The sequence below is a fragment of the Lepisosteus oculatus genome, chromosome 23 (assembly GCF_040954835.1).
Source record: "Lepisosteus oculatus isolate fLepOcu1 chromosome 23, fLepOcu1.hap2, whole genome shotgun sequence".
Lineage (NCBI taxonomy): Eukaryota > Metazoa > Chordata > Actinopteri > Semionotiformes > Lepisosteidae > Lepisosteus > Lepisosteus oculatus.
The window spans coordinates 5927656-6205564 of record NC_090718.1 but is presented as its reverse complement, the minus strand read 5'-3'; the positions used below and the strand labels follow the sequence as shown (position 1 = coordinate 6205564).

The following is a 277909-nucleotide window of genomic DNA, read 5'->3' as shown; positions in this document are numbered from 1 at the left end:
GCAATTTCAGAAAACAATATTTAGTGACATGGCTATTGATCAAGGAAGACTTGGTAATTTCATTTCCAGAATTGTAAGGCATAGTGGAATCCGTCACGTGCTGCACTGAGCAGTACCTCTGGACAGACCAACCACTAATCCCTTGTGTTAGCCTGCAGAGCACTGAGGCTGCAATACACAAGCAGTACAAAACAAAGGGGGTAATTATTTTAGATCAGACTGTCTCCTTTAGGGTTTTAACAAGGCCTCTAAATCGGCCATTGGTCACGGATACTGTAAGATTTGTGTTACTCTGAGCTGTTACCCCTACGGTTCCAATGCTATTAGTGTACAAATGCATCCTTAAATCTCGTCAGATATAATGGTGGGGAATCTCAGTTAGAAAGTTCCAGACGCCCAAAGCAAAAATGGCTTAAAATTTCTGAAGTGCCGTGGGGACAAATTCAATTATTTTATCAACTGACATGAAAAAATGGGCTACATTTAAGTATTGGAAAAGTAAAAAACGAAACACTTAAAACATTTAAAAAAGACAAAAAAGGACTGTTTTTTATGTGTTATGGTTAAAAATCAAAACAAGTGAATTATACACTGCCTTTTATACCATAATTACTGATTTGTTAATAATCTCTGTGAATTAAAAGAATAGTACAGTATGTAAAGATGTTTGCATTTTACAAATTATTCCATTTAAAGACAAAAAAGTTATGGATATTTATATTTTATATTGAAATAATTATATCAGAAGCTTCACAACATTTACTGAAAATATATATATAATATATCATATATAAATAAAATATTGAAAAAACACAATGAATGTTGAATTAGGCTATTGAGAAATGAACTGTGAGATGAAGAGATTCAGAAAGGAGTGTTCAGTGTGTCACCTTTGTTCCAGTTCCACATCAAGGAGAAACAATACCCCAGTCAACGAATCAACCTTTTCTTTTTCATAATTACCAAATAACAAAATTTAGTCCTGATTTCAAATTTCAGATAGATTGGGATCATAGTTCTTAATCTACAGGGTTGTCGTGTGATCTAAAATATACACTGGAAACCTCAAGACCAAAATATTTATGTACATCTAAGCTGTTGAAGCTGTTGAAGTACAAGAATTTGTGTGAAATTTTTAGACTGCTCAGGAAGTCCAGCAAATAGCAAAAAATAGTCACATTACAAGCACGTTTGCATCTTAGAAGCTTTGCACTTATAAGCCTTGCACTTGAAAGACAGGGCTTTCTTTTAATCATATTATAATCTAATGCTGTCAGGATAATCTGCAGTGGCTACGTCTCATGTCGTCACTTTATAGCAATTAACTACGTCTTACATCACTCGTACAATTAACTTAGTTTACGTGTGAAAAAAAAAATTGTCAGCATGGATGTTATATAAGTAGATACATTTCTGAATGGGTCACATTTTAGATCCATCTGAATGAAATGAAAACATTTATTTTTCTTCCCTAAACTGTTCCTTTTTCTTTGGTGCATGATCAGATTTGCATCGCTCGTCCACAGAGAGCCTGATTAGTGGCACTTGGCCACCATGGACTGTGGGCAATGATCTTTGTTGTGTTTTTCACTGGAATAGGACGTACCATGCAAAAAGGGCCATCTCCTACCTCTCTGTATTGTGCTCAAATTACTCAATCCAAAGCTTAGAAAAGTCATTAATTGTTCTGAATCCTTCTACCAGGATTTTCTTTTCTTTTGCTTGCTTGTCTTTGTCAAAGACTTACATTAAGTTACTCAAACAAACTATTGCACAAATACTGCAAGCTTGACTAAGGAACAAAGAAGCAGATGATGTGTGAAAGCTAGCACATCTGTGGCATATCATGAGTCTTAGTAAGAACAAGCTTCAGTTTGTACCACCTTGTATCAAAGTATAGTGACGGAAGTTGAATCAGCAGCACAGGAGCAGCTTCCAGATTGTGCTACATGTACTGTATAACAGGGGACCAACAACTCCTCAATTGTATAGATCCATTATTAAAATTGTGATGGGGAGGAAATTATTTTATGTGTTAAAGTGAAGTGGGTGGTATACCACACCAATTACAATGTGTCCTGTATGGTCTCGGGAATATTGTAACACAGTGGGCAACTCTCTCTTGTCTCATAAATGGTGAGCTGTGGGTCTGAGTCCCCACTCTTGTTCCCGTGAGCAAGGTGCTCCAGTGCTCCCAGCTGCGCGAACGGGGTCCTGTTTGGGGGTAGGCCCTGCGATGGATCAGTGGGGGGAGGTTCTACACAATCAAATACAGGCTCGACCGCCAACAGGTGCAAGGCAGGATCCACCCTGGACAGTGTCCCAGTCCTCCTGGGCCAGTTTCCCAAGAAGCCAGTTAACTTACCAGCATGACTCTGGACAGTGGGAAGGAACCGGAGCACCCTGGGGGGAGCCCAGACAAACACGGGGAGAACGTACAAACCCCACGCAGACAGACAGCACCCCAGGAACTGAAGCCAGGGCCCAAGTCCTGCCAGGCAGCCTTGCGAGCCACTGCTCCAACGCGCTGTCCATTCATCCATGCTGCCAAATAAACTGTAACACTGTATCTGCTGCAGGCTTTCCCCTTCTCCTTCAAATGCATATCATACATTTAGTACGATAGAGAGAATTAAGCTCAATAAAATAATCAACAAGATATATTCAGAGGCATTATTTACAGCATTAATTTGACGAGTAACTAGCCCAGTAAGAGTGCAGTTTTAATTTACCAGGAATATGTATGTAAATTAAGTAGCTATTAATTTTAGTGATGCTTCGAAAGCTTCTCATCTAACTCTGGCACTACAACAGTCCCTTAATCACTGCGGCAGCAACTTTGTTAGATTATTAAATCAATCTCTTTCTTAATTTATCACAGTGACTAAACAGCATCTAATTAGGGAAAGGCACATGGTGATCACATTTAACTGTCACTTTCTGATGTGTTTGTGTAACTACGAGAGTTACATTATCCCACTGGAGGTTGGTTAGACTTTATAGACGAAACAAAATTAGTTTTGAATTGATTTCAATCTCCTTCCCGCTGACTCACACTTCTTTATGCTACCTTTAGCTCACACTGGCTCAGAGGTGTGTTCTACTACAACGGAGCAGCATGCTGATGCAGTGGTCCGCATTGCTGCCTGGCAGTGCAGGGGCGCTGGGTTGGGAACCTGGGGCGCTGTCTGTGTGGAGTCTGTCTGTTCTCCTCATGTTCACATGGGTTTCCCTCAGGGGCTCCGGTTTCCTCCCACAGTCCAAAGACATGCCGGTAGGCTAACGCGCCTCTGGGAAAACCGGCCCCGGTGTGTGCGGGTGTGCCTGGTTCAGTGTCATGTGCTGGCTAGTAAACAACAGGTTGCTTATTGCATTCTTACTTAAAATACAGACTGAGTGTAGGTAAATTGGGAGTCACAGGGCAGTGGCAATATATCTGGCACAGGTATACAGTAAGGCAAATTCAAATCAGACTAAACCTCATTACTAAGCAAGATGGTCACTCCAAATATCCCACTTGAATAAATACACACACAAACTCACTTTGTAGTTTGCTCTCTCCCTCAGCTGTCTCTGTTTCTCCATCTGCGCCAGGTAGCCCTCGGAGCTGCTGCGGTGCATGGAGTTTTTCTGCTCCTCTGCAGCTTGGCCAGCGAGCTCAGAGTCCCTTCCTGTTGTTTGCCCAATAGGGGGCAGGACTGCACAGGACTTCGACCTCTGGGACCCTGGAGTAAAAGCAGGCCCTTTGGCTTCTTGACTAATCTGCTCTTTCCACCAGTCACCTGGAGAGAAGGCTGGGCATTGCCCATGAGGCGGCAGCAGTTGTCTGGGTACGGGTCTGCAACACAGAGAAAATAGCTCTTACTGCATCACCATATGAGCCTTCACAGTTGTTAAGGCACCCTTAGACGGACTGAAACATAACTCTCAGGTAAGGTTAACAGCAACAACTCATCACTGTGAGAGGTCAACAGTGTAAAAGAAAATTATTAGGTTTTAATCAATGCACTGTATAAAAATAAAAAAAAGTAAACATAAATAACTGCACCACACAAAACATGTGTCTGACTCAAAAAATGCAGGTAATTTTGTACTGTGGTTTACTTCCATGACAAACGATTCTCTAACCCACGTCTGAACTCAGTGCAGAACCCTTTAGCCTGCTCTCTGCACTGAAAAACAAACCAGCCACTTTTCTGTGCTCCTGCACACCTACAAGAAAAACCCACCTCGCTCCCTCCAATCTTGTGTCACCGGAGTCCTGCTGATACCAGGGAGCTTCCCCCTTCCTTGGCCAGTGGCTTCCATGTTCCTGCAGGAATGCAGGGCTGTGGAGTCTGGGGCGGCCCAGGGACTTGTTGTAAGGAGGAAAAGGTGGAAGCAGTGCAGCCCTGGGAGACCAGGAGTACTGCTGAGGACTGTGGCTGGAGAACATCTCACCCGGATTCGTTTGGTCTCCAAAACAAGCACCGACCTGCGGCCTGTCTTTCCCTGGGTAGCGGTGGGGGGAAGTCAGGTTGACGTTCATGTGCTGGTGATCCTGATTCGCAAAAGGCACAAAATCAGCAGACGTGTTGAGGTTGATGTTCAAGTTCACCGTAGGGGCCGCCTGGGAGAGGGGAGTTCTGCTGGACCAGTGTGCAGCAGACACCACGGAGGAGTGGGAACTGCCTGTTTTCAGCGTCCTGTCAAGCTCATCGATACGTAAAACACCTGCATGACCCATATCAGGGGGGATTTCACGTATTTCTGGGACAAATCGCTCTTCGGGTACCTTCAGCAGTGTCTTCTGGCTCTGTCTTCCACTGGGGATCTGGAAGCCAGGCTCGTAGGAGGCCTTTGCACTGGCATCGTGATGCTTTCCTTGCTTCTCTGACATTCTTTTGTTTTTGTATCCCTAAGAAAGACAATATCTGATCAACACACAACGTGGTGAAGATGGACACACACATCAGGTAAGATTTGAAAGCCATATCTGCAGTTCTCAGGTTGAAATAAGACATTGTCATATGGTTTGTCTTCAAAAACAATATGTAGAAGGAACTTTTAGAAGATAACGAATGTGCATATTTATGGCAAGACATATGTATTATTTGTTGTCACTAAAGCAGACCAAGCCTTTTCTTCACCAGAACCTTATCAGTTTAAGTATTCTGGGGTTAAAACTGTGGCAAAACTGTTCCTGAGCAGGAGGATTAAGGAACCCAGTCTCTGCTCATTTTGGAAAATTCTGATTCAGCATATCTGGTTAATCTATAAGCATATCTTTGGAGATGCAAGGAAACCAGAGCAAGAGGGAAACAAACATGCAAATATGGGAGCACATGCAAACTCAACACAGAAGGTGCCACAGTCCAGAACCAAATTCAGGACTGGGTGTTACGGATTCGGTCAGAGAAACCGAAACCAAGTAGTGAACCCACTTGCGGGAGCTGACAGAGACGAGTCGTGATCCTAATACCGTAGCTGAAGGAGAGAGCCGAGAGTCCAAGGGAAGCCAGTGATCCAAACCGAGAGGGAGTAGCCAAAGCCAAACCGTAATCCAAAACCGTAGACGAAGGGGAGAACCGAGAATCCAAGGGAAGCCAGAGAACCAAACCAAAGCCGAGCCGTAATCCAATAGACGTAGTAGAAGGGGAAAAACCAAAGTCGGAACCAGAACAGTACGAGGAGGTTGAAGGCGTAGCGCAACTAAGAAGCTCGAAAGGGAAACCAATACTGAGCGAGGATGTAGGGAAAGACTAATGCCAGATGAGACGGAGGTGTGGTGGTGAACGCGTACCGTGATAGGTGGACTGATGAACTAAGGCTACGCCTTCATCTGCCTCTTTCGTTGCCGAGAGGCAGGGATCGTAACACTGGGGCTGTGAAGCATTTAATTAATTGCTACCATCCTGTACACAAAAATACACATCTGAATTTTTTTTAAAAAAACATGAAAAAGACTTACTTTTTGTGGTGGGTGATGTAATATATATATATATTTAGTAGTGAAATTAAAGCTTTCAAAAAATGCAATCAAATCATGATCTGTGATGGATACACTGTTTAGATTGCTTTTGTTAAGAGCCTGTAAAACAAACTACCAGCACTGGTACTTCCATTAGCATGATTAGCTAAAGAAGTCTCAATTTATTTCATATGCAGGATGACAAGCAAAATAATGGAAACTCAAGAGAAGATAACTGAATCTTATTATGAGCAGACATGAGACAGAGCTGCTCTGTGCAGGTTAGTAAACAGGAATAGGTCAGTGCTAATAGGATAAAGGTTCATGCACTCATATAAATATAGCCGAGGGTGGCAACTGAAGAAGATGACTCAATCAGAGCAAAGCATGTTTACAAAATAATAACTCCGAAGAGACTATTGTACGGTATGGTCGCTAATATTCCCTATCTTTCAGGATTGTCAAAACCTCCCCAAAAGGTGTAGCTGTGCAGTGTACCATAACTTTAATCTCTGATTCCACCACCTTCCACCCAACTATACAATTTCTTAAAATAATCCTTCATTCCTCTCTTTTGTGGAGCTGTCCAAAAACAGCTACAGTCAAATGAACTTCTTAACTCCAAGACTGCAACCCGTATCTGTCTGATATTAACCTATGGATGTAACAGAAAAAGAAGCATGCTTTGATAAGACCAAGGTTATGCTCATAGGTTACCACATCAACTTTGTAAAGTTGCTGACTTCAGTGTTGTTGTTGACAGTGCTGTAATCAAACCTGGGAAGCTACAAACTTTGAATGATGTGCTAGGAATCTCTTTCTTATATCTGCATGGCACTGCTTGATGGATCTTTCTGTCTGATGTTTAACATTTGTAAGTGTCTTTATTTAATCAAGATTAGACTCCTGTAACACCTTACTTTCTGAAGTACACTCTAAGGTACTAAACAGTTGTCTGTATGTCCATAAAACCAACACAGTGGCCTGAGTCCTATGTAAAAATGTCCAACTCTGCCTCAGCAGATTACTCCAATCCTCTGTAAATCGCTCTAGCTCCCAGTGAAATTTAGAGTGGGCTTTAAGGTTTTTCTGCTCACATACTTTAAAAGGCAGTGATTGGACTTCCTTACATATAATGGCACTGAATTGTCTAGCTCCAGACTATCTTAAGCACTTATTGCTTGAGTGTAGGCCAGCTCTTAACCTTACTCAGCTGAAGACCAGGCTCAGCACAATGGGCAGTAGAGATTCTCATGTGCAACACCATGTCAATAGAGCTCAAATCCATCAGAGACTCTGGGATGGCTGACCTTTTTCAAAACTCACTTAATCTTTCTCTTTATTAAAGCGTTTAATACATAGTTGAGTCTTACTCTTAGTTTCAACAAGTCAAATTCCCATACTTTTTTCTTTCGCTTCCATTTTGCTTCTTTTGCGTATTACATTTATTTTTGATTTTTGGTCCCTGTTGTAATAGCATTAATACTAAAATTACCACGGCCACAAAAATTCAATACATGAAATGTATTACATATATGCACATAAAGCTTACAATACAATTACAAAAACATGCAGAACCACCGAGCGAGATGTGCATTGCATTCTATAGTATGAAACAAATCTGCAATTTATTTGAATAACAGCCAATTCTGCCATTTAGGAGGAGAAACACTTACAGTCTTTTCATTGGATATGCATGGATTGCTCAGCATCTTCAAAACAATGATGCATTTTCATTCCCTCTTATCGACAAAATAAGATATTATTCTGAGACATGGGAGATTCCATTGTTTTCTGTGATGAAAATGGGTAGATAAAGCGTTCTTTTCTCGGACAGTCACAAACAGGTCAAAAACTGAGAGCTGTCCATTCAGCTCATCTAACCCATTGGACAGTTTGTAGTTAAATGATTCAAGAATTTCTTCCAGATCATGTGCTTCGACGACACCGCCCAGGCAGCTTGTCCCACACCCCACAGCCCAAGGGGTAGAGGAGAGCCTCCTGAGTGCGGTTTTAAAGCATGAATTCTGAGGCGAACTCAACAGCACCTGGCCTCAATGTGTGAATTTAAAATATGGCAGAAAGAATAATTAACAAGAAAAGTCATTAAGTCAATTAAGTCAATATGGTTTGCCCGATAAGAAAAGTTAGAATGAAGTCATTTAAACTTTACCGCCAGCTTCTTTGTTCTTTGTTGCCACATCTGCTCAGGGTCAAAGATGTCTTCATGGCTCTGCTGACTGCTAATGCTGCTGAGCTCTTCTGCAGCTCCAGGATCCTGTAAAAGGAACGACACATAATTCCTATGAGAGACTGTTTTCTCTCTGAGAAAAGAGATCCTGTTTTGACCCCAGTCTTATTTTTAAAATATTTTGCCGCTGCGACATTTATGTTTAAGCAATAGACTTTGTCCTGCATCCCATGACCAATATTTGATATCACATGAGTACTACTGTAAAAAAATAAAAATAAAATTGTGTAAGGATAGATTGAAACTAAGGTTCCCTGAATTTAAAAGGATGAAACGCACATTAGGTCAATGTCTTTGAATTCTAAGAGAAAAGATTCTGCTTTCCTAGGTATTTTTTTTCTGCACTATTCAATGCAAAAAAAAGATTCCACTCAAAAGCAAGGAACCTCTTTTCTGAAAGCACATACTGTATAGTGTTTTACAATGCATCTCAGCTCACAAAGAAGATTGCAAAATAATGTTCTTTTATCTCTGGAAGGGAAAAAACTGACTATCAATAGAAGTTAAATGAGTGATATAACAAATGTAGGCCTATAGCTTGTTTATGTACTGTAAATTATGTTGCCTCTCAGCTGCCACACCAAAAAGCTGCTTAAAGAAGAAAATGTTGTAAAATAAAGTCACAAAATAACTGACTTGTACAATATATATATATTCCTATCGTTTTTTTTCTATTTCTACAGGGATCAATTAAAAAAAAACACATCTGTGGTTTGATAGTTTTTATTCTTATGTGTTGGCTGCTTTTTTAACACCACAGATCAAAGCACTTGACAACATTTGCTTTTAATGCTGTAATGAAAATCATTTAGTTAACTTCTGGTCCCTTTGGTTGCTAAGAACTATCTGGGTTCAATCGATAATATTGACAGCTTGAAGAGTTCTTCAGTGAATACTACTAATTCTAAAAGTGCCTGTGAATAGGCTAAGGTCACAGAAAATCATGCTGTAGTGAGTGAATTAAGCTGTAATATATCCATCAATAAAGGGTTTGCCATGCTGATCTATCTATTTACTGAAAGGGCAGTTAGGCAGGGGACTAGGTTCACTGTGGGGCTAAAATCTTCAGCTCAAGTGTGTACAGATGAGAGGAAAAACCCTTTATTTGTCCTTTTGGTCATTCTTGGATAAACCAAGATGGTTTGTACTGTATTTAGTGTGGAGTCCAGCATTTTAAATTTCAAGCATTTTCAAAATTAGGAATGTACAAAATTCTTGACTTCAGGTGTGTACATACACAAATCACACTGGTTTGCATTGAAGAGCTTTAGTTACAATTTAAAACATTTTGTTTTATCCTACAAAATTATATAAGAGCTAAAACATTTTATATTTTCACAAAATATCCCCAGCGATCCACAAACTGAAAAATGACAGTGTGCAGTTCTCCTCACAAGGGTCACATTCACAGCTATAGATTGTTTGACTTTGTTTAGAAAATCAACACAATCTGAAGGCTAGTCCTTTTCATACTTTCCATACTTTATTGCTGCCGTACAAATACCACACAAGCCAAATAAAATAAAAATACTAAGAAATGTATCTTGTGTAACTTAACATCTCTATACTTGATAGTTATTGTAGGTGTAATCTAGTCTAGTTTTACCACAAAGGGTACTTGTACTGTCTTACTGTATGACAAGGACCCAGACATACCGTTACACTTAGTATAAGAATTATTAGAATTGTATTACTCACTTACTGTACATGACAGTCATATAAAATAGAATTTGAATTTAGAAAACATAATTTATTAAGACTTTTTTTTTTAAATCACTCTAAAAACATATCAATATTCGCTACTAGCAAAATGAGTGGGTTAAAAACCCCAACCTGCTAGCCAGACAGGCAGGGCTCCCCTGCGGCCCTGTATTGAATAAAATGGATGGATGAGCCACATAGTGGTGGCGTGGTTAGCATAGCTGCCTCGCAGAGCTGGGGCCCAGGGTTCAATTCCTGGGGTACCGTCTGTGTGGAGGTTGTATGTTCTCCCCATGTTCATGTGGGTTTCCTCTGGGTGCTCCAGTTTCCTCCCACAGTCCAGAAACCTAATGGTAGGATAATTCACCTCTGGGAAACTGGCCCTAGTGTGGGTGTGTGTGTGTCTGATGGAGTGTATCCTGCCTCACGCCTGTTGCTTCCCAGGATAGGCTCCAGCTCCCCCGCAACCCTGTATTATAAGGAAAAGGAGACACGGACTGATGGACACCCCCAACTTGTGTGGAGGAGGGGGAGTGTGAAAAAGACATTGTGTTATTGTCTCATTTTATCGCTAGGCAGAAAAATCATAAAGCCATAATACAATAACACAGACATACCTATCTTTATAAAAGATTTACATCATATCTAAAAAGAAGCATTGACTCAGATTTCTCTTTGCATAACAGCTGAAGTGATAGCAATTATTTATTCATCATGGGTGAAAGTTGAGGGGTGTGAAAGCTAAGAAATATACATGCATTTTCTACTGACACGACTGTTGGCCAGCGGAGGCTGGATATCTACAAGAATAGCGCCTAACGACCATGCTAGCTGTCACAGTGAAAATACCGACTCGCCGCACAGCAGAGCTGAAGAAGCCCACTGACGTTAGTAGCTAGGGACATCTTCAACTGGGGTCCTTGGCACAAGTCGCTCATGCCCCTAATCAGGTGGGTTTCACCTCTCTGTGCGGCTGCACAGAGGCAGCTCCGGGCACAGCGCAGGGCGGCCAGGCTGCCGCGGCAGGTGTTGATGGCTTAGTGGCGGGCACCGCACACCTCCTCATTATCTCTTCGAAAGTGAAACAGGGCTCAACCTCTGCCCACGCTCCTGCGCGCGGCTTTTGTGAACCATTTTAATAATCCCAATCAAATTGAGAAAATGATCAAATGAAATTGCATTTCGAGCATCATAAGCTGTGTAATGTCTATTCTGCCGAATTGAGGCCCGTAATTGCTTCTCCGCAGACAAGACACAACAAAGCCGGCAATCATGGCATGTCATTCTCCCCTGGACTTGGAAACACAGCTTTGCAATGAAGACTTCAAAGGCTTGTGGTTCTTGAATTGCATTTGGCTGCTATTGTTGCAGCCCAGGCAATCCTGATTAGGTGTTTACACTGAGGGAAGGCGTACAGTAGCGGAGAGCCCGAGAGCCTTGGTCTAGAGCTATTAAGAAATTGTACATTATGTTCCTAGCTTTGAAGTGAGGGTCTGAGGGATGGCAAGGAACTCAGGCTGAGTGCAGTGGCAGAAGATTGCTCCACTACTTCTGTCTTTATCAAAGGAGCTTGACAGGATCTCATCATGACTTTGGATCCACTGGCAAAAGTTGGAGCATTACGAGATTGTGTACGTTTAATAACATCCCTAATTATCAGGGTGTAATGAGCCCGAAACTCCTGCCAAGGACCAAATAGTGTTTCTCCATAACCCAAAGAGCTCAATCAGATGTGGTCTCTAAAACCATTAGAAGTAGTGATGACTTCTATAAAATTGATGTGATTGTTTCCAATATGTTTGCCTTCATCTACTGCTTTTTAAGATCACAGTTCAAATATCAAACTAAATGAAACATGGATAATAAGAGAATAAGAGAAAACAGTGGAATGTTACTTAGAGAAATTGAAGACACTTAAGTGCGCTTTTTTTAGAAATTAAAAAAAGGATCACAGTTTGTGACAACTTCCCAGCACCTTTTATAGTATTTCTAGTCACCTGGCTGCAGTTAGATGTCTATGGAAACAAGTCTAACAGGTCATTCAGTATTTAAGAATGCTGATGTTATAAGTTCACCTTGATTGCCTTGAATTCTCCTGAGACAGGAGGCCAGTTTTTGGTGTAGCAAATCCAACGTGCTTTAGACATATGTTAGATGTGGGAGGAAGTCTCCTTTTCTCTTTACGAACCCCTAGGTCTGCTGTATCAGCCTACGTTAACTTTAGAATGGAAGACAAAAACATTCATTCACATGCCATTGAAGTGGGATTTTTATATGTGCTCATTTCATGTCCTTCTTAATCTGTAAAAACCCCTCGCGTGGTGTGTTTTTCTACCTACAGTGTATAAACTAAATTCTGCTGCTCGCGGATCAGTCTGGTTTTAACACTCTTTAGCTGGCTCACCGGGTCTTAAATGGCCTAGCTCCAATGTACTTTATTTGACAGATCTGCTTGAGGGCCAAGACTGCTCGATATTTACAATTGACCCTAAATCACTTTGCATCCTCAAAACCAGATGGAATTCGGCGGGATAGTGGGAAGCTCACTGCTACACGCCAGTCCCAAGGAAAGGTGTGTCAGTATGCACTAGTTCTGGCAGCAGGAGCGCAGGTTCAGATTTCCACTAGGGATGCTGTTAAGGCTGTTGCTTGTGAACCTTGAAATTGATTACCCAGAACTCCTTCAACAAGCTCTGAATCGCTCTACATTAGTATATTAGTACCAGAAGTATCCATTCTCTCTCATTTTTATTTATTTTTACTGTTTTTTGTTGTTTGATATACATTACTTTGGGACTCGTTTCTTAATGGTGCAACATAAAATACCATAAAATAGTATACCTATACACTCAAAGCATTTAAGCTTCAATATTTAGGCTTGGCCATAGAAAGCAATAGGAATTCAAGAGTGTTTTGAAAATAGGGTACTGTAGAAATGCATTTTTCCATTCTACAGAATGGACTGGAGTTTTAAAAGGCAGGGTTTTTGATCAATGATCAAGCTGTATTTACAGCTTTTATATTTCTCAATAAGAAAGGCAAAAGCCTTTTTTCCTCTAAAACATTGTTCATTGGGTTTTATTAATGATAAAAATGTGTACTATATTGCCCTATTCAATGTTAGGGTTATGATCAATTGCGAAAAGTTTCATAAAGTCTATTTTTTACTACTCCTAATAGCCTTCTCTTATAGTTTACAGGTTTGAGCTCTATCTTGTACATCTATTTTTCAAGATCTCATACATCTATTTGGCACTAAACAAAATGGGACATGGCGATGCTTGTGAAATTACAAGAGGTATAGTTGCTGTGTGATGAGTAAACAGAATTACTACATATTGCACTGAAGTACAAATCTATTGGTATTACACAGAAGTGGCCTATTCAGCAATGCAATTTCATTCCACAATATAAGAGGCCAATTAAATACATCAGGTTGTTGCTCAAAGAACATAATTATGTATTTAAGTTCCAACTGTTCACTATAGTTTGATAAGCATGTTAATTTACCATTTCTGCAGAAATAATTCTTCAACCTTGTCTTGCAGAAAAACAAGATACACAGTCTCTGTAGGTTTTTGTTTTTGCATCTCCTTGGAACATTTAGTACAAGTGCTCTGGGCAATTGAAAGCACCATCACTTAAACCAATATATCACTTACTTTTTGAGCAGTGGCAAGAGCTGGCAGCAGCCTGGGTAATGCCATTTTCCGATGTACATGATCCACAATCATTTGTACGTTAATGCGCTGAAGAAGCCTTTTCTAAATGTGAATGGGTGACAGGAGGCCTCCTCCAGAACACTCCGTCTGTCTAAAAGACTATGCTTGGACGCTGGAGAGGGGAAGCTCTGAAAGCAGAGATCAATTAGAGACTGCAGGATACACAGTCTGGAAGTGGGAAGCTGTGTTGTTCTTTCAATACGGCAGCATAAGCACTACTTGAATATGTAAATGCGAACAGTAAGAAGCATTATGACACTGCAGAGCTCAGATGGGTTGGCAAATATTGAAAATGTGGCGAACATACATGCAATATACAACTATAGATGCTGCTGCTCAAGTACGCCCCCCTGTGCCAGGTGCTCAGATATTTAAGAGGCTATTGCTACCCATGTTACTCTATTTTGTTTAATAGCTGCCATTATTAAAAACAATCAATTCATAATGGGTACAGTATTGCCAGAGATACGTCATTTGCACTTGCCTTAGAACATATTATTAGAGGTATCAGAAGGTACCTCGTATTATAAAGTGCCACTTTAAATCTAATTTTCCAATTTACAGTAACACAAAGATCAACTCATTTCAGTGAGGGGGGGGATAACAACATTATATTTAAATAAAGCATGTAACTGTAAACCTTTTGATACAAGCCTAAAATCCTGCCTTGTCTTCATTGATTACTATTAAAGAGTGAATGCCTTTCCCGATCAGACATGTACACTGTATATAATAAAAAGGTAAATAAAGAGCTTCATCTACAAGGACTTTCACCTCAAAAGCACTTTCAAGAAAAGCAGTCCAATGTCTGCTCAATTATTATTTCTAGTTATAAAATAGAACAATTATAACAATTTGACACTGAAATTAAAGAGTTTGTTTTGTTAAATTTCATAAAGTAGAACAATCAAACTTTGTTGCTTGATCATACACATTTCTAAAACTAGAAATATTTTCCTCAGGGAAATTACTTTTCATAAAAAATTCAAGAAATGAGTGAGAAGGATTCTCACTTCTTCAACTGGACACACCTTAAAAATGGTTAAAAATAAATATCTGGATGATGTCAGAAATAGAAAAAGATGGGTAGACATTAAGATAAGAGTGAAATGTGTACGAATGTGTAAAATACGTTAAAGCAGACTCCAAACACCTAAAATGATTTAGTGGAGGAATAATCCAAAATACTAACCGATAAATCACCACATTATTATTTTAAGGAAATTCAGATAGGCATATTGTGACTAGATTGAGATAATATCAGCATCCCAGTGAGAGCGTAATAAATTTCTTTTCCTTCACAAATGCACACCAACGTCATCAACCTGTAGAAATATATCAACTGAAGCAGTTTTGGAAATCAACCAAGCATCTTGAACAGGCTTTTGAATTTCTGTACAAAGACTGTCCATCAGTACTGTGACACTATGGCAGTATGACAATCTTTCCTTTCGATTATCCACATACTGTATCTGTTGTGAATACATGCCTTATTGTGCCAAATGTCCTTGTGTAAGTCAAATGCGCACATAAAAGTGCTTACTCAAAACAAATCAGACCGATATAATTTAAGTTACATATCTGTGGGGCAAACAAATTTCTTTTGTTTCTTCAATTTCCACACTCGACAGACTACGAATGCAGGAGATTGGAGTGGGTTTTGTAATCTTTGCACGCCACCTAGTGCTTACGAAGAAGGACAAAAGCTCATCAAGGATTTTTGCTCATGTCAATTTGTCAACAGGCCTACCTGTGAAATAACTCAAGTTCTTTATTCCTCATTAAACACAGTGAGAGTATTTAAATAATTTAGAGACGATACTCCAAATTAGTATGTGAATGACCTTTAAAAACAGATAATCCACACCCAGTCTGAAAATGTGTTCATCATACTCTTCACTGTGTGCAGTTCCAATCCGCAGGCATAAATTCAACAGTACACTCTGAAGCTTGTCAAGTAAAAAAAAATAAACTTCTCATTCACCCAGGGCCTTGAACTCCTGAGGAGTTCTCACGTTAGCCTGAAATACTAGTATTTATTCTACTATAATAACAAGTCAGATGAAGTTAAGTCACCCTGTATGCTGGGACAAAACAACCAATTAGTCAGATTACCTACAGTAATAAGATAAGATACATTTCTTAGTAGAGAGTGCCGTCACTGTCGGATGTGTACATTATTCATGAACAACCGGGTCTAGTGGTACTTTCTAAACTGTATTGGTCAGTGTTTTGTGTACTTTGTCTTGTTTACAAATAAAACTTTGTGCAGTTTAAAAATACAAAATCCATTTCACAGAACTTTAATGGCAGGAAATATAGTCCTGAAGATATAACTTCCTGCAGTTTTCTGTTTCAGAATACCTATTGACCACCCTTAGAAAGCTAAATAAAAAGCCCAAAACATCTGCCAACAATGGCTGTTGTCATAACAATACTGTGAAAAGCTCTGAGAGCCTGCAGTGTATTTTATTTGAAGTGGGTGCATATGTAAAGGAATCATAGGTGAAGTAATCCCAGTCCTGTCCTTCCAGGTTTATAAATAAATAGCAGATTTACTGCAATTGTTATGGGCTTTTCTGTGTATAATTATTACTTAATAGTGCAGTAATAAGAAGGTAATTATGACATAAGTGTTCATTGTCATTTAACACATTATTTTGATGACATTAACGTTAGTTTGATATGATTACCGACCATTAAAAGACTGAGATTGCCAGTAATTTTTGAAAGAGCACCCAGTGCTTTTTTCCTGTACACTATTGTTCAAAATGCAGTAAACATTTGCTCAGCTTTTTCGATTGTTCTGCTGTCTCTCAAATTATTTTCAATGTCCACAGAGTACCTACTATAATGAATAGTCACCAAAGCAGACTTCATACCTACCTGCTAATATGTAAATCCTATCACTGCTGTAAAGCCTATGTTAATGTACATTAGGAAAAAAGACTGAATTTTGAGCCACTGATGAGAATTTAAATAACATTTTGATTACTGATTTCTGAGTGTCATGCTTAGCTAGTATTTCCATATTTTATCAAAAAGAGAAGGAAAATAGCATAAGGGAAGTTCCAAAATTCACTGGAATTTTAGTATACTGTGCAGAACGTTTTGCTCTGCCCAGTATATATTTTTGTGACCCACCTGTCTTTTGCTGCCTTGCTCAATCTTCTGACTGTGCACCTGCAGGTATGATCTTTGATGTGCTGGCCTGACACCCAGGGTAACCTTGTTCTGCTCCACAAAATCCTCTTGGGGTCTTGACTGCTTCGGATTTGAGTGGTGAGAACTGCGTTTTGTCTTCCTGCGGTTGCTGTACTGCTGCCGATCTGTAACATCTCTGCTGCGTGCAGAGTCGTGCCGCAAGAAGCGCTCATACTCTTGCCTGTAGCGCTCATTCATGGCTTCATAACGCTCCTCTCCTCCAGCCAAGGACTCTTCGCCTTCGCCCGGTGGCTCTGCTTGTTCTTGTTTGTACAGCACTCTGTTTGTCTCGGGTCTCGTCCGTGGCCCATCTTTTCGTGCTTGTGCTTCTTCTAGTGATGACCCCTGTTTAAGAGCCTTATTGTGGTGCAGATGTTTCTGGTGGTGTGGTGTTGCTGGGTGCTTCAGTCTGGTGTCAGGAAGCTTTTCTGCCACCTTTCCAGACAAACTTACTGTAGGAGCTTTTTTGCCATTTATAGCATATTCCTTGGCTGTGATCTGACCCCTGTCTTCCTCCTGCCAGGGTTTATGAAGACAGTCCTCAGAGATTTCATAAGAATCTAGGAATAAATCTTCCTCTGGCTCCTGTGAAAGCTGGTTCCCGACGGCACCGAACGTCTGTGCTCCTTTCACAGTCTCCCTCCAGTTAGGATCATAACGAAGCTCGGCATACTCATCCTCCAAATGGGCCTTCCTGCAGAAAAACAGAAACAGCAATGCAATATCACAGCAGAAAAATGAGGAATTTCACTTGGCAAAAAATAGATCATGTCATCAGAATTATTAACATTGCAGAAAGAAAGATGGCCAAGTAAAACACTAAAAAGCAGCAACAGAATATAGCTGCTTAATTACTGAAGGTTAAGATAAAATCCAAACACTACTGGCTCTGTGGCAGCCAGGCAATCTTAATGTTGGCCTGTGAGCCTACAGCTTCTATCTTTGTGTTTCTCAATAGCAGGAAACTCGAGAGACAATTTTATTAAATCCTAATGCCCTAAGAGGGTGACCAAAGCCTATGTCTAAGAAATAAGATTTTTAACCTGCAATTTTCAGCTAATGAAACTGAATTAAAGCATTGATGTCCCTGAATTGAAATTGCTACCTAATGTGCTGCCTTTAACATCACAGAAAAGATCTCATTAAAATAATTAGTGGAGTAGTCCTTTGTTGTCCTGCTCTGAATCCGATGAGATGCACTTCTTGGCTTATATTGCCATATGTAGAAATACCTGGGTACAAAACACTTAAGTAAATGAGGTTAAAAGGGTAGGGAATTGGTTCATAATGACTGAATTGAAATGAGCCTGACACATTTTAATTGACATACAGCTGTGTGTATGTCATAAATGTGCAATAAAACACCATAATTATTGATCTCAATTTCGGTTTTTTTCATCTAAATGCGTACAATCACACAGATGGATAGAAGGGTTTCAGAGGATGCTGAACGTAAAACAAAAAATAAAATTGAAACATGTTTTGGTGCTGTATACAGTACGAGGCATATGGTTCTGCTGAGCTTTTCCTTCTGCACATCTGAAGGGCTTCTGTCCGTGAGGTCCTGAAATCCATGGTGTTTTCAAAATCATTTTAAACCTCATGTACAACACAAAAACGTTTTTTTGTCTTTTTTTAGTCTAACAGACGTGGGACAGAAAGGAAAACCACGAGCTGGCTCGCTGATGGGTCATTCCAGACTCCTAGAAAGGAGGGACTGACGGACAAAACGGGTGGACACATGGCAGCGCTCTTCAACGAGCTGTCCCACACAAAAAAAAACTCAATATGAAGCCTACGGGTCTCAGAGTTGTTTTTCTGCGGAGCAGTGAGGTTTCCCAGTGGCTCCTCTCGAGTAAACTCAGCGACGGGGCGGTGAGAATATGAGTCTGGAGAGGGATGTTGTGCCGCGCCGTGTGCAAGTGGGCCCCATGGTGTGTGCGCGCCGGGGGGTCACTGCGTCGGGACAAAACGAGTGTGGAGTGCCCCTCCACGAGCTCTCACCCACGCACACACACACACAAAAAAACAACAACCCAACGAATGTCTCTTTATTCCGTTTGGAAATAAATGTTGTGCGGACAATAGATACACGACACTTCTGTTAGGGGACTGGAAACAGATGTGGGGTCCTCACTTCAGATTCCAGAGAGGGTCTCGGCTGCTTATGCAAAAAAAAAAGAAGCGTGCGCGTGTTAATGGACCGCACCACGAGTGCTTGCTGTGATCACATCAAACAAAATGAAATCAAATTTCCATTAAATGGAGCCGGCCTCACAGAACGGGCTCAAATTAGAGTTCTCTTCCCGTACAATTATGTCGCTAGCACTTACCACATATTCAATCGCTGGCCCTTGCGATGGTCGAGTAGGTGAATAAAAGCCTGCTGTTAATCATTTATCCTTTGTTTGTTATTTAGCAACAAATGCCACATTATTTTAAGAGTGTTCTGTGGTTAATTAAAAAAAAAAACCCACCATCGTATTATCGGTTTAGCCCTCATTAAATTCCTCCAACAGAAACATTATTCTCAGTTTATAATTCATTAGCCCCATAAATATGAAGAAGTACACTTCTAATACAGCTAAAGTTAAGGCTTTTTCCCATATAATTGTACTGTAAATTGGTTTCAGTTATTTCATTCTAGAACAATTACAAAACAGCTTCAGTTTGTTCATTAGGAGCAGCATGCTGCTGAGCCTGTCTGAATGTTGATGCGATACATTTTGAACAAAGACTTTATTCTGTGCTATTTTTCTGCTAGAAACAATTACTGTCATTTTGTGGTACAGCCTCTGTCATAAACATGTATGTGAGCTGAATCATAAACATTGAGCACTTTTAAAAGCATCCAATTTTGCGATATTATATTTTAAAGTCCCACTTTATCTTTGCTTTGGCTACTTGAGAAACATACAATTCCTTGGTGTGTTATACATAAAATAATATATGTACAGAAGGATAATTATATAACTATAACAGAGAGCCTGTATAAGAAGCTGCAGTATCTGCAACATTGAATGAAATAGTCAATAGTATTATGCTAACTGCTAACTTTGAAGGTACATTTGACAGAATAACAAGACTGGATAACAGCCACAAAGCATACCCAGATATGAATCTGGCACAACTAACTGCACTGACCTTGAAATAAAACAGGAATGAGGAAAAACAAACATCTACAGTACCCCTCTCTTTCTCGTACGCTAATCACATCCTGATAGAAATCTCACAATGACGGATCATTCCACTGGGATATCACACATCAGGATCTTTTGGCAGATCAGCTATTTTCAGATGTTTTAACAACCTCTCTAAGAAGTAATACCCATCCATCCACACACACGAGCCAGCAGAACAAGAATCAACAACCAATAAGGAAACAACTGTCTGCGCAAATGAAGGACGACACAAACAACTGCCAGTTGATACTGTCTGCATAAAAGGTGTTCTTTTACAGTGAAATATCGAAATCTTCGAGGTTTTTCTAACTATGCATAAACTAAGCTTATGTACAAAACATACTTTGCTGGTTGTACCCCAGGAAGAGACCAAACAAAACCCAGTGCATGTACTTAGAATACGGTTCATCCCAGTACCCAGAAACGGCAGGGTGTACACAACAGGCTCCGTTGCTTAAGAAGGATGCAGTCTACCTTTGCACGTATCATTTCTTCTTTAACTCGCGTGAAATGAAAAGAAAATCAAATTAATAAATGAAATGTCCCCGCCGGGACTCCCGGGCCCGTGTGACTGCAGGGTCCTGCCGGGGAATCAATACCTACAGATTGGGAAACAGAGGGAGGCAGCTGGCGACGTTCTTCAGCGGAGCCACGAGCTGGAGCCCGGCTCCACTGAAGTGTGCTTTTACGCAGGTTTAACAGGCACGGTTCACGCTGTGCATTAGGCAACACATCACAGCTGGCACTGTTAGGGCTTCAGCAGCGGCCTGTCAATTCAGCGCTCGGTGTATTGAGGGAGGCAGAGAGGGTTACCTGTGAGCCACTTTGCACAGTCTCAGAAGCAATCAGCCAGGAGATAGACTGGGCAGGAACACCATCTGCTTTCTTTTACTCGGTTCACACAGGCAAAGGAGTAATAAGTGTGTGTTGAGATAAATGACACAGAAGCAACTCAATGGCAGCTGTAATATACAGTACAGTGTATACAGAGCACATACTGTACTGTAGACAGCTTTGCAGATATTTGAAACATATTACATTATTCTACCCTTTTCACTCAATGCCTTTTTCTGAAACTGAAATAGAAGGGGGAGAACCTTAGGAAACCTTATAAAAACGTACAGCAATACTATAATAATATAAGTTTAATTCACTTGTTTTTAAAAAGTATTCAAGTGATTTTACACCAAGTTTATTTAAAGCACCCAATATTGCAAAAGAATGCAAAAGCAAATCATCACACCAGCCCTGATATTCATTAATAATGGGAGCAGCATTTTTTTTTTCAACCTGATGTACAGACTTTCATCATGGGCCAAAATTATTTTTCATCTTCTTTAAATAAAAAAAAACATTTCAGCTTCTTCATCGGAAGACTATTCATTAATATAGATTTTGCCCTGTTAACTTTAAAGATTAGACAGTTTATGAGCATTGTACAAACGATATGAAGACACATTGCACAGTAAACAAATCAGCACCTCCTCTGTAGTAACAAGACAGTTCTCAGAGATTTCACATCACGAATTGAAGTTTAAAGTCACGATGGTGTCATCTAGTGGCCAAATGCATTATTACCACTATGAGCTAAGAGATTGGCCTGAAAAGGTGTGCACAAGAAAAAAACTGGTCGTATTGATAAGAGAACAACGCAGAAAATTGTGTTCCCACGTAATAGTCTATTTTTAATCCTGTACAACTGGTAATGCTAACCACTGTGCCACTGTGTTCCCTGGTTTGCTGTGTATTAAACAATTTTCATTATCATGCAATGTTGAATGCATGGAAACCTGCAAAATGTTACGATGTCTTATGAGGTTGCTTTAATACATATTTACTCTCCAGCATTCAACTTAGATTTAGAAGTTATTTTTATTTATTTTTAACTCTATCATGTTAAATCTATGCTATTTGTGTTTCGTACTGTAAGTCATCGTTTCCGGAGGTTCCCCAGGAGAAGGGATGTTAATTGACTGTACCTGGGCTTGGGATTGCTCTTCAAGGGGAAATCAGGTGCTTGGGTTTTGTCTGGAGCTGCTTTCCCCACTTTCTGCCGAAACGCAGCTTCATCAAGGCTGTCAACCACAGAGCACTCCTCTTCCTCTTCCTCCTCCTTCCCCCCGCTGTGATCGTGTCCTCCTGGGACCCCACTCTCCCCCGCAAAGTTGGGGTTCACCACCTCCTCGTTCTCACGGATCCTCTTCTCAAGCTCTGACTGGTACTGCCTCTCCCGGGCTAAGCTCTCCGTGTCGGAGTCCAGGGAGTCCCAGAAGCTCAGGTGGACGCTGTCCTCGAAAGACGAAGGGCCTTCGGGCAGCTCCTCCGGTCTGGCGCTGGGGTGCCCTGGCCTGGGCAGCTTCCTCCGACTGGCGCCGACACTCATCTCCAAGCCTCCAGGTGCTGCAAACCCGACAGTAATCCTTAATTACACCAGGAACATAGGGAACGTTTCCTGTGAACCAAGAAGGCAAACAGCATTTAGGGGAGACTCTCACATGAAAACCCGTGGAGGAAGGGGTTTTGGCAACAGCATTGTGTTGCATTGTTGTAATATTGTATCATTTTGTTACACTGTACTGTGTTGACTGTCCCTGGCTGCTGTGGCACTGCAATTTCCCTCACAGGATTAATAACGTATCTATCTAGCTATCTACCAGTTTTGCTGGCAAATCTTACAACTTGAGGGCAATTTGCCAAAAGGGATGTGTGACCCGACTACCTGATTTAACACATCCTTCCCATCAGGCAAGGTGAAGCTAGATAGCACATGCAAAATCTATTAAATGTGAACTTGTCTCAGTAGATAACAGACCAACATCAAGGCCTAGGTGGTCTGAAAGGTTCAGCTCATGGTTGAGGAAGGTGATCCAGAGCTACAGGGCCTTGCAAAGGCATTCAGACCCTTGATCAATTCTCTCATTTTACTGAATTACAAATCCTACATTAAAATTTAGTTCTCTGTGATATTTTTATTTCTAGGCACTGGAATTCACAGTTAATTATTTTAATGTGACATTGTTTATGTTAGAAAATATTCTTAAATATTCTAATTCTTAAAACTAAAAAAAAAACTGAAATATGCTGTTTGCATAAGAATTCAATCCCCACATTTTAATATTTTGTAGAGACACCTTCTGCAGCATCAACAGCTTTAAGTGTTTTGGGGTGAGTATGCAACAGCTTTGTACACTGTCCAGGAGTGATTTTGGCCTATTCTTCCAGGCAGATTTGCTCCAGGTTGTTAGGGTTAGTCGGATGGCGCTTGTGCACCGTAATTTCCCATTGGTGTCTGAATAATACCCGAATAACTATCCATTTCTGCGTTCCAAATAAAAGCGACATGTTGACGTTAATCCAGTTTAGGATAAACCCGAGGAAAACCGTCTTTAAACTGAATTACAAATCACGAAAACAAATTCCCTGCGCCAAGACTCCTTGCATAAAAATCAGAAGTTGTCAACTTGTTTGCTACCTAATGCAACACATAAAACGGTTAATTCAGGCAAATCAAGGTCGCGGATCTTAAAAATCAGTCATTTTCAATCTGACAAGTATGTTTGCACAGTTCTGCATCCACTTCCTTTCCTCCGATACTGCAATTGTACAGGAATATAGCTTTTGAAATACTCACCAGAACTGCGGGCAACATGGCGCAGAGATGTCAACAGCGCCGCAACCATGGCAACGCGTAATCGTCATCACGTACAGCGCCATGTGACGCGGCAGCCATGTTGGTGAGGGAAACATTCAATTCCTACGTGCTTCTGCAGCAGCAGCAGGGGTTGCTTGAAGCCTTTCAGTATCTCCCAGCGGATATCATGTTGCTTTAGCGCACACATCCTGGTGGACCAGCCTGTCCTGAACAGAGTGGCCTTTTTTTTTAAAAAAACATTTGATGCGAGATTTTCACTTCGTAAAAGACTTTTTAGGAAGCCAGGTTTTGCAAAACCTCCAATGAGTATTACCAAAATTCCTTATAGTATTGCTGATTCCATGGTATTCAAGATGCATATTATATCCAGTGTCTTAAATGGATTGTGTAGATGTCAGAGGATCAGTGCTTTCTTACACGAATTTTCCCCTCTAATTACAATATTCCAATTCATTTGCCTTATTTAAAAATAGCTAATAGCACCAAGAGTTACAGTTGTGTATTAAATGTGAGTTTTGCAGTACTTTGGTTAACATATTCCCAGAGTGAAATGTGAATGTGAGCCTCATTTACCCTTCAAGGCAAATCCCAGAACACTCCAGCCTTTGCTAGAGCAGTAATTTGGTTTCCAAGCTAGCTTCCAGAAATCCATTCTGGATTACCTTCACTCACCAGGTTACCTATTCTTAGGTACCACCACAGCCAAATGCAATGGCAAAATCCAAGATGCCAATTTAAAAGGACCTTTTGAAAACTGGGAGAAAACACCCCACCTCCCCCCAAAAAAAAGCTTACAACTTGGGTACTCATCCCAAACCTGACCCAGACCTACTGGGTGTCCTTTTACCAAAAGCTACCTTAAACAGTCAATATGAAGCAAACATGAGAAAAAGACTTCAATATATACTCTTTATTTCTGAAACAGGCAATTTACTTTCAAGGCATTGAAACAGTGGGGGTGCAAATGCAACAGCCATTACCCATCAACATAAAAAATGGACTGCTCAGGTACAGTACTTAAGGTAAACTTAGTGTCGAACAAACACATTGTATACAGTAATTTCAGTACCGATACAAAAATGCCCATGTCTTATTTGTCCTTTTGTGAATACTGTGGCACATGACATCTTTAAAAAACAATTAAGTGCTCTACCACCAGAAAACATCTGGACCGCCAAGCTCCCACATGTACGTTTAAAGACACCTGTACCACAGACAGCTCAAGTATCCTGCTCTTGTCAAAATAAAGAGGTAGTGGAAAACGGACAGTGGAGTGGCTTAATCCACTTCCTCAATGGTGGGTCCCGACGATCCTCCTCCGGAAGCTGCCCCCGCTCCTGGGAAACCGCCAGGCATTCCCTCGGGCATCCCCCCTGGCATGCCTCCAGCGCTCTGGTACAGCTTGGTGATGATGGGGTTGCACACCTTCTCCAGCTCCTTCTGCTGGTGCTCATACTCCTCCTTCTCGGCCGTCTGAACACGAAAGGAAAATTGACATATCAGAAACCAGACGCCATTCTGAGCTACTATGACCTCCACACTGTTCTTACCAAGACCTGCAAGAGTAATAAAGTGCTAACCAATTCAGTAAACATGGGGGCAATAACTGCTCCCATTTATTTTTGAGCATCTACATGCACTACACAGTGAGCAAAGGTTCAACTGAGGAGGCAGAACAATTACCTGGTTCTTGTCCAGCCAGCTGATGACTTCATTGCACTTCTCCAGGATCTTCTGCTTGTCCTCATCACTGATCTTGCCCTTCAGCTTCTCATCCTCAACGGTGGACTTCATGTTGAAGGCATAGGACTCCAGGGCGTTCTTGGATGAGACCTTGTCGCGCTGCACATCATCCTCAGCCTTGTACTTCTCGGCTTCCTGCACCATGCGCTCAATATCCTCCTTGCTCAGACGACCTGCATCCAGAAAAACAGCCCATGAAGCCAGACTGCTTTCATCACAGACAGCCTCACACTGAGCTGCAGGCTACTGAACCAAGCGTACCTTTGTCGTTGGTGATGGTGATCTTGTTCTCCTTGCCAGTGCTCTTGTCGACCGCAGAGACGTTCATGATGCCGTTGGCATCAATGTCAAAAGTGACCTCAATCTGAGGAACACCACGGGGAGCTGGAGGGATGCCGGTCAGTTCGAACTTGCCCAGCAAGTTGTTGTCCTTGGTCATCGCTCTCTCACCTTCATATACCTGTCAAGACATCCAGTAGCAATGTTACTACATTCAGTCAAAAACAATCTAAGCAAGGTAGACTCCAGGAAATATATAGGGAGGGGGAGCTCATAGGCGGCTCCAAGTAATTGTAAAGAGGGTTCGCTCAGACATCCAAGGAAGGTACTTGGGCCATCTTTGGTCTCTCAACCTCTGGTGGAAACTACGAATGGCTTAGGAATAGACTTCATCACAGCGAACAATAGAACAATGACAGGGCTCCCATAAGCTGCAGTATCCTTACCTGGATGAGCACACCTGGTTGGTTGTCAGAATAGGTGGTGAAGGTCTGCGTCTGCTTGGTGGGGATGGTAGTGTTGCGCTTGATCAGGACAGTCATGACCCCACCAGCAGTCTCGATACCCAGGGACAGAGGGGTGACGTCCAGCAGCAGCAGGTCTTGCACGTTCTCAGACTTGTCCCCAGACAGGATGGCAGCCTGGACAGCTGTACAGGAGGACACAAAGTAGGTCGTTATTAACCGGGCAAGCTTTCACCAGAGAGGCCGACGCATTACTCTGCGCTCGCTCAGACATCCAAGGAAGGTACTTGGGCCATCTTTGGTCTCTCAACCTCTGGTGGAAACTACGAATGGCTTAGGAATAGACTTCATCACAGCGAGATCCATTTGCAATTGATGACAACCGAAAACCCAAACCAACAGTGCTTCATGTAAAGTTTAAAACAACCCTACCAAGGAGCTACAATTACAAACACTAGTCGGGTTTCTATTTTTATTACCTGCGCCATAAGCAACAGCCTCGTCAGGGTTGATGCTCTTGTTGAGCTCCTTGCCGTTGAAGAAGTCCTGCAGCAGCTTCTGGATCTTAGGAATGCGGGTGGAGCCGCCCACCAGCACGATGTCGTGGATCTGGGCCTTGTCCAGCTTGGCGTCGCGGAGGGACTTCTCCACCGGGTCCAGGGTGCCGCGGAACAGGTCGGCGTTCAGCTCCTCAAAACGGGCCCGGGTGATGGAGGTGTAGAAGTCGATGCCCTCGTAGAGGGAGTCGATCTCGATACTGGCCTGAGTGCTGGAAGACAGGGTGCGCTTGGCTCTTTCGCAAGCGGTGCGGAGACGCCGGACAGCTCTCTTGTTGTCGCTGATGTCCTTCTTGTACTTGCGCTTGAACTCGGCGATGAAATGGTTGACCATGCGGTTGTCGAAGTCTTCTCCACCCAGATGGGTGTCTCCGGCAGTAGACTTCACTTCAAAGATCCCGTCCTCAATGGTCAGGATGGAGACGTCGAAGGTGCCTCCACCAAGATCAAAGATGAGGACATTTCTCTCTGCTCCAACCTAAGAAAAACCAGAAGACTTTATACTTGCAGTTCAAGGGCAGCATTTCAAGACGGGATTTTCAGATCAGTGTTCGCTCAGACATCCAAGGAAGGTACTTGGGCCATCTTTGGTCTCTCAACCTCTGGTGGAAACTACGAATGGCTTAGGAATAGACTTCATCACAGCGAACACACTCAATGTGGGCATAAGTTAAATATTTGAGAATTCTTAAAACACAGGTCAAAATTACCTACTTTACATAGCATTATTATAATTAAAAGCACCACTGTGTTGAAATGCACACAGCAGGGTTATGCAAATACCTTCTTGTCCAAGCCATAGGCAATAGCAGCAGCAGTTGGCTCATTAATGATCCGGAGCACATTAAGCCCAGAAATGGTGCCAGCATCTTTTGTAGCCTGGCGCTGAGAGTCGTTGAAGTACGCTGGCACAGTGACAACAGCATTGGTGACAGTCTGCATACAAAATAAAGTTTGGTGAGATTATGCAAGAACAGCCATTAAACAGTTTTAGAGTAACTAAACAGACATGATAACTAAAATTTAATTTAGAAAACCTGTTATACAACTATTCTCCTGAGCAATATTTATAGGACAATTTAAAGAACTCCAAATATGTACCACCCCATTCCCTTGTGAAGTCACACTAAACTTACCTTCCCAAGATAAGCTTCTGCAATTTCCTTCATTTTGGTCAGCACCATGGAAGAGACTTCCTCGGGGTAGAAGGATTTGGTCTCGCCCTTGTACTCCACTTGGACCTTGGGACGGGTGGAGTCGTTGATCACGGTGAACGGCCAGTGCTTCATGTCCGACTGTACAACCGCATCATCAAACCTGCGACCAATCAGTCTCTTGGCATCTGAAACAAACACAAGCACTTTAAGCATAAGCAGCAGACCTGGCGTAGAACACTTAAACTTTCTATTAACTATAGAAACCACACAAGGCAGGCCAGTGACTTGCACCATTAGTTTACTACCACTTGACTCCAATAAAGCAAAAAGGGCAAAATAACTGGTCTTCAACATACAACAGGAAATGTGCTTTGCTTACCAAATACAGTGTTCGTGGGGTTCATTGCAACCTGGTTCTTTGCTGCATCACCGATCAGCCTCTCGGAGTCGGTGAAGGCAACATAACTGGGTGTGGTCCTGTTGCCCTGGTCATTGGCAATGATCTCCACTTTGCCATGTTGGAAGACACCTACACAGGAGTAGGTTGTGCCCAGATCGATTCCAACTGCTGGTCCCTTAGACATGATGCCTAAAATAAAAGATATGCAACACTCAGGAGAGGACAAGCATCTCTGTTGACTTGCGCCTTTACAAAGCCGCGATCTTGCTTCACGGAGGACACGGTGAGCAGACCGCCTCTGCCCTGCTCAACAGCTTCCAACCCGAACACGTGGGAGGAACATGGCGTCTCCACATGCGCTGGGGAAAAACCAGGGGGATCCTCCCCTACTGCAAGGGCCGCCCAGTCAAGCCTCCGGGGCCTCGGCGCCCGCACGCAGAGGGGAGACCCCGCCCCACCCGGGACTCTGGCCGGGCAGCGGGTTGCGTCACGGCTCGATGCGTCACGTCACCTTCTGGAAGCTTCTCCGCCTGGGAGCACGTGCCCTGCCTGAGGGTGCGCTTCCGCCTCCCGCTCCCCGGCGAGAGCGGCCTCATCGCCCGCTTCGCTACACCCCCCGACCGCGGCCACCCCGGCACGGCCCTCGATAGGCGCTCCGACCGCGGCTTCCCACGCAGCTAACCCTCGTTTTGTTTTATTACAGACTAAGACATTTTGCCGTTCCCCCCTATCTCCCTATTCTTAAAGCCGGCATTTGTCTTGACGGCACAGGAGAGGTTTCCAAGAGCCGCCTCCTGCTTCACTCTTCCCAGGATGGATCATCATCATCATCATCAATTCCCGGCGCTGGGAGCAACACCAGGCTCGTCCAACACGAGCGAGCAAGCGCCTCTACTCCGTCTTCCTCTTTACTGACGAGCCAGCGTCCTTCGTTTTAAACTGGACGGCTTATTCACTCGTTTATTTCGGAAAGGCTCTTTTACGGGACCTTCAGCGAATCCGCAGAAGTGACAAGCGATAAAACAGCGCGAAATGTCTGTCTTTTTAAGTCTTTGGCTACTCGGCGATCGCTCGTACGAGTCGGAAACTGAAAGACATGGTTCTCTCCCCACGCCGCTCAAAAAGCTCCCGTTTCTAAACGCATAACCCCGGCAGTTTCACAAGGCTGGGAAAAAATCGCACACTCTAGAAATGCCTTATTCTATATTTTCGAAAAGCCGTTTTCGGTTAGGCCGCCCGTGTGCTCTTACCGGTCGCAGGTGCTGATGATCCGTTGAATTGAGTAAGCGGCCGCCGACTAGCCCCTCCGAGCCTTATAACCAGCGGGAAGGGAGCCTGTGGAACCTTCTAGAAGGGCACGCCAACCGCCCAGCCAATCGCACGACGCGGTTAGCGGTGACTGATAGGCGGCGTCCACCAGTCACCGCTCGGCGCGGCGGTGGCCCCGCCTCCCCCGCCCTCCTCCTTCCGGGGAGGAAGGGCGAGCAGATGGCCGCCAGGGCAACAGCAGAGGGAGTCGACAGGCCGGTTTGCGAGAAATTAATGCGGGGGGGTTAGCAGCCAATCCCTGGCGTGCCGGGAGGTTGTGTAACCAAGTTTGGGCGGTTCTAATAATATTGTTCAATGATGCAGAGGGAGTAAGAGGGGCGGGAGAAGAGGATGTCTTTGACACTATTTTTTACTTTACGACACCGGCAATGTGTCCCAACAATGTGCTGCAAGGTATGGCTAGCCAAAATTATTTCTTCATCTAGCTTCTTTTTTTTTCTTCCACACCCCCCCCCCCCCCAGACTCAGGCAGCGTGCGAGTGTCCTGCCAGTACATGAGCCAACAGTGTATAATCAACAGGTATTTGTGTCGTTGCGCTCAGTCATGCCGCGGCGTGTCCGGGCTGGAGACTCAGAGATGTCTCGTTTCCGGTTTCCTGGCCGTAAGCGCTGCACAGAACACAGGGGAGCCCCCTCTGCGCAAGTGTCGTTTCCAGTGTCCCTCAACTGCATGAAGCTAATGTAGCCGATACAACAGATCCTGAAGTTGTCCAGACGCGTTAAAGAATAAGAATAGTTGTTGTACCGCAGCTCGGTTGTTTTTCTCTTGGTCGTTTTTCTTGAATTTGAATTAAATCGCCCCCCCCCCCAATTAACTGTGGTAATTTCTCCCCTGTCTAAACTCTTAGTAACAAATTCACTTATCCGTCTTAACCCTTCCCGGTTTCATTTAACCACGAAAGCCTCACTTTCGCTTCGTGAAGTCCAGTACATTCGAGATGCAGTTAAACTTTGGATAACTGGTTTTTCCCCCCAAGGCAGAAAAAACCCAATGAGAAATGCACTGCCGTCTCGGAACAATACTAACCGTCTGCGTTTCCTTTACAAGAAGCATAACACGGGGCTGGTAATGGTTTTAACGAAAGGGGCGCCTTTAAAGGGAAACGTGAAGCCTTACAAATCCAGAAATACACTTCGGGAGAGCATCGTGAATCGTAAAAATTCATAGGGAGGAGGCGATGTACAGGGGCTTTTTGGCAAAGCGCTGCAGTTTCTCAAAACCGCATTCCTGTGCTGCTGCAGGCGCCAGATTGTCATCCATAGGCACTCTTAAGAAACCATTTTCAACTGCATGTTATGCACATGTAGGATGTTCAAAGCAAACAGCCCTTTCTAGGCCCGTCCAGCAGTTATGTACAGTCATGTTTCTGGTCAGCATTAGCTAGAGTCCTTGAAGCCTAATCTCTCCCTGGTACTTGCATCAGGAATCCCACCACAGCTGGGTGGTGAACTTTGAACTCCTGACCTTTCATGATCAGGAAAATAGGTTTCAAATGATTTCGGCTTTGCTGCTGCTGCTAAGAGATTGTGGTTGATAAATTTAGGATTATTCAAGAAGAGTCACAGCACAGAAATAGAGAGCAATACCCATTAAACAATCATTAACAGGGCACCTTCCCCCCCAAGGAGACTTAAACCACTGATTGTCGTTCTAGGCGCTTATGTTACTTTCAATAATATCAAAATAAGGCTTCCAGGAAATGATAATTTAAGGACAATTGCCAAACCAGATAAAATATGAATTTATTCTTTACATAAAGAACAATAAATATCACATATAAAACACCATTTACAAATTGACAAAACCATTTACAAAATGGTCCACACAGACTTGGTCCTATTATCAAGAAGACCAATACAATGTTAAGGGAGGATTAGTGAACAGCGGGCCAGGACAACTGATCCCCGATCCCTTAAACTAATTTGCAATAGCAGCCGTTTCGTTAAGGCGGGGCTCCAGGCACTGAACCGTTCCCTCAGTTCCAGGAAGCCACTCCTGCCTCTTCACAGTATCTGGCCCAGTGCAAAGTGCTCGGTGCAGTCAGCGTACAGGAGGACACGTCCCGCAGTCCTACACTGCGGTCTCCCTTACGGTGTCCAAGCCGGCAGCAGGCGCCGGTTCCTCTGGCTGTTTTGAGGTTTCCAGAATCTGGGGTGCTGCCTGTTCTGTGTCTTTCTCCTTTTCCGTGTGCACCTCAACAGTGTACTTCATGAAGGTGGTATTGTAAGGAACTGTAAAAAAAAAAGGCATAGATTTAATTTCCTTGTTTGCATACTAACGTAAACCCATAAGATAAATGGGTATAGTGTATATACCCATAATATTTAAGATTTTAATTTCAGAAGGATGAGTTTTATTCCTTTTTTGGGGGGAGGGGAAAGGAATTTGAGGGTTCCCTGAAGATGAGACTGCAAATTAAACTATGGTACTTGCATGAAAGGAAATTCCCCAATACAAGAAATTGCAGATGGCCAATTAAAACAAAATTCAGGTTCTTAATAGGTTTTAAAAAGCATTGAGTTTTTGCCTTCAATCATTCTCCCCAAATCAGAGCATTGACCCATCATGAGGCATTACCTTGACCATTTTTCCTTTCTTGGCCTTTGTCGTCGTTGCTCGATTTCGATTTGTTGCTCTCCAGGGACTGATCCCAGTCTTCATTTTCTGTTTATGAAAGGGAACAGCAACAGAGGTGAACAATAGCGTCACCCATGAATGAGCACAGTCAGCTGGCTTCCTCCCCCCCCCCCAACAGATTGACTAGTTGGTCAGCTAGCATGTTGATGAGGTCCACCTGAGATGTCAGTGGTGTTGCCCTTAAGTTACTGAAATGCATTACTTTGAAAGATGCATTTCCTGCTAAGGCATTCCACCTCTGTACAAGATCCCCCGTTGGAATGGATGGTGCCACAACGGAGTTGCCCCTCACCTTTCTTCCACTGGGCATGAGCTTTCTTCAGCTTCGTCACGAAGAAGAGGACGACGACCAGCAGGCAGGCGATCAGGACGGTGACCAGGACGATGAGCATGGTGCCGTTCTTGCTCCGTCTCGCACCGTCATGGCCTTCCGCTGGAAGGAAGCGCAGAGTCGGGGAGTTATTCACGGCTGAGCGGTCTTCCTCCGCGACAAGAGGCGCTGGACGCGTTCAGTTACATCCCCTCAGATCCCCACCTGAGCACTCCTGGAGGACAGAGCGCCTCGTACTACTGAGGTTAATAGTTAATGGCTCAAGTTGAAGTCTTCATTTTTAAGGCATTTCCCTGTTTGGAAGTGTATTATGCCACCAGGGCACGTTATTAAAATTAACATTTCAAAGGAGTTGACTTTTTCCATAATGAAAGTCTGAGGTCATACTAGTTGTGCACTGCATCTGTGGTTTGATCATATTTCCCCCCCCCCCCCCCTCTTGAATCCCTGCAGTTCTATCATGCCATGGATCGCACTGGTGCTTGAGTAAACAGCGCACTACAGCAACTGTCTCCTTGAAACACCATCCCGCATCACGCGATGGCCTTGGCCCAGTGGAACACAGTAAGTGCATGTCCAAGCACAACCAAATGATGGAACCAGCATAAGAGTAAATTAAGTAGCATGGTCACATCTCAATGGTTAACTTCTATAATGCTTTCAACTAAGTGCTTTTGCTTTGCATCATTACATGTGAATAGACCTTAATACTAAAGTTTCACTTAAAATACAGGAAGTGAAACCACAAAGCAAGAACTGAGGACAGCTTACAAAAAATGGGAGCAGCTGTTAAAGATCTAAAGTCAGTTTAAACAACAAAAAGTGGGAAATATGGTGAAGCTGCTTGTGCCTTACACCCAGTGATGAGCAGGGTAGTGCATCTCTCCTGCCTAAATTTGTTACTGGTTTCCAGCCTAAAAGCTGGTTTCCCCATTTCAGAATAAAACCACATTGCAGTAACTGTGCCAGTCACCTTTCCCTTACAGTTGAGTTTAGGGAAATGTTTTACTCAAAGTTTGCAACTAAATCTAAAATGTCCCACTCTGACTGGCGTATGTTCAACCGAGATGTGCAAAAAAAATCCTAAGCCACCAGAAAGCTAGATCATTTTAAAATCAGATGCAACAATGTTATTAGGATTAACCAAGTTATAATAAATAGTTATGGGAGGTGACATTCTTGATGTGCTGGGAAGAGCATTTCAGACCCATTAATTGACATTAGGAGTACTTAAAGATGAAGGCAACTTTTCACCATGTGCAGGGAGTGTAGGAAGGGAAGAAGGGTAATTAAAATCACAGCCCCATAATCCCCACAGACTTCCTAGATGGACCAGAAGCATTGGTACAATTGCATGCATTGGTAATTAGACAAAAGTCACAAAAAAAGCAAGAAATAATGGCTTTTCCTACCTTCCACACTGGAGTTAGTGGTGGCATTTCCTTCTGCTAGTTCTGTTGCTGCAGGTACCGAGGATGTGTAGGTTTCATCTGAAAAGAGGATTTTAGAGTTTTAATAGAACACTAAAAAGCGCAGATTTAGGCAGTCTGCTGTCTTTGTGAAAAAGGAGTTCAAACGATATAGAATGAGCTTGTAGATCACACGACTGTTACACAAAGCATTCGTTGTAAATCATTTTAACATTCAGCAGCAGTCTAAATACCACCCAAGACTTCCAGTTTAATGCTTCAGCCTTTTCTTGCCCTACAGCCAGAAAAGGTTTTCGCTTCGAGAAAGATCGTGAACGTAAGAAAAAACAGGCTTATGAATATTGTAATGCAACTAGGGGCTGGCGAGAGGTAATGATAATCACTCAGTGTAGCTCCGAGAAATAACCACAGCTTTTGATTTCTCCTAGTGTGGGATAAGCCAAGTCTTTTTCAGGAACGAGCTGCAATTCCTAATCCTCTTTGCCAGAGTCTGTTTCCCACCAGCAACTCCTACAACCAGCAGCGTAAAAAAGTCGTGTGACTAAAACAAAACAAATCCGTAGGACAACCCGGGATCAAAAACGAAAAGATCACTTTTCTTCTCCCCCCCCCCGTCTTTCTCCTAACGCTCTCCACGCTTTCACAGAGATGACTTGCACAGTATTGGCTTCTCGGGGTGCGACTTATATAGCCTGCCGCGGAGCGCAGGTGTTTCGGGTTCTCTTGATGAGAGGTAGACCGTTTTCTTGGCCCTCCATTTTGAAAGTCCGGTCGGCCATCTTGTTAGAGGCCAGCTTTATATCAAATACCCTTAGCATATAATTAGGAAAATACCGTTCCCCTATAACTGCCCCTGTTGATCTTGGAATATCCATTTACTGCTTCTAGGCACAATTTCTAAAGGTGAAAATTATGACTATTGCATTTTAATTTGCAAATTGACTTGTTTGACTAGATGGCTCTGGTAACTTACTTGTGGCTGCAGTATAGGTGTAGTTTCTTGTTATTTCATGAATGTCTGTCTCAGGTGTTTGATGGTTTGATGTGCTGGTAAAATCAGTAGACAATGCTGTTGCTGAAAAAAGAGAAAAAATATTTATTAACTTATTTTTGTTTCTTTAGTGTAATCAAAAATAGCACAGACCTGCATAGCATGTTTTCATTACAACTCAGCAGTAAACAACCTAAATAAACTTGTTGTGACATATTTAACCAGGTACAAATGAGATCTTCAGGTGCAGCAACTTTAAAATAAAACCTAGAAAACCTTCAGAGACATCAGACCTCCAGTTACAGGACTGGACAGCACTGCAATGAAGTATTGAAATATTTAAAACACTGCTCTTTCTGTCTAATAAAAGAGTACTGTACACTCGGGCAAAATCCCGTTACAGACATTGGCCAAAAAGGCAATTTTCTGGAATAAAAATGTTGTCCAGTTTGTGAGTCATTTCATAATATTTACAAATGAACAAATGATTGACTCCTTTAACTCAGAGTGAAATGTATAATTGGTCTTTGAACTAGATGGGATTCTGGGATACACCAGATGAATCAGAATAATACTTTAATATTATTATTAATATCACCAAATCATTATCCTTGGAATTTTAATCTATAGGCAATTGTCTGATCTTGTAATGAATAGTTATTCATGATGTGAATCAGAGGCAGAGTGGATGTGTCCTTCAGCTTTAGTTTGAAGACAAGAAAATTCTTCCTTGTGAAATGGGATATCTTTTTAAAAAACAGTTCATACTTATTAAATACAGTACATGTTTTTTCCCCCTTGCGAACAGAGAGACAAGAATGAATAAGCAATCACTGGAATGTCGGTTGCAGCTAATTTCATGATTGCGAGATGGAGAGATTGTGTTTCAGGAGGCGGTTGTGGATGTACAATACGGAACAAACTGCTAAGCAAACAGTCCTGTTGCGGATGCTGACTCATTCATTTCCTGAGTGCTGAACCTACCTACGTTTGATTCGTCGTCTTGCGTTGGAGATGTACACTTTTGCCACTAGGTGTCAATATGACACATATATTCACGTAGGAGGCAATCAGGGCTTAAGGCTCTGTATTGAGTAGGTCGAAAGCCAGATTTTAATTATAATAGGGTGCGTTTAACTAAAAGATTTAAAGAACAGGTTCAATATTAGATGTTTGTATGCTTTTTTGGTAATCCACATTTGTGTAAATTGTCGAAAAGGTGCACCTCAGAAATGTACACAATACTTTAACAGAAGTAACACTCTTTGTGCTAAGGTACAAGAACAATTCTATAAATGTCTATAGAAAGAGCATGTAAATGAGAGTTGAATATCTATTGTTTCTTTCAGAGGCTGCATTTATTGTTACTTAGCTGTCCACACAATAATATACTGAATTTAAAAAAAGAAACGGGCTTGAGTTCTGGCGCAGATATCGAATCTGTTCTTAAATGCAGCTTGCAACTTCTTTTTAGCTTGCAGAGCTGGTTCATTGTTTAATTTTGGTACTCACTTGCAGTTTCAGGAAGTCGGGTTATCATTTCCTGTGTGAGCACAGACGGCGGCGAGGAGCCCATACTGTACTCTTCAGTTGATGTCGAGCTGAGGCCCTTTTCTTCAGCTGAATAAAACACAAAATATGTAAGACTTGCTTCAGATGCCCTTTATCCCCCGGTGCAAAAAAGCTTGCTTAACCCAATAAATGTAACTTTATTCACCCCGCCATCTAATTCACTCCTCAAAGATGTTTTTTTTTTTCAGATTTTATACATCTTTCTGTCTGTCTGGATGTGAGTAACACCCAAGACATTATATTGTCTGCTTTGTTGATGGATGAGGACTCCTAATTCTAAAATGACAGCAAGAGAATGAGTGTGGTGTGGCCTGGCATATGCGCAGACCAAACAGACCACAGTCAGATCAGATTGCCACGTTCCGATACTTATAACAATGAAACAATAGTACAATCTTGACAGTAATGTTCAACACCCAAATGAAGCAGTATTTGTCTACTTGAAACTTACTTTCTGTGCTGGAAGATAAGACTGTGGCTGTCTCTGACAGCGTCGCTGCAGTTGCTTCTGTGCTAGTGGAATAGCCGACTGTTGATGTTGAAAGTAGTCCTTTGTCATCTAAAAAAATGCATACACATGTGAAAACATATTTACTGTACAGGAATGCAATATTAGTGCGTATTAAAGAATTCAAAACATCAAGAACATAGAGAGGCACAGTAAACTACTCTGGGCCACCTTATCCAAATTTTCACAAGAGTTTGTAGTGTTTTGCTTCTAAAACAAAGCAAAGTACCAGTACATTAAGCGCTTTTTGCTCAGACTACTCATGCAGCTAATAGGAACACTGTCAGACACAGTTGAAAAAATGTTTTATTTGGTTTTCGTGTACAAAAGGCTCATCTACACGTAGAATATACTGTAAGTTTAGATGAAGCTAATGGACGCAGTGGTGTACAGTTGTTAAGGAGGTGTGCTGCCTTGAGGTGAGGAAACCTGGCAGAACGATCCGCAAACAGCAGGCCACTTGCATCAGAGGAGCTGGCCTCAGTTTAAAATGCACAATAAACTAAAGTGAAAGTGCCATCAAAATTCTCCCCTTGCAATTTTGACATTTCACACATGACACTGACTACAACTCATCAGAAGTCTCTTCTATTAGAAATCACGAGGTACAACTTTTTTTTTTTCCCTTGACAGATAAAGTGCCCGTGGCTGTCACCAGACTGTTGTCATTACGAAATTTTAGACTGGCTGGAGGGAAAACACAGTCCAAATAAGGCCCACACAAGGCAGCTACGTCATCCCCATACACTAACCGCAATCCCTAGGCCCTCTTTCCTTCCCTCTGCAACTCACCGCCCACTGGATGGCGAACATAATGAATTTATTGGAACCACTGGTGCTTTCTCAGCTTTGGAACAACTTTGAACAACAGGAACAAGTTTGAATAAACACCTCTAGAAACTACATGCCACAAGATACAGTGTCCTACAAAAAAAAGTCCATTCATTTCTTTGTGTTTTTGGTCTTTGTTCCAGCAGGTGAAGTAGCTGAAGTAGATAAGGAAACGCTGTGGGAGTATCAGAGAACACAGCAACAGAGAACACAGTTCATCCCAGTATCAGGTTTTGCACGGTTACCTTGACTAACCTTTCCAAATCGCCTGACCTGGTGTCCGCTGCCACTCTCTAATTCCATGGCCAACACACACTGTGAAATCAGGAGCTATAAACTCTTGTTTTCTTGTGGGTTTACTTTGCCTGAAATAACGCAGGTTTATAACTAGCGAAGAAAATACATGTAACAGCTTTTGCTGGGCCGTCCCCTAGTACAGAGATAAAAATTCTGAGCAACCAACAGGAATACTTACAGCTCTTCTCCACAGTGAGGGAGGCCTTCAGATATGGCTGTGCATTATTCAGAGCTTCGTGCCGAACGATACATTCCACTGTCACTCTGCTCTTCTGAGATCTGATCACCAAGGTGCCCATTGAAGTGCATTTTGCGGTCTTTTCGTCACAGTGATCCTGGGAGTATGCTAAATCAAAGAGGGAAACACAAACAAGCCGTCGGTTAGTTCAAGCCCACAGATCTACGTACATGTGGTATAATTTTATATCATAATCTACACTAATACAAAAACTGCTGTATGCTATTCTTAAATAAGACATTTCATGCCAGAAATAAGATGCGTCAGTTTGAAATTTCATGATTCCTTTTACAAAACTTTAATTGTTTAATTATTTTTTACCACAGACAAGAACTACAAACACCATGAACAGAAGCTGAACAGAGGGGAAATACAAAACTTTCACTTCGTTTAATTTTGGAGAGAATTGGATTCCAATTCCAGGGGAATTTACAGCATTTGGTATTTCACTGCCTCATTTCTGCATTTTGTGACCTTAGCCATTTTCCATGAGTGTGAGAAGTGTCCAAGAATTGTTATTATTTTTATCACAAGTCACATTGAAACTTCTGAGTTTTCAAGGAAAACAACTTTTCTTATTTTCCAGAAATCATATGGTTCTCGTCCTGGTGAAAATCCCTTAAGCATAACGGGAATGTTAGAACGTCCCAGGTCAGAAAGGAGGAGAATCACACAGTACTTACTGTCCAGTTCTAATCCACCCTCAATCAGCCATGATATTCTGTAAGGAGAATAGCTTGCTTCTGCAGTGCACTTTATTATCTTTCTGCCTTTATCTTCTCTCATTTCCAGTGCTGGGCGACCTTGGGGGGGTTATTGAGAAAGACAAATTAGTGCAAGATCCATCGAAATCCTTTTTTTTTTCAAAGCAAAAATATTTCCAGAAATTAACTATATGATTACCAGGACAGATTTTGAAACTTTTAGCATCAGAGTGGTGTCTGATTTACAAACCAGAAAATATACTGTGGCTTGATTCCTCACAATTGGAGAAGAAAACAGTTCTGATGCCAAGAAGTGAGTCTTAGTGCTCATGTTTTTTTTTAATATAAAAATGATTTCTAAGAATATGTAGATTTAAAAGTGTTTAAAAAAGCAATGTTAAAAAAGAGAGAAAACGTGAGGCAGTGCAAATAATTTAGAAGTAGTTCCGTTTTCTACTCCAACTAGTCATGGGGAGAAGCATTTTAATGAGCAAACAGACAAATCAGTTAATTACCTATAACCGTGACATTGACTGCCTTGGTTGTGACAGGATGAATGTAGTGTAGACACTTGTACAGGCCTCCATCTCCTGTGGTGACATTCGACAGAGTTACGGTAAACTCTGAGGGTGACCAGGTGGCAATTTTGTAGCGTTTATCTCTGAGAGCTACAAAACAAGAGTGAACATATGCACTTACATTACTAATCTGAAAAGAAAAAATCAACAGCAGTCATTTTAAAGTACACACCACTGACATATTGTGAATATTGAATTAATGATGTCCTTTCTACCTTGCAAATATTTGATCCTAGACAGCTTTGCCTATGAGAGATCGGGAATTCTGCTTAAATCTTTCTAGTTTTGTGCCTGTTCTGAGTAACCTAAGGCTTGCCAAGGCAAAATAAAAACGTTTTCATGGCCAGAAATTATATCTAATTATATTCTACAGGCGACTGACACCTTCGGCGTCCATGAATGATCATATCAATCCACTGGAACCTAAGCCTCGACTGAATCGCCCTGCACAAGAAGATAACAAAGGAGAGCAGGCCTTCAGGCCCGTCTGGCTGATTTGATGGTGAGCCACTAATTGATCCCATGATCTCATCCAGCCAGTTCTTGAAAGTAGCCAACACATCAGATTCCACAACATGGCAGGGTAACTTGTTCCAGACGGCCACCACCCTTTGTGTACAGAAGTAAGATTCAATGCATGACAGCCCAGAAGCACACCTCTGTAATTGACAGCGTATGTGTGTGCTTTTTCCCAAAAATATCCAACTGACCATATTTTCTTTAAATAAAATGCACTCTCTGGGGTCTTTGATTTTCATAAAGAGCAGCTGGATTCGTTTTCTTCTTATTTGCATTTGCAGGTACTGGACTCAGCGTCTCAAAGAGGTCATTTCTGGGCTTTCTTTTCGCCATTGCCTTAACTGAAGGGGTGTGTGGACAGGAACCCCCTGCACAGGACTGTTCTTGCTTTCAGATACCGCAGAGGGGGCCACGCTGAAAAGGTTCCACAGAGACTGGTCGAAGTGGAAAGTTGACTGATTCAGAATAAGAGTGTCAGGGCTGAGAGTCTAGGGTAGTCAAACCATAGCTGACACAGAGCCCTGTCTGGTTTCCCACCATGCACAGGAAGCGCGTAGGTACGGTAGATAAAAGACCGTCTGCTGCCGCAACAGTGGGCAACATTCGTGTGGGGGCATTTGATGACGTTTTCTGTAAATGAAGGTGTCAACTGGACAATTAGCTATTAACCTTTATAGTGGAGAGACAGAGCTGTTACCCACTCACCTTTCATATTGTTAAAAAACACCACAAAGCCACGTGGGTTCTTCCACTCCAGGTGTGACCTGTCTCCAGAATCAACAGTGCAATTCAACACGAGAGTCTCCCCCTCCATCACTGTCACATTCTCCGCCACCATGGAGCTCCCTGGGAAAAAGGAAGGAGGTTCTGTTCAATCTCTGGGCAGAGGAGAAGATGGCTCAGCCTTTTAAAAACAATGATTTATTAAGATGTGGCTCAGCCCAATCCTGGGCCAGGATTTCATTATCTTCTAACATGATGGGAGACATAGGCATTGAAAAAAAAATAACTCAAAACCAGCCAAATGTTCTTGGAGAACGCTCTAATGAAGATAGATTAAACTTCCTCTTAATCCAAGCTTCAGATTAGTCCAAAGCTTTCTATAAAATCAGATCCTATATACTGCCACTGCAAATCAACTGTCCCAGTGCATCCGCGTGCAGTATAATAAATATCAGCATATTGTACTGTGAACATGGAGTAGACAATCAATGTCAATATATACTGTAAATGGGCTGCTCCTGCCAGAATAAATGTCATGTGTAATGTAAAAAAGGTAACATAAAGAAGCACCATTGGGAAAACATCTCTAGAAGGTGAAGCCTTCTTCGAGAAGCCAGTTGCCAGTGGGTCAGTGGAGGCAGTAGCAGTGTGTGATTTAGGCCAAGTGTCTCCCACTCAGCTGGTTCAGAATCTGGGCCCAGTGTTGGAAAACGAGCGCGGCGGAGAGCTAACCGTCCGCAGCCCTGTGGGCTACAGCTACACACATCACACCCGTGAGTGTGGGGACGGGGGGATGGGGACTTTCAGCTTTGCTGGTTTGGCTCGAGCGGCTGTCTTCACAGCAGGATGCCATGTGGTGGCACTACGAGCTAGAAAAGTCACGTGCAGAAATAATGTGAGAAACAATGCTTCCACCGCCTTGTGCAGCCACTTATTATAAGGGCTTTTCTTTTTTCTTGTAAATGGTGTGGTGGGCTTAAGGGATAAGGGGGCTAATTCGCACCTTTTGCTGGTGGGCTGGGGAAAGTTTGCAGTGGAAAGGTCAAAGGCGTTTCTGCACCCCCTCTCAGTCTCAGACCACACTAACGTCCTGAAATTGCCACTCTTGTCTGACTCACAATGCAGAAAATACTTCTGCGTTCCGCGGTCTTTGTTACTTGCCAAAGTACTAATTTTTAATGTCAGCAACTAGGTGGCAAGAATCAAAGCCGACACCATGTAGCTGGATGAATTTCAGACCATTTATAATGAGTTTTGCTTGTTGGAAAAGCCAAATTCAAGCAGCTGCGGTAGAATACAGTAGAATTTGCTTTCCGCTGTATACTGTATATTTCACATGTTTACTTGAAAGTAAATAGTTTAATCTGACAAATAATTCAAAATGAAAAGCTTACGTAATCCAAACAAGGCATCTGTCTATCTAATCAGTGCAGAGATCCCAGATGTGTTGTTTAATGCCTACCGAGGGCCTAGGGAGATCACGACACCCCTTCCGGACAGTGGTCAAGCCTCAGACTGAGTCAGAAGAGTCAATAGACAAAGTGAGTCACTCGTTACTATTCAAAGCCAGCCTGTAGCCAAATACTGTATCACGTTCTGTAGTACTATCACCTTTCATGGCTTCTCTGTCTCTTCAGCTAGCAAGTGTCTTTACCCACAAAATGTAATAATCAATGGGGAAAAAAATCCTGTACTTTTTTCTCGGATTCTGTAACAGATTGCACATTTTGACAATTGTTTAGTCATACATTATCATTATTATTTTTGTTATGTTTTTATGGATACATTAGGGCCATTACACTGATGGAAGGTTTTTTGAATTAACACAGTACACGTAGATATATGCCAATCTCTACTTTACTATAACTGCTCTGAGTTTGGTTAAGGAAATCGCTGTTATCAATACTGTGAAATCTTCTGTTCAGGATGTGGGTTAATCTTTATCAATCCTATTGTACTGAACCACAAACACAGGAGAGAATGTACTTTTCTGTTTCAGACCACAGTTCGTTTTTGTGTCTGTACTGGCCCAATCGACCCTGAAACACGGGACACAGATGTCCAGTGTGGTGAATTACTGGTTCCATTGCATGATTGTGTACTGGGAACAACAAGTGTGAAAATGTCTCAGCGGACAAAAACCATTACCATTCTGACATACAGTATTTGCCTTGAGAATCCGAAGCTTACAGAATATCACTTGAATATCTAATTGTAAGTATTAACCAGTGCTGCCTTGTACTGTAAAAGAACTCATAGTATTTTCTATATGAGTTAAGTGTGTTAATATTGTTGGAACACAATATTGTGTTAATATTGTTGGAACTTGTTCCAAGTCCGAGGTGTTCACAGGTTCAGAATATCATGTGAATACTGTACAGGTAAACAGTCCCAAGAGTACAAGAATCCACATAGCTTTTGCAAAAGTCCATTGCAAGTTGCCCCAAAACAAAATCTTGGTTTCTGTTTACACAGCTGACCTCCTGGAAAACGTAGAGAAAAGCCGCTCTTATCCAGGATACAGGTGTAATAACCACTCTGGGACATGGACCAAAGACCCCTTGGTTAAGATTCAGACCCTGAATTACTTCACACTGCTTTCTGTTTGACAAGGGGTACTGCAGAACTATTACAATTAAATAAATACCACGAGTGGCATGTGTTTTACTCTATAGAATCAGTATTGCTTATATCATACGTAGCTACAGTATGTCAAGAAATTGCTTTTCAAAAATGAAGAAGTGTTTCTACTTACCCTTTGCAGTCAGAAAAGCGAGACAGAGAGACAGCAGCCTCAGAGCCATGTTCATGCTGTGTGTAACAATCCCACAACATCAAATGCACTTCCTCTGTCTGCAGAGCTGTGAGAAGACTTATAAAATGAGGGGGCTTCCGTGACATCATGAGCTCAACTGAGGTAACGGGTTTTCCGAACGACACTACAGACAAGTCCACGCTCAAGTACGAGGGAGTAATGTTTTTATTTATGTCTTGTGTGCAAGTGAAGTCTCACCTTTATTACACTAGAGTGATCATTTAACCAGATTTCACATTTAACCTGATTTTTCCCTGATTGTTCTTTTTTGTTTTGTTTTTGTAACCAGAAATACTAATAAATATAACTGCTACACAATGGCAGTTTCACTGCAGCTGATTCAGTCACTCCTGTAATGTAAGTGTTGAGAATAATTACTTCACTGGAGCTATGTACTGTACATTTAAAATTAGATTCTTACAGGTATGATATGTCCACTACTTTATGAAACAGAAGACAAACCTCACAGTCAAATAGCCATGAAAACAAAAACGAAAGAAATATATTTATATATATGTTTACATGCCACTAGTTCATACAGGCTTTGTACAATGCAAATCTGGATAATTAAGTTTATGATCTATCATCAGTGAGGAGGACAGTTTTCTCTGCAGACAGGTACAGGACTTATCAAGTATTAAATTACTTCACCGGCCGTTCACAGCAGTTTTTCGAGGTGCCCCTGCTCTCTGATCTAACCTTTCTTCGTCTGTCTGTCCAGAAACAGACCCTATCTTGAGTAGGGGGACAGTGAGTTGTCACCCCTCCTTCGGTCAGGGAAGACCAGTGGAGAGGCAAACCCCAAACACACAGCAGGCCTGCTGGCCACAGCACCTTTCATCACGCTTTCCTTGCCAGCCGTGTTGATTGATTAACGAGGCAGCGCAGCGGCGACGTGGTGGAGTGAGGGAAGGGAAGTGAGTATGTTTTATGTGGTCTGAGGAGAAGAAGAAAAACAGTTCCATGCATGAACCATCACTTTACTAGACTGCTGGTGTGTTAACACACTACGTTTACAGTTAATTGCTTTGGACTGTAAAATAACTCACCAGATTTATCGCTAAGGCATGTCCTAGCTACATAATTTAGAAAAAAAATGTTTTTAGAACGTTACTTGTACCCTAATTCTCAGGAGAGGAGAAATTAAACTGAGGCTGATTTAATATTTAATATTTTAATATTTGTTAAAACAAGAAACAAAATCACACTGGGTTTAGCATAGCCTATTTTCTGTAGAGCCTGGCCTTAACATAACTGAGGAAAGAATAAGACAACAATACTTAATGTGCAGAATTTTTACTATTGACTTCCTCAAATGTATTCAGAGAAACAGGGAGGAGATGCTGAGCTTAATGGGACTTTCCATTGTAGAAAGTGTTGTTTCACCTTCCTCAAAAAAAAAAGTGGGAAAAGCCCGAGTCACACAGCGAAAACTGCAAGACAAGCAGGCACAACTCCAAAAGATGAGGACGGGCATAAACCACAAGAGAGTGTGGACATCCAGGTGACACAACGGGATTCACCAGACCAGTCCTCCACAAGCAGGGATGTGTCAGGCAAGTATCGAGGCAAACCACCTTCTGACAAAAAGTGTTACAAGTTCATAATCTAATTGATCTTGCATAATAAAATTCACTTTAACATGTCTAGTGCTTACAAATGCAGTCTCTATACATCCATTCTGAAATAGTTATTACCTGAACAAAATTAAATTGTTACTAATTCTAACAAGTCTTCTAGATACAATGTCCTTCAGAGTGCAAGGACATGCAAGTACAAGACATTAACAGATATTCATTCCCTCCGACCTGTTGGGTGGAGAAAAAAAAATCAACAGACAAAAATGGAAAATGACTGCATATCTTCAAATCAAGGGCTAGCAATCACAAGTGGCTGCCTCACCTCTGCCCCCTGATCACGGGAACACCTTGTGTAAAACAGTCAGCACAGTAATGTGCCCACACTGGAGTCCTGAAATTAAAATGTCACATTTCAGATTTGCTTGCAATCCTAACCCACTGCTATTAGTTTTGTTTCTGGAGGGACGGAGTGCAACAGCTGATGTCATTGTAAATGAAAGACTCAGTGAGGTGCAAATGAACAGCACAGCTAAAGTACAGATAACCTGGGTATCAGAAATTCAATAGACAGTAGACCAGAGCAGCCTACAGCTTTCGAGCATCAGCGTGGGAGCTCCATACTGGATTACATTAAAGCCAAGAGCTGAAAAGATTTAGGAGTAGACTTGTGTCTGGCCTCCTTTAATGGAAGAGGTATGCATTATATTGCTTCCCAACTCCAGTCCTGGGCACTGTCCTTCTTTTTGAACTAGGGAGGGACATTAGAGGCGAGTTTGTAACTGAACCTTTCATCGACAGGAAAGATGGAACAATGGAAAATGCGGATACCTGTGAACCTCTGCTGGAAATAAGGAGAAGCGTCACTTTTGTACAACGCGTTTGGTTCCAGAGGACAGGATGTTAGCTCATCACAAGGTAGACAAAGATTCTATCACACACACACTCACACCAGCGCCGGGTTTTTCAGAAGCCAGTTAACCTACCAGTATGTTTTTGAACTGTCAGAAGAAACCAGATTGCCTGGAGGAAACATAGAAGAACATACCAATCCCATGCAGATAGCACACTAGGTCCAGAATTGAACCCAGGGCTTGAGCATTGTGAGGCAGCAATATTAACAACCATGCCACCATGCTGTCTGCAGCTGTCTACAGCTACTTAAAGCAAAAAAAAAAGATAATTGTTTATTATTTATATTTTTTAATAGGAAAATTTAGAATGGACAATTTATTAAAAAATGTTTTGGGCAAAGGATCTTTAAACACATCCTGCCACGGATGGTCAAGTGCTTTACTGTTCAATCAGTGGAAATGGCATGCTGGCTCTACATCCCTGCAAATGCAAAGCCACACGTTTAAAAGGGTCTAATTTCCACCAGCGCTTACATGGCCTTTTGCAACCAAGGGCAGAGAAATATTGCGCCTCCAGAAAAGATTTGCTGTCGCTCCCCCTGGTGGCCCAAAGCGCACACACGCGGTTTAAAACTGCCAGCCCCTCATTTCCTCATTCCTCCTTGAGCACTTACCCAGAGGTGACTTCCAGTCTAGAAAGAGCTGGATGGGATCATTGGATCACTTGACTACAAACTACCACTGAGCTTGATGGACTAAATGGCCTCCTATTGTTTGTAGTTGTTCTTACGTTCTTATTAGGGTATATTAGAGCCGGAATCAGAAAGGAGGTTTCAAAATCCTCTGTTGTCCTTCAGCCTGCCCAAGAATCTTCTTTTTCCAGGCAAATGGCTTCTTTTGCCAGAGGCATCGGCTAAAAGAAGGGCGATACGGTTTCTGATTACAAAAGACTTTTATTACTAATGACTTATTTTTTACTCGAGTTAAAACACAGACAAATGGTCAATTACAGATCAGATTTCCGAATTTCACTTCTGAAATACAAATCAAACTTGGACACAGCCTGAAGCAGGTCAAAGACTCATATTTGCCCAAAATCAAAATGAGACCTCGAGGCTTGGAAGAAAACAGATTTAAGATGACTCTGGTGGCTTCCAGGTGTTGTCTATGGCCCCAGACAAAAACTCAGATGATGGAAAATAGACAAATATTTTGGGGGGCAAAAAAAGGGAAAAGGCTGGGCTTTTGCGGTGGGGGCTTCATTAGTCTGTACGGTTTAATACAGAAAGTATTAAACAGAAAGTATCCCGGAAGTTTAGGTACACACCTATGAAATATCAGATGAATAATCAAGTCACCTGAATACCCAGGTATTCTGTATCCTTCTGTTTTCTGGCAGAGCTATCCAATACGCAGTTGCAGGATAGCTGGACCCTTTTCTGGCAAACAGCAGGCGCAAGGCAGGATATGCCCTGGTCACAGGCTGACCACAGGGCACACACACACCAGGGCCAGCTTTCCCAGGAGACAATTACCCTCCCAGAATGTCACTTGACTGCAAGAGGAAACCCCCGCGAACACGGGGAGAACATACAAACTCCACACAGATAGTGCCCCAGGAATCGAACCCAGGGCTCCAGGGCTACAGGTCTGCCAGGACCCTGCTGGGGATAGAACCAGCGATTGTTAAAAGCTCCCTTTTCACATTGAAAGTCAAGTACGCCAACTATAGAACTGTTCATATAACCGTCACACATACACTTGCAAGAAAACGTTTATGAACCCTTTGGATTTCTGCTCATACAAATCTGAATCCCGGGGGGCCTGGATTAGGGTTACTATGTCTCGTACAGTTGCAAGAAAAAGTTAATGGACCCTTTGGAGTTACCTGGATTTCTGCATTAATTACTCATAAAAATGTGATTTGATCTTCAACTATATAGTCACAATAATAGACAAACACAATCTGCTTAAACTAATGACACTCAAACAATTGTACTTCTTCTTGTCAGTATTGAACACATCGTTTAAACATTCACAGTCCAGGTTGGAAAAAGTATGTGAACCTCTAGGCTAATGACTTCTCCAAAAGCTAATTGCAGTCAGGTGTTCCAATCAATGTGATGAGATTGGAGGTGTGGGCTGGAGGTGCCCTGCCCTATAAAAAAGGCACACAAAGGTTGGGTTCTGACAGAGTCTGCTCTTTTCAAGAAAGGGGAGTGTTTATGTGAACTTTGGCCTTATCAAAAGGAATATCCGAGGACCTTAGAAGAATTGTAGAGATGCATAAAGCTGGAAAAGGCTACAAAAGCATTTCTGAAGTTTCTGGCTTCAACAGGAGGAAATTTGTGTTCTAGAATGGCCAGATCTGAGTCTAGACCTCAATCCAATTGAATTGTTGTGGCATGAGCTGAAGAGAGCTGTTTACTCAAGGAATCCTAAAAATATCAAGGAACTGAAATGGCTTTGTAAGGAGGAATGGTCTAGAATTCCTCCTAACTGTTGTGTAAGTCGTATCGGCAGCTACAGCTACAACAGCTGCATGTTTAAAGGTTATAGCTGCAAAAGGAGGTTCTACCAGTTACTAAATACAAGGGTTTACATACTTTTTCCAGCCTGGACTGTGAATGTTTTAATTGTTTAATATTGATAAGTACAATTGTGTCATTAGTTTAAGCAGATTGTTTCTCTATTATTGTGACTTGGTTGAAGATCAGACCACATTTTTATGAGTGATTAATGCAGAAATCCAGGTAACTCCAAAGGGGTTCACAAACTTTCTTGCAACTGTAATAGAAGATCTTTCGTTTAAAGACAATATACTTGAATTAATCATCCAGGTGGTTTTGGTTATGGGGTGTGTGACACTAGCTGGAAGGAACCCCAAAGCAAAGTTGCAGGGTTTTCTGCTAGTTACTTTTGTGTTATGTTTTTGGAGACACCAACTGATTAACCAGAATATTCTGAGATGGTAACTGTATATGATTACGTAAGACTAACTGATACCTCCACTCGCATTTCTTCATCAATGTTTTAGGAGCGCAGGGCTCAAACTGACACCTATCCGATTAACAAGAGATCAGGTACCCTGAGAGTGCCAGATCCCTCTTACTTTCCCCCAGTTTGGACTTCTCTAAATCTTTTAGAGATGAGTGGTTGAAACTTTCATTTTAACCCACGGATACCGAGAGTGACGTTTTAAGTCGGATGCACAGACAGGGAAGGTGGCTGCAGGCTAAAAACTTGTTTTCTAATACTGACCGGTGATCTAATTTAAAGAAAACCCGTGCGTCCCGGGTTTAGCCTTTTGCAACACGCATTTTAGGGGAGACATAGGAGACGGTCTCCAGGTGCCCGCACTGCATCTCCAGATCAGATATTGCTGAGGTCAAACCATTTTTTTTTCTTGCTCCAGCGAATAGCGGGCCGGGTGTTATTTCTCATGTCAGACGGTGCGGGCGACTGGGCCTGCGCTGGAGGAAGGCGCTCCTTCTCCTGCCGGCGAGGAGCCTGATTGGTGCACCCTGCGCCCGTAGATGCGGGCGGCGAGGTACTTAGCGAGACGCCGGTGTTGAAGTCGCTCTCAGTGTGCAGCTCAGGACGCAGGGTAGCAGCTCGGGAAGCGGTGCCAGACAGCAGCCCACGCAGGTAATTCTAATTCTGATCGTGCTCGTTCCGGGGGGGAACACCCTTCGTGATCTTTCCCAGTCCCGGATTTACTCTTTCCCATCAGACGATCGGTGAGATTTGGAGACCTATTTGGGGAGGCAATTGGTGCTAATTAATTAATTTTTATTTTATTTATTTTTTTTACCGTAACGGATGAGATGATCGGCCCAGCCGCAGTAACCTTTGTTCCAGTTGATGCAAACCCTGGACAAGCCAGGCGCTTAGGGACTTGGGGACAATGCCTCTACCCTGTGGTCCCTTTGCGGGGGTGGCGCGTCGTGCATAGTCCTTTTTTCGGGGGGAGGGTAAAATATTCGTGGTCGATGCTGCTGCTGATCTGTGTTATAAGGAGCAGTCGCTTCTCCCTGGCGATCACGCGGGACAGTGGGGTATCCCACAGCGCTCCTCAGAGAGGGTCACCCCCGTGCGCTTTCTCCTGGGGGGAGTTTTAGAAAAGGAAGAGTTAGAGTCGGCGTCCTGCGGCACCTTCCCCGCGTGTCCTTGGTGGGGGACACCGGGGATGAGCGCCGGTAATCGCATTATGTCTTTCTGCAGGTCCGCGGGCAGTCTGAGATGTGCAGTGTGCAGCCTTTTTTTTACACCGCCCTTAAAGAAGTCCCCCCCCCATTCTCTATCCTCCATCCCCCATCCCCGCACATGCGGTCTCGCACGTTACGCAGGCTTTCAGCCGGGCGGTGCGCAAAATGCGGCTGTTACAAAAAGCCGGTTACTAGTTAAAAGGTTTCGCTTCTTTTGTTAGCGAAAACCGTTTACCCGCTCTCAGTACCCCGTTGTACGAGTAATCATAAAAAGTATTATGCAATTTTTTTTTATAAACGCAATGGAGCTCGCAGGGGCTCATCTCGTCTCCAGGAGCCCTCGTGGGGTGCCGTGGGCTTCGTAACCCACGCAGTCATGATCGGCAAAAGAATTAGGAACACTAATCTTATTTGCGAGGTTCACTCTTTCTCTCAGGCTATAGCAGATTGCGAATCGGGATAACAGCTCTGTTCGGATACCTCCTCCTTCACCCGCTGGGGCGATCGCTCTTTTAATTCTAGCAAGGGGAGGGGGGATGCAGGGACGTGATCTGGTTTGGGTATACGCTCTTTGCAAGTCAGCGGGGAGACAATAACAGTAACCACAGGACTGGTTGGTAATGTGACCTTGTGTGACAACGAAGCCAGTTACATCATGCTTAATAATTTAAACCCATTGGTTGTACTTGTACCTTCGGAGTACTTCTTAAAGGGCTCAATACAAAGTATCGTGTTAAGAAATGTAAAATTGTGTATAATCATCATTCTAGGCTTTTAGCGGTTTGACTGGCCTGCAAAGGTAGGGGTATTATAAGCAGACTACATGGTTTCAGAGAGCTTTTGTTGGGTAGGAAAATGAATTCTAATGTATTCGTTGTCCACCAGGGGGAGGTCTAATGCTTCGACTTTTCTGAGCAAGTAGGCGGTATCGCCCCCTATCGGCAATGTGGTGAATGTAGCTCTGTGTTTTCTTGTCTCAGAAACCATGTCTAAAGGAACAGCAGTTGGAATCGATCTGGGCACAACCTACTCCTGTGTAGGTGTCTTCCAACATGGCAAAGTGGAGATCATTGCCAATGACCAGGGCAACAGGACCACACCCAGTTATGTTGCCTTCACCGACTCCGAGAGGCTGATCGGTGATGCAGCAAAGAACCAGGTTGCAATGAACCCCACGAACACTGTATTTGGTAAGTCATGATTTCCGTTCAGTCTTGTCCGATTGAAAGTGCAAAAAATGCACTTGGTCCCTGATAACAAATTAAAATAGCGTATTTCATTTCTTGGAAAAACTTCAGTTTGAGTGCAATGCATGCGACTTCCGAATTAGAAGTTGCACCTCTTCCTCGGTGTTCGCTGTGATGAAGTCTATTCCTAAGCCATTCGTAGTTTCCACCGGAGGTTGAGAGACCAAAGATGGCCCAAGTACCTTCCTTGGATGTCTGAGCGAGCACCTTTGTAGGTCTTTGTAGAGCAGAATTGTGTTTTTGTTTCTGGAAGTTGTTTTTTTCTGACTTTAATGTCACTTGATTTTTGACAGACGCTAAGCGCTTGATTGGCCGGAGGTTTGAGGATGCCGTGGTCCAGTCGGACATGAAGCACTGGCCATTCACTGTGATCAGCGACAATGGGCGTCCCAAGGTGGAGGTTGAATACAAAGGGGAGACCAAGAGCTTCTACCCTGAGGAAGTCTCCTCCATGGTGCTAACTAAGATGAAGGAAATTGCAGAGGCTTACCTTGGAAAAGTGAGACATCATCCATTTTCTAACTGCTTTATCCAGTACAGGTTTGCAGGGGAGCCCGAGCCTATCCCAGCAAGCAACAGGCACAAGGCAGGGTACACCCTTGACAGGACACCAGTCCATCGCAGGGCACAGGCACACAGCCACACACGCTTACACCAGGGCCAGTTTTCCTAGAAGCCAGTTATCCCAACAGCATGTCTTTGGGGTGTAAAAGGAAAACGTAGCACCTGGAGGAGTCCCAGGGGAACATGGGGAGACCATACAAACTCTGTGCAGAAAGTGACATAATTGGATGAAACATCTCTTCTCCACTTTGAATTAAAAATGTATTGCCTCTCTTTTTCCCCAGACTGTAACCAATGCTGTCATAACTGTGCCAGCGTACTTCAACGATTCCCAGCGCCAGGCTACAAAGGATTCTGGGACTATTGCTGGCCTCAATGTACTGCGAATCATCAACGAACCCACCGCTGCTGCTATTGCCTATGGCTTGGACAAGAAGGTAAGTGTTCACCCCATGGAGAGACATTCAAGGTGCAAACTTCACTGACCGCTCTTCCCCTGATTGCGGTTATTGCAGTTGCCTTCTCAAAAAGTTCAAATTGTCATGTGGAGTTTTCATTGGAAAAAACGATAATTCAATTTACTTATTCCTTTTTCTCAAAGTGACAAAAATATGCCTTAATGTGCACTACAAGTAAATAGAAAATGAAGTTATTAAGCCTATAATAATTATTTGAGACCACAGGCTGACATATGTAAGAAGTTATAAAAAGAGGCTTTCTCATTCCCCCTCACAAAGATGTTCGCTGTGATGAAGTCTATTCCTAAGCCATTCGTAGTTTCCACCAGAGGTTGAGAGACCAAAGATGGCCCAAGTACCTTCCTTGGATGTCTGAGCGAACACTGATCTGAAAATCCCGTCTTGAAATGCTGCCCTTGAACTGCAAGTATAAAGTCTTCTGGTTTTTCTTAGGTTGGAGCAGAGAGAAATGTCCTCATCTTTGATCTTGGTGGAGGCACCTTCGACGTCTCCATCCTGACCATTGAGGACGGGATCTTTGAAGTGAAGTCTACTGCCGGAGACACCCATCTGGGTGGAGAAGACTTCGACAACCGCATGGTCAACCATTTCATCGCCGAGTTCAAGCGCAAGTACAAGAAGGACATCAGCGACAACAAGAGAGCTGTCCGGCGTCTCCGCACCGCTTGCGAAAGAGCCAAGCGCACCCTGTCTTCCAGCACCCAGGCCAGTATCGAGATCGACTCCCTCTACGAGGGCATCGACTTCTACACCTCCATCACCCGGGCCCGTTTTGAGGAGCTGAACGCCGACCTGTTCCGCGGCACCCTGGACCCGGTGGAGAAGTCCCTCCGCGACGCCAAGCTGGACAAGGCCCAGATCCACGACATCGTGCTGGTGGGCGGCTCCACCCGCATTCCTAAGATCCAGAAGCTGCTGCAGGACTTCTTCAACGGCAAGGAGCTCAACAAGAGCATCAACCCTGACGAGGCTGTTGCTTATGGCGCAGGTAATAAAAATAGAAACCCGACTAGTGTTTGTAATTGTAGCTCCTTGGTAGGGTTGTTTTAAACTTTACATGAAGCACTGTTGGTTTGGGTTTTCGGTTGTCATCGATTGCAAATGGATCTCGCTGTGATGAAGTCTATTCCTAAGCCATTCGTAGTTTCCACCAGAGGTTGAGAGACCAAAGATGGCCCAAGTACCTTCCTTGGATGTCTGAGCGAGCGCAGAGTAATGCGTCGGCCTCTCTGGTGAAAGCTTGCCCGGTTAATAACGACCTACTTTGTGTCCTCCTGTACAGCTGTCCAGGCTGCCATCCTGTCTGGGGACAAGTCTGAGAACGTGCAAGACCTGCTGCTGCTGGACGTCACCCCTCTGTCTCTGGGTATCGAGACTGCTGGTGGGGTCATGACTGTCCTGATCAAGCGCAACACTACCATCCCCACCAAGCAGACGCAGACCTTCACCACCTATTCTGACAACCAACCAGGTGTGCTCATCCAGGTAAGGATACTGCAGCTTATGGGAGCCCTGTCATTGTTCCATTGTTCGCTGTGATGAAGTCTATTCCTAAGCCATTCGTAGTTTCCACCAGAGGTTGAGAGACCAAAGATGGCCCAAGTACCTTCCTTGGATGTCTGAGCGAACCCTCTTTACAATTACTTGGAGCCGCCTATGAGCTCCCCCTCCCTATATATTTCCTGGAGTCTACCTTGCTTAGATTGTTTTTGACTGAATGTAGTAACATTGGTACTGGATGTCTTGACAGGTATATGAAGGTGAGAGAGCGATGACCAAGGACAACAACTTGCTGGGCAAGTTTGAACTGACCGGCATCCCTCCAGCTCCCCGTGGTGTTCCTCAGATCGAGGTCACTTTTGACATCGATGCCAACGGCATTCTGAACGTCTCTGCGGTCGACAAGAGCACTGGCAAGGAGAACAAGATCACCATCACCAACGACAAAGGTACGCTTGGTTCAGTAGCCTGTAGCTCAGTGTGAGGCTGTCTGTGATGAAAGCAGTCTGGCTTCATGGGCTGTTTTTCTGGATGCAGGTCGTCTGAGCAAGGAGGATATTGAGCGCATGGTGCAGGAAGCCGAGAAGTACAAGGCTGAGGATGATGTGCAGCGCGACAAGGTTTCATCCAAGAACGCCCTGGAGTCCTATGCCTTCAACATGAAGTCCACCATTGAGGATGACAAACTGCAGGGCAAGATCAGTGATGAGGACAAGCAGAAGATCCTGGAGAAGTGCAATGAAGTCATCAGCTGGCTGGACAAGAACCAGGTATGGACTCCTCCTTGGAACTGAATCATTTTTATTGTAGCTTCTTAACTGGAACTCAACTGACCTGTACATGGGTCCTAGTTATTGGATTTAAAGGTGTATGTTGGGGATTCATGGGGTTCCCCTGGCAATAAGCCTTTATCTTGTGTTCGGTTGAACCTAGTGAAAGAGCAAGTTCACATATTGCTCAACACTGCAGCAAAACGTTCTAAAAGTTCTGCGTGGCTTTCCGATTAACTTTCCCTCATTTCTAAAACATGCTATTGCTATACCTTGTGGTCCGTTTAAAACAAAACTTGGAAACCTCTTAGTTCTTAATTTCTTCACCCCCCTCCCCGTTTCAAAAGTAGAATAAAGCCATTTGAACGGTGCGATAACTGTGACTTTTTTTCCAGACGGCCGAGAAGGAGGAGTACGAGCACCAGCAGCAGGAGCTGGAGAAGGTGTGCAACCCCATCATCACCAAGCTGTACCAGGGTGCCGGAGGCATGCCAGGGGGGTTCCCAGGGGCTGGGGCAGCTCCCTCTGGTGGCGGCGGCGGCGGCTCTTCAGGTCCCACCATAGAGGAGGTGGATTAATGTTAAGCGATCGATGTACTGTAACCCCAAGGACTCCGATTGCAAGCCAAGGCTGGTCATTGGCTGTCCACTATTCATACCGATGTAAGCTGCTATGATTGAATTGCTGAAGCACTAGAACCGCTGCACTGCAGCTGGCAGTGTGGTCAATGTAATGCTGAAACTAGTTCACACTGGCCATACGTTTTAAATCCTGGAAAATTAAACTTCTACCTGAAATCTACCATATCTGGGGTGCTTTTATTTCTCCTCGTCCTCCTTTATATTTTTCTGCATGCCTCTTTCATGGCCTCCTACCCCACCCTGTAACGCCCTCGTCTCAGGCTTGTCCTGCATAGGGTCTGATAGTGTCGGCTCAGGTGGGGGCAGGTGTCCGACAGATGTTTTTGGGAAGGATTAAATTGAGTTTAATTGGTCAAATTAATCAGTTTTCAGCTTTGTGTCATAGGACTAACTAGTGCTGTCGTGGGTTCTCTTACTTCAGTTTTTATTACTGGGACAAAGGTCATTTGTTGTAGCTAATGATTAGTTAAAGGGGCGAGGTTGGAGAATGTAGTAGTAGTGAGGGTTAATCACATTCAGCCTTGGGAGCAATGAGGAAATAACACTGCAGTGAAAAATGCAAGATAGTCCTTCAGGGCATTCCAAAGACCAGTTCATCGACATTACTGAACACTTTCCTCCTGGTGTCATGTGTCTTGAGCATGAGCCTATTGTCATATCAGCATCACAGAAATAAATCTACAGAAAAATGATCTACTAAACCTTTATTAAAGCCCTACAGGTGAAATTGTGGAGACTGTGAGCACTTGAGGACTGCTGTGAGACAGGTTAGACACACGAGTCTGCCTCTCAGACACCACAGTACGAGAGTGGGGAGACTGGTTCGTTTCAAACCATCGGAGAAACAATAACGAAATAAATATTCAGGTAATGAGAGTGAGACAACGTCCTCGGCTCCCTTCAGACTATAACGATGCTCAAGCACCCTGAGCACCCAGGTAAATCACAAAGCAGCAATATTTACATCCTTTTTCTATCTGGTTTGTTCAGTGAGGGTCACGGGAGGGAGCCGCAGCCTATCTCGGCAAACAGGAGCCTGCAGAAGGCATTCATCGCAGGGGCATACACAAGCACTTCTTCACTCACACCACACCCCAGTTCACCTACCAGAATGTCTTCAGTCTGGGAGGAAACCCATGCAAACATGGAGAACATGCTAACTTCCCACAGACGGCACTCTAGGAAGTGGACCCCGGACACCAGTGCTGCAAGGCAGCAATTATAATTCCGCTGTGCCGCCCATCTTCGTAACATTTTATTATTTGCAATATATGGAGCACTTTCCATGGGATTCAATTGCATGAGGTTCTCTTGGAATGCTGCCTGTGTGGACTGGTCAAGGTCTCTTCCTCACGCATGTACAGCACTGTAGTGAGGTGGTCAATTTATTTTTGTTCTAATTAAGTAAGTTAAAATACATTCAGTGTGACTGATTGTATTTAATGAGCTTTTCCTTCCCAGGAAGTAGACTGGGGGACTTCACAAGTCTGATTAAGCACATTGAAATGCTCCAGAAATAGTTTCCTTTTCCAGAAACCGTTCCTCCTACACAAGTTTCCTTTTAATAATCAAGACAAAGAGACAGTAAACATGCAGATGTGTATGCTATATTTTGACATAAGAATCAAAATAAAAATGTTAAGAGTTCTACAGCTACCTCATTAACACGGAAAAGGCATTGATTCGTATCCTGAAACTTGCCTAACAGGTGTTTTATTATTTTTATTGGGTTTAATCCACTTCTAAGGGTTCCTTAATTGTTAGGATCATTTCATATCTTTTTGTTTTTCTTAAATATTGATTCATTAGGTCTGTTTTTTTTCCCTTAAAGAATTGCATTGAACAAGTGTCAGTAACGTCTTTTATAAATTAAAGAACACATTTGCCACAAAAAACTGAATACCGGAGGGCCTGGATTAGGGTTGGTATGTCTCGTACAGTTGCACGAAAAAGTTTGTGGACCCTTTGGAGTTACCTCGATTTCTGTATTAATTACTCATAAAAATGTGGTCTGTTCTTCAACTTAGTCACAATAATAGACAAACACAATCTGCTTAAACTAATAACACTCAAACAATTGTACTTCTTGTCAGTACTGAACACATCGTTTAAACATTCACAGTCTAGGCTGGAAAACGTATGTGAACCTCTAGGCTAATGAGATTGGAGGTGCCACGCCCTATAAAAAAGGCACACAAAGGTTGGGTTCTGACAGAGTCCGCTCTTCTCAAAAAAAGAAGTGTTCATGTGAACTATGCCCTGATTGAAAGGAATATCAGAAGACCTTAGAAGAATTGTAGAGATGCATAAAGCTGGAAAAGGCTACAAAAGCATTTCTGAAGTTTCTGGCTTCAACAGAAGGAAATTTGTATTCTAGAATGGCCAAATCTGAGTCCAGACCTCAGCCCATTCAAGTTGCTGTGGCATGACCTGAAGAGAGCTGTTTACTCAAGGAATCCCAGAAATATTGATAAATCTACATGGATTTGTAAGGAGGAAATAATGGTTGTGTAAGTCTCATCGGCAGCTACAGGGAATGTTTGGTGGGGGTTTTTTCTGTTAAGGGAGGTTTTACCAGTTACTAAATACGAGGTTTCACAGTTTTTCAGCCTGGACTGTGAATGTTTAAACAATGTGTTCGATATGGATGAGAAGTACAGTTTGTGTTAGTCTATTGTGACTTAATTGAAGATCAGATGACATTACTCAAAAATGCGGAAATCCAGGTAATTCCAAAGGGTTCCCAAACCTTCTTGCAACTGTATATGTTTTATCTGAGTTTAACCTCACAAGTATTTCACTTTTGGCCACTACCTGCATGTGATGTGCCCTAACCATTTCCTGAAATGAAAATGTCACTTTCTCAGCCACCCCCAGAAGCTGAGTGGGGAACAGTCACCACTTACCAAGGACTTGAGAGGACGATCCACAGGGACACACCTTGACTACAGAGCGATCATGGGTAAGTGAAAGGGAGTCATGCTCCAGGTGGGTTTTTGTTCTGTAGCTTTTTCAAATGGGTTGTCTTGCATTTGTAAATGTATTGAGCTAAATCCTGGATCCAACAGTATAGTTAGTTTCTTACAGATTATTTTTCCTGTGTCTAGGTCACTTTTTGTAATGTTTGCTCTGCTTTAAATGTGCCCTCTCTCTCTATCTCTTTCCTTCATTTCTACTCTTGGCTTTCAGTTAAATCATTAGCATTTTAGTCATATCTGTCAATGTATTTGGTGTTTCTGTAATTAGTGGGGACATGGATCATTTGTTGTAATGTAAGCAAGATCTTGTAGTTCAGTACTAGGTTATTGCTGGGAGACCTTCATAGGCTGCTCTCAGGGGCTTTCACACATTATACAAAATATGTACCTTTTGTATGAAGTATAATTCACAAAACCTTTCAGAAGTCACAGCAGTTGAATATAATCACAGGAGAAGCACACTGAGTGTTTGAGGGCCTTTGAGATTCCCTTGGACTTGTGCAGTAAAAACAAAAGTAGAAAAATTACATTTCAGCTGTTGAGCCCCCTTCAGTTGTGGAAACTTTTTTTCTAGTTCAAGTAGGGAGCTGTCAGCATGTGTAGGCTGCAAAGGAACAAGTTAAGGTTTATTCCAATGCTGAAAAGGGAATTAAACAAACGTGAATTTGTACATGGTTTTGTTGGCTAGCTGGCATTAAAGGAGGGTTTAAGATCTTTATTTAGACCTTTGGCATTTTCAGTTTGTGAGATCTGGAAGGTTGTGGTTTTGATCTCTCTGAGAAACAGAACTTCTTTATATAAAAAGGGGAAATGCACATCAAAGTAGAAATTTGGTGAACCTTTTGTGTATATTCCATTGTAGTTGATTTCTCATTTTCAGTGATGTTTATCACCTGCCATGAATACACTGGAATTTCACCTCACATGCTTACAAGGAGAAGCAGATACTGTACAGTACCTCCATTGCTGAAACTACACCTGGCTACGTTTTAACAATTGCATTTCTTTAGGCACCGGAGTCCTGCTTTGTAATGGCATTGAAATCACAGGATTTTACCTGGAATTGAGATGCAAAACCATTTTAAAATGGGCAAAAGTGGGATCCTACATCCTGTTTAACAAGGATCGTGTTAAGGACTTAAAAATACTCTTTAAAATGTACACTAAATGGGTATCACTAGCCAGAAAAGACAAAAACAAGATTTCAGGGTAATGGTTAAAGTGGCTGGGTTTTAAAAGGAGAGAAAAAAAGTGAGACGGTTTGACCATGCCAATCAAAAGAATAGACTGACTCCATGAGATTCCAGCTTTTAACAGAATAAGTTACATAAACTCTGAATAAACAGGTCTCAGACTTCTGCTAAAATATCTAGTTAACTATTATGGCATTGAACTGGATAACTGGGTAGTTATTGCTCTAAATTCATCTAGAGTAGAATTAATTGATTTAGTTGAAAGTCTGATTTTCTTTTTATTCACCTTGCAATAATATCCTCAGAGTTCTGTCAAGTTATACTGTCAAGAATCAAACCAAAAGCATAAGCCAGGATTTTCAAAACACTTGTGATTATCTTGAGATGCTTTGTCTTGTTGAGATGAATGTTTGTTTTGTGGCTATTTATGGATCACCATGGTTAAAACATGGATCCTTCTATAAGGTATAATATGAAGATTATACTGTATATTTGATGCAGTCTTTCACAAGATCGTTCATTTTTATTTGCAATCCTGTAGAAAATGGCCCTCAAGCTTTTGGCAAAATTCTTCCTTGATCCTATGAACAGATCTTTGACAGTTTGAGATATAAGAATGAGCAAGGGGTCTGGATCAGTGGATAACACAGCTGTTCAGTGAGTAGCACTATTTACTGTAAAAATGTGGTAATCTTCCACTCGTTTCATTTCATGACCCCAAAAGGGAAATGTCAATCACATGAGGTTATTCCACTAAAGCTGATTAGCTAGACAAAAGGAATAAACCATGTTTAGAATCACTATCACTGTAGCAAACGACACAGATGGTCATGTACAACCTAAAATTGTTATGCACCTGTTTCCATATGTTGGCTAACAGGTGGTCAAATTCTTCCCGGGACTGGTTTTTATTTTCAGATTTTACTTATTTGTTTTGTATGTTCTGCTTTCAACTGCTTCTGCCTACTTAAAACTTTTGGGGGATATTTCTTACCTGCATCTATATAACCCAGCTCCTTCTACACAAGTGTAACATGAATAATGGCAGCATTGTGATCGGGCAGCAATTGTGGTACTGTATGTATTTCTGCTGGTTTCTGTCACGCCTCATGACGCACCTTGATTATCCTGTCCGTTAAGTTGTAGAACTTGTTTCAGTTTTCAGTCAGAAGCAGGTAAAGCTGGTCGAAATAATCAAACTGATTTCTGGGTCACGCAGGCAACAGATTTAACGTAGGATTTCTTTTATTGCCTTGCCATGAAGTGGAAAGCTTGAGGAAAGGAGATTCCACATCTTCCTCAAACGCTTACAGCCTGGGCTCTTAAAGTAAGTAACTGGGACATTACTTTTCTATAAGGAGCTGGTGGCCGCCTTCATTTATGACTCGTTTTAGAGTTTGATTTCATTTTCTACACTGTACTATAGGGCATAGTGTGTGGATGAGAGATTAAAAATCCTTTTACATGACAAAGCAGAGGAGTATGTTTTTGTACTTGAAGGGGTATGCTGCACAGAAACCAGTTACTTTGAACTACAGTATGTACTTTTACAGTACATTTTAACTTCTTTCTGTGCACTTAGTGAGGCAAAAGGCACATTTTCTGAATACCAGAACGATCAACTGGAACTGTAGCTTTTTACCCTGTTTTTTTTATTAGTATAAGATATGAAAAAACGTCTGAGATCTACAAACAATTCTATCAATATAATATACAAAAATGTATTGGCATGTCAGGTTCTAAGAAAACAATAACTAAGCTAACAAACTCACTGGACTAATAGTCTTCGTTTGAATGTCTTTCACAATTTTTGCTGTGACAGATGGGGGGGGAAAGTAGAAAGGTGGTCTTCACCAAAACTGGAGTCAGCCCACAACAAACCTCTAACCTCGTGTTTTTATTTCCTAGTAGATGACTACTGAAGTATGAAAAAAGCAGTTTGGTTTTTAAAAAGCAACGTAACACTTCCTTTTCTTTCTTGTCACTTGCACCTGTTCCAGCAATTGACTTTTTAGCCAACCTGCCAGGTCGGTGTTCCTCGTTTGACAAATGCAGACGTCCGCAAATGATTACTTTGTGCTTCGTGTTGTGGCTGTCGTTCTTCTCCTTTGTTTCCCCAGGTAAGCAAGTCCCTTTTTGGTTCTTAAACGATTAGGAAAGATCGCTCAGTCAGCATTTCCTCAGTGTTCACACTGACTTAGAAATGGCTTCAGAGTCCTTCAGGATGAGCTTTGACACGCACTGATGTAGCTGGTGACTAGGTTTTTCTTTCGGATTCTTCTGTCACATGTTTCTGTGCTCCGTTTCGGATTTCTCTTACCACAGCTTTTAGCCTGAAATGCTTTCTGTTCAGGTTCTCCAAGTGACCTGTCACTGCTTTCTCCAAAACTAGACCTAAAGAAAATATAAGGCACCGATACTTGTTTTCCATGCTATGTAAAAGCATAAGACTCATTTTTAAGTACCTGATATTGTTGTTCTTTGAATCAAACTCTTTGCATAATGTCCATTCATTTTACTCTCTTCTGCCCATTTGTAAGTTGAAGGGAAGTTCACAGATAGTATTTGAAAACGAAAAGTGTCAATTGGGATTACAACTCGTCTCTGTTTTACTTGGGTCACTTGACCTGTGAGTTCAGTAATCGGTGAGTGACGCCTGTTAACGACAGGCCAGTAGCAAGAACTGAACTGCGGAACGCACCTTATCAAACAGCATGATGACCTCTAGGTTTGTAGTGACAACACATCCTTGCAAAGCGAAACTCCAAGGGCTTGTGAAGTGTAATTATGGTTTTGCTTCCTTTTTTGGTCACAAGAATTCTTTATAGTCTATGGCCAAGCCTGGTGCTAAATTTTAATTTATCGTGGTTAGGACAACTGCTTTAAGAGAAGCTATTTCTCTGGGCTTCTTAGATTATTTTTTTTGGTTATCTGTGGTTACTGGTCATTTGTTGAGGCTTTTATTATTGTTGTATGATTTTTGCACTTACTAGAATAGTTTCTTCCCCCCCCCCCAAAAAAAAAACTTCAACAACATTGCTTGGTAGCTTGTTAAAACTCCCACAACTCTTTATGTAAAGTGCCTCCTGTTCTTGGTTTGAAATCCCACTGCCAGTGGTTTGCAGGGTTACACCTTTTCAGACGTATCTTCATTGGTTTTTCAGTGCCTACAGGAGAAACCTTCCATGTTGGAAGTGAACGCAGTGCAGTCTGCGGGGAGCTGGGCAAATCTGTCTTCCTCTCCGTGAATTACACTCTAACCAGAGGAAAACAGCTGCTGGACCTTTCGTGGGACTTTAAAAAAGACACGGAATACTGGAAGATTTACACATTTAACGGCAAAAGCAAGTTTTTCAAGGACTACGAGAGCAGAGTGCAGGTGTTTCAGAACGGCTCCCTGCTCCTGGAAGCACTCAACTACTCGGATGCAGGTCGATACATCTTCACCGTGGCCGAGGAAGGAGGAGCTGAAAAAGAGACGACTGTGGAGCTCTGCGTGGAAGGTTTGTGCTGAGGGGTTTGGTGATAAGATCGTTTTCTTTAAAAAAACAAAACAAACATGTTTCTGGCAATTGTATTGGAAGTAATGTGCGCCTCGAAAAAGGACTTTGGGGTTCTTTTTACTTGTTGAATTTGTCTTTTATCTTTCACCTTCAATAGATGCTGTACAAGAACCAACAATTGAACAGACTCCGGGAACAGCACATTCTGGGGAGACGGTGTCCTTAGTATGCAGGGCTCCTAACATAGGAAACATGCAGTTGTACTGGCAGGGAGTCAATCTGTCATCAGCGTCATCAGAGACCAAGTTCTTGGAGGGGTTTCAGTACACCAATATTCAGATCACGGCTCACAGGTGCGATACATTCATCTGTGTGGCTCGGAACAGTGTGAGCCAGAAGCTGGCACGGCACACGCTGAACGGATCTGAGGAACTTTGTGAAAATTGTGAGTTTTATTTTCCAATGTTACAGTTCCAATTGAACTGTACCTTAATCTTTTGTGATTTTAAAATGTTTTGCTTGCATGTCAAGTGTAATTACTTGAAATTGAAGTAGTTACATCATACTAAACAGTATGTGTGCACTTGAAATCTTTTTGTTTAACACTGGCATAGGACTGGCTTCTCATCCATGGTGTAACCTGCCTTATATCTGCTGTCTGTGGGTCACTGTTACCCTGTATGGGAATAAACTGCTCTTCTAAATCATAGATGGGTGTTGTGTAGCACAATGCAGAGGGTTATTGATCTTGCAAAATGATTTTTTTTAAGTCTAAGGAATAAATCAGCAGGGAGAATGAATCATATTCTAGAGAAAAAGAATATAGTACATCCATGATGAGTCGAGGGCTGTGCTTCGTGCATTGGGTTTGGGTCATAAACATAATTTCATAATTGCACTTAACATCAGTGGGAATAATGCAGTGTGCCAGATGAAGCCTGTTTTGTGTACCCTTGGGAGTGTAATGGATGCCTTTTCTCTGCATCACAGGTGATCCTCTGTGCACCGAACCCAAGCCATTGAGTACAGAACTTGTAGCTCTGCCCATTTTCCTGGTGGTCGTCTTCGTGACCATTGTGGGTATTGGAATCTGCTGCTGCCGCAAAAGGAAGTGTGGTAGGTTAATGTAAAGCAATATTGGACTGATTTAAGAGCAGCAAAGAAGTAAGCACACTCTAAAGCTGGCAGATGGACATGATTAAATGACTTTCTAAACTTTGTGAAGAATTGCATTCCTATCTCTTTATCACCAAAAGGACATTAAATTGCACATAAAAATCAAGTTTCCATTGCTGTACATTTTAATTAAAGAGTGAATGAGGACTCTGAGGAGGGCTGTAATGCTCATCTACTTAACTTAGAAAAACTTCTCTGCTAAGAACTGAGCCTCGGCAGATACTCGAGACCATACGTCCAAATCTTTGTGTTTTTTTTTTCAGACAACAGAAGATGTAAGGAAAAGGACACCTATTAAAAAGATGGTTATCCTATGATTTTAGAAGACAAACAAATACCCATCTGGAACAGAAATGTCCATCTGCATTGATATAAAGTTGAAGAAATGGTCTGTATGTCAGCTCTGTGGCCATTGGGCTGTCCAATTTCGCCATGTATCACATTTAAAGGATATAAAAGATGGAACACGAGGGTGACTACGGTCTGACTAACTAAATCCATCCATCTATGGATGAAGGACAACCAAAAAACCACCATAACCCAATTCATACGATAGAAGTCTGTTCCCTTCCAATAAGAAACTGCTATTACGTCCCATATTGGGTCCAGGAGTACTTGTGATTTGTCGAGCCCGTGCTCTGAAGTGTCTGGAAAATGTGAAATACGTTTCTGTAATTGAAGTACAGCAAAATATTTTTTTCCCTAATCTCAATGGCCATAAAATGACGGGGAAATGAGCACTGTAGAGGAATAAACAATGAACTTGGATTTACTAATTACATTAACTGTGAAAATGTTTTTGACATTATACAGTACAGTCACCTTTACTGTTTAACACTAGATTAGATTAAAATTGTGTGCGAGATTCTAAACGCCTTTTTTAATTCAACGTGTCAACACGCCCTCTAATGGTTAATTCTGGAGAGCTTTTATCCACAGAATGCTGGAGCATTTCTATACTTCGTAGGAGCATTCAGAACAATGCTATAATTATATAGACCCTATAGTTGACTGTAGTTTTATAGCACTGTCTTCAATACGTTCCTATAACTACTTTTTTATGAAACCTTTTTTTTTTCAACTGCTGAAACTTTTTGATAGAACCTTCTAGTTGAATGTCTATTGGACAGAGCCCACCTCCCCTACCCTCGTACACAAGAGGATGTATCAATACCTTCCTATTAATACACTATTACTTCAGTATTGCTGTTATACCCATGTGTACTTCTTAATTGTTTTCTTTCTTTGTTTTTGTCTTGTATGTTGCACCGCTCGCTGCTTAAATTGTCCTCCTGGGATGAATAAACTTTTTAATTGAATAGTTATACTGATAAGGAACTTTATCAATAAAATATTTTTTTTGCACGAATGTAACGGTTGTCTTACATTTTCCACGTGTCGGTAAGCTTAGTTTTCTGTTTACTTTAATCTCCCTGTTATTTCTTCCTATATTGTGTGAAATGATGCATCATATGCATATTTCACGGGTATATTAAAACAATTTTAAGAAAAGCACCCTAAACTTTTGTAGCTTCCTCCATAATATCCCGCTCGGATTTAAATCGGTCTTCAAACAAAGAAGTACAGGTATATCCCTTTTTTTGTGTGTGTGCACAGTATGAAAATTTTACAACTTGAAACGTAACTCCGTGCATTTTCTAATACAGGCACAGTTATTGAAAAAGACAACTGCGTCCTGTAGGCCAGAAGTATAGAAGAATGCGCTTTCGTGTGAAGTACATCGCTTAAAGATTTCAACCTCAGTCTTCCACAGCCCAGGACTCTGCCCCTACGGCACATCTCCCCTTTAAAAAAGGAAGTTTCCTCTTGCTAAGCGAAGTACAAAGAAATGTTCCTTTTCTAAGAAGAAAATAGGGCGGCCAAATCGGTTTAAGTTCTCCAACCCACCACCAGCTCACAACTCACAGTTAAAACTTATTTTTTTTATATTAAGATTAGTTTTACGATCCCAGTTGCACCTTGCGACTCCAGGTTGTTGACAACGTTTCTGGGGTGCAGTATCAGCTCTGCAGTCGACAGCTAATAGAGCAACAGAGAGGTACAGCTACGCTTATGATATGACGCAAGAGACTAGAATTTAGCCATCAAAGACAGGCCAGTTAGATAAAGTAACATTCAATGAAACACAGTGTAAAAGCTGCAGTGGGAGAGTTCATAACAAATCGATGAACGAGGGTGGTGATGCTGATGCTTATCTGGGGGTTTTGTACAATCATCTCTCTAACGCCAGGCAGGTGAAAAAGTTCTGTATTCATAAAAACGTCAAACGTCCCAAAATACGAAGAATCCTTTGTTTTATTAGAATTTCTACGACAAATGTTAACGTAACACTAACATAGACAGGCAAAGAACCACTCTCCCCCACCTACAGAAAATAGCATTTAGCCACATCTGGGCTGACTGCAATGGAGAAGATGAAAAAGATGACACGTGGGGCGGGGTCAGCGGACAAATTACTTCCGGGTGAAGCGGAACAACGTGGTTTGTGCAGCGAGCTTAGGAAACGTCTAGAAGTTGCTGGAGTTAGGAGGGCACAGCCTTTAACATAGCAGGTGGCGTGCTCTGTTTTCGTTAAGGTGCTCGAAACTGCGGTGTAGGCACAATGTCTGTAATCGCCGAAGAAGAAGTGCGGGGTGGAAGAGTCGTTTTTAAGGAGATAAGCGCGGAGGACGAGGACCAACAGCCCACGGAGATCGAGAGCCTGTGTATGAACTGTTATCAGAATGTATGTTAACGTTAACTTTTTTTTTAAGTGTTCACTAGTCCCAGACACAAGTCATTGAATATATTTGACCTCTTTTACAGAAACAAATAAAAGTGTTTTTTTTTACTTGTGTCCCTGTTGGGGGACGAACTTTTGTTTTCCATCCGTGTTCGGTTTGGTTAGTCGCCTGTCGTCGTATCATCACTGTAAGTCCAAGCGACACGTGATTTTAGGTACCAACTGTGCACCGTTGGATAGTACAGTTTTCTCTCCTTCCTTTTTCTTTCATTAATCAAAACTGAAGGTCGGAGCAGTTAAACAAAAATCACAGCAGTGGAGATGTAAAGACAGATGCTTGCGGCTCCTTAAAATAGTGCGAAGCAAGAGCTGTCATGCTATCAGGTTTTGTGTAGTGCAGTAGAGAGACAGCATGCTGCTGCTAATTTAATAGAGCGACTTTTAAGCGTCATGCATCCTGACCGAGCGCTTTGGGCGGATTGTAAATCATTTACCAGGAGGTATTGACTTAAACGCTTGTCCCTTTTCTCCTGCAGGGGACCACCCGCCTTCTGCTGACGAAGATTCCGTTCTTTAAAGAAGTCATCCTCAGCTCCTTCACTTGTCCCAACTGCAACTGGTCCAACACTGAAATCCAGTCAGCCGGGCGCATCCAGGAGGAGGGGGTGTCATACACTCTCCTCGTCCGATCGAAACAGGTGCATCTCCATTTTAAACCTACTTGAAGCCTGCAGATGCCACTCGTTGCACGATATGAACAATCCCCAGCCTCCCAAGAAGTGACAAAGGCATTAGTGTGCAATGTAAAATGTGTTGTAAGCCTTCTCCTTATTTTCTATTACGTCTTGCATTTCCTTAGGTTCTTTTGTTTTAGGCAGTAAATCAGAAGTCTCCCCCCTGAGTGTTATTGAATGGGAGGCTGTGTAGAAACTGATTTAGAATTGCATTCTGTATCCGTAAGATAAAAGTTTCCACAATGAGTTAGGCAAACACGTGGCTACATTGGGGTATGTGGATTAAGATGATGAATTATATATAATCCTGGACTTTACCTTTTAAGCAAATTTAATGTTTAAGAAATCATGTATCTATGGAAAAAAATGACTAGCTCTTTGCAGCGGTAGCTGAGCTCTTGTTTTTTTAAACTGCAGGATATGAACCGTGAAGTGGTTAAAGCCGACTGTGCCACAACACGGATCCCAGAGCTCGATTTCGAGATTCCAGCATTCACACAGAAGGGAGGTGAGAATGGCACGTCCTGTGATCCCGAGCTATGAGGTTTTGCATGGTCTTATATATGTATGATAATAATTACGTTAAAATAGGTGGCTTACTAAAAGCGAAAAGATGCATGATTTTACGGGACTCTTTGAATACATTCCATTTTGTAATGTAAGGTCAGAGTTGTGGAGTTTTACTTGCCTTGTAATGTGCGTTGAATTTCGTGTGCGTGTACTTCATAGTGGTGAAAAGCTTGAGTATCCTTGCAGCCTTTAAAATGAATGAAGGTGACTTCGGTTTTGAGTGCACAATATCCTGGGAAATGCTCAGTACCATGTAAAGAGAAAAATGAGATCAGTTGATTGAGACCACACAGACCACTGAGCTGTGTGAAGGGGTGAATAACGGCAGCACCGGTATATACTTACAAAAGAGGTTGCTGGCATGCTGATTGTATGGCATCAACCAGTGCTCCACATCCTGAATGATTTGCTCTTTTGTTACTTTACTAGCCCTGTCCACCATCGAGGGTCTCATTGACAGGGCAGTGGCAGGACTGGAGCAAGACCAACCCACAAGAAAGGTAAACCCGCAAACTGCACTGGTGTAATGTATTCTCTTCTCTCCCTTCCGTTCTTACCCCCTGCTTCAGAATTGGTAAAAGGGTACGAAAACCTTTAATTTTCACACTGAGCCTGATGCACGAAGTCTCTGCAAGGTTTTCTTTTTAAAACTGGTCCTTTTGGAGCAGGTTGTGATCATAATATCCGCAGGATCGTTTAGAATCTTGCCTTTTCACCTCTCAACCTTTTTGAGTCTTAGTGCAGTGTTATTATTGTTATAATTGTCTTTGTTTTGCTCTTTTAAAACACGTTTGTGTGCATTTAAACACTGTGTCATTTCCTTTAAGACAACAGCGCCAGAGGTCGCCTCAAAAATAGATGAATTCATCGAGAAGCTGAAGAAGTTGAAAGATGTGGAAAGTCCTTTTACCCTGGTGAGTAGCTTTCACGAGCAGGACTGTTTTCCACAACCTGTTTTTTCTGCCTATATTTTGGTCCACCAGTCTCAAATCGTCAAAGGCAAGTAATGAGTAATTGGCAAACAAGAGAATGATTGTTGCTTTCATGTATTTTAATTTGATCTTCCAACAATTACAAAATATGTAGTAAGACCATAGCAAAACATCTGTTTTGAGTTTCAGTGACTGGTAAAACTGTAGCAATGTTTTATTTAGAGGTATTTTTGTCTTGGGGAGCTTGGTGATTGAATTTCACTCTGTAACCCATTTTATAACGGTAAGGTATTAACATAATTAACATTAATTATTTTAATATCCTTGACTTTCATTCTGTTTTTTATATAAAATATTATATCACGGACGTCAATCCTGTGGCATTTTAGTCTTAAGTATGTCCAAAAGTAAATTGCAGTTTGTGATTTACAGAGATGGATAACGCACCAGAAATTGTTTTTAAAAATGTCCTAAATATGAAATGACCCTTTATACTTCCCTGTAATGTGTCTGTAGTTTATTTTCTAAAGAGATGGTATAATAGATCATTGAAATTAGGTGAATCTGAATGGCTACATGGGAACATGGACTGTATAGCAGTTTCAAAAAAAGCTGAGAAGAAACAAGGTTTGTGCGCAATCACCTGAACATGCTGTATGACTTTATTCTATGCAGCTCTTTGTGACTTGTGCAAAACTTTTTTGCTGTATTTTGTAATGTGTTTTTGCTCCTTGTTATTGAAATTAGTTATTTTTGTGTCGTCTAGATAATTGATGACCCTTCAGGGAACAGTTTTGTGGAGAACCCGTTTGTGCCACAAAAAGATGAAGCACTCACCGTCACCCGTTATAAGAGGACAGCCCAACAGGATATACAGTTGGGGTTAAAGGTGAGATGGCATGCTGAGTTGTTTGGAAAGTAATTTGGAGGTGGCAATATAGTTTCCCAGCTCTGTGGCACTGGGCCTGTTTCCTGTAAGGGGCACCTGGTTGTGTGGAGCTGGGATTTTTGGAATTCTGCCTGGTGTTCAGATTTGCAGTTTTTTTTTTCAAATAGTAAGTGATAATAGACACTTACATTACTTTTACTTTATTGCAGGCAGACGACGACAATGAAGAGGAGAAACCTGGAAATGACATTGAAACCTTGCGAAACGAGGTGTGTGAGGTTACTTGACAAGGGGTTGCATTCTGTAAACTATGCATCATCAATTCCAAACAATCCTGACCCAGCAAGGCCATCACCCCCTCAAAATAAGAATGGCAGAGTTTTTCTTGAAACCAACAGCGACATCTTGCTGTACTTGCACAATTTCATCAGTACCTTGCTGGCTGTAGTGTTGATTTTATTTTTTAAATGCACAAAGATGCAATGTAATATTGTTCAGCAGCTGTAAGATAAAATATGATCACACATCTTTAAAAATGTTCTATATTTAAATACTGTTACATGTGACATGTTCATTTTTAGGCTATTTCTCTGCACCTGCAGGTGCGTGATGCTTTATCATTTTTGACAAAATAGTTTATTGTACTTATGCTTTCATCTAGGAAATTGTGACAAATTATGATATTGGATGTCTGTTTTGTTTTGTAGGTTTTGAAGTTTGATACCAACTGCCCAGAGTGCAACGCTCCAGCCTCCACTAATATGAAGTTAGTGCGTATCCTTCTGAGAAGCAAAACTGAGATCTTGAAATGCTTTTTAAGTTGCTGAACCAGCAGCGCCAGTAATTCAGAACACGCGTTCTTGCCCTGTAACCCAGACATTCTTTTTTTCAACGAGGACGATAGTTCCTTGTTTAACCTGCGGGAGATTGCTCAGACAAACACATGATTTTGTATAAAAAAACTAACCTACAAAGTGCACATCTTCTTGAGCTGGTGCAGTGCTTAATGATAAAATTGGCAATTCCAAATTTGAACCTGATCTGTAAACTGCTATGTACCAGTAAATTTCATAGTATTGTACCTGTTACTCTATGGCTGACAGTACAACTATAGTCAAAAACAGTTAGTAATTTGCTACAGATAATCCTTAGGGTCTTAGTCCTGTATTTTTTTCTAAACTTATAGTGCTTACCAGGTGACTAGCTGGTCAATTAGAAGTTTAAGGTCAGGGCAATCTTTGATTTCATTAAATCAGTAAAGCTTGGATCTAAGACTCTGAACTTGCAGCCTGAGCTGTGCTTGGGGTTACCCCTTTCTATACAGGATTTCTATCCCTAGTTGTACTCTTTTACTGTTCCGAGTAAAGCTTGTGTTAAGACGGGTTGAAAACGTTGGGTGTCTCTTCCTTAACAGTCTTGCTAGAAATTCCACATTTCAAGGAAGTGATTATTATGGCGACCAACTGTGACAGCTGTGGACATCGGACCAATGAAGTAAGGCTCTCTCGCTAATTTTAAGATATCGCCCTTCACAGTTAATTCTTACTCCAAGTATCTATCATTTACTTTTTCCTACAACGTTTATATTTTCTCGGAATATGAGATTGGACGCCTTGTTTCTTCGGCAAGTCCACGTTTATTCTAATGATGAATTTAGGCCAGTGTTGGCTTATTTTTAAGAAGGCTCGTGGGAGGTGATTTGAGCGATGCAGGCACAGAATGTGAGACTGGAACCAGTTCTTTGCTTTGGTGCCTTTTACCTGCAGTGCATTTACTGTTGTAAATTAGTCACTATTATTAATTTCATTGTAAAGGTGAAATCAGGTGGAGCAACAGAAGAACTGGGAACTAGAATAACACTACACCTCACAGACCCCTCCGACATGTCCCGAGACCTGCTCAAGGTAAGATCCTCGGACTTTTATTTCAGAGGGTCAATCCCAAAAGGACGATTGGAGCGATGTGCTCCTTAGGGCCTCTGACTCTTGGGAGGTTAAGCCTGCTACATCAACGTGTTGCATTAGGTAACCCTCTACTGAACCTGTAGCACTTTTATTATTTTACTGCTCTTTTACACAGATGCATTCAGTTCACATCAACTGAACTGTGAGTGAATGCGAGTCCATTTTTCTTTTGTGGTATAAGTTAGTTATGAAAAATAAGAGGGACGGAACTGTTTCCATTCCCCGAGGGTAAAATTAAAATGCTGTAGTGTCCTTGAAAGCACCGCAGTGGGATGGTTTAGGATCTTGCTTATTTGGCTTATGTCATCAACACCCTTTTGTGAACGTACTAGTCAAAGAGATCTGGGCATCGGACAGATCCAGTGCACGTGCCTGGATGTTGTGTACTTCACTGTGATGCATGAAGCCGCTCACCCTTGCATGCAGGATTACTGTGTGCTCCTCGTGTCCTGAGCTTGCTCTTCTGTATGTGTGTGTGTGCCGAGTGCAGTCGGAGACGTGCGGCGTCCACATTCCCGAGCTGGAGTTTGAGCTGGGTATGGCCGCGGTGGGGGGCAAGTTCACCACTGTGGAGGGGCTTCTCAAAGACGTCAAAGACTTGGTAAGTGTCTGCCCACGCATCTTGCGTCACCCTGTCCTGGAGCAGTTATCATCCGTCGTCCTCCGAAACGCTTTTGTCACGTGCTGTTTTATAAAGGAACAGGGTTGGACACCTAACACCTGAAGAAGGCTCCATGGCTCCACCTGTCAGTGTTACCTTCTTTGACTTGTTCCCTTTACCAATTCCCTTACACGGGCTGATACAGTTCCCTTCCCAAATGTTTATTTTAAGCTCTCAGTTTAGAAATGCCAGTTATTTCTTTTTTTTATGCCTTGTCCGCTGAAGTAACTATTGTGCTGCAAAGGAAGAAAGCAGATGTGCTTCTCCTTCCTGTCCTTCCATAATTCAGTTTTGCGCTTCTGACACACCTTTAATGCCTTAGAGGAGTGTTAGTTTTGACTGGAAGGTGTGGTGAGCCTCTCGCATCAGAAGCCAATGTCTCTTTGTACAGTGTTAAAATGTCAAACTTGTTTTTATTAATCATGGAGGCCATCCTGCATCATTTTAAAGCTTCACAACACAGTCTTGAAAAATTAATTTAGACTTAAAAATGTGTTCTGAAAATAAACCAAAACTGTGAATTGTGTAAGACATAATGTGTATATAATTCAATTTTGAAAAGTCATTTATGCTATTAACCTTTTTGTGCTGCTCTATTTCAGTTGTCAAATTTTTTACATTTTCTTTAGATTGTCGATAAAAACCCCTTCACATGTGGAGACAGCTCCACTCCAGAAAGAACCAAGAAACTGGAGCTTTTTGGCAAAAAGATCGACCAGGTGGGTTCTTTTTAAAGTGTTGCCTTTGACACAAGTATATTTTTAGCTGGAGACGATAAGGTGCTGTTGTGATCAGTGTGCTTGAAAACAAAGCGAATCCAGGTGACAGGAGGGCTTCCTCTGTAGCTGTACATGTTCCTCATCTAAGGAAAGATTTTGTGTTGTCAGTTGTGTGTGATTACTGAGTTGTGTGTGTGACTACTCTGTTCATTATAAGTCAATATTTATCTGTGTTTTTCAAGGAGGTAAAATAGAAAGGGAACTGTGTGCTCTTTGTCAATCCTTTCTGCTTTAAGATGGTCCTTTGCTTTGTGTTGATGTGCAAAGTGTTTTCTCTCTAGATCATTGCTGGAGAGATGGAGGCCCATATCATTCTTGATGACCCTGCAGGGAACAGCTATCTACAGGTAATGTTAACATTGGTTATTAACCCACATGAAATATTTATCTAAGCTGGTGGCACCTGGCTTGGAAAGTGTACCTACTGTTTGTGTGTTCCATGTTGACCCTTACAGTAGGTAGATCTGACACTATTGCTCTAAATATTTCAAGTTGGCTAAACCTATTTCACATCCCATTTTGATCATTTAATTAATTGGCAGTGTGAGGGTGTTTACAGAAAATTATTTAAAAGAATGTGAGTATTTGGCATTGTTAATATTAAAGGAGAGTAATTCTACATTGGGAATAAGAACACCTAAGAATTAAGTGTATTGAAAGGTTTGTGGAGTGTTTTAGTCCCAGTAAAATTTGCCTTAACCCGCCTGGCTGGGGCCCCCTGCAGAGTGAGGAGAGACCTAGGGGCAGCTGCAGAGGGGGAGGAGGGCTGCAGATGTATGCGAAGGAGAGAAGGGGATTAGGTTTGGTACTGATGATGTTTTAAGTGAGGAAATGATGGCAGGAGTGATTACGAATTACTGACAGCTGAGGCTGATTGAACTTGGCTGTTGTCATCCCTCCCAAACGTTTGTTACGAAACTCCATTTGATAGTTGTATTGTTTCTAAATAGCTACCAGGTCTCCAAACTTGTAAAAATCATCATATTCAGCATTCTGTTTTTAAGAGGTGACATTTCTGTTGCCTTGTGAGGTAGCATGCTGGTGCTGTCCAGTTTTGACAACTGACTTGATAGAACATTTAACCACAGAGACAGGTTTTGGCAAATGCAATCATATTCCCCCACAGCATAAGTTAATTTAAATCCATTACTCATTTGTAAACATCCTCTGAAGATACAAAGTAAGAAGGGGATGAAACCGTAGCTCATTTTTCCCCCATGTCCGACGGGTTGGAAATAATTTGTTTCTGTAGAATGTGTACGCGCCCGAGCCAGACCCCGAGATGAAGATAGAGAAGTACGAGCGAACCTTCGAGCAAAACGAGGAGCTGGGCCTGAACGACATGAAGACTGAAGGCTACCATGATCAGAGTGCCGACCGGTAGCATGACGAGGGCAGACAGAGACCACCCACATGGAGAAGACCAGGGAGGTTAAGGAGAGAGAGCTGTGCTGGTAGATATTTAAATGGGATTTATTGTATAGTTGGGAAATATTGTTCCTAAGAGTGAGATCAAAGAATTTAAATTTTCAACATGGATGGACAAAGGCCAAGCACTCACAATTTTTGCTGCCTGAACTCTTCAGCACTTTACAACAGTTATTATTGGGAAGACCTTTGTGTTCCTGTGTTTGCTGGGTATAAAGGCTTTTAAAGAGCTCTCCCAGGCTTATTTATAGGAGATACATTTTATGTTTTTGTACCATGTTTGACTTATGTTTCCAAAACATCTTCTTGCTTTCACACATTTATTATCAGTATAAGAAAATTAAGAGAATGTGAAGTTTGAAACTGTGCTGTATATAGCCAGAATTAAGTAAAATCCTTCATTTGGAAATTGAATCTTTTATGATTATATTTAAAATTTTGAAAACAATCAAGAAGTTTGTTTTTTTTCCCCCTGTAGGAAACACCCAACCGGCTCCAATATTTTCCCCTTACGATAGTTATTTAAAAAAGCCAAATTAGTTTTTGAGATTGTTATACATGTTTAATCTGCTACATTTTATGAAATGTGTTCTGAAAGTATTTTTAAGTTGTTTGCATTGCACAGTAGGTGAGAAACTACAGAATCGGTCCAAGATAATTTGTTTGAAAGTAGAAAGCTTTGGCTTTCACATCCACATTTATAGTTTGATGGGTTTGTTTGGGTAAATCCTTAATAAAGATACTAGAGGAATTATTGAACTAACTGTATTTGTCATCACTTATCAAAGGTCCAGTGCCCACTTCAGTTTGTCCTGAGATAATGGCTATCATAAAAAGACACCACTGACTTTCAGTTACTAGTGGCCAGGAAGACCTGTTGATAAAATATTTCACAGGGTTTTGCAATATTCTGGTCCTCTTGAATCCCGAAGAGGCATTGCCTACTCTCAAAATATCACAACACAGCAGCATCTCCACCAGATCCCTCCTTTATGGTGTTGCTCATTTTGTTTTGGCAAAGCGTGTGCGACACCTTTCGAGTTTCTTGGGTAGTTGTTTTAACAAAGCAGGTACAGCATGAGGCTTCCCAGAAATATTTCAGTCTGCTTTTGTGAAATAACACACAGTGAGAATCCAAAAGATTCGTTAGCTGCCCCTTAAGAGATAAAATCAACATATATATGGATGCTGGTCTCAGATGGAGTACGACTGAACTGTAGTTAATGCTCTCATTTGATTTGTACCGTTATAAACAAATTTAGCAATGTAGGATAAGGTGACGGGCATTTAAATGAACACTACAGCGCTGGCGCGCATGCGTTGGTTGCACTCTTTGTTTCTTCCTCTAAAACAGGACCCCGGCGCTTTAGTGACTTTTTCTGATGCAAAATAATAAATAAAAACACGAAATAAGCCCCGCGTCCGTTTAAAATTTCACAAAATGTCGGCTTCGTTTTTATTTACGAAATAAAACACCATTGTAAGCTTCTTGATATTACAACATTAAATCGACACAGTAAAACAGATGATGGGGCCATAACGTCACCAAGGTACACCTCCCCCGTCCCCCTCCAGCCACCATTCAAACAAACGCGATGGGGGGAAATAAAGCGCACCCCTCTGAGAAACCCGTCAGGCTGCTCGGAGCAGGGCGACATTACGAGCCGTCAAAACGCCACCAGCTGCGCTCTTCGCCTCGGTGCGTCTCGCAGGAGAGAGGGCAGATGTCCGGGCGGCGGATCTGCGTAGCGCCTCGCTTGTTTTCCGCAGGGATGCGCCACCATTTTGGAAGAAGTCTATCAGGGTTTTTCGCCTCTTCTCTCTTTTTAAGAAACGGTAGCTGAAGAAACGCATTAGAGAAAAACAAATAGGAGAAGGGGGGGAAAAAGCCACCCCCCACAAAACATCGCGCTGTAGTTTTCAGATCCAGATCCAGCAGGTTATATGCGGTGGTGCACCGTGCCACGGGCGGATGCCCCAACCCCTCCAGATCTGTACAAATTAAGAGACACGGCCTCTTCCCACGCTTGAACCCCCTTCTTATTGCGAAACCTCTGCTCCCCGTTTGGGACAACGACGGTCACGTAGTGCGAAGGGGGAGGGGGGTGGTGGAGGTCGATCACACCGAGACTTACAAAGCCAACCAAGTCTGCGTAAAAAAAACCAAGCCGTTTCACCCAGGCCCCAAAACCAGTTTAGGCTCCCCGGGCTCTCTCGTCTCGTCTACATCCATTTAAATAACGAAAAAGAAGCTCTTTAAATAAAAGTGGGCGGCTCTGAAAAGAGCCTTTGGGAGGGAGAGGGGGGGGGTTGTTCTCGGATCCGGAGTCCGGGGTGGGGGGGTCGAGAGTGCCCCCTTTACTTGCTCTTGGCCGGCTTCTCGGTCTTCTTGGGCAGCAGCACCGCCTGGATGTTGGGCAGCACGCCGCCCTGCGCGATGGTCACGCCGCCCAGCAGCTTGTTCAGCTCCTCGTCGTTGCGGACGGCCAGCTGCAGGTGCCGGGGGATGATGCGGGTCTTCTTGTTGTCCCGGGCGGCGTTGCCGGCCAGCTCCAGGATCTCGGCGGTCAGGTACTCCAGCACCGCGGCCAGGTACACCGGGGCCCCGGCGCCGACCCGCTCGGCATAGTTTCCCTTGCGCAGCAGCCGATGGACACGGCCCACTGGGAACTGTAGCCCGGCCCTGGAGGAACGGGACTTCGCCTTTGCTCTGGCCTTACCGCCGGTCTTCCCCCTGCCGGACATAATCTGGGAACAGATGCGCGAATCACAAGGATACTCCAACCGAAGCAAAACAAATTGAACTAATCTCCTACTTCCAGATGCTTTCTAGCGTTATATAAGGGGAAACAGTACGGTTTTGATCCTTTATACCCCGTGTTTCGCTCCTATTGGGTAAAGACTGTAGCAAAGACGTAACCAATTGATTTGGCCAAACGTGTGATTGACGGGGCCGGAGAGACGAATGAAAAGCTGCTTGGCTTACACGCGTATTTGCATAGGGATCCTATAAATAAGGGTTCCGAGGGCGTTGCCTTTTCATTGTTTTTCTGCGTGGATTGATCATTTTATTGGGGGTTCTGAAAGAAAAAGAAGCGATTAAAGAAGGTATATAAAAAAAATCGTAGAGGGAGAGGAAAAACAAAAATGCCCGAACCCGCAAAATCTGCACCTGCACCGAAAAAGGGATCGAAAAAGGCCGTGACGAAGACGCAGAAGAAAGGAGACAAGAAGCGGCGGAAGACCAGGAAGGAGAGCTACGCTATTTACGTCTACAAAGTGCTGAAGCAAGTCCACCCGGATACTGGCATTTCCTCCAAAGCCATGGGCATCATGAACTCGTTTGTTAATGACATTTTCGAGCGCATCGCCGGCGAGGCGTCCCGCCTGGCGCACTACAACAAGCGCTCCACCATCACCTCCCGGGAGATCCAGACCGCCGTGCGCCTGCTGCTGCCCGGAGAGCTGGCCAAGCACGCCGTGTCCGAGGGCACCAAGGCCGTCACCAAGTACACCAGCTCCAAGTGAGCCGCACACCAGATGAACTGCCTACTTACAGTACTCCTTAAGCTCTTGCCAGGGGCCTTTCGTGACTTGCGTGGCGAGAGCGGCCAGTGACCCATGCACAAATATGCACAGCTCGAAAGAAATTCTATTGAGTGTCAAAATGATTAAAGGTTATATTTTAATTCAGCTTTAGAGTATTTTGTCTTTTTTATCTCTCTCGTGTGTCCAAAACTGTTCCAATAAACGTTTGAAATATTTTGGGCTACAATGTTAAGCCTATGTGCTTCTAAGCGTTCGTGTAGCACTTTTAAAAGTTATTGTCATTGACTTTATCGACTCTTGCCATTAGTTCCGACGTGCTACACGTTTAATAGGACTCATGTCTACTTGTGGTCTACACGTTTTGTAAAAATAAATATTACATAATAGCAGCGTGATGCGTTTTACAGACACAAGATGGCACTGGATTCATAGTTTGGAGTGCATAAATTTCCATTTAATCACACTCGTGAAAAAACCACAAGGCATCAAAATAAATCCATGGTTCTTTTCTATTTCTCTGTTTGCACAAGAAACATACAAGGCAATTGAGTGAATTTCCTTATTACAGGTTGACAAGTGAGTTGAGAGTTGGTAACTGGAAGGTTTTGATCTGCTGAGCTGATGGTCAAAACGTCCCAGGTGCCTCTGATGGTGGTTAAATGAGTGTCATGTGGGAAAAGTGTACAATCAGACACACCAGCTCTTGGGCTGTTGAGCAGCGTTCTGATTTGCCAGAACAAGTTGGTAAAATGTTTTAGGATTTGTGTTAAAGCTGTTTTGAGTGTTCATATGTGCAAGTAACATTTCAGATTGTCCTTTAGTGTTCCCAAGATGGAAATCTCTATTGCCTGTTGCAGTGACATCGAAGTTGACAGATATACTTAATATATATTAAGTCCAACAGCATACAAAATATGAATGATTTTTACTAGTTTTTATCCTACAATGTTACATTGTAACAGTTTTATAATTCTCTGTGACCAGTTTGCTATTTGCCTGGGTTATGTTGTGACATTTGGCATGAAATATGCGTGTAGTAAACTTTCCCTCTGGGAATCCCCGTGATTAAAGAAGAAATGCACAGTGTTTTTTCATGCATGTTCCTTTTGAAAAGAATTTAAAAAGGGTGTGAAGATACTGTGATCAAATATCCTTGAAATGAGGACAGTTAAGTCCTACAATAGGCAATTTGTTCTCAGTGATTTCAAACTGAGTATCCTCCCTATGAAAGAAGTATGAGATGCCATTGTGCCTTCTCAAAATGTTGAGGGATCTTGCCTGCAGCAAGCAAGAAGGATCCAAATATGAGAGATTCTGGAAGGAGGGGATACAGCAGACTTAATACGTATATTGAGCACATTAGGTTGAATGTTCGTGGTGTCCAAGCTGAGTTTTATATGCACACCTACCTGTATACGTCTTTAAAAAGTGACCAGTCTGTATGTTTTTTCTTTATAAAGAGAAATACTTAACACTACTGCCCCAAGTAAATAAGGTATTCTATCAGTCCATTCATTTTCTAACTGCTTCATCCAGTTCAGGGTCATTGGGGAGTTGGAGTCTATCCCAGCAAGCAATGGGCACAAGGCAGGGTACACGGTGGGCAGGACACCAGTCCGTTCCGGGGCACACGCAGACACAACACACAATTTTCCCAGAAGACAGTAAACCTACTGGGATGTCTTTGGACTGTAGGAGGAAACCCACATGAGGGCAAACTCCATGCATATAGCTCCCCAGGTCTTCAGTTGACCCAGGGCCCCAGCGCTATGAGGCAGCAATACTAACCAGTGTGCCAACACACCACCCATAAATTATTCCCAAAACAAAATTTTATTATTAATTAAAACTATAGTCAGTACATGGGAGATAAAATGTACTGATGGTTATGTAATCCAACCCTTGTAGTGCTATCTTAAATTAGTTAAATGACGTCTGTTCCCTTTCTGTTACACAGTGTACTGCGATTCTGTCAGCACCTATCAGGATTAGTTTTAAGTCCCAGAAGAAATGTATCCTGCTGTTGCCTTAAAAAATTAATGAACAATAAAGTATACACTGCCTGGAAAGAAACGATGGAGAGGCAAAAAATACTAAAAAGCTATGATCTTCATGAATAGAACCAATATTGATTACATCCTCAGCTTTCATTGTTTATAGAAAAGGCAGCTGAAAGTGAAATTAGAGGTATAGTTCTGTTTTTCTGGAAAAATGTCAACCTTTGTACACCATCTTCCTTCTAATTCAAATGAGACAGAGCTCAGATTATGTACGGTATCTGTTTTTAGTGGGACCTGCTAATCTAGCCTTGAATTTCCCAACAGTGCTTGCTGGTCTTTGGTCTCTACCAAAAAGTGTGGTTTTCTGGAAGGGAAAGATTCTAGTAGTGGGAATGTCCCAGTGTGATTCCTCCAGATTGTGCCGTGTTGTAGTTTTCTACTCAATGTGATTTATTGTGGACAAGAAGATGGATGCAGGCGGCCTCACAAGGCTCATGGCCCCTCTAGGCAGCAGAGTGGCGTAGTGGTCCCAGCAGGGCGCTGGGCTCACCCGTGCGAGGCACGTCACTCAGAGTGCTCAAGTACTTGCCGAGCTGTATGAACGTGTCTCCAGGATATCACCATCACAAATTCTTCTCAATTGACTTAACAGATAATATGGTAAAAAAAAATAGGAGGGCAGTAAACAATAAAAGCTCAAATGTTAACGTTTCATTTCATTCAAGTATAGTGAACAAGTGGGATAAATACTGATTACACAAGTCAATTGTAGTCTGAAGTGCATAAGAGAGGTTATTCCTTAACGATTCTTATATTATGGATTTACGGTACGAACCATAAAAAAGTCATGGTATTGCTGTGGATGTGTTCACTAGATACCAGTATTGTGCCAAACCGTAAAATCAGGAGGATTAGTTACATAATGTGGCTTTGTGCTCTTTATTCCATCTTTATATAGTTAGGTACACCTTTCTGTAGCTTCGCCAAATCTTCTCGATGACAATACCATCTCTGTGTCATCACCAGATGCAAAATCCTGGTTTCAGTGAAATGTGTCTGGTTAATATGTCAGTGAAAAAGAAGCACCTCGAAATGCCACTCTTTTTCAGATTCAGAAATGTATCCCACTCATTTTGTGTGAGGGATACAATGTGAATTCATGCACATTTAAAAAATGTGAGTGTGCCTTGTGGTTTCCAAGTAGGAAAACGTATGTGAAAATGAAATGCATGCTATATTTATATGTCTGGGTGTCATGGGTTGGGTCATGGGTTCAGTTCATGCCTCAGGTGGCGCTCTGTGTAGAATTTGCATGTTCTCCTCATGTTTACATGCTGATTGTGTCTAATCTCAGTGCAAAGGGGTGAAGGCAAGTCCTGCAGTAATCCACCTGTCTGAGCACTTCTGCTCTGACTCGTGATATAGGGACTGATCACATATACCAATAATTCTGTGTGGATTAGAAATCAAAACAAATTTTCTGTCCTTAACTGGATGCATAACCCATTATTATGCATTATTTTTTATTATCTTATTACATAACAAGTATATTTTTATCCTCACAATAACTACTCAGTGGATTGAAATTATTTCTACATACACAGTGTCCTCCGTCCTGAACTAGCTCCACCTTTGATATTTTAGGTGAGCACTGTAACCAGACAGATTTCATGTTTATATTGCGTGTACATGATTTTTGGTTCACATCTCTTGGGTTTTTCATGAAATCACACCCTGTAACATAATAGAAACATCCAATTATGCCCATGTGTAATAGAAAGGACTTGAGTATTTTGTTTGATTGGGCGTTTCCATTCTTTCTTTACAACAGAGATCCTGGGATAGGGGCAGAGAGACCTCGTTTTTTAGAAAGACTTACCGCTGGGAGCACAAATGAAATGTGATCTGGAGTTATGAAAAAGATTAAAAGATAGAAGGACCCTTTTTCCACAACTTCTCAGTTTTAGACTTATTTGAAATGAATGAGAAACTCAGGTCACTCAAATTCTCTTTTTCCTATCAGTATATTCCATCCTCTCTCTCATTCTTAACCACAGGTGACAGCGCAGTGATCTGAGGTAAACATGTACAAACATGTACACTATCTTATTGTTCACATAATAGATGCATTTATTTGTCCCAGATCGTAATCTGGTGTTAGTGAAAAGAATGCCATAAAGTGTTACAGACAGATTATCCTTAAGATAATTTTGACTCCGTGCTTTCGTATAAGTGTTGTTGGCAAAAGAAAAAGTACATTTTACAAATATGTATTGTTGGGGACAATATATTTAGTACTGTAATTTCTTTGCAGTATTTTTTGGCAGGAATTTGACCTGAGGTTAAATTAACCTGGTGCTCTTGTGAAACTGGCGTTGGGAGATGTGGTTAGTTATCGATTTCTTACTAGGCTGACAGTGCATCTAGCCTCCCTTCATTTGCAACATTTCTATTGTTCTCAACACCCAAATGAAGCAGGGACCTACTCCCACCTATTGGAAACAGTCATGTTAAATATGTAAATATGTATATGGCCATGAGGGCACAATTTTCTTCAGTCAGCTTGGAACAGAAATTGGATTATTCCTCCTTTCCAAATTTGTCGTTAATATAAGCATCTATGACCTTATTAATCCAGAGTGTTGTACACACAGCAAAGAATTGTGTGGAATTTGACTCAATCAAAAAGAAATGTTGAGCTGTTGCACAGCAGACCCTCCTGTTCATCTGCCTGATTGTGTCTTAACTTCAGTATCCCACGCAGGTTTCGAGCTGACTGCTCCATCTAAGAAGGTGAATGGTAATTTATAGGATTGTCATAAAATCTGGGAAACACCTCCATGAAAAATATCTCTGTAACCAATCCCTGCAGTATATGCCAGTCAGTCACTCCTTTTTCCTATGTCTCTTCATATACCCATGGTCCCTTAGGTCTGTCCTGGAAAACTGGAGCAAACTGGATGAATCGTGTCAGCAGTTTTGTTTTCAAGTTGATCAGTTGATGTGAAGGCTTCATAACTTCCCTGTCGATTATTGTGCTGTTTTATTGATCCTGAAACTTTTGTTCTTTTCCTTCATTTCATGCATGGATGAGTGCTGGCGAGTTATGGTCTGCCCCAAACCATAAATACTCTATTTCATCATTCTATGTGCAAATTGACTAAACCTATTCTTATACAATATGTGTGCAAACAAAAATGAACACAAATAATCAGATGCTTATTTGAAAAAAAAAATTGAAATGCACTGGTGCACTTGTTCACCAAGAGAAACGTCATGATGAACATATTAGGCATCAAGGGGTTTTCAGCTATTTTTTTTTACTTTCAAAAAACACGGGTAGGATTTATCAGATTGTGAGATGTACTGTAACTTCTGTTTGTCAACAGCACACGATGCTGCTCGAGTTGCATTTTTGGCTGTGCTGTGGTTATGCCTCTTTTCCCTGATCTGCCTTTTGTGTTTGCCATGTCCTCTTTCTTAGCCAATTACCGCAAAGGAAGGTGGTATAAATAGGAGGAAAACAGACTGGGAGTGAAGGGAGAGACGTGAAGCCATTCAGCAAGCGTCTCATTTACACCTGCTTGTGTCCGGCCGCCTCCCATCTGTCAAAGGTAATCCGAAACTGCTATCGGTCTGAGTACCGAAGGGAAATCACAGTGGTCAAGTCAGGATCAGAATCTTCTTGCAGGAACATTTCCTAACAGTCTCTGACTGTCTATAAATATTGATAATAACATTGTAAGTCATTGATAAACTGTATAACTACAGCAGTGGGCTTTTAGGCAGGATGTTTTTGAAAACACAGTATTTTGTATATCAGTTATATTGGATGTTTCTCCAGAAAACAGAAAGTTTGTTGTGTTGTGTTGTGTTGTGTTGTGTTAGCAGTATAGCAGTTTGTTCATCTGTGTCCTTCTAAAGTAGCGACACTTTTAGAGGGTTTCCACTCTGCGCATTCAGAAGATCAGAGCAGGAAGAGATCATAAAGGTTCTGCAGAAAAGAACCGATTCTTAATATCCACTCATTATTTATACAGGGAAAGTTCCAGGTGAGTTTGTGTGTTTTAATGAGAGTATGGTGCACTTGTATGTTTTTATCAGAGTCTCCTTCACTCCAGCTTGAACACGATGTGGCTGCCGGCGCTGGTGTGTCTACTTGGCCTGTTTCTCCGTGGAGAAGCTGTAATTGATTGTACCACACACCCCACCTTCAGAGCACCAAGTCAGTGCCTTTCTTTCTCTAAGTCGGCAGAGGGACTATTTTTGATTCTGGTCTGTCTTACATTCCACTCTGGAAACCTAATAAGTCTCCAGGGATCATCTGTCTTCCTCACCCCACCCCTGTGCCCCGTACGGTATTTCTGCTCCCCTCCTCTCCCACACACCTGCGGAAGGTTCTGTTTTTTTCTTTTTACTTATCAGCGTGGAGTTAACCTCTTCTTGTTCCTGTAGAGGTTATATAGGGCAGCAGAGTAGCATTGTATTTAAGCTCTTGGGTCCTAGTTTTTATTCTTTTTATTCCAGACTTGGACTACGTTTGGTGTACAGTATGCACATTCTGCCCATGCTGGGTTTTCTCTAGTTACACCAGTTTCTTCCCACAATCCAAAGCCATGCAATGCGGGTTAAGTGACTTCACCTTATGTGATGCCATGCCATGTGCCATGTGTGTTTTTCTGCATGTGGCCTGAGGTGGACTGGTGTCCCATCAAGGCTGTTGGCCCACCTGTGCCCTGTTCAGGCTCTGACTCTCCACGATCCAAAAGCAGTTTCTAATGATTTACATTTGAGATTGCTGATGTGTAGGTGCTAAACCTGATGTAATGAGCAAAGATAAAATTGCCAGAGTCACCACAGTACTTTCAATCTTTAACACAGGAAGAAACTTTAAGTGTGGTTCAGTGTGCTCCTGGATCAGAAACCTAAATACAGCATAATGTTTCTTCCTTTTTTCTCTATTGATTGTTTGTTTCCAGTATTGAAACAAAATAATCAAGAAATCAATTTGGATTTGTCAATGTAACTTGGAATTTCATGGATAGTCAACATACAGAACCAACAGTCATGGTGTCCAGCTACTTCTGATTCAAGGTTAAAACTCCTGATTGATAATAAGTGTATAATGAATTCCAAATAAAATTATTTCTGATTTATTTTTAGCTTGAACTTTTTAGCCTGGTTTGTAACTATTTGCAGTGTCATCACAGCATAATTCTGATTAAATAATATATTTTTTCTTGAATAATTATTACATTGGGTAAACGTGTTCTAAATTACATGAATGACTCCCTTAGAGGATCTATGAGACCTGTGGCATACCCTTCCTAATCCCTGTTAAGAACCCGGCCTTTCTTCTCACCGTGTGTCCCTGTCTCACAGGAAACACCGACATCACTGTGATGTGCGGCACTCAAAGACTGGAGCTGTGCATCCTGCTGTGCCCCGTGTACTTTGCTGGCTACAACGAGTCGCTGATGGCGCTCAACTCACAGCACAGCAGCCTGGACTGTCACGGTACTCCCGACTGGTCTGTGGACCCGCCCACCTTGAAGTTCAATTTCACCATCAGCGAAAGCTCCATTTCCACCTGCAACAACAAGCTGAAGGTACCTGCTTCCGTGTGTTGCTAAGCCACATTGAAGTGAGAGTACAATCGATCAATTAATCAATTAAACAATCGATTGATCAGTCGCAACCGAGAGCCTCAGGCTGTGAGGCAGGAACACACCCTGGCGAAGACGCCAGCTCATCACAGTCATTTGATCATAAAAACATTCAAAACATTCAAGCCTGAATGTTAATGAAAACCTTGTCATCTTTCTAAAACAGCGCACATTCCAGGAGTTCAGTGTGAAAAGACCTTGCTTCACAGGGCAGGGTCGTGATTTTAGGGGTTGTATTGTTTTACTAGAACCCTGTTGTTTTTTTTGATGTGCTACGTCTGTCCCTCACAAGATTATTGCCCCCTTTCCACCCAGCGTCAGGATGTAGCTGCCCATGAGCTTGGGAACGCCAGTGAGAGAGAACTCAAGGGGCACTCTCCTACTGTAACTTCCCAAGCTCGCCTGAATCCTGAAATGCTGTGGCGATGCTGAACGCAGACACCCCTCATTCTCTCTGCCACAGATCACTCAGGAGGTGGGCTCGGGGCTCTTCTCTGACTATTCCAGCATTCAGGCTGTCAACATCTCTGGGATAATCAGCTCCCTGGACCCCAGTGCCGGCACCATCACCTACCGCCAGGAGATGACCTACATGTACTCCTGTCGGTACCCTCTGCAGTACCTCATCAACAACACAGAGATGAGTGTGTAAGTGCCAAGTCGCTGTCCACATTTATCAGCCCATCCTTACTGCTTCTGGCCTCCTCTCAGCCAGTAGTGTCTGCTAACACTTCTCCTGCTGCCGTGCAGGACTGGCGTGAGCCTGGCTATCAAGGATAACAATGGCAGTTTCATCAGCACTTTGAGCATGCAGCTCTTTGAGGTAAGAGTTCAGAATTTCCTCTTCTTTTCTCTACAGTGTCAGCCTTGGACTGTGCCACAGTCATTTACTACAAACATATCAATGCAAGTCTGTCTTGAACGATGGAGCTGACTCTTATGAACAGTTCTGCAGAAAAATCCATGATCAAGCAGTCAAGATGCCAGTTTAATCAAGGTATCATCTGTAGGATGACACCTACTAGAGCAAAGGATCCCTACAACATGCAGGACATTAGTTAGGACATTCAGGTCCAGTGGGAAGAGTGCCACCTAATTGTCCCTTTAAGTAGGATTGATTTATGCCTTTCTTCTCAATTTTCATTTATAAATCTCATGTTTAAATCATCATTTAAATCATAAATTCCTGCTGTAGCTGTCAAGATAACTACTCCATATATCCATGTTTAAGATGTGAATGTGTGTAGGTTTACAATATAAATCATTGCTTAGCAGTTTTGTTAACAAAATTAAAACAGATTCCCAGATTTTGCTTCTCACACTCTTCAAAGCTTTGAGGTTTTGACCTTTGTCGTTTCTCTCTTCCTTCAGGATCGTTTTTACAAAGTGCCGCTGGTCATCCCATCTTTCGGCCTGCAGCTGAAGAAGAGGATCTTTGTGGAAGTCAAAGCCACAAACCTCACTGACAGGTACAGACCAGAACTAGCAGGGTTCACATCTTTCTGGTCCCACAGCGTATGTGTGATCACCCGTCAATTCACCAGCCATTCTGTGACAGACCTGCCACTGCAGCAGAATCCCTAGGCATGTCTGCCTTTTACACCCGGAGCGACTTTTGATATGCTTTTTTCCTTTCTCAGGTTAGGCCCTACTTAATGAAAGATCACCATTTGGTAACATCCATCCTTAGTTTGAAAATAGTCATGCAGGAAACATGCAGACAGACGCTGTACCAGCTGGTGGTTTCACTTGTACAGACGGCTACTGCTCACATGCATGGCTTGGAGAAAATACTTTTGGTTATGTGACTTATCCATCCCCCCAGTTCAAGGCATTGAGCCAGAGCTTTGCAGGGCACACACAAGCACAGACACGCACACACTCATGCCGTGAAGTCAATTAACCTACAGGTGTGTCTTTGGGAAACCCTCGTGAACACAGGGAGAACATACAAACTCCACGCAGACAGCACTGTGTTGAACCCAGGGCCCCAGCGCTGTGAAGCAGCAGTGCTGACTTCTGTTCCCATATATAACTGATCATCATCACTAAGATTGGACTGTCTTGTATTCTTAAGGTTTTATGTGCTGCTGGACCGATGTTATGCCACGACTACTCCCTTTCCAGTCAACAGCTCCTATTATGATCTTTTTGTAGGGTAAGAAATCTGTCTTTCTATTGTCCACCTGCTATTTTAATATAGAAACTATAAGAAAACATTTTGGAATCTTATCTAAAGAGTGCAAACCACTGGACAAGTACAAGGGTCTGTTCTCACAGAGAATAAACCATAAAGAGCACAGTGCTGGAGTTTTGGTACTTTGGTATAAGAAGAGCAAAGCATTCCTTTTCCTGGCCAACCAGTATCAGCATCTATTGCCATCAGAGCTGTAGGCTACATGAAGTCTTTTTTCTTCTGTGTAAGAAAATGACTTCTAGAGAAGTCAGAAGGAGGAAAAAAAGATTAAGTTCTAGACCAAAGCACGCGAAGGACAACACTGTTATTCCGAGCGTGCAGTAAACGCAGGGATTTCCTGGGATTCCCTCTGGCTCCGCAGCTGTACCCGCGACGGGCAGACGGTGATGGGTGCGAACGGGGAGCGGCAGAGCGCTCAGTTCTCGTTCGAGGCCTTCCGCTTCGTGGAGCACAAGAACATGACCGTCTCCACCTTCTACCTGCACTGTGCCACCCGGCTCTGCGAGAGGACAGCCTGCGTCACCGTCCGGCCGGTAAGCCTGCCCTCGTCTCCCCGAGCCCCCGCCCCAGCTCGTTCACTTTGATAAAGGAAAACAACAACAACTTTATTGTGTGTTTTCTGTCCACTCCTACACGAAACATCAGCATTTCATTCAGATTAAATCAATATTTCTAAGAATCAGAATTTTAAAAAGCCAACAGCGATCCTTTATTTATTGGGTCAGTTTCAACTTAATACGGGCCTAAGGCCTAATGTATAAAGAATCTTTCATCTCATTTAATCTTTTCTTTCTTTTAACTCTGGCAAAATAATTTGGTTCTTTTTTCTCTCGATGATAGCTATAATAGCAGTACTGATGGTGATGGTGACATTAGTACAAACACAGCCCTCAGGATAGAGATGCTGTGGCTTTAGGCAGAGTACTGCCAGGCCCAGGGTGAGACCGGCTGTTTCTCTGCGCCGTTTCCGCCCTACATGCTTACGAGCCCCCCTCTCCCGCTGCAGAACTGCACAGGGAGCGCCCGCAGGAGGAGGGAGGTGCCGTCGAGCCCGGGCACCGCCGTGAGCGAGGCAGCCACCGTCACCTCAGGACCCATCATCACCAGGGTGGACAGCGGTGAGACGCCCGTTCCCAGCACTCCTGGGAAAGCCTCGCAAAGAGAGCTGCCTTCCTTTCTCAGAAGAGATGCTGTAGTTTCTAAATTATTATTATTGTTTTTTCATCACAAATGGGTTCAGAGGATTTCACTGTACGATGAGGAAGGTATATGATAAAGTCCATTCTGTGACGTTTTACTGTCACAGAGGCAGAAGCAGTAATTATCCTCCTTATTGCATTTACATGCAGAACTTTTAGTATCATTGAAGGTACTGTATAATGTACGTGGGCAGAAGACGTTTCACTATGTTGCTGCAGCTGTGCCAGGAGCTGTGCCTTATTTTGTGTTTTTTTATTTCTGATTTACACATGAGTACATAGCTCCTCCCGTGTGGGTCTGTCTGGGGGACATAACCTCCTTGGTTACGCTGCTCTTGCTGTGGGATGTAGTGGAGGAGCTTAGGGAGGTGGAGTATAACACTGCTCCTTCAGTGTGGGCTTGTTACAGAGGACCTCTGGAGATTTTACCAACCTTCTAGGACCCCCACGAGACCGGACTTTTGCCTGTCAGGATTTCTTTGACATGCTGTTGCCGTGCCCTGGTGCTTCAGAGGTGTGGGAGCCGTGAGATATTCAACAGGCCATATTCTGAACTAGTTCAGGTGGGCAGCTGCGTCAGCACGCGTAGGCTGCACAGGTATTGCAAAAAAGTAATCGGTGTGTTCCACACTGAAAAGAAAAGAGAAGAGGGAAAACTCAGACCATACTCCGGCTGCAAACAAACCCACTGCAACACTTGCCCAAGCTCATGTGTCATTTTTAAAGCAGTTGCCAAGCTCATGTGTATTTCTGAAAGTGTATGGAAGTGTAGTGTGTGGAAACTTGTCTACAGCAGTCCAAAGGAACAGATCTTACTGGCTTTTCTTTTACTTTCTCCCACTATAGGTATTCCTGAGGCATCATCTTTTGCAGGTACGAATATTTATTTTTTTCTGTTTTCTCCTTGCCAGTGAGTCACACTTGGTGGATAGAAAGTTCACCTCTTTACTGCCTATTATGGTTCGGCTTCGTTTTCAAACAACCTGGATAAACAACAACCCATCCAGATAATTTTCACATGCAGCTACACTGGGTGGGGGGCAAAGATGGGGAAGTAAATTGCTAGTTTCTTTTTTTAGGATCAGAATATTGCACTTTTGTGTTTCAGAGGAAAGATCTCAACAAATTCTTCCAATGAATGGTGGACAGGCGATTGACAGAAATGGTAGGCAAACACTAAAGCTGTAGGGTTTACACAAAATTAAACAGAGTTTTCTTGAAGTGCTTTAACAATGTGAAAAGACAGAAGATAAGAGTGTTACAGTTACTGTAGAAACATCTTAGCACCTGGTTATTAACACACACATTGTATCTGAGTGGTTGTGATCATGGAAGAATAAAACTACTGAACTGTTGCTTCTCCTTTGGACTGTGATATAGTTTGCAGCGGACTCCAGCTCAGCTACTTTGTTAAGAATGGCTTCCTCGATGGTGTAGTGTTATAATGAAACGCTGTACATCCTGTAAGGAATTTGTTGAAATGATAGGGGGAGAGCATATGCCGAATGCTGAAGTTAAAAGTCTAAGTGGTCTGTTGTTGCCAGGCCATGTTGTTTAACGTTCCTGGAATTAATAAGTTAATATACTGTACCTGCTTACTCTGTTTGTCTGCCTCCGGTTGCCTAGTACAGTATGCTCTGGCTGTCCAGAGTCCATCTAGAATCATGCCAGAGCTGCACTCGTACGCGCCATGCGTCACTTACTGTACAGTAGGTGAGAACTGCTTCAGCTTCAGTGGTGGATGGATGCTATATGTACAGCACTGCAGATGCAACAGAGGCTGATTGTCACTGTTGCTGTCCTGGTGGACAGGTGTGACTGTTCACCACTATTGTCATCAGAGCCTGATGCACAGCTAGGCTTGTCTCTGTTACTTGTGCTGCTTACAAAATGCTGTATGAAAAAAGCCCTGACTTGCTCATGTTTTGTTAATATTCCTGATTTAGTGTTTTCCTATCCAAAACATTTGAGATGTTCTTCACCTTTTAAAACTACTAACACTGACCCTGTGACAACCACACCCAATCTTTTCTTTACAGAATAAAAACATGCAGCTCTCCTGCTGTCAATAAGATGGGTGATTCAAGTCAGATTTAATTTTAAGATTAATTCACACACCTATAAAAAATCCACAGGCATGGCATGAAAAGGAGGCATTCTGCTCAGACCAAGAAAGCGATTAGCAGCTGTTAAATACTGCCAAAGCCAAACAATTTGCTTTTAAAAGTTGAGTGCTTTCTTACAGTGGTCCGCTCTCAGGAAAACTATAAAAATCAAAAAGTACAGAGCTTAAACAGAGCTCCCAGGAGCAAAATTCCCAGGATTTAAAGCTGGAACTTTAAATACAGATTCATCCCTTCACATTCTCACTAACCCTCTAGGACCAGGACAGGAGACAGGAGAAGCAGCAGAGACCAACCACCACGCTCAGAAAAGCCAGCGTATCTGGCAATAGGAGCACAAGCACCCTGAAAGCTATCCCAAAACCTAGCAGTTTTCTGGGTTGTGCACAATGCAGATGCTTTTCGCTGGGTAACATTTAACCTTCCATCGCATTCCCTCCCCATTCTAATCACACCACTGTAATCACAACACAGGGCACAGCCAGGAAGACCTGTGACTCCTTCACCACTCCAGGAGATACGGCGGGCTGAGAAGCGGCTGGTGGAGAGAGCCGAGTCCCCGACTCCTCTCCACTGCCTGGAGCGCCTCCCGCCCTCTCTCCCGTAACCCTTTCCCCTCTCTCGCAGGGACGGCCTCGCTGGCCTCCAGCCGCTCCCTGGCCGGCGTGGCCATCGCCACCGGAGCCCTGGGTGTGATCTGTGTGTCCCTGGTCGGATTCATCATCTTCAAGATCCGCTCGTCCAAGCTGAAGCCGGGAGGCGCGGCCGGCAAGTGAGCTCGAGAGCTGCGGGCAGGGCGAGGAGTGGGAGAGAATGAGGGGTTGAGGTGTCCAAGACTAGGTGAGAACCTGCTGACTGGGATCAGTCAAACACTTTAAAACGTGACCTGCTTGGGAGAGGGATTCATAAAGGCTGTTTACTCCAAATCTACGCTTGGGCTACCTGTTCTGTCTCAAAAAAGCAGAGGCACAGGGATCACGTCACGGGGAATAGGGCTGATTCTTCATGTTTCTTTGTGTCTAGACGGGGTGTTAATAGTTTCTTTGTAAACTTCAATGGATGACATTGAGATCTGTCTCCAGTTTTGGTTATAGATTAAAGAGCTTTGTGAATTTCTCCTGTTCTCTTTTTATCTCATGTACATGAACATGACTGGATACTGGTTTTAAATTCTTTATAATGGGACTAATCATACTAATATGATTTCTTTGTTGGGGTTGGTGGTGACAAAACATTTTATAGAGGTTTGATAATACTTCATGGATATCCTTAAGGGGATTTCAGAGTGGACTTACTTATGTTTTACTTATATTTGCTACCGATTACCAGTAATAACTGCCTATTTGGTGCAAAAGACCGTATAGAGTATTTACAACCTTCCAGCAATAAGCATTGTTGAAAATTCGTACCCAGTTTTACTTTAATGAAAGGAAAGAGGAAAAATCTGCCAACCTCCAACTTTTCAAGTCAAAATGTTGAGTTCTCATGACATGGCTTTCAAAAACACATTTAAACCCACCCTTTAAATTTACCTTTAAAACTTGTGTTGTTCAGCATCTGGTTAGATCAACATCCAGTCAGTACTTACAAATGTACCACCTTGTTTAAGGATTCTTAAATTGGATCCTTAAAAGATCCATGACAACGTGACAGCTTGAAAATGTCAATGTGTCTGACCGATACATATTGTCTGTGTGTTGCTGCGAATGGTTCCGAGTGACTGTAAACCAATCCTGTTTGAATTTAAGCATTAAAAACATATTTTGAATAAAATAACAGCTGTGCATTTGCAATTTACTGTTTGAACTGTATTATGCACTTAGATTTTTTCACTAAAGGAACAAATGAGCATTGAAACCGACAGGATTTGTTGCATTTTTAATGTCCAACCCCACAAGATGCCAAGTCATACCTTAAGAATTGTTAGTCAACTCTAAATAACATTTGCCATCCAATAAGTGAACTGATTACAAGTAAAGTCCATCAGGCAGTTCTGATGAGAAAATTGAGAACTGACCATTGCAGAACGTGACAGACATACCTCTGTTGTTCTGTGAAGTCTGGAAAAGTGTAGATTTTCCCACTTACCTTTACTGCATGTGGCCTATGTAATACCTTCTAAGTCTTCATATCATATCACAAAACATGGTAGCTCTTTGTGACCATAGACGTACGGTACGTGGTAAGTACACGTAAGTTTTCATGACCCAAACACTACCCCGACCCATAGCTCCAAACCTAAAATATTCTCTCATGTGAACTTTGACAACTACTCTGAACACCTATATAGCTGTTGAGAGTTTGGAAAACAAGCCCTAGGAGATAAAAAAGTTGTTCTAACATGTAATGTAGCCTCTAAGAGGGTAAAGAGTAAGAGTGAGGTATTCTGATGTATTTTGTGGTGGAAATGACTATGAAACATTTTGGTGGCAATTAAAGTGATGACAAGCAAAAATAACCAACACCAGCCCCCATAAGATTAAAGTTCCAGCTTCCATGTATCTGCAAGAGTACAGTGATGTTGCTTGTAAAACAAGATGTCTTCTGTTTCCTAACTATACCATTACTAGTGTTAAGATTGCTACTTTATTTTGTTCATGAAAGCCTGTAAACCTAAAAGATGCATTCAATTAGTTCTCCTACTGCTATATCTGTAGAAAATCACCATCCAGGTAATTGTGCTGGCCTTGAACACAGATATGAAGTGAGAGGTCATGATTGACGGTGATTGGACATATTATATGCTTCTATTCAGGTGTTTCATGAATTCTCTTCCATGAGAATTTGTAAAGAAGAGTTCTCAACCAATTTTAAAAATAAGATTTTGAACTATAAAGAAATTTAAGAAAAGTGCCCATTTAAATTAGATTTAAAATTTAAAAAACACAAAACAAGATCCTGCCTATAAAGAGATGGCTTAAAATTTCAGATTTCGGAAAGAAATTTCTTTAAAACTGTCCCTTTTGTTTAATCTCTGGAGGCAATTATAAGATAAGATCACTTTATTAGCCATATACAATTTCTTGCATTAGGAATTAAGTATTTTTCGCCTACCCCAGCTTGCTCTCCATGAGACACAGACGAGGAGAGAAGATTGGGGTCAGAGCGCAGGGTCAGCCATTGTATAGCACCCCTGGAACAGCTGGGGTTAATTGCCTTGCTCAGGGGCCCAAGGGAGTAGGATTCCTCATGCTACCTCACTACTAACCAAGAATGCCATTTCATAAAACAAACTAATCAGAACAAAAAAAAACATTAAAAAAATCTTTATTAACATTTTAGAAAAAACATTTAACCCTCCAGTCAAAATATGATGATATACCTTTCTAACCCATTCAGTTCCCAAACAATGTTTGCTGAAATATACGGACTTGTTCTCCAAAATACAGGTCAGAGCATTTTGCTTTTTATGAGTTGTTTGTGATGGGAAATAAAGCTGTAGTCTTACGAAGTCCAGTGCAAAGTCTATTATTCGGGGGGAAGTCTTTTGAGTTCAAAGACAATACCACAGTCAGACAAATCCTAAATAGATGCAGGAAGTGTTTGATCATTAGAAGAATACCTTTGATAGTACTGGTAAACACAAAGAAACAAAATTATTAATTTATTTTGTAATAACTATTTTCCTGATACAGAGGGACTGCTCTACACGAATGTATCACATCGGAGGAGGCCCCTTTATGAATTTAACGGAAAGCAATCTCATTTCGATCGCAGGCCCACTTTTGTCACCCATTTTCAACAGACTGAAAACCGTACTGAAAAAAACGTTTAATCCTAATTACTTTTATGACATTGTAGAATGAATGCATTAAATGTTTAGCTTCCAGCTAGGTCATTTCAAACAGTATTTTGCAATACAGGCGGTATTGAAAAAAGAAAAATGTGTCTGGGATTGACACCACAAGCACGGGAAAAGAAGTCTGTGAAACACAAATCGACATATTCCAGCATTTACAGTATCTCCAAAAATATCTTAAAACTAGAACGCAAAAGATTCCTAGTTTAAAATCTGTATGACAATAAAACCCACGTACTGTGGTATGAATTTGGAAGAAAAGCAAATTCTTCAAACAAAACAAATAAAGTCATCCCTCTGTTATTTAAGGCTTTTAAGTAGACCAGTGATGCAGAAAACATTTTGACTTAAGTCAATAACTCACATTGACTGTACACAACACTAGGCTTTCCCAGTCCTGATTCTAGGCACCCACACCTTTATGTCAATGAATTTAACCAAGAAGATACTGTTAAGAGTTATTAAACTGAGTGCTTAGAAGCACCAACCAGCAGACGCTTGAGTTCCCAGGACCAGGAGTGAGGGCTCTTGTATTATACCAGTTTCTTAAATACCAACAATGTGTGTACAGCAACTGTTTCATACGCTTCCGCACTGCTGGGAGGTGCTCTTTAAACATCATACAGCACTCAGACTCGGGTTTCTCAGTGGGATTGTTAATGCAGGGGAGAGATCTTCAAGGGACTCCACAAGATGATAATTTTACAACAATCCTGCCCTTGTAATTCTGAGCCTGCCCAGCTTCACTAAAAAAAAGAAGAAATCTCTGTAAGCTGGGATCCTAAGGGTACAATATCGTATCGCGTCTTGTTTATTACAGCAAAGCACGAGTTAAAGAAAGTGAGTGCTCAAAGACATGCAACACTGATGAGGTTGTACATTACTCCTGCACATCAAAGGAGGAAAAAAAAAACGTCGAACATCGGCCACTAAATTCAGAATGTGACTGTGATAAAACAGCATTCGATTCTGAATCAGACCATTAAAACTCCTCATTGCACCAAATAAGACAAAAAAACAAAAGATGCTAGCAACTCTTCAAGTTTCCTCTGACATGAACAGAGGGCTCCTCCCCTCGTTGGTAGCAAGCACATGTGGTATCAAGCCTCCCTGGGCCAAGAGATCGGACCCTATTCTACCACTGGGAATATTCCTAAGGATTTATTTAAAAATGAACCGAACAACAAAAAGATGAGAAGGCAGCCGAGTCCTACAAGGATCTACGATGTAGATATCGGGTGTCGTAAATTCCAGAGGCCTAGATTTAATAGCTCCCGACACTCCTTCAGATCATGACTCCAAATTCAAGCCTCAGTATAAACTTGGTAGAAATCCACAAAAAAACACAAGGTCTCCAAAATTTCCCGACAAAATGACCATGTCTGAATGAGCTCCAGACCAAACTCACTTTTCCTCAGGTAATCCCTCCCAATGAGCACCACACTCAGAACTGAAACCGACCCTGAAATGAGTTCTAATCCTAACCATACTGCCACCTGCTGTACCGGTTTGCAAGCATTCCCAATTCTGCTTTCCTGCACACACCTTATTCAGAATATAGCTACAACCAAAAATGGAAGAATGGGTGACGGAGCAAAGCCAGTTTCAGAACCCATTTGTGTGCTTGGAATTTTTTTACACGTTACTTTTGCTGATCAAACTGATTTTTGGGTGGGTGGGGGTGGGGGTTGGGGGGCAAGCAGCAGATTTCACAGTCATGGTAAAAAATAGGATTTGTCCATACGAAAGAGGGGACAAAAAAACAAAATGTACACCTATAGTTTTCTTGATGATGATGATGATGATCCACTGACGCAATCCGGTTTAAATTAATAGAAAAAAAAAACTAAAACAATAAAACATTACAAAAATTAATGTCAATAAATACACTGAACTGTTTTTCAGGAATTCCAGATGTTATAATTCGTCTTCTATGTGGTTTTCCAGTTTACTGTTTTCTGTTGGTTCTGCAAATACAAAAATTAAATGTTTTAATTTTTTTTTTTACCTGTAATCCTCTAACTTAGTCAGATGTCCACTTTGCTCACCCTGTTCATTACAGTTGCATCGTAAAATTGCAGATTTTCAATTGAGTATGTTGAAATCAATTGGAAATGACAAAACTAGTAATTTGAGATGTCTGCAGTTCAACAAAATAAGATTGTCTGATATGACATCTTTTCAATATTTAAGCAGTTTCCACATTGATCAGTTTTGTAAGAATTTGAGCTTGAGATGTACCTGGTTTCCCTTCTAGCTCTGGGGTTTCTGAAGGCTCTTGCTGGCTGTCGGTCTTACTCTCCTTCCTAGAATTCTCATCAGTGGGCGGCTCTTCTGCAGGTTTCACCTCCTCTGTGGGCTTGACTGTGGGAACTAAAATAAAATAATAATAATAATAATAATAATAATAATAATAATAATAATAATAATAATAATAATAATACACAAGAAATAAAATCGGCTAGACTTTGCAAATCTTAAGATAAAGCTTTTGTCCAATAATTTGTAAAACCAAAAATAGCTTACAAACGTATAGGATGTCATCACACACAAGAGTCAAGAGACAGACTTGCCTTCCATTTTCTCAGAGGAGGGCTCTTCCTTAGGTGGGATTACTCTCTCAGAATCTGCAGCAGTGCCGTTTGTTTTTTCGGCCTCGGAGCTGGTGGCGTTCTTGTCCTTAGGTTTGGGCTTGGGCTTGGGCTTGGCGAACTTGGCCTTGTTGAGAAGGTACTTCACTTCGCGGTCCAGCAGAGCCAGTTTGGCCTCGATATCCTTGGACAGCAGGACAGGCTTCTCAGTTGGAGACTTCTGCTCTTGCTCTGCCACGGTCTCATTCTTCCAGTTCTGGAAAGGTAGAGGGAGACATGGTAATAGTTAACGTCTCAATGCATTAGAAAACTGAAACCTTAAGGCAAATTACATTTTTATATATATATATTTTTAGTTTGAATGTAGTTGATTTGTTTAAGGTGAAGGTCCTGAAATTTCATTTGTGAATAGTTATCCATAAATAAAACCTGCATATGAAATTTATTCAGAGCTTTGAAACGACAACAGCTCTATAGACAAGACTTTCTACAATGCCCTGTTCCACTTTGTTTAGTTTTGTTACCGTTGTCTCATTGATGACTTTCTCCAGAGTGCTCAGCTCCACCTCTGTGAAGATCTGGTCATCTTCAGGAATGAGTCTGGCACTCCTAGACAATAGAACATGGGTACAAGTGTGAAGATATCTTACATTTTCTTTTTTTTTTATGGAGGATGTTATTTATATCAGCTATCGAACAGATTGCGATCGCCATTGGTGGACAGGTGTTTTCACATTCTAAGGTTAAGTTAATACTTTAACTTCAATTTAAAACTGAAAATAAGACCCTGCACCAACATCAGTCCCACTCACTTCTAAAGCTTTCTGTGATTAATCAGAAGGCTCCCCCCTCCTGGTGCACAGACTCACTTGAGGAAAAAGCTGGAATGGTTGAGCATGCTGTCGAGAGCAGCCAGCCGGTCCGGCCACTTCCTGCGCTCATCCACCCTGAAGAACATGGCCTTGCAGAGCTTCTTCAGCCCCGCCAGCTTCTCCTGGAGCTCCTTGGTGCCTGCAGTGTAGCCCTCCTCGTCCATCCAGCTGGAGGCTTCTCCCAGCTTCCCCATGATCTGCTCCTTCTCCTCTTCCGTCACCACGGCCTGATACTCCTCCTGGTACAGCTTGTCCTGCAGGGCAGCACAGAGCCAATGGTAGCGCCCGGTTTGGGGACTTCTAGGGTGACCTCCAGAACAAGGATACTTGGAGCTATGATGTGATCTGCCTCATACATTTAACAGACCACTTTTTAAGAGATGGTTAATTCAGAAGGAACAGGAGCTCTTCTTTTGCATTTCTTGTAGGATATTCAAATTTCTTCAAAGCACCATCTCTTTCTCCACAGTAGGTTTTGCAGGTCCATTACTACGTAACTCAATTTATCGACCAGCATATTCATATCCACATCAATAAGACGATCCGGACATTGATAGTGAGCGTCAGCACATGGGCAGTTTCGTACCTGCGTCTCAAAGATGAAGGCTTCCAGGCTGTTTAGGGCCTTCTCTCTCTCTTGTTTTTCCAGATCCCGATCGGTCAGGTCCTGAAGCCTGAGGAAAAGAAACCAACTTTAAATTACAAGTTCTGCACATGGCGTCTTGAGTTGTCTGGGGATGATAGTAACAACAGCAGATGCTGTGCTGTGATGAAATGGGTACGTTTTTTAAACATCCTATTTTTAAACTCCACATATAAAACAACCACATCCAACTGTTTGGTCTGGACTTGGCCATTAAGCCATCAGTTATAGACTGATTATATGTCTCCTAAGGTTTACCTAAGCAGTCCATCTGTCTAACAGTAAAGTGATGTGATTCTCATGAGACAGCTGTAGTCAAGCTCTCCAAAGGGGACAGTGATGAAAGATAACATTTCATACTTATTTATGAACCAGGTGTCGGTTATCAATATTTCGGGTTCTCATCGGCTTGCTTACTTCTTTTTGGAGGAGGCAATCTGATCTTGGCTGGGGTTCAAGATGTCGTTGATCTGCAGCTCCACTCCAATGTCCTCTGAAATCTTGGACTTCTTCTGGGATTTGACTTTCTTTTCCTCCTCCTTGTCCTCGGTTTTCCCTCCATCTTCCTCTGGCTTTTTATCTTCTTCTTTCCCAACATTCTCTCCTTCCGTTTTGGCCTACCACAGGAAGAGAACATTTTATCAACTAAAAACTGAACTGGTGGTAGGCGGATGATTTTTTGGTGTGGAAACAATGTATTGCTAAATGGGTGACAGAATCAGACTAGCACACCCAACCGTTAGAGCTGTATTTGACAAAACATTGCAGAAATCAATTAAATGAAAATATGTAAAGATATGACAAATAGAAATGTCATCTTTATTTTCTGTAATCTACGAGCACTATAAGGTTTTGAAACTGAATCTTGCTACGCAGGAAACGGCTAATTACCTGTGAATCCGTTTTCTCCGCAGACGTTTCGCCCTCAACCTTCTCCTTGTTCTCAGCCTGGGGCTCTCCTTCAACCTTCTCCCCAGTCTCCTGCTTCTCCTCTTGGGGGGTATTTTCTCCTTTCTGCTCCGGCTCCTCTTCCTCTTTCCCAGCCTCCGCAGTACTTTCATCCTCATCCTTACAACATTTAAAATAAAAAAGAAACGTATGAACTGGGGGGGGGGGGGGGGGGGTTGGGGGGGGGACAAGTGTTCAAATTCTGAGCTGTTGCAGGGAAAACACCCCCAATATCCATTCTTAATCTACGTGTTGCAGTCACGTTCCAGCTCTGTTGTTCTGTGAAGCTACACTGCAAAGAACACAAACACTGTCTTTACCTGGACAGGCTCGGATACATTTGCCTTGGGTTCAGAGCTCCCTCCTCCGAACAGGCTGGAGATTGTGTTTCCAAGTTCTTAAAAGATGTTATCGACAAAGAAAACAAAGATCATTGTAAGCATCAAGTCAAAACCAGCTGACAGCGCAGCATGACAGGCTTAAACAATTTGGAATTTGCACAAAAGATATTTTCTTTTTTAACCGATAAAAAAAATGCTGCTTCACAATGTGCTTCCAATTCAGATTAAGCACAAAAGTTAGCACCATTCCAAGAATTTTTAGATCCAACCAGGCCATAGGTTTAAAAAAAAAGTATGCACACAACAAGCAATGTACTTGTAAGAGATCACGTAGCACGTATTATTTTCCCAACTCACTGGTGTACTCACTTGTAAGAGTTGATTCTTCCTCTCTCTCCTCCACTATGGTCTCGAACACCGATTCCACCTGCAAGAACAGATCCGAACCTCTCTATTCACTCCTGCACTCGTTCACAAATCCCTCTTTGCAAAACTCGAATGCAAATGGCTTCCTTTTCACATTTAAGAAGCTCAGTCACACTCTCCCAGACCAGTTGCAAAAGCAGAGGGAGGGAGGGTTAACTTACCCTGTCTAGTGTCAGAACGCCACTCTCGTCCATGTTGAAATGCGCCTTAATGCCCTTCGACTCGGCCTCTGTGTGCTTCTTGAAACTGCTGCCCACTCCCTTGAGCGCGACTGTGGTCAGATTGTGGGAGCCAAACACTCTGAAGAGGAAGGAAGGTTTAAAGAAAGGAACAGTAAGTACCGCAGACATGATGACCTGCTTGGCTGTTTCACCTCCGCGTGTCTGAACCTTATCTCATGTAGAAGGCAAGGAAAGCACAAGGCTTCAAGTACGAATACAGGATTTTCCAGCCTGTTCTAGACGAAGGACCTATTTTCAAAAGCCCCTCTTTATAAGGACCCGTCTGCCATGCATTGTTGATAAGGGGAGGGCTTGGCGATTCTCGATGCAAGGCGGGACTGAACGGGAGTGGCCGGGATGGCACAGCTGTGCTGGCAGCAGTTAGGACACACCTGAGGTCCTCAAGACTGAGGAAGCTGAGGTCGCCATAGTTGACGTAGAAGAGGAAGTCATCAGAGTAGCGGTTGAAGGTGATGACCTTGCGTTGGGGGTAGGGGGCCATCCTCTGGAACAGGACACGCTTGTTGTGCTTCAGGCTCTTCAACCCGTCTTCCTCCTCCATCTCGCGGGTGAACTCCACCTGGCCAGAAGGACAGGAAGCAGCGGTAAGAGACGGGAAGGACCTCCACCGACTCAGGCTTTTGGAATCAACCCCAAGCAAAGGTTGAAGGTCATTCGTCCCCTCGCTCACCTGGATGGGGTAGAGAGCGGCGTCGCGGACCAGGAACGGTTTGACCTTGAAGGCCTTGCTGAGGGCAGCGGCCTGGTACACTGCGCCCATGGCTGCCGCCTCGTCTGCGTTGATGTTCTTCCCCAGTTCCTCCCTGCAACGGGACAGTTCACAACCTCAGGGAGAAGGGGAGGGCACGGGGTGCAGCGCACAACCGCGCTACACTGCCAGCAGGTATTACGATTGGGCGACGCCACACACACCGGCTTGGGTACAATACAAGGAGTACGAATATAAGGATTCTCCAGCTTCTACCCCTTTTCAAGGAACCCCTCTTAATCAGGACCTCCGTTTAATACACAAAAATCAAGGGCTTCAATCACAAACCAGGCATTTTTCTAATGCATGCTTTTAAAGTGAACCCTTGGTTTTTGGATACCTAAAGAGATCTTTAAATGTTCAACTTCTTGCAGACGCTGCACACAGTTCTTCTCTTATTTTACACTGAAATTATTTTTGCCTGTTAATCTCTTCTTCAGCTTGTGGGGAAAAAAAAAACCTATCGGTATAAAGGAGGAGGGTAAATTGGGCAAACGTTAAGCAGGACTGCTCGACAGATTCATGTTGAGGCCATAAAACAATTTTGCAATTAAGAGCTGTCTTGGCTGTTTTCATTAACAAAGCGGGGCAGCTTGAAAGCTTAAAGCAATGCCACCTTATCCACTCAAAACTGACATACTGTACAAAAGAAAAAAAACGGAAGCCCAAATGATAAAGTATGAAGTCTGTGGATTGAATGCCAGCCTTATTGGAATAAGAACAAGCCAGCCTGAGTGTCAGAGTTGCAGGGGTGAAAACCTGCTGTTTGTTTCTGCGGACCTCCTTGCCAGACACCGTCTGACCTCGGAAACTCAATCCTGCACTCAGGCTGCACACACAGCAGGCCACGGCGAACGGCGGTACAGGAACAAGACCCGTCACTCACTTGCCCACTGCGTTCAGCAGCACCTCCTGGACCTTGGGCACTCGAGTGGCCCCCCCTACCAAGATCACCTGCTCGATCTCATCCTGGAGAGACGGAGAGAAAGCGCAGCACATCAGGACACATGAGCCGGAAGGAGAGGCACTCCTCTGTGAAACGGCGACTACGGCGCTAGCGGGGGCAGTGAAGTCACCATGGACATCTCCGCGGCGCTCAGCGCCTGCTGTACGGGGCCCGGCACTCGTGCAAACAGGTCGGCGCACATCTCTTCAAACTCCGCGCGCGTCACCCGCGCCTTGAAATCGATGTCGTCGAGCAGTCCCTCAACCTGCGGAGGACACGGAGGGAAGGGAAAGGAGAGCTTGAGTACTCGAGCACTAAGAGGTCCTATTACACACCGAGCGTATAAATGACTTGGTGCTCCTTGACTTAACAGAACAATGATTGTTCAGGTGCATGTTTAAATTGGATTTAAACTTTGTGGCTGCTTAGCAATCCAAAATGCTCTTTATACTTTATTTCCAAAACTGTGGAGCATTACAATGTGCACGTTAAAATTGTTAAAAAGCATACCTCTCTCCCACAGAGATTAGGTTTAACTTCCCTGCCCCCGTCTGCCCCTCTGTTACCTGGGACATGTGGTCAGCGTTGGCGCTCAGCACGGTCTTCAGGCGCTGGGCCTCCTTCAGCAGCTTGGCCATGGCTCTCTGGTTCTCCCGCACGTCCTTCTTGGTCTTCTTCTGCTCGTTGAACAGCTTGGCCAGGTGGTCGCGCAAGCGGAGCTCCATCTCGAACCCCCCCAGCGTGCGGTCAAACCTGGGCCAGGTGGCAGAGGGAGAGTGGCTGGAACACTTGTGGCAGTCTGGGAATGGGTTCGGGTAACTCATTTCTGGGAATGAAGCGGTGTAGCCATGGATTCAGGTTCATTCTCATCTAACCTTTGAAACTTTTCATCCATGTTCTAGCAGGACCCATAATTCTATAATTTATTGAGAGTTTTTCTCCAATTCTTTTGTATATTCAAAGGATTTTCTCAAGGTCTGAAACTTTCAGAAAAGCAAACCGTTACTTTAATGTACATTGGGACCTTTGCTGCTACACTACGTGAGGCAGAATATTCAGGATTCAAACAAACACGTCAAGAACTCGTTTAATATTCAGAGGAATGTTAAAACAGCACCTTCGATCAAGGGGAGGCAACTCTACAGTCCTCTACAAGGAGAGTACTCGGGTGCTGGTCAGATTTACGCCAGCCTGGGAGAGAGACCTCCACTTACCCCACCCCCCGGACCTGGAGCTGGGGCTGGACGCCGGTGTCCTTGGTCTTCACGGTCTGGTATGTGACAACGGTGGCCACGGTGCTGCCTGAGCCCATGTCGAAAAACATCACGTTCTGCGGGAGCACACAAGTCAGGGCTTATTTCAGCAGGGCGCTTCCGGCACGAGGTGGTGGCGGCGGCGGCGCCGGTCACACGTGCGGAAAGAGACTCGGGCGCCAGCGCAGAGATGCAAAGAGTCGCAGCGCGGGGTGGCGAAGGTTCAAGATGAGTTTAAATCTGGGACGGAAAAGGCCATTTTGGGACAGCACTGAAGAACATGCATACACACTGCCCCACAGTGTCCCAAACTCCAGCGGCGTGACAGAGTTTCATAGCCCTGTGGCTTTTCCTCATTGTTATCTGCGGCTTGCAGTTACTTCTGATATGTCACATACAACAGGAGTTTGTCTAAATTGCTTTGAAGCCAGGTCAGAGGAGCGACCCCAGGCCAGAGTCAGGTTTCTACAATCTTCAATTCAATAACAGGTAACAAAAAACGTCAGGTGGGCAGCTGCGTCAGCAAGAGTAGGCTGCAAAGGAATAAGTACAGGTTTATTCCAGGCTGAAGAGAGAAGAATACACAACGTTTCGGCTGTGGAGCCTTCTTCGGGTGTACTACTTGTATTTGGCAATTTTAAGACTTTTAAGTCTTCCTTTTACTCACAAATGTAGTGCTTATACTCTCCCATAATATACATTATATGTATAATATATATATATACACATCTGTGCACACAGAATTACAGACAGGTCTCCACCCTTCAACCTTTTTTCATTGCCTAGACAACATTGCTGGCGCTCTTACTTAACAACGAAATAAAACAGCTCAGCATGGTGCTGTTGTTGTCTGAATTGAAGAAAGACATTAAAGGGCACCTGAGCTGTGCTGTTGATGTCCTTCCTTCTAAAGACCCCGTAGTTCAAGGCCACTGCCGTGTTATCGTTGATAAGCTGAAGGACCTTCAGGTCAGCCATCTGTGCGGCCTGCAGGACTGCCCTGCGCTCTGCCTGATTGAAAAAGGCTGGGACGGTGATCACGACATCTTTGATTGCCTGCTCTGTGGAGAAGGGAACACCTCCATATAACTATAAGGAACATCAGTAGTGAATCAATTGACGAGACAATAGAAGATTATGACTTAATTAATGAAGCCCCATGTTATTTTATCTAAAATAAAAGAGCCAAGTTTGTGATTCTTGGGCGCATATCAGCGATTCATGGTTAACTTGGTCAAGGTTAACTTCTGATAATGATAAGAAGACACTTAGCATGCCTGCGCAGCAGTACTAACTGCAGTAAACCTCAGAAACTGGAGATGCTCCATTGTTTAACTCTGCCATGGAGCTCACCTGCAAAATCCTGAGCCAGGCTGCGTGAGTAGTTCAACACCATACCCAGGATCTCTTCGGGAGAGTACTTCAGCTCCCTGTAACGACCAGAGAGAGAGGCAACTATTACAACAACAAAGCACTTTAGATTAGAAGCTTGTTGGAAAATCTTTCAGGCAAAAAGATTCCATTTGAACTAGAAGAAAAAAAAGTCATCTTCATTCCTATCTGAAAGAAAAGTGATAGGTACATTTACTTCCAACAGAGAAAGTTTTTTCTAAACACGGATGTTTTTATGCTTAAAACATGGTCATTCAGAATACAATCGCTGGAAAACTCCTCTTCGGTATGCTTTAGTATTCTGAATACGCTCAACGTGGGACAGTGGACGCAGACAGTGAAAATGAAAGACAGAGACTCACTCCGTGTTTCGGAAAAGCACCGTTCCCCGGCTCTTGTCCTCCTCCAGCTGGTGCTCGGGGAAGCGTTTCCGATACAGCGCCACTTGGGGGTTATCGAGCCTCTTTCCCAGCAGGTCTTGGAGATACCGGTAGACCTGCCTGGGGTTCTTCACAGACTGGGGAAGGAGAGGACAGGGGCGAGAGTAAGCGACAGCCGCAGACACAGATCTCGATTTCCACAGCAGCTGCGTTCCTGAAAAATGCTACTTAAAGCCCACGTGAAAAGCGGCAGTGAAAAACTGAGAAAGTATGTAAATAGGTGGGATGCATCTCGAGTTCACTCACAGCTGCAGGGTTGCGATTACAAGTCCCTAAATACTACATATTCCCGTTCACTGAAGATGTCCATACAGTTGTGCTACAAGACTCTTTCAAGCTAAACGTTTGTTAAAGATTAATCAATTTCAAGTAAAATGTGATAGGAAGTGTGAGGTTAAAAGTGGGAAGTGAACACCCATAGATGAATCTTAACTGCTCAGCTTTTAAAACGGCAGTCATATGGAGCATTACAAATAGGTTTTCAGCTGATTGTTAATAGCACACCGTTTAATTTATTCATTCAGTGAACAAAAGTGTTTATGATTTTTTTAAATCATTTTTTCCCAAAAAACTACTTTGGAATTTTGAAGATAACAGATTGACAGAGGCTCACTTTATGTGTAGCTCATCAGATTGATCATCACTTCTCTCTTTAGGGTCTTTCAGAGAGAGGCATCACTGTCTGAAGCAAGAGAAGCAAGCTGGTATTTCAGACTGCCGGTGAGCCCACACATCGTCCTTACCACTCCCAGCGCCCCGTCCCCAAACACACGCTCGTTCTCCTTCAAGCAGACGGCCACTGGAGTTTTCCTCCTGGACTCCCTGTGCCACACAAAGCAGGCACAGAGCAAGTCAACACAACTTCCATCTAACCCAAGGCAGAAAAAATGCAAACAAAGAACCATTTTTGCACAGCCTAATCGAACTCCTTTTCCCTCATGTGATTTTTTTATACATATTTTTACAGGAAAAAAAGCCTGGGCAGACTCAGATGTGAGCTGTGGCATGTTTTCCTGGGAAGCCCTACCTACCTCAGAGGGAATTCAGTTCTGTCCTGGGCAGAACCTGCAAGTGAGGTACCTAAACACCACCCCGAAATATGGAGATCTACAGATAATGTCCATTCACGTCAGAGTGTGAGTTACAGGAGAACAACTAAATGACATCTACAAGTTGGTCTTTTCCACTTTTCCATCGTGTGTTATGTATTCAGATTAGATAAATTGAAAATAATTATAATCCTCAAATGAATGACTTGTATGACATGTTTGACTTCAAATGAGTCAATGGTCTAATTATAATGGCAGGCGTATAAAGGGGATACCCCAGCCTTAATTTACGAACACAGCACCAGCTGAATAATTTACATTCCTGTCACTCTTTGTTTTACATACCTTTGTAAATCTAAGTTTAGAACTGAAAGAACCTCTTACTTGTTCAGAACAATCTCCATTGGCACACCAGGTTTGACTATTGCTATCTTCATCCACTCACTGCCCAGGTCCACTGACATAACTGCTACAGAATCTGCATTAAAACACAAAATAATTTATAGCCACAACATATTGGTCATTCAGGTTCCTCAGCACAAGTGCCTGTAATAGACGAATAAAAGAACACACAGTGACCATTTCACTTCCAACATCAAAACTGCTCTAAAGAGATTTACTGAAAGAGTTACTGTTGCATTTGCTAATAAACAGCAGTCATCAGTTCATGTATTAACACTTCTCTTTCTCATATCTTCTGGAACTAATGTCAGTGGTTATATAGGACTTCTCCACACAGGGCAAAAGCCAAACACTAGAATTTTCAATTTCCTTTGCGTTATTAATTTAGCAGTTAAATATTATTTAGAAAGTTTGTAAATCTAAGAGAAGGCAGATGGATAGTACCAACAGTGTCCAAAGACCTCCAGAACTAGACTTTGCTGCCCTTAAGCTAAAGCATGGAGCGCAATTCCAGTTCAGAGGGCTGAAAAGTTATTTGGTTTTTATTCTACCTCCATTCTTAATAGCTCCACTAATTTCATTACGAAGTCATCTGCTACCTCTTTACTCAAGTGGTAACTGCGAGATTCCAAGAATGCCCGCAGGAAGCCAGCTCTCAAAGAGTGCTGTTGCCGGCCTCTGATCTGAGCTCAGGCAGCAACAGTGTAACGCAGTAACGTGTCCATACCGGTGTGAGAGGGAAGGTGTGCCACCAGGAGGCAGAAGAGAGCCCAGAGAGTCAGCTTTCCACCCATGGTCCCCTCCTGAAGGAAAGCAGCCCATTAGCAATGCAACCCAAGTGTCACATCCTTTAGAAACTGAAGGCTTGACTCAAAAGAACATCCCGAAGACCCAAGGCTGATGTCCGCCTATGCTTATGGCAGATGTCTGCTGGGAGTGACGGAGAAATCATATATTGTTAGCAAGCAGATGGTCTCTGACGATACATCACCCGATATCTTCCATGCGTCATGGGGCTTGCTTATTTATTGGAGGGAGAAAGGTGAAAGAACATGATTAATGAAACAATATACATTTTCCAGCGATTTATTTGTAATTCAAAATGCTGTGGCCAGACCCTGCTGGAAATCCTCCCTCGATATTTGACTCTTCGCAGTGTGGCAGAATTCGGTAGGCAGGCATTCATTTAGGGCTTGTTTTTGTCCAGGGGAACAAAATCATGTGAAAGCAAACTAAATTATTTAGATAAATAAGGCATATTTTCCAAAATGATGCACAGCAATGTACCTTACCTTGAACAGAAGAGCTATAAATTATGAGAGGATAAAAACTACATATTATCAATCTGACTTGTTTTGGCAACTGTCCTGTTCTTTCAGAAGTGCTTGATACAAAAAGGCTTCACCGTGCATTCAGCCCTGAATCACAAATTGCAGGAAGAGATGCTCAAAAAAGAATGCGGGCCGATGCCAAATGACTTGTAAGTGCTGGGAGGTTGCCTAATGAATAGCAAACATGCATGAAGGTGTCCTTCAGCTCTCATGGTGTGAAAAAGATTTCAAATTCATTCCGTTCCTCAGCTGCCGAGTCTATCTGAAATGTGTCCTTTCTCATTTGCACATGTCCAATAAAATTGGAGATTTGCATGTGTTCTCGGTGCTTTATCACAGCACTTTCCACATAGGCCACTGCGCATTAAAGATCTATCTGACAGGACAGTAGGGACGTGGGCAGCTGTCTGGGACAGAGGCTAGAGTTCTGGGCTCCTGGCTGTAAACGCTACAGCTGCACCACTGAACAGAGAGCTTTGCACAGTACAAATGGAACAACGTAAGTCACTTTGAACACAACTGTCATCCATTTTAATAACAGTAAGCAGACATTTTACAGACTCATGGGCTGAGGTTTAGAAGCACGGCACTGATGGTCTATAAAGGAGCAAACAACCCAGTATATCAGGCATACAAAACAGGGACTTGATTTCAACAAGCAATGCAACTCAAGTCAAGTCACAGAACGTATATTTATTATGATTTATTTGAGTTGTTAATACTCCAAAGACCCTGGTTTATAATCAGGTGCTCTGATCTACAACCTGCGCTTTAATGACACGTTTCTCTCTATTAAACACTCATGCCAAGTACAGCACTAAGACTAACAACAGGAAGTTCAACATCCTGTTTTACTCGGATGTTGCGTCTCTAAAGCGTAATGCGTTTAAATACGGTAAAACAGGGTCAGAAACGCACCGCTTATTGTAGCTATCACTGAAGTGAACAGGGTTGATTAATTATTTACGACTGAAATCCTCATCCTATGTGCACCTGCATCAAGACAGTCATTCAAAGCCTACAAACGTGGAAACTTCCAGCCCCCAATTCTGACCTGCGCGTCTGAGCGGAGACCAAATTTATCGACCACATGTTTCAATGGATGCAACGGTTTGGCAGGTTAGGAAACAGTAACGGTCTGGCAAAAAGCAGGTCATCTCTAAACAGATTAACGTTGGGGATTGTCTTTACTTGTTTTGATCTCTGCCATGACAGAATGTAAATAAGTTTAACGCGATCGACAAGCGAGTCTTCCACATCTCCCGAAAGCACAAAAGAGACATAGTTAACAGAAACGGACAAAATAAGCAATTTCGAGCGACGAGCCTCCTCGATTGCTTTTCTCGCTAAATGCCGGGCACAGTACGGTCAATACCTGTGCACTCTCTCACACCTATCACGAACCTCACATTCATACAGCGATGACATTGCCCAACTTACCTTGGTAATTTTTAAAAGTCTTTGCTTGTAACTCTGCTGGAACGATGCAGCTTCAATGGATGAACTAAAACCCTCCTATAACGACTACGACTTCAGTGCATAAAGCCTCTCTCTCTGTTCGTCACTGGCTTCTTATTGCCCTGTGCAGATTACACTCACCATATCCCCTCTATATTATATTTCTGGATTTTTTCCCTTTGCATTCGCCGGTTGATTTCTCAGCTCAAGGCCCAGGACGCGGCGTGATTTCATTGGGTCTCCCGGCCCTCTGTTCCGCAAGCCATTTCGTCACAGCTGACATCACGGGGCCCGCCCCCTCGACCCCAACGGGCAGCTTCTGATTGGTCCACGTCCCAGGCCTCCCACCGCAAGGATCGCCACAGCGTGCGTTTGGCGTGTTCTGATTGCTCCACGTCCAGAATAGATGGGCGTGGCTATGTGGCCTCGAAGTCGAGCGCAGATCTGTGACGTCAACAGGGTGCGACGCCTTTGTAGTACTTTGCAACTGCCTGAGACTTGTGGCCTCAGCTATGGGGAAAAAACGATCGCCTCGTCATACTGAAATATAATCATTCATAGGTGAAGTGCATGTCAGAGCAAAGTCACTCATCCATCAACTCCCATAACGTCAATTGGACTGAGAACATGTGACCCCCCTCCCCCGGGTGAGACGGTGCCCTATTGCAGGGTTACTCCCACATATTTTAGCCCCCAGTTACAGTTGGGTGGAGTGCCTGGGGGAAAGTACCTCTTCGCTTAAGGGTGTAACAGATGTGTCTTAAGCCCATAACCTGTCACTTATGAAATCAGACTCTCGTTCTCCACGGCTGTACTATTAGTATGCTGTCGCCCCAGTGACTACTGCTCAGATTAACACTACAGCGCCTGTAGCGTCAACCTAGTCAAAACTTCAACCCCATACTGCTAGCCCTTACCAAGGAGGTTCTGATTTATTTGCACACTAGTGCCGATCTCGTCAATTTCCTCTGGTCTCGAAAATGGAAACATTTAATAAAACAACGAGTTGTAACGCGGCCGAACACTAGAAAGTCTAAACCGCTAAGCCGAGGATGATGCACATCTCCATCCGAAATCAAAGGCAAGCACAATTAAAAAGACAGGCCGAGTGATCAAATGCTGTAGACGTTTGAGGACTTCATAAAACAGATAAGCACTGAAGTGCAAGATGACCACTTGGCCAAGAAAACAGTTCCTCAGCCTAAAGCACGCAACCTTACTCAGTTCTGCAAACCGACCAGCAAGCAGGGTAAAACAACACCCGTCACGTGATCACCCAGCCTCGGTCACATGACACGGCGGGGGTCACATGATCCCCCCCCCCCCCAGCTGCAGAGTGACAGGGGGAAAATGGCAGCGTTCTTGCAGTGGCGAAGATTTGTATTTTTCGATAAAGAAACGGTGAAGGATCCTGCGGACAATGGGAAAAATTTCGCGCTCCCGGTCGGTATCTGTGCCTGCGACTCGGGCCGAGGTCACATCGTGCTGGGAGATATCCTTTACGAGCCTCGGTCTCAAAGGCGATCGTGGGTTGCTCCCGTCCTCCTTTTATTTAGAACGTATTTATTTTTGTGCGCATTGCATAAGAATGAATAGCGCGTTTTATAAACAGTGTTGAATGTGATTAGAGTAAAGTCGTAACCTGTTTTGTGCTGAAACAGGTGTTCCGGCGATATTATAATTTATATCACGCTTATTCTCCCTGCTACCTAAGTGTAAATGAAGCGTCTTCATCTTCCCTAAAGTACGATGAAGTCAGTAATATTGATTCTGTTCCGCATTGTATTCATAGCGTAGAAGCAGTGTATTGAAACAAGGAACGAGAAGAGCAGATCCCAGCCTCCAGCCGTGATTAGTGTTCCCGGCGCGGATGTCTTATTAACAAAAGGGGTGCTGAAGTTCGTGCATTCTCGTTATGTACCGGGCCCACACACCGAGCCTTCTCACTCCCTGCAGTCTCTTCTGGTGTCGGGAGCAGTCTGATTCCTAAACCCCGACAGCAGAAAGTGACTCACTTGCCAGTCCGTACCAAATTGGTTAATGTTTTTGTAATTCATTGTTGTATATTTGTTTCCCCGCATTTGAAAAAAGGAAATGATTAAAAATATGTGACATTGGGATACAGCGCTGCTGATATGTTTGAGCAAGACATGCTCTGTTACACATCACAGCACTTTAAATACATATTATTTGGATCTTGTATGCAGGAGTTCTGGCTGGTTTCCACTCCCCAAGATATTCCAACAATGCCACAACATATATTAGAAAATATAAGAATCGATGGGGCATAATAACAACATTTTGGGGTCTCCCTTATTTTGATATAATACTCTCCCCGCCGATATGACTATACAATAGGGTATTTGACATTGTAAAATGTAATGTAGATAAGGTTTTGATGTTTTTAAGGAAGCTGTAATTTTCCTGCTATAGCAGTTAGAAAGGAACAACCGCAGTAACGTAGTCACTGTTGATAAGACACGATCATCATCCTTAAGTCATTGTCATCACATCTGGAGGGTCAGATCTGGTTCCTGACACGCTCCCTGCAGCTAACGTCCTTTCAGGCATACAAACTACAAGTGACTCACCTCTACCAGCTGAAACAGCACAGCATCCTGGTGTCAGTGGGATTGGACGAGCACGGAATCAACCCACTGGTAAGGACACAGCCACACACACACGTGTCTCTGTGGTCATCTGCTCTATGATGATCTGATCATTTCATCTGATGCTTATTGTCGCACATGAATTTATTATAAGACAAGGGCATACAGTAAAAAAGGACTCTTTCTAACCGTTATTGTGATGGAGCGGTGAGATGTTCTTGTATTTGTATTTGTCTAAAGCATATTCGGATGTGCTAATATGTGATGAATAGAAATGCACAAAAATCACCTTGTCAGTCTGTGAGGGCTGTGCTCAGCTGTGGAAATGTTTGCATTTGTTTTGGGGATAGTCTGGGTTAAATTGCCCATTGCCATTCAGTTTTTAAACTTTTCCCCAGTAACATAGTGGATTCTGGATTTCTAAGCATTTCTAAAAAGACAGTCTAAATTTCTCAATATAATAAGAATCATTACTGTTGCTTTTGCCTAAAATAATATAGAATGGGTTTTGGTTGCAAATTACTGTGATGAAACACTGACCTTTTAATCTAAAGCTGCTTCAGCTGCTGTTAATCTGCTTCCCTACAGCAGTGCACTAAGAAATTCGAAAACCTTCCCCACGATTTACAAGTTGCGGTGTTTCAGGTCAAGGTGTGGAACCTGGACAAGCGCGACAGTGGGAACCCTCTCTGCACTCGGATCTTCCCGGCCATCCCAGGGAACAAACCCACAGAGGTGTCCTGCCTCAGCGTGCACGAGAACCTCAACTTCATGGCCATCGGTGCGTCCAGTGCCCTCGCCCTCGCCCTGAGAGCCTCACTCTGTTTCTCATCCCATCATGCCCACAGGATTACGGTGGACGTTGTGGGCCCTGCCAGATTTAACCTGGAAAAGCAGTCCATGTATAACCAATAAATCTGCTATTGTGTGGGTTTTACATCTCTACAGTGCATTTTGACTGAGAGGTCAAACTGGGACATTACTTGCCGGACTGCCTTGGTGCATCTCAAATTATAGCTTGTAGACTTGAAGCAGCTGTAATTGCAGCCATGGTTTTGATGAGAAAATGAAGTCAAGGCACTGTTATTACTGTCCCCGAAATGCCAGTTTGTGACTGAATTGTCAAAGCGGCCTTGATGTCTCCTGTCTTGCAGGCTTCACAGACGGCAGCGTGGTTCTGACCAAGGGCGACATCACCAGAGATCGCCACAGCAAAACCCTCACCCTGCACGAGGGCACCTGCCCCATCACCGGGCTTGCTTTCCGGCAGGCGGGCAAAGTCACGCACCTGTTTGTCGCCACCCTGGAGAAAGTCCAGGTAATCCCGCCTGGGGGAACAAAGTGTGCATGGTAGAGCGTATCGTATTCGGCGTGCTCTGCTCGCGGCGTCCTGGGGCAGTGAAGGAGTGGCCCAGCCTGGGCCTTGTCGGGTTGTGTGCAGTGCTCTGACCCCCCCCCTCTGTGTGCGCCCATGGGCAGTGCTACACCCTCTCCGTGAAGGAGTACCCGCACCTGGAGCTGGACACACACGGCTGTGCCCTGCGCTGCGCTGCGCTGACCGACCCCTCCCAGGACTCCCAGTTCATCGTGGCGGGTGACGAGTGTGTGTACCTCTACCAGCCCGACGAGAGGGGCCCCTGCTTCGCCTTCGAGGGGCACAAGCTGCTGGTGCACTGGCACCGCGGGTATCTGGTGCTGCTCACACGCGACGCCAAGTCGCCGAACAAGTAAGAGCAGCAGCAGCAGCAGCCGCCGCCGCCGGCCGGGGCTCCCTGTATACAGCTGTCTGACGGCTGTAACAGCCATTTCAAACCCTGCAACAAGTACAGGTTGATTCCAGGCTTTGGAAAGAAACATGGACTATGTGGGGAAGCTCTTAGAAAATAAGAAGTTTGGCGGTATTATTAGACAAATTGTTGAATTTGATTCTCACTCCTGGACTTTGTTTTTCTGGAAGGCTGTGCTTAATGGTAGTTGATCTCAAAATAGTCCTTTTTTTTTAAAAAAAAAGGTTTCCTGTTGCTGGAGTTGGGGAGGGCAGGGGGTTGATGGCACCACGTGTGTTTTTAAAGCACGTGGCTTCATCGTCAGGTGTGAGCAGGTGTGAGCAGGTGTGAGCAGGTGTGAGCAGGTGTGAGCAGGTGTGATTGCGTGTGGAGGTGTGCGGGTGTCTGTCCCAGGTGAACCCGAGCTCTCTGTACACACGCAGGCCCGAGTTTCCGAGCCGGGAGGCCTCCCCCACAGAGAAGCAGGTCCTGACCGTCTACGACTTGGACAACAAGTTCATTGCGTACAGCGCTGCGTTCAACGACATCGTCGATGTGCTGGCGGAGTGGGGCTCGCTGTACATCCTGACCCAGGACCGCAAGATGTATGTGCTGCAGGAGAAAGACACTCAGACCAAGCTGGAGGTGGGCTCCTTTCTGACTTCTCTCTCAACTTGCAGCGTATCTATGTATGCTTTCTTCACTTGCTAGTCAAAACGCGAGATAAGCCTGCGTGTTTAGTGCAGTATTCATCAGTATCTGGCGGGCCAATAACTCGCTGCTTTGCTCCTGGATCTTCAGATGCTCTTCAAGAAGAACCTGTTTGTAATGGCCATTAACCTGGCCAAGAGCCACCACCTAGACAGCGACGGGCTGTCCGAGATCTTCCGTCAGTATGGGGACCACCTGTATGTCAAGGGAGACCACGATGGAGCCATTCAGCAGTACATCCGGTAGGGTTTCTGACTGGCGGGAAGCAGTCAGCCAACAGGTAGCACTCAGACGTTTGGAAAGATATCTAGCTGTTGCAGTTCCATGTTATTGAAAGTTGAATGGTGTGTATATGTCTTATCAGTGGAGTAGGTTTTTGGAGTGTTTTGTGGCATGTGTGTTTAAAATTGATCTTTTAATTTCAGTTCAGTTCATCATATCTGTGATTCCTATGAAAATGTGGATTGAGTTTGTTGTTCATTCCTGTGTCCAGTCACTGTTTTATAGACTGCTCTGTAGTAGGGTTTACCTCAAGATGATCATGGCCTGTTTTTTAAGTATTATTGTGCAATATGCCAACGTAGAGACAAATTGAAAAGAAACAGAAATTTCCACAGCATGCATTTATTTCCTATTTGGATTTTTTTGCAGTATTGCACTGAATACTTAAAGGTTGAGTGATCTGCAGAGTTACTACTGACTCATCTCTCCCTTCCCTCTTTCCCAGCACCATTGGGAAGCTGGAGCCCTCCTATGTGATTCGGAAGTTCTTGGATGCTCAGAGGATCCACAACCTGACAGCATACCTGCAGGCCCTGCACAGGCAGTCCCTGGCAAATGCTGACCACACCACCCTGCTGCTCAACTGCTACACCAAGCTGAAGGACAGCTCCAAACTGGAGGAGTTCATCAAGGTGAGCCCCCTCATAGCCACAGGCTTCATGGAGATGGTCTGAGCATTGTGAAGCAGGCGCCAGGAAAACCCAACGCAAAATCGACTTCATCATCATGATGCAATCACGTATTAACATTTATAATAATAATAATAATAATAATAATAATAATAATAATAATAATAATAATAATAATCCTAAGGATATCGGGATATCGGAGTCACCTTCCCTAAACACCTTCAAATCTAGACTCAAAACCCTTTTCTTTAGAAGGTCCTTTACTTAACTGATTCTGTTGTTTGCCCCTCTGCTCCTGTTGTATTCAGTACCTCCATCCACTGTCTCCTCTCATTGAGTATATCTTGTGTATTTGTTTATTGTTGTCGTCATTCTGTAAAGCGCTTTGAGAAGCCACCTTTAAAGGCGCAATATAAAATAAAGGTTATTATTATTAAACAATAATAATGCCTGAATGTTGTGCATTGGCATTTCTTAGCAAATTACACAGAAAAAGAATGGACCAAGTACTCTAAAGGTGTTATCCCCATGTTGACCAGTGCCTTTTCTTGTGTCGTCTCAGAGCAGCGAGAGTGAGGTGCATTTCGACGTGGAGATCGCCATTAAGGTTCTCCGGCAGGCCGGCTACCACAGCCACGCGGTCTTCCTGGCGGAGAAGCACGAACACCATGAGTGGTACCTCAAGATCCAGCTTGAAGACCTCAAGGTCAGGGGAGACACAAATCAAAATGGCGTGCGTCTTTGTGTAGGGCACGGAGAAGACACGTTACGCCATTGCTGGCTGTCTAAGAACAGGCAGCAGAGATCTTTTCCTGGTACTGCAATTTTTGTTCATTGAGAAGATCAGCATATAAGTGAATAAAAGTATTGGTGCGTGTATTGTATTTTCTATAAACCATAGACTATAGAATGAGAGGAAGCTTTTCAGCTCGTCTAGCTCATTTGGTTGCTAGTAGGTGATTAATCCAATAATTGATAACTGATCAATCATTTGTAATCATGTATAATCGAGCTCCTCCAGCTCTGTGTTGATGAGAATCGTCTTGACAAGACTGTGCGGTGGGCGTGGTTTGTGTATTGTACAGTATTCTAGTGGGCAGCTGCTCCCTACGCTGGCTGCTAACAAAGCAGTCAAGGTTAACGGCACCCTGTAAATCAGAAAGACGTTTTGGCCGTCGGGCCTTCTTCTGATGTCCAGGCTGAGCCATCTTCACACCTGAAGAACAGTCAGCAGCCTAAACGTTGCGTTTCTCCTCTCTGCTGCTCAGCGAGGAAACAGCCTTAGGTTATTGCTCGTGCAGTATCCCGTTGCTCACAGAGGTCTGTGTTCGCGTTGCAGAACTACCAGGAGGCCCTGCGGTACATCGGGCGGCTGCCCTTCGAGCAGGCGGAGAGCAACATGAAGCGCTATGGGAAGACGCTGATGCACCACGTCCCCGAGGAGACCACCCTGCTGCTGAAGGGTCTATGTACCGACTACCAGCCACGCCGGGACTCCGCCGACAGAGACAGCCTGGGCAGCAAGGTACCGGCCCGTCTGAGAATGAAAACGATAGCCTTCCTTACCCTGGCGCAAAGAAGGGGCATCAGGGCACCAAGCCCCTTCCGATCATGCTTTGTGCTTCTAAACCCCAGGTCTGCAGCGGTGGCTGAGAACAGAATCTCCTTGGCTATGCTGGAGGCGTGCGCGAAGCCTCATAAATACGGAGATTAGTTCTGTCACAGATCTGTGATTCATGAAGCGTCTATTTACCAGTTGCCCTACAGATTGAAACAAGTGACTCAGACTAAAACAGTGTCTCTCATCCGTAAATCTGTATTATATTTATCACAGGACAAGCAAACAAACTCTGGATTCTGTTGTGTTTGATAAGATTAAACAAATTCCTCTGTTTTCTGTGTCTGAGTAAAATGAAAGGTTCCAGGCAAATCTTTGGGCGTTCGCTTCAACCCCTGCTCCTCCCCTCCTTGGTTTTGCAGGCGAACTCGGAGGAGTTCATCCCCATCTTCGCCAACAACCCTCACGAGCTGCGGGCCTTCCTGGAGCACATGATCGAAGTGGAGCCACGGTCTCCCCAGGGGGTCTATGACACCCTGCTGGAGCTCCGGCTGCAGGACTGGGCACATGAGCAAGACCCGCAGGTGACCGGCTGGCGCCCACGCGCCGTGCAGAAATCACGCCAGTGCACAGGGCATCCCCACTGCCAGCATCAGCGTGCTTCAGCAGACACTGGCATGCACAGCCACTCCATTGCCGACGTGCACAGTCACACACCTGGCTGTGTGTGTATTCCCTGTAGTGAGCAAATGTTTAGGGGAGCCGCAAAAAAAAGACTTACAAAAATAAAATTCTGAAGGGCACCCAAATGACTCCATCAGTGAAGGTGCTACCCAGAGAGCAGCTGGAGCTCGTTGATCTGGTGGTCGTGGTCTCTAGTCCGATGTGACTGGGATTAGAGTGGAGTAGAGGAGTTAATTTCCATAAATACATGTACATGCAGAAGCTGTTCTTAAGCCTCATGGGCTGTGCTTCAACGGTGAACCCCAGCTGTGGCAGACAGTTAGCCAAGCACCACCTACAGCAGGGTGAGATTAATTGGCCACCCCCCTCCGAGACTCCCTGGGTGCTTACACAAGATCAGCACTTCACGGTGATACAAAAGTGAGACTGAATCACGTTTTCGGACAGAAAGGAGGAGCCTGTCTGCTCTTCCTCATTGCCCCCTGTGCTTTGAGAGGTGCAATTTTAAAGTGTCTGTTGTTTTTTTAGAATTACTGTCCTTTCATGTGCAAATGAGTTTAGTTGATTTGGGAATCTCTCTGTGCTGCATTGTGTGCTGATGAGATTATATTGTGAGTGTGTTAGACAGCTCTCAGGAGGCATGCAGAAATAATACAGGGTAGTTAGAGAGTACCTCTGATGCTTTGTTTATCTAGATGGCTATGTTGCTTATGCATTTCACACATGCCGCTCTAATCTTAGTTGTAAAATAGAAGCCATTTCTCAAATGACCTAATTGTGTAAAATGTTTTGCAGTGAGTGAAATTAATCTTGATGCCTTGACTTACAATATCAATTAATAATCATCAGCCCTAATGCAGTATTGAAAATGTAGTTGTGAAATGTGAATTCTGTTTGTTCTTTTTCAATGAATTTGTCCTTTCAGATGTGGTTAATGTGTCTGTAAACATGCTGGCTTTGTCTTTCCTGTGATTGCTGTAGAAGAAGAGCGCTCTGCAGGACGCCGCGCTGTGTTTGTTGAAGAGTGACTATACGGTGTTTGACAAGGCTCTTGTCCTGTGCCAGATGCACAACTTCAAGGAGGGGGTGCTGTATCTGTACGAGAAGGGCAAACTGTGAGTTACGGCACAATATGTAATGCATGGACACACACGTGCTGGGATTTGGAAGCACACATGGACACACCAAGAACATGGGCAGTGGCGGTGGGCTCTGTGGTCCCTGTCTGATTTTCTGTCTCGCGTGTTCTGCAGCTACCAGCAGATCATGCATTACCACATGCAGAATGAAGAGTATGCGAAGGTGGTGGAGGCCTGCAAACGCTATGGGGAGCAGGAGGCCTGCCTGTGGGAGCAGGCCCTGGGGTACTTCGCACGCAAAGAGGAGGACTGCAAGACCTACATCAGCCAAGTGCTGCATCACATCGACCGCAATAACCTCATGCCTCCGCTGTTAGGTGAGTCTGACCTACGAGAACAAAACTGGAAAATCGCTCCTGGAGAGATTGTCCTCTTGTCTCATAGTTTGTCTTACTCTGGTATTTCAGTTATTTTTCTGCACAACCATGGAGCTTCATAGCCTTTAAAAGTGAGATAAGTGAGACTAGGGGGCATGTCTTTACCCAGAGTTTTGTGGAAGTATGGAGCAAGGCAGGATGAGATCCTTAGATCATAACTATTAGCTACAAAACCGGACAGGCGGGTCGAATGTCCTTCTCTCGTTTGTAACCATTCTTATGTTCTTATGAACTATTCACCTTCCCTACCGATGTAAGCTTCACAGTTTTTTTCACTCTTAACCTCACTGCCACCGTGTATCCAGTGTCTGTTAAACCGCTGCCTTCGACCTTCCTGTGAAACAGTCGTCTGGTACTTGTGGTAGAAGCGACAACAGTGAAAATCCTGTGGCAACCACTGACGAGAAAAGTGCGAGAGAGCCTTGTACGTGATCTGTGAACCGCTGCGGGCTGTTCGTGTCTCGCAGTGGTCCAGACGCTGGCGCACAACTCCTCGGCGACGCTGTCGGTGATCAAGGACTACCTCATCAGCAAGCTGCAGCGGGAGAGCGAGCAGATCGAGGACGACGAGAGGAAGATCCGCCAGTACCGCGAGGACACCGCGCAGCTGCGCACGGAGATCCAGGAGCTGAAGAACAGGTCAGACCCACCCACGCGTGCACGGCACCCGTTACTGCCCCCTGCAGGGGCGGCGCGTGAAGAAGTTATTCGCACGTGTTCATATGAGCTGATTTAAAAAAAACACTTGTTTTCACTTGTGCCCTGTTGATGCAGCTGTGGCTCCAACACTTACCCCTCTGCCCTCGCGCCGCGCTGTCTTTCTCTCTTCCTTTGTCTCGCTCCGGTTGTGACTCGGCCCCTTTCCCTGCCCCCCCAGCGCCAAGATATTCCAGAAGACGAAGTGCAGCATGTGCAACAGCCCGCTAGAGCTGCCCAGCGTGCACTTCCTGTGCGGCCACTCCTTCCACCAGCACTGCTTCGAGAGCTACGCCGAGAGCGAGGCCGAGTGCCCCACCTGCACCCCCGACAACCGCAAGGTGATGGACATGCTGCGCGCCCAGGACCAGAAACGGGACCTGCACGAGAACTTCGCCAGACAGGTCGGCCCCCGGTTCCCTCTGGCCTCGCTCGGTTTTTCCCTCCCCTGCCAGAGACCTTTTTTCCCCGTAGGATCTGTTCCATGCCTTTCCAGTTTGGCCATGTTGAAGTTCACACTCCACCATTGAGCTGTGTCATTGAATGTGCCCAAAACTCGTAAGTAAGTAGCAGGTGAACGGCCTTGGTGAGGAAGCTGTGCTGTCACCTTCATAGGTCATCGCCAGTGCTGAGACTGTCGCTCTGCTGGATTGTTTGGCCTGATAGAAGGGAATCCCTGACCTTTAGTGATGCTTTTTCATCGTGGCTGTGACTGCTGCCACGCCAACCCTGAAATCTGCCAACCTTGGCGTTTTTAAAGGGCTGCAGAGCTGTGAGGACCAGTATACAGGTCCCTTTGAGTGAAAGCTATTCCGAATGATATCCGGGAGGGGTGTCTAAGCAGGTTTTAGATTTTCTAAATACCCCCCTGTCCTACCATATCTCCTTGTGTCACTTTCGCACAATCTGTAAATTGTGCTGTAAATTTGCAATTCTATCATTTATAGGATCCTAATCCCTATAGACCTCTGTCCTTTTATCCTTCTTAACAAGCTCGCGGATAAAGCATTTCATTGCCGACAACGCCGCGGTATTCTGTACTGTTTGCGCATTGATAAGTAAACCTTGATTGATTGATTGAGAGATTGATTGATTGATCGATTGAGGGATTGCTGTGAGTGACGCTGAGTTTGGATTAACAGCTGCGCTGCTCGAACGACGGCTTCTCGGTGGTGGCGGACTACTTCGGCCGGGGGGTGTTCAACAAGCTGACGCTGATCACCGACCTGCCCGGGGGAAAGCCCGGGGGCAGCGGCGGCGGCGGGCTGGAGGCCGACCTACAGCGAGACCTGCTCATCCACACCAAGAGGAACGCCTGAGACCCGGCCCAGACCCCAGTGGACACGGACAGCCGCGGCCAGAGCCACGGGGACCTGCTGCAGAGAGCGCAAGGGAAGACACGTCTGACCTGTGTTAGACATGCAGGGGATGGGCAGATTCAGCAATCGGCACTGATGCACTGAGAAGAACTGCACACTCCTGTAGTGGAGACGCTAAGCATCATGTATTTGTACAGCCATCTTAATATAATGCATTGGGTGTCATGGGCGCTGTGATGAGTTTAATCTAATTATGATGCAGCATGCCTCAAGATTTCCGCTACAGCTGCTGTGACCAAGAAGTGCAAGGTTCATAAATGAGCACGTGGTGAACTAAGTGGTTTGAGGAATGTACTCGCTCAACAACTTAAGCTGGTTGTCAGTAGGTATTTTTTTTTCTTGTAAAAAGCGCGTTCAGATATTTCAAAAGCCTTTCTCCTCTTCGTCTTTCGTCTTCAGATTTCTTGAATTTCACCGTCAGATAGCAGTGAGTTATTTTTTAACCTTACAAAATGGAACAAAAGCATTTTAAAAAAGCTCACAAACATGGCAACAATAACAACATTTTTAACAAACAATTACATTTCGGCTCCTGGCCTTATTAAGGTTTTTATGGATTGATGTTTTCCATAGCAGTGGTTGTACTGATAACGGTTAATGTGATTAAATGAGCTTTGTTGAGAAGCACTTGGAATCTTTTTCCACCTCCAATGGAAAGTCACAGATGGTTCTTATTTTTCCCAGTTTTGTTGTAGCAGCTCAAAACAGAACATCCTTTTGACCTTTCCCCCTTGTTTAGACAGTGAAGGAAAGATGGCACGCGATAGGTTATAGAGAAATCAATTTCTCTTCGTAAGAAAAGATTTTTGATTACTGTACTTTGTAATTCTAATATATATGCCAGTATGGAAGTGCTAAAAGATCAACTGGAAATAAAGTGTTCTGAAGGGTGTTTCTATAAAATCTCTTGCTTTTTTCTGCAGTCTGTCATTATTTTTGGTAGGATCACCTGAAGCGTGACTTTTTCAGGTAGCAGTATCTGGAACCCAACATGCAGGGAGAGGACAAGATGATGGATGATGTAGGTCAAGTCGAAAGCTGGTGCTCGGAGTGTAAGTGGGCCTGTCACAGAAACAGCAAACGTATGCAATGTGTCAAAGGGAACAGTGCTGAAAATCGTGATGGTTTTCCAAGAAGGATTGTAGCTTTTCTGAAGACAAAGCACAGCTCAGTTCCTTATGAGTAAATATTCATATTGCTTGGTGGTTCTATTATTTTGCCTGCTCGCTATACAGCAATTATTGTAACCATCTTAATGAACGAATACGCAGTGAGTGTTTATATACTGATTAAACATATAATACATTGAAAATGGATCAAATGTTTAATTCCCATTCAGTTTTCTTTGAAAACGTTTTCCAATGCAAAATGTGTAGATTTTATTTTTCAATTCTGTAGCAATGCTTATTGCAAAAACTTAAAACTAAAGAAACTACATAAATTAAAAACTGGACAGGGGGTCGGTTTTTTTTCCTTGCAATACTTAAAGTCACTTAAATAGCTATGGAGATGGCTTGGGTGGAATGCGTTTATCGCACGGAGACCTTTCTAGAAAGAGAAAGGCTGGTAAGCATGGTAAAACAGTACAATTGAAAGAAAAGCTTCATTTTCAAATCCAACATGTATTAAATGGGATATATGTCCAGTGTGCAGCCAATCAGCAATTTACGCTGTTGTACGGAAATGACGTTTCGTTATCGCGAGATTTGGTCGTCCTTAGTGACTGTAAACAACTTCGTTTTAATGGAGGAGACAGACGCTGATCGACATAAGGTAATTAAAACAAATGTTTTTTTTGTCCAATAAATTACCATTTACGTTTCACAATTCATGCAATTTACATGGATTAACGTAAACGTAATATCTGTGATTGTCTCTCTTAACTGTGGTTTACATTTAAAACACGAAGCAAATGATTCCTCAGCGTGTGCACAATTAGCCAATCCTAATACGCTATAAAAATATATATATATATGCACGTGTTCTCTTATTTTACTTAAAATGCTATAATATGGAACACGGTGTCATGTGGTTTTCATGTTAGAAGGCAGTTTATTGTTGGTTTATTTTCTGGAGGAGGTATTGTAGAAAAAATGAGGTTGCTTTAAGCTATGGAGCCCCAGACTAGGCTGTCACCTGTTAGAAATCTTCGGATCGAGGTTTTTGAGAATTAAATAAGTCGTTTTCTGTTGTTACTGTGCAGTTTCTAACAATCATGAGCACAGTGTTGGAGTCCTTCATTTGAAATTTTTATTTTAATTTAACACATTTTAAATTACACGTATTTATTGGTACTCAATGTTTAAGTTCTAACATCGACTTATGCTAACTATAGATTCCACTTAACATGATTTAAGTTTATACTGGTGCCTACAGCAATATCTATGTCACAGGTGTGGCACGAAATATCAACAGCTTAAATGTCAGTGTAGTGTGAAATGAATGCTTAGGTCTCAAAATGATTGATATTTAGTTATTTTGTTTTTTTATAACCGCCTAATGTACTGATTTTGAAGTAGACCTAAATCATTCTAAATTTATGAAATCGTAAATATTCTTTCTGAATACTCATATATTGTATCTTCTGATTAATTAAGCTTTTCTTAATAAAATAAATTCGAAGCTTGGTCACATTTTGTTATAAATTCAGATTTATTACGGTTTTGATGATAATTTATATTTTATGCAGAAATTGCTAATGTATTAGATGGTGCAAAGTCACTGTGTGAATTCTGAATAAACTAAAATACTGAACTAGATGTCCACTGCTCGGGCTTGAGAGTGACAGATCTGCTTATTATAACTGTACTTCTAAAAATTTAATCACTATAAAGCATTATGGTCAGTAATCACCAGTTTAATGGAAGTATAATGAGGTGTAAAAATATCAAGAAAAGATGCCAACTTTGACTATCCCTGGTTCTGGAGAGCTGTAGTCCAGTACTTTGTATGTATCATTTATAAATGATCAATGATTAAAGACTTGGATCATGTGGGCTTTGATCAGTTCAGTAACGTAATTGTTAAATTAACTCAGGAGTGGTCATCTCCCACTTTTTCGATGCCCTTAATTGAATACATCACCAGCTCCAATGGTCAAAATAAACCGTTCCAAGTGTTTGGAAATGGCTAACTTTAAACCTGCTGGAGTGGGAGTCTTCGGACCGTTGGACCCAAGTGTTCATTGGCACAGCGTTCTGTCAGAGCAGGGTTATCCAAGTCCAGTCAGAGCTCCTGCAGTGCCTACCGTCCAGCTGAGACTGTTTCTCCTTCTCTGCCCTGGTGTCAGACCAAGCTGATTACAAACCAGCCGTACGACGAAAGTTTGGAGGTGAACGACTCGGAGGAGGTGGCCAGTCTGTACACCCCCACTCCACGAGTGCCAGGTGAGCAGCCTCGGACCTGCTCTTGATATTAAAGATGAGAGTGGTGTGTTCAGATTCTGAATATTAATAAATTGACCATGCTCAATACTCAAGCTGCTTTGGGATTTTTTTCAGTCGGTATACTGTAATATAGAATTAATCATAAATTGTTTTAGGTTTGATTGTGTTCCAATTTTATCTTTCCTAAAACATACATTTTTAGATATTTATTAAAGTTAGTCTACTAATCCAAGGCAGAGCCATTTTTTAAAACAATTCCGGGCAGCAAGGATTTAGCGATAAGCAGCATGTATATGTAGTAAATCTTCAATCACAGATGGAGTGTAGCTTTACTGAGGCTGTTCACGAACAAGGTCTCAATCTGCATTTCAAAATACTTGGAAAAGATGAGCGAAGGTGGAGAGTTGAAAAGAAAACGAGCCTGGGAGTCCCTGCACGAGATCCTTGTCCATGTTGTTGTTTTTTTGTGTTCCAGGATTCAAGAAGGCTCGAGGACAACTGCAGGCCATGGCCAACAACAGCAGTGATGAGTTTGAGGAGGACACCAACAAGGTACTAATGTTAAAAAAAGGTTCTTATATACCCTTTGAGCACAACTCAGTACATGCTGGCAGTGGTAGTACTGTACATACCACATGGTTAAAATGAATTCCAACCGCATTGACTGTTGCTTAATGTCTGACGTGTAATCAGCGTGTATTTGCATGTTACATTTGCAGTACAACCTCCTTAAATTACTGTCTCCAAGAATTGTGGCAGATTTAAGTGGTGGTATTAAAAAGCACCTCATTCACATCTGAAGGGCAGTGCTCATCCTCTGTACTGTGACTGAGGTACAATGTGTCTTGAAAAATGTGTGAACAGAATATTTGCCTATTAAACTGCAGGGAAAGAAGGTCCCTCAGCCTCCTGGACAGCTTGGCTTAAGTGAGAACGAGGAGGAGGAGGAAGATGAGGATGATTCTGATGAAACGGAGTCTGATGAAGAAGAAGGGGAACATGGATCTGCCCCCGAAGGGTGAGCGGAGGAGCAGTTGTTTTTAAACACAGTGTCACAAAGAGATTCTGACTGCTGCTTTACAGGCGGAAAACCAACACCAGCCCCAGAGGAATTCACTTGATCAATTTTTTGTAAAAGCATTTCTTGCATTGTCCTTTATAGAAGTGACCACATTTGACAACCCTGCTACCAATGATGAGCTATTTTGGCAGTTCATTATCATTTAAAAAATGCTTCTGACTGAAATAGAAGAGTAAAAAACGTGTGCCATTTTGTGAGAACATTAGCCCTCAGCCTACCAAACCTACCACTTGACATCAAGTCACCTGAGCCACAGATATTTTTCAGGAACCTTCCTGTCATCTTGAGGTGCCTTGACACTTGCCCAGCGCTGTATTCTTGTGCTCTCAGGGGCTTGCGGACCCCCTGCAGGATCATAGGGGTCTTGGGGAGGTCCCCTTCTAGGGTGGTATCTGCTCAGTCTTTTCTGCTCTCAATTCTGCCCTTTTCTTGCCACCTTTACCCTTCCCCTCGTGATGTTTCTCTATAGTTTACTCCATGAGGCAGACAATTTTCAGACCAACTCTTTTTTAATAGTCTTACACTATTTATCTCAAAGAGCCCATCTGTCTGTTGTAACAGAGTTTGTTAGGATTTACTTTGTGCCATCTACACTTTCTTACAAGTGCTGCTTTTGGATTTGTTTGCTCAGCTAGACCTCAGCTACTACACACTCTGTCTATCCTTAATCGACGACTCGCCTCACTATTGTATCCTTTGCTTCTTGATCTCAGGCTGCTATACCAGGGTCCAGTTTTGAGGCAAGATGGTGGTTTTCTAAGAAGCCTCCTTATTCTATCATACAGCCAAATAAAACACCTTAAGTAAATATACAGTTATTAAAAAATAAATATATTCTTTAAATGTATCTCATGCTAAATGTAGAATTAAATGTCGAGTTACCATTGCATTTTAAAACCCTCAACTATTTCAATTAAATGTTCAACTCCCAGTGATGTCCTTAATTTTAGAGCTTATGACCCTGCTGATTTTGACCATCTTCCCGTGACTACAGAGATCAAGGAGCTCTTCCAGTACATCACTCGGTGAGTAAAGCAGAATTTAGTGTCTTTTACTTTTATTTTCAGTTGGTCCTGTGTCTTATAATAAAATGAATGTTCTTGGTCATACAACTGTGACAAACTGTAAGGAAATTAGTGAAATTCAAAATCGCAAAACAAGCTTTTTTCTCTTTCTTCATTTATAGTTATACCCCCCAGACTATTGAACTGGATCACAAGCTGAAGCCTTTCATCCCTGACTTCATCCCGGCTGTGGGGGACATTGATGCTTATCTCAAGGTAAACTGAGCAGAGAGCTCTTAGACACTTGTGATGGCTTAGATTAGTTATACATATACTGTATACTCATCCTGGAATAACCTTGTTTCAAACAGCTCAAAGAGCTTTGGTGAAAACCAGCCTAAATTGCACTCCTCACCTCCTCTGTTAGGTTCCAAAGCCAAGATCTTGATCAGGACACAAGTATGCTCTCTTGTCTGAGAACCATCGAAATACAATACAGTACTGCTGAGAATTAGACTGCGATGAGTTGGTCACTCTGGGTCACTTCAACTGAGCCGAGCAGATAAAGCAGTCTATAAATATATCATCCTTTTAGAGTGGAATGCTCTTCTTGGAATCTCAAATATTTGGCATCGCTACCTTGGCATCCTGTCTTGATTTGTTTTTTTTGGAACTTCGTGCCATTGTGGTCCATGATGCTGGGGACGGTCAACAGTGAAGGCTTGGAATAAACCGGTGTTGCACAGTGCCTTCTTTGTCATAACTGTGTGATTTGTGCCTGGGTGTCCCTTGGTAGAAAGACCTCTGGTGGTGAGGGGGTACTACTGCATGATGCTGATTTTTTACACTGCCATTACTGTGAGCCTGCAAGCACCTGGCCGACTAGCCTCAGGCCCGAACTTGGGAAACCAATGTGTTTTTAATATCTGGAATTAACTGAGAAATGTGGGGAATCTAAAAATACATGCAAGAGTTTAGAATAATTATAATTTGAGGGTTAACCTGCAGTGGGAGTTTCCAGTCACAGCAATTAAAAAATTCACAGAGTTGCTGAATGTTCTGCATCGCTTCTTATTTCTGACTCTCTAGTTGCAAAGAACCCCTTTTAAAGCAGTGCATCAATCTGAGGCTGAGCTCTGTGTCTTTAGTCACTGACTGAAGAAAGTGAATGTAACCCAGTTCTGTTTAACCATTAGGTACCACGTCCTGATGGCAAGCCAGACAACTTAGGCCTGCTGGTTCTGGACGAGCCCTGCACCAAGCAGTCCGACCCCACTGTTCTGTCCCTTTGGCTGTCGGAAAACACCAAGCAGCACAACATCACGGTACTGATCACCATTGACACTTTCTCTGCACTGTCCACAAAATCATTATCACAGATTCGGTACACTTGAGAAGCTGTACAGCTGACCCAGATTATGCATTCAAGGGGAACTGCAGTCCCAGATTCTCCAATTATTAACTCCCAGTAAAAGAGTCAACTGGGTGAGAGCGAGAGTTGAGAGAATTGTGGCGTGAGGCGGCCCTTCCTGCTCACTAGTCCCTGTACTGACTGATGTACTGTGATGGACTAGCGGATAAGTACAGGTTGTGCAGCTGACATTCCACTGCAGAACTGTTCCAACGTGATCTGCGTGCAGAGTTAACAAGTAAGTTGTGTTTATCAGCAAACCCATCTTCAGGTTGAGAGCAATGTTTCTATTGGAATAAAAGAGATGTATGCACAAGCCTGCTTGTTTCCAATGTAAGGAGCCCAGTTCATGTCAGCAGAAGTGTTGTTGCCTTGTCTGATTCGCAAGCAATGACGGCAAATGTGGCGCTGCACATGCATGGCAATATAGTCTATTGTGTGATGTAAATTGGAGATTCTACATGTTACTGTGTGAAATGTGCTCATCAGTTCCAATTCTTTCAAACCCAGAAATATAAAAAAAGCATCACACCTTTAAGTTCTTATTAAGGGCAGATTTATAAACCCAACTTATTCTATGTAAAGACTCAGTTCATCGTGTCTAAACTGACAGCTGTTTAAAAAACTGTCAGAAATTGGTGCTGAAACAAACGCAGCCCTTTTTTTTTAAAGATCTATGAAAGTGTCACCGCTTCAGTGGACATAAGGTTTGACAGGCTGTTGTGTCTGTGTTTGTTGTCATCAGCAAATGAAGGTGAAGAGCTTGGAGAACCCGGAAAAAAACCCGAAGGCAGTTGATAACTGGATTGAGAGCATCAGTGAACTGCATCGATCCAAACCCCCAGCCACTGTGCACTACACCAGGTGGGTGCAGCGATCACCCCTTCCAGTCACAGCGCACTGGGAAAGGCCCCTGTGCTGAATTTAGCAGTAGCTGAATTTGAAATATATTAAACTGTTGGTCTACAGGTAAATGTGCACACAAAAACAAATGTGCACACGTTTATGAATTCCAGAGATCAGTGGCTACATGAGATCAGTTTTACTCGATCGTGCGGTGAAAAATAACATGCTTTATATGTTTTAAGGTTTTCTTTTGTTTATTCAGTCGATGTAAAAGAAACCTACCATGCAGTTACATTTTAATGGCTTCCTAATTTTAATTTTATTTGAGTGTTATTTCAGAGAGGATACTTATTCAGGTTGTGTTCATGATGGGTTTTTTTATAGACAATACCTTGTTTTTTTTTTCAGCTCTTTGTTTACCGTTTTTCTTATGTATATTTTTCTGTTATTATAGACCGTCCAAAATAAAAAAGACATAGACTGTTCTATCGTAAAGCATAATATTGAGCCCTTAATTCAACAAATAAACACAAACAACATAAATGTATTATTATGTCAATTGTAATTGTTTTATAATAATGTTTGATAACGTTTCTCCAGTGTTGTACACTCTATGCGCTTCATGACTATAATGCTGTGTGCTATGTGCAGGCCAATGCCAGACATTGACTCTCTGATGCAAGAGTGGCCTCCAGAGTTTGAGGAGTTATTAGGAAAGGTAAAGGTCTCCTTTAAACTTTGCTCAGTTGTTGTTTCTGTTTGACCTTTGCCACCTTTTCCCTTATTCGTTAGCAAGAATGATCTGCTTAGACATATACACAGTATATAAACAATCAGGTTTATATTGTCTTTTCAACCAGTGATTTATTTAGGTTAAATATTTCTGTTCTTCTGTTCTGCTAATCTCTTTAAGACTGACTGCTGTTATTGTAAAATAATTCCGGGATGTGAATCGTCATGGGTTAATATGTCAGCAATGATGCTGTACATTTTTAATGAGCTTTTAGTGTAATATTTTAACAGTTTTGTGGAAATAAAATTTGAGTTTCACATGCTGGATAGTTCTGACTCATATGTATTATGTCTGCAGCTCAGAAACAGGCTTACAGATTTTTTTTTGTCTTTCTTAAGGTCAGTCTTCCCACAGCTGACATTAACTGTGACCTGGGAGAGTATATAGACATGATCTGTGGTGAGACACGGCTTTCTTAAAAAGATAAACTTAGAACATTTGATGTTTGAGCTACGCTTTTAACAGTATGTTCGGTATAATAGCCTTCACTGCATGTGTTTTCTCATACTGCATTGACTTTGTAAATCTGTGGTTTTATGAGTGCCGCTGAAATGATTTTGTTTTGTGTTTCTCACAGCTGTCCTTGACATCCCTGTGTATCAGAGCCGAATTCAGTCCCTTCACGTGCTGTTCACACTGTACTCCGAGTTCAAGAACTCTCAGGTGCTCACTCTACTGTAGCTTGATTCAGGCTTGTGTAGAATAAGTAACAGACGTGATTTCAGATCAGAGCAGTGGCTTTTCAACTGCAGCCATGCACTTAATTTTATGGTGAACTTAACAGCCTTTCAGGCTACTGAATACTATTCTTAGTGAATACTAAGTATTTTTTAGAGAGTATGTATACTGTACTTGTAAGACAAGTAACAGGTTTGAGTTGAAACTGCTTTGAAAGATATTAAGCTTCTTTTTAGACCTGGGTTTTTCATTGTGTTTTTAAACAGTGAGCACTTTTCAATGGAGAATTAGGCAAATTATTTTGTCTCATATGCAATTCATGTCTGGTATGTAAATATCTAGAGGACGTACTTTTTAGGTTTGGTGTACTGTACTTTTTCACCAATTGTCAGAGTATTTATTACAGTTTTTTTTCTTACAGAGGGTAGTATTACACAGTACATTCATATATATAGTTTCCTCAAAGTGTGTACCAGCAGGTAGTGCTCTTTTGTGTAGTCCAGATTTTGAAACCCCATGTCCCCGTATAGAGACCAGCAACACTGCTGTAGGATGTACTGTTCCTCTGACTGTTTAAGTAATCGACTTCTCTTGGTTATTAAAGATCCATGGCAGTGTTCGCAGATATAGGGATGCTAACCCAGGTGCTTTGGTTCCACCTCAGGTTTGCTCAGCCTGGGCTACCCAAATTTTCCCAATTCATTAAAGTGAAGCAGTTTCTGGCTTCTCTGTCTGTTTTACTCTGCTGGGTGCTGCACAACAGTGGGGATGAAGTGGACCAACCCCTATAAATGAGGCAATTTTGGATATGTTGAGATGAAGAGCACTATCCAAATGTGGTGCATTAATATTAATTATGAATCTCAAAGATCTGGAAACACTGTGTACGGGGAGGCTAGGATAGAGAAGAGTACTGCTGAGTTTGTCATGCTCTTCAGAATCGCTGTTTGAGGGAAGCAGTGTGTGTACGGTGGGTGTGTGTTACCCGATTTCGTGAGGTTCAAGTGGGGAGCAGTGGCAGAGGAACAGATACGTGCTAATTCAACACTGAGAATTGGAAAAAACAAACAGCGTTTTGAAGAATTACATTTTACTGCTTAGTGATTCATCATTTCGGCGTACAGATTTGATATGAAATGTAGATTTGGGCGAGACTGCACTTTCTTTTACTTATTAGTCATTAATCATTTAATTGTTGTCGTTAACCTTCAATTTCGTTGTCTGCAGCACTTCAAGACATTGGCAGAGGGCAAGAAATCCAGCACCTCCTCAGTACCCCGCTCGGGCACAGGGGACCCCGAGACACTGACCTTTGAATAAGGACACTCCCTCCATTCTGCTTTGTTTTCTTTGGTTTGTTTTTTCTCTTTGGATTCCAGGCCCCTTTATCACAATATAAAGCATTTCACTGCAGACAGACTGTGATTGGACTGGACTTCCTGGCTCCTGTGTTTTGAGCTTGTTATAAGATCCTGGCCTGTTGGACCTTGGGGGTCTCTGTCTCCTCGCACTCCTCTTCATCCCTCTATCTGTGCTGGCCTTAATGCAGGACTCTAACCAGCACTGGTGACTAACCACGACTACCCACCCTTCCACACGAAGAGACAGAGCCCCTTTGACATCAGAGGATACCCTGAGGGAAGGGCTAGAGTTCAGGAAGCTCAGTTCCTTCAGAGATTCTTAGGGTTGGTTCAGATCCAAAAAACAGGGATTTGCTTTTCAGGAGCAGAACCACTGCTATTAAAATGAACAGGTGAACATTGGTATGTGGGTGGGAGCTAAGCCAGCGTTGATCCATAATTTTCATTGCAGTGGGAAGTTGTGAGTTTATTTGTTTTTTTCAGGAGAGAAAAATGAGATTTTGAGATTAATATAAGATTTAATAATAAATCTGAAAACGGATTTCGGCTTTTAAGCACTCATTTTTTAAGCGTCTGCTTTCTGTTTGGTTTTAAGAATTTATTTTTCTTTGCTCAATAATGATGTTGTGCTTAGGTGTGAACATTATCATAAGACAGGCCTGTAATGCGTGGGATGTGTGGTTTTGTGTGTTGTCACTTAAAAACACTCGCATAAATATTTATTTATACACATTTACTTAGCAACTGAACAGTTATTTCCACGTTGTTCTCACAGGAAGCTTCTCAATGTTTGAGCTTTTTGTCACACATGCACATTTTTATACGGCACTTGGCTAAAGGTTTTATACTGACTATTTCCACATAAATACATAAAAAACAGTTCTTCTAATGCTTTAAATGTACCTGATTTTCTGACTTGTCTATTAATCATATAGTATTTAGAGACCAGACTTTCCTCTTTGCGGTACAATAGTATAGAAGTTCTTATGTATTATTACATGTTTGTTTAATATTTTCCACCAAATGAGGGGAGTATCTGCTGAAACTGGTTTACATATTCTGGCATTCAGTGTGTTCTCAGTTTGCAGGTTTGGGTCTTGTTTTCATATTTCATCCAAAACCCCAGTGATCAATGGGAATCTGAAGCATTCAGAGCAGAAGTTGATAAATGCTTCTCTTTTTAAATATTGTACTTCCATATGCTTCCATATATTTTTTATATTTTTATATATACCTTTATAAAAATATTGTTCAGAATGCCATTTTCTGTACAGAGGGTTAATATTCTGATTAATGTCCAGAAACTGTTAATTTAATGTGAATTTGTTTCGTAATATATTAATCAAAATAAAAGTCACTTATACTTAAAATACTTACTTAAATACCATACTTAAAATTAGGTGACATAACATTTAAAATGTTATGCAAAACCTAAGATTAATATTCCTATAAGAAAAAACAAAAGGGTTGTTCTTTCTTCTGAATCTTAGTTGGTTTCATTCGGATTAGATATTAAACCTCTTAAACCCACTGTAATAAGCACACTGTAATAAAATAAGTGGAATGGTGACAAAAGGCTGTTCTCTCTCTTGGATAAAGTTTCTTTGCATGTGCATGTAAATGTAAGATATAATCTTCCCACTGCTTTCTTTCTGCATAATGCTACTTTTTAATGTTCGTCTTGGCCACCTGCTGGAGAAGCAGGACTCAGTAACTCGATTCATTTTTTTTCTGTTCTTCAATATCGGCGGATAAGATCACGGTTTAATTTTCCCCTTATCTTGTTAAGAAATGATGACTGTTGAATATTTCTGTCCTCTTAGCTAGAATGTATGTGTACAGTATATGAGAGCCATATTTTACTTGGAGTCGCCAAAACAGTTTTTGACTAGAAAAGCCTCTCATGCTTAATGTAATACGCTTAAGTATTCTCTGTAAATTGGAGCACAATCCTCCGTGCTTTGATATTCATATTTTCTTTATTAGTTCAGTTTATTAAAATGCCTACCTGCCCTACACATACATAATTCTTATTAACATACGTTAGTCATTATTGTTAAGGTTTAATCCATAATCTTTAAGGTTTTAATGATTACATTATTTTATCAGAAAACTTTTCAAAGACACCTTTCAAAACAGAATGATGGCTGCATATATTAAAGACATGAAAAGTCAATTTCCCTACTAGAGAGATTGCCACGGTTGGCCTGTCACACCTGACACTGCTCTCTTTGTGTGTCAGACTGTAGAGGAAGTGGGAAGGAAAAAAGCGAATCAATTAATCTAATTTGATTGAAATAACATCCTGACAAGTACCGCGGATGGGAAGATTCTGTACAATAAAAAGCTGCTCAGTCTCCTGAAAAAAAAGCTGCGTTTTGCCTGTATTTCCACCTGTTTATTAAATAGGAGGGAATATTATGGGAAGGCACTGCCATAACGCAGTGGGTAAGAAAGATTTTTATTAGCTCTAAGCTCTGATGGTTCTGTATATTCCTGCAAACAGTTTGCATTTGCAGTTTGTACGGAAGCTGAAATGTCCTGCTTGTTCAATTATGCTGGATTGCTTTTGAGAGACTTTATGTTGGAATGGGAGGTTGTTGGTGCCGTGTTGTTTGTGATGTTGCTGTGTTGTCTTGATTGGCAGCTTTGGTGTTGCTCATAGTGCTTGTTGCTGTGGTACCAAGGACTCAGCCCAAGAGCCTGCACGATGAGCTCCTGTTGAAGAGGAAGAATGTCCTTGCAAACCGATGGTTGGGGATTCTGGGCACAAAGAAAAGGTGAGTCTGCTTTACCTAATACCTCTTACTGTACTCCCTACAGAGGCTACCTTCTTTCAGAGACTTTGAAGATTTGTTAGAAAAATATAATCACTTCTGTTTTTGTCATTTTTACTTTTTTTTTCTTATGCTTTTTATAGTGCTCTGTATGGTTTCTATAATCTAAACCTAAAATGGGTAACTTGCACTTACTGAACATCTCACACATTTGCTTGTGTTTTGCCCAGTGTTTTAAGTGTTGGAACTTATCGTTTTCCATACAACTGCAGTATTCCTTGCTTTTGAGCTCCAGCGCTGCACATGTAGTACTTGTAGTACTTGTCTTGCATGAGAGTTCGTAGGTCTGACCGAGGTTAGGACGAGGTGTGGGCTAGTGCTTTGAGCTGGAAATTTGTACTTATGGCTGAAGGAGAGGTTTTGTAGTAGTGCCTGTCTTACTACTGTCTGTGGGAGGAAACCGGAGCACACAGAATTTGTATGTTCACCCTAGAACATGGGGAGAATGTACAGACACCACCCTCAGGGCCAGAATTGAACCCAGGGCCCCAGCGTTGCGAGACAGCATTACTAACCACTGCGCCACTGTGCTGCCTGAAACCGCAAGTACAGCTTAGTTCCATGCTGCAGAAAAACAGAAAAGGCATTAACCTTTACCTTCTGCCTTTGGACCCAACACATACTTATGCATCTCCCCTCTCTACCATAACATGCTGATGTTAAATTAAAGAAATTGCCGTGCTTTTTTCTCCTGTTTCTCCCTGTTGCAGGTGCACCTGCTCCTTCTATTCACTGGGCGAGCAATCAGCAGTGCGGATTCACTCTTTTCAGACTGTGAAGACGAGCCCCATGCTGCAGTGCACCAGCTGGATGGAACAGCACTGCACCTCTGCCTGTATTTCCCAGGCCATGGAGTTCGTCCGCAGCAAGTCCTGCCTCGCCAGCTTCTTCTGCAGCCGCCTGGGCACCCTGACTGAGCCTGTTGTCGTAAGGCACTGTCCTAACTGCGCAATTCAACTGTGTTTCAGCCCCAAAGTTCATAGGCAACTGTGCGGAGGGTCCAGGTTTTGTCAAGACTCGTAAAATCGTCAATTGCAAGCCCAGTCCTCTACTGGAAAGACCGATTCTCATATATTTTATTTAGTACAGCTGTGTATTGTGTATGTCATCAAATGTCTTAAAAATCAGGAAATACCAAATAGCTTATCAGCATCAGCAATTTCCTCGAAACCTCCTCTAGGGTTTTGTACTCTTACAACAGCTTCTCTTTAATTAACCTTAAACAAAATGTTGAAAATTTTAATCACAACAGCTGCTGGTACGTTATACATGAGCAGTGCATATCTACTAGCCAATAGGAAGTGTTGCCAGTCTAATCTAACTAACTCATTGTCAGGTGCTCCTCGTCGTTATTATTTGTTGCTCTCTGCAGCGTAGTTGAGCATACATGCAGGCTGCCATCCAAGGTGTTGCTGTCTTTAATTTATATATTTTATTACCTGCAGAACGGGTTGTGAGTGCCGTGCATCAGCCCAAAGTTCTCTGTAGTGACAAACGATGCCACTAGATCTGACCATCATAATGACATCCTGTTTTCCATTTCTTGGTGCGCTAATTCTGTGTTCATTGTTAATTATTACACCTTTGCACCAGTCCGAAATGCATTCACCTATCCATTTTCCATTTTTACCACTGAATCATCCAGTTTAGGTTTGTGGGGGACAACGGTGGCGAGGCAGGGTACACTCTGGGCAGGACACCAGTCCATCACAGGGCACACACACACAAACTCACACCAGGGCCATTTTCCCCAGAACAGCCTACTAACCTCCCAGTACGTCCTGGGACTGTGGGGGAATACTGGAGAACCCAGGGGAAACCCACATGGACATGGGGAGAACATACAGACCCCATGCTGATAGGAGCTCCAGGATTGAACCCAAGAGCTCCCAGCCAGCAATGCTAACCACAGCACCACCATCCCGCCCTGCCTACATATATATGCATAGGACATAGTGTTACATATTAGAAAGGGCTGACGTGTAGCCCTGCATTGCGCCCCTGTCTGTCTGTTGCAGGTGGGCCTGGTCATCCAGAACAGGCAGTGCTTCCAGCCCCAGGTGATCTGGCACACTGAGTACAAGCTGATGTGTGAGAACGGCACCTTCACTGGCTCTGGGCTGCAGGACTGAGATCACAGCCCGCTGTGGGACTCCACGTCTCCCTGTGGTGGCGCTGTGAGGCTCCTCTTCGTGCTTCTTGAACACGTGTTTTATCCCATCTCTGTAAAACCGCTGTCAGAAAGATCTCTCTTCCCCAGTCTCTTTCCCTCCCTTGAGTTGGATGAGGTGTGGTGAGGCCAAATGAACCCCCCGCCGCTCTTTAAAAAGCAACGCAGGACTGATGTGCTGTGTTTTTGTGCATTGCTGTGTACTTTGCTTATGGGTGAGTCAGTTCTTGCCAGCTCCCCTTTTGTGCACAGTGAATGAATAACTCTTATTTCACTTTATTGTGTCACAAAATAATAGAAAAGCTTAGCGCCCCATTAAACTTCATGAAGAGTTGAGTAGTGCATGCTTGTTTATTATTTTAAAATTTAGAACAGCTTGCGCCCTTGTGTTAAAAAAAAGGTCTAGTGATTTTGTAAATCCCTCTATTGAAATGAACCTAACGTAATAAGACTAAGATACTAGAAGATCTGGATGTTTGTGTGTAGGAAAACATTGGGTATTAACATTTTGATGTGTTCTTCAGAATAAAGGCATGAGTTAGTGTTGTGTCCCATGTTCTAGACAGCTGTATGACAATGTTTTGCTTTCCTCACTTGAGTTCATCAGCCTAGTTCAGGGATTTAGTGTGGTGTAGGTGACTTCTGTAGGTGACTTAACTGAATGCTAGGCAGAACAAAATGGCACTTTCCAGTCTTTAGTTTATTGCAGTGCTGTTTCTCAATACAGTCACCTATAGCTACCATTTACAGGAAGTATACATTAGTTTATGATGGAAAGAATATTGACTGAGCACCAGCTTTATAAATTAACATTTAACAAGCAGTAAAGGCTACTATGTATTTGTTTTGCCACAAGCTATTAATGCTGTTTCAGACTGGTCTTATTTATAAAAGATTTACAGAACCACAATCAGAAAAATGTAAAACTGCATATTTTGACAGCATTTCTCCAGCTCAGGAAGTAGAATGCTTTTTAACACAGCACCAAAATATTTTATGAGGCATTAAAATTAATAAAAATGTATTCCCTACAAAACTACTGAAATAGCACGTGGTTTCATTTGTAGCTCTTCTCTTGTTCTCTTTAGAGCTGCTGGGAGATTCTGTAGGAAATACTGTAGGTCACTGCACAACAGTGAAATGAGATGAGTATTTAACTCATTATACAAGTTAAATCTGTATGATGTGCTAGTGAGGGCTCATTTAGAATAAGGTGTACAATGGCCAACACGCTGCAGAAAAGATATTACTTCTTTTTTTTTAATCAGTCAGAAAAGAACAACAGGATCCATCCCTGAGTTTTTCTTTTCAGAGGAAACCGTGAAAAGCAACCTGTGGGAACTACTGTACATAGAAGTGTGTTTAAAAGTTAGAACAGGGTCTGGATGGGCAGAACCACAAGCTGGAGGTGTGAGGTGTCCTGACACTGACCGCAGGGCTGCTAAGAGCTGTGCACCAGACTGGACTGAAAGAACCCGATGTGGATGTACCTTGGAAAAAAGACTTTCTAGGTAAAATTTCAAGTGGAAAATGTAAGAGAAAGGTAAGCTAAGAGAGTATTCAGGTTCATCAGCATTGCTGGAGTTATATTCTGGAACGATAAAATATTTCCTACAGCCTTTTAGAATTGTGCCCTTTGGTTTTCTTAGTTTCATTATCTTCAGACAAGCTAAATCAAATTGGTATTCATACCAATTAGTTTCTCGTTTTGAAGGCTGTAATAATTGTCTGCTTGTTTTGTGTCTTGCAAAAAAAAAATACCCACTGTTTTTTAAAAATACACACACTCAGGAAGAATAAATATTCCCATGATCCTGAACTTCATTTCTAGCTATACATTAAGCAGGTTTTAGAAAATAGTGTTTTGTTTATTAGCTCCTATCTACTTCAGGCTACTTTCTTAACCATTGTGCTTTCATCGTGTGTCCCTGACCTGAGAGACAGTCATTGTTTTTCTGCAGGAGCTGATTTGCCTGGCTGTTCACCAGAGCTTCCCTAATGTTTGCCTTGGTAATGTCAGGGTAGTATTTTTGCATTTTTACTGTGGCTTTACTGGAGTGTTTCCTGTAGTTTTCTATGGCTTTAGCACAGTTGCGCTCCACTAGGGCACATACAAGGACAAAACCAAGGTAAAAATATCCCTGATATTCTGCTCCAGGATGTGCTGAAGCCACACCGAATTCATGCTCGACGGTCGGGATGAGGCTCTGCTGTTGGAAGGTGGAGCCCCTGGTTAATGAACAGAACAGAAGGGCTCTCTTCTCTGACTGGCGGCTTCCTTTCCCTGTGCTGCAGGTGCACCTGCTCGTTTTACGTGCTGGACGAAGGCTCCCGGCCCAAAACGCGGATTCACTCCTTCAAGACGGTGAAAACGCACCGTATGCTGCACTGCTCCAACACGGTGGAGCAGCTCTGCACCTCGACCTGCTTCTCTCATGCCATGAGGTTCCTGCGCAGCACGCCCTGCCTGGCCAGCGTCTTCTGCAGCCAGCTGGGCACCGTGCCACGGGCCACCCAAGTAAGACAGCTTCACCGTCACCCCCCGTCAGGCAGCACCTGCTAATCCCATGACTGACGCCGCACGCGTCCTCAAGCATTGTGATCTTTTTGATCCATTGCTATTAAATCTTTGTCCTTCTCATACTCAAGCAATGCATCACACACCCCTCTGAGGTTCTTTGGCCATTGCTTGTCGAGCGATCGCACTATCATCAGACACCGCAGAATTTCATCATCAGGAGAAGCGTGGCCCTTAAACCATCTGGCTTGTCTGAAGTATCGCTGTCTTTAGACTGCGTGTTGGTTTCTTTGTGATTGAATTTTGTTTTAAGTAAAGTTGTTGCTCAGTAATTACGCAACAAGTGTTTGCTAGTTTCCCCTATAATACCTGCAGTTGCGTGCTACTTCTGTTATTGACAATGCTGCGGTTTGAAAGGCCGAAGTGCAGCTAGAAGCCTGCATGTCTGCCCTGCTGCTCACAGGCCTGCTGTATTACACTCTGCACTCTCCTTGGTTGGCTCTCTCTTCCATTTCGATTCTTACATGAAGGAGACATTATTTGCTGAGTTTCACAGCAGTTTTGGTGTGAAAACAGAATATTTCTGGTGGAACTGTGTGCATTTCTTTGATTTGACAGTGTTTTCTGCAATTCTTTTCCTTCCCTGTTTTGAATTTTGTGCTTGCATGTACGCATACTGTATTATACAACTGTGAGTAGCGCATCTTTTAATGTTGCACAATCATCAAGCAATCTAAATGTAGTGCAGAGTTGTGGCTCTGGTCCTGTATGTCAGCCCTGTACTGTATGTCTGTCCACAGGTTGGACTTGTGATCTGGAGTCCGCAGTGTTTTCCAGCCCGTCTTGTCTGGCGCACGAAGTACAAGCTAACGTGTGAGAATGGAAGCTATATCGGCTCATAGGGACTCTACCCTGGAACACTCCACAAGACTCTCCTAGTCTTCTAGCCTGTGCAGACTGGTGTTTCTGGATGTTATTTTTCCTCATTTCTTTGGTTTCATGAAATATCCCACTCGAACATCTGCTTTAATCCAGACAGTATGTTTTCAGAAAATATTAATGCGGCTTTCAATGCTTTTGTATGAATCTCCCTCTTTTTCACTTTTAATAGTATTCACGGAATCTAATAAGTGTTTTAACTAGTGAGTTTGGAACCCTTTATAAAGAAATGCAATGTTAGAGAGGCTGTATTTTGGTGAAGTTTCCTGTTTTTATTCAGCAGTGAGTGTTAGAGGTATCAGTATATGTTTTTCTTTAATCTTCAAATGTCATTACTGGTGTTGGGTGCATGGCGGAAGAGCTTGAAAGATCACATCTTAATTTCTCAACTAATGCCTTAATGGCCAACACTGATGCTGTCATTTCTTTGTGACCAAAAGATGGGGTTGCAAATAATCTTCATAGGGGCAGGTCACCTGACGTTAATAAATTTGTCAAGAGAATGGCAGAAACACAGGAAAGCGCAAAGGTGTCTGTGTTCTGAACTCATACAGTAAGAAGCAGCCTGTGTGTTGCAGCATGAGCAAAAATAAGCATTTGCAATTTAAAGTGCTGTTTGTTTCATTCAGCACAATTGCAAAACCCTTGCTCTGTCTCAGACCAGTTGCAAAGATCTAGAAGCACGATTGAATGTGCACTCATTCTTAAGGAAAATAGACTATTTGTCTGCTGTGTTCAAACAAGAGCCGACCCAGAGCCTCTCTGAATATAGGCCACCACTGAGAAGGTGACCTTCAGACAGAAGGTGGTATAGTGGAAAAAGATGGGCAGCATTTTTTCATTGATCTTTCAGTTCAAAACGGTAGCGCTTTACTGCTTTTCCTTCCTGTTTGCGGCGTGCTGTGGTTTTTTAATCAGCAGGGGGATAACTGCGTCTCACTGGGTTTTGCAGCCTGTTGCTTTCAGCAGTGCGTCGCGAACTGGAGATACATGTAGGAGCCAGATACCGTTGAAGAGCCTCACGCATCCCTCCAGCTGCTAGGTTCTGCCATGGATTTGGAGGGTCTCCGGCAGGCCTGGGGGGGACGTCTGAGCAGGCTGCAGCAGAGGGACTGTCCTGAGCTAGCTTGTCTGCTGCTGCTTCTGCCTCTGCTGTTGTCCTGGATGGGGAAAACAGGTCAGACAACTCAACTGCCTTCTAGGGTTTTCTGTAGAGACAATCAGAAGTTAGTTCAGCATATTGGGCACCATACAGTATATAGTACTATAACTAAAGCTTATTATTAGTTATTAAGGGTACTTGAAAAACAACCCCAAATGAACGTTGTAGCATAAAATCAATAAACGTTAAGAATATGTTAACTAAAGTCAAATCAGAATTCGTTGGATACCATTGCCATATTTTGTATCCTCAAAACTTTTCTTTTTTTAATTGGTTGTTATCTCCTTCATCTGTACATAGAATACTTTCATGAATGTGTTAATGTGTGACGTTTCAAACATGTTTTGAAAGTTAGCCCTCATCTTCAAAATTAAACATCTTTTGTTTTTTTCTAAAATTTCAAATGCTCAGTTTGTCTTTTAATTTGCCTCGCAAAATAATGTCTCACTCTGCGTATTTTGTCACAGAGTACTGAAGTTGCCAGCTTTGTGATTTGTTATATAAAGATATGGAAATTTCACTTCATGTTGATAGCCTTTACATTCTAAATAGGTAATATAATCCTGTACAAGAAAATACAACTCCACACCTTTACCTTTATTTTCATGCTCATTACTTTCAATCTTTTTTGTGTATTTGAATTTCTTAACATTACCAAAATCATTTTTTTTTGCTAGCTCAGCATCTTATTACAGCTGCCAAATGAATCACTGTTTTTTGGAGATTGAAATGTAGGAATCTGTAATCAAATTCTTAATTTTCACTAAAATTACCTTACAGTTCTTTGCCATTTCCCAACACAGCCCCTTGATATAAGATCGTACAGTTTCCAGGCGACACTTCTTGATCTGAGCTGTTGGTGTCATTGTATTTTGAAGCAGTCCTTCGATATGTGCAGTATCTTGGTGTGCTGGATATCAGCTTTTAGTAATAAGAAGGAAAGCTAGAAAGAAAAGCTCCCACATATATTTTAATGTAATATAAATACAGTACCACATAGAAATAAATAGCCTACTTTACGTAATTATCATATTTAGAAAAGCGTTTCTGCCTTGTTACCTCCAAAAATAACAACCACTGTAATTATTTAACATTTTACTTGTTTTATTTGATGTTTTGCATCACTCGAAATAGTTTCTCCCACATAATACAGGCAGTTGTGAAAATGCCCAGTGATCTTGTAAAATCGGACCTGAATTGTTCTCAATTCAGTGCCTCTGCCTTGTTTCTGAAGACTCCAGTAGTACAAAGAGAAAGACATGCTTTTCTCCGTGCCGATAGTCACACAATGTAGTTTTAATTCCTCGTGTGGACCAGAAAGGTGCATTTGTTTCAGCAATACAGACATTGCACCGGCTTATTTAATTCTTGGGCAGGAATTTCATCAAGAGTTAAATAAGCTGTTTACTTTTCTCTGTTGTAAACATTTTAAGATTGTACATTTAGAGCAAATATGATGGCTTAACTTAAATTCATTACAACCAACAAAAAAGAAAAACAAAAAAGCAGTCATTTATAGCAAAGTGAATTAAGATATGACTTTAAACATGCACTCTAGTTAAGCTTTGAAGTTGTTCACACATAAAATAGAATAATTCTTTACATTTTTTAAATATATACAGTATAGATGCCATTTTCATATTGTGGACATATGGATAAATAGCTTTCTGAACTTTAGGAAGTTGGCAATGTGCCGTGTGCCAGAAGAAATTGAACTTCATTTATTCGTTTATTTCATTTCACACAGAAAGGCTTTACTTGTCCCTTTTATTTTCCCCAATTTTAATTGGCCACATTATACTCAGTTCAGACTGATATCCGTTTTAGTTCTTTAAACATTTCTGTGTGAAAATGTTTTTCTTGACTAGTATGTTCATGACACTTAGCGTTAACTTTGTGATTAGGCACTGGGGGATTTTCGTCTTGGAGTAAAAATGAATCAAACATTTCTACATGTGAAACACTTTAATATTTGAAAAACAGTAATACTTTTAAATTGTCCAAAAATTATTCTTATTTTTTAAATAAACAAAGGAATAAAATAAACATAGGAATTTAAATTTAAAGTTAACATAGGAAATCATGAGCTGAGTATCATATGCAACGACGTCAACGGATGTTCAGCTCATTCATACAAAGACAGGCAAGTTTTTAGATTTATAATTGGCACAGAAAAAAAAATGCAGTTTTGTGTTAAACGTGTGTGTAGTCACAGTTCATCAAGGGAATTAAATAATCAACATTCTGGCTCTCCACTCCACTTAGTTTCTGTTTTTTTTTCCTCAATCTTCCCCTCCCCAAAAATGTGCTTAGAGCCCGAATTCTGGTATTTACTAAGTACATTGAGACCAGCGTGTGACGCTCACAGTCAGTCATTCAGCACAGAACGCTGGCGCTCCGGTGAATAGCTGACTCCCTCCTGCGAAGGAGTGCTTTCTGATTTATCATGACCTGGAATTGGAGTTGTAACGTGACCTCTAGAACCGCTCTAAGGACTACAGTTGGACTGGTTGCTTGAATTAACCTCTGTGCTCTTTTTCAGCCTGGACCCTTCCTCTCCAAGAAAGGTTTTATGCTGAACTGCACACAACTGCTGCTCTGACTGCTCTCCGTCTCCATGCCCAGAATGACCCAGTTGCTTCTGTAACCTGGAAGAAGATCAGTATGACTGGGAGCAATCCAGTCAATATTCTAATGCATTACTCCCAGTCTGACCCAATAATTTTTGGGCAGTACAAAACAAGGATACAGCACTATTTTGATAACAGTACTCTGGTGTTGAAGGATGTGACAGAAGAGGATGAGGGTCTCTATGAGGTCACCTGGGAGCTACAGAATTCAAACCTGATTAGAATTAATACGAGTTTGTCCATAATTCGTAAGTATTTCTTTTTTTATTTTTCTCTGTCAGTTTTATAGAAGAACATCAAGACATTTTGGAACAAGTAATAGGTTTATTCCATGCTGAAAAAAAAAGAAAGAGAACACAACGTTTCGGCCGTGGTGAAAGAGAACACAGCACAACGTTGTGTTCTCTTTCTTCTTTTTTTCAGCATGGAATAAACCTATTACTTGTTCCTTTGCAGCCTGCGCATTCTGATGCAACTACCCACCTGAACTACTATCAAGACATTTTTACAGAGATAAATAATAAAACGTGCAATTAGTAAGATATATTTTGTTTTAGTGATACCTTATGTTTTTTTGTAAACTGGGTGTACGTCTCAAGTAGTTTGTTTCATGAGCAGTAGAGACAAACACAATCATACTAATGGGATTTATAAGTAAACTTTTATGTATCTTGTTCAACTGCCTTGACACATCATGGAGTATTGCTTGTTTTTACCCATAAGCAAGTATTATTCAAGTCAGAAAATCATTCTGCCACATAACGTCAACCTCTGCTGAGAGCTGTTTCTGTCTCCCTGCAGCCCCTCTCTCAGAGCCCAGAATCTCCATTTCCTCGCCCAGCTCTCAGGCTGGGCTGACCCTGACCTGCCAGGTCACAGGCGGATCTGGGGCTTCCTATTGGTGGCTGAGGGATGGCAGGCCCCTCCCCCAGGACAGCCGGCACTCTGTGAGTGACAGGAACACGTCTCTGCAGATCGGCAACCTGACGGCAGCGGACTGTGTGTCCTACAGCTGTGTGGCAGCCAACATCCTGAGGAGCAGAGAAGTTCACATACAGCTCACTGGTGAGCATCGTTCTGGTGGAGGCTGTGGTATGTGCTGCTATGTCCTGTAGGTGTCACTACAACCTGATTTATTTCCCAGGGGACAATATGGACACTAAATCAGTCTGGTCATTCCTGTTCCTGTTCTCATCCTGTTTAGTTCAGTCTGCAGAGTGCTGAGTTTATGTGAGGAGAGGGAACATCATAGCTACTGTAGCAATAGAGAACATCAGCTAAACTGCACATTTGCTAAATGGGATCACCTTTTTAAGCAAAGTCCGTGCTCGTTGAAGGACACTCACTCAACCTTGAAGGATCTGTCACTCTTATAAATAAAAGCCACGTGATGTCTGCGTCTGCCTCATCCTATGTACTGTATGTTAAGGCTGTAAGAAACTGAGAATGCATGCTTTGTAAAATGGCCATTAAAAATAATCCCACATTCTTTATGGTACTTTTTTGGATAATATTATATTTAAATGGTTAAGTCTTTTTTATCACTTTATCTAAGGGCTTTAGGGAGTGTCATTCATTGTTGTTTAGTTTTGTATTTTTTATTTCCAGAAACATTTTGACAAACATAGCCTAGATCTTAGAGATCACTTGCACACATCTTTCTGATCATGTTGCCTAGCAGGGTCCCCCTATCGGTGATTTTCTTTTAATTGTGATGCCACTTTCATCATTTCTAAAACCGTCATAGGCTCCAAGAGGTATTCTTTAAATAATAATTTGCCCCAGCTTTACTGAATATATTTTTCTGACTATGCCCTGACTTGGTCTATAATTATAACTCATTCGAATTATTTTTTCTTTTTTAATTTCATTAACCACTGTAGGATTCTGTGACAGGTATAGAAGACTCTATAGTAACATATTAGTAAAGTAAACATATTAGTTTTGAATTCTGGAGTTTCCTGGTTGTCCTTGTGCCTGCCACAATGTACCATTGTACAGACGCTGTCTGCAAAATCCTCAGAGCCTGTTTCCAAAGGAAGAGAGCGCCGAGCAATCACGCTTCTGCGTAGCCTTCAGTAAATTCTTGAACTAGAATAATGAAATATTTTTCTTCTCTTCTCAGGTGAGAACTTCACATTCTGTTCCCAAACCTTAGGACTGGCCCTGCAGCCCAGATTTATCCTGTCGATAGCAGCTGGATCCTTCTGCTTGTTGGGTTTGTGTGTTATTGTCTTCTGTGTGAGAAAATTCCACCAGGGTAAGACTCACAAGCTTCTGCAGACGCTACGTTTCAGTCAGTGTCATTTTTGTCAGTGATTCTGGTTTGATGATGATTTTTTTTTTCTTTTTGCAAGGTAGAAATGCTGCATTGGTTCAGAGGTAAGAGAGACTCGGATTTTCACCTTTTCTGTTTGCAATTTGCAAGAACTGCTTGCAAGAAATGTCGTTTTTTTTATCTGTCACAGGAATGTAAATGTCCTTTCCCTTAAATTCTGAATTCCTTACAGATCTTTGGAACAAAGACTCAATCAAACTAAGCAGAGGAGGTAAGAGCACAGACAGCTGGGGGGCAGAATGATTTGTTTAAATGTTTTGGGATCACATTAATGAAAAAATAACAACTCTCTGAACATGTTCAGAATATGGGTAATTTTTTTATGCTTGACTGTTTTTTAAAGTAGGGCACTGTTGATCAGTTTGATTTTTAAATAGATTTAAAGTTTTTTTTTACTTTGTTATTTTATTTTTTCTTCCTTATCCAATAGAAGTTACTCTGTGCTGTTTTTTTTTATCAAAGCGTGAATTGCTTTATATCACAATAAAACAGAAAGGGGAGATGTTGTTGACTCTTCAAAACAAATATTGAAATGAGCAACGGTTTCAGTGGGTTCTGTCTTTGTGCTGCTGTTTCTGCAGGGAGGAGGCTCAGAGAAAACCAGGGACTCGAGATGATGGGTAGGAGCACTCACAGGGAATGACATCAAATTATTGTGTAATTTAACTCCAGCTGAAAGAGAGATTAAAAATTAAAGCACCTGCATCCTGTTGATCAGCACCTGCAGAGGTGCAGTAGGATCATCAGTTATAAACCTGTGAAGATTTATTGCTGCAAATGAGCGCAATATTATCTAGGTGTTGTTTGTCAATCAGTACCGTTTTGTGCTGTTTATGCCTGCTAGTCTGTTTTTCATCATTCATGTTAAATTTCCCATTTTTTCCCCTCACAGAGGAACACGTTTATAACGAAGTGATTGACGAGCAGGTAATTAACTCTTAGCTAAATTTCAGCCCATATGGGAGTTACAGTGCCTTGCGAAAGTATTCGGCCCCCTTGAACTTTTCAACCTTTTGCCACATTTCAGGCTTCAAACATAAAGATATAAATTTTTTATTTTATGTGAAGAATCACCAACAAGTGGGACACAATTGTGAAGTGGAACGAAATCTATTGGATTTTTGAAAATTTTTTAACTAACAAAAAAATGAAAAGTGGGGCGTGCAAAATTATTCGGCCCCCTTGCGTTAATACTTTGTAGAGCCACCTTTTGCTGCGATTACAGCTGCAAGTCGCTTGGGGTATGTCTCTATCAGTTTTGCACATCGAGAGACTGAAATTCTTGCCCATTCTTCCTTGCAAAACAGCTCGAGCTCAGTGAGGTTGGATGGAGAGCGTTTGTGAACAGCAGTTTTCAGCTCTTTCCACAGATTCTCGATTGGATTCAGGTCTGGACTTTGACTTGGCCATTCAAACACCTGGATACGTTTATTTGTGAACCATTCCTTTGTAGATTTTGCTGTATGTTTGGGATCATTGTCTTGTTGGAAGATAAATCTCCGTCCCAGTTTCAGGTCTTTTGCAGACTCCAACAGGTTTTCATCCAGAATGGTCCTGTATTTGGCTGCATCCATCTTCCCCTCAATTTTAACCATCTTCCCTGTCCCTGCTGAAGAAAAGCAGGCCCAAACCATGATGCTGCCACCACCATGTTTGACAGTGGGGATGGTGTGTTGAGGGTGATGAGCTGTGTTGCTTTTACGCCAAACATATCGTTTTGCATTGTGGCCAAAAAGTTCGATTTTGGTTTCATCTGACCAGAGCACCTTCTTCCACATGTTTGGGGTGTCTCCCAGGTGGCTTGTGGCAAACTTTAGACGAGACTTTTTATGGATATCTTTGAGAAATGGCTTTCTTCTTGCCACTCTTCCATAAAGGCCAGATTTGTGCAGTGTAAGACTGATTGTTGTCCTATGGACAGACTCTCCCACCTCAGCTGTAGTTCTCTGCAGTTCATCCAGAGTGATCATGGGCCTCTTGGCTGCATCTCTGATCAGTCTTCTCCTTGTCTGAGCTGAAAGTTTATAGGGACGGCCAGGTCTTGGTAGATTTGCAGTGGTCTGATACTCCTTCCATTTCAAGATGATCGCTTGCACAGTGCTCCTTGGGATGTTTGAAGCTTGGGAAATCTTTTTGTATCCAAATCCGGCTTTAAACTTCTCCACAACAGTATTACGGACCAGCCTGGTGTGTTCCTTGGTCTTCATGATGCTCTCTGCGCTTTCAACAGAACCTTGAGACTATCACAGAGCAGGTGCATTTATACAGAGACTTGATTACACACAGGTGGATTCTATTTATCACCATCAGTCATTTAGGACAACATTGGATCATTCAGAGATCCTCGCTGAACTTCTGGAGTGAGTTTGCTGCACTGAAAGTAAAGGGGCCGAATAATTTTGCACGCCCCACTTTTCATTTTTTTATTAGTTAAAAAAGTTTCAAAAATCCAATAGATTTCGTTCCACTTCACAATTGTGTCCCACTTGTTGGTGATTCTTCACATAAAATAAAAAAATTATATCTTTATGTTTGAAGCCTGAAATGTGGCAAAAGGTTGAAAAGTTCAAGGGGGCCGAATACTTTCGCAAGGCACTGTATTAACAAATAACACTATGTCCTTTTTTACCTGAAGACTTCAGCCAATTTGGTCATTCACAGTGACACCCATAAATTACACATTACAGCTAAATTTATTTTGTTTTGAAGTCATACTGGTTCAGTGGTTACTTTGTATTTGTTGCACAGTCACATCACCCATCATTTACTATGAGCTGTGAACACCAGCTACAGAAATTCCGGGAGCTCATTCAATAAAGCAGAACGGCTTTAGAGCTGTCAGATGGCTCAAACTGCAGAGGAGCCCTCTGAGCCCGCGTGTCGTTAGTGTGGCTTGGGTGTCATTGGGAGGAATTCCCCACGGAGCTCATGTGCAGTTGTGTCAGGCAGGGTGGGCATTAATCAGGCAGGACTCTCTCAGCTGTTAGGACAGCAGCAGCAGCTTGAGAAAGTTGCCCTGCGCCCGCAGCCTCACAGCGATGACAGTGTCAGACGCGTTGCTACTCAGTGCCTCCGTTCAGACACCGTGAAGCTCAGAGAGTGTCAAAAGACGAAAAGAACGAGAGACATGTTTACAGGTTCTTAGCATGCTCCTAGCCCTGCGATAGCACCTCAGAGTCAGGGCTCAGGGGGTACAGAGAAAGCGCAGATCGGGAGATGACCCCTTCAGCCCCCCTGTGGTCTCTTTGAACTCCAGGGTGCAGCTGACCCCAAGCTCCAGGCGCAGTACGTCTATCTGGGCTTCATGCCCCGCAGCGAGCGTCAGTGCTCCAGGCCCCTCGGACAGGAGCTCGACGATCTCGGCTATTCAACGATCGGTCCGGCTCCTGGAGCAGCGCCGTCTCTGGACAGCAACTCTGCCACATGGCCTGCACAACGAAGGCTTCAGTGAAACTGGAGCAAAGCTCCACTGCTAGAGGAAGTAAGCGACTGGAAAGGGACCCCTGAATGGCACAGATCCACAGGCTTCTGTATTAATGTTCTTGTTTCCCTCAACATACACGTGATGAGGCTTACGCGTCTATTTATGTTGTCATGTATAGTCAGTGGTTTGCTGCAAATGGCAGAGGGGCACCGTGACTTTCAAAGCTGCCATAATGCACAAGAGGCCACTGTTGTTACTGATATTTGCCACACTACAGTGCCCTTTGGAAACATTGCTGTGATCAACACTCTGCCCAGGAAATCCAGATCCTCTGACGGGAAATTGGTGATTTTATTGCACTGTGCACCTGACACACACCCTGTGTACTGTATGTCACATACCAATTGCAGTATAAGGCAACGGGCAACGCAGGACCGAGCCTAAAATGACAATGCAGGGAGACACGCTGGTATTCCACTCTTTGCTCTGAACACTATGAAGTAAATGGAAGCAAATTCTGCAAAAACATATAACCCCATGTACTGTATGCTAGCTAACATGTTTTACACGAGGCGTCTGGGGAGATTAGCCCTTGTGTCTGGGCGTGTCCAGCTCTGGACCGATGTCCTGTCCAGGCTGTACCCTGCCTTGTACCTGTTGCTTGCTCACCTGCGACCCTGTGTGGGATAAAGAGGCTAGAAAATAAAGGGGTGGATGTTGTCCTGTTCATGTGTAACTTGTTTGCTGGTGGTAATATTATTACAGTTTACATGAAAAGCAAATGTTCAATCTTGTTTGCTACTGTTAGTATGATACTGTTAGTTATCTTTCCTTATTTTCTTGTCTTGTTTTCGGGATTTTTGAAACTCCTGTTTGAAACCAAACTAGATTAAACAGCTATGCAGGACTAGCTAGGGAAATTGTAACAGCTTTGACCATCTTACCGGACGAGAAACTCTATCTGAAAACACGGCTTATGTATAATACAGGTGATTTCACAATGCTCAGAAATGGATTATGGAGCATGGGTTGAATGTTTTTTATGGGAATAATTAAAAAATGCTTTGTAGATATGTCTTCCTTAGTTATTGCGTGAAACACATTAATGTAATAATCACAATGTAAGATATACATAAACCTAATACTTTTTAAACATGGTGTTCTGTTATTTATTTTTCCTAATTTCTGCTGACATTGCGTGATGATAGCTAAATCTAAGTGGGTGCAGACTTCAGAATATGTACTTCTGACAGTTTAGGGTGTAACAATGTCTTAGTAAGCTGTGGCTATAAGATATCTTTTTGCTTATTGCTTCTTGTTTTGATTCTGTTTGTGATTGACGTTGCTTTTTATTCCAGTGCAGTAAAACCTCTGGGTGTAGTTCCCTGAGAGTTAACTCAATGGAGTTACTTTCGGTACAAAAACATTCCAACATCATGGATTTACACTGAGAAGGAAACCGCATAAACTAACAGCTCCTGGATTAATACTACAATGCTGTCTTAATCCACACATTTAGAGCACTGGACACCACACCTAGGCTTGACTCTGTTAGATTAACTGCATTATGCACCACTTTCTGGATTTACCATAGTACACACCTGTATTAAAGACCCACTGGTATAGCTGCACCTAGGTTCTTTATCAGTTTAGCGGTGAATTCCCCAGGAAAAGAGAAAAGTCCCGCCTGACTATCTACTGAGGTGGTAAAAGTAACACACTCACCTCCGTTTCAGGAGATCTTTCCCAGTTTCTCTGGCAACGGCATCACCCTGCTAGCAAAACATTGGTAAGGAAAAAACTCCTTTTATTCCAAAGAAGATCTGAACTCAGTTCTTACGATAGCAAGCCACTTTCCTGTCTGCCTAGACGAGAAAGAGTCTCTACCTAAATCGTCTGTATCTTATGTCCCAGGTTTGGCCAGCCAGTCACCAGTTGCTCCATACGCAGAATCGTGCCAAAAACAAACTCCAATATCAACTCCGAAGGGCATTGCTGGAGAGAGTCATGCGCCACATGTCCGCCTTAGAAGTTCCAGTACTAAACTAAGAAAACACTTATTGAGCAACGTTATCACAAAGAAACAGCAAGATGTTTAACATTTTGGATTCTTTCCTGAACTGGCCTAAACAAAGAACATCTTAACTGATCTGCACATGACACGCTTCAAAAATTTTGTCGTTTTTTTTAATGGTTATTGTTTTATGATTATTCCAAGCCGCATATAGCATTCTGAAATTGCATGTTTAATCATGGTAAAAGAGCTCGCCTACGAGTCGTGGAAAACTGTCGATAACTGATGTGCCTTTCTCCTCAAGTAAGAAAATGGCTGTCAGAAGGTGATATTCATGTTCACATCAGCAGCATGAAAAGGACAGTTGCTTTTTTTTTTTCCATCTCTTTCGGTGCACTTGGTGCTCAAGCTCCTCGCCAGCGTCCTGTGGTTTCTGACCGCTTGTATCCGCGGTCGGGAGGAGCCTGTGCTTTGCCACACAGCAGCAGCTTCAGACACAAGTGTGGTCCCATGCTCCTCGCTCACACGGCAAGAGCAGGCATGGTCTCTGTGGCTGCTCAGCACAGACTCAGAGCAGAGGAGGGCCCAGGTCACCCAGTGAAACCTGCTCTCAGCCCGCACTGCTGCTGCTGTCCTGCCTGGTGAAGACAGGTGGGTGAGTCTCTGGGTTTCCACCAGTCAGTAGGGGAACCAGTCATAGGACTAAAAATACATCTCAGGTATGAACCTCTGACAAAACAGTATACTTTGATTGAAGAGCAGGACATTGTTGAAGCAAAACACAGGACACTATTTAAGAACGCTTTCCGGGCCCATGTTATTAGCCTCATGGCTGTTCATTTTTTTTTTAAAGGGTTTTGCTGTTCGCAGCAGCATTCAGGTTGACTGCACGTTGAGAGATCGTGTTGCACGGAGCTCCGCAGCCAGCTCACAGGCTGTTGTGTGAAAACTGAATCCTCACGTTTTATGGCCTTGAAAACCGCAAGGAGTTAAAATTAAATTGCATGTCGTATGGCAAGATTTCTAGATTAAAATTAAAATGTCTGCCTTTTTTTCTTTGAAGGTGTTGCTGTACTCCTTACATTTGCTCGATGTTTTAGCCCCAGAGGGATGACTTTCTATTATATTATTAATATTATAATAATATGACAATATTAATCGTTAATACATATTATTTATAATATCATTAATATGGTCTGTTATTATTTGAGCTGCTATCTAACTAAGCACATTCCTTTCCATCCTCCTGTGTTCAAGGGTACAGGATTCATCAGATCATCAGCTTATCTGGACTCACAGAATTGAGTTTCCTTTAAAGCCAATTAATGACTTTAGATCTTGACACACAAGAAGTTCCACGGTTTAACGCACAGTGAATTGCACACTCCCCTTGCTAGATCCCTGGTTCAGCTGTTCTTTTGACAAAGCTGTGAGGAAGATTTTTTGGACCATAATTTCTAATTTTGTAGATCGACAAAAGGGGGCACTGTGCTGTATGTGGAGACCTTAACTGGATTTTAGTTATCAAGATATCCATGGAACTCTTTAAAAAAGTATAGATACTAATGGTTGATGCATTCCAGAATTTATCAGACTGCCTTGCCTAAATCTATTCTTTTATTTGAACTAATTCCTCTGAACTTCTATGTTGAAAGGAGCATCTATACAATTAGTTACAGCTCCTGCCTTAAAAACTGCATGGGATATGTAGTTTAATATATGCTTATATAGAGCACAGCGAAGAGCAAAGTTATTTTACAAAGCTGTTTTGTTGTGTTTTTTACACATAAATTCACCTTTTTGTTTGAATGAGTGAGTCAGTAGGTGTGACAATTTGTTTAAATGTGATTACTTTTTTATTTCTGGCTTTGTATTTATTTATGTTCTCCTTTGCTTGTGTACAAGATTGTACATGCATGCCTAAATGTTTGCATTGCCAGTGTGCATGACTTTGGCGTCTGTCGTGCTTTGTGTAGCACTATTTATTGTTTCTTTGTTTCTTCTTTAGGAGAAGACTTCTGTCTGTGGCCCCACTGAGACAGACTGAGACCGTCCCTGGCTTTTTGGATTTTACCTTGGACTCTGTCTTTTTTCTTCTTTGCAAAACACCGTGAGCAGGGTAAGAATGATCCTCATCAGACATTAGTGAGCAGCAATGACTGATCAACAAAACTTGTGAAGTGATTTAGCTGTGTTTTTCTAACCAGTCTCAGACTTTAACCAGACTTTTGAATCGTTAAGAATATCAGATGCAATGTCATAAAAGAAGATTCGTTTAGAAATTATATAAATATGTCCACCAAACTAAGATGATTTTATGAACACAGCAGTAACCAAGAGATACTTTAGTGTAGTACTCAAAAACACTTACAAAATCAGGGATATTGAAAAACACTATTCACTAATGCAGCCTGGTATAACTGGAAACTCCAGTTTACAGTACAAATTAAAGCCATACCTGTTCAACAAGCCTTTAGGTTTTCCTTGTTGTAGGCATTTTCAGTCAGCTAAGGTGCTTTTTCCTGTCTTGCATTTTTAAATCTGTGCTGTGGTATATTTGTCTGTACATTCATTTTATACATTTATCTGAAAACCAATGGCAATTTTTTTCCTGCCCAATATTTGTCCTATTGCAATGTATACACATGTCTAGGAAATAATGTGTATATCAGTTTGGAATTGGTATATTCCAATCAGCTTGGATTCACCACTGGTCCAGCAAGGGATGCATTCAATCAAACCTTATATGCTATTGTGCAAATTGTGAGTCTCACAGTGCTCATGGTGCCATCAGGAGATGTGATGAGGCTCTCACTGACAGCATTGCAATTTCAAAGGTAATTTCTGAGATACAGCAATGCTAACATACCCTGGCTAACTGGAGCCCACTCAAATCCCTACAACACTCCTTGACTAGGGCACTGCTTCTGCAGCAATGCTGGTCACAGTAAACTAGTGACACCTAGCCGGCACAACACACAAGTGCTTGTTCACACAGCGGTGAAGACCCATGGCTTCTGACCAGATAATTAATTTATCGGTCTTAAGACTAATGTGCCACACATCAAACATTACGCATAAACAATGACAAATAAATAGCATGATTAATGATTTCTCAGCTTGCAGCCTGATCTTTTTCCTTCCTTTCTCCGAACCAGAAATGTTGCTGTGGATTAGAAGTGTTTATCTATTCACTTGCCATATAAAATCTGGGAGATCAGCAGCAGCAAGTGGGAACAGTTGCAGAAAACTGGCCTGGCCACACCAAACCTGATTTTAGTTTCCCAGTTCAGCAGTGAACAAAGCAGCAACTAAATATCTGACAGCGAATCGAACACATCTCTACAGAGCTATGCAATGGCACAAAAGCAGAATGTGCAGCGTTCTAAGCATATTGGTGCTGCCTCTGCACCAGAGATTTATTTCATGTTATCGCCACTGTACTCCTTTAGGGTGTGCTAAGATGGCTTTTTTTCTGCAGGAAGAAAAGCAGAATCAAAACAAATGTACTCCAAAAGCACAGGTCAAACATTTTGCTTAGTCTTGCATCCAGCTTTGCATCATAGCTTAATATTGCCCAATAGTTTTTTTTATTCTGAGAAATGCAGCGTTGATTTGTCCTTTGTCTTTGTGTAATCCTCTGCACCTACATCCTCCTCTCACCTCTGCACGTTTCCAGTATTGCACAATATTACCATGTAGGAGGGAAGTCCTGCAGCAGTGGAACATTCTGAGTATTTTTATATCATCTGAGTCGTACTGCTGAGACATCACAAGTCTCTCTGCCAAAAACTGGTTTAAAGGGCAGAACACTCTTCTTGAGTTGTTTTCTGAATTGTGCAATGGCTGGTGTCTGCACTTTAGATCAAGCTAGCAATGTGTGATTATACCCTCAAATTTTGATTTCTGACGTGCGATAATTTTAAATATCCTTGAAGTTATGAAGAAAATGGTCACCGTTGTTTGGAAAATCTGTTTCAGATATGTTTACCGATGAGGTTTCTGGAATTTCATACAGTATGTCTTAAATATCGTGACCACACTTCCAGTTTAGTTCCAGTATAGTGCTGTAGCTGTTTCTGTGTCTGCACTTCATGCTGCTGTGGTCTAATGCCCTCTCTACTATTGCCACAGTCAAGTTCTTGAACATTTCATTTTCCATTAAGCTGAACATCAGGTACAAGCTCAGCTTTACATGAAAGGTCACCGTCAAAATTCTCTGCATCTCTTTCAATACTATCTTTTTAAATGTGCTGCCTGTGGCTTCATTTATATGTTTACTTTTCATCATGATGACCTTTTTCTTTCAGGATGTTGTGACTGAAACACCTCACTTACATTTTCTTGAACTTTACTGTGTTTTTGAATTTTTTTTGCTACCTGGATAACTTTGCTTTTACAATGCCTTCACTGTGCTTTTTAATAACCTTCTCTATGCAGTGATGACATGAACAACGCTATCATAAAATTTGCCTTGTTGTGTAAAATAAAACAAGAGCATAGATGTTCAGTTCTTTGTTTGTTTTTTTGTTTCCCTTCAGAGTACAAAAGTGTAATATAAAAAAAAGTATGTTGAGTAATTTTGAGGGACATTCCAGCATATATAGAACCTTAAAAGGGCCACATCTGTAAAGTACATAAAATAATAAACTTATTTTTTAATAATTTTTTTTATCTTTAACATATAAACATTTATATCTTTCCTTTGGAGCTTCCCTGAAAGATGGTCAATGAACCTTCAGGTTTTGGAACAGGGGGTTCACATCAGCTTCATAAAATTTTAATTCCTAGGAAGAACTAAGCAATTATCATGTAGAATTATCAGTTCTCATTAGAATTCTCCCTCATTTGACTGTTTTTTCACCAGAGACCTCTAATTCTAGATAATGTTAGATAAAACCTGATGCCATGGATTTGTTTTAATTCAGATGATTCAAAAACAGCTCTTGTTAGGATGTTTAGATAGTAGTAGATGATACTGAAGACGTTTATTTTTGTTTTGCAGGAACATTGTAAAAATGGTGTGCTCATGCTATTTTTTTTGTATTAGCTCAGTTGTTGCAGTGTTAATTTGAGCTGATGAGTGGAATACATAAAGGCTTCAAAAAACTTAAGTTTTTATGATTATTTAAAAACGTTACAAAGGACACAAACATGAGAAGGATGTTCAGGTTATTTCAACTCTGTGGTTGCTACACACTAATTTATCTGATTATCTCACCATACTTCTTTCATTTAGCAGATGCATATCGTCTTCAACTATAAGGCTGAGCAGCTTTTTCCAGTCTGTATTCTCTGGTTCATGCTGCATGGTTAATTTTGACTTTACCAGTGCATTAGGGAATTTTCGATACTTAAATCAGGTCTCCTCTTTTTTGTTCGTGACTAAAGATATGTCGTTTTTTAGCCTGTTAGATTATGACATTCCTTTAAACCCAGGATTGTATGTTGTTACTCTTTGTTGACTAATTCCAGAACAACAGTAACTTTTTTGTAGCATGGCAGTCAAAATGGTACACAATATTCTAAATTAAGGCTTGCTAGCGCATTGTACAATTTTAACATATGCTGATTTAAATTCTTATCTTTTCCTGGCATATCCTACTACTGTGATTGCCTTTTCCATTGTTATCTCACATAGTCCAGGGGAGGAAAATGTCAACGTAGATCTTCAAGTCTTTTTCAGCAGTAGTTTCTTCAAGCTCTTCAAGAGTTTCACGTTCTATTTTTATAGTACGTCTTGTTCTGCTCTTGTGTACACTAAATGTCACTCTCCCCTGTCTACATTAAATGTCACCTGCCAGATACTCAGTTTGGAATTTTGTCTGAGTAATTTTTTATTTCCTTTGCTGCATCTGCTGTGCAAATGAGATTTCTACTAGTTTGTTATCATCCGATGTGTGCTTTGTTGAGTCCATCGTTCATTTCTGGTAAAACAGTGACATGCTCATGCCACTATTTGTCCTTTTAAATGTGTTTCATCTTCATTTGATGGGCAGGAGCGTTGGAGGTACAAACTCCCTTCATAGTGTGGCATCTCGGCGATGGGCATTCGTGCTGTGATATCCCCTGACTCCTTCTCACAGAATCCCTGCCCTGCTGAGGGCCGTGGTGACCCAGAGACCCAGAGGCAGGGCTTGGGGCAGAAGCCTGAACTCGCCCTGGGCACAATGGCAGTCCATTGTGGGGCCACACAGAAAGGGACTATTTGGAATAAATCAGATGCAGGCGAGCAGGCATGTTTTTGGGAGGCAGTGAAAACCCACACAAGCATGGAGAGAACGTATAAACTCCGCACAGAAGGCACCCCAGGAAATGTGAGGCAGCTGTACTTCCGAGCTCCAAAATAAGAGCCAGTGCAACTTTCGATTGTTCATTTCATCACTTTCTAATTAGGCCCAAGTGGGTTTTTATAGTTTTTATAATCCCCACCCGTCTACAACAGACACATTCACTTAAAACCGCTGGGGACCCCTTCCATCGCTGAGCTGTGCTCAGAGCTGTTCGTGTCTGAACACATTTCTCCTCAAGCCCTGATCTCGTCTCATGATGGCAGTGATAGGATCAATGGCTGATCAGGATGTGTGACGCGTTCTCGTCACCACAGTCTCTGTAGTTTAAACCAATCTATTGTGGGGAAGAATGGACAGTGTTCTTTGAGTGGACATGCATACATTTGCATAATCTCACAACGCCTCGTCAGTTTGTGGTTTTGTGGAGGTGCAAAGAATAGAAAATATGGGCTCAGTGTTTTTCACACCTCTGGATCTTATCTCTGTTCACAGCACTTCCTGTTGCAATGTGATGTGAAATGCATGTAATTCCCCTGTAAATGGAGATTATTTCTAGCTCCTATATGAGCTGTTATGAATAATGAGCTAGGAAAAACACCAGCTAAGGAGTAAGTACTAACTCACCAGATTCGTGTCTGAGTCATACTTACAGTAGCTGTGACGTGATGCAGGGCCAAATGTAAAAATGAAGTACAATATGCGAAGAACTTTTTTTTTCTCCAGTTCATTTGTCTTTAATATCGTGAACCATAATTCATAAATCTGTGCTTAAAAATGCTAAGTGGCAGTCTTTGCGTTCTGCTTCAGTAAATCTCTTAGAGAAACACTCAACATGTTCTTTTCTTTCAGTATAGAAAGAGAGTCGTGAAAGCTGAAGGATGAAGATGTCTAGAGCTCCACATTTTCAGTTCCTGTGTTGTTGGCTGTGGTGTATGTAAGTGCAGTGGGAGTTATTTCTGCTCTTTGAAGTGTGAAGTGAATAGGCTGAAAGTTTTGTGAATGTGTTCATCTTGCAACAGGGACACATAGATCTGGGCTCCTAATATATTTTATCAAGTTCTTTTTTTGGCCATTTAGTCCAGTGCTTTTATTGCTATAGATAAACCTATTAAAGACTTGATGCTGAACCGTCACACTTGGTCACTCTAGTCTAAATCAAATGACGAGTGAATGAGTTAATGAAATGCGATGTTGAGAATAAATAAAAACATTTGGGAAGGCACACCCTTACTCCTGCCACATGTTCAGTCGTGAACATGAGGGGCAGACCAGTATTCGTTGAAGAGATGGGCTTTCTTCTGTTTGGGACTATTGAGGAAAGGGTTAGCAATTAGTTTGTCACAATTTCCTTTTAAAACCCTAAGTTGAACAAAAGCTATATCCCAGATATTGGTAAAATGAGAAGAAAAAGTTTTGTTTCTCAAGTCTTCTGCATATATTGTTCAAGACTGGGGACTGGCAAAACAGGATAACTGTTACAATCATTGGTAAACCTGTAGGACATCTGTCAGGTACATCTAAATGGACATTTTCATTTAGAAGACTAAAGAGAGGGCTTTAAAACATGTTTCATATTTCATGGTGGCACAAACACTGGTATCTTTGTTCGATCAGATTCCTTTCGATTTTTACCTTTGATTTAAGGCATTTTTTTCATTTTACATAAATGTGTCAGACAGCTTCTTACAAAACTTTTTTCTCACCTTCCACAGTCGAGAATCTTTTCTGTGCTGTTGGGTGTATGCAATTTCCTGTTGTCAAAGTTAGTGAATGTTTATTGTTAAGATGAGCCCAGTTGCATCTGAAGAATACAAAAAAGGCCTGAAACGTGGCTCAGGAGTCAGTCTCTGAAAGAGGGGAGGAATGTATCCTACAGCGCAAAATTCAAACGCAACTCAAGGTCGCCCTTGATTCAAGGAATGGTATCTGCAAGGATGGTATCTCTGAGTTGGCTTGTCTTTGCTGCTGTGGGCGGTAAGTAGCTCTTCTTTTTCTGAAAGCCAATAAGCAGTATTAATCAACTTAAGTTTTGTTGGCTCAAGGTGCAGTGTGAAGCAGACATTGTTTTAAAAACGCCGTGCGTCCTGAGATGTGGCAAAAACAGGTTAAATTGTAAGAATTAAAATGTTCATTGAAAAGGAAAGATATCTAACAGACCAATTTATTTTGACTTTACTGTGTTTTGTCAATGCAGGTGTCGCGCGTGCTCTTGAATCTGCAACGAGAGACACCAGAGCACATGGCCTGCTTGGAGAGTCTGTACTGCTGGCCGTCAGCTACAACATCACACCTGGCTCATCAATCAAGTGGGTAGTGGAGAAGGCAAACTCTTCCCGCGACAGGCTGGTTGAGGGTAGCCTGGTGACTCCTGATGTCTACAGTAATCGGGTGGAAAGGCTGTGGGAAAACGGCTCCCTCTCATTGACTAACCTGTCGCTGGCAGATAGCGGCATCTACACGATGATAGTAACTGACGTGCGAGGCAATCAGAATAAAAGAGTGATTAACCTGACAATCAGCGGTAAGTCAGAATTGTGTGGCTTGAAGTGTTTCTTTTATCAGAATTGTCAAACTAATTAAAAAAAACATTTTTTAAAAAAAACATTATTTAAGGTAATACTTCCAGCATTTCTTGTTTAATCTGTTAATTTCTATGATGAATGGTTTTCAAACTAATTCATGTCCTCAGCCTCCTCCTTTCCATTATTTTGGTTCAATCACATCCCCTACAGTAGGATCACTGGTATTTAATTAAAACAAACTTGTGAGTGTTTTTATTGAATTAATTAGAAGATTGATTATTTCTACTGGTTTTATTGCAGATTCATAGAAGCAATTAATTGCTTTCCAAGTGGTTACAAATGAAACAAAGTACTAAATCTTGCACTGTAGATGTATCGTTTCATCTACATTATTTGCCATGGTACAGTAAATGGCACTTGCATGATTAGAAGAGAAACTCTTCTGTAACAATTGCTAGAAACATTTGATTTGTTTTTGAAAATTTCACCTCAATGTATTTAGGTGCACTTGGACGACTTTAAAATGCCGTCGTCTTCTTAGGAGGAAAACCAGGTTTAGACCCTGGAGAGGTGGTGAAGGTTTTAGCACGGCCAGGAGTCAGCCGTCCGGCCACTGACTTTGAGTTCGTCCCCCTCTGTGTGCAGCGCCTGTGCGAGTGAGCTCGTTCTCCGTCTCTCCTCATCCTCCCCTTGTGGGGTGCCCCGTCAATCTCACCTGCGTCCTGTCTGGAGGGGTGAGCCCCCAGGTCTTCTGGCAGAAGAACCAGACCCCCGACTTCAACAGCAGCCAGGCCGTGCTGTCTATCCCAGCCCTGGAGCCCTCAGCGTGTGGGTGGTACACTTGCTGGGCATGGGATAACTACAGTTCCCACCAAGACAGCTACCGCTTGACAGGTAAGGACAAGCACACAGAACGATCTGTCCTGACCTGGGGGCGCACCAGCAGATGCCCTTTATTCATCTACAGTATACAGGTAACTGAAAGCTTTACACCATGTCAATATCAACATTAAGATATCTATTTCAGATTTTAAATAGCTGAGATAAAATGCCTGGAAATGTTTATAATTATAGATATGACAGTGATGAGACAACAGGTGTCATTTTCGATTTTGCATTTACTACAATAAATGTACGCTGCTCAGTTGTGTAACTGACTTCAGGATTACTGTAAAGTAACGTTACATGTGTACAGTATGCCACGTCAACCAAAACGTTTGTTACATTTGAAACCTCTTCCCCAATTAATCAATGTAATGTAACAACATAAATTTCAGCTTTTTAATTTCAAACTGTGCAATACACAGTAAAACATTTTTAGTAGCATCTTTATGGAGTCATTACTTCAGTTAAAGGTGCCGATAGTGCACTCTCAGTCACTCTGGTGTGAGGGGCTCCTTTTTCGGTGTGCTATATAGTGACACATTATCCCAAAACAAGAAAGAGATCAAAATGTTTCCCTTTGTATTTTCTTCAGGGAGGTTCTAAAAACGACAAATTTGGAAAATATCCAGCTTCATTCTTACTGAAATTAGCTTCTCAAGCCTGAATGTTTTCAACCTTTGTAGGGTGTACTGTACCATAAAAATGAAATGGGATTTCATTTAACATTCAAATGCAAGTATTTTTTTCTATAAAATGAGTTTGACAATAAACATTGAGTGCTTCTCATAGATAGATAATACTTTATTAATCCCGTAGGGAAATTGATGTGTTACAGCAGTCCAGCCCAAGACAAGCAAAACAGACATCAGAATAGTTATAAAAAAAAGACGAACAAAATAAATAAATACATAGGTGTGTGCAAAATGTTCTGATCACAGTCACTGTAAAAACAATAAAATAATCATACTACTACTAATAATAATAATAATCATCATCATCATCATCATCCCATCCTAATATCCTATCTTGCTTCTTGAGACCTGGCTCCCCCGTGACCCTGTATTGAACAGAACAGTTTGGAAAAACGGATGGGTAAGAGATGAAAAAAAAAAATTTGAGAAAATAATTTGGTTGCAAATTATTGACAGCACATCTTACGCTTATTCTTCAGTTTGGTGCTGTATGAAGTCTTTGAGTTGGAGTTTTGTCCTGAATGATTTGCAGTGTTTACACCTTATCACATATCACACAAGATGTAGATTCTCATGGTCCACGCTGAGCTGAGACACAGGAAGAATTCTGCTTAAAGCTTCTGTTGAAGCTGGAAACTGGCATTTATTATTTTTCATTTGTGCATTTGTGCCATTCCTGTGGCTGTCTCAAAATGCTTCAAATTATTCCAAACTGCCCCTCAATGGACACTCACTAAAGGTGCATCATTTGTTAAATAGAAGTTCACAGAACGTTTGTATCTTTGCAGATTTTGTATGCATTGAAAATGTCAATACAAACACTAAATGTTATGCAGAGAAAAAATGTTGTGTAAATATCGGTGGTCACTTTTACACAGTGTATAAAATAAAAATATTAACAAAACATCAGTAGTAATTATATAAATTTGTTTGGTTTTGGCAACCTGTTTAAATGACACAGATTTGTTATTATATTACTTCTATTAATAATGTTAATTAATAATCTGTGTTACTATTAATAATGATTAATAATATGATAGAAATGTAGATTAATCAGGAAATATAGTCACTGTATGAGAACTCAGACATGCCTGGTATACAATCCCAGGTCTAGCCTCCTTCATGGAGGCAGACATCCAGTTCATTCATAGATCCTTTCTATTTTGATCGGTAAGTACTCTTTCCTGGCCTGGGATGTGGAGCATTCCGATAAAGACTTTCATTTCCGAATCACTGATGTTGTTTCACATAATGTGGAAACTCCTGTGAACTGAGCATGCTGACTCACAGTAAAAATGAGTTTTTTATCAGCACATCAGACAAGAAAGACAGTGGGCGAACACGATGAGTGAATATATCCCTTTTATTTCTAGCATTGCTTTCCCCAGTACTTTATTATAGTGCCATTTACACTTTTTATAGTGCAAATTTATAAAAATGTATTCTGTGTTTTCATCTTTTAGTTCCAAGCTGCGAAAATGATTTCATTTCTGTGGTCATACCTATAATTGTGATTGCCTTTCTACTTGTTGTGCTGGGGTTTCTAATCAAGAAGTGTTGTCACTTAAAACATCATAGCAAGATCTCAGGTAAGACGTGTCAAGATATTGTGTACTTTTATTTTTGCGCCTTGAAAAGAAATCTGTTCTGTTAGCACAGGGAGGAGCTGCCCGCAGTGGGCACTGAAATCAAATTTCTCCACGACATATCACTTATAACAGTTCTCTGCTCCTCTTTCTGAATCTTCCAAATTAACTTTTGCAGTCTCTTGCACCTTTTATAGTTATTTCTACAAATCTGGGTATACAATTAATTTTTCTACAAAAGCTTTGAAAAACATCCATCCCACTGACTCCTCTCCCCTCCTTCAGAAATGATTTTTTTAGATCAGTCTGACAACTTTTTAAAAAAGAAAAAAATACAGATGATTTTGCTGCTCTTGCTGTACCTTGGAACCTTCTGATTTTCTCACCTTGACTGATTGTTTGTTTGCAATACCTTGTGGTTAATTTCACACCTTTATGAGAAGTTCCAACAATTCACAAGCAATTATAAGCAGAGTACCACATTTCCTCTTCAGTAAACATTAGCTTTTGTTTCTCAGGGCATATGCTTTGGATAAATAACTCATGACAGATAAGATCAAATATGTTTGCGAAAATTAGTTATTGGTAAACATCTATTTGTTAAAAATCGCATAATCTGTTAAGTGATATGGGGTAACGGCACTGCATTTAAGCATAAACAATAATTAGAGAAAATTCTTGTTTGTATCCTGATCTACATATATGTGTGTATTTAGTGTCCAACATATTATTTATTACCCACAATTTCCCTGTAGGTTAAATGCTGTATCTCCATTTAACTGTCAGCAGAATATTGTGCCGACAATATTTTTAAATGATGGAAACTTGGTTTGTGGCATTATACTGTTACACTAGGAATTGATACAGTACACGACACATTGATACATGACAAGTTTATTTTAGAATACTTTTGAAATGCATGGCTTTAAACAAAGCTCGCAAGGAATAATGAGATCCAAGAACATCCAAGATGCTTTGTAAATGTTGGAGTATTTTCTGGTTGGATAGTTTGGGTTTAGCCTGCTTGGTTAAGAGGCAGCCCCCTGATCACAGGACGAGGAGTCTTGAGCCCCGTTCAGAGAGAGGTGTTAACCAAAGGGTACCTGCAAAAACATACAGTATATACATATCGTAAAAGCCAGTGATGATTTGATTTTGAAATAGCTGGGTGAAAATTGGCTTTGTGTCATTATCCCTCCTGAGCTTAATCCCATGGAGTCAGGATTGTGATACATTCATGACCTTTATTTTTTTATGCTTTCTTATATCTGTACAAAATCTGTTTGAAAATTAAAATAACCACATTTTTCTAACAGAATGCAAGAGGAGAACGGATCCTACACCTATGGTAATGTTAATTATTTTTGTGAATATTGTTATACTAATGGTAGTAGAAACTTTTCAGTTGGCTCTGGGTTTACTAGAGGTTTGTCTTACAAATTTTACACACAAGTAAAAAGTACAGTACAAATTTACAAGTACAGATTATGTTGCTGCTGCTCAGCAAGTTGAATAATCAAATATTTTATTCATTTTGCATGGTGCAAATATATTACATTAAAAAAATAATAACATTAGCCACATGTAATCTGTATACCCTAAGAAAATAATGCAATGGTCTGTCTGTGTCTTTGTTTAAATGGAGAAAATAAGGAAACTGTAAAAATATTACACTTTGAAATCCATTTTGCACTCTAATTTGACTCTTGAACTTTATAGAGCTATTTCAGAATAGCTTAATGGAACTGTGCTGATTAAATTTCCCAGGAAAGACTAAATTACTATGCATACCTAAACATAATATTTTAAAAGATTGTGGAAAGAGACTGGTTAGAAATATTCTTTATATTTCCCCCTTGCACCAAAACTGAAGTTAGAGACACTAGAGAAACATTTTATTTTGCGAGACGTAATTTAAGATAGAATTCCAGTTCAATGTAATGCTACATTAACATTGAACTATGGTTATAAGTTACAAGTAACAGATGACAGAAGACAAAATCACCAGTACTTATGAAAAAAAAACAGTTACCTAACTTCCCAAACGTTTGTGACAGATTATGTGAGGCTTCATTTTCAGTTCCCGTGAAGTGCACAATAATCAAGTTAACAATAATTTTAAATAATTCAGGTTGTTTACATTTATTTGCTGAAGAGTTCATTTAAAAATAACAATGCCTCCTGTAATGTGAAATTAGAAAGCCGTTCCACATGAATTTCATGTTCGTTTATGACATACAGTACAAAATGAAGGGGTTTCTGCTGTGAGAGACACTGTAATATCGGTAACACTTAAGGAGTTAACGCTTATTAACCCCCTTCCAATATAGGAGTGGTTTCAATTCTGACATTTTGAGATTTTTATTAGGGTTTTGCAGTGTTTATGAATAAATGCTTCTAAAAAGTAAATTTATCACAAGATTTAAAAAATTAAATTAGCCTTTAAAAATGATAGTAAATTTAGCATATTTCTAGGACATCATTCTTATACTTTACAGATTGCCTCAGATGAAACATTATACAAAGTATTTGCTTTCTAGTGCATGAGTGAAGAAACAGAAACAGTATATACCTGTATAACACAGTTTTAAAATGTGATGAGGAGAATGCATCCAAAAAGAGCAGAAGAACGTCACTGAGCAGTCGAGGCTGCATGTCTGGGGTTCGATTCTGAGCTAGTTACTGGGCGGTAGCGGGTTCGAACCGCGGGTGCTGTTATATGAGCGCGGAACTTCGAAGCATACTGTTGGTGTCTTGCTTCGGATAAAGGCATCAACCAGATCAATTAGTAATTTCTGATGGAATGCTACTGCACTGTTTCTCAAGTCGCCTGTGGCTGAGATAGCGGTGGTGGCAGCTGTGCGCCCACACTGTGGAACGCTTTAGCACTTTTAAGAGTGGGGTCCTGTGTCTATTTAAATGTAGTACGTTTGTCAAACTGGCTCATGATCTCCCCTTTTAACTCTGTGTTTTTCGGTTCATGGGAAAGCCACAAGGAGACCCTTTATTAATCGGTTTCCCCCCCTCCGTTCGCCAGCAGGCTCCATCCCCGCTGAGTGACACGGTCACAGATGTCCACTATGCTGAGCTGAGTTTTCAGGCCCATGGAAGGAAGCCTCCTGCCTTCAGCGTGTGCACGCCTGCTGACTCCTGTGTTATCTACTCTGAGGCCAGGGTGTGAGCCCAGCCCAGACAGAACTGCCAATCTCTGCCTTGGTCTGTGTACACTAGACTGTTCTGCTACTCATGATGAAGGAAGACCTGGACTCCACATCTGTTCTTCAAGAATTTGGGATGTTTTTTCTATTTTTTGTGGAATTCCTGATTTATTTTTAGCATCATTAATGTGTTTTCAGCAGTCTCCATTTGTACCATTTAGTGGTCATTTCACAGTAGAATTACTGTCAAATGTCTTAGCTCTAGTGATTCTTTTTATTACCTGTACTTAAGACAGCGAAATAAAAAATGCAAAACTATATGGTTCTTGATAGGTTTCTCACTGCACGCAGTATTTAGTGATAAAGAAACAAACGTTATGAATTCATTCAGGGTAAAATGGAAGAAAGCCATTGGCTCTTGCTGATGAATTTTGTTAGAAACGGATTTTGGTTTTGGGACTGCTTCTACTGCTGTTAATTCCTGTAGTAAAAAGAAATAATCCCTTTGGTTTCGTGGAACTTGTGTAAAAATAGCTCCCACATCGATAAGGACCCTAGCTGTGACAGAATACAAAACAAAAACAAAAAAAATGACTCACGGGTTTCTTGTGACAGAATTTGCAACAAAGGTACATTGCTTTTTTTTCAGAATTTTATAGTGCTTTGCCATTACAACGTAGATTAATAATAATAATAATAATAAATGCTTACATTGTGAGTTGCAGGGTGATATGGCTGCTGGCATTATTTACACAAATGGTTACAATTGAGTAGAGGCCATTTAGCCCTTCTGGCACATTCGGTACCAGCAAATAGTGTCTTATTGATCTAATATGATTTCCTTTGTGGGTGGCATGGTGGCACATGGTGGCGCAGTGGTTAACACTGCTTCTTCCCAGCGCTGGGTCCCTGGGCTCCTTTCTGGACCTGGGGTGCTGTCTGTGTGGAGTTCGCATGTTCTCCCTGTATCCGTGTGGGTTTCCTGCAGGTTTGCTAGTTTCCATCCCCGGTTCAAAGACATGCTGGTATGTCAACTGGGTTCTTGGAAAACCGGCAATGGTGTGAGTGTGTGTGCCCCGGTGTGATGGACTGGCGTACGCAACCTTGATTCAGAAATGGTTCGAAAATGGGTGGACATGTTCCTTTTACTGATGACCCAAAGATAGCGGTCAGTGAGTTTCAGTCTCTGCTAAGCTTCGTGTTTTTGATGTGATTTGAGTAAACTTTGTTAGCCTTTTTTCTGGCTCCAGATGTCTGCTCCAATCTCAAAAAGGTTTCACAACCATGGCCCTAAATGTTGCATATGTTTTAATATAAATATTCAAGAGAAATGAAACTTGTCATGTCGACAATTTTGTCCCCAACGTCCATTTATTCTTAGTCCTCAGAGAATTGTGGTTCGTCTTCCCCTTTTTCTAGATCACAGAAAATCAGTCACCAATTTCTCTCTCTGTTTTGCAAGCGAAGATCGGACCTGGTGAGTCTTGCCCCTTATTTCATATTGTTTTCTCTTATAACTGCTGGATAATGTTAACATTTGACAGTCTCCGATTGTTTTTTTGATTATAATAATGCTGTGCTCGAACAGAGTGCTTATGTTAAGGTTGGATTGTACTGTTGATAGTAAAACTGTACAGTTAATTAAGACTAGAATGCCACTGCTTAGGGCTCATAATGAAGTTTTTCAGTGTATTCAAATGAGATCAGAATCATTTAGTTAAAATATTAATATCCTTTAATAATATTGTTCCTTTTGCAATATCATTGTTAAGAACCGAGTTCTTTTGTGACTGATTATAGATTATAGATTATAGATTATAAACCTTGTAACCAGGGATTGAAAGCTTTTTTCCCAAATAAAAGTACCCCTAAGAGAGAGTAGAGATCTGCTGTATTGCTGGGATTTTTGTTGAAACTGCCGAAGAAGCTCTTTGGAGGAGAATAATATTTCTGTCATTTTCAAAGCTGCAAAACAAATACTGTACGTATTGCTCGAGGCGGATTATAGCGTTGCAGTGGCACAATGGTTTTAGACCCCTGGCCTGCGAGCGAGGAGGGCTGGTTCAGGCTGGTACTGTATGTTCCCAGAGCGATCCCCGCTGATGCAGCGACTGTCTGACTGGCCTCTCTCCGCGTCCTTGCAGTCATGTCCCGCTGCTCTCTGGCGGGGCTGGTGTTGGTGTGGCTGGCTGTGCTGCTGCCCTCGGGGCTGTGCCAGGAGCCGGATGGCTGTCGGGTTCAAGATGGGATAGCGGGTGAGCCGGGGACCCCAGGACGAGACGCCCGCCCAGGACAGAAGGGACAGAAAGGAGAGCCAGGTATCCCAGGGGCAACAGCCTGTGGCTTTTATTAAACATGAATCTTCTCATACGAAACCGCCCTGCAAAGAGGCACACTGTAAAATTCCTGAATATAGAAAGAAAATATAAAGGCAATATTCTGAAAGTGTTTTCCAACACCCCTTTGCTTTTACAGCCTTGGTGTCGCTATGCAAAATCCTCCAAAGCCATCAAAAGCAGTTCCCTGCCACTGGCTTCTTCCTGAAAGAAGCGCAGATATTGTTGAACAAATTGATTTTATTTCCATTTCTTTGGTCCGCCTTTGCTTTACAAATCTCTCTAGTGCTCTCGCGGCTCCTTACAGAACGACCCCCTAGATTTTCAGCCCAGTGCTCCGATTGAGACACATTCTTTAATGACATAAGTGACTGTGCCGTGTGTTGCTCATGCAGCTGCATTAATGCAACCCCTGGGGGATTCTAATCTAAAGTGGTTTACAAGGACAGAGTCACGCATCTCCTTCAAGGTGTTTTAATGCACTGATGCTGCAGAAGAACAGCATCCACAAATAAGTCACTGCTTGCTCCTCATCTTCTCATATTAATGGTGCTTATGAAACATGAACGTTTTCATGGTTCACAGGCACGTACTTGAAGACTGCAGTCGTGAAGTAGCAGTTAATGCACTACATACACAACCTACTCCACACAATCAAAGCAAAAAAACAAAGGGATGAAGAATATCATATCCAGGGTGGTTTGTGTTTGTGATGGAGCTCTGCTGCTTGTGCTGAAGCCACGCCGCGAGCTTCTTGTTGAATCACGCAGTGGTGCTCTGGCCCCTCTCTCTCCCCAGCGCCTCAGAGTGACCTCTCCAGGGTGACGGGCAGCAAGGGCAGCCAGGGAGACAGGGGACCTCCAGGCCCCATGGGGCTTAAGGGGTACAGGGGCGACCTGGGAGTCCTGGGGCCTGTGGGACAGCCCGGCCCGCCTGGACCCAAGGCTGACGCAAGTGGTTCCGTCGAGCTGGACCGCTCGGCCTTCTCCGCGACCCGCACCGTGCCTGGGCTCCCGCAGACGGGCACGCCCATTGTGTTCGACAACGTCATCAGCAACGTCAACAACGACTATAACGGAGCCACCGGGCGCTTCAAGTGCTCCATCGACGGCGTGTACTACTTTGTTTTCCACGCGGTGTCCTCGGGGAACCTCTGCCTGGCCCTGAGAAGCAGCGCCCTCGTTGTGCAGGACGGGGAGAGGCTGGGCTTCTGCGATTACAACGCCGGCGGTCAGGCCCAGGTGCTGTCAGGGGGCGTGGTCCTGCAGCTCAAGAGAAATCAGGAGGTCTGGGTGGAGGCAGTCAGAGAGCAAAACGTCGCCTTTAACAACATGGCCCCAGATTCATCCAGCATCTTCAGCGGCTTCCTGATCTTTTCCACATCCTAGTAGCTGGCAGAAGCTGTGATCCCTGTTGTTGCATCTGTGCGTTATGTATTTTATCTGATAAAATCTGTCTGCCTCTGTGTTATTCTGCTTTTTCTAAGCCCTTCAATGAATTCCACAAGAGATCGCCTAGTACTTCTCTCCTTCAGGAGACCTACTCGCTCCGGTTGATGGATGCCAGCCGTTGCTGTCTCTCGGTTCTGATTCCAGCATCGCTGTCAGAAGCCCAGGGGAAATAAGAAGGCCTACTGAAACACCTCACACAACCTTTTATCACCACGAGTGAGGAAATCGTTAATCACATTGAGTCTTCTAAGTTCTCCCAGAGGGTTTGACAGCTGTAACCTTGCTTGTTTTGTGTGTGAGCTTTAGCTGATTTTATGATAACTTGTTTTAACAGATAAAAGACGAAGCATTGTCCTTTATCTGACGGATGTTAAATAATCTGCTTCTCATCATTTGTACACTTTGTAACAAAGCTCCTTGTGTTTTCTCTCAGAATTGTCAGCACAAGATTTTTTTTTATGACCACAATAAAAATAAAAGGCTAAGGCTCCTGCGTTTTGTGTGCAATATTTCTGGTTGTTAAGAAGATCAAATCATAGGATGGAGGAATCCTGTGGCCCTGTGTCTGGGATTGACTCTAGACCTGGGGAGATACCATCAAATCATAGCCCAGGGTGTACCCCACCTTGTACCCATTGCTTGTTGGGACAGGCTCCAGCACCCCTGCAACTCTGAATTGGAAGAAGTTTTTAAAGAGATGGATGTGAAAGATGGGTGTGGGCTTTTTCTTATGTTTTTTTTTTTACAGCTGATAATATATTCACCTTATTAAATTTGTGGTAAAATATGTAACACCTCAGAGCCTGGACGGAACTGTTGCGGTTAAAATTAAGAAACTATGTACTGTAAGTGAGAGCACAGAGGGAGCAAGAATCAGAAGACACCAGGCTCAGGACCAGGGCTGGAGACCCCTACTCTTGAAATGAATTGCTTTGCCATTCCCTAAAGCTCATTCCCAACTAAGGATCTTTGCAAAACAATTTCTTTGCCTGAGTTCATGCAGATTCCCTAAGAAGTAATCTCCATCTCAAAGCACTTACAAGGTCAGGGTAATTTGTAAGTATCGCAACAATTCTAACACAGGAACATAGCACAAAAGGAAAAAAATACCACTGTTTGAATGTGAACTTTGAAAAATTGTAACGTCTCTCAGATGAACAGCTCCATTTTTTTTCTTTTTCTGCTTTTTCTGCTATTATACTAGAGCAATGTAGTGTAGTAGGTACAGTAAGTCCCTGGACGGATGGCGGGTGTGTGCTCAGTACTGTTGTATAGTACAGTAGCGTGAGTGAGGTGCTTGACCCTGATTGCTCCATTCAGTCCTCCCAGCAGTGTGACTGGGGGCCAGTGTCTACAGAGGACTGGTATCCCATTCAGTTTGCTGCTTGCTGTGGAAATCCGAATGAACACTGTTGTGGCTCGAGTAGAGAACTGCCTATCGCTACTGAATGAACCAGCGTTTGTTTAGAGGTCCAGGTAAAACACAGGTCGCATTTTCCTCTGGAAAGCACCCCCTGATTTTAGGTCCCATGCGATTCCAGCTTCCAAGCACATGGAAAAAAAAAAGCAATCTTTGCAAAGGGAGAGAAAAATAGAAATTCTGCTGCACGTGAAGAAATATTTTGAAATGTTGATGTGAAACCTACGGAGGCTGCAAAACAATCAGACAGCACTTTGTGTGGTTTGGCAGGGCTCCATTCCAGCTCCTTTCCTTTCTTGACTTCCTCTTTCAGCAGCCAGCCAGCAGATGAGACTCACGAACTGACACTGTGCCACTTCACCACGGAATTGTCTCAGCGCTGAATACCATCACATCTGGACACAGACACCAGCGCAATCCGAATGTAAGTCGAGCATTAAAACTCTTGGATTGCTCAGGTCATATCAGTACTTTTCATAGATCTCGAGGTTTGGGATTAGCTGGAGGGCTAGAAGGTTTATTACAGGCGTACAGTACGTCTTGCTTAGAAGCTAAATTTGATGTCTGCTTTCATTCATAAAAATAAGAATTTTCAGTGCGTACTCATTGAAACTTGTTTTGCAAAAAATCTGGCTCCACTAAGTTATATAGCAGAACATTTTACTTTACAGAGGTTGATTTGGATTGGTATGCATCAGGTTGTAATTACTTTTAAAAAAATATATATTTTTCAGTTTATTAATTGTTTGAAGCTGAAGAAACTGAAAAAAAAACACAAAGTCACAGTGAAAATGAAGAAGACTCATGGATTGGAATCTCGTTAGTTTTTAACTGAAATGTGGGTGTTTTAAATGTATTTCTATTGCTATTGCTTGACTGATTCCTTTTTCAGTGATGTTTAACAAGGGTCAGTAATAAGCATCAAGAGTTTATAACAAGCAGCACATCAGACGTTATTACAGTGTATAGAAACACGTTTCTTTTAAAGAAGAGTACCGGAGTGAGCCACGAGTAATACAGTTATACCACAGTAATACAAGTTTGCATAGCTGATGAAATCATGAAATACAACAACTAGAGAGTACTTGAAAATGCAATTAACACAGAGATGCAATGAAATGGATAGCAGAGGAGAAAACAGACATCGAGACGCAGATAGAGAATACAGGTTGTAAAACCTCCAGTGTGTCTCTTGGTGTTTCAGGACCGGGTGCTCTCCTCACATTTGCCCTCGTCTGTTGCCAGAGGGTTTTAAACGCACACGCTGCTCTGTGCTTGTGCCGATACAGCTCCAGCGATGCCGGCTCTCTGGGTAGGGCTCGTTGCCCTGGCTCTCTCACCTCTGGCGTTATCCGAGACCTGCCCCGGCCAGGCCGGGACCCCTGGACTGCCAGGAATTCCTGGGATGCCAGGCCGGGACGGACGAGATGGTGAAAAGGGAGAGAAAGGAGCTCCAGGTGAGGACCTAGAGTCTCCACCCGGACTTGAAAGATTTAATTTGTGTCGTGTCCCCCTGAGACGTTGAAGATTGTGTTTCAGCCCACGCATATACTTAATTCCAGTATGGTGTTTAGTGCGAATGTTCATGAAAATAGCAGAAGACTGCACACATTCATTCTCTCACTCTCCCGTTTCCTGTGATGTAAAAACTCCTCATAGGTACAGTATTTTCCCCTTTTCTTCTCCACGTTTGAGAAATAAGAGATAAAGGGATTGACGTACGAGCAGGTACTTCCACGAGGGCGGTTTTCACAAGCTCCAGGACGTGTTGTTTCCCCATTGTGCAGCGTGTGCCTGAGGTGATCACCGGAGCGAAAATTCATCTGTATATAAAATACCTCTCTATTCATAATCTGATCGATTTCAGGGGTAAAAAAGAGATCATCTTCCTGTGCTTCTGTGTTTTATTAATAATCTGCATGTGTCCAGATACGGTTAAGTTTCAGAAAGTTGGTTTCTTCTGCTTTGCTTTACTCTGGGCGAATGATAACTCCAGTTTTCCCGCAGAACGAGACTAAACACCTGCGGGTTCTCTTTTGGGAGACTCCACCTCTCTGTCCCTGGTCTCCTAGGACCCTGGTCTGTCTTGTCATTATTCATATGGAGTTCTGCTGCTCAGACGCAGGGTGACAAATGGCCAAATGATAAAGGTGAAGGCCTTGATTACAGCTATTGATCTGGTCAAAGCCTTATTGCATGGTATGCCTGAATTATCTGTCTGATTATCAGGACAATAGAGGATGACACAGATGTTTAGTTGTGTTTGTGGAAAATGTAAAAATAAATATTGTTTCACAAGCAAAAAGAAAAGAATATCTCTGAGCACAGCTGGAATATTCTAAAGCTGCCAGCTCTTCGCTGCTCTTGGTGACGTGCTGTGTGCAAGCGATCATTGAAAACGGCAGGTTTCTGTGTTGTTCCAACGAATTCGAACAGCGTGACAGGACACGGAGAAGGTGCGTGGGGTGTTCGGTAAGGAGGGGTGCTCACTGCTCTTCTGTGTCCCAGGTGAGCCGCTCCAGCCCGGGCTGGTGGGTGAGAAGGGACAGAAAGGAGAGCCGGGGCTCCAGGGGGTATCTGGGAAGATTGGCCGCACGGGGCCAAAGGGTCCACGGGGTGCTGTCGGCCCTCCTGGCGAGCCGGGAGAGAAAGGAAAGTCCGGCTACTACGATCTGGCCCTGCAGTCAGCTTTCAGCGTCACACGCCGCACGACCCATCCCCCCAGAGAAGGGGAACCCGTCCTCTTCACCACGGTCATCACCAACATCAACGGGCACTTCGACATCCAGACGGGCAAGTTCCGCTGCAAGATCCCTGGCACCTACTACTTTGTATACCACGCCTCCTCCAAAGACCACCTCTGTGTCAACCTGATGGCGGCGGGCAAGAAGATGGCCAGCTTCTGTGACCACAAGATCAACACGTACCAGGTGAACTCGGGCGGGCTGGCCGTGAGGCTCCGGAAAGACGAGGAGGTGTGGCTGGAGACCACCTTGTACAACCAAATGCTTGGGACAGCGGGGAAAGAGAGCGTCTTCTCTGGGTTCCTGCTGTACCCCGAATGAAAGCAGCACCCGTCCATGATGCACAGCGCCCCTGCATGTATTCAGGGACCTGATTTCTGATCCATGTTCCTTTTCCTGTTTCCTTAATTGTTTCTTTCTTAATCACATTCTTCTTACGAATACAGCATGTGCATGCTCTGACAATTCAGGGTGGTGATGTTTTATGTTCTTTAACAAGCAAAGCCAACAGCCAGCATAAGTAAAATAAGCAAAACCTTTGCATGGTTTCCTTTGTGCTAGTACAGCACTGAAGCAGGTCTTACTCGCAACCCCCATCAGCCAGGCTCTTTAGATGAAGAACCGCACAAGGACTTGTGTAAGGCCACACAAAAACACATCTAGGTTAATTTCATCTTATAGTCTGGGACTAAGTGTGCTGTGCTCAAAGTTCAGATTGCTTTTATTGAAAAGGGAAAAAATATCCCAGAATCAAAATGAAAGCTGAGAACTAGGAGGGACTCTTGAGCTATGATTTTACAAGGTTTACACCTTACAATGTCATTGTTTTGTTTCCTTATTAACAGAATGTTGAGATTGGTCGTGTATTGCCATGTGTACCTAGAATCTACTCCCTTTTGTTGTCAAACTGGTCTGTGATTGAGCTGTGCAGCCTCCTGACTCAAAGCAGCTGCCACTATCCCTCTTGCACTTAGGAATGGGCACTGGATCTTTATTGAAAGAAAATGTTGAAATCTTTGTGTTGTAAAGGGTTCTGCAAATGTGAGTTGCTATAAGGCTTATTTGAGCAATGAGCAATGGATTTATGCATCACTAGGTCTTTTTCAAGTGCTGTATTTTTGGTATTCAGTAGTGTGCTGTGCTTTGACGCACCCACTGCAAAATGTATTATTTCTATCTTAAAAAGTGGATGCAATTACAGAATTATTTCTTAGTCTTGGATTCATCAGAGCAATAAAAGCAATCTTTTTACACTGTCTTGGATTCCTGTTTCTTTTTGTATGGTCTAAGAACTTGAAATGTATAAAATGAGGGGAAACATCTGCTTCTTGTTTTTTCTAAATTGCTACCTGTAAGTGGATAAGTATGTATAGCGACCAGCCCCCAGATCAGAAATAAAATACCAATGCAGTACTTAAGCATTTGTTATGTGATTGTCTGGAGAAGATGTGACTGGTCACCACTAGCAAACTAGATAAAACTGTCCAAAACGAGTGATGTCATTTTTATTTATACACACACACTCTCTCTCACACACACACAGTGCCAACTATTTCAGAGTTTAGGTCTGTGAAGAAATATCTAGATACAATGCAACATCTGGAACCACATTTCTTTTAAATAAAGGGATGTGAAAATTGCTTCGAGAGGCAAAAACGTGCAAGAACTCTTTGGTAACCCCTGCACATGGAGACACTTGGCTGTGCCTTCATTATCGCTTTTTTTCCATTCACTTCCTCAAATGAACAAGCTTGTTCTCCACTTCTGTGTTTTTAGATCTTTATTTGTCCTGAGCACGTCTTCAAGAGGACCCTGACAGAAGAAACCCCTGTCGCGCATTGCTGCACGCACACTGAAGAAGAGGACGATAGGCAAAGGTACAGTACATATCATGCCAAATTTAATTAAATCATCTATTAGTGATACAAAAGGCATCCAGCTGAGGGGTTTAATTAATTTTTAATTACCCATTCAATTATTAATTAAAAAGATGATTCTTACATTGATTTTGTAAGGTGGCATAATCTATGTAAGGAAAAAGGTCATGCCTTTCTTGTTTCTTTTTATCTTTTTTGTTACAGTATGTCATTCTCTTTTCTAACAGAAATCTGTGCACTGCCATGGAGTTAAAACAACTTCATTGGCCCCTGAGAGAAAGCAGGTTTCTGTCAGCTAGTAGCCTCGTCAACATTTCCAGTTTGTAAAAGAACACAAATCTTAATGCTTCGGTTTTTGAGATCTAGATTTTTATTGATCCATTTTCCTTAGAAGATTGTTGCTGAAAAAGCACTTTGAATTCTTATCATTAGGAGTTGGAGTCTTGTTCTCTCAGATTTTGTGTTCTTTTTGAGCTGACTGGAAGGGGGAGTTTTACAGCCCGAGACCCAGATTGATTTCCGCTTCTCTCCCAGGCCTGCGACATCATGGCATGTAAGGCAGTGGTCCTGGTCGTCGTCCTGACCTCCGCCGTGACGTTATCAGCGGCAGACACCTGCAGCAAATACCGCGGTTATCCCGGAATCCCGGGAAAGCCAGGAGCTCACGGAGCCCATGGGAAAGATGGGGTCCCGGGGGAGAAGGGAGAAAAAGGTACCTGAGGCAGAGCAGCAGTTGTAATGAATTGTAAAGTGGGCAATGGCTACTGTTGACACGCTTTAAAAAGATCGCTCTTCCTCAAGAACGGTTGTGCTGCAGCAGAAGTATAAGGAGTAAATGTGAGGGCAGAGGAAAAGAGCACCAGCCAGGGGGAATTCAGCAGTCTGCACCAGAGGTACGAGAAGAAGTTGCCTTCTCCGTCCCTCATTTATGCAATTGCAATGAACGCTCAAGCGATATCCATGCTCTTACATATTCCTGATATCCCTCTTTGATAGTTTGTCAGGACTGGCTCAGCAAATGTTTTCAAAGTAACCTTGATCTGTAGAGAGCTTGCGGCTGCCCCAAGTCAATTCTTCTCATTCTCCTACTCTCCCCTAATTATTTATTATGCCAGATGCTATTCTTTTGTCTCATCATAATAATAGAATTTCCATTAGTAAATATCAATCTCATCTCTATGATTTCTGTTTGAATCTGAGGCCCGTGGCAGGGCTGTCTTCTACAGAACAGGATTCAGCATCTCTGCCATGTCGCACTTGCACAGGTGATGATGGGCGCCTTGTGAAGGGACAGAAGGGGGAGCCAGGACCCATGGGGAGCCCAGGGAGGGCTGGCCTGCAGGGGGACCCCGGGGAACAGGGGCTGCCGGGCCCAGCGGGCCCCAAGGGGGCGATGGGGTCCCCCGTGGCCATCAACACCACGGAGAAGTCGGTTTTCTCCTTCAGCAAGACCTCCAACATGCCGCCCAGGAGCTATCAGCCCATCCGGTTCGAGAGGGCCAACCTTGCTGGGGACCCCCTGCCAGGGGGCAGGTTCACCTGCGAGGCGAAGGGCGCCTACTACTTCACCTACCACGTCACCGCGCGGGGGCCCGTCTGCATCGGCATCCACAAGGGCGCCGACAAGGTGGTGGTCTTCTGCGACTCCGTGTACCAAGGGTACCTGGTGACCTCGGGCTCCGTGGTGCTCCAGCTAGACAAGGGCGACGTCGTCTCCCTGCAGCCCACCGAGAAGAATTCTGTCCTGGGTTCGGATGGAGCCGACAGTATCTTTACAGGCTTTCTGCTTTTCCCCATGAAATAGCGGGGGCCCCCCCCGTGCAAACAAAGGTGTTGGAAACTGCCCTGAAAACCTGTGGTCTGTCACATTAACAACTCTTTCAGCTCTGCTCTTGTTCCTCTTGTGCCATGGGGCTGCAGATTATCTTTCTGATGGATGCATGATAAAGTAGGTTAATTTTGTTTTCAAAAAGGAACCAGGAATGTGTCCATCTTTGGTGAAAAGACAAGGTGAAACACACTGTGCCTACTTTGCTCTCTGTTCAAGCCATCTGTTTTTTAATCCACGCTGTATTCTCAGTCCTAAAACAATATTTCATACTGTGTTTACTAAACTTTTTTGTCTAGATTGGCATTGTTGGAGAAAATGTGTGCATAGAGAATTAGAGTTTCAGCTGCAAAGACATGCTTTTGCAAGTAAATGACAACACTGTGTATTTATTAGCATGTCAAAATGCAAAACAATTACAGGTATGCGAAAATCTGATTGACACCACTTGTATGATGGGAGTGCAAACAAGTTAAAATTAACAAAGGGAACCTTCATTCAACCGAAATGTGAAATATAACTTTTAAATATAGAAGTTAATAACTTTTAACGTTTGGATACACACTTAAAGGTAAATATAAGGTTGTGGTTGTGTGAAATGTGTACAGTTCTGCTCTGTTGAAGTTGTTTAACGGCCCCGCTTCTTTATGAAACATTGAAATACAAATAAAAAGGACACAAATCTCTGCTTATTGTGAGAAGTTTATTCACTGTACCTTGAACCCCCACATAATCCTTTAACGCCTGGAGTTACACACGGTTCACCATCCCGAAGAGGTGTGTCTGTCTGGGACTCAAGTTATACTGAGACAGGAGAGCCGTGACCTTCATCAACTCCCACCACCATGGTAGAAACACAAACCAGAGGGCACAAGAGGAAGCTGTAGTACAGTAGATTTAAAACCAAGAACAGGAGGCACGTCTTTACCCAAAGAGTAATGGGAGCATGGAACAAGCTACCCAGCCATGTTGAAGCTGATGCCCTGGTTTCTTCCCAGAAATGGCTGGAAGAGATCTTTGCATCAATGGGCTAGATGGGTTGAATGTCTTCCAGTCGTTTGTAGCCGTTGCTGTGTTGATGAAGGTCTCGGACATCTTTGTCCTGGCCCTACACGGCCTGCGTTTCGGCTGCGTCGGGGTTGCGCAGTTTGTGAATGACCTGCGCCAGCATGCGGTTGCACAGGGCAGCGTAGGGATTGAGGAGCACGGCCTGCTGCCTGGCGAAGGGGCTGCCCAGGGCGGCCGCCCTCTGGAAGTCCTCTGCGGCCTCCTCGTCGCGCCCCGCCAGCCTGTGCAGCAGCCCCCTCTGGACCAGAGCCTGGCACCCTGCGCGCCCGGCGGCCCCGCTCAGAGAGACGGCGCGGTCCAGATCCTCCCGTGCTCCTGGGGGAGGAAGAGCAGGAAACGGGGAGCAGGGGGAAACACAGGATCAAGGGGTTAATCCAGTCCTCTGTGAACGGCTGCCCAGTGCGGCTCTGCACACACCAGGTCTTTTTAAACCAGCAGAAAAACAAAGAGCTGGGTCAAGTGAAACAGAGAGATACTGGTGAACTGATTAAGGTACAGCTGGGCAGAAGGCCTGTCGGTACATATACCAGCCCTCCAGAACAAGCAAGTGATAGCCTGATACATGTGAATATAGGAGGAGGTTAGACTGCAACAGGATTCTGCTCAGATCATTAGGCTCACTTGAAACTAGGTGCTCGTGGATCTTGAGAGCAAGGATGATTCCTGGATCCCCCAGAGTCATACAACAATATCACTCAACATATTGTTTCACACACTTGTGATTGCGTGCATAAAGAACTACCTTCTAAAATGTAAAAGTCCCGTGCTTATGCTTATGTGAGGCACGTCTCAGATTGCAACTCTGTAGGGCAGAATTTAATTTAAACTGAGAAGGAAAATAATAGGACATGAGCCTGAATTTCCTACAAGTTTAGAGAACAATTTTAGTCTGTCTACTCTTATAAGCATTGCTGTGGCTCCCCCTAGTGATCAGCCATCCCAGCGTGCCTCTGCATATTTTCTTAACTACGCCTAAATCATTTATGGAAGAAAATGAAGGCCTGGAGACAGGACAAAGCAACATTTATACCACATAATTTATGTAGTGTTCTAGTGCTGATTTGCTGTAAGAGACAGAGCTCACCTAATCCTCCAACATGAACGGTAAAAATCAGAGGTCCCTGCTCCTCATTCTTTACCATTTCTGTACAATCTTAAACCTGGAACCTGGTGCATTCAGTTCTGAGTTTTTCATGTGTGAGTTTTTCAGCTGGTGGTCAGTGTTTCACTGCCATCACAATACTGGGGATCCAGCAGCTGTGAAGCAGTTTGTTACTGGGGCTGATGTGTGTCAAAAAGGCCAAATGTATGCGAAGACACCCTCTGCTGGCGGAGGCTGGGGTCTGCTCTCAGACACTAGACCTGAGATTGTGCAAGACGGCAGTACCAGCGGTGTCCCCCTGGATCCGCCGGGCCTGGGCGCGGTTGTTATAAGCCGAGGCTCTCAGGGGCAGCAGCGCGATGGCCTGGTCGAAGAGCTCCAGCGCGGCGCGCAGATCCCCGCGCTCCGCCGCCGACACCCCCTGCCTCTCCAGCCCTCGCACCTGTGCCAGGAGCTCCGCATCGAAGCAGCCGTCTGCAGGAGGAGACAGAGAGAGCCAGCGATGGGGAGAAAGGTCTGAGTGGGACAGAGGAGAGTGACAGGGCCTGGGGGGGGGGGGACTGGAGGTCAGTCTCAGGGTAGAGAAAAAGGGTGCTGCCATTTCATTCAACACGCGCGGCCCTGGAGCAAAACAAGCTGCCCAGAAGAGCTGCTACTCTCCCCTGCTTTGAGAGAAAAGAGGCTACGAACATCTGGCTTGACGTGAGCAAACATCAAAAGTGAAGATGAAGGGTGGATTGAGGGAAAGAACAGGTGGAGATACAGTGTAATATAAGAAAGTCAGCAAATGTAAAGAGGCCATTTAGCTCATCTAACCAATCTGCTATTGAGACGCTCATGAGGCTGTTAAGTTTGTTGTTCTTTTGTGTGTGGTTTTCATATTTTGAAAGCATTTTTTTTTATTATTGAAAGTTTTTAACTGATAACTGAACTGACAGAAACTCAGAGAACCAGAATGACAGAAATAAGGAAAAGCATAGCATGGAAAGGAATTTCAGCAGTACTGTTTGTGACAGCATTGAACATTTTGCACAACAAATTCTATTGAGTAAAAATCTTCAGAAATACACTGTGCATGATCTATCCTTGTAGGGGAATAACTTAATAAAATGGTAATAGTCTTAAAGGAAAATCACAAATAAAGGTGAATTTTACCATCGTCCTTCAGCTCTTCCTCGTCTAAGCAAGGCAGGTCTCCGAAAGGGCTGGCAGGACTGAATATGGCCTCCAGGACAGCCTTGTCATTGGCAGTGGCCATTAATTACAATCGCAGATGGAATCCAGCGGACCGTGGAAGATGTAAGGCACAAAATGTGAGAACTTTGATTTCAGCAGAGGCTAAAAGTTTGCCCACCTCCCTCAATATTCCTCCGACCAATCAGGGAGGGGGTGGAGCTGTGGCACGTGGACTTTGGAATAGCTCCTGGGAGCTCACATCTGTTCCTGCTTAATGCTGCACAGCCAGCCTCAGGGCTGTTACTCAAACTGCTCCAGTGGAGCAGCTGCTAAGAACACCATCCTGCAGAATTACACGAGAGTCTGCGTAATGGTCTTGAAATATCGTCTTAAAACATTGGTGTATTTTTCCATGCAGACAGCAAGAGGACAGGTGACTTACAACAGTCTTTATGTGTGCTTCTGAAAAGGAAAGGTTGTCCTTCTGTTTATTTGTAGTTCGTAGATGCCCCATATGAATTATTGCAGCACACTAATAAAACAATACATTTAACGTCTCTTTAACTTTATATTTAAATAAAAGCATGTTCGTGAACTTACATACTATTTATTTAGTGTTTTATCTTAAATTTAAGTTTGTTATATACTTTTTCAGTTCACTCAACATGAAACATTGCTGTATTTTCTTTGGCAGAAATGTTATCGATAGACTCTGAGCTTTTACAAAGACACTGAGTAAGAATTAATTTCCTATTACAGATTATAGTTATTATAGTTACAAGGCATTTCGATTTTAAAGACTTTTTTTTCCTTATGATCTTTGTTAACAATTGTTATCCTTTGAAAGTAGAAGCGGAGTTCTGATACTTTGGGCAGTATTTCTCCTAGTCAAGTCGGACACCACTCTGAGACTCTGGGGAAAGCAGACCTGTCACAGTGTGTTTCATCAGTTCTAAGAGTCGACTACAGGTACAGCTGACATGCCACTAGAGGTAGCTATATGAATGCTCATCTTTGTAAATAATTAGTGGGGGACTAAAGTTTTAATATAGAATCATTGCTTAATTGGTGAAGGGTTGAGAATTTCACATTTTCACAAGGGTGCAATCAAGTTTTGTTTGGTATATACAGGGTTTGCACAGTACTAGTGGTAGATATTTTTCTGAAGGTGGTTTTCTGTTTGTCTTGCACTCTTCATGTTGGTCAGCCATTGTGCTTGTGGAAGTCTTGGTAAGAGTAGGGCCCCTCACACCTTTTTGGTCGTTAGGCAGAAAATGTTTGGACTGTGACGGTTTCAGCCTGCTGCTCGACAAAGTTTGTGATGAGCCTGGAGATGGGCTCAAGGGAGGATTTAGGGGAGTCCAGTCTGTGGTTTGTGTGCTGTTTTGGGAGTTGGAGGTGGAGAAAATAAGCAGCCGGGTACTGTACGTGCCTCCAGAAATGTCCTGCAGTTCGGGGTCCTGACGAGCCCTGTGATCCTCGAAGGACACGGAAGTTCTCCGAGAGCAGGCCATTTGTCTTGCTGTCTGGCGTTGAGGAGGCCGGACAGCCCCTGATGTGGCTCCCAGCACACTGACCACAGCGTGATCGACTCCTGACGAGCCATGGCTGTTGTCTACCAGGTGACTTTTTGTGTGTGTGTGTTGGGGGGGGGTGCCCTTTATTTTTATCCTGCTCGCCTGGGCATAGCTGATGGTGCCTCACGAGGCAGCAGCAGTGGGGAACTGCCTCGAGCTGGGCGATCCTGTTTGGGACGGTCCTCTCTTTGCTCTCTTCCTTCTTGCCGGTGGGCCAGCATGACGGCAATCAAAAATACACTGAGACCTGAATGATGACAAAAATACACTTAAACCTGAACTTATAATGTTTATAATGTACAATACAAGGCATTGGGATACGGAGATATGCGAAAATCACTTTGACTCCCCTTAACAACTATTTCTACTTCTAAGTAATTGCCAGACACTCCTGGATTGTTCTCTCTCTATATATAGTTTCGCAACACATCTACAAAGATCATCAACACAGAGTGAGTGAACCTCTTTCCCATTACTTTAAACTCTGAGTAGCTTCATGTTTAACCCACAACGTTCAGTTCTCAGACTCTATTATGCCATTGAAAAATCATCTTGAAACAGGCAAAGTAAGAAAAAGCTGCCCAGAAAAATGAATGACCAAAGTATTTCATTAGTTACTACATGAAAACCAAGCGATCTGGATAATAAAAGTACAATCCGTCAATGTTGGTGTTGCTGTAGAAGTAATAAGAGTTGGAAGTAAGTTCTGCTTTTTTTCCTGGCTGGTCTGGTGGCTCTGTGGGCAACACAACTGACTACTCATGCAGTTCTGAGGAACTCTGTAGAGGTGCTTGTAACAGCTGGCTATTCTGTATCGCACTGGCCGTTAGGAGGTGTGATGCCAGTTTGGCAGTGGGACACAACTTCACAGTCTGCATGTACTCTAGCTCTGATCTGCAAAGCAATGAATCAGACGACTGTCACACAAAGAATAAACACCTTGTTTCTTTTCTTCAATCGTCCCCAGTAGCTCTTCTGGCATTTAAAGTCAAACACACATTCAGTCCGCTCACCCAGGGTAGTATGAAAGAGGAGGCAAACCTGGTGATGAAGCACCAGAGACCTGCAGGGTTTATGGGCCTCTGTAAGTCCATATCTATACTAAAGCTGAAAGGCTCATTGAAATCGTTAAGACAATTTCGCAGTGGACAACAGCATCCATGAACAGGATGCTCTGTGGATGTTTGGAACACCTGGTGAGAAAAGTCTGGCTTAACCGGCTTGGTGAACGGGCAGCCTCCTGGCCACAGAATGAGGAGGCTGCAACCCCACTCAGACAGGAGAGGATGCCTGAGACAAATACAAGTTCAGCTTATGTAGCTGGATTATTGATGATGCTGATTGCTGTAGGTGCAGCTGTGTGAGACTGACTTGCGTTTGTTATCCCTCCCAAACTGCAGTTAATAACTTTCATTAATTAAACAGAATGAATACCAGAAGAATGGCTACCTAACCCTGCCACAGTGCTTTCTCGCTGTACTGATTTTTAAACAGGCTTAGAAACATGTCAGTGGAGACAGGAATTGTCAGATGAACAACAAAACTAATTTAAAAACCTACAGTATATTTCAGGGTTCAGAGATTTAAAAGAAAAAAAAACTTGCTGCAGCTGATAAACCAGTCTTAAAAAGGATTACTCTGAAGAAGCTGCTGATCTTTCTTTAATAACATGAAAAAGAATAATAAAAGGTCTGTTACACTCTATCATTGCCACCTGAAACAAACACAACATGGTAAGAATGTAAAGTAATAGCATACCTAGCATTAAACATTATAGTTAACAAGTGGTATGACTTCCAAACTGTTCTGGAGTCTGAATGGGCAAATTTAAATGCAGGGAATCTAAGAGAAAAAGTTTTTTTTGTCTACAGCTCGTGAATCTCCTGAGCTAGGTGAAAACTGTCAAGACAAAAAAACAAATGAGCTCCCAGGAGACGGACAGTATAACAACGGTGAAAGGCAGTAAAACGCGGAACAGCTGAACAAAGACCATGGATGATTTCAATAAAAGCAAAGTGGGAAGTAAATAAGAATATTCTGGGGGAAAATGATGATTAGATCAATCGTAAATATCACATTATATGTCGCAAACGTTTCCCTTGAAGTTTGTTCCTAGGGAGTGTCCATCTGTACTGTATATGATCGCTACCAGTGCTTTTAAACTGGCGTCTGTGGGTGTCGGTTGTCAAGGCTGCAGCCGCGACTAATATACTGTAGCAAGCACCGAATTGAAAGCACGGGCGTCCAGCGGCTATGAAGTCGGAATACAAGTTTAAACTCATGTTATCAAGCTAATGTGCCACGCAGTAGTCACATCCCGGACTATACTGTCCATGCCCGAGGTGTTTCTACTCGTTGAGTGATTGGAAGGAAAGGTAAGACTCTTAATAAGAACAGTGCGGGTGATCGGATGAAACAGCTACACGGGTCTCCCCAATTTGCACCGCAGATTAAGAGAAAGTGTATTGCATCTCTCCACAATACGGTGCATTACCCCTGACCAATCGAAATCACGAACTGAGATCGAAGCAATCGCGTTTGCAGATCGGACCATTTGATCTCCTCTTCTGGAAACTCACGCGGTTTAAAAACGGTAATGTGTATTTTTAACAATAAAAGGTATCAATTTGTAACGTAAGCGTTTTCCTCCCAGTTTTGCTTAACCCGGTGCACCTCGCACTGTGCCAGCATTTTCATTTGCTTTGAAGGCTGTTGCATGAAGGACTCGCATGCAACACTGCAACCGAATGAGTAAAAACCTATTTCCGTTTTGCGAGTCTTCAGACTCGTGTGGTTGACTAACATTGCAAGAAATATACTAAATATACCCGTTCCTACATTAAAAACAATCTGGCCGAGTGTTACAGCAGTGTATGTTGTGCTCCTGAAGCACGAAGAAAATGTTACTGTAAACGTAAACATTTATGTTTTGCGAGTCTTCAAACTCGTGTGGTTGACTAACATTGCAAGAGATATACTAAATATATTCGTTCCTAGATAAAAAACAAACTGCCCGAGTGTCGCAGCAGTGTATCCTATGCAGCGCTTGTAAAGCTCAGAGAAACTGAATATTGATCATTTGACAGCTGTTAATCTTGATGTGCCATCACTATTATGGCATAAAAACCAATCAATGGCTCTAGTAAATTAAGGGGATGATATAATTGGGGAGGTGAGATGTTATTGAGAACATATGTACTGGGGTGACTCGGCTCCGTTGATTGGCGCTGGTGCCCACCTTGTCCCTCATGCCGTAAGCCTCGACTTCCAGACTGCATCCGTATGGCGCTATATCCTCTCCTGCCCGGGGCCAAGGCGTCGTGCCCTGCTGTACACACCTCTGGGGGTCCCCGACTTGGTGCCGGGTTCTCCAGCCCCTGCGGAGGCCCTGGGCCCCGAGTGTCGCCACGCTCAGGGGTCAGCCGTGCCAGCTCCGTGCCCCCTGGCCCCCGGCCTGCTGTCGTTCTCTCAGAGCTGTTCAGAAGGGAACAGACTAGCGATCCACTCTGGTTCTCTGTCCATGGACATACACAGCTCTGGGGTTCCTCCTTTGCGGCTCCGAGCGTGTGCAGGGAGGGGTAGAGAGCTCAGGAATGTAGTCTTGGCAGTCTAGCTCCTTGCTAATTTTTCAATTTAGGAACACGTTCATTTTCCTGTGTTTGTAAACAAACTTCTGTTTCCCCAGTAGAAACTGATGAAATCCTCTGTATTTTCTGCTCTGTTCTGCATCTTCTTCCTCATTTTATGTTCCAAATCTGCTCCGGATTAAAGATGTTTCTCAATAGAAATTTGTTCGTCTTTTTTTTAGACCTTTGATGGCGCTGAAGAAGGTAGAAAAAAGCTGGCCGGAGCTGCAAGAAAGGTGAACCTGTTTGACATCACCATTGTCTACCTCAACGGCACACCTCTGGGACCTGTACTTTGCAGGAATCTGTGTCTTTCCTCCTAATATCTGTGCCTCCTTTTGTGTTGCTTGTTTGCTACAGGAGAATGTACTGCAGACCCTCGTTATGGTATTTTTGTCACTTTTGCTTAGCTTTGCCTCCTGTGGGAAAATAATTGAAAAGCCACAGGGTTACAGTATGTGTGTCTGCTTGGGCAGCGCTTGGTGCCTGAAACCTGGTGTGTGTCTCTCTCAGCGTGACGCGGATTCGGCAGAAACTCAGCACAGTGGCCAGCACAGGTGAGAGCAGTTTCGTCTCTGCGTCCCCATCTGCCAACCAGAAAGACAGAAGGAAACACCGCACCTCCACATACCTGCCCAGGTAACCATTAAGTCTGGAAGGCTTGCTCCCAGAAAATAATATAAAGAAATATTCAAATGAATAAATTGGTGCTTTTCAGTTTTGTTGTAATGAAACACTGTATTCAATATGATTGCCCAAATTATAATTTGCCATATTGTACGTGTATGTGCTTTATGCTGTATGATATTTAGACTTCTGTGCTAGAATAGGACTAAAAAGTTAACAGTCTTACTCACTCTCATTAGTAAGGCCAGTTAATGCTCAAACGTGTATAGAAACTCAGTGATAAGTGGTTGTTTCTTCTGAGTTTTTTTTTAGAAGGGTTTGAAAAATGTTTTTTGTTTCAAAGTACAGTAGCTGTTCAAGCAGGTCTGGGGGGTAACTGAGCTACAAAACACCACCTAATATCCCAACCTATTCTGTTCACTGTCCCCCAGCCTGAAAGACCAGAGGAGGAAAGTGAGAAGCCGAGATCCTCATCATCCTGGAGATGGCAGGTAAAGTTGCTGAGACATCCTGACTGGTTTGTGTTTTATTGGCCAAAAACTGTTTCAGAATTTATTTTCAGAAAATAATGACATTTGTATTCTAATACTTTCTAGGGTAGAATATTATTAATCCACAGGGATCATCCATCAAACATTTGACTGTTTCAAAAACCACAGGCAGTTGTGAAAACACTCAAATAGTACCCTTTTTAACATAAACATTTTGATGCCCCTGAGCTGTAACAATTATAGATCTTATCTTTAGACCGATAGCTTTTGTTTGAGTCTTTCTTTTCTGTCAGCCAGAGCTTGACAACGGGCTCGACAGAAAAAAGATGTTTTCTTGTTAACAGGAGCAAACACGAAGCTGCAGCTGCACGTGTCGCTGAGAGACCCAGCCCAGAGCACGCACAGAGTGAAACAGAGAAGCGACTGGGAGGCTTGGCACAATCCACTCTGCGGCAGCGAGCACAGCGGGAAAGGCAGGTAGGCTGTAGCAGAAACCTGGATATGAGCAGGTTAACTTCAGCCCAGAGCCGGATCAAGCCTTTACTACAGGGCTTAAATGTGGCCGAAAAAACATGAATAATATATCTCTGAAAATGCCATTTCTGCCTTGGGTGTGGATGTTTTTGTGGGGAATTTGTTGGTCTGTTCTTCATCCTTTTGCAGCAGATCAAGGACTCCAGACACAGGCAACAGGATCACGAATGTCAAATGGAGAAAGAATTCCTGTAAGGGCACTCTGTTTCTTAAGCCGTACTGGACATCCGGAGGGGGTAGAAAATAACTTCACTTTCGCTTGGAAACCCTGCAGATGGAACAGTTTGTCCTGTTCGACCAAGGCCAGCTTGCTTGTTGGGTGGCCGAGTTGCCAGTCAGTCTCAGAATCCCTCCTGACTGTTTGAAAGGACTGGACAGAGTGAGCAGTTCCAGACACCCAGCTCCTTTGTGAAAAGAGGGTGCTTTCTTGTTAACAGTGTGTGTGTGCACTCTGAATTTCCGCCAAGTGCCATCTGCAGAACTTCAGGGTCACCTGCAGAGATGATTATTTTAGTGTTACTGGGGGAGATAAAAAACAAAAATCCGCCCTGAACATTTGGGGTGACGTTGTGTTGGCTCAGCTCAGCCCTCTCTTGCTCTTGCTCTTGGTCTTTAAAGCACTTTTTGTCTTGATTTCGTTTCAGGATCACGCTGCAGCCTTGCATTTCATGGAGAATAAGGCCTTTGCCCAGCAGTTCGTGAATTCCCTCATCCGAGAGCTGCTGTGTGATGAGCTGATCCCAGACCTGCTGATTGAGGTGTTTTCAAGGGAATCTGTACAGGTGTTGGACACGATCTCTGGTTCATTAGTATTTTCTCCCCTTGCTGCTGTTATGGCTGCAGTCAGGTCCCTAGCTCCACAATACCCTGTGACGTTGTCATTTCTTTGCCTGTCAGCTGTTATCTCAAGCACCACGCTGCTCTGCACCTCCAAACCCAGGTCAGATTGAACACACCTTTTGTCTCACTGTGGACTACTGCATGTCAGCTTTTCAGGCACATTTTCTTCACATCTGCTCCCTTTTTATTTGCTATGAGGGTCTATAATCTCTATTTTACAAACTAACTGAAATGTGTAGAATGTGCATTTTATTTTCTTCCCCATGTTTCCCTTTTTGGTCCATACAGTGTCCTGCTCCCTGTTTTTGACTTGTCATTGCTTCATTCAAGTTGCTCATACAGTATTTCATCTACAGAGGCGTGATTTTGTGTATGAAAGAATAGTGCCATCCTGGAATTAACTCATTGTTTGGCCAGTGCTTGACTTTCTCTCTTCATGCTTTGGCTCCAGGGCTTTTCTGTGAAACACGCTGCTAAAGACACTGCAAAGAGAAGCAGACATATAGGGTAAGTTTCGTATTTCTTTTTTAAAAGCAGTTTATAATTATAGGAAGGTGTACAATAACAAACATTTGTGTGTGATTCCCAGTTTAACGCCTAAAGCTGCACACAAAATATCATTTTTAATGCACAAATTCATATTATTGTAATGGAAATTCTGATTCCTGTCGCTGAAAAGCCATGCAGAAATGTGGTTGTTCTTGTCACCTCTGTACAATGACACTCCTTTAGAAAACAGGCCAGGCTGCCCACCATAACCCTTCACAGAGAAACAAAGAAGGAAACCAGGAACAATCAGACCATCATCCTAGAGCACACTGTAGGAACCATGATTGGCAGCTCTGCTTCTATTACTGAAGCGTCTCTTAAACTTTAGATCTTGCTTCTGGTACTGTAAATTCTGTTTTTGCGAACATACTGACCTCCTGAGGCCATGTGTGCAAAAGAAATAAAGGTGGAAAAGTGTTGTGAAGTCTGTAAAACCCCCTTCAGGCCTTGTCATCACAGTTGATTTACCTTGAAGAGCTTGCTTGTGAAGGAGCAGTTGAAAGTGATTTGCACCTGTGCTAAAAAGGCCTCCATAGTTTACACATAGTGCAAAGCCAGAAAGTCACAGTGAAGTTACTATTATACCAGACGGCAAGGCTCTTCATGTCCTTCGAGGTCCAGGGGCAGTGCGACTGCAGTGGAAAGCCTGATGCCGCTGTCCGGTTGGGTGCTCGATGAGCTTCTGCAGGAAGTGCTGCACGACGTGTCCGCAGAAGTGATCCGGACCTCAGTGAAGGACTTGGTGGACACTCACCTGGCCCAGGCAGCTGTCCACCACTGCGCCTCGGACGTCCTGTCTGAGACGCTGGCTCTCCTCCTCCTGGAAGTGGTAAGCCCCCGCTGACCGACCTCATGTGGCGGGGGGACCCGGCGAAGTCGAACGATTTCCCATTGGCGCTTCTCTGTGAGTCAGCCGAGGACAGCTGTCCAGCATAAATCGTCATCTCTGATTTCACTAACTCACTTTCAGCCAAAGGAAACAGTTGACATTACTGTTAACGCACATACAGTGCCAGAATATTGACAGAAGAAACGCAGAGCTTTTTTTAGCATGTGTGTTTGAGACAATTAAATTAACATGAATAATATGTATAACATGCAGCTTATTTTTGGGTAATTCTATATATAGATATGTTTATGTTAGAACACATACATTGCGTTCAGCCCTATGATTTCTGTTGATTCTAAGTTAATTGCAGAGTGGAAAAGTCAGTATTTGGTTGTACATGCCTTTGCGGCAATAACTGCATTAAGTCTGTGAGCTGCTGAGGTTAATAAACTCCACAACCATTTGAGGTGCTCTGCTAAGCTTTTGCTGCAGCCACTTTGTGTAAATTGTGTTTTGGGATCCTTTAGGATGAAAAATACTAGACAAATGCAAGGTATTCACAATTATTATATATCCCGAAAACATAAGTTCAAACGGTTAGAAGCGTAAATGCTTCAACTTCCTTTGCTCATTCATTCTTGAATAAAAAAAAACACTTTCAGAAAACAGCAGATAATCCGCTGTGTCCCTTCAAGAGAAGCGAAGGCATAGGACCTTCTTGAGCTTCAGTGGCCCCATCTCTCTCAATGAAGAAACAGATTGTGACACGGTCATGCAACACTGTTATTCCATCTCTATTCTGGAAAGAGGAGGCTTCAGATGACAAATGACATCTGTCATTTGGACTGGTGTGTGCTTTGCGATGGGCTGGTGTTGTCTGGACAGGCTCCGGCTTTGCCACGAATAAGTCGCTCTCTGACGATGGGCGGATATTGTGGAGGTCTAGCAGGAAACGGGCTGGTAATGTGGCATCTGTGCTCGGTCTGCTTGAGGCGAGGGCGGCCCAGGAGGAGGCCCAGCTGGAGGCCCAGCTGCTCCCGGAGGTGGTGGCCCAGGAGGCCAGGGAGGTCGCCCTGTCGGTGCTGGCTGAACGCGACTCCGAGACCGCTGCCTGCCAGCTCGCCCAGGTACAGCGCACGGACGCTTATATCCGGCTTTCTGTTCTGTGTAGCTTTCTAAAGCGTGAAAGACCTTGTAATACCAGTTCGAAATGGATATGCCACGAGTGTAGTGGTTGCAAGTAAGTGTTTAAATACACACACACTCTGTAGGATTAATTAATGATTACATTCTGACACTTGCTAAAAAAAGCCATCAATATGGTAGAGGTTAATTCCAACCAGTTTCTGTCACTGATAATACAGGTGATGAAGAACTTAAAGATTGATTTTGCTACCTCTAAAATGTCCTCTGAGTATGAATATTAATATTTTGTGCTTTTTAGCACATCCTTTTTATCCCCTTTACTAAAAAGAGCAAGCTATGTGTCCTGTACTGGGTTTTGTAGATATGGTAGTGATGTACTGTAAGATATGTCCAATTGGCATCAGGGTAGCTTCACTCTGAACCTCAGATTTGTTAAATACCGTTGATTATCTGTGACATATGCAGAACTACGTGGAAAATAAATCAAAATATATCCGTTTTAGACATGAAAGTGCTGAGTTTTAAAAACCTTGACATTTGTAATTATTTTGAAGCCTGAAAACATTAGCTCAAATGCTCAGGTTGAGTGGAAGATGCTTGACTGTGGAATGGAAAAGAAACCTGAGGATGCAGGTTAATGCAGCTAGGCACTCTGCTTTTCATGGTCAGTTTTCGTGAAATCTAGTAAAAATAAGCATGTTCCTGTTCCCGTCTTTCCAGTCTGCTTGTAGATGTAAATGAGGAGGTCCCCTGTACATGCTGCAGTGTGTGCTTTCTTGCGGCTTTTACTCCGCAGGTCAGTCATTATGCAACCAAAAGGCTGCTGGACGTGTTCCTGATGGGTCACTTGGTGGAGCTGGCGGCCAGCCAGGGACAGTGCTTTCTGGAAAAGGAACTGTCAGGGAGGCTCTTGGACAGTAGGTGTCATCTATATAGCTGGATATGTCCCCTCCACATGTATTCAACAAAAAGGACATGGAGTTTTTATGATTTATTAAAGGCAACATTTATTTAAGGGCCCAGGACAGGGAATGTCGTTACCTTAGGTGATCTCTCACCACACACAGCCACTGTTCTAAAACTTTCAACTGCCTAAAGCATTAGAGACGCATGTACTGTAGTAATATCTGGGGTGAAGGCAGTCTGCAAACAGACTGGAACAGTTAACTAATGTATTTACAGTTACAATTACATTTACTTTAACCTCCACATGTGTGACTATTATTTAAGTGTGTGGAAGAGTTCTCTTTATAGGAAAGCAAAGGCCGTTTCCATTTTGACTTAAATAATAATAATAATAATTGCTTACACTTATATAGCGCTTTTCTGGACACTCCACTCAAAGCGCTTTACAGGTAATGGGGATCCCCTCCACCACCACCAATGTAAATGCTCTTACTGCAGTACTGTATACTGACTGACACCTCACGCGATCCAGATGGCTGCAGCAGTAGTGCTTCTCATAACAGTTTAGTGCATTGATAGACGTTATATTCAGAAGTGGACTTTTATACTTATTATTAGACTATTTAGAAGGACGATAGCCTTATCCAAACATTTAGAAACACCCTCAAACTGACACTTTTGCAGCACATGACTTTCAAGATGCTTGTCTTCAGGTAAAGAAGTAAAACACACAGGTACAGTACTACTTTCCAGTCTGTTCTCCTGTTTCTTTTGCAGGCTGGATGATAGAGATGTTCATCCACCAGTTCTTCAGAGTCCAGAGGCTCCGAGAGCAGACCCTGCAGAGCGCGCCTGTCCGGAGTCTCCACCGGCAGATCGTTACTGATGTGGTGAGGGTCTGGCCTGAAAGACAAATCTGAGGCCATTCCAATCTGAGGGTCGGGCTTGTGTCTCAGGCTGTGATTCTGTCTGTTACATGGTTTAGAAAGTGGGTCCTAGATTTCAGGGCTTATGTGTAGCAGTGATGTTCAAGTTTCTGATGTATTTGTCCAGGGCACTGGAGTATTTCACCTTGAGTGATCTATGGCAAATTGTCTGTGACTGTTGGGGATTCTTCCAATGGCGACATGAAAAGATGCACAAACATGGAAAGGTTTAAATGTTTTATAAAGGAAGTCTTTATTATGAAATGAAATGTTTATCTGTTTTTCCTTCTTTGGTACAATAATTGTAATGAGATATAATAGGAATGGGAAATGTGTAGTTTTCCCACATTAGATTCAGCTTCGTTTGTAAATACTCCTGTACTGCTTAACCTGATATTTTGTTCAAGCTAGCTTGATATAAAGAAATTGTAAAAACAAAATGTCTAACACCTCTGTCTAGCAGTTGTGTTCATGCTCTAAGCAGCAGTGTAGCTGGGGAAGAGTAGAGTAGAGAAGCTTATTGCCATATGTACATGTACACAGGAATTCAGCAGGTGGAAGCTGTTCTTAAGCCTTGTGGTCCATGTTTGTAGTGCCAGAGCACAGGGGAGAGAACAGTCTCCTTAACACAGCTCAGCAAGGTAGGATTGCAGAGTTTTCTGGAGTAAGCTGTTGCTCTCCCTGATCCAACACACACACACACACGAAAGTGCAGTCAAGGTCAGAGCCGTCACCCAGCCTTGCGACAGTTTTGCGTTTGTGTTCCACCAGATCCTGGATGTGATCCTGTCTGAGTTGACCGAGTCTATGGATGAGGACATGGGAGACCTGCTGGAATACGAGCAGCTAATGGAGGAAGGGACTCCTCTCTGAATGCTGGTCAGGAAACAGAACTTGGGGGTTAGAATGCAGGAGGAATTAGTACCTTTTTATTTGCACCCATATTTATTATGAAAGGGAACACATAGCATGAACATAGCAATTTCATCACCTATCAATTATCCTAGGGCAGGAAATGATAGAGATAATTCTTTAGTAAAAAAATAGAAAAAGGATTTATCTGAGCTGTAGGTCTGAGGTTTTGACTTCTAAGTTGCCTGTTTATGTTGTTCAATGTTGTTATTGAAAACTGGTAGGAAAGGATAGGAACCTCTTTTATTAAAGCATTTCACCTGTAAGGATTCTCACTGCATATTTGCAGTAACTTTATGGGACGGTATGTTGTACAGTGTGTAACAGAAACAAATAAAATTTTAAGTAAACGTTTTTGGCCTTTGTGCTCTTTTTTTAGGATCATGATCATTTAGGCATCAAAACATTCTCAAAGTCATAATGCGGTTCAGAGAAAGTAAAAGTACCTTATTACATATCTGGTTTTTATAAGTTGCAGCTTGTACAAACTGCTGTGGAAATGTGAAACATATTTTAATATTAGATACAAATTGAATATCTTATTTAATATCTCAAATGACTCTGACAATGCATATTAACACAAATAGACTGAAAACATTTAATATTACTTGCCTTATAACCAAAGACCATACACTCTGTGAAAACCTGACATGGATCATACTCCAAATGCAATACAAGCCACTGCCTGTGTGGGACTCAAAACAAAGACCAGGTGTACAGCAGCCCAGAGCAAGTGGGAAACAGGATCCAGTCCAGTGTGTTCTCTCTGTGTTTAGTCTTGGTGCTCCTGGAGCTGTGTGGATTGGAGCTGGCAGAGCAACCACAGCCCCAGCTTGAGCAAACAGCCAGCCCTCAGCCTTACCCCCTGGTGTGCAGTAGCAGACAGGACTTATTGTTCCTCAGGCTCTTTTAAATCCCCACTGTTGAGCACAGAAGAATGGAGGAGCCATAGTAACCAGCATAAACCACAACTCTGGACCTGCCTGTTCTGTCAGTGCACACCACAGGAAAAAATACTGCACTCCTCAATTTATGGCTCCTAAATCTGCTTTTACTGGTTGTTTTAAATTCCCACCATAAGCCACGGTTCTGATGAACATGAAAACCCAGGATTAGCTAGTGTTTGGGACTGCTGCCAGCTTCAGCCATGACCCCGTGTGTCTGAACATGAAACAGTAACTCTGCTTGCACAGGTTACACACAGAGTACTCGAGTCCACCTTGTAGTAACAAGCCAGATCACACCTGATATATTCGGAGAAAAGCTGCCTGCATTGCAGGGAACACGTTCTGCAAAGCAAGTTACATTTTTCTATACAGAAGCACACCTTTTGTAAGCAACTGCTCTTTTTCAAAAGCTTAACAAAAATCTTTTTTTCTAGTGTCTCAGTGTGTGAACGCGGTCCTTTTGTTGTGTGCTTGTGCGCCTGTCTTTGAGTGGGCTTTGAAGCTTCGAGTTATAATGTGAAAACAAGATCACTGAGGACTAGGTGTGTTTTGATTGTATTTTTTTTTCACTCCACAGCTTCCTTTGGAAATTATGATCAGCCTCCTGGCAGCAGCAGTTCCGCCTTTGTCAACAGAGCCCTCAGTTCTCCAGAACATAAGGCTGGCTGATGCTTCTGCTTATTATTTTGTTTCTTAAAAGAATCTCACCAGCGTGCAGCAAGGTCGCTCGGTATGTGGGTGATTCACAGTACTTAGGTATGCTTTAGTCTCACATCAGAAGGAAACATTTTCTCATGCTTTTTGTTGCATGAATTGGGAATTCAGGCAAAACCACTGCCACATCTTTTAGTGAACAGTAGGGGGACACTGTGAAGACTGGAAGTTTTCACTGGACCAGTTGATTGTGCTAGGACGAACAATTGTGTAAAGAAGAATTGTTTTGCTTAATCTCAGTTTCCCTCTTGGTTTTCAATGAAGTTGTGCATACAACACATCTAATAATAATCAATCATAATAAATTAGTGTATTTATGCAGTGCTTTTTCTGGACACTCCACTCAAAGTGCAAGTAGGGACTCAGTGTGCAGCCCCACCTTGATGATGCTCCAGTCCGCTCCCCACACACCAGCTCTCAGTGGGGAGGAGAGCTGTTGATGGATCCAGTTCACAGATGGGGAGTATTAGGAGCTCATGGCTGGTAATGGCCAGGGGTAAATTTGCCCAGGAAACCAAATAGCTACATTGATTGAATGCCTTGTCTTCTTCACAGCCTTTTGTTTTCCAAGTTAAACACATTAGCTGCATAGATTAATAATACGTACAGAGGCAGTAAATTGAGCAGTGTGTGATAAACGTTTACAGATGAGACGTCACATATCTTGGTGCAACACTGGGGCAAACCGGATAGTAGAATAGGGAGTGTCCTGCTGAGAAGTGAGCACCTACGTGTTTTTAAACATTTCGCTCAAGTATATTTCAAAAGCAGAAAAAAAGCTACCTGTAGCGTCAGTCTGTGCCCACGCCCACATGAATGACATCCCTCGCAGGCCACGCCCCGTCTACCTGATCGCCAGGTGCTGCTGGAGAGAAGAGAGCTGAGTGAGTTTGTTGCGCGACTTTTATTGAGTATTTTTTTTTATTTTTCTTTTACTTACATGTAGACAAATAATTATATAATTTTTAATTATGTAGTCCAAATCTCGCAGAAGAATGCTGTAAAGCATGTATTTTCTTTGGGAAATAGCGGTTTTTCTAATGTTATTCGTTTGATTGCGGTTTGGTATTGACGATATAGGTTCTTATATTAGTGGTAAAAACCTTTGAGTTCTAAATTCCTAAACTCTTTTTGTGTTTTCAGTTTGGTGGCTTTTGGCAGGACAAGCGTGGCTTTTAACTACTCGGAGTATAAACGTAAGTATAAACCTTTGTTTCTTAGTCCATACGTATGTCTTGAAAACTATCCTGAAAACAGGGCGTTGAGAAGCAACTTTACAAACGAAAACTCAAATTAGAAGATACCTAGACAGTTTTGTGTTAACTATTCCTCGGTACAAGTGTTGCTGACCAGAAGCAAAAAAGTGAACCTGCTGCCTATAGAACACACGTTTTGCTAAAACTAGGATGATTGTTTTTAGACTTGCGGCGGTGTGCGTGAAACCGTTTTCGCTTCCAAAATTGTATCACAAATGTGTTACAAGGAAGATTTAAAACTTGAATTTACCGCCATTAACTTGATAGAGTTTACAATGTATTGTTCATGTGTTAATTTGTTGCAAAAAATACTATTGAAGCTAAACGTCGTGGAAATATAATTCATTGATAGATATGTAGCCTGCTTTAGGTATTTGCACACCTTCAATTCAAAAGTTTAAATCCTTCTAAACCGGAGCATTTTGGGGCACCCAAAGCTACTGTAAACTGGCAACTTCGCTTTTTTAACTGATAACGTTTTTCATCTGATAACGTATTAGTCGCGCAAGGTCGATCTTTCTAGCTAGGATAATTTCGAGATCCTATCTGTAACAGAAAGCTCTTTCACCTGAGCACAGCTAATACTGATTTCTTTTGTTGTACAGGAAATGCAGAGAAGTTCAAATCTTCGTTCTGGTCACTGCCTCGACAGATCCCTTGGAGAAACAGTAATGTGTTGTATGTATCTGTGCTTTTCTGTATAGTTGCGTGCAAATCGTTTTGTATTCTGCTTGCTTGTAAACTTCAATGTAGCGTTTAAATACCCAGCTGTGTTTTGACACTGTCATTTAAATGCATGCTAATTTTCATTTCAAAACCTGTGCATCTGTCATATTGGAATGCTTTATGTTGTATGCAATTTTCGCTCAATAAATTGTTTATTGGAGTTTGATGTGTTTTGTTGTTTCTGTTCTCATGCAGAGTTCTTTACCCCCTTGGCCCTGAAAAACCCCGGTGTTGGTGAGTTTTTTGGCGGAGAGATTTTGCTAACAGTTTGTGGCCGCAAGGGGGCCCCCTATCGCTTTTTGACTTGAAAAGGTCAAAGGCTACCCCCTTTTTAAGCGTGTCCAGATTTTCCCGCCAAAAAACTTAGTATCTGGGGTTTTTCTCGGGGTGTGGTAGCAATCAAGCCGAGCCTCGCCCACCCCCCCTCATTGGAGAGGGGTAGGCGGGGGCTGGCTGATTGACCGCAGCTCTAGCCAAGCCCACTCGCTCCCGGCAGGAGAGGATGGCAGGTTGGTGGTGGCTTTGGTCCCTGCAGAGAGGCAGGTCTCCTGGGGTGTGGACTTAGAAAGCTGTCAGTTGCAAGCTGTGACTGATAGGCTGAGTCCGCCCTGGGTGCCTCCTCTCTCTCGGGCCGAGGCCATCTCCAGCCTGCCTTCCCCTCCTGCTGGGAGTGAGGGGGTTTGGCTAGAGCTATCCTCCATTCTCCTCCCCCCAGGGCTATACCCACGCTCCCCCCTAGGGACCCTTCCTCCCCCAGAGACTATCTAAAAAGGCGGGCGTCTTCGCACTTTTCCAAGTCAGTGCGATGGGGTGTCGCCTTGCGGTGCGTGGCGCACGCTGCAAGACAACCCTTCGCACCTTCGAAAATACAGGACAATGCAGACAATGAAACGAGAGTTTTTATTGCAGAATTCACACCACATACAATAGCAGCAGTCAACAGAAAACATGCAGGTCAAGAATAAAATACAGCACTGAATCGGGACATTACAGATCAAACCACTGGTAACAAAAATAAAAAGCAAGAAAAGCACACATTGTCAAGAATAAATTGCCGGAGCTGCAGCACATACAATAACATCAGTCAACAGGAAACATGCAGGTTAACAATAACATAAATCGGCATACAAAGGGTACCCTACAGATCAAGCCACCGATACAAAAAAAAATCAAGGAAAATCACACATTGTCAAGAATAAATTGCCGGAGATCGTCGGAGCACAGAGAACCAGGAGCCGCAGCACATACAATAGCAGCAGTCAACATGAAACATGCAGGTTAACAATAATATATATCGGTATACAAAGGGTACATTACAGATCAAGCCACGGGTATCAAAATAAAGTTCAAGAAAAAGCACACATTGTCAAGAAGAACCTGCCAACGCTCGTCGAGTTGCTGGAGTGGATTGGAAAGGAGATCGTCGGAGCGCAGAGCAGCAGGAACCGAAGAACTGGAGGCAAAAGAAAAAGGATCAAGTTAACAAGATATCGGACTTGCAGAATCGATTAACTAAGTTCTGAAGTCTATTCACTTTACACATAAGCTGCCTGAATTAAGAAACATACAAACACGCTCAAATTCAACAAGAAACCAGTAGGTAACATCATGAGAAATCACAGATACATCCCAGTCCCACTACTCCAATATTTAGAAAGTAGCTTCAGTCTATTATGAATAAAAGAATCCATAAAAAGATTTAGTGTTTCCTATTTGTATTCAGCAAGAGCACAACTAAACGAAAAGTGATAACTTTAAAATAAAACTGTTCTGGTGCTAAAAAGCTATGAAATACGTGTCGTCTTGAATACACAAATATAAACAGTATAGCAAAAGATAAGGATAAAACGTACCTCGGAAAAAAAATCTAACTGGAGGCCGGTTTTTGAAATCCCTTTGTCACCTGGAGAAATAAGAAAACATACGAATTAGTACATTTAATCTTGGCGAACGTTTATCATTTCTGAACGGAAAGCGAAAATATAACCCGATACCGCAAAGCTGAGATACTAACAGTTAGATACACAGTTACGAACTTTATACAGCAAGTGACTGTAGATAAATTACAGCTTTTTTCGTCAAAGGAAACAGAGCTAGAGATACCATGTCTTTAAAACATACTTACATGAAAGGTAGTATAAGAACGCTGAATGCAGACTTTTACAACTTCGAGAGCACGCTCAAACAGACAGGACACCCATTTCGGCGTCCTAAAACACAAATTAAACGAAGAAATGCAATTAACAAAAGTTCAATTTTTGAAATTCTACTTCTTAAATTTAAATCAAGCACCACTCATCAAATTCGATTTAACTCCACGCATTGAAAACCATCGTGCAAATATGTTGGTATTATCCATCTTTACCCAATGAATTCAACAGATGAATAAAATAACCATAAACAAGAACCAGCGCCTTAGAGTTTCAATTTCTATTCAACAAAAGCACAAGGAAAGGAGCAGAAGTTATATAGTTAGTATAAACCCGTTCTGGCGTTAAAACGTCGGGAAATACGCGTTGCCTCGTCGAGTTGCACAAATTCAAACACTATATTGCAAGGGAGAAATAGAACTTACCTTGGAAAAACACTTTCATAACTGGAGGTTCGTTCTTGACATGTTTTTCTCACCTGGAGAAATAAAAACATACGAATGATTAAATTAAACCTTTACAATGTTTTATTATATTGGAGCGGAAACCGTTATTACAGCCCGAATCCGACAAGCGGAGATTTCACAGCTACTAACTTCAGAAAGCAAATGTTTGAAAGTTAACTACAGCCTTTTTTCGTTGAAAGAAACAGACCTTATCTTATAAAAACATACTTACATGAAAGATAGGATGGGACCGCAGACTTCTAAACCTTCGAGAGCACGCTCAAACAGTACACTCATTTCAGCGTCCTAAAACACAAATTAAAGAGGAACAAATGCAATTAACAAAAGTTGCTTTATATTTATATGCAATATATTTTTGTCTTACTTTCCTCAAAGTGAAATTTGAGTTTTTGTATTTTAAATTAAGAAAATTAGAAATAAAAAGCAAACGCACCTCACGCCGCAGAAACTCACCCCGCCGCCATCTTGCCGGGCGCACCTGTGGAACAGGTGGACGGGGCGTGTCCGCTGAGGAAGGTCACTCTGGGGGCGGGCTCGGATCGTGATTGACAGCTGTACACTCGGATACAAGGGCTCAACACTGACCTTACTGAAGATAAATAGAAACTTGAACTCACCAAATCACAAATAAAGCATATAACGGCTGAGGGTTTTCAGAGAACCCAATTCAGTGACGTTCCCCTACAAAACTGTTCGCCGGACTCGTTTAGCTTGCGGCCAGCTGGTCGAATCAAAAGAAATGTGCTGGAGAGAGACCCCTGTCGCTCCTAGTTAGGACTGCACCTCTCTTTCACTGCTAGTGCCACACCTGTCCTGCAGGTGTCACAGTAGTATAAGGGGCTGCTTTTTAGAATTGAATTCCGATCTATGCAGTTATAAAGGTCTTAAACCCCCCATTTGCCCTGTTTTGGAAGGCCCCGAAAATGGAGCCCCCCAAAACGGCCAGCGTGGTAGAGAACAGCCACTTGCACAAACTCACCCCGACAGCATGAGAGCTTCACCCGGGGCTTAGGTCTCAGACTGACGGGGAGGCTCGGGGCTCAACTACAACTCACAAGACTCTCCAGGAGCCGATTTACTCTCTGAACTTTAGAAGTGTCCGATGGTTCAGCCCGCGGAGCCACCAGGCCGGCCACGCAAAATACCGGCCATGTACATCTCTTATTCAGACTAAAGCCAAGTCACAGTCCCGAGACGAGGCGGTTCGCCTGTTTACTCTCATTTCAAGCAATAAAGCTACTGAAATGCCTCTGTAAAGATCTTTTCTAGCCTTTTTTGTGACTGGACATGACTTATTATTTTTTCGTGACATCACAGTAAAAAATAAATTTTCAAAATTTGTAATAGAGTTGGGGGAGGTAGTATGTCATGTATGAAAGAGGTTAAAATGTTTGAAATGATTCTCAAGACAACTTTTTTTTAAATAAAATGACATGAACGAATAAAATTAATCTAAGTGTTTTATACCTCGGCTTGTGTCTGGACAGAGTCTCTTTAGTTCCTTTAAAAAAGTAGGTGTCACGAAATGATTTATTCCCACGGGCGTTTGACAAGGATCCACAAAAAGTTTAATCCTTCAGATTCAAGATTTAAAAATCAAAAGCGACGCATGTAAATAGAATGTGAACTGCTGTATGCCTAGAAAACAGAATAGCGATGAGGATATAATAACTAGTTTTGCAATCAATGGAGCATAATTAATATTTAATTAATTAATAATTAATATTCTATAAGATATTAAAGTTACTGTAGTCAAGTGCAAAGAGTGCTTGTGGTACAAAAGGGTGTCTATGACTATGAACTAGTGGAAACAGCGTGCGACAGGTATTTAGGAGCTTTATATTAACTCAGAATTGTCATCTCTAAGACAGAGATGCAACTTCATTTAGATGAATATAAAAAGTTATCAAAGTTCTATATAGTGTTATGCACCGTATATACAGGATATACAGTGAAAAGAGCTGGGCAACCACTGTCAATGAGTGACGTGGAGTAATCACAGGCAAGATTGAGTAGCAGACTAACAGTATAATTCTTACTGCTTGATCAAAACTTAAATTCTGTTTCTGGAGTAAGGTTGACGCTTATATCTAATCTTTTACCATTCATTATGTGAATCCCTGGGGATGAATACTTTATTATTAATTCAATTGAATTGAAAAAAATTGTAATCGTAATGTTCAATTACCGTTTCAATAGAGTTTACTTCATCAACTTTACTCCAATACAAAGACATGGGTAAATGGCGGGTTTTGAAAAAGACACATGTTCAATTGTTTTACTTGAAAATAAAAAATATATATTTTCAAATATTTCCGAGGTCTGCGTGTGTGAGACAGAAGAGTTTCCAATGTTGTTCTGCAGATGTGTTATGAACTACCTACAGCAGGTCAACTTAATAATAATGTCCCTTAAATAACGACTTCCTGATGCCATTTCACGTTTCCGAATAGGCTTTGCTTAAATGAGCACTTGTAATACAGGAAGTTTCTAGTATTTTTAAACACGTAGCTCGGAAGACGGGTCTGATCTTTAAACATCCCTTGCTTTGCATATTTAAGACGAACAGATTGAGAAACTAAGAGCGAAATCAGCCGGCGCCCTCCCGAGCAGAGCCAATTGCAGACATGCTTACCCAGAGTACTCGGGGCGCCCGGACGGGGTTACTAGCGGTCAAAGTCACGTGACCACCCGAAAAAAAAAAAGAGAGAGACGGCGCTATATCTGGGAAACGAAAGCAGCACAAGCCGGCACAGCACTAGCGAAAGTCGTGGGTCTCTTGAAGGGGTTGAAACTAAGCCAACTGTACGTCCAGCGTGGTCTGCGCTGGTGCACCCAGGCTGTTGCTGCAACATATCTATGAAATGTACATATTGGTGAGCTGGTCAGATTCAGAGCAATGCCACTATCACCGACTAGTTCTACTGGCTCTACACCGTTCGTTATTGAACACTTCTCTTCTCGTGTTAATGGGTTTATTTGTACATTCATAAAAGCACTGTTATCCCATTTTGCAAACTTCCTACTCATGGCAAAGGAGGATAAAGTGCTGTATAGAATGGGGGATGTATTCAAAATCAAACCCCCCAACAATCATGACACTGTAACTAGATAGTAAAAATGAATTGTTCTGCACAGCCGAGTAGCTTGTGCTATTGCAGACATGGTTGTACTAATTGCGAGAGTGTTCTACTGGAAAACGGTGCTATGTTTGCAATGCCAGTATTTCATTCCAGTTGGACTAGCAAATATTTTACTGATGAAAACAAGGGGAGGGCATAAACTTGTAAAAATGTGAAACGCAGACGATTATAAATGTGGGAAAGACATTAATTCTGTATTTAGTATTTGCTTAGTGCTGTGGTGCTTAATCATATAAGAATATGTCCTGCTCTTTTTCAAATATTCCAAGGTGTCACTTCAACCAGCGAGCTGTGTTTCTTCCAGGTTTTCTGCAAGTCTCCACTGTAGCGCTGTCTCTGGCTGCGGCGATAGTGATTTCTGTGGTTTATGTCTTCATGGGGTCGACACCCGAGTCTGCCAAGACACCTCCGGGTCCCCCAGCCCTGCCGATCCTAGGAAACCTGCTCTCGCTGGATCTGTACGATGTCATAAGAAATTAGATGGAGGAACAGTTGAATGAGATTGATTTGTTATTGTTGTCATTGTTCTTAATGACAACAGGGAGAGAGGGAAAGATCATCAAGGAAATCCAGTACCTCACTGAGGTGTTAATAGCATTGTGAAGATAAAAGGATTAATCATATATTGTTTTTCTGTCATGTGTTTTCCACAGTTTCTTCCTCTCCAATTCCTTAAAGACTCTCTTTTAGAGTCTTGCTGTACTCAAACTCTCCTGTCCTTGCATGCAGTAACTGCATTTTTAATTTCCTTTCAATATTTGATTATTTGGTTTCATTACAAACTATTTCTTTCCAGTAATGGAGGGCCGATACCTTTTTCTCTCCAGGAGCCCCTGAGCTGTGAACAGGCCTCGACAGTGACAGTAATCAGGGACAGAGTCAAGAAGGGAGAAGTGGAATTGGGCTCTAGTGAGCACTGGTGAACTGGGGTTCGAGAGGTGAAACTGGGAGCACACAAGAGTGGTGGTATAGAGAGACACAACCGCAGGATGTATTCCAGACTGATGCTGTATTGTTTTCTTTGGCAGAAAAACCACCTGACACCAGAGAACCTGTATACTGTGCTGTTCAGGGTTAAAATGGACTGACAGTGTCTCCAGGATACACTCACGAAACATTCAATTTTAAATCCAAAGAATATCAAAACGAATCAAAGTTTATTTATCAAATGCACAACAATACAGCTTGCAGCAGTAGTTGCTGGCAATGAAATGTCTGTTCCGCGAGCTCACAAAAATCACAACGATCACAGAAATCATAAAAATCACAAAATTGAGGTTATGAAAATAAGGTTACATAATAATAGATGTAATAGTAATTGAATAAAACTAACCATTACAGGTGATTTGCTAAAGGAGCTACAGGTTGGCTATTTAGCAGTCTTATTGCCTGGAGGTAGAAGCTGTTCCGTAGTCAGTTGGACTTGGACCGAATGCTTCGGGATGACTGGGATGACTGGGGTCCTTGAGAATGGACCTGGCCTTCTTCAGACATCTAGCTGAGTAGATCTCCTGGATGCCTGGTAGCTCACAGCCGGTAAGGAGCTGCGCTGACTTCACCACCCTCTGCATTACTTTGCGATCCTGGGTGGAGCAGTTCCCAGACCAGGCAGTGATGCAGCCAGTCAGGATGCTCTCAGCAGTGCACCTGTAGAAGTTGGCAGACCTTACATGAGAACGACAAAAGGGGATTTATTGATGCTTTTTGATCAAACATCAGGGGGTAAGAGAACAGAGGGGATCCGTTTCCGTGGACGTCTGTCTTTCCAGTGACTGGCTAGGAAAAACAGCTCACTTTTTCTCTCTGACTAGAGAAAATAATAAAAATGTTAATTGATATCTGATCTGTGACTCAAAATTCTCTAACTTGTTTTTTCAATTTTAACTCCAGACAGTTTAATGAGACCAGATAATAATACATAGTATAATTGCTACAATACTGATAGCCGAGTTATAAATCATCATCCTCATGAAACAACATTTCTTTATTCAGGTTTCAGGACAGATTCACATTTCCATGAAAATCTGATAAGCGCAATTATAGCCCTAAATGAGAAAGGCATGTGTTTCACAACAAAGATCAATTACAAACCAAATAATACATAGTACCAATCATACTACAATAATTGCTGAGTTATAAATCATCATCTTCATAAACATTTATTTTAATCTGCTTTCAATTTTTAATTTCAATTCTGCTTTCAGGACAGATTCCCATTTCCAAGAGGATAATCTGATAAACACAATTGTAGCCCTACTTGCTGCTGGGACTGAAACAACAGGTGCCACACTCTGCTGGGGGCTGCTGCTGATGGCTAAATATCCCCACATCCGAAGCTTAGTGAGCTTTAGTGAAGTAAATGAAGGCTGATCTAAATGACATATAAGGTTGGAACTGTTGGTTCTAAACCAGGTATAGACAATATACAGTAGAGTAGTGCAAAATTATTTTTCTGTGTATAATTCTAACAATTTAACTGGTCAGATTTCTGTAAGATTATGTGGGCTGAAAAGGTGTCATTGACAGAAATCTTAGTTCAAATAAAGCTGTAGTGAATTTTAGTAGAGTGGAAACCAGCAGATCCAGTTTCTGGATCCAGGGAACCTTATTTTTGCTTGTTATTGCTTCTCTTCTCTCAAAGGTCCCCTGTCTTTCCTCTGCTGACCTCAGTGCTCCAGGATGAGACCCAGTGGGAGACGCCTCATCAGTTCAACCCTGCTCACTTCCTGGACCCTGAGGGCCAGTTTGTGAAGAAGGACGCCTTCATGGCTTTTTCTGCAGGTACAGGACCACAGGGTGCAGCTCATTTGTAAAAGACACTGTTTATGTCTCATTTTGCATATGATATTAATTAATTGAAAATAATTCTGAACATTTAAATAGCATATATGGGTCATATGAAACATTCGCAAGTATCATGATGGGTGGGCAATACAGCCTAACCACAGTGACACCCAGTGCTGCAGTGATGAATTCAGCACAGACACTCACAGACCATGAGGAGGAGGACTAACCTGTGGTGTTTGCTGTCCTAGGACGCAGGGCTTGTCTCGGAGAGAGCCTGGCCAGGATGGAGCTGTTCCTGTTCTTCACCTCGCTGTTGCAGAAGTTCACCTTCTCTCCCACTCCAGGAGTGTGGGAGTCTGAACAGGTTTGCCTATATCCAGTTTTCTTTTCCAAACTGTGGTAACTGAGCTTCTAGTTTCTGGACAGTTTCTACGTCCAGACTCTGGTAACTGATTCTCTTGATTCTGCCTGTGTCCAGTCCTATTTATCCAGACTGTGGTATAGGAGCCTGTTGTGTCTGGAAAGCCAGGTTTGCCTGTGTCCAGTTTCTCTGTCCAGACTGCGGTAACTGAGCTTGGCGTTTCTGGACAGTCAGGTCTGCCTGTGTCCAGTTTCTTTGTCTAGATTATGTGTCACACAATGGCCTGAGTAAGGCCAAAGTAGGACCGTTTTATCTCAGACTGGCTTCACCGCAAAAGCACCCAAGCAAAACAAGTGCAGTCTATTCACATGGCCACCAGTCCCTCACACCAGATAACAAAACCCCCAAAAAAGAAACAAAAGTAATTATTCAAATAAAGGTAAATCCTCCTTACCTACCTGTTCTCTCTCTCTCCGTTAATATACCACTACCTAACCACCAACAACCAACAAACCGTGAATAACATCCATTTTGAGAGCGCTCTCCATTCACACCACAATACTCACTCATGCCTGTTTTAAGTATATGAATGTGTATGAAATTAGGTATGTTTATGTACGTGAATGTATATGAAATTAGGTAATAGCAGTTACTAGTCAAGCTCTGAGTGTGCACCCTCAGGAACTTATCTAGGAACTGCTCAATGGAAGGTGTATGAATGTTGTATTTTCTGTGCTACCTGTACCCAGTGACAGGCTCCTCTGTCACACTATGCTAATTGAGTCTCTCATTTCTAGACAATCAGGGATGCCTGTGTCCAGTTTCTATGTCCAGTGTTAAAGCACTGAGCATGTCGTCTCTGGACAGACAGGTTTGCCTGTGTCCAGTTTCTATGTCCACACTGTGGTAACTGAGCCTTTCATTTCTGGACAGTCAGGGCTGCCTGTGTCCACTTTCTATATCCACGCTGTGGTAACTGAGCCTCTCGTTTCTGGACAGTCAGGGCTGCCTGTGACCAGTTTCTATTAGCAGTGATACACCACTGAGCATACCGTCTCTGGACAGACAGGATTGCCTGTGTCCAGTTTTCTTGTCCAGACTGCGGTAACTAAGCTTTTAGTTTCTGAACAATCAGGGCTGCCTGTGTCCAGTCTTATTTGTCCAGACTGTGGTATCTGAGCTTGTCATTTCTGGACAGTCAGGGCTGCCTGTGTCCAGTTTCTATTCTCAGTGTTACACCACTGAGCATGTAGTCTCTGGACAGCCAGGTTTGCTTGTGTCCAATTTTCTTGTCCACACTGTGGTAACTGAGCCTCTCGTTTCTGGACAGTCAGGGCTGCCTGTGTCCAGTTTTCTTGTCCACACTGTGGTAACTGAGCCTCTCATTTCTGGACAGTCAGGGCTGCCTGTGTCCAGTTTTCTTGTCCGGACTGTGTAACTGAGCGTCTAGTTTCTGGACAATCAGGTCTGCCTGTGTCCAGTCTTATTGGTCCTGACTATGGTATCTGAGCTTGTCGTTTCTGGACAGTCAGGGCTGCCTGTGTCCAGTGTCTTTGTCCAGACTCTGGTATCTGATTCTTTCAGTTCTGGACAGTCAGGGCTGCCTGTGTCCAGTATATTTTTTTCCAGACTGTGGTATCTGAGCTTGTAATTTCTGGATAGTCAGGGCTGCCTGTGTCCAGTTTCTATTAGCAGTGTTACACCACTGAGCATGTAGTCTCTGGACAGCCAGGGATTCCTGTGTCCAGCTTCTGTTCGCAGCACTACACCACTGAGGATGTAGTCTCTGGACAGCCAGGTTTGCCTGTGTCCAAGTTCCTTGTCCACACTGTGGTAACTGAGCCTCTCAGTCTTATTTGTCCAGACTCTGGTATCTGATTCTTTCAATTCCGGACAGTCAGGGCTGCCTGTGTCCAGTATTTTTTTTTCCAGACTGTGGTATCTGAGCTTGTCATTTCTGGACAGTCAGGGTTACACCACTGAAAATGTAGTCTCTGGACAGCCAGGTTTCCCTGTGTCCAGATTTTTTGTCCACACTGTGGTAACTGAGCCTCTCGTTTCTAGACAGTCAGGGCTGCCTGTGTCCAGTATCTATGTCCAGACTCTGGTAACTCATTCTCTCGTTTCTGGACAGTCAGTGCTGCCTTTTTGCAGTGTTTCATGTCCAGACTCTGGTGTCTGAGCCTGTCATTTCTGGACAACCAGGTCTGCCTGTGTCCAGTTTCTATTAGCAGTGTTACACCACTGAGCATGCCGTCTCTAGACAGACAGGATTGCCTGTGTCCAGTTTACTTGTCCAGACTGTGGTAACTGAGCTTTTAGTTTCTGTACAATCAGGGCTGCCTGTGTCCAGTCTTATTTGTCCAGACTGTGGTATCTGAGCTTGACGTTTCTGGACAGTCAGGGCTGCCTGTGTCCAGTTTCTATGTCCACACTGTGGTAACTGAGCCTCTCATTTCTGGACAGTCAGGGCTGCCTGTGTCCAGTATGTATGTCCAAACTCGGGTAACTGATTCTCTCGTTTCTGGACAGTCAGTGCTACCATTGTCCAGTGTTTTTTGTTCAGACTGTGGTATCCTAGCCTGTCACTTCTGGACAGCCAGGTCTGCCTGTGTCCAGTCTTATTTGTCCAGACTCTGTTATCTGATTCTTTCAATTCTGGACAGTCAGGGCTGCCTGTGTCCAGTATATTTTTTTCCAGACTGTGGTATCTGAGCTTGTCATTTCTGGACAGTCAGGGCTAACTGTGTCCAGTTTTCTAGTCCAGAGTGTGGTAACTGAGAATGTCGCATCTGGACAGTCAGGGCTGCCTGTGTCCAGTTTCTATGTCCACACTGTGGTAACTGAGCCTCTCATTTCTGGACAGTCAGGGTTGCCTGTGTCCAGTTTCTATGTCCACACTGTGGTAACTGAGCCTCTCATTTCTGGACAGTCAGGGCTGCCTGTGTCCAGTATGTATGTCCAAACTCGGGTAACTGATTCTCTCGTTTCTGGACAGTCAGTGCTACCATTGTCCAGTGTTTTTTGTTCAGACTGTGGTATCCTAGCCTGTCACTTCTGGACAGCCAGGTCTGCCTGTGTCCAGTCTTATTTGTCCAGACTCTGGTATCTGATTCTTTCAATTCTGGACAGTCAGGGCTGCCTGTGTCCAGTATATTTTTCTCCAGACTGTGGTATCTGAGCTTGTCATTTCTGGACAGTCAGGGCTAACTGTGTCCAGTTTTCTTGTCCAGAGTGTGGTAACTGAGAATGTCGCATCTGGACAGTCAGGGATGCCTGTGTCCAGTTTCTGTTTGCAGCACTACACCACTGAGGATGTAGTCTCTGGACAGCCAGGTTTGCCTGTGTCCAATTTCCTTGTCCACACTGTGGTAGCTGAGCCTCTCATTTTTAGACAGTTGGGGCTGCCTGTGTCCAGTATCAATGTCCAGACTCTGGTAACTGATTCTCTCGTTTCTGGACAGTCAGTGCTGCCTTTGTGCAGTGTTTCATGTCCAGACTCTGGTATCTGAGTCTGTCATTTCTGGACAACCAGGTCTGCCTGTGTCCAATCTTATTTGTCCAAACTGTGGTATCTGAGCTTGTCGTTTCTGGACAGTCAGGGCTGCCTGTGTCCAGTGTTTTTTGTCCAGACTGTGGTAACTGAGAATGTCGTATCTAGACAGTCAGGGATGCCTGTGTACAGTTTCTATTCGCAGTGTTACACCACTGAGCATGTAGTCTCTGGACAACCAGGTTTGCTTGTGTCCAGTGTCTTTGTCCACACTGTGGTAACTGAGCCTCTCCTTTCTGGACAGTCAGGGCTGCCTGTGTCCAGTATCTATGCCGTCTCTGGACAGACAGGATTGCCTGTGTCCAGTTTACTTGTCCAGACTCTGGTAATTGAGCTCTTAGTTTCTGGACAATCAGGGCTGCCTGTGTCCAGTCTTATTTGTCCAGACTGTGGTAACTGAGCCTCTCATTTCTGGACAGTCAGGGCTGCCTGTGTCCAGTTTTCTTGTCCAGACTGTGGTAATTGAGCTCTTAGTTTCTGGAAAATCAGGGCTGCCTGTGTCCAGTCTTATTTGTCCACACTGTGGTAACTGAGCCTCTCCTTTCTGGACAGTCAGGGCTGCCTGTGTCCAGTATCTATGCCGTCTCTGGACAGACAGGATTGCCTGTGTCCAGTTTACTTGTCCAGACTGTGGTAATTGAGCTCTTAGTTTCTGGACAATCAGGGCTGCCTGTGTCCAGTCTTATTTGTCCAGACTGTGGTATCTAAGGTTGACGTTTCTGGACAGTCAGGGCTGCCTGTGTCCAGTTTCTATATCCATACTCTGGTAACTGATTCTCTCAATTCTGGACAGTCAGGGCTGCCTGTGTCCAGGATTTTTTGTCCAGACTGTGGTATCTGAGCTTGTAATTTCTGGACAGTCAGGGCTGCCTGTGTCCAGTATCTATGCCGTCTCTGGACAGACAGGATTGCCTGTGTCCAGTTTACTTGTCCAGACTGTGGTAATTGAGCTCTAAGTTTCTGGACAGTCAGGGCTGCCTGTGTCCAGTTTCTATATCCATACTCTGGTAACTGATTCTCTCAATTCTGGACAGTCAGGGCTGCCTGTGTCCAGTTTTCTTGTCCACACTGTGGTAACTGAGAATGTCATATCTGGACAGTCAGGGCTGCCTGTGTCCAGTTTCTATGTCCAGACTCTGGAAACTGATTCTCTCGTTTCTGGACAGTCAGGGCTGCCTGTGTCCAGTTTTCTTGTCCACACTGTGGTAACTGAGAATGTCATATCTGGACAGCCAGGTTTGCCTGTGTCCAGTATCTTTGTCCACACTGTGGTAACGGAGGCTCTCCTTTCTGGACAGTCAGGACTGCCTCTGTCCAGTTTCTACGTCCAGACTCTGGAAACTGATTCTCTCGTTTCTGGACAGTCAGGGCTGCCTGCGTCCATTATGTTTTGTCCAGACTGTGGTATCTCAGCCTGTCTTTTCTGGATAGTCAGGGCTGCCTGTGTCCAGTTTCTATGTCCACACTATGGTAAATGAGCCTCTATTTTCTGGACAGTTAGGGCTGCCTGTGTCCAGTGTTTTTTGCCTAGACTGTGGTATCTGAGCCTGTAATTTTTGGAAAGTCAGGGCTGCCTGTGTCCACTTTCTATATCCACACTGTGGTAACTGAGCCACTCTTTCTGGACAGTCAGGGCTGCCTGTGTCCAGTATCTATGCCGTCTCTGGACAGACAGGATTGCCTGTGTCCAGTTTACTTGTCCAGACTGTGGTAATTGAGCTCTTAGTTTCTGGACAATCAGGGCTGCCTGTGTCCAGTCTTATTTGTCCAGACTGTGGTATCTAAGCTTGACGTTTCTGGACAGTCAGGGCTGCCTGTGTCCAGTTTCTATATCCATACTCTGGTAACTGATTCTCTCAATTCTGGACAGTCAGGGCTGCCTGTGTCCAGGATTTTTTGTCCAGACTGTGGTATCTGAGCTTGTAATTTCTGGACAGTCAGGGCTGCCTGTGTCCAGTATCTATGCCGTCTCTGGACAGACAGGATTGCCTGTGTCCAGTTTACTTGTCCAGACTGTGGTAATTGAGCTCTAAGTTTCTGGACAAACAGGGCTGCCTGTGTCCAGTCTTATTTGTCCAGACTGTGGTATCTGAGCTTGACGTTTCTGGACAGTCAGGGCTGCCTGTGTCCAGTTTCTATATCCATACTCTGGTAACTGATTCTCTCAATTCTGGACAGTCAGGGCTGCCTGTGTCCAGTTTTCTTGTCCACACTGTGGTAACTGAGAATGTCATATCTGGACAGTCAGGGCTGCCTGTGTCCAGTTTCTATGTCCAGACTCTGGAAACTGATTCTCTCGTTTCTGGACAGTCAGGGCTGCCTGTGTCCAGTTTTCTTGTCCACACTGTGGTAACTGAGAATGTCATATCTGGACAGCCAGGTTTGCCTGTGTCCAGTATCTTTGTCCACACTGTGGTAACGGAGGCTCTCCTTTCTGGACAGTCAGGACTGCCTGTGTCCAGTTTCTACGTCCAGACTCTGGAAACTGATTCTCTCGTTTCTGGACAGTCAGGGCTGCCTGCGTCCATTATGTTTTGTCCAGACTGTGGTATCTCAGCCTGTCTTTTCTGGATAGTCAGGGCTGCCTGTGTCCAGTTTCTATGTCCACACTATGGTAAATGAGCCTCTATTTTCTGGACAGTTAGGGCTGCCTGTGTCCAGTGTTTTTTGCCTAGACTGTGGTATCTAAGCCTGTAATTTTTGGAAAGTCAGGGCTGCCTGTGTCCACTTTCTATATCCACACTGTGGTAACTGAGCCACTCTTTCTGGACAGTCAGGGCTGCCTGTGTCCAGTATCTATGCCGTCTCTGGACAATCAGGGCTGCCTGTGTCCAGTCTTATTTGTCCAGACTGTGGTAACTGAGCCTCTCATTTCTGGACAGTCAGGGCTGCCTGTGTCCAGTTTTCTTGTCCAGACTGTGGTAATTGAGCTCTTAGTTTCTGGAAAATCAGGGCTGCCTGTGTCCAGTCTTATTTGTCCACACTGTGGTAACTGAGCCTCTCCTTTCTGGACAGTCAGGGCTGCCTGTGTCCAGTATCTATGCCGTCTCTGGACAGACAGGATTGCCTGTGTCCAGTTTACTTGTCCAGACTGTGGTAATTGAGCTCTTAGTTTCTGGACAATCAGGGCTGCCTGTGTCCAGTCTTATTTGTCCAGACTGTGGTATCTAAGCTTGACGTTTCTGGACAGTCAGGGCTGCCTGTGTCCAGTTTCTATATCCATACTCTGGTAACTGATTCTCTCAATTCTGGACAGTCAGGGCTGCCTGTGTCCAGGATTTTTTGTCCAGACTGTGGTATCTGAGCTTGTAATTTCTGGACAGTCAGGGCTGCCTGTGTCCAGTATCTATGCTGTCTCTGGACAGACAGGATTGCCTGTGTCCAGTTTACTTGTCCAGACTGTGGTAATTGAGCTCTAAGTTTCTGGACAATCAGGGCTGCCTGTGTCCAGTCTTATTTGTCCAGACTGTGGTATCTGAGCTTGACGTTTCTGGACAGTCAGGGCTGCCTGTGTCCAGTTTCTATGTCCAGACTCTGGAAACTGATTCTCTCGTTTCTGGACAGTCAGGGCTGCCTGTGTCCAGTTTTCTTGTCCACACTGTGGTAACTGAGAATGTCATATCTGGACAGCCAGGTTTGCCTGTGTCCAGTATCTTTGTCCACACTGTGGTAACGGAGGCTCTCCTTTCAGGACAGTCAGGGCTGCCTGTTTCCAGTTTCTATGTCCACACTATGGTAAATGAGCCTCTATTTTCTGGACAGTTAGGGCTGCCTGTGTCCAGTGTTTTTTGCCTAGACTGTGGTATCTGAGCCTGTAATTTTTGGAAAGTCAGGGCTGCCTGTGTCCACTTTCTATATCCACACTGTGGTAACTGAGCCACTCTTTCTGGACAGTCAGGGCTGCCTGTGTCCAGTTTCTATTAGCAGTGATACACCACTGAGCATGCCTTCTCTGGACAGACAGGATTGACTGTGTCCAGTTTTTTTGTCCAGACTGTGGTAACTGAGCTTGTCATTTCTGGACAGTCAGGGCTGCCTGTGTCCAGTTTCTATTAGCAGTGTTACACCACTGAGCATGTAGTTTCTGGACAGCCAGGTTTGCCTGTGTCCAGTTTTGTTGTCCACACTGTGGTAACTGAGCCTCTCCTTTCTGGACAGTCAGGGCTGCCTGTGTCCAGTATCTATGCCGTCTCTGGACAGACAGGATTGCCTGTGTCCAGTTTACTTGTCCAGACTGTGGTAATTGAGCTCTTAGTTTCTTGACAATCAGGGCTGCCTGTGTCCAGTCTTATTTGTCCAGACTGTGGTATCTGAGCTTGACGTTTCTGGACAGTCAGGGCTGCCTGTGTCCAGTCTTATTTGTCCAGACTGTGGTATCTGAGCTTGACGTTTCTGGACAGTCAGGGCTGCCTGTGTCCAGTTTCTATATCCATACTCTGGTAACTGATTCTCTCAATTCTGGACAGTCAGGGCTGCCTGTGTCCAGGATTTTTTGTCCAGGCTGTGGTATCTGAGCTTGTAATTTCTGGACAGTCAGGGCTGCCTGTGTTCAGTTTCTATATCCATACTCTGGTAACTGATTCTCTCAATTCTGGACAGTCAGGGCTGCCTGTGTCCAGGATTTTTTGTCCAGACTGTGGTATCTGAGCTTGTAATTTCTGGACAGTCAGGGCTGCCTGTGTTCAGTTTCTATTCGCAGTGTTACACCACTGAGCATGTAGTTTCTGGACAGCAAGGTTTGCCTGTGTCCAGTATCTTTGTCCACACTGTGGTAAAGGAGGCTCTCCTTTCTGGACAGTCAGGGCTGCCTGTGTCCAGTTTCTATGTCCAGACTCTGGAAACTGATTCTCTCGTTTCTGGACAGTCAGGGCTGCCTGTGTCCAGTTTTCTTGTCCACACTGTGGTAACTGAGAATGTCATATCTGGACAGTCAGGGCTGCTTGTGTCCAGTTTCTATGTCCAGATTCTGGAAACTGATTCTCTCGTTTCTGGACAGTCAGGGCTGCCTGTGTCCAGTTTTCTTGTCCATACTGTGGTAACTGAGAATGTCATATCTAAACAGCCAGGTTTGCCTGTGTCCAGTATCTTTGTCCACACTGTGGTAACGGAGGCTCTCCTTTCTGGACAGTCAGGACTGCCTGTGTCCAGTTTCTACGTCCAGACTCTGGAAACTGATTCTCTCGTTTCTGGACAGTCAGGGCTGCCTGCGTCCATTATGTTTTGTCCAGACTGTGGTATCTCAGCCTGTCTTTTCTGGATAGTCAGGGCTGCCTGTGTCCAGTATTGTTTGTCCAGACTGTGGTATCTGAGCCTGTCATTTCTGGACAGTTAGGGCTGCCTGTGTCCAGTTTCTATGTCCACACAGTGGTAAGTGAGGCTCTCGTTTCTGGACATTCAGGGCTGCCTGTGTCCAGTATTTTTTGTCTAGACTGTGGTATCATTGCCTGTGATTTCAGGACAGTCAGGGCTGCCTGTTTCCAGTTTCTATGTCCACACTATGGTAAATGAGCCTCTATTTTCTGGACAGTTAGGGCTGCCTGTGTCCAGTGTTTTTTGCCTAGACTGTGGTATCTGAGCCTGTAATTTTTGGAAAGTCAGGGCTGCCTGTGTCCACTTTCTATATCCACACTGTGGTAACTGAGCCACTCTTTCCGGACAGTCAGGGCTGCCTGTGTCCAGTTTCTATTAGCAGTGATACACCACTGAGCATGCCTTCTCTGGACAGACAGGATTGACTGTGTCCAGTTTTTTTGTCCAGACTGTGGTAACTGAGCTTGTCATTTCTGGACAGTCAGGGCTGCCTGTGTCCAGTTTCTATTAGCAGTGTTACACCACTGAGCATGTAGTTTCTGGACAGCCAGGTTTGCCTGTGTCCAGTTTTGTTTTCCACACTGTGGTAACTGAGCCTCTCCTTTCTGGACAGTCAGGGCTGCCTGTGTCCAGTATCTATGCCGTCTCTGGACAGACAGGATTGCCTGTGTCCAGTTTACTTGTCCAGACTGTGGTAATTGAGCTCTTAGTTTCTGGAAAATCAGGGCTGCCTGTGTCCAGTCTTATTTGTCCAGACTGTGGTAACTGAGCCTCTCATTTCTGGACAGTCAGGGCTGCCTGTGTCCAGTTTTCTTTTCCAGACTGTGGTAATTAAGCTCTTAGTTTCTGGACAATCAGGGCTGCCTGTGTCCAGTCTTATTTGTCCACACTGTGGTAACTGAGCCTCTCCTTTCTGGACAGTCAGGGCTGCCTGTGTCCAGTATCTATGCCGTCTCTGGACAGACAGGATTGCCTGTGTCCAGTTTACTTGTCCAGACTGTGGTAATTGAGCTCTTAGTTTCTGGACAATCAGGGCTGTCTGTGTCCAGTCTTATTTGTCCAGACTGTGGTATCTGAGCTTGACGTTTCTGGACAGTCAGGGCTGCCTGTGTCCAGTTTCTATATCCATACTCTGGTAACTGATTCTCTCAATTCTGGACAGTCAGGGCTGCCTGTGTCCAGGATTTTTTGTCCAGACTGTGGTATCTGAGCTTGTAATTTCTGGACAGTCAGGGCTGCCTGTGTCCAGTTTCTATATCCATACTCTGGTAACTGATTCTCTCAATTCTGGACAGTCAGGGCTGCCTGTGTCCAGGATTTTTTGTCCAGACTGTGGTATCTGAGCTTGTAATTTCTGGACAGTCAGGGCTGCCTGTGTCCAGTTTCTATTCGCAGTGTTACACCACTGAGCATGTAGTTTCTGGACAGCCAGGTTTGCCTGTGTCCAGTATCTTTGTCCACACTGTGGTAAAGGAGGCTCTCCTTTCTGGACAGTCAGGGCTGCCTGTGTCCAGTTTCTATGTCCAGACTCTGGAAACTGATTCTCTCGTTTCTGGACAGTCAGGGCTGCCTGTGTCCAGTTTTCTTGTCCACACTGTGGTAACTGAGAATGTCATATCTGGACAGTCAGGGCTGCCTGTGTCCAGTTTCTATGTCCAGACTCTGGAAACTGATTCTCTCGTTTCTGGACAGTCAGAGCTGCCTGTGTCCAGTTTTCTTGTCCATACTGTGGTAACTGAGAATGTCATATCTGGACAGCCAGGTTTGCCTGTGTCCAGTATCTTTGTCCACACTGTGGTAACGGAGGCTCTCCTTTCTGGACAGTCAGGACTGCCTGTGTCCAGTTTCTATGTCCAGACTCTGGAAACTGATTCTCTCGTTTCTGGACAGTCAGGGCTGCCTGCGTCCATTATGTTTTGTCCAGACTGTGGTATCTCAACCTGTCTTTTCTGGATAGTCAGGGCTGCCTGTGTCCAGTTTCTATGTCCACACTATGGTAAATGAGCCTCTATTTTCTGGACAGTTAGGGCTGCCTGTGTCCAGTGTTTTTTGCCTAGACTGTGGTATCTGAGCCTGTAATTTTTGGAAAGTCAGGGCTGCCTGTGTCCACTTTCTATATCCACACTGTGGTAACTGAGCCACTCTTTCTGGACAGTCAGGGCTGCCTGTGTCCAGTTTCTATTAGCAGTGATACACCACTGAGCATGCCTTCTCTGGACAGACAGGATTGACTGTGTCCAGTTTTTTTGTCCAGACTGTGGTAACTGAGCTTGTCATTTCTGGACAGTCAGGGCTGCCTGTGTCCAGTTTCTATTAGCAGTGTTACACCACTGAGCATGTAGTTTCTGGACAGCCAGGTTTGCCTGTGTCCAGTTTTGTTGTCCACACTGTGGTAACTAGGCCTCTCGTTTCTGGACAGTCAGGGCTGCCTGTGTCCAGTTTTCTTGTCCACACTGTGGTAACTGAGCCTCTCCTTTCTGGACAGTCAGGGCTGCCTGTGTCCAGTTTCTATTAGCAGTGTTACACCACTGAGCATGTCGTCTCTGGACAGACAGGTTTGCCTGTGTCCAGTTTCTATGTCCAGACTCTGGAAACTGATTATCTCATTTCTGGACAGTCAGGGCTGCCTGTGTCCAGTTTCTTTGTCCAGATTATGTGTCACACAATGGCCTGAGTAAGGCCAAAGTAGGACCGTTTTATCTCAGACTGGCTCCGCCGCAAAAGCACCCAAGCAAAACAAGTGCAGTCTATTCACATGGCCACCAGTCCCTCACACCAGATAACAAAACCCCCAAAAAAGAAACAAAAGTAATTATTCAAATAAAGGTAAATCCTCCTTACCTACCTGCTCTCCCCCCTCCGTTAATATACCACTACCTAACCACCAACAACCAACAAACCGTGAATAACATCCATTTTGAGAGCGCTCTCCATTCACACCACAATACTCACTCATGCCTGTTTTAAGTATATGAATGTGTATGAAATTAGGTATGTTTATGTACGTGAATGTATATGAAATTAGGTAATAGCAGTTACTAGTCAAGCTCTGAGTGTGCACCCTCAGGATCTTATCTAGGAACTGCTCAATGGAAGGTGTATGAATGTTGTATTTTCTGTGCTACCTGTACCCAGTGACAGGCTCCTCTGTCACACTATGCTAATTGAGTCTCTCATTTCTAGACAATCAGGGATGCCTGTGTCCAGTTTCTATGTCTAGTGTTAAAGCACTGAGCATGTTGTCTCTGGGCAGCCAGGACTACCTTTGTCCAGTTCTTTGTCCACACTGTGGTTAAACAGAGCCTCTCATTTCTGGATAGTCAGGGCTGCCTGTGTCCAGTTTTCTTGTACAGACTGCAGTAACAGCTTTTAGTTTGGACCATCGGGGCTGCCTGTGTCCAGTCTTATTTATCCAGACTTTGGTATCTGAGCTTGTCGTGTCTGGACGGTCAGGGCTGCCTATGTACAATTTCTATGTCCAGACTCTAGTAACTGATTCTCTCGACTCTGGAGAGTCAGTGCTGCCTGCGTCCAGAATTTTTTGTCCAGCCTGTGGTATCTGAGCCTGTCATTTCTGGAGACAATCAGGGATGCCTGTGTCCAGTTTCTATGTCCAGTGTTAAAGCACTGAGCATGTTGTCTCTGGGAAGCCAGGACTACCTTTGTCCAGTTCTTTGTCCAGTCTGTGGTTAAACAGAGCTTCTAGTTTCTGGACAGTCAGGTTTGCCTGTGTCCAGTTTTCTTGTCCACACTGTGGTAACTGAGCCTCTCGTTTCTGGATAGACAGGTTTGCCTGTGTCCAGTTTTCTTGTCCAGACTGTGTAACTGAGCGTCTAGTTTCTGGACAGTCAGTGCTGCCTTTGTGCAGTGTTTCATTTCCAGACTCTGGTATCTGAGTCTGTCATTTCTGGACAACCAGGTCTGCCTGTGTCCAATCTTATTTGTCCAAACTGTGGTATCTGAGCTTGTCATTTCTGGACAGTCAGGGCTGCCTGCGTCCAGTATTTTTTATCCAGACTGTGGTATCTGAGCCTGTCATTTCTGGACAGTCAGGGCTGCCTGTGTCCAGTTTCTATGTCCACACTGTGGTAACTGAGCCTCTCGTTTCTGGACAGTCAGTGCTACCATTGTCCAGTGTTTTTTGTCCAGACTGTGGTATCCTAGCCTGTCATTTCTGGAAAGCCAGGTCTGCCTGTGTCCAGTCTTATTTGTCCAGACTCTGGTATCTGATTCTTTCAATTCTGGACAGTCAGGGCTGCCTGTGTCCAGTATATTTTTTTCCAGACTGTGGTATCTGAGCTTGTCATTTCTGGACAGTCAGGGCTGCCTGTGTCCAGTTTTCCTGTCCAGAGTGTGGTAACTGTGAATGTCGCATCTGGACAGTCAGGGATGCCTGTGTCCAGTTTCTGTTCGCAGCACTATACAACTGAGGATGTAGTCTCTGGACAGCCAGGTTTGCCTGTGTCCAATTTCCTTGTCCACACAGTGGTAACTGAGCCTCTCATTTCTGGACAGTCAGGGCTGCCTGTGTCCAGTATCAATGTCCAGACTCTGGTAACTGATTCTCTCGTTTCTGGACAGTCAGTGCTGCCTTTGTGCAGTGTTTCATTTCCAGACTCTGGTATCTGAGTCTGTCATTTCTGGACAACGAGGTCTGCCTGTGTCCAATCTTATTTGTCCAAACTGTGGTATTTGAGCTTGTCGTTTCTGGACAGTCAGGGCTGCCTGTGTCCAGTGTTTTTTGTCCAGACTGTGGTAACTGAGAATGTCGAATCTGGACAGTCAGGGCTGCCTGTGTCCTGTTTCTATTAGCAGTGTTACACCACTGAGCATGTAGTCTCTGGACAGCCAGGTTTGCCTGTGTCCAGTTTTCTTGTCCAGAGTGTGGTAACTGAGAGTGTCGCATCTGGACAGTCAGGGATTCCTGTGTCCAGTTTCTGTTCGCAGCAGTACACCACTGAGGATGTAGTCTCTGGACAGCCAGGTTTGCCTGTGTCCAAGTTCCTTGTCCACACTGTGGTAACTGAGCCTCTCAGTCTTATTTGTCCAGACTCTGGTATCTGATTCTTTCAATTCCGGACAGTCAGGGCTGCCTGTGTCCAGTTTCTTGTCCACACTGTGGTATCTGAGCCTGTTATTTCTGGACAGTCAGGGCTGCCTGTGTCCACTTTCTATTTCCACACTTTGGTAACAGAGCCTCTCTTTTCTGGACAGTCAGGGATGCCTGTGTCCAGATTCTATGTCCACACTGTGGTAACAGAGCCTCTTGTTTCTGGACAGTCAGGGCTGACTGTGTCCAGTATTTTTTGTCTAAACTGTGGTATCTGTGCTTGTCATTTCTGGACAGTCAGGGCTACCTGTGTCCAGTTTCTGTGTCCACACTTTGGTAAGTGAGGCTCTCGTTTCTGGACAGTCAGGGCTGCCTGTGTCCAGTCTTATTTGTCCAGACTGTGGTATCTGAGCTTGACGTTTCTGGACAGTCAGGGCTGCTTGTGTCCAGTTTCTATATCCATACTCTGGTAACTGATTCTCTCAATTCTGGACAGTCAGGGCTGCCTGTGTCCAGGATTTTTTGTCCAGACTGTGGTATCTGAGCTTGTAATTTCTGGACAGTCAGGGCTGCCTGTGTCCAGTTTCTATTCGCAGTGTTACACCACTGAGCATGTAGTTTCTGGACAGCCAGGTTTGTCTGTGTCCAGTTTTCTTGTCCACACTGTGGTAACTGAGCCTCTCGTTTCTGGACAGTCAGGGCTGCCTGTGTCCAGTTTTCTTGTCCACATCGTGGTAACTGAGCTTGTCATTTCTGGACAGTCAGGACTGCCTGTGTCCAGTTTCTATTCGCAGTGTTACACCACTGAGCATGTAGTTTCTGGACAGCCAGGTTTGCCTTTGTCCAGTATCCTTGTCCACACTGTGGTAAAGGAGGCTCTCCTTTCTGGACAGTCAGGGCTGCCTGTGTCCAGTTTCTATGTCCAGACTCTGGAAACTGATTCTCTCGTTTCTGGACAGTCAGTGCTGCCTGTGTCCAGTTTTCTTGTCCACACTGTGGTAACTGAGAATGTCATATCTGGACAGTCAGGGCTGCCTGTGTCCAGTTTCTATTTCCAGACTCTGGAAACTGATTCTCTCGTTTCTGGACAGTCAGGGCTGCCTGTGTCCAGTTTTCTTGTCCACACTGTGGTAATTGAGAATGTCATATCTGGACAGCCAGGTTTGCCTGTGTCCAGTATCTTTGTCCACACTGTGGTAAATGAGCCTCTATTTTCTGGACAGTTAGGGCTGCCTGTGTCCAGTGTTTTTTGCCTAGACTGTGGTATCTGAGCCTGTAATTTTTGGAAAGTCAGGGCTACCTGTGTCCACTTTCTATATCCACACTGTGGTAACTCAGCCACTCTTTCTGGACAGTCAGGGCTGCCTGTGTCCAGTTTCTATTAGCAGTGATACACCACTGAGCATGCCTTCTCTGGACAGACAGGATTGACTGTGTCCAGTTTTTTTGTCCAGACTGTGGTAACTGAGCTTGTCATTTCTGGACAGTCAGGGCTGCCTGTGTCCAGTTTCTATTAGCAGTGTTACACCACTGAGCATGTAGTTTCTAGACAGCCAGGTTTGCCTGTGTCCAGTTTTGTTGTCCACACTGTGGTAACAGAGCCTCTCGTTTCTGGACAGTCAGGGCTGCCTGTGTCCAGTTTTCTTGTCCACACTGTGGTAACTGAGCCTCTCCTTTCTGAGCAGTCAGGGCTTCCTGTGTCCAGTTTCTATTAGCAGTGTTACACCACTGAGCATGTCGTCTCTGGACAGACAGGTTTGCCTGTGTCCAAGTTCCTTGTCCACACTGTGGTAACTGAGCCTCTCAGTCTTATTTGTCCAGACTCTGGTATCTGATTCTTTCAATTCCGGACAGTCAGGGCTGCCTGTGTCCAGTTTCTATGTCCACACTGTGGTAAATGAGCCTCTCGTTTCTGGACAGTCAGGGCTGCCTGTGTCCAGTTTCTATTAACAGTGTTACACCACTGAGCATGTAGTCTCTGTAAAGTCAGGTTCTTGTCCACACTGTGGTATCTGAGCCTGTTATTTCTGGACAGTCAGGGCTGCCTGTGTCCACTTTCTATTTCCACACTTTGGTAACAGAGCCTCTCTTTTCTGGACAGTCAGGGATGCCTGTGTCCAGATTCTATGTCCACACTGTGGTAACAGAGCCTCTTGTTTCTGGACAGTCAGGGCTGACTGTGTCCAGTATTTTTTATCTAGACTGTTGTATCTGTGCCTGTGATTTCTGGACAGTCAGGGCTGCCTGTGTCCAGTTTCTGTGTCCACACTGTGGTAACTGAGCCTCTCGTTTCTGGACAGTCAGGGCTGCCTGTATCCAGATTCTATGTCCAGACTCTGGAAACTGAATCTCTCGTTTCTGGACAGTCAGGACTGCCTGTGTCCAGTATTTCTTGCCCTGACTGCGGTATCTGCGAGTGTCATTTCTGGAAAGTCAGGGTTGCCTGTGTCCAGTTTCTATGTTCACACTTTGGTAAGTGAGGCTCTCGTTTCTGGACAGTCAGGGCTGCCTGTGTCCAGTTTCTATGTCCACACTGTGGTAATTGAGGCTCTCGTTTCTGGACAGTCAGGGCTGCCTGTGTCCAGTATTTTTTGTCTAGACTGTGGTATCTGTGCCTGTGATTTCTGGATAGTCAGGGCTGCCTGTGTCCAGTTTCTATGTCCACACTGTGGTAACTGAGGCACTCGTTTCTGGACAGTCAGGGCTGCCTGTGTCCAGTTACTATGTCTAGACTCTGGAAACTGATTCTCTCGTTTCTAGACAGTCAGGGCTGCCTGTGTCTAGTATTTTTTGTCCAGACTGCGGTATCTGAGTTTGTCATTTCTGGACAGTCAGGGCTGCCTTTGTCCAGTTTCTATTAGCAGTGTTACACCACTGAGCATGTAGTCTCTGGACAATCAGGTTTGCCTGTGACCAGTTTCTTGCCCACACTGTGGTAACTGAGCCTCTCGTTTCTGGACAGTTAGGGCTGCCTGTGTCCAGTTTCTATGTCCCCACTGTGGTAACTGAGCCACTCGTTTCTGGACAGTCAGGGCTGCCTGTGTCCAGTTTCTATGTCCAGACCATGGAAACTGAATCTCTCGTTTCTGGACAGTCAAGACTGCCTGTGTCCAGTATTTCTTGCTCAGACTGCGGTATCTGCGCCTGACATTTCTGGACAGTCAGGGTTGCCTGTGTCCAGATTCTATGTCCACACTTTGGTAAGTGAGGCTCTCGTTTCTGGACAGTCAGGGCTGCCTGTGTCCAGTTTCTATTAGCAGTGTTACACCACTGAGCATGTAGTCTCTTGACAACCAGGTTTGCCTGTGTCCAGTATTCTTGTCCACACTGTGGTAACTGAGCCTCTCGTTTCTGGACAGTTAGGGCTGCCTGTATCCAGATTCTATGTCCAGACTCTGGAAACTGAATCTCTCGTTTCTGGACAGTCAGGACTGCCTGTGTCCAGTATCTCTTGCCCTGACTGCGGTATCTGCGCCTGTCATTTCTGGACAGTTAGGGTTGCCTGTGTCCAGTTTCTATGCTCACACTTTGGTAAGTGAGGCTCTCGTTTCTGGACAGTCAGGGCTGCCTGTGTCCAGTTTCTATGTCCACACTGTGGTAACTGAGGCTCTCGTTTCTGGACAGTCAGGGCTGCCTGTGTCCAGTATTTTTTGTCCAGACTGTGGTATCTGAGCCTGTCATTTCTGGACAGTTAGGGCTGCCTGTGTCCAGTTTCTATGTCCACACAGTGGTAAGTGAGGCTCTCGTTTCTGGACATTCAGAGCTGCCTGTGTCCAGTATTTTTTGTCTAGACTGTGGTATCATTGCCTGTGATTTCAGGACAGTCAGGGCTGCCTGTTTCCAGTTTCTATGTCCACACTGTGGTAACTGAGGCTCTCGTTTCTGGACAGTCAGGGCTGCCTGTGTCCAGTATTTTTTGTCTAGACTGTGGTATCTGTGCCTGTGATTTCTGGATAGTCAGGGCTGCCTGTGTCCAGTTTCTATGTCCACACTGTGGTAACTGAGGCACTCGTTTCTGGACAGTCAGGGCTGCCTGTGTCCAGTTTCTATGTCCACACTGTGGTAACTGAGGCTCTCGTTTCTGGACAGTCAGGGCTGCCTGTGTCCAGTATTTTTTGTCTAGACTGTGGTATCTGTGCCTGTGATTTCTGGATAGTCAGGGCTGCCTGTGTCCAGTTTCTATGTCCACACTGTGGTAACTGAGGCACTCGTTTCTGGACAGTCAGGGCTGCCTGTGTCTAGTATTTTTTGTCCAGACTCCGGTATCTGAGTTTGTCATTTCTGGACAGTCAGGGCTGGCTTTGTCCAGTTTCTATTAGCAGTGTTACACCACTGAGCATGTAGTCTCTGGACAATCAGGTTTGCCTGTGTCCAGTTTCTTGTCCACACTGTGGTAACTGAGCCTCTCGTTTCTGGACAGTTAGGGCTGCCTGTGTCCAGTTTCTATGTCCCCACTGTGATAACTGAGCCAATCGTTTCTGGACAGTCAGGGCTGTCTGTGTCCAGTTTCTATGTCCAGACTCTGGAAAATGAATCTCTCGTTTCTGGACAGTCAAGACTGCCTGTGTCCAGTATTTCTTGCTCAGACTGCGGTATCTGCGCCTGTCATTTCCGGACAGTCAGGGTTGCCTGTGTCCAGATTCTATGTCCACACTTTGGTAAGTGAGGCTCTCGTTTCTGGACAGTCAGGGCTGCCTGTGTCCAGTATTTTTTATCTAGACTGTTGTATCTGTGCCTGTGATTTCTGGACAGTCAGGGCTGCCTGTGTCCAGTTTCTGTGTCCACACTGTGGTAACTGAGGCTCTCGTTTCTGGACAGTCAGGGCTGCCTGTGTCCAGTTTCTATTAGCAGTGTTACACCACTGAGCATGTAGTCTCTTGACAACCAGGTTTGCCTGTGTCCAGTTTTCTTGTCCACACTGTGGTAACTGAGCCTCTCGTTTCTGGACAGTCAGGGCTGCCTGTATCCAGATTCTATGTCCAGACTCTGGAAACTGAATCTCTCGTTTCTGGACAGTCAGGACTGCCTGTGTCCAGTATTTCTTGCCCTGACTGCGGTATCTGCGCCTGTCATTTCTGGACAGTCAGGGTTGCCTGTGTCCAGTTTCTATGTTCACACTTTGGTAACTGAGGCTCTCGTTTCTGGACAGTCAGGGCTGCCTGTGTCCAGTTTCTATGTCCACACTGTGGTAACTGAGGCTCTCGTTTCTGGACAGTCAGGGCTGCCTGTGTTCAGTATTTTTTGTCCAGACTGTGGTATCTGAGCCTGTCATTTCTGGACAGTTAGGGCTGCCTGTGTCCAGTTTCTATGTCCACACAGTGGTAACTGAGGCTCTCGTTTCTGGACAGTCAGGGCTGCCTGTGTCCAGTATTTTTTGTCTAGACTGTGGTATCTGTGCCTGTGATTTCTGGATAGTCAGGGCTGCCTGTGTCCAGTTTCTATGTCCACACTGTGGTAACTGAGGCACTCGTTTCTGGACAGTCAGGGCTGCCTGTGTCCAGTTTCTATGTCCACACTGTGGTAACTGAGGCTCTCATTTCTGGACAGTCAGGGCTGCCTGTGTCCAGTATTTTTTGTCTAGCCTGTGGTATCTGTGCTTGTGATTTCTGGATAGCCAGGGCTGCCTGTGTCCAGTTTCTATGTCCACACTGTGGTAACTGAGGCACTCGTTTCTGGACAGTCAGGGCTGCCTGTGTCCAGTTTCTATGTCCACACTGTGGTAACTGAGGCTCTCATTTCTGGACAGTCAGGGCTGCCTGTGTCCAGTATTTTTTGTCTAGCCTGTGGTATCTGTGCTTGTGATTTCTGGATAGCCAGGGCTGCCTGTGTCCAGTTTCTATGTCCACACTGTGGTAACTGAATCTCTCGTTTCTAGACAGTCAGGGCTGCCTGTGTCTAGTATTTTTTGTCCAGACTGCGGTATCTGAGTTTGTCATTTCTGGACAGTCAGGGCTGCCTTTGTCCAGTTTCTATTTGCAGTGTTACACCACTGAGCATTTACTCTCTGGACAATTAGGTTTGCCTGTGTCCAGTTTGTTGTCCACACTGTGGTAACTGAGCCTCTCGTTTCTGGACAGTTAGGGCTGCCTGTGTCCAGTTTCTATGTCCAGACTCTGGAAACTGAATCTCTCGTTTCTGGACAGTCAGGACTGCCTGTGTCCAGTATTTCTTGCCCTGACTGCGGTATCTGCGCCTGTCATTTCTGCACAGTCAGGGTTGCCTGTGTCCAGTTTCTATGTCCACACTTTGGTAAGTGAGGCTCCCGTTTCTGGACAGTCAGGGCTGCCTGTGTCCAGTAATTTTTATCTAGACTGTTGTATCTGTGCCTGTGATTTCTGGACAGTCAGGGCTGCCTGTGTCCAGTTTCTGTGTCCACACTGTGGTAACTGAGGCTCTCGTTTCTGGACAGTCAGGGCTGCCTGTGTCCAGTATTTTTTGTCTAGACTGTGGTATCTGTGCCTGTGATTTCTGGACAGTCAGGGCTGCCTGTGTCCAGTTTCTGTTAGCAGTGTTACACCACTGAGCATGTAGTCTCTGGACAACCAGGTTTGCCTGTGTCCAGTTTTCTTGTCCAAACTGCGGTAACTGAGCCTCTCGTTTCTGGACAGTCAGGGCTGCCTGTGTCCAGTTTCTATGTCTAGACTCTGGAAACTGTTTCTCTCGTTTCTAGACAGTCAGGGCTGTCTGTGTCTAGTATTTTTTGTCCAGACTTTGGTATCTGAGTTTGTCATTTCTGGACAGTCAGGGCTGCCTGTGTCCAGTATTTTTTGTCTTGACTGTGGTATCTGTGCCTGTCATTTCTGGACAGTCGGGGTTGCCTGTGTCCAGATTCGATGTCCACACTTTGGTAACTGAGCTACTCGTTTCTGGACAGTCAGGGCTGCCTGTGTCCAGTTTCTATGTCCAGACTCTGGAAACTGATTCTCTCGTTTCTAGACAGTCAGGGCTGTCTGTGTCTAGTATTTTTTGTCCAGACTGTGATATCTGAGTTTGTCATTTCTGGACAGTCAGGGCTGCCTGTGTCCAGTTTCTGTTAGCAGTGTTACACCACTGAGCATGTAGTCTCTGGACAGTCAGGGCTGCCTGTGACCAGTATTTCTTGCCCAGACTGCGGTATCTGCGCCTGTCATTTCTGGACAGTCAGGGTTGCCTGTGTCCAGTTTCTATGTCCACACTTTGGTAAGTGAGGCTCTCGTTTCTGGATAGTCAGGGCTGCCTGTTTCCAGTTTCTAATAGCAGTGTTACTGTTACACCACTGAGAATGTAGTCTCTTGACAACCAGGTTTGCCTGTGTCCAGTTTTCTTGTCCACACTGTGGTAACTGAGCCTCTCGTTTCTGGACAGTCAGGAGTGCCTGTGTCCAGTTTTTATGTCCTCACTTTGGTAAGTGAGGCTCTCGTGTCTGGACAGTCAGGGCTGCCTGTGTCCAGTATTTTTTTATCTAGACTGTGGTATCTGTGCCTGTGATTTCTGGACAGTCAGGGCTGCCTGTGTCCAGTTTCTATGTCCACACTGTGGTAACTGAGGCTCTTGTTTCTGGACAGTCAGGGCTGCCTGTGTCCAGTATTTTTTGTCTAAACTGTGGTATCTGTGCCTGTGATTTCTGGACAGTCAGGGCTGCCTGTGTCCAGTTTCTGTTAGCAGTGTTACACCACTGAGCATGTAGTCTCTGGACAACCAGGTTTGCCTGTGTCCAGTTTTCTTGTCCACACTGCGGTAACTGAGTCTCACGTTTCTGGACAGTCAGGACTGCCTGTGTCCAGTATTTCTTGCCCAGACTGCAGTATTTCCGCCTGTCATTTCTGGACAGTCAGGGTTGCCTGTGTCCAGATTCTATGTCCACACTTTGGTAAGTGAGGCTCTCGTTTCTGGACAGTCAGGGCTGCCTGTGTCCAGTATTTTTTGTCTAGACTGTGGTATCTGTGCCTGTGATTTCTGGACAGTCAGGGCTGCCTGTGTCCAGTTTCTATTAGCAGTGTTACACCACTGAGCATGTAGTCTCTGGACAACCAGGGTTGCCTGTGTCCAGTTTCTATGTCCACACTTTGGTAAGTGAGGCTCTCGTTTCTGGACAGTCAGGGCTGCCTGTGTCCAGTTTCTATGTCCATACTGTGGTAACTGAGGCTCTCGTTTCTGGACAGTCAGGGCTGCCTGTGTCCAGTATTTTTTGTCTAGACTGTGGTATCTGTGCCTGTGATTTCTGGATAGTCAGGGCTGCCTGTGTCCAGTTTCTATGTCCACACTGTATTAACTGAGGCACTCGTTTCTGGACAGTCAGAGCTGCCTGTGTCCAGTTTCTATGTCCAGAGTCTGGAAACTGAATCTCTCGTTTCTGGACAGTCAAGACTGCCTGTGTCCAGTATTTCTTGCTCAGACTGCGGTATCTACGCCTGTCGTTTCCGGACAGTCAGGGTTGCCTGTGTCCAGATTCTATGTCCACACTTTGGTAAGTGAGGCTCTTGTTTCTGGATAGTCAGGGCTGCCTGTGTCCAGTTTCTATTCGCAGTGTTACACCACTAAGCATGTAGTCTCTGGACAACCAGGTTTGCTTGTGTCCAGTGTCTTTGTCCACACTGTGGTAACTGAGCCTCTCCTTTCTGGACAGTCAGGGCTGCCTGTGTCCAGTATCTATGCCGTCTCTGGACAGACAGGATTGCCTGTGTCCAGTTTACTTGTCCAGACTGTGGTAATTGAGCTGTTAGTTTCTGGACAATCAGGGCTGCCTGTGTCCAGTCTTATTTGTCCAGACTGTGGTATCTGAGCTTGACGTTTCTGGACAGTCAGGGCTGCCTGTGTCCAGTTTCTAAATCCATACTCTGGTAACTGATTCTCTCAATTCTGGACAGTCAGGGCTGCCTGTGTCCAGGATTTTTTGTCCAGACTTTGGTATCTGAGCTTGTAATTTCTGGACAGTCAGGGCTGCCTGTGTCCAGTATCTATGCCGTCTCTGGACAGACAGGATTGTCTGTGTCCAGTTTACTTGTCCAGACTGTGGTAATTGAGCTCTTAGTTTCTGGACAATCAGGGCTGCCTGTGTCCAGTCTTATTTGTCCAGACTGTGGTATCTGAGCTTGACGTTTCTGGACAGTCAGGGCTGCCTGTGTCCAGTTTCTATATCCATACTCTGGTAACTGATTCTCTCAATTCTGGACAGTCAGGGCTGCCTGTGTCCAGGATTTTTTATCCAGACTGTGGTATCTGAGCTTGTAATTTCTGGACAGTCAGGGCTGCCTGTGTCCAGTTTCTATTCGCAGTGTTACACCACTGAGCATTTAGTTTCTGGACAGCCAGGTTTGCCTGTGTCCAGTTTTCTTGTCCACACTGTGGTAACTGAGCCTCTTGTTTCTGGACAGTCAGGGCTGCCTGTGTCCAGTTTTCTTGTCCACACTGTGGTAACTGAGCCTCTCCTTTCTGGACAGTCAGGGCTGCTTGTGTCCAGTTTCTATTCGCAGTGTTACAGCACTGAGCATGTAGTTTCTGGACAGCCAGGTTTGCCTGTGTCCAGTATCTTTGTCCACACTGTGGTAAAGGAGGCTCTCCTTTCTGGACAGTCAGGGCTGCCTGTGTCCAGTTTCTATGTCCAGACTCTGGAAACTGATTCTCTCGTTTCTGGACAGTCAGGGCTGCCTGTGTCCAGTTTTCTTGTCCACACTGTGGTAATTGAGAATGTCATATCTGGACAGCCAGGTTTGCCTGTGTCCAGTATCTTTGTCCACACTGTGGCAAATGAGCCTCTATTTTCTGGACAGTTAGGGCTGCCTGTGTCCAGTGTTTTTTGCCTAGACTGTGGTATCTGAGCCTGTAATTTTTGGAAAGTCAGGGCTGCCTGTGTCCATTTTCTATATCCACACTCTGGTAACTGAGCCACTCTTTCTGGACAGTCAGGGCTGCCTGTGTCCAGTTTCTTTTAGCAGTGATACACCACTGAGCGTGCCTTCTCTGGACAGACAGGATTGACTGTGTCCAGTTTTTTTGTCCAGACTGTGGTAACTGAGCTTGTCATTTCTGGACAGTCAGGGCTGCCTGTGTCCAGTTTCTATTAGCAGTGTTACACCACTGAGCATGTAGTTTCTGGACAGCCAGGTTTGCCTGTGTCCAGTTTTGTTGTCCACACTGTGGTAACTGAGCCTCTCGTTTCTGGACAGTCAGGGCTGCCTGTGTCCAGTTTTCTTGTCCACACTGTGGTAACTGAGCCTCTCCTTTCTGGACAGCCAGGGCTGCCTGTGTCCAGTTTCTATTAGCAGTGTTACACCACTGAGCATGTCGTCTCTGGACAGACAGGTTTGCCTGTGTCCAGTTTCTATGTCCAGACTCTGGAAACTGATTATCCCATTTTTGGACAGTCAGGGCTGCCTGTGTCCAGTTTCTTTGTCCAGATTATGTGTCACACAATGGCCTGAGTAAGGCCAAAGTAGGACCGTTTTATCTCAGACTGGCTCCGCCGCAAAAGCACCCAAGCAAAACAAGTGCAGTCTATTCACATGGCCACCAGTCCCTCACACCAGATAACAAAACCCCCAAAAAAGAAACAAAAGTAATTATTCAAATAAAGGTAAATCCTCCTTACCTACCTGTTCTCTCTCTCTCCGTTAATATACCACTACCTAACCACCAACAACCAACAAACCGTGAATAACATCCATTTTGAGAGCGCTCTCCATTCACACCACAATACTCACTCATGCCTGTTTTAAGTATATGAATGTGTATGAAATTAGGTATGTTTATGTACGTGAATGTATATGAAATTAGGTAATAGCAGTTACTAGTCAAGCTCTGAGTGTGCACCCTCAGGAACTTATCTAGGAACTGCTCAATGGAAGGTGTATGAATGTTGTATTGTCTGTGCTACCTGTACCCAGTGACAGGCTCCTCTGTCACACTATGCTAATTGAGTCTCTCATTTCTAGACAATCAGGGATGCCTGTGTCCAGTTTCTATGTCCAGTGTTAAAGCACTGAGCATGTTGTCTCTGGGCAGCCAGGACTACCTTTGTCCAGTTCTTTGTCCAGACTGTGGTTAAACAGAGACTCTCATTTCTGGACAGTCAGGGCTGCCTGTGTCCAGTTTCTATGTCCCGACTATGTAAACTGATTCTCTCGTTTCTGGATGGTCAGGGTTGCCTGTGTCCAGTTTTCTTGTACAGACTGCAGTAACAGCTTTTAGTTTGGACCATCGGGGCTGCCTGTGTCCAGTCTTATTTATCCAGACTTTGGTATCTGAGCTTGTCGTGTCTGGACGGTCAGGGCTGCCTATGTACAATTTCTATGTCCAGACTCTAGTAACTGATTCTCTCGACTCTGGAGAGTCAGGGCTGCCTGCGTCCAGAATTTTTTGTCCAGCCTGTGGTATCTGAGCCTGTCATTTCTGGAGACAATCAGGGATGCCTGTGTCCAGTTTCTATGTCCAGTGTGAAAGCACTGAGCATGTTGTCTCTGGGCAGCCAGGACTACCTTTGTCCAGTTCTTTGTCCAGTTTGTGGTTAAACAGAGCTTCTAGTTTCTGGACAGTCAGGTTTGCCTGTGTCCAGTTTTCTTGTCCAGACTGTGTAACTGAGCGTCTAGTTTCTGGACAGTCAGTGCTGCCTTTGTGCAGTGTTTCATTTCCAGACTCTGGTATCTGAGTCTGTCATTTCTGGACAACCAGGTCTGCCTGTGTCCAATCTTATTTGTCCAAACTGTGGTATCTGAGCTTGTCGTTTCTGGACAGTAAGGGCTGCCTGCGTCCAGTATTTTTTATCCAGACTGTGGTATCTGAGCCTGTCATTTCTGGACAGTCAGGGCTGCCTGTGTCCAGTTTCTATGTCCACACTGTGGTAACTGAGCCTCTCATTTCTGGACAGTCAGGGTTGCCTGTCTCCAGTTTCTATGTCCACACTGTGGTAACTGAGCTTCTCGTTTCTGGACAGTCAGTGCTACCATTGTCCAGTGTTTTTTGTCCAGACTGTGGTATCCTAGCCTGTCATTTCTGGAAAGCCAGGTCTGCCTGTGTCCAGTCTTATTTGTCCAGACTCTGGTATCTGATTCTTTCAATTCTGGACCGTCAGGGCTGCCTGTGTCCAGTTTTCCTGTCCAGAGTGTGGTAACTGTGAATGTCGCATCTGGACAGTCAGGGATGCCTGTGTCCAGTTTCTGTTCGCAGCACTACACCACTGAGGATGTAGTCTCTGGACAGCCAGGTTTGCCCGTGTCCAATTTCCTTGTCCACACTGTGGTAACTGAGCCTCTCATTTCTGGACAGTCAGGGTTTCCTGTGTCCAGTTTCTATGTCCACACTGTGGTAACTGAGCCTCTCGTTTCTGGATAGTCAGTGCTACCATTGTCCAGTGTTTCTTGTCCAGACTGTGGTATCCTAGCCTGTCATTTCTGGACAGCCAGGTCTGCCTGTGTCCAGTCTTATTTGTCCAGACTCTGGTATCTGATTCTTTCAATTCTGGACAGTCAGGGCTGCCTGTGTCCAGTATATTTTTTTCCAGACTGTGGTATCTGAGCTTGTCATTTCTGGACAGTCAGGGCTGCCTGTGTCCAGTTTTCCAGTCCAGAGTGTGGTAACTGTGAATGTCGCATCTGGACAGTCAGGGATGCCTGTGTCCAGTTTCTGTTCGCAGCACTACACCACTGAGGATGTAGTCTCTGGACAGCCAGGTTTGCCTGTGTCCAATTTCCTTGTCCACACTGTGGTAACTGAGCCTCTCATTTCTGGACAGTCAGGGCTGCCTGTGTCCAGTATCAATGTCCAGACTCTGGTAACTGATTCTCTCGTTTCTGGACAGTCAGTGCTGCCTTTGTGCAGTGTTTCATTTCCAGACTCTGGTATCTGAGTCTGTCATTTCTGGACAACCAGGTCTGCCTGTGTCCAATCATATTTGTCCAAACTGTGGTATCTGAGCTTGTCGTTTCTGGACAATCAGGGCTGCCTGTGTCCAGTGTTTTTTGTCCAGACTGTGGTAACTGAGAATGTCGTATCTGGACAGTCAGGGCTGCGTGTGTCCAGTTTCTATTAGCAGTGTTACACCACTGAGCATGTAGTCTCTGGACAGCCAGGTTTGCCTGTGTCCAGTTTTCTTGTCCAGAGTGTGGTAACTGAGAATGTCGCATCTGGACAGTCAGGGATTCCTGTGTCCAGTTTCTGTTCGCAGCAGTACACCACTGAGGATGTAGTCTCTGGACAGCCAGGTTTGCCTGGGTCCAAGTTCCTTGTCCACACTGTGGTAACTGAGCCTCTCAGTCTTATTTATCCAGACTCTGGTATCTGATTCTTTCAATTCCGGACAGTCAGGGCTGCCTGTGTCCAGTTTCTATGTCCACACTGTGGTAAATGAGCCTCTCGTTTCTGGACAGTCAGGGCTGCCTGTGTCCAGTTTCTATTAACACTGTTACACATCTGAGCATGTAGTCTCTGTAAAGTCAGGTTTGCCTGTGTCCAGTTTGTTGTCCACACTGTGGTATCTGAGCCTGTTATTTCTGGACAGTCAGGGCTGCCTGTGTCCACTTTCTATGTCCACACTGTGGTAACAGAGCCTCTCGTTTCTGGACAGTCAGGGATGCCTGTGTCCAGATTCTATGTCCAGACTGCGGTATCTGCGCCTGTCATTTCTGGACAGTCAGGGCTACCTGTGTCCAGTTTCTATGTCCACACTTTGGTGAGGCGCTTGTTTCTGGACAGTCAGGGCTGCCTGTGTCCAGTATTTTTTGTCTAGACTGTGGTATCATTGCCTGTGATTTCAGGACAGTCAGGGCTGCCTGTTTCCAGTTTCTATGTCCACACTGTGGTAACTGAGGCTCTCGTTTCTGGACAGTCAGGGCTGCCTGTGTCTAGTTTCTATGTCTAGACTCTGGAAACAGATTCTCTCGTTTCTAGACAGTCAGGGCTGCCTGTGTCTAGTATTTTTTGTCCAGACTGTGGTATCTGAGTTTGTAATTTCTGGACAGTCAGGGCTGCCTGTGTCCAGTATTTTTTGTCTAGACTGCGGTATCTGCGCCTGATATTTCTGGAGAGTCAGGGTTGCCTGTGTCCAGATTCTATGTCCACACTTTGGTAAGTGAGACTCTTGTTTCTGGACAGTCAGGGCTGCCTGTGTCCAGTATTTTTTGTCTAGACTGTGGTATCTGTGCCTGTGATTTCTGGACAGTCAGGGCTGCCTGTGTCCAGTTTCTGTTAGCATTGTTACACCACTGAGCATGTAGTCTCTGGACAACCAGGTTTGCCTGTGTCCAGTTCTCTTGTCCACACTGCGGTAACTGAGCCTCTCGTTTCTGGACAGTCAGGGCTGCCTGTGTCCAGTTTCTATTAACAGTGTTACACCACTGAGCATGTAGTCTCTGTAAAGTCAGGTTTGCCTGTGTCCAGTTTGTTGTCCACACTGTGGTATCTGAGCCTGTTATTTCTGGACAGTCAGGGCTGCCAATGTCCACTTTCTATGTCCACACTGTGGTAACAGAGCCTCTCGTTTCTGGACAGTCAGGGATGCCTGTGTCCAGTTTCTATGTCCACACTTTGGTAAGTGAGACTCTTGTTTCTGGACAGTCAGGGCTGCCTGTGTCCAGTATTTTTTGTCTAGACTGTGGTATCATTGGCCGTGATTTCAGGACAGTCAGGGCTGCCTGTTTCCAGTTTCTATGTCCACACTGTGGTAACTGAGGCTCTCGTTTCTGGACAGTCAGGGCTGCCTGTGTCCAGTATTTTTTGTCTAGACTGTGGTATCATTGGCCGTGATTTCAGGACAGTCAGGGCTGCCTGTTTCCAGTTTCTATGTCCACACTGTGGTAACTGAGGCACTCGTTTCTGGACAGTCAGGGCTGCCTGTGTCTAGTTTCTATGTCTAGACTCTGGAAACAGATTCTCTCGTTTCTAGACAGTCAGGGCTGCCTGTGTCCAGTTTCTATGTCCACACTGTGGTAACTGAGCCTCTCGTTTCTGGACAGTTAGGGCTGCCTGTGTCCAGTTTCTGTGTCCCCACTGTGGTAACTGAGCCACTCGTTTCTGGACAGTCAGGGCTGCCTGTGTCCAGTTTCTGTGTCCCCACTGTGGTAACTGAGCCACTCGTTTCTAGACAGTCAGGGCTGCCTGTGTCTAGTATTTTTTGACAAGACTGTGGTATCTGAGTTTGTCATTTCTGGACAGTCAGGGCTGCCTGTGTCCAGTTTCTGTGTCCCCACTGTGGTAACTGAGCCTCTCGTTTCTGGACAGTTAGGGCTGCCTGTGTCCAGTTTCTGTGTCCCCACTGTGGTAACTGAGCCACTCGTTTCTAGACAGTCAGGGCTGCCTGTGTCTAGTATTTTTTGTCCAGACTGCGGTATCTGCGCCTGATATTTCTGGACAGTCAGGGTTGCCTGTGTCCAGTATTTTTTGTCTAGACTGTGGTATCTGTGCCTGTGATTTCTGGACAGTCAGGGCTGCCTGTGTCCAGTTTCTGTTAGCATTGTTACACCACTGAGCATGTAGTCTCTGGACAACCAGGTTTGCCTGTGTCCAGTTCTCTTGTCCACACTGCGGTAACTGAGCCTTTCGTTTCTGGACAGTCAGGGCTGCCTGTGTCCAGATTCTATGTCCAGACTCTGGAAACTGAATCTCTCGTTTCTGGACAGTCAGGACTGCCTGTGTCCAGTATTTCTTTCCCACACTTTGGTAAGTGAGGCTCTCGTTTCTGGACAGTCAGGGCTGCCTGTGTCCAGTTTCTATTAGCAGTGTTACACCACTGAGCATGTAGTCTCTTGACAACCAGGTTTGCCTGTGTCCAGTTTTCTTGTCCACACTGTGGTAACTGAGCCTCTCGTTTCTGGACAGTCAGGGCTGCCTGTGTCCAGATTCTATGTCCAGACTCTGGAAACTGAATCTCTCGTTTCTGGACAGTCAGGACTGCCTGTGTCCAGTATTTCTTGCCCTGACTGCGGTATGTGCGCCTGTCATTTCTGGACAGTCAGGGTTGCCTGTGTCCAGTTTCTATGTTCACACTTTGGTAAGTGAGGCTCTCGTTTCTGGACACTCAGGGCTGCCTGTGTCCAGTTTCTATGTCCACACTGTGGTAACTGAGGCTCTCGTTTCTGGACAGTCAGGGCTGCCTGTGTCCAGTATTTTTTGTCGAGACTGTGGTATCTGTGCCTGTGATTTCTGGAAAGTCAGGGCTGCCTGTGTCCAGTTTCTATGTCCACACTGTGGTAACTGAGGCACTCATTTCTGGACACTCAGGGCTGCCTGTGTCCAGTTACTATGTCTAGACTCTGGAAACTGATTCTCTCGTTTCTAGACAGTCAGGGCTGCCTGTGTCTAGTATTTTTTGTCCAGACTGCGGTATCTGAGTTTGTCATTTCTGGACAGTCAGGGCTGCCTTTGTCCAGTTTCTATTAGCAGTGTTACACCACTGAGCATGTAGTCTCTGGACAACCAGGTTTGCCTGTGTCCAGTTTTCTTGTCCAAATTGCGGTAACTGAGCCTCTCGTTTCTGGACAGTCAGGGCTGCCTGTGTCCAGTTTCTGTTAGCAGTGTTACACCACTGAGCATGTAGTCTCTGGACAACCAGGTTTGCCTGTGTCCAGTTTTCTTGTCCAAACTGCGGTAACTGAGCCTCTCGTTTCTGGACAGTCAGGGCTGCCTGTGTCCAATTTCTATGTCTAGACTCTGGAAACTGATTCTCTCGTTTCTAGACAGTCACGGCTGTCTGTGTCTAGTATTTTTTGTCCAGACTGTGGTATCTGAGTTTCTCATTTCTGGACAGTCAGGGATGCCTGTGTCCAATATTTTTTGTCTAGACTGTGGTATCTGTGCCTGTAATTTCTGGACAGTCGGGGTTTCCTGTGTCCAGATTCGATGTCCACACTTTGGTAACTGAGCTACTCGTTTCTGAACAGTCAGGGCTGCCTGTGTCCAGTTTCTATGTCCAGACTCTGGAAACTGAATCTCTCGTTTCTGGACAGTCAGGGCTGCCTGTGTCCAGTTTCTATTAGCAGTGTTACACCACTGAGCATGTAATCTCTTGACAACCAGGTTTGCCTGTGTCCAGTTTTCTTGTCCACACTGTGGTAACTGAGCCTCTCGTTTCTGGACAGTCAGGGCTGCCTGTGTCCAGATTCTATGTCCAGACTCTGGAAACTGAATCTCTCGTTTCTGGACAGTCAGGACTGCCTGTGTCCAGTATTTCTTGCCCTGACTGCGGTATGTGCGCCTGTCATTTCTGGACAGTCAGGGTTGCCTGTGTCCAGTTTCTATGTTCACACTTTGGTAAGTGAGGCTCTCGTTTCTGGACACTCAGGGCTGCCTGTGTCCAGTTTCTATGTCCACACTGTGGTAACTGAGGCTCTCGTTTCTGGACAGTCAGGGCTGCCTGTGTCCAGTATTTTTTGTCGAGACTGTGGTATCTGTGCCTGTGATTTCTGGAAAGTCAGGGCTGCCTGTGTCCAGTTTCTATGTCCACACTGTGGTAACTGAGGCACTCATTTCTGGACACTCAGGGCTGCCTGTGTCCAGTTACTATGTCTAGACTCTTGAAACTGATTCTCTCGTTTCTAGACAGTCAGGGCTGCCTGTGTCTAGTATTTTTTGTCCAGACTGCGGTATCTGAGTTTGTCATTTCTGGACAGTCAGGGCTGCCTTTGTCCAGTTTCTATTAGCAGTGTTACACCACTGAGCATGTAGTCTCTGGACAACCAGGTTTGCCTGTGTCCAGTTTCTTGTCCACACTGTGGTAACTGAGCCTCTCGTTTCTGGACAGTTAGGGCTGCCTGTGTCCAGTTTCTATGTCCCCACTGTGGTAACTGAGCCAATCGTTTCTGGACAGTCAGGGCTGTCTGTGTCCAGTTTCTATGTCCAGACTCTGGAAAATGAATCTCTCGTTTCTGGACAGTCAAGACTGCCTGTGTCCAGTATTTCTTCTTCAGACTGCGGTATCTGCGCCTGTCATTTCCAGACAGTCAGGGTTGGCTGTGTCCAGATTCGATGTCCACACTTTGGTAAGTGAGGCTCTCGTTTCTGGACAGTCAGGGCTGCCTGTGTCCAGATACTATGTCCAGACTCTGGAAACTGAATCTCTCGTTTCTGGACAGTCAGGACTGCCTGTGTCCAGTATTTCTTGCCCTGACTGCGGTATCTGCGCCTGTCATTTCTGGACAGTCAGGGTTGCCTGTGTCCAGTTTCTATGTCCACACTTTGGTAAGTGAGGCTCTCGTTTCTGGACAGTCAGGGCTGCCTGTGTCCAGTTTCTATTAGCAGTGTTACACCACTGAGCATGTAGTCTCTGGACAACCAGGTTTGCCTGTGTCCAGTTTCTTGTCCACACTGTGGTAACTGAGCCTCTCGTTTCTGAACAGTTAGGGCTGCCTGTGTCCAGTTTCTATGTCCCCAATGTGGTAACTGAGCCACTCATTTCTGGACAGTCAGGGCTGCCTGTGTCCAGTTTCTATGTCCAGACTCTGGAAAATGAATCTCTCGTTTCTGGACAGTCAAGACTGCCTGTGTCCAGTATTTCTTCTTCAGACTGCGGTATCTGCGCCTGTCATTTCCGGACAGTCAGGGTTGGCTGTGTCCAGTTTCTATGTCCACACTTTGGTAAGTGAGGCTCTCGTTTCTGGACAGTCAGGGCTGCCTGTGTCCAGTTTCTATTAGCAGTGTTACACCACTGAGCATGTAGTTTCTGGACAGCCAGGTTTGCCTGTGTCCAGTTTTGTTGTCCACACTGTGGTAACTGAGCCTCTCGTTTCTGGACAGTCAGGGCTGCCTGTGTCCAGTTTTCTTGTCCACACTGTGGTAACTGAGCCTCTCCTTTCTGGACAGCCAGGGCTGCCTGTGTCCAGTTTCTATTAGCAGTGTTACACCACTGAGCATGTCGTCTCTGGACAGACAGGTTTGCCTGTGTCCAGTTTCTATGTCCAGACTCTGGAAACTGATTATCCCATTTTTGGACAGTCAGGGCTGCCTGTGTCCAGTTTCTTTGTCCAGATTATGTGTCACACAATGGCCTGAGTAAGGCCAAAGTAGGACCGTTTTATCTCAGACTGGCTCCGCCGCAAAAGCACCCAAGCAAAACAAGTGCAGTCTATTCACATGGCCACCAGTCCCTCACACCAGATAACAAAACCCCCAAAAAAGAAACAAAAGTAATTATTCAAATAAAGGTAAATCCTCCTTACCTACCTGTTCTCTCTCTCTCCGTTAATATACCACTACCTAACCACCAACAACCAACAAACCGTGAATAACATCCATTTTGAGAGCGCTCTCCATTCACACCACAATACTCACTCATGCCTGTTTTAAGTATATGAATGTGTATGAAATTAGGTATGTTTATGTACGTGAATGTATATGAAATTAGGTAATAGCAGTTACTAGTCAAGCTCTGAGTGTGCACCCTCAGGAACTTATCTAGGAACTGCTCAATGGAAGGTGTATGAATGTTGTATTGTCTGTGCTACCTGTACCCAGTGACAGGCTCCTCTGTCACACTATGCTAATTGAGTCTCTCATTTCTAGACAATCAGGGATGCCTGTGTCCAGTTTCTATGTCCAGTGTTAAAGCACTGAGCATGTTGTCTCTGGGCAGCCAGGACTACCTTTGTCCAGTTCTTTGTCCAGACTGTGGTTAAACAGAGACTCTCATTTCTGGACAGTCAGGGCTGCCTGTGTCCAGTTTCTATGTCCCGACTATGTAAACTGATTCTCTCGTTTCTGGATGGTCAGGGTTGCCTGTGTCCAGTTTTCTTGTACAGACTGCAGTAACAGCTTTTAGTTTGGACCATCGGGGCTGCCTGTGTCCAGTCTTATTTATCCAGACTTTGGTATCTGAGCTTGTCGTGTCTGGACGGTCAGGGCTGCCTATGTACAATTTCTATGTCCAGACTCTAGTAACTGATTCTCTCGACTCTGGAGAGTCAGGGCTGCCTGCGTCCAGAATTTTTTGTCCAGCCTGTGGTATCTGAGCCTGTCATTTCTGGAGACAATCAGGGATGCCTGTGTCCAGTTTCTATGTCCAGTGTGAAAGCACTGAGCATGTTGTCTCTGGGCAGCCAGGACTACCTTTGTCCAGTTCTTTGTCCAGTTTGTGGTTAAACAGAGCTTCTAGTTTCTGGACAGTCAGGTTTGCCTGTGTCCAGTTTTCTTGTCCAGACTGTGTAACTGAGCGTCTAGTTTCTGGACAGTCAGTGCTGCCTTTGTGCAGTGTTTCATTTCCAGACTCTGGTATCTGAGTCTGTCATTTCTGGACAACCAGGTCTGCCTGTGTCCAATCTTATTTGTCCAAACTGTGGTATCTGAGCTTGTCGTTTCTGGACAGTAAGGGCTGCCTGCGTCCAGTATTTTTTATCCAGACTGTGGTATCTGAGCCTGTCATTTCTGGACAGTCAGGGCTGCCTGTGTCCAGTTTCTATGTCCACACTGTGGTAACTGAGCCTCTCATTTCTGGACAGTCAGGGTTGCCTGTCTCCAGTTTCTATGTCCACACTGTGGTAACTGAGCTTCTCGTTTCTGGACAGTCAGTGCTACCATTGTCCAGTGTTTTTTGTCCAGACTGTGGTATCCTAGCCTGTCATTTCTGGAAAGCCAGGTCTGCCTGTGTCCAGTCTTATTTGTCCAGACTCTGGTATCTGATTCTTTCAATTCTGGACCGTCAGGGCTGCCTGTGTCCAGTTTTCCTGTCCAGAGTGTGGTAACTGTGAATGTCGCATCTGGACAGTCAGGGATGCCTGTGTCCAGTTTCTGTTCGCAGCACTACACCACTGAGGATGTAGTCTCTGGACAGCCAGGTTTGCCCGTGTCCAATTTCCTTGTCCACACTGTGGTAACTGAGCCTCTCATTTCTGGACAGTCAGGGTTTCCTGTGTCCAGTTTCTATGTCCACACTGTGGTAACTGAGCCTCTCGTTTCTGGATAGTCAGTGCTACCATTGTCCAGTGTTTCTTGTCCAGACTGTGGTATCCTAGCCTGTCATTTCTGGACAGCCAGGTCTGCCTGTGTCCAGTCTTATTTGTCCAGACTCTGGTATCTGATTCTTTCAATTCTGGACAGTCAGGGCTGCCTGTGTCCAGTATATTTTTTTCCAGACTGTGGTATCTGAGCTTGTCATTTCTGGACAGTCAGGGCTGCCTGTGTCCAGTTTTCCAGTCCAGAGTGTGGTAACTGTGAATGTCGCATCTGGACAGTCAGGGATGCCTGTGTCCAGTTTCTGTTCGCAGCACTACACCACTGAGGATGTAGTCTCTGGACAGCCAGGTTTGCCTGTGTCCAATTTCCTTGTCCACACTGTGGTAACTGAGCCTCTCATTTCTGGACAGTCAGGGCTGCCTGTGTCCAGTATCAATGTCCAGACTCTGGTAACTGATTCTCTCGTTTCTGGACAGTCAGTGCTGCCTTTGTGCAGTGTTTCATTTCCAGACTCTGGTATCTGAGTCTGTCATTTCTGGACAACCAGGTCTGCCTGTGTCCAATCATATTTGTCCAAACTGTGGTATCTGAGCTTGTCGTTTCTGGACAATCAGGGCTGCCTGTGTCCAGTGTTTTTTGTCCAGACTGTGGTAACTGAGAATGTCGTATCTGGACAGTCAGGGCTGCGTGTGTCCAGTTTCTATTAGCAGTGTTACACCACTGAGCATGTAGTCTCTGGACAGCCAGGTTTGCCTGTGTCCAGTTTTCTTGTCCAGAGTGTGGTAACTGAGAATGTCGCATCTGGACAGTCAGGGATTCCTGTGTCCAGTTTCTGTTCGCAGCAGTACACCACTGAGGATGTAGTCTCTGGACAGCCAGGTTTGCCTGGGTCCAAGTTCCTTGTCCACACTGTGGTAACTGAGCCTCTCAGTCTTATTTATCCAGACTCTGGTATCTGATTCTTTCAATTCCGGACAGTCAGGGCTGCCTGTGTCCAGTTTCTATGTCCACACTGTGGTAAATGAGCCTCTCGTTTCTGGACAGTCAGGGCTGCCTGTGTCCAGTTTCTATTAACACTGTTACACATCTGAGCATGTAGTCTCTGTAAAGTCAGGTTTGCCTGTGTCCAGTTTGTTGTCCACACTGTGGTATCTGAGCCTGTTATTTCTGGACAGTCAGGGCTGCCTGTGTCCACTTTCTATGTCCACACTGTGGTAACAGAGCCTCTCGTTTCTGGACAGTCAGGGATGCCTGTGTCCAGATTCTATGTCCAGACTGCGGTATCTGCGCCTGTCATTTCTGGACAGTCAGGGCTACCTGTGTCCAGTTTCTATGTCCACACTTTGGTGAGGCGCTTGTTTCTGGACAGTCAGGGCTGCCTGTGTCCAGTATTTTTTGTCTAGACTGTGGTATCATTGCCTGTGATTTCAGGACAGTCAGGGCTGCCTGTTTCCAGTTTCTATGTCCACACTGTGGTAACTGAGGCTCTCGTTTCTGGACAGTCAGGGCTGCCTGTGTCTAGTTTCTATGTCTAGACTCTGGAAACAGATTCTCTCGTTTCTAGACAGTCAGGGCTGCCTGTGTCTAGTATTTTTTGTCCAGACTGTGGTATCTGAGTTTGTAATTTCTGGACAGTCAGGGCTGCCTGTGTCCAGTATTTTTTGTCTAGACTGCGGTATCTGCGCCTGATATTTCTGGAGAGTCAGGGTTGCCTGTGTCCAGTTTCTGTTAGCATTGTTACACCACTGAGCATGTAGTCTCTGGACAACCAGGTTTGCCTGTGTCCAGTTCTCTTGTCCACACTGCGGTAACTGAGCCTCTCGTTTCTGGACAGTCAGGGCTGCCTGTGTCCAGTTTCTATTAACAGTGTTACACCACTGAGCATGTAGTCTCTGTAAAGTCAGGTTTGCCTGTGTCCAGTTTGTTGTCCACACTGTGGTATCTGAGCCTGTTATTTCTGGACAGTCAGGGCTGCCAATGTCCACTTTCTATGTCCACACTGTGGTAACAGAGCCTCTCGTTTCTGGACAGTCAGGGATGCCTGTGTCCAGTTTCTATGTCCACACTTTGGTAAGTGAGACTCTTGTTTCTGGACAGTCAGGGCTGCCTGTGTCCAGTATTTTTTGTCTAGACTGTGGTATCATTGGCCGTGATTTCAGGACAGTCAGGGCTGCCTGTTTCCAGTTTCTATGTCCACACTGTGGTAACTGAGGCTCTCGTTTCTGGACAGTCAGGGCTGCCTGTGTCCAGTATTTTTTGTCTAGACTGTGGTATCATTGGCCGTGATTTCAGGACAGTCAGGGCTGCCTGTTTCCAGTTTCTATGTCCACACTGTGGTAACTGAGGCACTCGTTTCTGGACAGTCAGGGCTGCCTGTGTCTAGTTTCTATGTCTAGACTCTGGAAACAGATTCTCTCGTTTCTAGACAGTCAGGGCTGCCTGTGTCCAGTTTCTATGTCCACACTGTGGTAACTGAGCCTCTCGTTTCTGGACAGTTAGGGCTGCCTGTGTCCAGTTTCTGTGTCCCCACTGTGGTAACTGAGCCACTCGTTTCTGGACAGTCAGGGCTGCCTGTGTCCAGTTTCTGTGTCCCCACTGTGGTAACTGAGCCACTCGTTTCTAGACAGTCAGGGCTGCCTGTGTCTAGTATTTTTTGACAAGACTGTGGTATCTGAGTTTGTCATTTCTGGACAGTCAGGGCTGCCTGTGTCCAGTTTCTGTGTCCCCACTGTGGTAACTGAGCCTCTCGTTTCTGGACAGTTAGGGCTGCCTGTGTCCAGTTTCTGTGTCCCCACTGTGGTAACTGAGCCACTCGTTTCTAGACAGTCAGGGCTGCCTGTGTCTAGTATTTTTTGTCCAGACTGCGGTATCTGCGCCTGATATTTCTGGACAGTCAGGGTTGCCTGTGTCCAGTATTTTTTGTCTAGACTGTGGTATCTGTGCCTGTGATTTCTGGACAGTCAGGGCTGCCTGTGTCCAGTTTCTGTTAGCATTGTTACACCACTGAGCATGTAGTCTCTGGACAACCAGGTTTGCCTGTGTCCAGTTCTCTTGTCCACACTGCGGTAACTGAGCCTTTCGTTTCTGGACAGTCAGGGCTGCCTGTGTCCAGATTCTATGTCCAGACTCTGGAAACTGAATCTCTCGTTTCTGGACAGTCAGGACTGCCTGTGTCCAGTATTTCTTTCCCACACTTTGGTAAGTGAGGCTCTCGTTTCTGGACAGTCAGGGCTGCCTGTGTCCAGTTTCTATTAGCAGTGTTACACCACTGAGCATGTAGTCTCTTGACAACCAGGTTTGCCTGTGTCCAGTTTTCTTGTCCACACTGTGGTAACTGAGCCTCTCGTTTCTGGACAGTCAGGGCTGCCTGTGTCCAGATTCTATGTCCAGACTCTGGAAACTGAATCTCTCGTTTCTGGACAGTCAGGACTGCCTGTGTCCAGTATTTCTTGCCCTGACTGCGGTATGTGCGCCTGTCATTTCTGGACAGTCAGGGTTGCCTGTGTCCAGTTTCTATGTTCACACTTTGGTAAGTGAGGCTCTCGTTTCTGGACACTCAGGGCTGCCTGTGTCCAGTTTCTATGTCCACACTGTGGTAACTGAGGCTCTCGTTTCTGGACAGTCAGGGCTGCCTGTGTCCAGTATTTTTTGTCGAGACTGTGGTATCTGTGCCTGTGATTTCTGGAAAGTCAGGGCTGCCTGTGTCCAGTTTCTATGTCCACACTGTGGTAACTGAGGCACTCATTTCTGGACACTCAGGGCTGCCTGTGTCCAGTTACTATGTCTAGACTCTGGAAACTGATTCTCTCGTTTCTAGACAGTCAGGGCTGCCTGTGTCTAGTATTTTTTGTCCAGACTGCGGTATCTGAGTTTGTCATTTCTGGACAGTCAGGGCTGCCTTTGTCCAGTTTCTATTAGCAGTGTTACACCACTGAGCATGTAGTCTCTGGACAACCAGGTTTGCCTGTGTCCAGTTTTCTTGTCCAAATTGCGGTAACTGAGCCTCTCGTTTCTGGACAGTCAGGGCTGCCTGTGTCCAGTTTCTGTTAGCAGTGTTACACCACTGAGCATGTAGTCTCTGGACAACCAGGTTTGCCTGTGTCCAGTTTTCTTGTCCAAACTGCGGTAACTGAGCCTCTCGTTTCTGGACAGTCAGGGCTGCCTGTGTCCAATTTCTATGTCTAGACTCTGGAAACTGATTCTCTCGTTTCTAGACAGTCACGGCTGTCTGTGTCTAGTATTTTTTGTCCAGACTGTGGTATCTGAGTTTCTCATTTCTGGACAGTCAGGGATGCCTGTGTCCAATATTTTTTGTCTAGACTGTGGTATCTGTGCCTGTAATTTCTGGACAGTCGGGGTTTCCTGTGTCCAGATTCGATGTCCACACTTTGGTAACTGAGCTACTCGTTTCTGAACAGTCAGGGCTGCCTGTGTCCAGTTTCTATGTCCAGACTCTGGAAACTGAATCTCTCGTTTCTGGACAGTCAGGGCTGCCTGTGTCCAGTTTCTATTAGCAGTGTTACACCACTGAGCATGTAATCTCTTGACAACCAGGTTTGCCTGTGTCCAGTTTTCTTGTCCACACTGTGGTAACTGAGCCTCTCGTTTCTGGACAGTCAGGGCTGCCTGTGTCCAGATTCTATGTCCAGACTCTGGAAACTGAATCTCTCGTTTCTGGACAGTCAGGACTGCCTGTGTCCAGTATTTCTTGCCCTGACTGCGGTATGTGCGCCTGTCATTTCTGGACAGTCAGGGTTGCCTGTGTCCAGTTTCTATGTTCACACTTTGGTAAGTGAGGCTCTCGTTTCTGGACACTCAGGGCTGCCTGTGTCCAGTTTCTATGTCCACACTGTGGTAACTGAGGCTCTCGTTTCTGGACAGTCAGGGCTGCCTGTGTCCAGTATTTTTTGTCGAGACTGTGGTATCTGTGCCTGTGATTTCTGGAAAGTCAGGGCTGCCTGTGTCCAGTTTCTATGTCCACACTGTGGTAACTGAGGCACTCATTTCTGGACACTCAGGGCTGCCTGTGTCCAGTTACTATGTCTAGACTCTTGAAACTGATTCTCTCGTTTCTAGACAGTCAGGGCTGCCTGTGTCTAGTATTTTTTGTCCAGACTGCGGTATCTGAGTTTGTCATTTCTGGACAGTCAGGGCTGCCTTTGTCCAGTTTCTATTAGCAGTGTTACACCACTGAGCATGTAGTCTCTGGACAACCAGGTTTGCCTGTGTCCAGTTTCTTGTCCACACTGTGGTAACTGAGCCTCTCGTTTCTGGACAGTTAGGGCTGCCTGTGTCCAGTTTCTATGTCCCCACTGTGGTAACTGAGCCAATCGTTTCTGGACAGTCAGGGCTGTCTGTGTCCAGATACTATGTCCAGACTCTGGAAACTGAATCTCTCGTTTCTGGACAGTCAGGACTGCCTGTGTCCAGTATTTCTTGCCCTGACTGCGGTATCTGCGCCTGTCATTTCTGGACAGTCAGGGTTGCCTGTGTCCAGTTTCTATGTCCACACTTTGGTAAGTGAGGCTCTCGTTTCTGGACAGTCAGGGCTGCCTGTGTCCAGTTTCTATTAGCAGTGTTACACCACTGAGCATGTAGTCTCTGGACAACCAGGTTTGCCTGTGTCCAGTTTCTTGTCCACACTGTGGTAACTGAGCCTCTCGTTTCTGAACAGTTAGGGCTGCCTGTGTCCAGTTTCTATGTCCCCAATGTGGTAACTGAGCCACTCATTTCTGGACAGTCAGGGCTGCCTGTGTCCAGTTTCTATGTCCAGACTCTGGAAAATGAATCTCTCGTTTCTGGACAGTCAAGACTGCCTGTGTCCAGTATTTCTTCTTCAGACTGCGGTATCTGCGCCTGTCATTTCCGGACAGTCAGGGTTGGCTGTGTCCAGTTTCTATGTCCACACTTTGGTAAGTGAGGCTCTCGTTTCTGGACAGTCAGGGCTGCCTGTGTCCAGTTTCTATTAGCAGTGTTACACCACTGAGCATGTAGTTTCTGGACAGCCAGGTTTGCCTGTGTCCAGTTTTGTTGTCCACACTGTGGTAACTGAGCCTCTCGTTTCTGGACAGTCAGGGCTGCCTGTGTCCAGTTTTCTTGTCCACACTGTGGTAACTGAGCCTCTCCTTTCTGGACAGCCAGGGCTGCCTGTGTCCAGTTTCTATTAGCAGTGTTACACCACTGAGCATGTCGTCTCTGGACAGACAGGTTTGCCTGTGTCCAGTTTCTATGTCCAGACTCTGGAAACTGATTATCCCATTTTTGGACAGTCAGGGCTGCCTGTGTCCAGTTTCTTTGTCCAGATTATGTGTCACACAATGGCCTGAGTAAGGCCAAAGTAGGACCGTTTTATCTCAGACTGGCTCCGCCGCAAAAGCACCCAAGCAAAACAAGTGCAGTCTATTCACATGGCCACCAGTCCCTCACACCAGATAACAAAACCCCCAAAAAAGAAACAAAAGTAATTATTCAAATAAAGGTAAATCCTCCTTACCTACCTGTTCTCTCTCTCTCCGTTAATATACCACTACCTAACCACCAACAACCAACAAACCGTGAATAACATCCATTTTGAGAGCGCTCTCCATTCACACCACAATACTCACTCATGCCTGTTTTAAGTATATGAATGTGTATGAAATTAGGTATGTTTATGTACGTGAATGTATATGAAATTAGGTAATAGCAGTTACTAGTCAAGCTCTGAGTGTGCACCCTCAGGAACTTATCTAGGAACTGCTCAATGGAAGGTGTATGAATGTTGTATTGTCTGTGCTACCTGTACCCAGTGACAGGCTCCTCTGTCACACTATGCTAATTGAGTCTCTCATTTCTAGACAATCAGGGATGCCTGTGTCCAGTTTCTATGTCCAGTGTTAAAGCACTGAGCATGTTGTCTCTGGGCAGCCAGGACTACCTTTGTCCAGTTCTTTGTCCAGACTGTGGTTAAACAGAGACTCTCATTTCTGGACAGTCAGGGCTGCCTGTGTCCAGTTTCTATGTCCCGACTATGTAAACTGATTCTCTCGTTTCTGGATGGTCAGGGTTGCCTGTGTCCAGTTTTCTTGTACAGACTGCAGTAACAGCTTTTAGTTTGGACCATCGGGGCTGCCTGTGTCCAGTCTTATTTATCCAGACTTTGGTATCTGAGCTTGTCGTGTCTGGACGGTCAGGGCTGCCTATGTACAATTTCTATGTCCAGACTCTAGTAACTGATTCTCTCGACTCTGGAGAGTCAGGGCTGCCTGCGTCCAGAATTTTTTGTCCAGCCTGTGGTATCTGAGCCTGTCATTTCTGGAGACAATCAGGGATGCCTGTGTCCAGTTTCTATGTCCAGTGTGAAAGCACTGAGCATGTTGTCTCTGGGCAGCCAGGACTACCTTTGTCCAGTTCTTTGTCCAGTTTGTGGTTAAACAGAGCTTCTAGTTTCTGGACAGTCAGGTTTGCCTGTGTCCAGTTTTCTTGTCCAGACTGTGTATGTGAGCGTCTAGTTTCTGGACAGTCAGTGCTGCCTTTGTGCAGTGTTTCATTTCCAGACTCTGGTATCTGAGTCTGTCATTTCTGGACAACCAGGTCTGCCTGTGTCCAATCTTATTTGTCCAAACTGTGGTATCTGAGCTTGTCGTTTCTGGACAGTAAGGGCTGCCTGCGTCCAGTATTTTTTATCCAGACTGTGGTATCTGAGCCTGTCATTTCTGGACAGTCAGGGCTGCCTGTGTCCAGTTTCTATGTCCACACTGTGGTAACTGAGCCTCTCATTTCTGGACAGTCAGGGTTGCCTGTCTCCAGTTTCTATGTCCACACTGTGGTAACTGAGCTTCTCGTTTCTGGACAGTCAGTGCTACCATTGTCCAGTGTTTTTTGTCCAGACTGTGGTATCCTAGCCTGTCATTTCTGGAAAGCCAGGTCTGCCTGTGTCCAGTCTTATTTGTCCAGACTCTGGTATCTGATTCTTTCAATTCTGGACCGTCAGGGCTGCCTGTGTCCAGTTTTCCTGTCCAGAGTGTGGTAACTGTGAATGTCGCATCTGGACAGTCAGGGATGCCTGTGTCCAGTTTCTGTTCGCAGCACTACACCACTGAGGATGTAGTCTCTGGACAGCCAGGTTTGCCCGTGTCCAATTTCCTTGTCCACACTGTGGTAACTGAGCCTCTCATTTCTGGACAGTCAGGGTTTCCTGTGTCCAGTTTCTATGTCCACACTGTGGTAACTGAGCCTCTCGTTTCTGGATAGTCAGTGCTACCATTGTCCAGTGTTTCTTGTCCAGACTGTGGTATCCTAGCCTGTCATTTCTGGACAGCCAGGTCTGCCTGTGTCCAGTCTTATTTGTCCAGACTCTGGTATCTGATTCTTTCAATTCTGGACAGTCAGGGCTGCCTGTGTCCAGTATATTTTTTTCCAGACTGTGGTATCTGAGCTTGTCATTTCTGGACAGTCAGGGCTGCCTGTGTCCAGTTTTCCAGTCCAGAGTGTGGTAACTGTGAATGTCGCATCTGGACAGTCAGGGATGCCTGTGTCCAGTTTCTGTTCGCAGCACTACACCACTGAGGATGTAGTCTCTGGACAGCCAGGTTTGCCTGTGTACAATTTCCTTGTCCACACTGTGGTAACTGAGCCTCTCATTTCTGGACAGTCAGGGCTGCCTGTGTCCAGTATCAATGTCCAGACTCTGGTAACTGATTCTCTCGTTTCTGGACAGTCAGTGCTGCCTTTGTGCAGTGTTTCATTTCCAGACTCTGGTATCTGAGTCTGTCATTTCTGGACAACCAGGTCTGCCTGTGTCCAATCATATTTGTCCAAACTGTGGTATCTGAGCTTGTCGTTTCTGGACAATCAGGGCTGCCTGTGTCCAGTGTTTTTTGTCCAGACTGTGGTAACTGAGAATGTCGTATCTGGACAGTCAGGGCTGCGTGTGTCCAGTTTCTATTAGCAGTGTTACACCACTGAGCATGTAGTCTCTGGACAGCCAGGTTTGCCTGTGTCCAGTTCTCTTGTCCACACTGCGGTAACTGAGCCTCTCGTTTCTGGACAGTCAGGGCTGCCTGTGTCCAGTTTCTATTAACAGTGTTACACCACTGAGCATGTAGTCTCTGTAAAGTCAGGTTTGCCTGTGTCCAGTTTGTTGTCCACACTGTGGTATCTGAGCCTGTTATTTCTGGACAGTCAGGGCTGCCAATGTCCACTTTCTATGTCCACACTGTGGTAACAGAGCCTCTCGTTTCTGGACAGTCAGGGATGCCTGTGTCCAGTTTCTATGTCCACACTTTGGTAAGTGAGACTCTTGTTTCTGGACAGTCAGGGCTGCCTGTGTCCAGTATTTTTTGTCTAGACTGTGGTATCATTGGCCGTGATTTCAGGACAGTCAGGGCTGCCTGTTTCCAGTTTCTATGTCCACACTGTGGTAACTGAGGCTCTCGTTTCTGGACAGTCAGGGCTGCCTGTGTCCAGTATTTTTTGTCTAGACTGTGGTATCATTGGCCGTGATTTCAGGACAGTCAGGGCTGCCTGTTTCCAGTTTCTATGTCCACACTGTGGTAACTGAGGCACTCGTTTCTGGACAGTCAGGGCTGCCTGTGTCTAGTTTCTATGTCTAGACTCTGGAAACAGATTCTCTCGTTTCTAGACAGTCAGGGCTGCCTGTGTCCAGTTTCTATGTCCACACTGTGGTAACTGAGCCTCTCGTTTCTGGACAGTTAGGGCTGCCTGTGTCCAGTTTCTGTGTCCCCACTGTGGTAACTGAGCCACTCGTTTCTGGACAGTCAGGGCTGCCTGTGTCCAGTTTCTGTGTCCCCACTGTGGTAACTGAGCCACTCGTTTCTAGACAGTCAGGGCTGCCTGTGTCTAGTATTTTTTGACAAGACTGTGGTATCTGAGTTTGTCATTTCTGGACAGTCAGGGCTGCCTGTGTCCAGTTTCTGTGTCCCCAGTGTGGTAACTGAGCCTCTCGTTTCTGGACAGTTAGGGCTGCCTGTGTCCAGTTTCTGTGTCCCCACTGTGGTAACTGAGCCACTCGTTTCTAGACAGTCAGGGCTGCCTGTGTCTAGTATTTTTTGTCCAGACTGCGGTATCTGCGCCTGATATTTCTGGACAGTCAGGGTTGCCTGTGTCCAGTATTTTTTGTCTAGACTGTGGTATCTGTGCCTGTGATTTCTGGACAGTCAGGGCTGCCTGTGTCCAGTTTCTGTTAGCATTGTTACACCACTGAGCATGTAGTCTCTGGACAACCAGGTTTGCCTGTGTCCAGTTCTCTTGTCCACACTGCGGTAACTGAGCCTTTCGTTTCTGGACAGTCAGGGCTGCCTGTGTCCAGATTCTATGTCCAGACTCTGGAAACTGAATCTCTCGTTTCTGGACAGTCAGGACTGCCTGTGTCCAGTATTTCTTTCCCACACTTTGGTAAGTGAGGCTCTCGTTTCTGGACAGTCAGGGCTGCCTGTGTCCAGTTTCTATTAGCAGTGTTACACCACTGAGCATGTAGTCTCTTGACAACCAGGTTTGCCTGTGTCCAGTTTTCTTGTCCACACTGTGGTAACTGAGCCTCTCGTTTCTGGACAGTCAGGGCTGCCTGTGTCCAGATTCTATGTCCAGACTCTGGAAACTGAATCTCTCGTTTCTGGACAGTCAGGACTGCCTGTGTCCAGTATTTCTTGCCCTGACTGCGGTATGTGCGCCTGTCATTTCTGGACAGTCAGGGTTGCCTGTGTCCAGTTTCTATGTTCACACTTTGGTAAGTGAGGCTCTCGTTTCTGGACACTCAGGGCTGCCTGTGTCCAGTTTCTATGTCCACACTGTGGTAACTGAGGCTCTCGTTTCTGGACAGTCAGGGCTGCCTGTGTCCAGTATTTTTTGTCGAGACTGTGGTATCTGTGCCTGTGATTTCTGGAAAGTCAGGGCTGCCTGTGTCCAGTTTCTATGTCCACACTGTGGTAACTGAGGCACTCATTTCTGGACACTCAGGGCTGCCTGTGTCCAGTTACTATGTCTAGACTCTGGAAACTGATTCTCTCGTTTCTAGACAGTCAGGGCTGCCTGTGTCTAGTATTTTTTGTCCAGACTGCGGTATCTGAGTTTGTCATTTCTGGACAGTCAGGGCTGCCTTTGTCCAGTTTCTATTAGCAGTGTTACACCACTGAGCATGTAGTCTCTGGACAACCAGGTTTGCCTGTGTCCAGTTTTCTTGTCCAAATTGCGGTAACTGAGCCTCTCGTTTCTGGACAGTCAGGGCTGCCTGTGTCCAGTTTCTGTTAGCAGTGTTACACCACTGAGCATGTAGTCTCTGGACAACCAGGTTTGCCTGTGTCCAGTTTTCTTGTCCAAACTGCGGTAACTGAGCCTCTCGTTTCTGGACAGTCAGGGCTGCCTGTGTCCAATTTCTATGTCTAGACTCTGGAAACTGATTCTCTCGTTTCTAGACAGTCACGGCTGTCTGTGTCTAGTATTTTTTGTCCAGACTGTGGTATCTGAGTTTCTCATTTCTGGACAGTCAGGGATGCCTGTGTCCAATATTTTTTGTCTAGACTGTGGTATCTGTGCCTGTAATTTCTGGACAGTCGGGGTTTCCTGTGTCCAGATTCGATGTCCACACTTTGGTAACTGAGCTACTCGTTTCTGAACAGTCAGGGCTGCCTGTGTCCAGTTTCTATGTCCAGACTCTGGAAACTGAATCTCTCGTTTCTGGACAGTCAGGGCTGCCTGTGTCCAGTTTCTATTAGCAGTGTTACACCACTGAGCATGTAATCTCTTGACAACCAGGTTTGCCTGTGTCCAGTTTTCTTGTCCACACTGTGGTAACTGAGCCTCTCGTTTCTGGACAGTCAGGGCTGCCTGTGTCCAGATTCTATGTCCAGACTCTGGAAACTGAATCTCTCGTTTCTGGACAGTCAGGACTGCCTGTGTCCAGTATTTCTTGCCCTGACTGCGGTATGTGCGCCTGTCATTTCTGGACAGTCAGGGTTGCCTGTGTCCAGTTTCTATGTTCACACTTTGGTAAGTGAGGCTCTCGTTTCTGGACACTCAGGGCTGCCTGTGTCCAGTTTCTATGTCCACACTGTGGTAACTGAGGCTCTCGTTTCTGGACAGTCAGGGCTGCCTGTGTCCAGTATTTTTTGTCGAGACTGTGGTATCTGTGCCTGTGATTTCTGGAAAGTCAGGGCTGCCTGTGTCCAGTTTCTATGTCCACACTGTGGTAACTGAGGCACTCATTTCTGGACACTCAGGGCTGCCTGTGTCCAGTTACTATGTCTAGACTCTTGAAACTGATTCTCTCGTTTCTAGACAGTCAGGGCTGCCTGTGTCTAGTATTTTTTGTCCAGACTGCGGTATCTGAGTTTGTCATTTCTGGACAGTCAGGGCTGCCTTTGTCCAGTTTCTATTAGCAGTGTTACACCACTGAGCATGTAGTCTCTGGACAACCAGGTTTGCCTGTGTCCAGTTTCTTGTCCACACTGTGGTAACTGAGCCTCTCGTTTCTGGACAGTTAGGGCTGCCTGTGTCCAGTTTCTATGTCCCCACTGTGGTAACTGAGCCAATCGTTTCTGGACAGTCAGGGCTGTCTGTGTCCAGATACTATGTCCAGACTCTGGAAACTGAATCTCTCGTTTCTGGACAGTCAGGACTGCCTGTGTCCAGTATTTCTTGCCCTGACTGCGGTATCTGCGCCTGTCATTTCTGGACAGTCAGGGTTGCCTGTGTCCAGTTTCTATGTCCACACTTTGGTAAGTGAGGCTCTCGTTTCTGGACAGTCAGGGCTGCCTGTGTCCAGTTTCTATTAGCAGTGTTACACCACTGAGCATGTAGTCTCTGGACAACCAGGTTTGCCTGTGTCCAGTTTCTTGTCCACACTGTGGTAACTGAGCCTCTCGTTTCTGAACAGTTAGGGCTGCCTGTGTCCAGTTTCTATGTCCCCAATGTGGTAACTGAGCCACTCATTTCTGGACAGTCAGGGCTGCCTGTGTCCAGTTTCTATGTCCAGACTCTGGAAAATGAATCTCTCGTTTCTGGACAGTCAAGACTGCCTGTGTCCAGTATTTCTTCTTCAGACTGCGGTATCTGCGCCTGTCATTTCCGGACAGTCAGGGTTGGCTGTGTCCAGATTCTGTGTCCACACTTTGGTAAGTGAGGCTCTCGTTTCTGGACAGTCAGGGCTGCCTGTGTCCAGATACTATGTCTAGACTCTGGAAACTGAATCTCTCGTTTCTCGACAGTCAAGACTACCTGTGTCTAGTATTTCTTGCTCAGACTGCGGTATCTGCGCCTGTCATTTCCGGACAATCAGGGTTGCCTGTGTCCAGATTCTATGTCCACACTTTGGTAAGTGAGGCTCTCGTTTCTGGAAAGTCAGGGCTGCCTGTGTCCAGTATTTTTTGTCTAGACTGTGGTATCTGTGCCTGTGATTTCTCGACAGTCAGGGCTGCCTGTGTCCAGTTTCTGTTAGCAGTGTTACACCACTGAGCATGTAGTGTCTGGACAACCAGGTTTGCCTGTGTCCAGTTTTCTTGTCCAAACTGCGTTAACTGAGCCTCTCGTTTCTGGACAGTCAGGGCTGCCTGTGTCCAGTTTCTATGTCTAGACTCTGGAAACTGATTCTCTCGTTTCTAGACAGTCAGGGCTGTCTGTGTCTAGTATTTTTTGTCCAGACTGTGGTATCTGAGTTTGTCATTTCTGGACAGTCAGGGCTGCCTGTGTCCGGTTTCTGTTAGCAGTGTTACACCACTGAGCATGTAGTCTCTGGAAAGTCAGGGTTGCCTGTGTCCAGATTCTATGTCCAGACTCTGGAAACTGAATCTCTCGTTTCTGGACAGTCAGGACTGCCTGTGTCCAGTATTTCTTGCCCACACTTTGGTAAGTGAGGCTCTTGTTTCTGGACAGTCAGGGCTGCCTGTGTCCAGTATCTATTAGCAGTGTTACACCACTGAGCATGTAGTCTCTTGACAACCAGGTTTGCCTGTGTCCAGTTTTATTGTCCACACTGTGGTAACTGAGCCTCTCGTTTCTGAACAGTCAGGGCTGCCTGTGTCCAGATTCTATGTCCAGACTCTGGAAACTGAATCTCTCGTTTCTGGACACAGGACTGCCTGTGTCCAGTATTTCTTGCCCTGACTGCGGTATCTGCGAGTGTCATTTTTGGACAGTCAGGGTTGCCTGTGTCCAGTTTCTATGTCCACACTGTGGTAACTGAGGCTTTCGTTTCTGGACAGTCAGGGCTGCTTGTGTCCAGTATTTTTTGTCTAGACTGTGGTATCTGTGCCTGTGATTTCTGGATAGTCAGGGCTGTCTGTGTCCAGTTTCTATGTCCACACTGTGGTAAATGAGCCTCTATTTTCTGGACAGTTAGGGCTGCCTGTGTCCAGTGTTTTTTGCCTAGACTGTGGTATCTGAGCCTGTAATTTTTGGAAAGTCAGGGCTGCCTGTGTCCACTTTCTATATCCACACTGTGGTAACTGAGCCACTCTTTCTGGACAGTCAGGGCTGCCTGTGTCCAGTTTCTATTAGCAGTGATACACCACTTAGCATGCCTTCTCTGGACAGACAGGATTGACTGTGTCCAGTTTTTTTGTCCAGACTGTGGTAACTGAGCTTGTCATTTCTGGATAGTCAGGGCTGCCTGTGTCCAGTTTCTATTAGCAGTGTTACACCACTGAGCATGTAGTTTCTGGACAGCCAGGTTTGCCTGTGTCCAGTTTTGTTGTCCACACTGTGGTAACTGAGCCTCTCGTTTCTGGACAGTCAGGGCTGCCTGTGTCCAGTTTTCTTGTCCACACTGTGGTAACTGAGCCTCTCCTTTCTGGACAGTCAGGGCTGCCTGTGTCCAGTTTCTATTAGCAGTGTTACACCACTGAGCATGTCGTCTCTGGACAGACAGGTTTGCCTGTGTCCAGTTTCTATGTCCAGACTCTGGAAACTGATTATCCCATTTCTGGACAGTCAGGGCTGCCTGTGTCCAGTTTCTTTGTTCAGATTATGTGTCACACAATGGCCTGAGTAAGGCCAAAGTAGGACCGTTTTATCTCAGACTGGCTCCGCCGCAAAAGCACCCAAGCAAAACAAGTGCAGTCTATTCACATGGCCACCAGTCCCTCACACCAGATAACAAAACCTCCAAAAAAGAAACAAAAGTAATTATTCAAATAAAGGTAAATCCTCCTTAAATCCCTGTTCTCTCTCTCTCCGTTAATATACCACTACCTAACCACCAACAACCAACAAACCGTGAATAACATCCATTTTGAGAGCGCTCTCCATTCACACCACAATACTCACTCATGCCTGTTTTATGTATGTGAATGTATATGAAATTAGGTAATAGCAGTTACTAGTCAAGCTCTGAGTGTGCACCCTCAGGAACTTATCTAGGAACTGCTCAATGGAAGGTGTATGAATGTTGTATTTTCTGTGCTACCTGTACCCAGTGACAGGCTCCTCTGTCACACTATGCTTATTGAGTCTCTCATTTCTAGACAATCAGGGATGCCTGTGTCCAGTTTCTATGTCCAGTGTTAAAGCACTGAGCATGTTGTCTCTGGGCAGCCAGGACTACCTTTGTCCAGTTCTTTGTCCAGACTGTGGTTAAACAGAGACTCTCATTTCTGGACAGTCAGGGCTGCCTGTGTCCAGTTTCTATGTCCAGACTCTGTAAACTGATTCTCTCATTTCTGGACAGTCAGGGTTGCCTGTGTCCAGTTTTCTTGTACAGACTGCAGTAACAGCTTTTAGTTTGGACCATCAGGGCTGCCTGTGTCCAGTCTTATTTATCCAGACTTTGGTATCTGAGCTTGTCGTGTCTGGACGGTGAGGGCTGCCTATGTACAATTTCTATGTCCAGACTCTAGTAACTGATTCTCTCGACTCTGGAGAGTCAGGGCTGCCTGCGTCCAGAATTTTTTGTCCAGCCTGTGGTATCTGAGCCTGTTATTTCTGGAGACAATCAGGGATGCCTGTGTCCAGTTTCTATGTCCAGTGTTAAAGCACTGAGCATGTTGTCTCTGGGCAGCCAGGACTACCTTTGTCCAGTTCTTTGTCCAGTCTGTGGTTAAACAGAGCTTCTAGTTTCTGGACAGTCAGGTTTGCCTGTGTCCAGTTTTCTTGTCCACACTGTGGTAACTGAGCCTCTCGTTTCTGGATAGACAGGTTTGCCTGTGTCCAGTTTTCTTGTCCAGACTGTGTAACTGAGCGTCTAGTTTCTGGACAGTCAGTGCTGCCTTTGTGCAGTGTTTCATTTCCAGACTCTGGTATCTGAGTCTGTCATTTCTGGACAACCAGGTCTGCCTGTGTCCAATCTTATTTGTCCAGACTGTGGTATCTGAGTTTGTCATTTCTGGACAGTCAGGGCTGCCTGTGTCCAGTTTCTATTAGCAGTGTTACACCACTGAGCATGTAGCATGTAGTCTCTGGACAACGAGGCTTGCCTGTGTCTAGTTTCTTGTCCACACTGTGGTAACTGAGCCTCTCGTTTCTGGACAGTTAGGGCTGCCTGTGTCGAGTTTCTATGTCCCCACTGTGGTAACCGAGCCACTCGTTTCTGGACAGTCAGGGCTGCCTGTGTCCAGTTTCTATGTCCAGACCATGGAAACTGAATCTCTCGTTTCTGGACAGTCAAGACTGCCTGTGTCCAGTATTTCTTGCTCAGACTGCGGTATCTGCGCCTGACATTTCTGGACAGTCAGGGTTGCCTGTGTCCAGTATCTATTAGCAGTGTTACACCACTGAGCATGTAGTCTCTTGACAACCAGGTTTGCCTGTGTCCAGTTTTATTGTCCACACTGTGGTAACTGAGCCTCTCGTTTCTGAACAGTCAGGGCTGCCTGTGTCCAGATTCTATGTCCAGACTCTGGAAACTGAATCTCTCGTTTCTGGACACAGGACTGCCTGTGTCCAGTATTTCTTGCCCTGACTGCGGTATCTGCGAGTGTCATTTTTGGACAGTCAGGGTTGCCTGTGTCCAGTTTCTATGTCCACACTGTGGTAACTGAGGCTTTCGTTTCTGGACAGTCAGGGCTGCTTGTGTCCAGTATTTTTTGTCTAGACTGTGGTATCTGTGCCTGTGATTTCTGGATAGTCAGGGCTGTCTGTGTCCAGTTTCTATGTCCACACTGTGGTAAATGAGCCTCTATTTTCTGGACAGTTAGGGCTGCCTGTGTCCAGTGTTTTTTGCCTAGACTGTGGTATCTGAGCCTGTAATTTTTGGAAAGTCAGGGCTGCCTGTGTCCACTTTCTATATCCACACTGTGGTAACTGAGCCACTCTTTCTGGACAGTCAGGGCTGCCTGTGTCCAGTTTCTATTAGCAGTGATACACCACTTAGCATGCCTTCTCTGGACAGACAGGATTGACTGTGTCCAGTTTTTTTGTCCAGACTGTGGTAACTGAGCTTGTCATTTCTGGATAGTCAGGGCTGCCTGTGTCCAGTTTCTATTAGCAGTGTTACACCACTGAGCATGTAGTTTCTGGACAGCCAGGTTTGCCTGTGTCCAGTTTTGTTGTCCACACTGTGGTAACTGAGCCTCTCGTTTCTGGACAGTCAGGGCTGCCTGTGTCCAGTTTTCTTGTCCACACTGTGGTAACTGAGCCTCTCCTTTCTGGACAGTCAGGGCTGCCTGTGTCCAGTTTCTATTAGCAGTGTTACACCACTGAGCATGTCGTCTCTGGACAGACAGGTTTGCCTGTGTCCAGTTTCTATGTCCAGACTCTGGAAACTGATTATCCCATTTCTGGACAGTCAGGGCTGCCTGTGTCCAGTTTCTTTGTTCAGATTATGTGTCACACAATGGCCTGAGTAAGGCCAAAGTAGGACCGTTTTATCTCAGACTGGCTCCGCCGCAAAAGCACCCAAGCAAAACAAGTGCAGTCTATTCACATGGCCACCAGTCCCTCACACCAGATAACAAAACATCCAAAAAAGAAACAAAAGTAATTATTCAAATAAAGGTAAATCCTCCTTAAATCCCTGTTCTCTCTCTCTCCGTTAATATACCACTACCTAACCACCAACAACCAACAAACCGTGAATAACATCCATTTTGAGAGCGCTCTCCATTCACACCACAATACTCACTCATGCCTGTTTTATGTACGTGAATGTATAGTCAGGGCTGCCTGCGTCCAGAATTTTTTGTCCAGCCTGTGGTATCTGAGCCTGTTATTTCTGGAGACAATCAGGGATGCCTGTGTCCAGTTTCTATGTCCAGTGTTAAAGCACTGAGCATGTTGTCTCTGGGCAGCCAGGACTACCTTTGTCCAGTTCTTTGTCCAGTCTGTGGTTAAACAGAGCTTCTAGTTTCTGGACAGTCAGGTTTGCCTGTGTCCAGTTTTCTTGTCCACACTGTGGTAACTGAGCCTCTCGTTTCTGGATAGACAGGTTTGCCTGTGTCCAGTTTTCTTGTCCAGACTGTGTAACTGAGCGTCTAGTTTCTGGACAGTCAGTGCTGCCTTTGTGCAGTGTTTCATTTCCAGACTCTGGTATCTGAGTCTGTCATTTCTGGACAACCAGGTCTGCCTGTGTCCAATCTTATTTGTCCAGACTGTGGTATCTGAGTTTGTCATTTCTGGACAGTCAGGGCTGCCTGTGTCCAGTTTCTATTAGCAGTGTTACACCACTGAGCATGTAGCATGTAGTCTCTGGACAACGAGGCTTGCCTGTGTCTAGTTTCTTGTCCACACTGTGGTAACTGAGCCTCTCGTTTCTGGACAGTTAGGGCTGCCTGTGTCGAGTTTCTATGTCCCCACTGTGGTAACCGAGCCACTCGTTTCTGGACAGTCAGGGCTGCCTGTGTCCAGTTTCTATGTCCAGACCATGGAAACTGAATCTCTCGTTTCTGGACAGTCAAGACTGCCTGTGTCCAGTATTTCTTGCTCAGACTGCGGTATCTGCGCCTGACATTTCTGGACAGTCAGGGTTGCCTGTGTCCAGATTCTATGTCCACACTTTGGTAAGTGAGGCTCTCGTTTCAGGACAGTCAGGGCTGCCTGTGTCCAGTATTTTTTGTCTAGACTGTGGTATCTGTGCCTGTGATTTCTCGACAGTCAGGGCTGCCTGTGTCCAGTTTCTGTTAGCAGTGTTACACCACTGAGCATGTAGTCTCTGGACAACCAGGTTTGCCTCTGTCAAGTTCTCTTGCCCACACTGCGATAACTGAGCCTCTCGTTCATGGACAGTCAGGGCTGCCTGTGTCCAGATTCTATGTCCAGACTCTGGAAACTGAATCTCTCGTTTCTGGACAGTCAGGACTGCCTGTGTCCAGTATTTCTTGCCCAGACTGCGGTATCTGCGCCTGTCATTTCTGGACAGTCAGGGCTACCTGTGTCCAGTTTCTATGTCCACATTTTGGTAAGTGAGGCTCTCGTTTCTGGACAGTCAGGGCTGCCTGTGTCCAGTTTCTATGTCCACACTGTGGTAACTGAGGCTCTTGTTTCTGGACAGTCAGAGCTGCCTGTGTCCAGTATTTTTTGTCTAAACTGTGGTATCTGTGCCTGTGATTTCTGGATAGTCAGGGCTGCCTGGGTCCAGTTTCTATGTCCACATTGTGGTAACTGAGGCAATCGTTTCTGGACAGTCAGGGCTGCCTGTGTCCAGTATTTTTTGTCCAGACTGTTTTATCTGAGCCTGTCATTTCTGGACAGTTAGGGCTGCCTGTGTCCAGTTTCTATGTCCACACAGTGGTAAGTGAGGCTCTCGTTTCTGGACAGTCAGGGCTGCCTGTGTCCAGTATTTTTTGTCTAGACTGTGGTATCTGTGCCTGTGATTTCTGGATAGTCAGGGCTGCCTGTGTCCAGTTTCTATGTCCACACTGTGGTAACTGAGGCACTCGTTTCTGGACAGTCAGGGCTGCCTGTGTCCAGTTACTATGTCTAGACTCTGGAAACTGATTCTCTCGTTTCTAGACAGTCAGGGCTGCCTGTGTCTAGTATTTTTTGTCCAGACTGTGGTATCTGAGTTTGTCATTTCTGGACAGTCAGGGCTGCCTGTGTCCAGTTTCTATTAGCAGTGTTACACCACTGAGCATGTAGCATATAGTCTCTGGACAACCAGGCTTGCCTGTGTCCAGTTTCTTTTCCACACTGTGGTAACTGAGCCTCTCGTTTCTGGACACTAAGGGCTGCCTGTGTCCAGTTTCTATGTCTCCACTGTGGTAACTGAGCCAATCGTTTCTGGACAGTCAGGGCTGTCTGTGTCCAGTTTCTATGTCCAGACTCTGGAAAATGAATCTCTCGTTTCTGGACAGTCAAGACTGCCTGTGTCCAGTATTTCTTGCTCAGACTGCGGTATCTGCGCCTGTCATTTCCGGACAGTCAGGGTTGTCTGTGTCCAGATTCTGTGTCCACACTTTGGTAAGTGAGGCTCTCGTTTCTGGACAGTCAGGGCTGCCTGTGTCCAGATTCTATGTCCAGACTCTGGAAACTGAATCTCTCGTTTCTGGACAGTCAGGACTGCCTGTGTCCAGTATTTCTTGCCCTGACTGCGGTATGTGCGCCTGTCATTTCTGGACAGTCAGGGTTGCCTGCGTCCAGTTTCTATGTCCACACTTTGGTAAGTGAGGCTCTCGTTTCTGGACAGTCAGGGCTGCCTGTGTCCAGTATTTTTTGTCTAAACTGTGGTATCTGTGCCTGTGATTTCTGGATAGTCAGGGCTGCCTGGGTCCAGTTTCTATGTCCACATTGTGGTAACTGAGGCAATCGTTTCTGGACAGTCAGGGCTGCCTGTGTCCAGTATTTTTTGTCCAGACTGTGGTATCTGAGCCTGTCATTTCTGGACAGTTAGGGCTGCCTGTGTCCAGTTTCTATGTCCACACAGTGGTAAGTGAGGCTCTCGTTTCTGGACATTCAAGGCTGCCTGTGTCCAGTATTTTTTGTCTAGACTGTAGTATCATTGCCTGTGATTTCAAGACAGTCAGGGCTGCCTGTTTCCAGTATTTTTTGTCTAAACTGTGGTATCTGTGCCTGTGATTTCTGGATAGTCAGGGCTGCCTGGGTCCAGTTTCTATGTCCACACTGTGGTAACTGAGGCTCTCGTTTCTGGACAGTCAGGGCTGCCTGTGTCCAGTATTTTTTGTCCAGACTGTGGTATCTGAGTTTGTCATTTCTGGACAGTCAGGGCTGCCTGTGTCCAGTTTCTATTAGCAGTGTTACACCACTGAGCATGTAGCATGTAGTCTCTGGACAACCAGGCTTGCCTGTGTCCAGTTTCTTTTCCACACTGTGGTAACTGAGCCTCTCGTTTCTGGACACTAAGGGCTGCCTGTGTCCAGTTTCTATGTCTCCACTGTGGTAACTGAGCCAATCGTTTCTGGACAGTCAGGGCTGTCTGTGTCCAGTTTCTATGTCCAGACTCTGGAAAATGAATCTCTCGTTTCTGGACAGTCAAGACTGCCTGTGTCCAGTATTTCTTGCTCAGACTGCGGTATCTGCGCCTGTCATTTCTGGACAGTCAGGGTTGCCTGTGTCCAGTTTCTATGTCCAGACTCTGGAAACTGAATCTCTCGTTTCTGGACAGTCAGGACTGCCTGTGTCCAGATTCTGTGTCCACACTTTGGTAAGTGAGGCTCTCGTTTCTGGACAGTCAGGGCTGCCTGTGTCCAGATTCTATGTCCAGACTCTGGAAACTGAATCTCTCGTTTCTGGACAGTCAGGACTGCCTGTGTCCAGTATTTCTTGCCCTGACTGCGGTATGTGCGCCTGTCATTTCTGGACAGTCAGGGTTGCCTGCGTCCAGTTTCTATGTCCACACTTTGGTAAGTGAGGCTCTCGTTTCTGGACAGTCAGGGCTGCCTGTGTCCAGTATTTTTTATCTAGACTGTTGTATCTGTGCCTGTAATTTCTGGACAGTCAGGGCTGCCTGTGTCCAGTTTCTATGTCCACACTGTGGTATCTGAGTTTGTCATTTCTGGACAGTCAGGGCTGCCTGTGTCCAGTTTCTATTAGCAGTGTTACTCCACTGAGCATGTAGTATCTGGACAACCAGGTTTGCCTGTGTCCAGTTTCTTGTCCACACTGTGGTAACTGAGCCACTCGTTTCTGAACAGTTAGGGCTGCCTGTGTCCAGTTTCTATGTCCCCACTGTGGTAACTGAGCCACTCGTTTCTGGACAGTCAGGGCTGCCTGTGTCCAGTTTCTATGTCCAGACTCTGGAAACTGAATCTCTCGTTTCTCGACAGTTAAGACTGCCTGTGTCTAGTATTTCTTGCTCAGACTGCGGTATCTGCGCCTGTCATTTCCGGACAATCAGGGTTGCCTGTGTCCAGATTCTATGTCCACACTTTGATAAGTGAGGCTCTCGTTTCTGGGCAGTCAGGGCTGCCTGTGTCCAGTATTTTTTGTCTAGACTGTGGTATCTGTGCCTGTGATTTCTGGACAGTCAGGGCTGCCTGTGTCCAATTTCTGTTAGCAGTGTTACACCACTGAGCATGTAGTCTCTGGACAACCAGGTTTGCCTGTGTCCAGTCTTCTTGTCCAAACTGCGGTAACTGAGCCTCTCGTTTCTGGACAGTCAGGGCTGCCTGTGTCCAATTTCTATGTCTAGACTCTGGAAACTGATTCTCTCGTTTCTAGACAGTCAGGGCTGTCTGTGTCTAGTATTTTTTGTCCAGACTGTGATATCTGAGTTTGTCATTTCTGGACAGTCAGGGCTGCCTGTGTCCAGTATTTTTTGTCTAGACTGTGGTACCTGTGCCTGTAATTTCTGGACAGTCGGGGTTGCCTGTGTCCAGATTCGATGTCCACACTTTGGTAACTGAGCTACTCGTTTCTGGACAGTCAGGGCTGCCTGTGTCCAGTTTCTATGTCCAGACTCTGGAAACTGATTCTCTCGTTTCTAGACAGTCAGGGCTGTCTGTGTCTAGTATTTTTTGTCCAGACTGTGGTATCTGAGTTTGTCATTTCTGGACAGTCAGGGCTGCCTGTGTCCAGTTTCTGTTAGAAGTGTTACACCACTGAGCATGTAGTCTCTGGAAACCAGGTTTGCCTGTGTCCAGTTTTCTTGTCCACACTGCTGTAACTGAGCCTCTCGTTTCTGGACAGTCAGGGCTGCCTGTGTCCAGATTCTATGTCCAGACTCTGGAAACTGAATCTCTCGTTTCTGGACAGTCAGGACTGCCTGTGTCCAGTAATTCTTGCGCAGACTGCGGTATCTGCGCCTGTCATTTCTGGACAGTCAGGGTTGCCTGTGTCCAGTTTCTATGTCCACACTTTGGTAAGTGAGGCTCTCGTTTCTGCACAGTCAGGGCTGCCTGTTTCCAGTTTCTAATAGCAGTGTTACTGTTACACCACTGAGCATGTAGTCTCTTGACAACCAGGTTTGCCTTTGTCCAGTTACTATGTCTAGACTCTGGAAACTGATTCTCTCGTTTCTAGACAGTCAGGGCTGCCTGTGTCTAGTATTTTTTATCCAGACTGTGGTATCTGAGTTTGTCATTTCTGGACAGTCAGGGTTGCCTGTGTCTAGTATTTTTTATCCAGACTGTGGTATCTGAGTTTGTCATTTCTGGACAGTCAGGGCTGCCTGTGTCCAGTTTCTATTAGCAGTGTTACACCACTGAGCATGTAGTTTCTGGACAACCAGGTTTGCCTGTGTCCAGTTTCTTGTCCACACTGTGGTAACTGAGCCTCTCGTTTCTGGACAGTTAGGGCTGCCTGTGTCCAGTTTCTATGTCCAGACTCTGGAAACTGAATCTCTCGTTTCTGGACAGTCAAGACTGCCTGTGTCCAGTATTTCTTGCTCAGACTGCGGTATCTGCACCTGTCATTTCTGGACAGTCAGGGTTGCCTGTGTCCAGTATTTTTTGTCTAAACTGTGGTATCTGTGCCTGTGATTTCTGGACAGTCAGGGCTGCCTGTGTCCAGTTTCTGTTAGCAGTGTTACACCACTGAGCATGTAGTCTCTGGACAACCAGGTTTGCCTGTGTCCAGTTTTCTTGTCCACACCGCGGTAACTGAGCCTCTCGTTTCTGGACAGTCAGGGCTGCCTGTGTCTAGATTCTATGTCCAGACTGGAAACTGAATCTCTCGTTTCTGGACAGTCAGGACTGCCTGTGTCCAGTATTTCTTGCCCAGACTGCGGTCTCTGCGCCTGTCATTTCTGGACAGTCAGGGTTGCCTGTGTCCAGTTTCGATTTCCACACTTTGGTAAGTGAGGCTCTCGTTTCTGGACAGTCAGGGCTGCCTGTGTCCAGTATTTTTTGTCTAGACTGTGGTTTCTGTGCCTGTGATTTCTGGACAGTCAGGGCTGCCTGTGTCCTGTTTCTATGTCCACACTGTGGTAACTGAGGCACTCATTTCTGGACAGTCAGGGCTGCCTGTGTCCAGTTTCTATGTCTAGACTCTGGAAACTGATTCTTTCATTTCTAGACAGTCAGGGCTGCCTGTGTCCAGAATTTTTTGTCCAGACTGTGGTATCTGAGCCTGTCATTTCTGGACAGTCAGGGCTGCCTGTGTCTAGTTTCTATGTCCACACTGTGGTAAGTGAGGCTCTCGTTTCTGGACATTCAGGGCTGCCTGTGTCCAGTATTTTTTGTCTAGACTGTGGTATCTGTGCCTGTGATTTCTGGACAGTCAGGGCTGCCTGTGTCCAATTTCTTTGTCCACACTGTGGTAACTGAGGCACTCGTTTTTGGACAGTCAGGGCTGCCTGTGTCCAGTATTTTTTGTCTAGACTGTGGTATCTGTGCCTGTGATTTCTGGATAGTCAGGGCTGCCTGTGTTTAGTTTCTATGTCCAAACTGTGGTAACTGAGGCACTCGTTTTTGGACAGTCAGGGCTGCCTGTGTCCAGTTTCTATGTCCACACTGTGGTAACTGAGCCACTCGTTTCTGGACAGTCAGGACTGCCTGTGTCCAGTATTTCTTGCCCAGACTTTGGTATCTGAGCCTGTCATTTCTGGACAGCAAGGTCTGCCTGAATATAGTTCCTTTTTCCAGATTATGTGCCACAGAATGTCCTAAGCAAGGCCAAAGTAGGTCCATTTTATCTCAGACTGGCTCTGTCGCAAAAGCACCCAAGCAAAACAAGTGCAGTCTATTTATAGTTCTCCCAGTCCCCCACACCAGAAAACAAAACCCCCCAAAAAGAAACAAAACTAAGTATTCAAATAAAGGTAAATCCTCCCAAAAAGAAACAAAACTAATTATTTAAATAAAGGTAAATCCTCCTTATCTCCCTGTTCTCTCTCTCTGTTGATATGCCACTACCTTACCGCCAACAACCAACAAACCGTGAATAACAGCCATTTTGAGAGCGCTCTCCATTCACACCACAATACTCACTCATACCTGTTTGAAGTATATGAATGTGTATGAAATTAGGTAATAGCAGTTACTAGTCAAACCCTGAGTGTGCACCCTCAGGAACTTGTCTAGCAACCGCTCAATGGAAGGTGTATGAATGTTGTATTTTCTGTGCTACATGTACCCCATGACAGCCTCCTCTGTCACACTATGCTAATTGATTCTCTTGGTTCTAGACAATCAAGGATGCCTGTGTCCAGTTTCTATGTCCAGTATTAAACCACTGAGCGTGTCGCCTCTGGACAGACAGGTTTACCTGTGTCCCGTTTTCTTGTCCAGACTGTGGTAACTGAGCCTCTAGTTTCTGGACAATCAGGGCTGCCTGTGTCCAGTTTATGTGCGCAGAGTTATACCACTGAGCATGTCGTCTCTGGTCAGCCAGAGATTAGCCAGGTTTGCAAATGCCCAGTTTCTATGTCCAGTGTTATACTATGTCCGTTTTATATTTCCATGTCAACACAGTTTTTTCTGACAGTGTACTGTCTGGGAAGCCAAGTCTGACTGTGTCCAGTTTCTATGTTCAGCATGTTAAGCTTTTCTGCATGTCTACATTCGTGGGGGCATTGTGGTTCCCATCCGGTCACAGCTGAAAGCTTCTTTTGGTTCTAAAGTCAGAGTTTTAGCGGAGAATGCAGAGAACGGGTCCAGTAGGTCGTTTCGGGTACCGTGTTCAGGGCATGAGCATGGCACAAGAGTCAGCGATGTTCAGCTTTGTGTCTAAGGCGAGTACCAAGGTGTGAGCTAAACTCAAAAGCATAAAATAAAAAAACATCATACCTTGTATCTCAGTTTTGTCTCCTTTCCATGGATTTTCAGGTGCTTCTCTCTTGCTCTGTGCTGTCGCACCCTATTTAAGCTTCTGTAAATCTACAGATATTGACCTCATCTGATCTGTTACAGTTCACCACAGAGTCTATTCATATGCATGTTGTAATTATTACTTTCCTACCTGTGGCAACAAAGATCCCAGTTTTAACAGTTTTAATTTACAGTAATATTAACAGTTGTTATTCCCCTGAAATAATTATACAACAACAATCAATGACCTTGTTAACTAAAATCAAAAATATTTTTTTTGTCCTATTCGTGGCATCCTTATAATCAGCATCGGTGTACCTTATCGATTTGTATTGAATTTGGTGTGGACACTGGGTCCTGTTTCTACATCTATACATAAATATCAATAACAAAATTTAATGCAAAATACCAATGAAAACATATTAAAACTGTATAAATCTTACCATATTCCCTAAATCATATTTTATGTAAGGTTCACTAAATAACTAAAATAAAGCTTATACATTGTCCTTTGTTTCTCTGTGTTAACTATAGTGCACCTTGGAATTAAAGTATAAACTTTGGGCTGCCTGCTGAAAGACTTACTACAGGATTAATACAGAATAAAAAATCAAATGTAGAAAAAAACAAACCCACTGGACCTTTATTTCCCAAAACTCTTAAAACTACTTGTGTTTTAGAGAACAATACCATTACTAATCCTGAGGGATCTGTGCTGTGCTGAGGGCTCCATGCTGTGATCAAGATCTGCTCCTCTAGTAGGTGGCTGTGAAGGAGGGACGTGCCTCTCCTCCAATCAGCACTGCTGCTCCGGTACACGGCTGTGCTGCCTGTGATGAGTGGCTTGAAGGTGGGCGAGTTGGAGGAGTTGTGGAAAAACACACTGTTGGCCACTTTTTTGTCCCACAAACCAGTAAGTAGCAAAACAAGATCAGCCTATTCTTTATTCAGACCATCAGGTTGTGGTGTTTTTAATACCAGATCATGCAGAATCACACACTGCAACGATTTCCCCTCGATGTTATATCCCTCTGTGAGATTGAGGTGCTTTACCCGGATTTTGAAGAAGAAGTTAAGGTGTTGACTTGATATCACAGAGCAATAATAAAACTGTGATATACAGTAAGCTTTTTACTCACGCGTCAGCTGCACGGATCTGCTTTGCTGTGAGTTGAAGGCGAGAGGACGTGGGTGGTGTGGAGATCGTGGTGGACGAGTAGCCATGATCCTCCAATCTATTCTGCTCTCCGACAGGTGGACCCCATGCTGACCCCCGCGGAGCGTCACCTGAGCAAGATGCAGAACCACGGTTACGAAAATCCCACCTGCAGGCACCTGGAGCAGATGCACATCTAGCCCCGGCCGGCAGGGGGCGCGGCGGAGGCGAGAGAAAATACTACTGACCGATAACGGAGCTGCAAAGGTTTATTCCGCGCTGAGAAGAAAAGCTAAAAGACACAACTTGTCACACCTGAAGAAGGCAAAGCAGCCGAAACGTTGCGTCTCTTTTCTTTTCAGAAAGGAATACATTGACCTGCTCCTCTGCGGTCAGAACTTGAGCTTCACCAGCGAACCCGCTCGCTTCAGAAACAGCCCTCTTCATCCATCGGGAGCACATTTCAAAGACTTCAATAATGCTACTACTTACTACTATTGTCCTCTAGACCGGAATTTCGTTTCTTTTTACGTGCAAAAATCATCTGGATAGAACAATGTAAGATATTCAAAATTACTCTGGAACACAAACGTCAATTATTTCAAATGGGTAGCTGCGTCAGCATGCGTAGGCTGCAAAGGAACAAGTTATACTATAACTTATAGGTTTATTCCATGCTGAAAAAAAGAAGAAAGAGAACACAACGTTTCGGCCGTGGAGCCTTCTTCAGGTGTGTCAAACTTCACACACCTGAAGAAGGCTCCACGGTCGAAACGTTGTGTTCTCTTTCTTCTTTTTTTTCAGCATGGAATAAATCTATAACTTGTTCCTTTGCAATTATTTCAAATGTTGAGTTATGACTGACTATGATTTAGTGTCCTGTTCTCGTGTGGCGGGAGGGCACTCGTTCACAGGGCAAAGCAAACTGATCGGGAGCGAAATGTCGTGGGTAAGAAAAACAAAATTGCCGCTTTAACGTTTCATCTCAAACCTGTTTTCAAAATGACACAATATCTATCAAAAAGATGTCGATCTTTTTTAATAGATTAATTGTTTATGAAGATTCTTTGTACCGATCTTAACGTGAAGTGAAACAAAAATTTAGGAAAAAAATGACTATAACCCGATGATGAATGTTTTCCGTTCACTGTCAAACGCGAACGTGAGGAAAGGTGGTTTTCCTCGGAAATTTCTTTACCTGCTCCGTTGCTTTCCAGGGAAAACCCGGCTCAGGACGAGGAGGGCTTCCCGGGCGCTGAGCGGGTCTTTTTCGGGCGGTTTTGGCGGCGGCGAGGCAGCCCTCAGGGCTCGACGCCCGGCGCCGGGCGGGAAGCGCTCCGCGAGCTCCTCACCCTGCCGCCGCGCTCTTCGACTGCCCGCGCGCCTTCCGCGCCTCCTCGAGCTGCCGCGCTCGCTCCCTGTCTCGCGCTCGCTCTGGAAGGTTCGGGAAGGTTCATTGTTTGATAAATAAGGGAATTGTTTCATTTATGAAAGGATTTTGCTCGCCTATGATCTATACTTCCCATTTCCTTAAAATAATTTGTTTCATAAGACAGGCCATCCCAGTAGGTTTAATGTCACGAATAAAACATCATTTACGATTTGTGAAAGAGTGAAGACTGTCAGCAGCTGTCTTACAGAGGGAACACTCCTAAACGATAAAGGATGGGACCACACAGTCCTCAGAGCGGCACTGAAGAAGAACAATCTGTTTTTGTAAAGGAATACATGTGGGATACAGCCAATTCAAAAGTTTACATACAGTAACTTTTACATAAAATGTAAAAGTTTTACACTCATTGCAAAATATAGAAACCTAAACAAGACACTGTATAATACTCTATATTTATTTGTTGTTGTTTTTTTCTGTCCCTGTGCTGTGATCTTTTGGAATGGGTTTTCTGATTCTATTCAAATCAATACTGGGCAGGTCAATTTGCTAATAGGTAACAGGTAATGTCAACCAAATATCCAGAAGGGTCTCCTGAGTTTCCTTCTGAGGTGGGCTAGCAGTAGCAGGCTGGACAAAACCGGCTGCAGATGAGGTTCCAGCTCATGGAGCACAGACGACAGCCCTGCCCCTCTGACACAAGGACAGCAGCCTGGGTGGTGGAGGGGATGACTATACCGGGTTTTTTTCAGCATTTCCGATGGAGAGAATTAATTGGAAGTCTGTTTGACAATTGGGGATGCCAGAGACACAAGTTCATCATTCTTGGATGGCATTAAACCTGAAAGTTAGTAAGCGTAAATGTATTCTTTTTATTCATATATAATATTATCTGGAGTGGCGCAGTGGCTGAAATTGCCGCTCTGGGGTCCTGGATTTGACTGAGAGGACTAAATGAGGTACTTCAGCGAGAAACTGGGAGTGGAAGTCAGTGGTAAAGTCACTCATAAACTGAGGCTTGTCACAACTACCATTACGAAGCAGGACAGTAGAGTAGATCTGCTCTCTTAGTGAGGTTTTGGAGATGAAGGCGGATGTACACCACTGTACTGTATGGGGAACGGATGGGCTCAGATTCACCTCCCGTTGAAATGAATGTTTCCTGTACTGTGCAGCACCTGCATCCCCCGATGAGGGTCAAATGCCAAACTCTGCTTTAAGGCATATGCAGTACATACCCGTAATGTATTGATCTAACCCGCTACCTCAAGCCAAGAAGATGCACAAACATAAAAAACACTCTTAGATGAAGGGCAGCACATGCAATGTGTGACGCACATTCACGCGTTTGTTGCTGTTGTCAATCTGTACACGAAATAGCTGTATGTTATTTTACTCGTCTGAAGGAGGTTAATCTATTTAATTTATCAACCTGAATAAAAGCTCAAACCCGCGTCTGCTGTTTAGGTTTTTTTTGTGACTTAATTGCAACTGAGTATCGCATTAGTAGTTGCGTACCCTTATCTAGTATATTTGATCATTAAATGCATGGTGAGATTAAAAACGAACATTTAATTGTCGGGGATATTCAGTTACAGATAAACACGACACAGACAGTGTAATTACATATTAACGCAATTACCAGATTAATGGAAATGTGATGCTGATGCAGAGCCCCTGCAGCTCGCGCTGACCGCAAAGTCCAGCTCGTCTCCAACTTTGGTCTTTCGCTGCAACTGAGCTCAAAGCCAGAGCTGACCTCCAGCTCGCACCGTTTTAATTAGTCCGCACCTGCGTGCTGCCCGCGAGAGGTCGTCTGAGGGGACCCCGCGGGTCGGGTCGTTAATTAGCTGAAGGTGTGCGAGGGGTTGAGCGGTGAAGGGGAAGACAGGAGAGGAGAGACAGCGGTGTCCAGTCCTGGCTCCGGCCGATAGGTCAGTGTCTCTTATTTTGGAGGTTAATGCACTTCTCTGAATTAAGCGTATCTTTTAATTAAAAAAAAAATAAATAAAGATGAGAGGTATTTCGCTCTATGGTCACTAGGCGATGCCCGGTACAAGTGCTTAAACTGCCGTTTTAAACCCTTATGGTTTCGTTCCGCTGACTGGCTCTGGAGGAGCTACGCAGCCGCCGTGATTAACGCCGATGAGTCTCACCTGGGGCGGTTACGTTGTACCGCCACACACACTCACGCTCTCGAGGTTTTGCACACAAAGAAAACCGCTTTATTGCAAAACAAGATGCATCTCATAGGCTGTTTTTTTTTTTACTTTTATTAAGTACAGTTATTGGCTTCCAACGCTGTAGCTGTCGGTACAGCCGGTCCTCCAGCGGGAGTCCAGGAGTGGCGAGTGTCCGCAGTGCCGGCAGGGGGCGGCGGGTTGGGCCTCTTAGCTGCTGGCACACGAGGGGGGGGGGAGGCAGAAAAGCCAGCACGCTGTTCAAGTCCTTCTCACACCTGGGGAGCTGCCTAATTGAACCTTAAAAGGTTACACACGCTTCGAGACCGCCTTCTAAAGCGTTCATCTCCCAAACGAGTTTTACGCGTTTGGCCACCCAGGTCTTGCGGCCAGGAGCTACGGGAGCGCTCGTCCTCATGCCCTAAATTAGCCTCCTGCAGCTTAGCTGTCCGTACAAACACAAACTGCACCTTCCCCTCTCGAACCTGTCGCCGCCGGCGTCCTTCTCGGCACTTGCAGCCCGTGACACGTCTGCGTTCAGGGGGGGCACATCCTCCTCGACCCGTGAACCCGCTATTTAAAGGCAAAGACGCCCACCCAGTTGCTGGAAAATATTCCAGGCAGCTAATTGAAGATTAATTGATAAGATTAATTTAAAAATGATCGAGGTTCTATCAGACCTGTCTTGGTGTGGCTTCTAATTACCTAGAAACGGCTAAAACGCGGACTTGGGTGATGAATTTGGCCGTGTGCGCTTCGTACACTTTGTAAACACAGCCTTTCAAAGGCACAGGTAACCCATGTGGAGGCAACTACCACTCCGTACTCTGTCATTAAATCAGGGACATTAATTTACAACTAATTGAGCCGTTGGTGAAGTAATTTATTGAAACGTTTTTTTTTCAAATACGATTCAGATCACAAATAGTACAAGGTTAGAAATTAGCATTAACCCTGTGCCAGAAATTAAGCATTAAGTCCTGTTTTTCTGGTTTGGATCAAGCAGTACGAATTATGCTGCTAGTGTCTGATAGGGAGCCTCACCTGTGATTACTGTACATGACTATTTGACTAGTGGTTGACTGTCGGTACCTCTCAAGGGTCTGAGGACTTGAATCAACTACCATTGATGTACTGTAAGTTCTACACAGGAACACAACGTTTCATCTGTGAAGCCTTTTTCAGGTGTAACCTAGCATTTTGATGACTTTTTAAATTGCTTCTACACTGTGTAGGAGATCACAATGACAAACATCTTCAACATTTCTTTTACTACATTTACACCTTAAGAATGTTTTGGGGACAGACAAAAGGTGAAAATCCACAACATTTGGGTAAGTGAAACTGACAATGATTTTTTTTTAATTGTAACAATTACAAATATACTTCCTTTAGCAAAGGGAGAGAGAAGGTTAAATTGGTTTTCCTGCCTCCCTCCCAGTACATTAAAATACACCCTCAGAAAAATTAGAATTCAAACTTCATCCGTGGTGACGTTAATGAAAAATGAGTTCAAACAAGTGTGAAATTATATATCAAGAACACAGAACAATTATGTGAGATACTCAGTTCAATTACTTCTTAGTGTTTGCTGTGTAGTTATTTACTGTCTAAAAGGGATTTATGCCTTAGTTCATCAAATCATTAAATTCAAGGCCAAATGACATGAAACAATGAAAATGGGACAAAAAACTAAATGGATCAGCTCACCCAGGGACTAAAGTATCATTTAGTGCTGTAGTCCTGCCAACAGTGAGCTTAGACTGAGCAGTATCATTGGTCAGCTGGGACCTGTATTTCCCAGGACTGATGATGCTGTCTCCAGCTGGCCAGGTGAGGCCAGGTGCCTCAGACTCACCTCTACAGCACAACTCCAGCCGATGTCAATGAGTCAGTCCGAGCCATGCAGGGAGCAGAAGTCGGATCTCAGACCCCTGCACCTAAACGTGAGCTGGGCAGACTCACGGCACAGGATGGCTGTCTGGAGCAGGCATCAGAAAACTGCTTTAAAACATTGAAAAGCAAATGCAAACCGCAGCGGAAAATCAGAGTGATATATTAAGACAAAATCCCCCAGGTGGTGTAAAATACTGCTTTGGTGGCGCAGGGACCTATCAGTTTGATAAGGATTCTCCTTCACTACTGCTGTCACCTGTGGGCTGTCGATGCTATCCTCTTCAGGTGGCGCCACATCGATTTTCCTGCTGTTTACTAAGGCAGGAACGATTAAAAGATTAGCGTGAAGTACTGGACTGTGTGGAGGCTCAGGAGCTCAGCGCTACAGGGGTGGGCTTCAGTTTAAGTTCAGTTGCAATACGAGCAGTACAGGAACTCGCAAGGCCAAATCCACACTTGCATACAACCTTCCACAAGAGAGAGCAGGGACGTTCCTGCACGCTAATGGCATTAAAATCCTTCAGAGACATGACTGTAAAACCTGACTTTTAATTGCTTTATTCCTCATTAAGTGCGGCACCCTCAGGCTGTAACAACTTCTTTTACAGTTACCTTGAGAACTGGAGCCTAGAGAGTGGTGTGGAGAGGGGCAGCAGTACTCCTGAAGTCTGGGCGACGAGGAGGAGAAATGGGAGCCATGAGGGAAAGAATTAGCACTGGTTTACAATCCCCTGCAGAAATGGCTGTCCTGCATCCAGTGCAATAACTAAATTTGCTATTGCAGCATGTAAATTATTACAGCTTGGTGAGTTATACAGTATTTGAAATCCCTTTATATAGCAGTGCTATTGGGGAAATTACCATCAGATCTTGTGAGAAGTGTTACATAGACATTTACTTGTGTCAGCTTCCTGTTTGCTGTGCTATTTAGCAGAAAATTCTAATCCCACTCAAAATAGTGCCTGTACACAAAATCTGATGGTTGGGGACAGCGTACGGTATATAGCCTAAATATATAATTATGCATTAACCTATGCAACTCAAATGTTCACCTCCACATTTTTGTACTGGGTGTTTGAAGTCACGGAAAAGAGTAAAAAAGAAAACATTGCAAAACTAGGAAACAACATCAGAGTGACTGTTTTGCTGGCTGGGGCTGCCACCCCTCTGAGACAGGGTTTGTGGGACCAGCAAGCCTCTCTCGGCTCTCTGTGCAATATCTGCAGCAGTGTGTCGGGGCTGGCTCTGCGGTCTTTACTGTGTTTGTTGGGCAGTGCGAGGTCTCAATGAAGATGCACACAGAGCCCACAAGTGTAATAGAGAGAAGGAAAAGCATTCTGACAGCCACAAACATAAATCCCAAATACATTTACATTTCAATCCAACAACAGGCAGAGATGCAAGGCAAGGGAAAAGTGCTGATGTTTCAGGAGTTTAGTTATTAGATTTGACTTAGCAATAAATATTACTGCAGTGGTGTTGAGTAACACAGCTCATTGCACTGTGCGTTTTTTTTTTTCATTTTGATTTCCCGAAAGCAGTATGCCGGGAATTAAATCAATCAGAAGTTTGCCTGGCAAACTGCTTCACCGGCAGACAGCCTAAAACTCTGC

General features: G+C 43.9%; 20 protein-coding genes, 3 long non-coding RNA genes and 7 other non-coding genes across 52 annotated transcripts in view; 20 read left to right on the top strand and 10 right to left on the bottom strand.

Annotated features, from left to right (window-relative positions):
• jhy (junctional cadherin complex regulator) overlaps window positions 1–23688 on the bottom strand; it is a 28780-nt gene extending 5092 nt beyond the window's left edge. The window contains exons 1-7 of one of the 4 annotated variants that reach the window (XM_069182781.1): window positions 23642–23688; window positions 21990–22462; window positions 16769–17522; window positions 8124–8228; window positions 4775–4897; window positions 4230–4540; window positions 3544–3838 (exon numbers count right to left, since the gene is read on the bottom strand). In XM_069182781.1, coding sequence (XP_069038882.1) covers window positions 3544–3838; window positions 4230–4540; window positions 4775–4897; window positions 8124–8228; window positions 16769–17522; window positions 21990–22393 — 1992 coding nt within the window. In that variant the 5' untranslated portion in view covers window positions 22394–22462; window positions 23642–23688. Of the gene's footprint in view, window positions 1–3543; window positions 3839–4229; window positions 4898–8123; window positions 8229–16768; window positions 17523–21989; window positions 22463–23482; window positions 23616–23641 lie in introns of those variants that run through there. The other 3 variants (XM_015337718.2, XM_015337720.2, XM_015337721.2) reach the window with 3 other exon arrangements.
• Window positions 23689–24557: 869 nt separating this feature from the next.
• On the bottom strand, window positions 24558–29611 carry hspa8 (heat shock protein 8). The gene is made up of 9 exons (XM_069182812.1): window positions 29513–29611; window positions 28242–28451; window positions 27842–28047; window positions 27489–27641; window positions 26628–27183; window positions 26131–26333; window positions 25667–25865; window positions 25346–25578; window positions 24558–25135 (listed from the first exon to the last, which is right to left on the bottom strand). The coding sequence occupies exons 2-9, from the start codon at window positions 28444–28446 to the stop codon at window positions 24941–24943; spliced, it is 1950 nt and encodes a 649-aa protein (XP_069038913.1). The 5' UTR covers window positions 28447–28451; window positions 29513–29611; the 3' UTR covers window positions 24558–24940.
• On the bottom strand, window positions 25989–26085 carry LOC138224930 (small nucleolar RNA SNORD14). Its single transcript, XR_011183428.1, has one exon. It is a non-coding gene; the product is annotated as a small nucleolar RNA SNORD14 (small nucleolar RNA).
• Window positions 26411–26507, bottom strand: LOC138224929 (small nucleolar RNA SNORD14). The gene has a single exon (XR_011183427.1). It is a non-coding gene; the product is annotated as a small nucleolar RNA SNORD14 (small nucleolar RNA).
• On the bottom strand, window positions 27257–27353 carry LOC138224928 (small nucleolar RNA SNORD14). Its single transcript, XR_011183426.1, has one exon. It is a non-coding gene; the product is annotated as a small nucleolar RNA SNORD14 (small nucleolar RNA).
• Window positions 29612–29704: 93 nt separating the features above from the next.
• On the top strand, window positions 29705–43803 carry LOC107075693 (uncharacterized). The gene is made up of 8 exons (XR_011183189.1): window positions 29705–29984; window positions 33014–33124; window positions 36500–38868; window positions 39014–39150; window positions 40083–40211; window positions 40510–42492; window positions 42951–43165; window positions 43716–43803. It is a non-coding gene; the product is annotated as an uncharacterized lncRNA (long non-coding RNA).
• Window positions 31324–43792, bottom strand: LOC107075691 (cytotoxic and regulatory T cell molecule). Its single transcript, XM_015337725.2, has 12 exons — window positions 43707–43792; window positions 40934–41074; window positions 39647–39799; window positions 39111–39230; window positions 38368–38535; window positions 37005–37112; window positions 36494–36601; window positions 34964–35065; window positions 33973–34050; window positions 32522–32662; window positions 32170–32256; window positions 31324–31823 (listed from the first exon to the last, which is right to left on the bottom strand). Exons 1-12 carry the CDS (start codon window positions 43759–43761, stop codon window positions 31663–31665), a joined length of 1422 nt encoding a protein of 473 aa, XP_015193211.2. The 5' UTR covers window positions 43762–43792; the 3' UTR covers window positions 31324–31662.
• Window positions 43804–49646: 5843 nt separating the features above from the next.
• Window positions 49647–55766, top strand: LOC102687730 (heat shock cognate 71 kDa protein-like). The gene is made up of 9 exons (XM_069182813.1): window positions 49647–49845; window positions 51386–51595; window positions 51946–52151; window positions 52501–52653; window positions 53128–53683; window positions 53978–54180; window positions 54446–54644; window positions 54733–54965; window positions 55361–55766. Exons 2-9 carry the CDS (start codon window positions 51391–51393, stop codon window positions 55541–55543), a joined length of 1938 nt encoding a protein of 645 aa, XP_069038914.1. The 5' UTR covers window positions 49647–49845; window positions 51386–51390; the 3' UTR covers window positions 55544–55766.
• Window positions 51759–51855, top strand: LOC138224931 (small nucleolar RNA SNORD14). The gene has a single exon (XR_011183429.1). It is a non-coding gene; the product is annotated as a small nucleolar RNA SNORD14 (small nucleolar RNA).
• LOC138224927 (small nucleolar RNA SNORD14) lies at window positions 52958–53054 on the top strand. Its single transcript, XR_011183425.1, has one exon. It is a non-coding gene; the product is annotated as a small nucleolar RNA SNORD14 (small nucleolar RNA).
• LOC138224926 (small nucleolar RNA SNORD14) lies at window positions 53804–53900 on the top strand. Its single transcript, XR_011183424.1, has one exon. It is a non-coding gene; the product is annotated as a small nucleolar RNA SNORD14 (small nucleolar RNA).
• Window positions 54226–54322, top strand: LOC138224925 (small nucleolar RNA SNORD14). The gene has a single exon (XR_011183423.1). It is a non-coding gene; the product is annotated as a small nucleolar RNA SNORD14 (small nucleolar RNA).
• A 2651-nt stretch (window positions 55767–58417) lies between the features above and the next one.
• On the top strand, window positions 58418–65825 carry LOC107075692 (hepatic and glial cell adhesion molecule-like). 2 transcript variants are annotated; one of them, XM_015337729.2, is made up of 7 exons: window positions 58418–58568; window positions 61042–61104; window positions 61778–61897; window positions 62942–63280; window positions 63438–63725; window positions 64271–64396; window positions 64720–65825. In XM_015337729.2, the coding sequence occupies exons 3-7, from the start codon at window positions 61843–61845 to the stop codon at window positions 64752–64754; spliced, it is 843 nt and encodes a 280-aa protein (XP_015193215.1). In that variant the 5' UTR covers window positions 58418–58568; window positions 61042–61104; window positions 61778–61842; the 3' UTR covers window positions 64755–65825. The 2 variants fall into 2 exon arrangements, with proteins under 2 accessions (XP_015193215.1, XP_015193214.1); XM_015337728.2 differs by having other exon boundaries at window positions 60997–61104.
• A 1122-nt stretch (window positions 65826–66947) lies between these two features.
• Window positions 66948–75915, top strand: zpr1 (ZPR1 zinc finger). Its single transcript, XM_006642305.3, has 14 exons — window positions 66948–67202; window positions 67736–67897; window positions 68351–68441; window positions 68933–69003; window positions 69331–69417; window positions 70202–70324; window positions 70534–70593; window positions 71032–71098; window positions 71748–71818; window positions 72139–72228; window positions 72779–72889; window positions 73579–73668; window positions 74010–74075; window positions 74981–75915. Exons 1-14 carry the CDS (start codon window positions 67080–67082, stop codon window positions 75110–75112), a joined length of 1344 nt encoding a protein of 447 aa, XP_006642368.2. The 5' UTR covers window positions 66948–67079; the 3' UTR covers window positions 75113–75915.
• Window positions 75916–76577: 662 nt separating this feature from the next.
• Window positions 76578–77994, bottom strand: h2ax1 (H2A.X variant histone family member 1). The gene has a single exon (XM_069182476.1). It carries the CDS (start codon window positions 77899–77901, stop codon window positions 77515–77517), a length of 387 nt encoding a protein of 128 aa, XP_069038577.1. The 5' UTR covers window positions 77902–77994; the 3' UTR covers window positions 76578–77514.
• Window positions 77995–78068: 74 nt separating this feature from the next.
• Window positions 78069–78849, top strand: hist2h2l (histone 2, H2, like). The gene has a single exon (XM_006642275.3). The coding sequence runs from the start codon at window positions 78304–78306 to the stop codon at window positions 78682–78684; it is 381 nt and encodes a 126-aa protein (XP_006642338.1). The 5' UTR covers window positions 78069–78303; the 3' UTR covers window positions 78685–78849.
• A 5366-nt stretch (window positions 78850–84215) lies between these two features.
• Window positions 84216–93668, top strand: LOC102688339 (zona pellucida-like domain-containing protein 1). 2 transcript variants are annotated; one of them, XM_015337726.2, is made up of 12 exons: window positions 84216–84319; window positions 84810–84930; window positions 86088–86314; window positions 86835–87019; window positions 87122–87194; window positions 87743–87840; window positions 88449–88529; window positions 88930–89101; window positions 89575–89686; window positions 90614–90640; window positions 90876–90932; window positions 92518–93668. In XM_015337726.2, the coding sequence occupies exons 2-12, from the start codon at window positions 84837–84839 to the stop codon at window positions 92664–92666; spliced, it is 1275 nt and encodes a 424-aa protein (XP_015193212.1). In that variant the 5' UTR covers window positions 84216–84319; window positions 84810–84836; the 3' UTR covers window positions 92667–93668. The 2 variants fall into 2 exon arrangements, with proteins under 2 accessions (XP_015193212.1, XP_015193213.1); XM_015337727.2 differs by lacking the exon at window positions 90876–90932.
• A 1473-nt stretch (window positions 93669–95141) lies between these two features.
• hyou1 (hypoxia up-regulated 1) lies at window positions 95142–111991 on the bottom strand. Its single transcript, XM_069182809.1, has 24 exons — window positions 110754–111991; window positions 108710–108785; window positions 107965–108058; window positions 107275–107353; window positions 106454–106608; window positions 106053–106129; window positions 105579–105760; window positions 104661–104776; window positions 104013–104199; window positions 103577–103711; window positions 103387–103469; window positions 102423–102555; window positions 102124–102311; window positions 101672–101810; window positions 101454–101511; window positions 101064–101140; window positions 100687–100863; window positions 100213–100412; window positions 99739–99826; window positions 99150–99406; window positions 98805–98889; window positions 98263–98536; window positions 97931–98062; window positions 95142–97656 (listed from the first exon to the last, which is right to left on the bottom strand). Exons 2-24 carry the CDS (start codon window positions 108774–108776, stop codon window positions 97607–97609), a joined length of 3033 nt encoding a protein of 1010 aa, XP_069038910.1. The 5' UTR covers window positions 108777–108785; window positions 110754–111991; the 3' UTR covers window positions 95142–97606.
• Window positions 111992–112080: 89 nt separating this feature from the next.
• vps11 (VPS11 core subunit of CORVET and HOPS complexes) lies at window positions 112081–123504 on the top strand. The gene is made up of 16 exons (XM_069182810.1): window positions 112081–112265; window positions 113285–113431; window positions 114026–114161; window positions 114535–114698; window positions 114860–115107; window positions 115590–115791; window positions 115948–116099; window positions 116585–116771; window positions 117331–117474; window positions 118108–118293; window positions 118749–118910; window positions 119992–120125; window positions 120264–120466; window positions 120994–121165; window positions 121404–121626; window positions 122365–123504. The coding sequence occupies exons 1-16, from the start codon at window positions 112122–112124 to the stop codon at window positions 122539–122541; spliced, it is 2781 nt and encodes a 926-aa protein (XP_069038911.1). The 5' UTR covers window positions 112081–112121; the 3' UTR covers window positions 122542–123504.
• An 802-nt stretch (window positions 123505–124306) lies between these two features.
• ift46 (intraflagellar transport 46 homolog (Chlamydomonas)) lies at window positions 124307–133702 on the top strand. 2 transcript variants are annotated; one of them, XM_006642277.3, is made up of 12 exons: window positions 124307–124374; window positions 125891–125987; window positions 126463–126539; window positions 126875–127005; window positions 128019–128093; window positions 128255–128348; window positions 129269–129397; window positions 130229–130347; window positions 130981–131047; window positions 131461–131521; window positions 131700–131785; window positions 133028–133702. In XM_006642277.3, the coding sequence occupies exons 1-12, from the start codon at window positions 124345–124347 to the stop codon at window positions 133118–133120; spliced, it is 1059 nt and encodes a 352-aa protein (XP_006642340.2). In that variant the 5' UTR covers window positions 124307–124344; the 3' UTR covers window positions 133121–133702. The 2 variants fall into 2 exon arrangements, with proteins under 2 accessions (XP_006642340.2, XP_015193086.1); XM_015337600.2 differs by lacking the exon at window positions 131461–131521.
• Window positions 133703–142243: 8541 nt separating this feature from the next.
• Window positions 142244–152332, top strand: LOC102688749 (hepatic and glial cell adhesion molecule). 5 transcript variants are annotated; one of them, XM_069182803.1, is made up of 9 exons: window positions 142244–142802; window positions 145330–145665; window positions 146219–146482; window positions 147543–147677; window positions 147779–147799; window positions 147928–147966; window positions 148337–148375; window positions 148648–148682; window positions 151012–152332. In XM_069182803.1, the coding sequence occupies exons 1-9, from the start codon at window positions 142676–142678 to the stop codon at window positions 151204–151206; spliced, it is 1191 nt and encodes a 396-aa protein (XP_069038904.1). In that variant the 5' UTR covers window positions 142244–142675; the 3' UTR covers window positions 151207–152332. The 5 variants fall into 5 exon arrangements, with proteins under 5 accessions (XP_069038904.1, XP_069038908.1, XP_069038906.1 ...); XM_069182807.1 differs by having other exon boundaries at window positions 147775–147799; window positions 151012–151101; XM_069182805.1 differs by lacking the exon at window positions 148337–148375.
• Window positions 152333–155108: 2776 nt separating this feature from the next.
• On the top strand, window positions 155109–168647 carry LOC107075699 (immunoglobulin superfamily member 10-like). Of its 4 annotated transcripts, none has more exons than XM_015337772.2 (8): window positions 155109–155312; window positions 160336–160420; window positions 161272–161460; window positions 161681–162007; window positions 162654–162902; window positions 165049–165174; window positions 166488–166519; window positions 168209–168647. In XM_015337772.2, exons 3-8 carry the CDS (start codon window positions 161406–161408, stop codon window positions 168350–168352), a joined length of 933 nt encoding a protein of 310 aa, XP_015193258.2. In that variant the 5' UTR covers window positions 155109–155312; window positions 160336–160420; window positions 161272–161405; the 3' UTR covers window positions 168353–168647. The 4 variants fall into 4 exon arrangements, with proteins under 4 accessions (XP_015193258.2, XP_015193255.2, XP_069039207.1 ...); XM_015337769.2 differs by having other exon boundaries at window positions 161199–161460; XM_069183106.1 differs by having other exon boundaries at window positions 155114–155312; window positions 160336–161460; window positions 168212–168647.
• Window positions 168648–169695: 1048 nt separating this feature from the next.
• On the top strand, window positions 169696–172603 carry c1qa (complement component 1, q subcomponent, A chain). Of its 2 annotated transcripts, none has more exons than XM_069183107.1 (3): window positions 169696–169806; window positions 170474–170647; window positions 171464–172603. In XM_069183107.1, the coding sequence occupies exons 2-3, from the start codon at window positions 170476–170478 to the stop codon at window positions 172051–172053; spliced, it is 762 nt and encodes a 253-aa protein (XP_069039208.1). In that variant the 5' UTR covers window positions 169696–169806; window positions 170474–170475; the 3' UTR covers window positions 172054–172603. The 2 variants fall into 2 exon arrangements, with proteins under 2 accessions (XP_069039208.1, XP_069039209.1); XM_069183108.1 differs by having other exon boundaries at window positions 170418–170647.
• Window positions 172604–173805: 1202 nt separating this feature from the next.
• c1qc (complement component 1, q subcomponent, C chain) lies at window positions 173806–177536 on the top strand. Its single transcript, XM_069183109.1, has 3 exons — window positions 173806–173960; window positions 174826–174993; window positions 176045–177536. Exons 2-3 carry the CDS (start codon window positions 174834–174836, stop codon window positions 176599–176601), a joined length of 717 nt encoding a protein of 238 aa, XP_069039210.1. The 5' UTR covers window positions 173806–173960; window positions 174826–174833; the 3' UTR covers window positions 176602–177536.
• A 403-nt stretch (window positions 177537–177939) lies between these two features.
• On the top strand, window positions 177940–180677 carry c1qb (complement component 1, q subcomponent, B chain). The gene is made up of 3 exons (XM_069183110.1): window positions 177940–178157; window positions 178692–178869; window positions 179423–180677. The coding sequence occupies exons 2-3, from the start codon at window positions 178704–178706 to the stop codon at window positions 179959–179961; spliced, it is 705 nt and encodes a 234-aa protein (XP_069039211.1). The 5' UTR covers window positions 177940–178157; window positions 178692–178703; the 3' UTR covers window positions 179962–180677.
• Window positions 180670–183478, bottom strand: ttc36 (tetratricopeptide repeat domain 36). Its single transcript, XM_006642311.3, has 3 exons — window positions 183311–183478; window positions 182441–182629; window positions 180670–181368 (listed from the first exon to the last, which is right to left on the bottom strand). The coding sequence occupies exons 1-3, from the start codon at window positions 183411–183413 to the stop codon at window positions 181094–181096; spliced, it is 567 nt and encodes a 188-aa protein (XP_006642374.2). The 5' UTR covers window positions 183414–183478; the 3' UTR covers window positions 180670–181093.
• A 693-nt stretch (window positions 183479–184171) lies between these two features.
• On the top strand, window positions 184172–196648 carry LOC107075662 (uncharacterized). Of its 8 annotated transcripts, XM_015337632.2 has the most exons (13): window positions 184172–184300; window positions 184770–184953; window positions 188717–188770; window positions 189048–189173; window positions 189593–189652; window positions 189997–190129; window positions 190831–190968; window positions 191478–191533; window positions 192164–192404; window positions 193397–193531; window positions 194347–194467; window positions 195234–195346; window positions 196154–196648. In XM_015337632.2, the coding sequence occupies exons 3-13, from the start codon at window positions 188724–188726 to the stop codon at window positions 196253–196255; spliced, it is 1272 nt and encodes a 423-aa protein (XP_015193118.2). In that variant the 5' UTR covers window positions 184172–184300; window positions 184770–184953; window positions 188717–188723; the 3' UTR covers window positions 196256–196648. The 8 variants fall into 8 exon arrangements, with proteins under 8 accessions (XP_015193118.2, XP_069039043.1, XP_069039042.1 ...); XM_069182942.1 differs by lacking the exons at window positions 184172–184300; window positions 184770–184953 and adding an exon at window positions 187081–187283 and having other exon boundaries at window positions 190831–190944; window positions 192197–192404; XM_069182941.1 differs by lacking the exons at window positions 184172–184300; window positions 184770–184953 and adding an exon at window positions 187081–187283 and having other exon boundaries at window positions 190831–190944; window positions 192191–192404.
• A 1194-nt stretch (window positions 196649–197842) lies between these two features.
• LOC107075694 (uncharacterized) lies at window positions 197843–200070 on the top strand. Its single transcript, XR_001477204.2, has 3 exons — window positions 197843–198839; window positions 199099–199151; window positions 199817–200070. It is a non-coding gene; the product is annotated as an uncharacterized lncRNA (long non-coding RNA).
• Window positions 200071–200818: 748 nt separating this feature from the next.
• LOC107075687 (uncharacterized) lies at window positions 200819–203203 on the bottom strand. Of its 2 annotated transcripts, none has more exons than XR_011183166.1 (6): window positions 203008–203203; window positions 202766–202839; window positions 202513–202565; window positions 202063–202147; window positions 201791–201840; window positions 200819–201390 (listed from the first exon to the last, which is right to left on the bottom strand). It is a non-coding gene; the product is annotated as an uncharacterized lncRNA (long non-coding RNA). The 2 variants fall into 2 exon arrangements; XR_001477201.2 differs by having other exon boundaries at window positions 202988–203201.
• Window positions 203204–205909: 2706 nt separating this feature from the next.
• LOC107075666 (cytochrome P450 2K1-like) lies at window positions 205910–209874 on the top strand. The gene is made up of 6 exons (XM_069183077.1): window positions 205910–206155; window positions 207902–208037; window positions 208193–208197; window positions 208339–208478; window positions 208733–208848; window positions 209845–209874. Exons 1-6 carry the CDS (start codon window positions 205938–205940, stop codon window positions 209872–209874), a joined length of 645 nt encoding a protein of 214 aa, XP_069039178.1. The 5' UTR covers window positions 205910–205937.
• Window positions 209875–277909: the final 68035 nt, after the last annotated feature.

Bases quoted from the DNA above. Each gene is read 5' to 3' on its own strand.
- LOC107075691 (XM_015337725.2), bottom strand. From the start codon at position 43,761: ATGAACATGGCTCTGAGGCTGCTGTCTCTCTGTCTCGCTTTTCTGACT. The intron at 41,075-43,706 runs GTAAGTAGAAAC...CCTTTTTCCCAG, and splicing joins CGCTTTTCTGACTGCAAAGG to GGAGCTCCATGGTGGCGGAG. The intron at 31,824-32,169 runs GTAATGCCTCAT...TTTTTTTTACAG, and splicing joins AGAAAGGAAAAATGGTCAAG to TTCCTTACAATACCACCTTC.
- c1qc (XM_069183109.1), top strand. From the start codon at position 174,834: ATGCCGGCTCTCTGGGTAGGGCTCGTTGCCCTGGCTCTCTCACCTCTG. The intron at 174,994-176,044 runs GTGAGGACCTAG...TCTGTGTCCCAG, and splicing joins GGGAGAGAAAGGAGCTCCAG to GTGAGCCGCTCCAGCCCGGG.
- LOC102687730 (XM_069182813.1), top strand. From the start codon at position 51,391: ATGTCTAAAGGAACAGCAGTTGGAATCGATCTGGGCACAACCTACTCC. The intron at 52,152-52,500 runs GTGAGACATCAT...CTTTTTCCCCAG, and splicing joins CAGAGGCTTACCTTGGAAAA to ACTGTAACCAATGCTGTCAT. The intron at 54,645-54,732 runs GTACGCTTGGTT...TTCTGGATGCAG, and splicing joins CACCATCACCAACGACAAAG to GTCGTCTGAGCAAGGAGGAT.
- hyou1 (XM_069182809.1), bottom strand. From the start codon at position 108,776: ATGGGTGGAAAGCTGACTCTCTGGGCTCTCTTCTGCCTCCTGGTGGCA. The intron at 101,811-102,123 runs GTGTGTCCTAAC...CTTCCTCTTCAG, and splicing joins CTCAGTCTTGAGGACCTCAG to AGTGTTTGGCTCCCACAATC. The intron at 101,141-101,453 runs GTGAGTACACCA...ACATCTTTTAAG, and splicing joins GGAAGAATCAACTCTTACAA to AACTTGGAAACACAATCTCC.
- hist2h2l (XM_006642275.3), top strand. From the start codon at position 78,304: ATGCCCGAACCCGCAAAATCTGCACCTGCACCGAAAAAGGGATCGAAA.
- LOC107075699 (XM_015337772.2), top strand. From the start codon at position 161,406: ATGGTATCTGCAAGGATGGTATCTCTGAGTTGGCTTGTCTTTGCTGCT. The intron at 161,461-161,680 runs GTAAGTAGCTCT...TTGTCAATGCAG, and splicing joins TGTCTTTGCTGCTGTGGGCG to GTGTCGCGCGTGCTCTTGAA. The intron at 162,008-162,653 runs GTAAGTCAGAAT...CTCTGTGTGCAG, and splicing joins GATTAACCTGACAATCAGCG to CGCCTGTGCGAGTGAGCTCG.
- hspa8 (XM_069182812.1), bottom strand. From the start codon at position 28,446: ATGTCTAAGGGACCAGCAGTTGGAATCGATCTGGGCACAACCTACTCC. The intron at 25,579-25,666 runs GTACGCTTGGTT...TTCTGGATGCAG, and splicing joins CACCATCACCAACGACAAAG to GTCGTCTGAGCAAGGAGGAT. The intron at 25,136-25,345 runs GTAATTGTTCTG...TTTCGTGTTCAG, and splicing joins GCTGGCTGGACAAGAACCAG to ACGGCCGAGAAGGAGGAGTA.
- LOC102688749 (XM_069182803.1), top strand. From the start codon at position 142,676: ATGGATTTGGAGGGTCTCCGGCAGGCCTGGGGGGGACGTCTGAGCAGG. The intron at 145,666-146,218 runs GTAAGTATTTCT...GTCTCCCTGCAG, and splicing joins TACGAGTTTGTCCATAATTC to CCCCTCTCTCAGAGCCCAGA. The intron at 147,678-147,778 runs GTAAGACTCACA...TTTGCAAGGTAG, and splicing joins TGTGAGAAAATTCCACCAGG to AAATGCTGCATTGGTTCAGA.
- h2ax1 (XM_069182476.1), bottom strand. From the start codon at position 77,901: ATGTCCGGCAGGGGGAAGACCGGCGGTAAGGCCAGAGCAAAGGCGAAG.
- zpr1 (XM_006642305.3), top strand. From the start codon at position 67,080: ATGTCTGTAATCGCCGAAGAAGAAGTGCGGGGTGGAAGAGTCGTTTTT. The intron at 71,819-72,138 runs GTAAGGCTCTCT...TTCATTGTAAAG, and splicing joins GTGGACATCGGACCAATGAA to GTGAAATCAGGTGGAGCAAC. The intron at 74,076-74,980 runs GTAATGTTAACA...TTGTTTCTGTAG, and splicing joins CAGGGAACAGCTATCTACAG to AATGTGTACGCGCCCGAGCC.
- c1qb (XM_069183110.1), top strand. From the start codon at position 178,704: ATGGCATGTAAGGCAGTGGTCCTGGTCGTCGTCCTGACCTCCGCCGTG. The intron at 178,870-179,422 runs GTACCTGAGGCA...GCACTTGCACAG, and splicing joins GGGGGAGAAGGGAGAAAAAG to GTGATGATGGGCGCCTTGTG.
- LOC107075692 (XM_015337729.2), top strand. From the start codon at position 61,843: ATGATTACTTTGTGCTTCGTGTTGTGGCTGTCGTTCTTCTCCTTTGTT. The intron at 63,726-64,270 runs GTGAGTTTTATT...TCTGCATCACAG, and splicing joins TGAGGAACTTTGTGAAAATT to GTGATCCTCTGTGCACCGAA. The intron at 64,397-64,719 runs GTAGGTTAATGT...TTTTTTTTTCAG, and splicing joins CTGCCGCAAAAGGAAGTGTG to ACAACAGAAGATGTAAGGAA.
- vps11 (XM_069182810.1), top strand. From the start codon at position 112,122: ATGGCAGCGTTCTTGCAGTGGCGAAGATTTGTATTTTTCGATAAAGAA. The intron at 116,772-117,330 runs GTGAGCCCCCTC...GTGTCGTCTCAG, and splicing joins AACTGGAGGAGTTCATCAAG to AGCAGCGAGAGTGAGGTGCA. The intron at 120,467-120,993 runs GTGAGTCTGACC...CGTGTCTCGCAG, and splicing joins CCTCATGCCTCCGCTGTTAG to TGGTCCAGACGCTGGCGCAC.
- LOC107075666 (XM_069183077.1), top strand. From the start codon at position 205,938: ATGTCCTGCTCTTTTTCAAATATTCCAAGGTGTCACTTCAACCAGCGA. The intron at 206,156-207,901 runs GTACGATGTCAT...TTCTGCTTTCAG, and splicing joins AACCTGCTCTCGCTGGATCT to GACAGATTCCCATTTCCAAG. The intron at 208,849-209,844 runs GTTTGCCTATAT...GTTTCTGGACAG, and splicing joins GAGTGTGGGAGTCTGAACAG to TCAGGGCTGCCTGTGACCAG.
- ift46 (XM_006642277.3), top strand. From the start codon at position 124,345: ATGGAGGAGACAGACGCTGATCGACATAAG. The intron at 124,375-125,890 runs GTAATTAAAACA...CCCTGGTGTCAG, and splicing joins CAGACGCTGATCGACATAAG to ACCAAGCTGATTACAAACCA. The intron at 130,348-130,980 runs GTGGGTGCAGCG...TGCTATGTGCAG, and splicing joins GCCACTGTGCACTACACCAG to GCCAATGCCAGACATTGACT.
- LOC102688339 (XM_015337726.2), top strand. From the start codon at position 84,837: ATGTGGCTGCCGGCGCTGGTGTGTCTACTTGGCCTGTTTCTCCGTGGA. The intron at 84,931-86,087 runs GTCAGTGCCTTT...CCTGTCTCACAG, and splicing joins CCCCACCTTCAGAGCACCAA to GAAACACCGACATCACTGTG. The intron at 90,933-92,517 runs GTAGGCAAACAC...CCTCTCTCGCAG, and splicing joins ACAGGCGATTGACAGAAATG to GGACGGCCTCGCTGGCCTCC.
- ttc36 (XM_006642311.3), bottom strand. From the start codon at position 183,413: ATGGCCACTGCCAATGACAAGGCTGTCCTGGAGGCCATATTCAGTCCT. The intron at 182,630-183,310 runs GTAAAATTCACC...CTCCTCCTGCAG, and splicing joins GGAAGAGCTGAAGGACGATG to ACGGCTGCTTCGATGCGGAG. The intron at 181,369-182,440 runs GTACTGCCGTCT...TTCCTCCCCCAG, and splicing joins GATCCAGGGGGACACCGCTG to GAGCACGGGAGGATCTGGAC.
- c1qa (XM_069183107.1), top strand. From the start codon at position 170,476: ATGTCCCGCTGCTCTCTGGCGGGGCTGGTGTTGGTGTGGCTGGCTGTG. The intron at 170,648-171,463 runs GTATCCCAGGGG...CTCTCTCCCCAG, and splicing joins GGGACAGAAAGGAGAGCCAG to CGCCTCAGAGTGACCTCTCC.
- LOC107075662 (XM_015337632.2), top strand. From the start codon at position 188,724: ATGGCGCTGAAGAAGGTAGAAAAAAGCTGGCCGGAGCTGCAAGAAAG. The intron at 189,653-189,996 runs GTAAAGTTGCTG...TCTTGTTAACAG, and splicing joins CATCATCCTGGAGATGGCAG to GAGCAAACACGAAGCTGCAG. The intron at 195,347-196,153 runs GTGAGGGTCTGG...GTGTTCCACCAG, and splicing joins GGCAGATCGTTACTGATGTG to ATCCTGGATGTGATCCTGTC.